The sequence below is a fragment of the Peromyscus maniculatus genome, chromosome 12 (assembly GCF_049852395.1).
Source record: "Peromyscus maniculatus bairdii isolate BWxNUB_F1_BW_parent chromosome 12, HU_Pman_BW_mat_3.1, whole genome shotgun sequence".
Taxonomy (NCBI): Eukaryota; Metazoa; Chordata; class Mammalia; order Rodentia; family Cricetidae; genus Peromyscus; species Peromyscus maniculatus.
In genome coordinates, this window is record NC_134863.1 from 87707078 (window position 1) to 87995435 (window position 288358).

At 45.1% G+C, this 288358-nt stretch overlaps 4 protein-coding genes and 1 long non-coding RNA gene across 20 annotated transcripts; 1 reads left to right on the plus strand and 4 right to left on the minus strand.

Annotated features, from left to right (window-relative positions):
• Window positions 1-10740: 10740 nt before the first annotated feature.
• Ripk4 (receptor interacting serine/threonine kinase 4) lies at window positions 10741-35264 on the minus strand. Of its 2 annotated transcripts, none has more exons than XM_042259582.2 (8): window positions 35138-35264; window positions 25730-26021; window positions 20773-20921; window positions 19071-19120; window positions 16999-17157; window positions 16210-16313; window positions 14823-15087; window positions 10741-13151 (listed from the first exon to the last, which is right to left on the minus strand). In XM_042259582.2, exons 2-8 carry the CDS (start codon window positions 26012-26014, stop codon window positions 11992-11994), a joined length of 2172 nt encoding a protein of 723 aa, XP_042115516.1. In that variant the 5' UTR covers window positions 26015-26021; window positions 35138-35264; the 3' UTR covers window positions 10741-11991. The 2 variants fall into 2 exon arrangements, with proteins under 2 accessions (XP_042115516.1, XP_015845619.1); XM_015990133.3 differs by lacking the exon at window positions 35138-35264 and adding an exon at window positions 34674-34937.
• A 23796-nt stretch (window positions 35265-59060) lies between these two features.
• On the minus strand, window positions 59061-143015 carry Prdm15 (PR/SET domain 15). 6 transcript variants are annotated; one of them, XM_076549320.1, is made up of 24 exons: window positions 142873-143015; window positions 130981-131026; window positions 130290-130383; window positions 128581-128734; window positions 126562-126814; window positions 120472-120573; window positions 111077-111319; window positions 101077-101206; window positions 99823-99917; window positions 99408-99502; window positions 98960-99050; window positions 77823-77990; window positions 76411-76505; window positions 73586-73717; window positions 72567-72701; window positions 71872-72035; window positions 71169-71248; window positions 70362-70481; window positions 68207-68338; window positions 64651-64734; window positions 64143-64318; window positions 62350-62430; window positions 60606-60815; window positions 59061-59665 (listed from the first exon to the last, which is right to left on the minus strand). In XM_076549320.1, the coding sequence occupies exons 1-24, from the start codon at window positions 142969-142971 to the stop codon at window positions 59186-59188; spliced, it is 3459 nt and encodes a 1152-aa protein (XP_076405435.1). In that variant the 5' UTR covers window positions 142972-143015; the 3' UTR covers window positions 59061-59185. The 6 variants fall into 6 exon arrangements, with proteins under 6 accessions (XP_076405435.1, XP_076405434.1, XP_076405433.1 ...); XM_076549319.1 differs by having other exon boundaries at window positions 99736-99917; XM_076549318.1 differs by having other exon boundaries at window positions 99721-99917.
• Window positions 143016-143104: 89 nt separating this feature from the next.
• On the plus strand, window positions 143105-177259 carry LOC143268177 (uncharacterized). Its single transcript, XR_013043899.1, has 3 exons — window positions 143105-143242; window positions 168984-169084; window positions 176830-177259. It is a non-coding gene; the product is annotated as an uncharacterized LOC143268177 (long non-coding RNA).
• Window positions 148879-225081, minus strand: C2cd2 (C2 calcium dependent domain containing 2). Of its 3 annotated transcripts, XM_076549322.1 has the most exons (15): window positions 224522-225081; window positions 213651-213749; window positions 195228-195347; window positions 191657-191761; window positions 186934-187056; window positions 183155-183278; window positions 181396-181504; window positions 179394-179458; window positions 177253-177377; window positions 176342-176516; window positions 175118-175231; window positions 169205-169332; window positions 167246-167570; window positions 163735-163771; window positions 148879-152957 (listed from the first exon to the last, which is right to left on the minus strand). In XM_076549322.1, the coding sequence occupies exons 1-14, from the start codon at window positions 224780-224782 to the stop codon at window positions 163746-163748; spliced, it is 1899 nt and encodes a 632-aa protein (XP_076405437.1). In that variant the 5' UTR covers window positions 224783-225081; the 3' UTR covers window positions 148879-152957; window positions 163735-163745. The 3 variants fall into 3 exon arrangements, with proteins under 3 accessions (XP_076405437.1, XP_006996938.1, XP_076405438.1); XM_006996876.4 differs by lacking the exon at window positions 163735-163771; XM_076549323.1 differs by lacking the exons at window positions 148879-152957; window positions 163735-163771; window positions 167246-167570 and adding an exon at window positions 168579-168833.
• Window positions 225082-248596: 23515 nt separating this feature from the next.
• On the minus strand, window positions 248597-260767 carry Zbtb21 (zinc finger and BTB domain containing 21). Of its 8 annotated transcripts, none has more exons than XM_015990131.3 (4): window positions 260616-260763; window positions 255392-255534; window positions 251691-251856; window positions 248597-249665 (listed from the first exon to the last, which is right to left on the minus strand). In XM_015990131.3, exons 2-4 carry the CDS (start codon window positions 255458-255460, stop codon window positions 248677-248679), a joined length of 1224 nt encoding a protein of 407 aa, XP_015845617.1. In that variant the 5' UTR covers window positions 255461-255534; window positions 260616-260763; the 3' UTR covers window positions 248597-248676. The 8 variants fall into 8 exon arrangements, with proteins under 8 accessions (XP_015845617.1, XP_015845615.1, XP_076405440.1 ...); XM_015990129.3 differs by having other exon boundaries at window positions 250266-251856; XM_076549325.1 differs by having other exon boundaries at window positions 250266-251856; window positions 260517-260746.
• Window positions 260768-288358: the final 27591 nt, after the last annotated feature.

Genomic DNA, 288358 nt, shown 5'->3' on the forward strand with positions numbered 1-288358 from the left:
CGATTCTGCTGCTTGATTTGGGGGCCCTCAGAGGCCTCTGAGTACTTAGAGTACAAGTGGCCTCTGCTCTGCATTTTAGCCTCTTAAAGGAGTCGTCTCTGAGTAAGAACAACAGTCACTCTTTCTTTCCTTCCTTCCCTCCTTCCTTCTTTCTCTCTCTCTCTCTTTCTTTCTAAATTACATTTATTTATTTATTTATTATTATTATTTTTGTGTCACACACAAAATAATTAAATGTAAAAAAAAATTGAAAGACTTCTATACTTCATCTGCTTCCTCTAACAGGGTGAACTCATATTAGGGCCCAAAGTCCATCAGAGCCATTTGCACTGGGTAACACAACAAGGGCATTCAGGTCTGGGGACCCAGGCAAGAAGAAGCCAGTCTACTCAGTCCCCTCCAACTCGGAGGCTCATGAATTCAGCTTTGCCCTGGGGCTGGGGAATGGCATCCCTACATCCGGCTTTGCTTAACCTTGAGGGTGGCAGTGCCAGCCAGAGCCTGAGGACCAGGCTCAGCTGGTTCAGATGCCAAAATACCTCCCTCTGCTTCCCAGAGCCAAGAGGCTAGGCTCCCGGTGGGGCCGCTCAGCCCACAGACCCTCTTCAGTGCTGCAGGTGGCTCCACTACCTGCATTCTGCAAACTGTCTGGGACCCAGAGAAAGTAGCAGCTTCCTTTCTGCATCCTTGCCCCAAGCTCCCTCTGCCTCAGAGGAAAATCCCAGCCAGTCCTTACCAAAGACTGACACCAACCTCACTAGTTAATCCAGATTAGTAGGAGGAGGCTGGTGATCCCTAAGGCCAGGAGACACACCCTGGACCAGCGGCTAACCAAGGCGAGCGGCCCATGTGCCAGATGTTTGTCTTCACATCAGCCACCCAGCCTCACCTGATCCTGCCCCACCCTTTGTGGTCAGCACTAGCCAGACACCAAACCTGTGGGATCCACACCACACTGAATTGAGCAGTGTGGGGCTGCATACACTGGATGCCTGCCCCAGGCTCCTGGCTTTGCCTGACACCGGCCACTTCATGACCGCGGCCACCTGTCCCTGGGCTCGCTGAGGAGCTGTAAGTCCCCCCAAGCCGGAAAGGGTCATCACACAGCATCCCTTAGCTGGTTCACCAGTGGTTGATATGACAATGTCAGGCAGGCAATTTGCCATTTTGTGGGAACCTCCCGCCTGCTCTCAATGCCAGTGGCAAAGCTGCCTCTAAAATGCAGGTAAGGACCTCCCCACTAACAGTTATGGTGCCTGTGGGCACAAACTCAGGGAGAAGCTTTTTTGGGGAGAACTCCAAATTCAGGAACATTTAAAAATAAAATTGTATGGCCAAGAAATGCCAGAAACTGAAAGAACTGCTGGATAAGATACAGGAGCTCTGCCGATGCTGACGACCAAGAAAAAAAGGTAATTCTTAGCCAGGCATTGGGGTACATGCCTAAAATGCAGAACTTAGGAGGTGGAGGCAAAAGATCAGGCATTCTTCAGCCTTGGCTAAAAGAGCCTGGTCTACAGAGCAAGTTTCAGGACAGCCAGGGCTACACAGTGAAACCCTGTCTCAAAAACCAAACCAACAACAAAATATTGGCCTGGCATGGTGGCTTAGCATGATGGTGGTAGGTGGACTGGTCACAAGTTTGAGGGTAGTGTGGGGTACATAGTAAATCCCAAGCCAAACTGGGTTGTAAAGTGAGACCCAGTCTCAAAATATACATATTAAAATCTAATAAGATATATGATGGATAAGTCATTCAGTAATTTGAGACATGCACTGAACCTGCTTCAATATGTATCTGAAATTCTCAGGCCATCTTGGATTCTATTTACTCTGCAAACTTAGATGAAAGTTTGGCTCATCTGTGTTCAAAATACAACCTGCCTCTGTAGCAGCCCTGGCCTCATCCTCTGTGAGAAGCTAGAGGAAGCTCCATCTCTCTCCCATACAGTTTCTCCTCACTCTCCTGCAGAGTTTCTATTTGGGGATTTCTATTTGGGGATTGTGTGTTTGTGTGTTTGTTTGTTTTGAGGCAGTTTTCCTAGGTAGTCCTGGCTGGCCTAGAACTTATTATGTAGACCAGGCTAGACTTAAACTTGCCGTGATCTGCTTGACTTCTTCCTCCTGAGTGCTGCGATTAAGCTATGCACCACTATGCCTAGCCAGTTAGTTCTCCCTTTTTTGTTTTTTGTTTTTCAAACGGGTTTCTCTGTGTAGCCCTGGCTATCCTGGAACTCACTCTGTAGAAAAGCTGGCCTCCAACTCACAGAGATCCACCTGCCTCTGCCTCCCAAGTGCTGGGATTAAAGGCTTGCACCACCACTGCCCTGCTCAGTTAGTTCTTCTTGAAGGCATCAGAAATAAGATGGAAACAAGATAAATCCAAGGTTGTCCTCATGGCCTTGTGCTTCTGGAAGGGGTGTGGCAGAGCTAGAGCATCCTTGTGGAGAGTTCTGTACATTCTGGCAGGGGCTATCCAGCCTGGTGTTTTGCATGTAACTGACTGGTTACACTGGCTAGTAGTAACCAGGTGGGGTCATCCTGCACTTTCCTTGGCTGAACCTGCTATACAGCTTTCTCAACCAGGTGATGCATAGCTATGGTCCCACCATAGGGTGTAAGGTGTATGGACACCTGTTCACAGATGTACTCAGATGGCCAACAACAGATAGTAAGGCTCTGTGATGTCCCAGGAGATGTTCTTTAGTAGAAATGGACTCAGAGATGGTAGGAAGGACAAAGAGTGGAAGGCATGTTCTAGGAGTTAGGGGCAGCAAATTCAGGTTGAGCAAGATGCAGAGAGAGGCTAAGAAGACCCAGTTTCCTAGCCAGGGGCTGGAGGCTTAGGCCATGGTCAGAGGCAGGAAAGCTTAGGCAGGACTAGGAAGATGGGGTGGGGCAATCTGGACATTCACAGTTGACAACAACATAGGACCCTGAGCATTTGGCCCTGCAGACACAAAGTGCCCCCCAAGTCCCAGACTCAGATCCAATCCTTCCCACTGTACACAAGCCCTTCAAAGGATGCTGGACTCTCCGTGTTCTTTGGGAATATGTGTGCACACACTCTGAGAAGCCACTCACTCTAGCTGTCATCCTTATTCCCCTTGCCAGTTTCCCCTGGTGAGATGGTAGGAAGCTGCAGCCCTCCCCTGTCTCCAAGACAAAGGACAGCCTACTTCAAGGACAATGGAATGGATCCACCCAGAACACAAGGCCCCCGCCCAGTGCAGATTGGCAGGTGATGATTTCCGGTGGCAGGTCTCAACAAGCTGCTGTTGGCCCTGAGAAATGAAGGAAAAATGTTCCCTGATGAGTAGAAGTGGTTCTTGGTGGCCTGACAGCCTATGAGCGCTGCGCAGCCTCTGCACTAACCCCTTCCCTCCCGAGTGTGGCCCCATCCTATATGAGGTGCTGAGACTGCCTGCATCCTGAGAAGTGTTACAGCCAGTCCCTCTGGACTCCCCTGCACAAAGTAGTGTCCACAACGCTTGCTCAACTCAAAGTGAGTCTGAAGTGTAGTGGGGAGGGAGAGGGGATATGGCTCTGCCACTCCCTTGTGCTGGTTAGTTATTGTTAACTTAATGCAGTGAAAGTCATCTAAAAAGAGAGAAACTCAACTGAGAAAATGCCTCCATCAGACTGACCCCTAGGCAAGCCTGTGAGGGCATTTTCTTGACTGATGATTCTTATAGAAGGGCCCAGCCCCCTGTTGGGTGATGTTATCTCCCATGTGGTCCTGAGCTGTATAAGAAAGCAAGTGGAGCAACCCAGTAAGCAATGTTCTTGCTTGGTCTCTGCTTCAGCACCTGCCTTAAGTTCCTGCCTTGGCTTCTCCTGGTGATGGACTGTGACCTATGAGCCAAATAAATCTTTTACTCCTTAAGTTGATTTTGATCCTGGTGTTAATCCAGCAATAGAAAGCAAACTGGGACACCCAGTCTTGGTCTACATCCCCTCTCAGTTTTCAGCATCAATCTCTACCAAGTGCATTCTGTCAGGACAACAGGGCCAGGCCTGGCCCACTGCCCTCTGCTCTTTCCACTGCAGAGGCATCCTGGTGATAGAGGTGCATGGAAGGAGATAGAAGATGAGTTCATTTGCCTTTCTAGGTTGGGCAACACCAACCCGGGCAGCCGCAGGCAGTGTTGCTGAAAGCGGGCCTCAGTCACCTTCCAGAACATCACATCGCCCACACATGAGGCAGCTGGAGGGCACCTGGCTAGGGCCTGGGATCAAGATCAAGGTGGGAACCACCCAGGGTCAGAGACCTCTACATCCTCTAGAGGCTAAATGGGAGGCTGGGTGGAGGGAGCCAAGCAGGAGAAACAAGCTCCTCATAGTTGCTCTGCCCAGTTACTCAGACAAGGAAACACAGGAAACATGGAATGTTCTCACTGGGGCCCAAAGCAGTAGGCAGGGAAGATCACAGAGCACTGTCACTGGTACCTCTGAGAGCTGGGTACATGGAAAAATATGTTGGGTGTGAGGTAGTAAGAAATCCAATTGGTGAGTGCTAAGTCCAGGCCAGCTTTGCATGCCCACCAGGTTCCCTGTCTCTGTGTATCTTCTGCCTCTGCCTCAGGAGGCTATGGAACCATCTGAAAACATGGTGTTATAGAAGCACATCTTAAAACTCCAGGCCATGAAAAGTGAAAGCACTCGTCAATCCCTGTGATTCTGAGAAAGGCCCAACATAATCAGACTCTCTCTCTGTTCCTGTGCTCTGAGCCACCCAAGACCTTCCTGTCTGCGCACAAGCATAGGCAGTATCTTCAGACTTTTCCATGTTAATTTGCCTGTTTTCAAACTAACACAGTAAAAATGATGTAGTGTAAAAAACGAAAGATTCACATGAAGAAAACAGACAGCTTCTCTGTCCCATCCCCCTACTCCAAGCAGGGTCTATCAGGGGCCTGGCTTCCAGTGTTCACCCATCCCGTGCTCTCTACCCTTTGCTTTTTCTACTAAAGACTGTGAATTACCAGTTGCACAGCATGCAGATCTGCCTCTTACACAATGGCCCCCCCACACCCACAGGGCGGTTACGGTTGTCACTGTTGCCACTGGAATCCAAATTCACTGTGTAGACATCGTTATGACTAGGCCACAGTCATTAGGCCCACCCCTCATTGCTGATTGGGTGAGACATTGACTCCTGGCTTGGAGACACATTCATTTTTAGCAATAGCATTCCCTTGCCACATAGCTGGACTGTTGGCCAAAGCACCAGAACCCTTGCAAGTATAAACAGACAAGGGGGAGAGGGGACAAATCTCCAGGGCCAGAAGTAAAGGAATGAATTCAACTGTGGCTCACACCGGCTAGCCCTGGACTGAAAGAAGGACTGTGCTAGACTCAGTACCAAAGGGGTACAGGAAGAATCAGAGACCAGAAGGAAGGCCAAAGGCCCATGTGATGCAGTTGTTAAGAAGGAAACCCTGAAGAGCCACCTCTGGGGGAAAGTACCCCATCTACTTGAAAAGGGGGATGGCCTGAAAATGTATCTCAGCCTGTGCTGTGGGAGAAATTAAAATACCTTTGGGAAGCATTGTGACAAGCCTCTGTATTCTTGGCCCTTGCCATTTGAAATCATACTAATAGTGCGAACCCTTAAAAGAACATAAAACTAATCACAGGTTGGCAGCCCAGCTGTGGATCTCACAAATATAAAAAATCCCTCCCAGGCATAAAAGATTTCCACAGATTAGAACAATATTGAAAACAGCTCACAGTCCATGATGATAGGACAGGCAGAAAAGCAATCTGCCGGCAGACCCAGCAAACCAAGGGATTAATTCCCTGAGAACTCTAGATAATAGGGTAGGCAAGTGACGGCTCTAAGCAAGTGCATACCTGTTTAAATTATTACAGTCGTAAAGAAGGAAATGAACTCCAGATGGTACTGTAAAAACAAGACATTTGGAAAGAATGGATATGTTTTGAAGAGGAGAAATGAAGTGAGTGAAATAAAAGTCTTAGCAGTTATGTTAATGGCAGAATAGATGCAGCCTCATTTTCAGCAGAGCCAGGGAGGCTCAGCAACTGGAATGGACAGGTCCTGTTGAGGGGGAAACCACAGGTTGAAGAACAAAGGATCTAAAGTGGGGCTAAGGACAGCAAGTCCAGATTTAAAGGAGTTCTAGGCTGAAAATCATTTTCCTTAGAACGCTGAAGGTGATGGATGATCTCTTACCTCCTGGTTTTTGTGTTGTTCTAGAAGCCGATACATTAGATTCCTGTGTTAGCACCCTCCCAGTCCCTCCTGCAAACATCAGGGTCAGCATCCCCAAGACTGCTCGTGAGTGGGTGTTCTCACAACCCTCACTCTAACCTTCAGCTTGGGGAGAAATCTCCTCTTTTTGCAACTCCATATTGCAGATGTTAGGCATTCTGACATAACTTTTTCTCTCATCTCCCCTCTCCCAAATTCTATCTTTTTTTTTGCTTATATTTTCTGTGAAAATTCCTTTCTTTAAAAAATATTTTATTTGTTATTATTATTAGCATGGATGGGGCACACCCAGGCATACCTCCTTGTGCACGTGACTTCAGAAGACAACTTTGAAGTTGTCCCAGCTCTCTCCCAACAGCCTTCCAGGTTGCCTGGGGTCCTGAAGTCCAGGCACACGTGATCCAAACTCTTCCTGTCTACTGATGGAGAGGCAGGGGAGAAGCTCCAAGGGTCAAACTGTCCCTGGTGAAAACCTTCAAACAGTTTTCTTGTCCCACTCTGATTGTTGCCCTGTGTCTGATGCCTTCTTGATTGACATGGAGAGTGTTAAAGTCAGCAGACATAGCCTCATTGTAACTGCTATGGATTTTCTGTGTACAGGAGCAAACAGTTCCCAGAGCCTAAGCCTCCACCTGACTCACACATGGTCTGCACCAGGCCCATGGCAGGCTCATAGGGAGCCTCCAGATGTTGCCCCTGCAGGCTGAAAAGCACCTCCTGATAGAGACCATATGGCTTATCCAATCACACATCCCTGCCTGGTCATTTATTAGTTAAAGGGAGACAGACACTAGATACTAGCTGTGATGGCTAGCTTTCGCTTTAATTGTCAAATTGACGCAATCTAGAATCACCTGGGAACAGTCTCACTGAGGGATTGTCTAGATCAAGTTGACCTTTGAGCATGTTTGTGGGAAACTGTCTTGATTACATCACTTCATCTGGGAATATCTGGCCTAAAAGTGGGTTGTCACACTATTCACTGGGTCTTGTCCTTAACTGCACCAAAAAAAAAAAAAAAAAAAAAAAAAAAAAAAAAAAGGAGCGAGAACGTGAGCTAACTGAGCACTGGTATACATATATTCATTCATTTCTCTCTGCTCTTGACTGTGGATGTGACATGACTAGATGTTTCAAGTTCCTTCTTTGACTTTCCTACAATGATGGATCATAACCTACAATTATGAACTAAAATAAATCCTTTCTCCCATGAATTATTTTTGTCTGGTTACTTTGTCATAGCAAATGGAAAGGAAATCCACAGAAAATAACACTGTGAAGCCTCCTTGTACCATCAGTGAAGACTAATCTCTTCCCTGGATAGAGCCCTCTTTCCCCTTCCCGTCTCCCTTCTCACAGTCAGCTTCTATTACCTGTCATTCCTCCATCCATCTTCTCCATCTTTTTAGGAAGACCAGCTCAAGCTGGCTCTTCAGCAGATCCTCATCTGGACCTGGCTGGGTCCCCAAACTCACAGAGACGCTGTGCATGGGTGTATAGCCAGCACATGACCACCTTCCATCATTAATGGCCCCAGCACCACCCCATCTCCATCTCCTGCCTAATTTGTCCTTTCCTTGGAGTAAAGATGGGGTCCTTGCTTGTCTCGCTCAGGGCAGAGAAGGCAAGGGTCCTCTTATAGTCTCCAGGGAAGGTGGAAAAAAAGGAAGTGTGATGAATGACAGCTCAGCCTGCAGCCTATGGAGGAGGCTCCTGTCCTTTCCCCCAAGGGCCACGTCCCACCAGCCACACCTGTCATACCAGCCACACCTGCAGCCTCAGCTGCCACCTCATTGAGCCTTGTTTTTCCAGTGGCCCAGCTGTTCCTGGCAGTGACTTCAGGAGAAAGAGGAGCTGGAGCTATGGAAGGAGATCATGAAGAGACCTCACTTTTCTGGATTGCCACAGAGGACAAGGCTTGCTGAAACCTCCAGGCTCTGTTCCAAAAGGCAACATCATCAGATATTACAATGTAAAACCTGAGAGAGGGGGGCTCTTTTCCCTTCACCCAGAGTCCTACGCTCAGGGTCAGCTCACACTGTGGGGATCTTTCTGAAGAGCTAAACCAGCAATGGGTTTATACCTTTCATTACACATAAACTTGTGACAATGAGCAGAGAAAATAATACCCACCTGCAGCCTTCTCTCTCTAATCCAGCATCAGAGGGGCTTTTGTTCGAACGTCCTTGCTTCAGTGCAGATATTTTTACTGCAACAATTTGCCTTTGACCAGGGAACAACTCACAGCTTACTGCCTTCATGATGGCCCAGGACAACTACCCAGCAAGCTCCAGAATTTTTCACTTCCAGAACCAACTGCAGTGGTCACTCAGAGTGTGAGGTTTGTTCATCACAACAATCTTGTTCAGGCCAAACCCCATGTTACCCCGTCAAGCAGAATTCAGTGGCTTGTGTCATTGTATGTATGTATGGTGTAAATGTGGTATGTAGTCTAAATCTATTGGTCTGTTTGTGTGTGGGGTATTTGGAGTGACACATGTATACATGGTGTATATGGTGTGTTGTGGGGTGTATGTGGTATTTGTGTGTAGAGTATATGTGTGATGTATATGTACATGATGTATATGTAGGTGTGGTATGTTATGTATGTGTGTTTAGTATGTTGTGTACATGTTGTATGCTGTATATGTGTTCATTATATGTGATCTGTGTGGTGCTTGCCCATGAGCACATGTGTGAACACATGCAGAAGCCATCAGGTGTTTTCCTCCATCACTCTCCATCATATTGTCTTGAGAAAGGATTGCTCACTGAGGCAGAAGCCCTTTGCCTGGCTGGGGATCTGAGGGACACTGCCCAGGGCAAATCAGAGCTGAGACACCAGGGGCACTTCTGAAGCAGAAGGTTTAAGAACAGAGCTAAGTAATCTTTAGACCAGGAAACTGCTCCAGAGCAAAGAGCCAGGGCCAGAGGGAACAAGGAGGGAAAACAAGATGAGTGTGAGCACCCAGCTGCATTATTCCAACCTAAAGATAGGAGAACTGTGTAGGTGCCCCAGAGGAAGGGTGGGGTGTTAAGCCAAATGGTGATGTTGGTAAGACAAGTTCATTGGCTCTTGTGCCTGAATAAAGATTTATAGATAATTATCATTCTGCAAGGTAAAGGCTCTGGGCTGCTGGGCAGGCTGAGTACAGTGGGCTGAGGCAGGAAAGGTTCTCCACTGAACTGATCAGTGAGGATCAATACAAAAGTTCTAGTAATCAGGAGAGCTGGAACTACTGGTGGATGGACTGTTGGTAAAGGCCTTGGCCTAGAAAGATACAGAAATCCACAAAACACTCTTCCTGACCTCTGCTGAGAGTGTAGCAATGGGGACACTCCAGTGAACAGTGGAAACAGCACTTAGATCAGGGTTTCCAACAACATTCTCTGCCAAGAATTTTCTTGAAGAAAAAAAAAAAAAAGGCTGCTCCTGGCAGGAGTACAGCAAACCTGTACTGTCTCAGTCAAAGCAGTAAGTCCTCATGAGGCCAATGTACATGGAGGCCCTCAAGCTGGCCAACCTGAGCATTAAGGAATAATGGAGTTTGAGCCACTGGCTATACAGTAATCTGTAACTGTGCACCAATACCAATGAAATTTAAACAGGGAGATGGGAACACAGTATTGAGTTTGTTGTGTGCTGGTTAAAACGGGCAGACCTAAGCCATCAGTAGAATCAGATAAACCTATAGTGCTACATGTATCACAAAATAAAAAGGTTGTGCAAGACAAGAGAAGCTTGGAAATGCACACAGAACTGGGGATATGACAACTAAATGCAAGGAATTAGATGGCATCCAGGACCTCCAAGGTTAGCAAGAGCTACTTCTGCTGTCTGAGGTCACCAAAAAAGGACTTACAGACTAGACAGTATCATGCCAATGCTAACTTTCTGATTCTGATGGCTGTTAAGAAATTAAAGTCCTTGGTTTTAGGAAAATACACACTGGGAAGTAACTGGGCATATTGTCTGCAAACTATTCTGAGATGAGTAAACAGACTGTAGATAGTCAGAGAGGAAGGCAGACAGGTGGAGGGAAGGTGGCTGGGAGGGAGGACAGACAGTTGGGTAGACAAGTGGGTGGTTGGAAGGTTAGGTATAGTGGTGGATGGTGGGTTGATGGACAGTTGGGTAGAAAGGTAGTGAGTAAAAAAAAGGATGGTCAGGAAGATAAGGTCAAATGTAACTGAAAGAGGAACCCAGAATCAATGTGAAGTTATCATAATCAATGTAACCTGAAATTATATCAGATGTAAAGTTAACATGAGAATAATAATTAAAAAATGCAAACATTGGTGCTGGGAGCTCCTCCCCACCGGATCTGGCATATGCAAGATAGAAAGATGCCCCGGGCCATTCTCTGCTTCCTGCATTTCCCAGGCCCTGAGTTGTTTTAGTATGTAACATCTCCAAACCCTATGTTACTGCCTCAGATCTCTGGTTTTCAAGGACCAGGTAATTAGAGGTTAGTGATTAAAAAAATAAAAAAAAAAAGTCTTAATGAATTCCAAAAGTAGATGAGTCCTTTATTGATATCACATAGATCTCCTATGGTTCCTGTTTCACACAACAGGAGCAAAGACAGTGAAGGCAAATTGAGGCATATTAAAACATAGCCAGCTCTACGACTTCCTGTCACAGAAAAGTATCCTGTCCATGATTCATGTCAAAGTACACAGTACATTAATGTCACTCTTTGTGCCACACACCAGGCTACAGCATGTGTTTGCACACAAGGCACTTCTACCAACACATATCTACAGCGACAATGTTCAGAATGCGAATGGGGAAGGTATAACAATGAGGCTCTCAAATCTTTTGACCCCTCAGAGTACAACTATCTCCAATGGCCACCTCAGGCCACATTCAAATGCTGTGGATGGAACACAGCAGGTATTGTCACAGGGCACATCAGCAAAGCCCTTGGCACAAATCACTACTTCACCAAAAGAAAAGAGACTGAAAGAGTGAATTGTTTGATTAAACAATTTTTAGTATAAAACCTATTTATAAAGAATTTTCTACTACCTTTTACATACGTGGTTCTGACATTTTAGTGAGAACTCAGCAATTGTCAGGGAAGTGGGGGAAGAGGTATGGTGACCTAGACATCACCAAAAAAACAAAAACAAAAACAAAAAAAAACAAAAACAAAATCCAAACAACAAAACAAGTGAAACAGCAGTTCAATGTTGGTAAGGCTGTTCAATGTTAAGACCAGCCCTGTGATTTTATAATCTTCCCTTTCTAGACTCCATCAGCCAGTGCCAGTTCTATCTCCACAGGTCTCAAGCAAAGCTAACATGTCACTCATATATAAGAATCCACTATGCCTCCAAAGACAGGATGCTCTGCCCATCGCAGGGAGAAGACGAAGGACACCGCCCCTTCCATGCCTCTACCAAAGATGCTGTGCTCCAAGCAAGTAGAGGTGGCTTGCTCTGGGAGAGAGGGGCTATCCTTATATAGGCTTTGCCATGGACGACCCGCCATCAGCAGCCAATCAGGACCACAATGAAATGACACTGACCTAGTCCCATCTGACATCAGACACCATGACCGGCCACAGTAGCCAGTGGCAGCCTCTACCCCGACACCAGTATTACTGCCTTGTCCATTAGCCTCTGCTTGGTCAATGTATGGGCAGGCCACCAACAGGGTGAGCAGAGTGTCCCAGGACCATTCTGTTCCCATGAGGAACACAAGAATGGACCAGAAGCCTACATGGAGCCCTGGTTCTGCAGGTGGCAAGCTAGGTCTTGCTGCGTCGGAGCAGTGTGGCAGTGGGGCTCTGGCCTCCTTGGAACTTGAGACTTTGCAAGTTGATGTGGGCTCCATGTTTGAGCAGCGTCTCCACAGTCTGTGAATGTCTGCCCTGGGCAGCCAGGTGCAGTGCACTGAGGCCCTGTTCATCAGACAGGTCAATGAGGTCAGCACTGACCAGCTCTTCTACCACCTCCGAGTGCCCATTGGCAGCAGCCAGATGCAGTGCTGTCTGATTCAGGGGCCCCCGAGCCATCACATCAGCCTTCTCCTCTACCAGCAGCTTGACAGTGGCCAGGTGTCCATTCCGGGCTGCCAGGTGCAGGGCGGTACAACCCTCCGAGGTCAAAGCCTCCTTGCCAGCGCCACGATGCAAGAGCAGCCTAGCAGTACTAGTGTGTCCAGTCTCTGCAGCAACATGCAGAGGTGTCTGTGCCTGCAGATTGCAGATGTTGATGTCAGAGCACAGGTCAATAAGGATGCGAGCCACACGGTAGTGCCCCCTCTGAGCAGCCAGGTGCAGAGGTGTCCTCCCGTCTAATGTCTGGGCATTCACACTCACCCCAGGCTGCTTGGCTAGCAGCTTGACGATGGGCAGGTGGCCCTGCCAGGCAGCATAGTGCAGAGGTAGCCAGGCATCCTTTCCCTCCAGGCCCACGTCCACGCCACGGCGTAGCAGGGTACGCACAATGTTCTCCTGTCCGTGCTGACAGGCCACATGCATAGGTGTTCGGCCCTCAAAGTCCACCTCATTGATAGAGGCATTCTTCTCCAGCAGCAGCCTCATGCTGGCCTCATCCCCATTCTGGGCTGCAAAGTGCAGGGCAGTCCACTGGTCTTCATCCTTGGCATTGATGCTGATCTTCCGGGCCAGCAGTAGCTCCACGATTCCCCGTCCCCTCCGCTCCACAGCCATATGCAGTGGTGTGGAGCCCTTCCTGTTGGTCAGGTTGGGGTTGGCATTATTGAGCAGCAGCCACTTGACGCATTCCTCCTGTCCTGCCTCCACAGCCAGGTGCAGTAGGCTGGCACTGCTGTCCAGAACCAGGTCCACATCCTGAGGCTGCAGGATCTTCATCAGCTTGCTGGTGTCCCCTGACATGATAGCATCCACTAGCTTCTTCTTCTGGATGTCTGTGGGGCCCAGATCTGCAGGAAGAGGGGGTACAATGTCAGAGGTCAGAGCGAGGCCACTACTGCAGGATGTGGGCTTCTAAGGCCTGGGACTTAGGTGGACATATCTCCTGGGATTCTAAACAAGGACATTCAGGGTACATCCTTTACTTGCAGGCTTTAAGCATCCACTCTTGCAGGCTTATTTCGGATCTAGTCTAGGGAGACCTTGGACAGTGTTCCTCTGCCAACTTGCAGACTAAAACCACTCTAGCTTTTCCAGGGTTGGGAAAGGTGAGTGACCACACTCCTCCCTCAGCAACAGCAGGATTGCCAACAATCATTTCAAAAGAGGTACACCAAAAAGGAAAGCTGGACAGGAACACAATCTGCCTGGAGATTTAGAGAGACTGCAAGACACTCTTCCTGGGGCTCCACTGGCCTATAGAGCTGGTTCTTGGAACTTCAAGGGGATTCAAAGCTACACTCCATGTAATGGGGACATCATATGGGGTGTTTCTGGAATGATCCTCAAAACTGGATTTCTCAGGACACACTGTTCAGTATTCATAATGGAACTTTCTATTGAACCTAAAAATCCACTGCCATTACTGAGAGTCGTGACTCCCATGAATAGACTCTTCCTCTGCAAGTGGAACATTCTCCAGGTTGTTCTATAGAGCAGTGGGGATAGGGATGGTACTAAGGAGATAGACCCTAATCAATGTTTAAACATGGTATTCTTTTGTTGTTGCTTTGAGACAGGGTCTCTCTATGTAGTCCTAGCTGCCCTGGAACTTGCTTTGTAGAGTCTCAAACTCACAGAGATCCTCTAAAGTGCTGGGATTAAAGACATGCACCACCATGCCTGGCTTAAACACTAAATTCTCATAGGATGGTAGTCATCTCTCAGGCATGAGGACAAGGCCATCACCAGAGAGGATTCCATCTGAAGAGAAGATTTTAGAACATATTTCTCCATGGCACACAGTGATATTTCTGTGGCTGCTGTGAAATTAGTCCTGACTGTCCTTTTGACTCTGTTGTCTTGGATCCAGTCTTCTCTACCCATTTTTGCAAGGCATTTCCTTAATTTTCAATGCTTTTTTACCCAACATTCTACTGGAAAAATCCCTGAAGGCTGGAAAGATCCCAAGTCTTCGGCACAGCTATCTAACTCAGCCTCCCTCATGCTATGGCCTAGACTGAAATGACTGTGCTTTACAAAAAAGCCACAGCATTCCAAGTGTCAGCACCTCCCAGGATAGCCATCCCAGCTTGATGCAAGGCTATGGTAACTGAGGGTGCCCATAAACACAAAAGCTTGGGACAGGGGTTATCTGGAAGTGTCTGAGTACGGGGCACAAGTAAAGTCCCCAGTGTCACTAGTTTCACTGGATGGGTCTTGGGCTTTCCAAGTTGCAGACTTAGGCCAGTCTCTGTCCCAGGGCTGGTTCAGTCTGGTTATGTGGCCTGTCTTCCTTGAAAGCTACACGATGCCCAACAGAACCACACTACTGATGTGGGAATTTCTGGATCTGTGCTCTGAGCACCAACTATGCTGAGGATGCCAAAAGTTCATGAGAAAAAAACGGAAAGATCACAAGAATCATCAGAGCAAGAAACCTGAAGCATCAACTGCTCAGACTCACAAGATAACTCACAAGAGAGCCCTGTGCAAGCTCACCAGTGCTCACAGCCACTCACCGCCTGTGGAAGGTTCCCGCTCAAATGACAGTGACAGCGATCCTCTGGAGGAGAAGGCTGAGTCCACTGAGGACACCCCAGAGAGCCTCTTGCCACTGCTGGACGATGGGAGCTTGCACTCAGAGGAGCTTCGGCTGAGCTCCTCGGGGCCTTCAAGAGTCTGGGAGATCCCAGAGTCCAACTGTGATAGCAACTCGGAAAGACTGCAGTCGTTATCAAAGGGGGGAGCAGAGGCGCGCTTGAGGCGTGAGGACTCTGGCCTGGCCTGTAAAGGTGGAGAGGGTGGTGGTAAGGACTCTGCTCCTCTAGCCTCCATGTCAAGAGTAGGGAAAAAGATAGGGGGACAAGAAATCATTGGCCACAAAGCAGAGATGGAGGTCCCATAGCTGTTCACTACCATGGACAGATAGCATCAAGAGGTCCTGAAACTCAGGGCTGCAAAGAAACCTCATGGGCCTCCCTGGCACATTGTAAGAATAACACCTTCAGAAAAACAGAAAAGTCTACACCATGCTGCTTCCCACTCAGAGGCACCGCCCATGTATAAGGACCAAAGGCCTTACATGGGCAAGCTGTGTGAGCACAGAACAAGCAAGGCTAGACCTGGTCCACCCTTAACAGACAGCCCAACAAAAAGGAAAGAAGAGTCAGGCTGGGGGTCTCCCCTGCTCTAATCAAGCTTCAGACATCTCAGGTATGTCATTCTGTCTTAGGGCTGTGTGAATGAGGGAAACAGGGGGCTTTACAGGTCTGGCTGCTGCAAGGAAAGCAGATTTCCAGCGACTAAGTCTGAGAATTGCTCACAACTCTTTCTGAGCCTCCTCCCTCAGGAACCACTGGCCTTCCTATGTTTGCCCCTGCACACTAAGTCATGTCTGCTTGCTGGCCACCAGCATGCCAGAGGTAGGTTCTGCCCTTTACTGCTGTCAGAGGCACCTCTGTCCCCAGCTCTCACCTGTCCCATAGCTACTCTCCCTGGGTGAATGCCAGATAAACCACCACCACTCCCAACTCTCATGACAGAGTTCCCTTAACCTCCAGGCTTAGCTTCAATCATTACCCCGAGGCATTCAGCTAGCACTGGCCTTTGGAACTTCTCACCATCTCTGAGCAACCATGTGGTACTTGTTACATAAACAATTTATGAGCAGATAGACTATGCTCAGATCCTCAAGCTATACCATCCATCTTCCACCTGTGTGGGGTGACCATCTGCCCTTCCATGATCTCCAATGTGCTAGGCAGGTAGGGGACCCCTGTGAGACCTACATTTCTGGAAGGAGGTATAGGCTCAGAGAGAAATGGGGAGGAATTTTCAGATAAGAGGTTGGACTGGAAAGTTCCACCACAAATTGGAAACCTGAAGGTGTCTGCCAGAGATGCTTACCTCACTCTTAGGCTCTGGAGAACTTTTCTCACCCGGCTCATGAGCCAGGTCTTTCACCTCCTCATCAGGTTTTTCACAAAGGACTTCAGTTTCAGAGGTAATTTCTTTGGGGGAGAAAACAGAGTTGTCACCTAGATACGATTCCTACATAATTCTATGGGGATAGAAGCAGTGATACCCCAGTCTCTAACCAGTGGAGGACATGTCTGGTACCACTGCTGGTTCGTAGGAAAAGCCCCAGGTATCACTAGAAGGCAACCCACCCACCATCCTGAGTGGGCAGCCATCTGTAAGGTCTCCTTAGGATCAAAACGGGTCCTCAGAAACCTACCAGACCCAAAAGATTAAAACTACCAGGGCTGGCAGGTGAGCCCAGCCCACTCACGTCTCCCTAGGTTCACTGAAAAGCCATTCTATCAGGGTCACTTTCTTATCCCACAGGTAATCTGTCCTAAGAGAAGTGGAAGAAAGGTTGCAGGCCACTAGCCACCCCAGCTGTCTAAATGGACACATTGTATCTGAACTTGAAATCCAGGATTCCAATCTACCTGGAAGCAAATGCAGCCTGCTGGAAGCAGAGGTGGATATTGGTTCTGACCATCTAGTTCTAACAACCAGCAAACCACCCTAACACTGCTCAGCGTCGGGCAGCCAGAGTAGGGGATAGGCCAACCTGTGAATGGTGGGCTTGTTTCATCCCCGTCTTTACACACATTGTTCCTCACTTGAGCTTGGCTCTCAGCCACAGGTCATCAACTCTATGGCCCATGTCACTGGAGGGACACTCACCTTGGAAGGTGGGCCGCATCTGTGGGTCTTCATGCCAGCACCTCTGCATAAGCCCGATCAGGCTGGCACAGGCGCGTGGCCGAGGTCTGCAGATCGGTGGCAGCTCTGGACGGTGGCCCTTCACCACTTTCATCATGATGTGCAGAATGTTCTTTTCATCTGCAAAGGAGAAGCACATGTCAAGATTGAGGAGCAGGGTAGCTCCTCACTCAGATGTATGGACAAGTGCTTGGGACATGCCGTGACATGCACATCACCTGGGACACTACCATTTCCCTTTCCAAACCTAGAGATTTCTTTAACCCATATCTTTATAGGACATACCATTCTCTATTTTCCCAAGTTTAAAAACTTTATCTCATGGGCACAGATTCTGTCATTATTTATTATTACCACCCTGCTCAGGAAGGACTCAAGGTGACTCTCAGTGGGTGACCTTCTGTTCATCTTATACCATGTGGCCCATCAGCCACTTGTTCCCACGGGCATTTCCCCACCCCTGCATTCCAAGCACACGCTGTGGAGCAGCAGGAGCCTATTGGCGGGTATGGAAAATTGGCCCAAAGTCACCATCGGCTGCCAGGGTTCCACACTGAGGCTTTGTTCACTTTCCCGTTAAGTCTTGTGCAATGCCTATCTCTTCAGTATCTGCAGGTTATTTCCATGATAATCCAACCTTCCAAAGCCAGCAAGCTTTCCAAATGCAACGAAAGTCAAGAGAACACCCAGAAGATTTTCTGCTGCCAGAGCCAGCCTGATGGAGCCTATATGACTGGGAAGTCCTGCACCTTGATTCCCCTATCTAGGAGGCAATAAAACCTGAGTGCCTAGATCTTCACTGCAATCAGACAATTTCACACCCAACCTGTAAGCTGTTACACCGAAAAGAATTCAGTGGACCTCCTCCAGGGGAACACAGTTGGAAGAAAGAACAGTGGAGGGATGGGGGGGTGAGGGTACATGGGAATGAATGGAGAGTTGGCTCAATGGTTAAGAACACTGGCTGTTCTTTCAAATGACCCTGGTTCAGTTCCCAGCACCCACATGGCAGCTTACAACTGCGTGTAACACTAGCTCCAGGAGATTCAATGTCCTCTTTTGACCTCCACAGACTCCTGCACACATTTATCACTCAGGCACACACATACACACATAAAACAAATACATTTTTTAAAAGTACAAACAATGGAGGACAAGAATACCCTACATTCTGCTGTGCTTGGAGGATCTTGTCTCCACCCTTCCCCTTTCCCATGCCTCGCTTGAGTATGTGACTGAGCTAGCAATGGGCCCTCACTTACTGATATCTGTCTGTTTGGTGCTGGAGACTGAACCCAGAACCTCATATATACTGAGCATGATCTTTATCTTCAAATATATTTGGTCACACCCCACAGTATGAATATCCAGAAATGTTACACAAAAAAGAGACTCCTCTTTTACCAATGCAACTAAAAGCAACTCAGGTTTTATAAACTTGAGTTGATGTGGTATAAGTTCTAGAGAGAGGCCAAACACATGAAAGCTTTTACTGCTATCCAGCATGTTTAGGATAGTTAACACAGTAGATCCTGTCATGTATGTTTTATACCATTTGTTTTTTAAAAGGGAGGTGGAGGGAGGGAGAGAGGAAGAAATTAACTGTTGGATCATAGGAACAGCTTTTGGAGACAGAGATCCTCTGGGGTGATGAGAATATTCTAGAACTATATAGTGATGATGTTTGTTCAGAAGGAAATATATTGAATGTCAAGGAGATATGCACTTTAAATGTTAAAACTGATATCTTGTTAGGTAGGTAGCTTTTTACCAGCACAACACTAAGTGGCATCAAAGAACAAGGCACAGTCTGGCAGTCCCACTGTTGATCTGTCTTGTATGTAAGCGACACGGCAGGAGTGTTTTGTAGCTACCTACAGTAAGCTAGCTGGCTATGGCCTCCAATGTACTTGTAGGGTGGGTATAATGCATCTACCCAGGGTTGCCAACCCAGCCAAGCACAAACAGAGGCACTATGGAAGGGCTGAAAAGGTTCAAGGACATGCCCATTGTTTTCATGCAGGGCCACTTACCTGCAAATGGCTTCTTCTGTGTGAGCATGCCCCAGATCACAATGGCGAAACTGGAAGAGAAACTAGGTGTCAGTTGGTGCTGGAGCCTCGGGTTTGGTGGAGTTCCCAAGCTCTGAGCCACCATCTTAAGGGGCGCAGACCAAGCACTCAGACATTTATGGGCACCTTTGCCCCTGTTCTTCTCTGCTGTGGCTTCAATCCTTTAAATCCAAGGTCAGGTTCTGACTAAAATGCTCTAAGAGGCCCTCAGAGGCTTCATCAGAAAGTAGCTAAAAAAAAAAAAACTGTATAGGAAGTAGTAAAATGCAATCAGCTGAGCCCGAAACCTCTCTTAGCCACTGGGGGACACATGTTTAGATAAATAAATTATTCCTGGTACACTGAAATAGCCCAATCTTAAAAAAAATAAAAATAAAAAAAATAAAATTAAAGACTGAAAATTGAGCCTAACTCATCAACTGGAAAATGCAGTTTTAAATAAAGTTAAAGCCAACTTTAAAGTACTGAACTCTCCCCAAACTCTACAAGCCCTGACTAGTCCCCAGAGAGCCAATCCCAGTGGGACTCATTGCTCAAAAGCCCAACATTGGCACAGTGGCTTCTGTCAAACCAGTCAGCTGGGCCTGGTGACAAAAGACAGAGCTGGTTGAGATAGGGCCCTCACAATCTGAGGAGGAAAAGGAGGTAGGTACTCAGATCCTGGATGTCAGGTTCCAAGGAAACTCCATCTCCCCAAATTCTGGTGGTTAAAAAAAGTCAGCATTTCTCAGGAACAAAAGGAGTCATTTCCCTTCTTACTGGAAGAAGGGACCGTGGCTATTGTGGTGCCTATTAGCATACCAAGGCAATGCTAGCCTCCAGGCTCCTTCAGCATCACAAGTACCTGCTACACATTTCAAAGTCCCTGCTGGTATCCTAGCTCTTCTCACCTGCCCTAAACTTCTCCCCTCAGCTACTCGTTCACCTTGTAACCTTGCTATGCTCCCTCTTTTGCCTGTACTTTCTTTGTCTTCCTTTCTCTTGCTCTCCTCTCCCTCTCTCCCTCTCTCCCTCTGCTCTGTTCTTGCTTCTCTTCTGACCAGGTCCAGTGTGCTGGCCATGTTCAGTCTACTATTTCCTCTCTCTGCTCAGGAATCTTCCAAATGCCTCGGGCCGTTCTCTCTTATATCTATAGTAAAAATCTTCTCAACCACACCATGGAGCAATCATGTTGTCAGTTTATACACTGGGAACTTGGGATGTGAGCTGATGTCCCTCCTTCAGAGGCAAGCGACCCATGTGTGTGAGTGCTCACTTGGGGATTCAGAGGAGTGTGTGCTTTGAAGAGCCCAAACCCACACACCTATGGATCCATGGACTACTCAAAGCGGCAGGTTCTTCTGTCAGCTAAGTAATAAAAGCAATGTTTCACAACACTGGGCTGGAAGCTGCTGTTTCTGCTTCTGCCTAGCACCAGCCAGGAACAGCCTCTTCCTCAGCCAGCACCACCCACAAGAAATAAAAGTCTTTCCTGTGCCTGGGGAGCATATAGGCACCAGCTAAAACCCCCAAGTCCAACAAGCACACCCCATTTGCATGTGGACCAAACTCTATGGCTGAATGGTGCCTCAGAGCCTTTCTGGAAACTGCTGTCCAGGGCAGGAAGCCCCAGTGAAGCTTAGAGCTCCCAGCCTGCACGAGGGCATGGTGGCATGTCACACACCTGTACACATCATGTTTGGTGTCAAACAGTCGGCTCTTCTCACGGATGCGCTCTGGAGGGAGGTAGGCAATTGTGCCAAATAGGCCATCCATGCTGAGGTCATGATTGTGGGACATACCATTGCACTTGGCCAGCCCAAAGTCAGAAATCTGTAAAAGCAATCCAAAGGAGGCTTGTCAGCTTAAAGGGAGTCAGAAGAGGCTATGGCATATCTCTCTCTGCCAATAACAGACGGTGGTTCCCAACACATGCTATAGGGGCTTACCCCCAAACAGAGGAGCTGAGCTCCAGGCAGCCCTGTCTCCAGGCAGGTAGGAAGCATAGGGACATAAACGGGCCAAACCTGGATGCACCATCAGTATGAACTTGATGGATGGGGAAGAAAGACATCACGCTTAATAAAAGAATGGATTTATCTTGGAGACAGAACTCAAAAAGAATGATAGCCAGCCCTACTTTTGTAAGACTTCTTGTCTGCCCTGGTGGCTGATGGTCACAGTCAGCACTAAGGGAAAAGCAGCCTTCAGCTTTCAGGCAAAGGGAGCCACGTGACAGGCTGGGGCTAGGGCGTCTATCACCCATCGTCAGTCCGGTTATGCAACCTTACAGCTGGGGAGCTACAAGTGCCAGCAGGTCCTTTAAAGCACAACACGCCTTCAGAGGGATTTAGAGTGAGCAAAACACACGCCTCATCACCTTCGGGCTCACTGGTCTACTCCGGATATGATGCCCCTCCCTTGGTGATGATGTCACTGTAAGGAACCCCCATCTCTGTTTCCAGAGTTCACAGGGGAGGCAGGCCCCCCATTGGTGAAGGTATTCTTGTAGCTCACTCCACTACTGCAGACTTGGCAGGTGTCTCTGGGAGTCTCCCTTTTCTGCCCATGTCACCACTTCCTGGTGCAAACCAGACCCTTTGAAGCACTGTGTACTTAAGCCCCAATTCAGCACCAAACAGCCTTCCAGTGTACATAGAAATGGCCCCTTTCTAGTCTCCTTCAAGGCTGATGTGGTTTTAAGCCTTTTAATTCACTCCTGGACTCGTCTTCAAACACACCCTGGTAGCAACAGGAAATGGGCTGAGTCAGGACTCTTGTTTCCAGACTGGCCATACCCATGAAGGGAAAGCCCATGCTCCTGGTGTCATCAAAGTCCAACAGCAGAAAGACTGAGTGGTAACTAAAAGACCCCGAGGACCAGTGGGAGGTGATAGAAAGACACCCTTCAGGGATGGCCTGGCGCTGTCTCTGCTGGCACTCTAAGCCAGTGGTGCTCAGGCTCAGCAGTCCTCTAGGGTCCCTCAGGTCTGCTGGTTCTGAAAGCCTCTACGGCCTCAGGAGAAACAAAAACTCTGGAAAATCTGCCAGTGACTGACAAAGTCATCACTAAGTCCTGCAGATCCTTCATGCTGCTTGGAGCTGGGAGACAATGCTCATTCATTTCACCTCTCAAAAAAGTTCAGGGAGAGCAGCCTGAAATGTTTTACATTCAGAAATGCAGACAGATTTGGGGAACCTCAGCACTGGGCCATTCTTTTTCTCTCTGCCACTGTCCCTTCGCATGCACACTGGGCACAGATAGCTACAACAAAATACACTTTGAGAAAAATAGCACTGCAGGAAGCTTGGCACTGCAGGCACACACCGAGGTACCTGGGAGTTAGGGGGAGGGGGCTTTCTCTCTCACCCTCCTGCCCAGGATGTGTAGCCTCCTCACCCAGCTTTCAACAGTGGACACCTGAGGTCTCATGATACTCTCACATTGGCACCTGACTCAGTATCCCCAAGATCTCAAAGTTTGGTGGCTTGGCTAGACCAAGCCACCAAAGGCCTCTTGCTACCTCAGAAAGGCTTCTTTGGACCCAGCAGGAAAAACCCTTCTTGCAGAACACCATGAATAAGTAGTCTGGGGATATCTGGATCTGCCTCTAATTTGGATATTTAGTTTACTTAATAAAGAGTGACATAGGAAATATTTTAATACACTTGATGACCCCAGGGTGCTGGGAAGCATCAGTAGTACTCATACTAATACTCATACTCAGAGCAGCGATACCTTCCCAAACAGAGACGTGAGACTGGCATAATAGCAGCTCTTGGCCCTGCCTTAGATCCCAACATAAGACTGAACCGCAAATGGCCCAGAAATCCAAGGGATTTATCTGCACAGGAGGTGCAGACCCCTCAGCACCACAGGCTCCTCTGGGGAGGTTGTTTTTACAAGACAAAGAAACTGTGTTGTATAAGCACAATTCTGTTTGTTTTCAGCTTTTTGTCAGTGACTAACTTCTCTGATAATAACAGCCTGATACCACACAAAAGCAGCTTTTGCAGAGCCTTTCAGGGTGGCTCAATTTAGGGGGTGGCCTCAGCATCCCAGCTTTGGGACAGTGTCCCTTCATGTTAAAGAAATACCTTCTCAGCCAGGCATGTTGGCACATGCCTTTAATCCCAGCACTCAGGAGGCAGAGGCAGGTGGATCACTGTGAGTTTGAGGTCTGCTTGGTCTACAAAGCGAGTTCCAGGACAGAGAGGGCTATTACACAGAGAAATTCTGTCTCAAAAAAACCAAAACCAAACAAACAAAAGGAGCACCTTCTCATCATGGCTCTACAGCTCCCAGCCCAGCTATCCAGCTAATACTGTAGGAACTACAACTGCCATCAGGCTGAGGGGATCATGGCCTGTAAGGGAATGCTAGAATTTGTCAAGGGCAGCCTTTCCTCAATGAAAAAGCATTCAGTGCCTGTTGTGTCCCCAGGACTGAGAAAACACCTGGAGAAGTCAGCACTCAGACCTATAAAGGACCACCTACCAGTGACAAACCAGGTACCAGGTCATCAGTTTGTACTCCCAGAGGGGCACTGTGTAAGCACTCACCCTCACTGATTCAGATGACAACCCAGAAGTAAAGTGTCTCCTTACTACACCTCTCAGCAAAGTGACAGAGCTGTGGAGCTGTGTCCTTGTCCCAACTCTTGGCTGACAAGGATGACACTTTGAAGAGGACAGTTCTGTGACCCCCCAGAAGCTTGCCACAGCTCTTCCAAACACCCACAGGCCTGTCAGGAGAAGAGGGCAACAAGCAAGGGAAAGAGATGAAAGCATTGGCTGACCAAGGGCAGCTGAGGAACTCTGCAGAGACCCTAGGTAGAGTGACTCTTGGGGCTACACCTAGGTAGTGCTAGGTGTCAGCCAGCTCCCATTCAGCAGTTCTTAAAGACACAGGAGCCTTCATACACCACCTATTACTGCCTGCTATTTTCCTTACCTCTTCTCAAATGCCCAGAGTTTTATACCATTTCTGGGCTCTTTCTTCCACCTAAAGGCTACCCTCCCTTGCACTTGCATGCCCTGCTGCATAAAGAAGCAGAGCCTGCCTCCTGTGAAGGTCAGCCCCAGGTACCCAGGGGCTATCTGCATACCCTGCTAATCTTCACAAATCACTCTGGCCTGCAGTGACTGTGGCATGTCAGTAGGCAGGTTTCCTGAACATGTCATGAATGGATGGTGGTGGGACAAGTCAAGATCTCTGGAGGCTATCATTTCAACCTCTGCTCCAGACCTGCAGCTGGAGTAATCTAACCACTCTGTGGCCACCAATACTATACCTCTGCTCTGTGGTTCGGCCTTGGCCCAGGGTAAGGGGCTTGTTGTTATTGTTTTCTTTTTCTGGTATAGGTTACATATATGAGAGCAACAATCTTATGACCCATTGGACCCACAGGTCCTGTTCTGCCCAGAAAGAATGGAAGCCAATCCCTGCCAGACACAAGGAAACAGAGGCCAGGAAACTCAGATCACAAGAAGATGCTAGAAGCCACCTTGGAGCTGGCTCACACTAAGTTGTGTGATATCATGTCTTACTTTTCAGGATGTAAAGGCCATGACTGAGTAATGTTACCTAAGCCACAACTCATAGATATTGTCCAGAATGAAAATCAATTTCTTAGCCTGGCTGAGTCTGAGTGCTACAACTTCACACATGCCACTTGGGCCACTGTGTACTGAGTCAAGCTGAATGATAGGATGAGCCTCCTATAAAGGTCAGGCCAGCAGAGTAGATCTGGAAGTGTTATGCAATCAGACATATCACAGTGATATAGGCTGGGGACACTGTTTGCTCCTTGTATGAACATTGTTTGATCCAGGGCCCTTGGTCCTGCTCCCTTACTCAGGCCCATCCACTTTCTTACACACAGAGAAAGGGCAGTTATGACCAATCCTGTGGACCCAAGGCCTGGCCCCCCCAAGGTCATGTGCATGTCATATGGTGTTGAGGAAAAACATGTCTAAAGCCATACAACCTGGTACAAACTGGCAATACTTATATCCAGGCATACAGTACTCATTTCCTGTGTCATTCTTCACACTATACTTATAAACTTCCAAAGAAACAAAGAAGCAAACCTTATAGGCCTCACATCAATATGAATGCCCATAGCCTCCTAGCAGAGGGCAAACAGGTGGTGAATTAGTCCTCTTCTATGTCTAGAACACAGCAGACCCCACCATCTATCCATAGTCCCAGACCAGTGAGTATAAACAGGTCCCTTTATCAGAGGACACAAGGTCTCTCTAATTCACTGCCCAACTTCAGACCCCACAACCTTCTGTTTCTGAATTCAGGTGCCCCAATAAGCCCTAGGACCCCTAAGTCCTTGGTTTGCTTCAGGGTGCTCAGAACCTAGGACATGCCAGGATATAGGGGAGAATCCCATGGGTTTACAAGGGTCACCCTTCCAGCTACCTATCAAATTCAGATCAAGTGTGACCAGCTGGGCTCCCTAGTAGGTCTTTTAAGAAAAAGGCCCCGGCTTCCAGTTTCCTGCTCCAGGGACAATTACTTCATTTCTTAGGCTCTATTCCAGAATACAACCAAGATCTTAGACATAGAGCCCTCCCTAAAGCATCCAGCGTCCTGGCTGCCCACTCCCCGGGGCACATGCTGTCCCTACCTTGACATGGTAGTGGGCATCCAGCAGGATGTTTGCTGGCTTCAGGTCTAGATGCAGCAGTGGTGGAGACATGCAATGCAGGAAGTTCATGCCCACAGCTGTCTCATGCACGATGCGGAAGCGCAGATCCCAAGGCAGTGGCTCAGAGGCTAGCAGCTTCTCCAGGGAGCCAGTCTCCATGTACTCCATGACCAAACCAACAGGTTCCTGGCATATGCCGTACACAGGCAGAATGTAGCGGAATTTGGCCATCTCCATCTTCTTAGCTTCCTCTAGAAGTTCCATGCGTTCCCTGAAAAAGTCCATAGGTGTGAGGGCATGCAGCTATCACCTAGCAAGACAAGAGCCACTAGCCAGTATACAAGCAGTGATAAATGCACACGTGTGCAAAGTTCACTGTCACATAATTAAACACTGGGCCTTCCAAAGCCCACAGTCCTGTTCACACCCGCCTCTTCACCTGGGGTCACTGTGAGGACAGAGCCTGGCAGGTATCTGGATACCTACAGGCAACATCACACCCCTTGTCTGGATGGAAAACTGCTAGTTGACTATCCAAGGACTCCACCCTCACCTTCTGTTTAAACCCACTCTTTCACTGGCCCAGTCTCTCCTGGATATCATCTCACACTTAACAGAGCAGCATGAATCTAACAGGGATCGGTCAAGGGCCACTAAGAGCTGGCCACACTCCCTACTGATTACACAGAGGTAAACCATATTCCTCTAAGTACCCATGAATGGACAACACAGGGGCATTCCACAGGAGACCATCACCACCATCTACATCCAGAACATATTCATCATCCCGAACAAACTGTAACTACTAAACCCCCACCAGACCCCACAACCTTCTGTTTCTGAATTCAGGTGCCCCAAATGGGTGGAATCATCTCCATCATTCGTCTATGTCTGCTTTACTTCATGAGGCGTTTTCAAAATCCATTTATATTATTGCGCACATCCAAGTTTCATTTGTGTGGCCAAGAATAGTATAGAAATATACTACATTATGCTAACCCACCCACATGGCCATGGACAAGACTGCATGCACTAATTAGCTTGTGTGTGTGTGTGTGTGTGTGTGTGTGTGTGTGTGTGTGTGTGTGTGTGTGTGTGTGAACTTGACATAATCTGGAGTTATCTGAAAAGGAACCTCAATTGAGAAAATGTTCCCATCATATTGGTCTGGAGGCAAGTCTGTGGGAGTGTTTTCTTAATTTACGATTGATGTGGAAGGGGCCCAAGGCCACTGTGACAGATGATCCTGGGTTTCATAAGAAAGCAGGCTGAGGGGCTGGAGAGATGGCTCAGTGGTTAGAGCACCGGCTGCTCTTCTAGAGGACCGGGGTTCAATTCCCAACACCCACATGGCAGCTCACAAGTGTCTGTAACTCCAGTTCCAGGGAATCTGACACCTTCACACCAATGCACATAAAATAAGTTAAAAGGCGGGGGGGGGGGGGGGGGGGGGGGGGGGGGGAAGGAGGCTGAGTAAGCCCTAGGGAGCCAGCTTGGAAACAGTATTCCACCATAGCCTCTGCTTTAGCTTCTGCCTCCAGGACCCTGCCCTGATTTCCTTTATGGCAGATTGAGCTGTAAGATGAAATAAACCCTTTCTCCACAAGTTGTTTTTGGTCAGTGCTTTATCACAGCAACAGAAGGCAAACTAAGATACTGTTCCTACCTGTTGGCTCCTGAAAATAATGCTGCACCTTTTGGGGGGTAAATGTCTAGAAAGCCTTTGTGCTAGTTCTTCTGGATATCTGCCCAGAAGCAGAGCTGCTGGATCATGTGGCAGGTGGTGTTGCCATCCACAGCCTGCTACTTCCTTGCCAGTGACCCCTCACTGGAGACACCTCCTCACACACTTAGATGGCAGAGACAGCTGAAGCATGGGCTGCATTCACCAGCCACAGCCAAAGGTCAATTCCCTGATGTTTGTACAAATGCGAATTGCTGTGTAATAGCCTGTGCCAGCAACAGGGGTCAAAAGTCTCAGTGTGCACTCAGGGTAAATGGCCCTGTCCAAGAGGGTGTGGCCGAGCTACACAGGATCTGGGTCAGTGTCTCTCCAAATACACACAAGAAAGCACCCAGGAAGCTCGGAAGAGGTTCCCATAATAAAATCTGCTTTCTAGAAATAAAGAACTCCTTAAAGGAAACTTCCAGAACCACTTTCAGAGACATGCTAGAGCTGAGAACTGGGTAGCCTGGGTGTCCACACATAGACCTGGCAGGCTGAGGTGCCCTGGTGCCTCCCCAGAAGGCAGTCTAGCACAAAGGCCTACCTGTAACCTGAGATAACTGGGTTTTCATTACTCTCCCAAAGGGGCTCTCTTGGGTCGAAGCAAGAACCTGCTGGAGGACCCAGAATGGTGCTAACAAACCACTTCCTAACCTGGCCTCCCCTTTGAAATTGTAGGGGGCCCAGGCTTCTCTTGCCCCATGCAGGAAGGACAAAGGCAGGCAGGCAGAGCCACGTGGGCACCAAAAACCACGGCAAAAAGCAGCTCTCCTGAGTATCACACTCTGGCAAGGGAAATTGCCACAAGTTCTAAGGGCTAAAGAGTTCAATCCTTTGCCAACCAATGTCAATCCTATAGCTAGAGCTTAGTCCTCATAGACACACACTTTGAGCTTGTGCTGGGGTGACAGGCAACAGACCTCTGGCTTAAATGAAGCATCTGAAATGAGACACTAAATGGTTTCAGAACAGAGCCTAGCATGGCATGCTGTCCCAGCCTTCTGGAGACACAAGTGCAGGGCCAGCCCATGAGACCCCCGGACTGGGTGGACAAACTGCCCTCACACTAGGATCTTGTCCACTGCTCCCTTCTTTGTTGGAAGACACCAGGAGTCTGACCCCAACAGGAGGCAAACCCTTGAGCACCAGGGGGTTATCCTGCCTTGGACACTAACAGTTTAGAACAGGCTAGGAAACTCCCAGCCCTGTTCCTGTACTCCACAAGAATCTGAAAAACAGGCCAGTGAACAGCTAGATGACCAGGTCAAGCATTATCAAAATCAAGCTGGTACTTGAAGGAGAAGACAACATTTCCTGGGAAGACAGGAGCTAAGGACCGGGCTGGTCAGCCCCATACACAGCAACTGAGACCTGCTATCAGCAGCTGCTTCTGCTCTCTTTTGTGCTAAGAATGAAAGTTATAAACCAGGCAGTGGTGGTAGTGCACAACTTTAATCCCAGCACTAGGGAGGCAGAGCCAGGCAGATCTCTGTGAGTCCAAAGCCAGCCTGGTCTACATAAGAAGTTCTAAGCCAGCCAGGGCTACACACAGAGAAATCTTGTCTTGAGGGGAAAAAATGAAAGTTATAATTGCAACCCTTCCCACCACCCCGCTACTTTCATTTTCTTCTATAAAGTGGCCAGCTTGCACCTTCCAGTGTGCGTATCCTTCCTGCCCAGGTGGCGGTACTTCAGAGTGTAGGGACCCACCACCAAGTGAACTAAAGGGGCACACATGTCTATCCCCAGTCTCAGGAGCTGGCAGTATTCATGTCTGCAGGCTGGCTGCTGCATGGGCCATTTTCCCTCCACTGGACAGCCTCACTCAGCCAACCTAACCAAAGGATTAAATACACACAGCAACTTCTGCTGGTAGCTCTTAGAATCAACTCCCAGCAGCCTGACTGGCAGAAAAATAGCTAGTTCTACCCTTCCCACCACTCAAAATCCAACAAGTTCCCCCTCTCTGCCCAGGCTCTTTCCAGAACACAAACCTCATTTAAAATGAGCGAGGGCTATAGGGTGGCTAGAGAAAGCTGACCCCTGCTGCATTTACACACTTACTCTGTACAGCAGGCTGGAAGGAGCCCATGACATCACCCCCTTGCCTGGGCTACATGCTTTAGGGCACTTCATTGGAAAATGGCCACTGTTTCCTGGGACAAAAATCAGAGACTAGCACTGAGGCAGAGTCCTGGGACATCCAGAAAAACTTTTCAAAGCATTTATTATCTAATATCCTCTGAACTTAAACACCCACATCATCATCCTGATGTTCCAGGGACATGCCACCTGGGGCTACCACTTGGAGCTAGAAGCTCCAGGCTTTAGGTGTTATCAGGAGCACCTGCCACTCCATAAGCCTAAACTGGGCCAGCTCCTAGCCTGGGAGAGACCAAAGGACTCTAGTATACATAGAATTCATCATTTTAGTCATTGGTTCTTATCATTTAAAATACATATTTTACCAGGCAGCAATGGTGCATGCCTTTAATCCCAGCACTCGGGAGGAAGAGCCAGGTGGATCTCTGTGAGTTCGGGGCCAGCCTGGTCTACAGAGTGAGTTCCAGGACAGGCACCAAAACTACATGTAGAAACATAGAAAAACCAAAAAAAAAAAAAAAAAATCTTTCTCATAAGCAGTGTTCTGATTAGTGCTGATAACAACACAGAAGGAACTGTACATTTGTAATTATTACTATTGTTTTAAAACCTGGAGGGATTTTCCAGCTTGTCCCTAGCCTGGATGCCTGGGTGGGGCAGGGATCAGGTGGCAAGCCCAGGACATGCTCCTGGTTGCCATTCTGTTCTTTCTTCTCACAGTGAACAAAATGCTTCTGGGCCAAGGAACCCACTGACGTCAGGTTCATTAAAACACAACCTGATCTTTGCTTCTGCACAGTGCAGGAAGGCTGGAGTTACATTCTCATCTCCTTTGTCCCTGGGAGAGGGGTGCTAATGCAGCCTCTGAGAAGGAAGAAAAAAGACACCTCTGCCTCACTCTCATCCCTGTTTGGGGGTTCCATTTAAAAAAACTGGGCACAAACAGGACCAAGTTAGAGTTACAATTTCTAAATTTGGTAGTGCTGGCTACTGAACCCAGAACCAGAACTCACATATGCCAGGCAAGGACTTAACCAGGAAGCTGTAGGCCCAGCTTCCCTCCACGTTTCTTTTTATTTTTTACCCAGGCTGACCTTGAACTCATGGCATCTTCCTATCTCAGCTTCCTGAGATTACAGCCTAAGAAACTTTTCAAAAGCATTTACAATAATTTACACACATCCCATTTACACCTTGCATAGTGTAGTCTCCACCAAGCGAGGGAAATGGAGTACAGAAGCATGTCAGTGATAGCTGACATCATTTCTGGAAGGTCTATGGGAGCCATACCTCTGCCTCCAAGCTTAGCAAGAAAGTCCAAAGACCCTGGGATGGTAAGAATTGGAGGGCTCCATTATTGAAAAAGGGAAAGACAACCCAAGACCAGCCATGAATGAGCCTGATGCCTTCAGGGAACAGGGGAATAGAGGGAGACTTGTTAACAGCTGCCAGAACCTGGGAAGCATTGCTGGGAGAAGAGAATTTCAGCTTCTCCGCTAGGCTCCTGCACACCACTCCAATTATGTTCCCAGGAGCCTCAGAGGGGTTCCCACACTGCTATTTTTAAAACTGACAAGAATCAGGCTTGTCCAATTGTCAGCTCTGTAGTTACAGACCTGGGGTTTGCTCGGGCTCGCCCTGACTAGCTGAGGCCCAACTCTGCATGAGCAGCTCTTGGGCCCTTGTGCCAGGGACTTTGTTATTCTAAGCTCTTCTTAGCTGCGATCAGGAAGAGGCATGGGGCCCCTGGGTCATTTTGTTCTAAGGGTACCAGGCCTGTCCCCCTGTACTTGTGACCTTGCAAGTCATAGACAGCCAGGGAAGACAGCCCTCTCCCCAAAAGCCAACCAATGAGACCCTCCCAAGAGGAGAAATCTGATCAGTGGGGAGGTCACTTGTGAATTGTGCTGAGGTCTGCTAAGTGTCCCTGCTTTGGCAGAAATTTCACAAGAGGCTTTATGAGTGTCCCAGACTTGATTAAGGCCCTACCTTCCCAGAAGAGAAATGGAGGGTCACAAACCACAGAATGGGTAAAGGCTGGGGCCTGGGCAGCTGCTGAGGCCAAGAGACACACAGCCATCCTGGAGTGTGAACAGCCCTTGGCTGGTGAAAATGGGACTGGCCCACAGCTGTGACTAAAGTGACCCCTTCTCCACCCCCAAGCAGCAAGTAAAGGCCATGAGTGACCCCAGCTACACACTATGTAGTAGAGGTGGATGTTAGCTGGCTTGGAGGTCAGTGTGGATGGACCTGCCCTCACAATCAGCTTTGGATGCCACCTCCAGTACTCCTGGGGAAATACCACAATGGCCACTCCTTAGAGGTAAAGTTAGCAGAGCTTTGTTGAGGCCCATAGAGGGAAAACTGTTTCCTCCTGACAGCTATGGCTGGCTTACTTTTTTTTCTTTAACTTTTTTTTTTTTCAAAACATGGTCTCTCCGCATCAGTGTTTGTCAACCTGTGGGTTGAGACCCCTTTGGGGTTGCATATCAGATAGTTACATTACCACGGCCAGTTTCTTTAATTCTTTTTAATCTATTCTGGAAAAAAAAAAAAACAAAAAACAAAAAAACCTGTATCTGAGTTCTACCTGTCAGTAGATGCATGCTAAATGACCAAAAGAATGCAAGATTGCAAGACAAACTATTGTCCTTCCCTTCAGAATTAATCCAAAGGGGCCTGTCAAGCATCTGGACAGAAAAAGACCCCTCAAAAAGGTTTAACTTTAAGAAACACAATACACCTAAAACCATGTTAATGAGATATGGGAAATAACTACCCTATTAAGGAGATGTATGTATGATGCCTGGGAAGCCCCTCCTTGGGGGCAGCTGCTTGTAGGTCCTCACTGCTAAGCCTGTGTACTCTCCACAGTTTTCCCTGCTCACTGACACTCTTCCCACTCTCTGTCTGAAGTCCTCCCACACACACACTCCTTCCCCATTTAGCTTCCTAGGTCCACTGTGGAGCCTGTCTGCCTAACCTCTTAACTTGGAAAGCAGGACTTTCTCTTTTTCTCATTTGTCTCTTTGTCACAGCTGCCAAGACTGACTGCTTGTTGATCCTGTTGTTTTCTTCTCTCAAATCTCAATAAAATTATCCTCCAAGTCCATGTTTAAATCCTTTTATCTCTAAGGTTAAGTAAGATCCTGCAAATAAGACCCTGTGTCCTCTGGCTGGGGGCTGCACACAAAGCCCCTAGGGAGATTCTGTTTCTTCCTCCAGGTAACGCTTTGCAAAGGCAGGGCATGCACCATAACCACCCAAGAAAAGTCAGGCTCCCTCAACAGCTGTTTCAAGCTTCAGGTGGTTAGCCCACAGAGCAACAGGCCGCTCAGGTACAGAAGAACCAAGTGAATTCCTTAGCACTTCCCAGCCAGGGAACTGAGTTCCCAACATTGCAGCTTAAACACCTAAATGTGGCCTGAGCAGGAGAAGTCAACTCCACATACAAAGGCGCAAAGGCAGTCACCCTGACCTGGTGGCCAAGTACTTCCTGCTGGGTGCTGCTGACCTCTACCTGGCTGCTGACAAGCCAGCACCTGCCTGCTTTAGGCAGGGAAGTAAAGCTTTGCAGTTAAAGAACACACACTTCAACACAGGCTCTCTGCAAGTGGAAAAAGCCTGCCTGCAACCTGGCCACCCGAAAGACAAGACCTGAGGATTGGAGGACTGCATAGAACACTGATAGCTGGGGTCGTTCATGTTTACCCTCCAATATTCAAAATCTGTGTCAAGTCTTTGATGGTGAATAATATTCACTCTGCCTAGAAAACACAGTCCCACTAAGTCTCTTAGGTCATTAAAACAACAACAACAAAAAAAAACAAACAAACAAATAAACAAAAAAAAACCAACAAAAAACACCCCAGAAGAGTTTTGGTTTGGTTTGTTTTTTTTAACCTTTGAGAACTGTTGGCTGCTATTCAAAATGGTTTGGATTTCACCAAAATAACCACAGTGCCCCTCCTGGCCTGAAGGGTTCCCAGGATTGGGTTGGGGGAGGGTTTACACAGCATGGTAAAGCTGGTGAGCTGGTAGTGATTTTAAACACTAGTCTTCACTGTACCACAGTTTCTAAGAAAAACTGGATTATAGCAAAAAGCAAGCAAGCAACAAAACGCCCAACAGCTCTCTGATCGAGTCCGGAGTAGGGATGAGGTGTAAAGGGAATAGACTTAGGTCTCATCCTCAAACCATCCTTATTGTCCCTCAGGCACTGCCATGGACACCATTCCACAGTAAAGCTGGAGTTCAGAGTTCCTGTGGTTTAAGGCTGGTCCTGCAGAGAGCCACGGCTCAATGGGGTTTAAGAGGGATCTCAAACTGGTAAAATGCAAACACTACGTCCATGACAGCTTGGTTAAAGAATAAGTCATTTAAATGTGCCGTTCTGAGCCTCATACATAAACTACCACCACCCAACGTAAACAGTGCAATCTGGGGGAAATGCTTTTGAAGAATCTACTTCGTACTTCACCTCCAAATTTACGCACAAACCACAATAGCCTTCTGGTTCACTGAGTCCTTGCCTATCGCTAGAACAATCCGCTAAGAGGGACAAAGGCCCAGGGTGCCGGCGGGGGGCGGGTGGGCACTTGCCCAGGGTCAAAGCAAGATGTTCCCTGGAGTCTCGGCTTCCACCCCAAGTCCCTTAAAACGAAGGTGTGAGGAGAAAAGCGGTGGGCAGAACCAGATCCCAGACACAAGAGGGACCCGGAGCCCTAGAAGCGGCTGAACTCAGCGGATGCCTCACCCGAATCCAGCCGGTGCTTCGGTTCGAAATAATTACGGTCTTACACCAATTTGTGCTCAGACGAAAATTAGTAAGCGGAACCAAATCTAAATCATTCACAAAGCGCAGAGGCCCACACGGCAATTTCTCTAAGCCGGGCGCGGACCGCAGCACCTAGGTGGGTCCCGGGAGAGCCCGACGCGCCTCGCAGGGCTCAGGGCCACCGCGCCGGGCCAGCTCCGGATCCTAGATACTCCGGAGCTGCGAGGGGCCGATGGCCTGAGAGCCGCGAATTCTGTTTCCCGGCTCCTCACGTAGCGCGGAGCCCCCATCCAGCCCGGCCCCACCCGGCCACTGACCTGTCGTCGACGTGCAGGCTGGGCGAGCACTTGATCGCAAGCCATGTCTTCCAGTGCACGTGGCGCACCTTGTATACCTGCCCGAAGCCGCCTGAGCCCACCTTCTCCCAGCCTGCGAACTCGCCCGCGTCGAAGGTGCGCAGCAGCCCCAGCGCCCACCGGCCCCGGCCCTCGCCCTCCATCGCGTGCGTATCGCCGCTGCCTGGCTCAACCGCGACGGCCCAGGTGCTCAGGTGAGCGCCCCGCCCGTTGACGTCACTTCCGACGCTCACCCCGTCCCGCCCCGCCGAGCCTGGGCCCACCCCCTACACCCTCCCGGAATCGGCTGCCGGTGAGTGTCCCCCGCCGGGAGCTGCGGACACCCTAGGGATGCATGGAATCCCCGCGCTCCCTAGGGCGCGCGCCGCGGCTGGCCGGCTTCTCACGGAAGGTGTAGTACAGTACGTTCATAGTTCGCTACTCACAGTGCCACCACTCTGCAAAACACGGACGGCAAAGAAAAAAAAGTACAGTCTCTAACTGGGACGTGGACTTAGATCCGATCGCGGAGCTTGCTCAGGTTTCCCCGGTTATGTGTGTCTTCGTTTGCGGACGCTGAGCCCTACACACTGTTATCGACTGGGTCGGTTCGTGTACCCGACGCCTCAGCAGGACATTCTGTGCCCTTCTGGGGACTTTTTGTAATTGCACTCTTAGGTCCTGGCGATCTCTAATCTGTTCTTTTCTTTCTCTGTTTCTCTGTTTCTCTCTCTCTCTCTCTCTCTCTCTCTCTCTCTCTCTCTCTCTCTCTCTCTCTCTCTCTCTCTTCTCCTCCTCCTCCTCCTCTTCCTCCTCCTCCTCTTCTTTCTCTTCTTATTATTCCTCTTCCTCCACTTCGTCTTCTTCCTATTCCTCCTCCGCCTTCTTATTTCCTCTTCTAAAATTTGTTTATATTAAAGAGTTTTACAGTACCCAGTCTTTGGAATTGGTTTGCCACTCCCCTTGAGTCTTGCTTTTTCACAGAACTCCTCTTAGGAGGTAACTGGTTCTTTAAAATTCAATCACCCTTGCCCCTTAGCTCAAGCCTATAATCACAGTACTAGGGAGGCTGAGGAAGGAGGATCAGCCTTGGCTAAGGGTGAGACCTTGTTTTTTTAAAAACAAAACAAAACAAAACAAATGTACAATGTACGTAATAATTCCCCATTTCAAATACAGAAAGTCCCTTCATTATGGAAAATAGTGACCTTTTAAAGGTAAACAGAGGTTGGGAAGGAAGGGTGATGAACTTGTTCACCTTCAGGAAAACTCTCAACTTTGAGAAGACAGCAGGGTCAGAGGTGGAAGTGCCCGGGGCTTCTCCACCTTCAGCAACACTCATGCCCGTGCTTTGCCGTGTGTGAGAGAGCTATTCCTCACCAAAGCAGATGAATAATGGGCCTCATGGGAGGGGAAGAGGGGGCGTTATGAGGACATGAATGCTGGAGAACCTCTCTCCTGAGAAGGAGGCTGCCCCAAGTCACACTTGGTGACTGAGGCTTCTCCCCGAGCCCCACCCACGTCCCAGCTGGCTTCCCAGTGGAAGGGCCCACGTCCCAGCACCACGTGATTGCTTGGGGGTGGGGGTGGGTCTGCTATGAGCTAGAGGCACAGCCTTCCTTTTCCACAAATTTCTGAGTCCAAGGCAGCAAATGTCTATTTTAAACTCATCTGCAGCGAATATAACTATGTTTAAGCTAACACTTTAAGAATAATTGGGGTTTTTCAATGCATAAAAATAACTTGAAAGTAAACATAGTCATTATTTTGGTGAGAAAAAAAGAATTGACTAGAAAGTGAGTCACAGCACCCATTTCCGGGGTACAACCCCGGGGTGCCTTTCTCTCCAAGCTTCTAGTCTCACCCTGCCTGCTCAACACCAGGGAGGGGGTGACTAACAACCCATAGCAGTCAACTAATAAAACACTCCAATTTCATTTATTTAATCATCTGTGTGCTTCACTCAACAAATATTTATGGAGTGTCTGCTGCAGGCTCCATATGGAAACTGCAGCCCAGGGAGACCAAAACAGCCAGCCCCATCAGGACCCAGATCACAGCATGCAACTGGCTTGGAGTCTCCCTCTTCTAGACATGACACTAGGTTTAATCCTCCCTTCTGACAGTCTACTAACCTGTAAAAGGGGACTGTCTCTGGAAGGCAGGGCTTGGACCCTGCTGGAAGAGCACTCATTAGCAGATGAAGTTGACATCTCCAAGTGGGAAGGTAAAGTTACAAGTTAAATACACTGTGGGTCAAAAGACAAATGCACACATTAGAAGAAAAATACTAAGTGGGCAATAATGCAATTTCTGTGCCCCAGAACTGGGAGGCTGCTGTGTTGAGGATTCCTGAAACATTACTGAATCTGAGAAAGGACCCGTGTGATCTCGTGAGGAAATCAGTCAGCTCCGATCCTGGCTGCAAAGCACTGTCATAGTGCATGCCTTGAGGTTTTTAGGAAGCATGATGTTTAGAGATGAGGTTGCTCACCAAGTAGGAACCTGAGGTGAGGGTGCTGCCCACATTTTGAAGTTCCCCCACCCTCCCAATGCTTATCCTACCTTTAAACTGCCAAAGCAGGTGACCTGTCTTGAAGTGAACTCTTCATCTGTACCATTTATTGAGGCAGGCAGAAGACCCTGAAGAGGACAGGGGAGTTGCCTTTGGCATCTTTCCTGGAAGGACACAGTTAAGCTTTCCAGGTCCAGGGGACTAGAGCAAAGGACTCTGGGCTTGTGGGTGTCCTACCTGAGATAGGGTCCCAAGACTGTTACTGCAGGGGATGAGCACACCCCTCAGACACTCAGATGTTGAGAATAGCACCTGCTTCAGGATAGTCCTACATCAGCCCTGAGATGATAATTTGAACACCAGCACAACCAGATGACAGCAAAAGAATGGCACTCATTTCTTGCTGCTGGTGTGTATCTGGGCCAGGGGCTTTAAGCAGTTATTTTCAACTTTGTGAACTTCAGGCTCCCTAGAGCAACCACAGCCCTGGGATGCAGTTAATGTTGAAGGCCCAGGAGTGTGTGGAACTAAAGAAGCATTCTGAAGCCACCCCACCCCCCACCCCCACAGCTTCCTTCCTGCCACAACTTGTGTGGTTATCCTCGAGACTTCTAGGTTGCTTTGAGCAGTATTTCTAAAAGAATCCAGCCTGCTCTTGGCAGGGTTTCTGCCTGCCTTAATTCTAAAGGCCTGGCTTGGGAGAGGCCTGAGTAGGAGTCCAGCAGCACCCCCGGGGCAGAGGGCTGAGACTACCCTCTTAGACTCCCCACTTCTTTGTCAAGCAAATACTTTCTATTTACACAAACACTCCCCTCTCAGAGACTCCACCCTCTTTGGCCCCAGATCACCACCACTCCCATCTGTCTTTCCCACGATCTTCTGCAGAACTTTCATTCATTCCCTGCCCCAGAGCCTTAACCCCAGGAAGACAGCCTGACTATCCCAGGAGCTTGCAGTCTTGTGCAGAGGAGGGTGGTGTGAAGCATGTTGGCAATGTCCCACTTCTCAGCCTCCTCCACACCCATGCCTCTGAGACTCTATCCTTAAAGATGGGTTCCTTAAAGTCCTCATCCCAGGTCTAGGGGTGAAGCCCAGCAGGTAGAGTGCTAACACATGTATAAAATTCCAGGATGGAGCTCCAGATCTGCATAAACCAATCCCCGCACATTGGAGGATCAGAAGTCCATCCTGAGCTACATAGCAGACTTGAGGCCAGCCTAAGCTATGTGAGACAGTCCTCCAAAACAAAAACAAAACAAAGCATCCAGGAACCCCTCCAACTAGACTGACTTGCCTTCTTGGAGCCAGTGGGAGTTGTGGGATTAGAGCCTCCCTAGAGCACCCTGAGGCCTTTGCATTTAACTAGATCTTCAAAGGAACCCTGCCTGGGGACCCCATGGTGCCCAAGAGCTACTGCTTGTACTCCCCAGGTCAGACTCACTTTGCCTAAGTACCCTATCCTGGTCATTTTTGTCTAGTGTTCCCAGACCAAAACCAGTATCTGATAGTCTCATTCATTAGATAGTTAGAACAAAACAATTCCTACGATATGGGGAAAGAACCTGGCACTTCCTACAAAATTAAACCTCAAATTACCAGGCAACCCTGCAATTCTATTTTTTTAGGTAACCCCCCCCCAAAGAATTAAAAACAAGTATTCAAACAAAAATATGAGTATAATGTTCACAGCAGTATTATCCATAGCAACAAAGAGTAGAAATGACCCCCATGCTCAATATGCTTGTGTGGATAAACCAGCTGTGGCATCGCCACACTGAAATAGTTACAGCCACTAACAGATGTGAATGCTAGGGCTGGGAAGAAGGCTCAGTAGGTAGTGCCTCATAACTTGAGTTAGACCTCAGAACTCACAGAAAAGCCCAGATGTGACCTGCATTCCCAGTCAACAAGTGGCAGACAGGACAATCTCACAGAAGCTCCTGGACTAGTTAGGCTAGAGTACATGGCACAGAAACAAGAGAGACCCTGCCTCGAAAGCAAAATGAAAGGAAAGAACCAACTCCCCAAAGTAGTCCTGTGACCTCCACGCCAGTGCCATGGTACGAAGACATACACACACACACACACACACACACACACACACACACACACACACACATATTACTTAATTAATTAATTAATTTTAAAAGTTTAGAGTAAAGCTCTGATGTATGCTATACAGGTGACCCTCAAAGAAATGAGATAAGTGACAGGAGTCACGTACAAAAAAAAAGCACGATTTGTATGACCCATTCAGATAACATGTTCAGAGTAGATGGGTTCATAGGAGCAGGAAGTCAGTCCTGCAAGGGACTAGAGGGTGACAGGAGTGAAGAGTCATTTCTTAACAGGAGTGAGATTTCCTTCAGATCTATAACTGTGTTTTAGAATTAGCATAGCCAGGCAGTGGTGGTGCACACCTTTAATCCCAGCACTCGGGAGGCAGAGGCAGGTGGATCTCTGAGTCTGGTCTACAGAGTGAGTTCCAGGACAGCCCAGGCTACAGAGAAACCTTGCCTCGGGAAAAAAAAAAAAAAAAAAAAAAAGAAAGGAATTAGAGAGCATGATGGCTGTACATTTCTGAATGCAGCAGACGGGCTGCTTGTTTTTGAATAGTTAATTTTGTATTATGTGAATTTTACCACTACTAAAATAAAATTACATCCTAACTACTTAGGAGGGTGTCACAAAATTAATACACATAACTTGAAGAGCTGCGTGCAACTCAGTGGGAGAGCACTTGCCTTGTTTGTGTTCAACTCTGGATTCCATCTCTAACCCTGCAAAGAAGAAAACAATAATTCAGCATGGGCCAGGGATGGTGGTGGACACCTATGTCCTAGCCCTAGGAACATGGAGGCAGGAAGATCAGGAGTTCAAGGCCACCTCAGCTGTTGTGAGTTTACGGCCAGCCCAGGCTACGTTGGTAACTAATATTTTTTCAGTAAGGCAGGTGATATACACCTGGAATCTCAGCACTCTGAAGCTGAGGCAGGAGGATGACTGCACATTTAAAACGAGCCTGATCTACATATTAAGCTCTAGTCCAGACAGGGCTTCACAGTGAGAGAGCTGCAGGCACACTTTCTCCCAGCGTGGGAACCACATTGGGCCTGCTCTTACCCCACACTAGTTTGCACTCATTCTGTATCATGGCAATCTCTGAAAACCCAACTATGCAAAGACATGACATCATCAAAAGGAATTCATTAATACTGCCTGGCATGGCGGGGCATGCCTGCAATCCTAGCATCCCAGCACTCAGAAGATAGAAGCAGGAAGATCAGACAGGGTAATAGGGCAAGACCTCCATCTTCAAAACCAAATAAATATACAAACAAACAAACCCAAACCAAACAAGAAATTATCTCAACCTAATGCTGAGAGTGCCAAGTTCACACGTTTCTAACAGACATAACTGGCTCCCTCTAAAATTTGAACTATCCCACTACCTCATGTGAGTTCTCAGTGCTGCCCTTCACCACAAGTCTGGGCTGTCCTCACCTGCCTGTATGACTCAGATGACTGTCAAGCCAATACTTAAATGTATCCTTAAACACTGTTTGATTACATGCCCCCAGCTTCTCCTTCCTCTCTTTGTTGCCACTTTTTCCTTTCAAGTGATTTTGTAAATACCTGGCCAATTACTTCCCAAAGACACACACTTCTGGAAGGATGATCGTGTGCCCTGAAGGCTTTCTCATACTTACAAACACCCACTCTTACTGTGGCAGCAGAGGGCAGGCCATGATACCCACCTCCACTGGCGTCACACAGGATGTTTAGGACCCATTCTGGGAACTGAGTCTAGCATTTCCAGAGCAGGAACACAAACCATGGAAGCTGGGGCATGGCTCCAAAGACAGACAGAGAGGCACAAGCCACTCACAGGACATCAATGAAAGTATGGAGAAAGTCCTGGAAACCTCAGAGCCTTCCAGTGTGTATGATGAACCAAGATGAACAGAGGAGAAATGAAACAGGCCTTCACATCAGCTGCTGTTACTCTGAGAGAAGGAGAAAGGGGAACAGGAAGGTTTTAGTGGTGGCAATAGGGAATGGGATTGATGGCCCTACCTACATGTGAGGGGAATCAAAACAAGGCAATCAAGGGCTATGTGAGAGCTTCCCATACACCCACGGGAGTACCCTAGAAGCCACTTTCCATGCAACCACCCTGGGTAGTGGAGAGTGGGTCTGACTCTGTCATGGAAGGTGATTTTAGTGGCCAAGAAAGGGCTGCAGTTGGATCTCCAGCTGGAGTAAGTCCAGCACAGGGTCCAGAATCTAGCCCAGTAGGTCAGTCAGTGCTGCTTGTAGACTTCAGGCAGTTATAGGGGCCAGGTTCATTGGGTCCAACCTAGAGCGGTCCAGGGAACCTTGTTTCTTTTCACTAGTGTAGAGTACTAAAGCTTGACCAGGTCATGTGCCCTCTGAGGATGGCTGACCCCACTCCTTGGAGCTGGCAGCACAGGAGGTAACCTTCCTGGTTGCCTCCTTGGTGTTCTGATGACTGACCAGACAGAGTACAGGAGAGAATTGAGTGACAGGCTGTAACTATGGGCCTTAAACTGGTTTTAGATGAGAACAGAATGGAGGACCTGCTAAGACCACAGAACAGAATTAAGCACAGCAGTGCACCTGTTTGTCCCTGGGTACAGGGAGAGACACTGTTCATTAGGTAACATTAAATATTGCACACTCACAATCCAACAGGCTTTTTGTGTTAGATAACTCTGCCTGGCTGTAGGCTGATTTAAGTGTTTAGAGCATGTAAGTAAGGCTAACAAGGCCAAGCTAGGAAAGTTGGGAGGGTATGTTCAATACATTCACAACATGTATGATATTTTTCAACTTCCTGTGATTTCAATGGGACATTCTCACAGTAAGTCAGGAGCATGTGTGATTATGTACATGTTACATAGGCACATCTCCTATTGGTCCTGCTTCTTTAGAGAGGCCACAGTGAGCATGAAATCTTGAAGGTTTTGTTTTGCTTGAACCACAATTTCTATAACCAGAAGAGCCTATTATTCCCTAGACTGATTAGATTCATGTGTATCTGGGGTGGGAGGCTGGTTTTAACGTAGCCCAGACTGGCATCCACCACTCTATGTACCAAAGATGACTTACCCTCCCCCTCCTTAATGCCCATTTTATAGGGTGCTAGGTGTGGAGCAACTACTTCCCCAAAACAGTTAAGTTTACTCCTTTGCAGCCTGTTTTGTGGTTGTTTTTCCTTTAAGTTGGAAATCCATTTATAAGCCTCAGCAAAAAGCCTGTGGCTGCAGCCGCTCCAGCAATACAGCATACGCTGAGTACAGAGGCCATCATCCTCTTCTCTAGACCATCTGTCAGAAAGCTGCCGAAAAGAAAGCTGCAAGGCGCTGTCTTCCGACCTTGGAGATCAGCGGCATTAGAAGAGGTTAGCAAAGTGGGAGCCGCCTCGCTGGAGCGATTCTCCGATTCTCCGTGTGCTGTTCTACCCCCAGCTCCTGCCTGCTCCAGCGTGAGTCACCCCGCTGAGTTCTAAGCACTGCCAGACGGGTCCTTCCTATCAATGCTGAGATCGCACACCGACAGCCAAGACTTTTCTCCCTCTGTTTGGAAAAGAATGCTCTCAGGGTTCTGTTTTTCACATGCGCCCCACACAGCTCTGCCAAAGTGTTTAGTCCGTCCCCACCGGGCACCACCTGCCACCTGCGGGCTGTGCTCGGAACCGCAGACTGGCGGCTTGGCCCTCTCTCTGCACGCTGGTCTCATGAGCCCATCAAATTCTAACCAGGGTTCTCATTCACCCAACAGATGCCCCAGGCTCCTGCTGGTGGTGGCCTGGCCGCAGCCTCTGGGTCTGTCTTCAGTGCCTCAGTGACAACACTTGAACCTAGCTGGAAGCAGGAACAGAGTTGTGCTGCAGTCCTACCTCTCTACACCCCAAGGTGACATGAGTATCTTGTGGTGCCTCAGTTTCTCCCTCTGTAAGCTTGGAAAGTGAAGCTAAAAACAGTTCTACTTTGCAGAACTCAAGTGTGGTGTCTGTGGGGGCAGTCTTCCCTGCAGTGACAGCCCTGTTGTAGGCTCTTTATGAAAAGCATATTTAAATATGACTTTGAACTTCTAGTCTCTGCCTCTTGAGTGATGAGTCCGCAGCTGTGGACCACCAGACAGTTCATGTGTGCTGGGAATAGAACCCAGGGCTTCCTACATACCAGGCAAACACTCTACCCACTGAGCCACATCCTCACCCCAATGCCTGTCTTTAAAAACAAGCTTTTCAGCAGATGTGGTAGTACAGGTCTTTAAGCTCAGTACTCAGGAGACAGAGGCAAGTGGGTCGCTATAAGTTTTAGGCCTGCCTCGGCAGCATAGACCCTATTTCAACAAATAAATGAATTTTTCCATGCCTCTATTTGGCTTATTGAACATATGTTGTATAGTTATAATTTAAAATCTCACTTTTTGTTAGTGCTAGCATCTCTGTAGCTTCTGTGTTAGTTTCGGTCCATTGATTCCCCTCCGTGTTTTGTGCCTCTTTTAGCCTCTCGTATGTCTGGTAATCTTTGGTTGAAAGCCAGGCATCTTGGGTTTGCTCTCTTGGGTCCTGGGTATTTCCTATCGGCTCCCAAGTCCTTAAAAATACCATATGTTTGCACCTCTCCAGCCTATCTCCTCCAGCACCTCGCTTGTCCCATGTGCCCATCTGAGCCCCAGATCCCCTCTTCTTATAAGGAGATAGCCCCTGACAGGGCCACATTAATCTAGTATATCACAGCAATGTGTGAATGTCCCTTCCAAACTTGTGTAGAAATTTCTTTGGCTTGGGAATGGTGTTGAGGGGCAGCGCCTTTAAGAGATGATCAGGTCAGAAGAGCTCTGCCCTCTGGAACAGATGGATACTATCATAACTGAGTAGATTTGTTTTTCATTTTTTTTTAAAAAATGTATTTATTTTAAATTTTATATACATCAGTGTTTTGCCTGCATGTATGTCTGTATGACGGTATTGGATCCCCTGCTGGAGTTACAGACAGTTGTGAGCTGCCATGTGGGTGCTGGGAATTGAACTTGGGTCCTCTGGAACCCAGTGCTGAGCCATCTGTCCAGCCCTGCTGAGTAAATTTGTTACACCAGGGTCTCACCCCCTTATGTGATGCTTTCTACTATGTTATGAAACAGCCAGAGGCCCTAGCCTCCAGAGCTGTGAGGCAAATAGACTGTTACTCTTGTTTGTTTTTTAATTTACATTTATGATATATGCTAGTGTGTGTGTGTGTGTGTGTGTGTGTGTGTGTGTGTGCAGATACACGCCTGCCACAGCACCTGTGTGGAGGTTAGACGACACCTTTCAGAAGTCAGTCTGGAATTCAGGTTCTCTATCTTACAAGGCTTTCACCCACTGAGCCATCTTGCCAGACTAACTCCTGCTGTTTATAAAGCACACAGTCTGTGGTGTTATAGCCCCAGGAAGTGGGTCAAGCCAAACAGGATCCTTGCTAACTACAGCTGCAAAAACCCTGTTGCAAAGAGGATCACACCCAGAGGGATGGGAACACAGCTTGCCCTCTCCGCAATGTTTCACTGGTAGCTTGCTAGGCTTCCCATCAGTGTGGTGCTTAGAAGGATGGCCCAGCTGTCTGCTTTGGTGCTGAATTCTCACCATATTTCATAGGCTTGCCCTATGTGGAGACGTAAGAAATAGGAGATCTTCATGTCTGAAAAAGTCATGTTTCATCCATCCTGTGACTTTCCTCAAAAATACAATTTATACATCTGTCAGCATAGCTTTTGTCTCTATCACCTTTCCAATTGATTTTGTGTGTGTGTGTGTGTGTGTGTGTGTGTGTGTGTGTGTGTGTGTATGTGTGTGTGTGTGTGTGTTTGATGTGTCTGTAAATGAGGGTGTTTCTTGTGTCACAGCATGTGGAAGTCAGAGGACTACTTTAGGGATTTGGTTCTTTCCTTCCACCATGTGTTTGAGGTAGGGTCTCTCTTGCTGTTTCTTCTGCTGTACATGTGCTCCAGGCTAGCTGACCTTTGAGCTTCTGAGAGAGTCTATCTCCACTGTTTGAGCTTTTACACACATATATGTAAATATATGTTTATTAAATATACACATGTTTATTACATATATTTGTATGTTACATACATGTTTATTAAGTATATATACTTAATTATGTATATGTGTGTGTGTGTGTGTGTGTGTGTGTGTGTGTGTGTGTGTGTCTGAGAATGCATGTGCCTTTGGAGGTCAAAGACATTGAATTCTTTCCCCTGGAGCTGGAGTTACACCAGGTTGTAAGTCACCTAATTTTCAGTGCTAGGAACTGAACTCAGTCTGTTGAATGTATGTCATATCTGGTTACTTAGTTCCTTAAAATTAAGCCCATTCCCTACCTCTTTCCCCATATTGATCACTTATTTCTGTCCATAAGCATTGGTGAATTTTTTTATTTTAAAACTCATTGTTATTGGGGTTGAAGAGGTGGTTCAGTGGTTAAAAGCACTTATACTATATCCATACATTCACACATGCAAACACTTATACAAATAAAATAAACCTAAATAATAAATGTTTTTTTAAAAAGCTGATTTTTACTGTTTATTTTAGAGGCCAGCAAAAACATAACCACCTTTCCTTTTTCAACCAATATGATATTCCATTTTATTTTTTAAAAAGAGTTCAAGGCCTGGTTGAACTTGAGAGAGAGAGAGAGAGAGAGAGAGAGAGAGAGAATACAAACCTGCAGTTTTTTTTTTTGTTGTTGTTGTTCTTTTTTTAACTCTTTGGGGGGCTGCCACCCAGCTCACAAATTAATACCTGGAGACTTATTCTTACTTATGAATGCTCAGCTTTAGCTTGGCTTGTTTCTAGCCAGTTTTTCTAACTTAAATTATCCTGTTTCTCTTCTATGTTTTGCCTCTGGGCTTTTTACCTTTCTTTGTTCTCTATGTCTTCCCTTTTTATTCTGTGGCTGGCTGTGTGGCTGGGTAGCTGGACCCTGGTGTCCTCCTCTCCTTCTCCTTTTCTCGCTCTTCCCTCTTCTCTAGATTTCTTCTCCTATTTATTCTCTCTGCCTGCTAGCCCCACCTGTTTCTCTGTACTGCCTAGCTATTGGCTGTTCAGCTGTTTATCAGACCAACCAAATGTTTTAGGCAGGCAAAGTAACACAGCTTCACAGAGTTAAATAAATGCAACATAAAAGAATGCAGCACATCTATGCATCATTAAACAAATATTCCACAGCATAAATGAATGTAACACATCTTAAACTAATATTCGACAACAAAAACCTTATGTTGTAGTCCTTAAATGCAACATAACAGTTTTTATGTAAAAAATAACAAAACAATTTGTTTAAACAAAAATAAAGAATAAAATTAACATGCAAATAGCCAAAAGAACTATATTTGGGAGGGAAAAATAAAGAAAAGAAAATTTAAGAAGAAATGGTTATGAAAGAGTAGGCCCAATGTTTACAAGCTGGTAAAATGAACTCTTCAGATTTAGGACTTTGAGCTGCATCAAACTGCTGGTGTCCTGACTCAGGACCAGAATGCCTGAGTGTGTATGTGATGAGATCACTCCATCTGTCCTTGTAGGTAGTCCCAGAAGTACCTGTTTACCTATACCCAGTGACAGCTGCCAGAATCAAATGAAAAGAACCTTGATGGACATTATTTTAAATGATATTCCAATATACCCGTGCTTTATGACTTCCACCTCATTTGTAACCTGGAGATTAAACAAAGAACATCATTATGTAAATGATCATTTAACTTGCCAAAAGCAAAGTCAGTATCCATCATTAAAAATGTGGCTCAAGGAGCCAGGCATGGTGGCACATTTCTTTAATCCCAGCACTCTCAGGAGGCAGAGGCAGGTGGGTCTCTGTTGAGATTGAAGCCAGTCTGGTTTATAGAGTGAATTCCAGGACAGTCAGGACTATATAGAGAGACTCCATATCAACAAACAAACAAGAGGCTCAAGTATAAATCTCTCCACTGGAAAGCAGAATATCAAGACATGACGGTAAAATATATGAAAAAAAGTTTTGAAACTCCTCATTGTGTTGCCCAGGCTGGCCTGAAATCCTCCTGCCTCAGCAGCTTCTGTGCTAAGATTATAGATATAAGCACCATGCCTGGCTTTGGGATTGCTTTTATATAAAACTTTATCCTTAGACTATTTTCCTTCATTTCCTGTACTTTTCTTCATGCCATATTTTTGTGCACATGGATCAAGTGTGTGGGGCATGTGCACATGGGTAGATGTGCCCTGGTTTGCTTGTGTGTTTGGATGTGTGCACACAGCAGTAAGCAGAAGATGTTCCATGCCAAATCTCACTGGAGCAGCCTAACGTGGATAGAACATGCTAGCATGGTTCACATCTTTCTCTCCCACTGCATTTATAACCTAGAATACTGTCAACATATGCATCCCTGTCTCTCTGGTGTGTCAAATTTATTATGATGGACAAATCAGCATGATTATTAATCTATGACTGAAAATTAACACTTAGGGGGCTGATTCAGCAGCTAAGAGCACTTGCTGCTCTTGTAGAGGACTTAGGTTCAATTCCCAACACCCATGTGGTAAATCACAAATATCTGTAACTCCAATTCCAGGGATCAAATACCCTCTCCTGATCTCTTCAAGCACCAGGCATGCATGTGGTGCACAGACATACATACAGGCAAAACACTCATTCTCATAAAATAAAAAAAAAATAAATGTTTTCCAAAAAATTAACATTTAACAAACCAACAAAACTAAAGTCCATACCTATATTTTTAAAAAATTTAAATATGTGAATGATGAAAACTTTTTCTACATTTTTGATACATTTGTAAAGATGTACATACCTTCTGTAGGAATAGTCTTTGTCTGCAACTAGCCAGTACACATGTACAGTTTCAAAGATACATAACAGAGAGGTGCCCGCATGAGAAGCAGGCCAGAGCATCCTGGCTGGGTAAATAGTGACAGGGTTGGCGCCTGCAGGAGAGAACACGTCCTCAAGATGGGACATACCCTACGTGTCCAGTACAACTGGCTGGCTGCTTATAAACCCTGTGCATTAAAAGCTGTCCATTTACTTTTGGGAACTTGTGTTAAGTATAGGACACCTGTTTGTTTATTTGTGAAGGCTCATAGCAGTGCCAACAATAAACATTCCTAACTCTAAGCTAGACTCAGTGACTTTGGACCACTTTCTCATCTGTCCTTGATGTTCAGCTGGAACAAATATCATCTCAGGAGTCATTGGCTTTGCTACCTCAGGGACAGCTGGGTGCCTGACTAGAAAGAAACCAGCAGGAAGCCCAAAGCAATGGGAGATGTTCTGTCCCAAGAATTTGAGTCTTTAATTTGTAAAACAAAAGGAAATAAAAGCCTATTTTTTTCCTTTTTCTTTCTTTCTTTTCCTCCCTCCCTCCCTCCCTCCCCCTCTCCCTCCCTCCCTTCTTTTTCTTTCTTTCTTTCTTTCTTTCTTTCTTTCTTTCTTTCTTTCTTTCTTTCTTTCTTTCTTTCTTTCTTTCTCTCTCTCTCTCTCTCTCTCTCTCTCTCTCTCTCTCTCTCTCTCTCTCTCTCTCTCTCTCCAGAGGTTCAGGCTAGCCTCAAATTTGTGGCAATCCTCCTGTCTCAGCCTCTCCAGTACTACAGGTGTGCACCACCACACCTCTTGTGTTTTCTCAGCAGTAAATACCCAAGCACTTGGCCTTTCCTATTGTTGTATTTTGGTTTTTAAGAAAAAGTGAACTGTCTTATTGTTTTTCTTTTTGACTTTTGTAGGCTCCAATCAAATTGCCTAGAACAGTTGGCTATATAACTCTAATAAATACAGAGTGGCATGTCTTTTTATACCTCTGCAAAGCAGTGTACATCTGTGGAAAGACACAATGAGGCCTCACTCCCCACATCTGCCGTGGCTTCCTTCCCAGCCCTCTTGGTGTTTCCAGCAACACTAGCAAGCATCTGCTTGGGAATGAAATAAATTTTGTCAGTATGCTGTGGCTGTGTAAAATAGTTTTTAAAAATCTAATATACATTGCCTGGACAATCTATAAAAGTAAGAGTGATGTCCACAGACCCAGTGAAGATCCAGCACAGGTAGGACAGATCTGGTTAAAACCCAAGAACAACTCAGCAAACAAAAGCTTCTGAAAAATGCTTCCAAGTACACTTCAACCTGAACTACAGTTTACCAACACTAGGCACTTACCTGAAAAGGCAAAGTCAATATCAAAGATAAAATCTATTCTGAAACCTTAAGCTTGAGAGGTACAAGGACACACACATAAACACACACACACACACACACACACACACACACACACACACACACACACACACACAGCAAGGGGAGAAGAAAAAATAAAACATATTTTCTTACTCCAACCACCTGTAAGGGCTTGACAGTTTGCAAGCACACATTACAGGCTAAGAGCCATCACACACAGCTCAGTCTTATGATGTTCTCATGTCTGTTTCTCTGTAGAATCAGAACCCAAGGCCACACAGCCTGTGCTAATTCAATATAGATAGTGACAACCCAGGACTTAGTTTATGGGGCAAGAGTTCTGAACTCCCCACATCCCTGCAAAACTCAGGTTCCTGAGAACTGGGCTAAGTTGGATGGTTTAGCAGGCCTGGAAACCTGGGTTCAATCCCTGGAATCCACCATGGGAAGAAACAACTCTCAAAGGTTGTTCTTTGACCCCTCTACATGCATGTGTTGAATGTTTTCGAAGACAGTGCTGACTTTTTAATTTTAATTTTTTTTTTAAGATTGTATTTTCAAGCTGGGCGGTGGTGGCACATGCCTTTCGGGAGGCAGAGCCAGGTGGATCTCTGTGAGTTCAAGGCCAGCCTGGTCTACAGTGCAAGATCCAGACAGGCACCAAAACTACACAGAGAAACCCTGTCTCAGAAAAAAAAAAAAAAAAAAAAGATTGTATTTTCAGGGGCTGGAAAGATTGTTCAGTGGTGAAGGACACTTGCTGCTTTTGCAGAGGACCAGGGTTCAGTTCCTCCATCTACATGGTGGGCTCGCAGCAAGTAACTCCAGTTCCAGGAGATCCAATTCCCTCTTTTGATCTCTTGTGGCACCAGTCATGTGTTTTTCACAGACGTACTTGCAGGCAAAACACACACACACACACACACACACACACACACACACACACACACACACATATATGTCTAAAAATATTTTATTTTTGTTATTTTTAATTATGTATATTCATGTATGTCTATGTTGGGGTATGTCCACATAAGTGTAGGTAACTGCAGAGGCCAGAGGCTCCCCTAAAGCTTGAGTTACAGGTGGTTCTAAGCCATTTGAGATGTGTGCTTGGGTCCTCTGCAAGAGGAGTATGTGCTGGTAAACACTGAGCTGTTTCTCCAGCCCCTGAATTCTTTCCTTGCTATTATACCTAGGCCCAAGTCACCCAACAGGTGTGTGTGACTGTACATGTGCCATTTCCTTATATAACCTGGAACTGTGCCAAACCTGACTTTATTAAAAAAAAAAAACACCACCTCAGTGCATTTTTGTACATTTTATTGATAAAACTGGACCAGTCAGAACATTCTATAAGATCCCTGTAAACTTGAGTCGCATGCAAATGAAATAAGATGCTCCAGAGTTTTAGGGTCATTAGCCTCTGATCACATATAGTCCTTCCAGAGACGACTACTGAGCATATGCAGAACTCCCATCCCACTGCCCTTCCTGCCTGCATTTCAGAGGGGAGAAACACTGGCTGCTGCTGAGAGAGCCTTGGGGTCTAAGAAGTGAAAGGCTATTAGGCAGAAGGCTATAATCAGTTCTTCTTGATCCTGACCAAGAACAGAGCAAGAGTGGGTACCGCCAATTACCCGACACTAGGCTGCTTTGGGCAGAAATGCCGTGGGAGGATTGGACATTGAGAAATCCATTCCATCTGCTCCCTTCATAATAGAATAAATCATGTCTGGGGTAGTTCAGCCATGCTTCTGTTCTTGGCTTCAAATAATGGTTCTCAAATTATAGCAGAGGGCTATAAAAACGTGATTTGTCCTTAGCTGAAGGCAAAAATGGTAGGCTCAGTCATAAGTCCACACAGGTGGCATGAGCTGTCCGCCCAAGAGAAGTTCTCACAGCAGCCTGCACTACAGAGCAATATGCTAAGCCTCACAGAGTCAGAAGTCTGACTTTGTCTGATGAATCAGTTCAAATATGTGATATTTGACTCTACTTGAAGGGAGGTGTGGCAGAGGCAGCTAATTGCACCCCATTGGGAATGCTGGGTTGTGGTATCACCACCTCCAGTAAGGCATAGGAGCCAGCAAAGTTTTTTCTTTCATTTTTTTCTTTCTCTTTTTTCCTTTCTTTTGTGTGTCCTCGTGTGTGTGTGTGTGTGTGTGTGTGTGTGTGTGTGTGTGTGTGTGTGTGTTGGGAGATGGGGTGTGCATACACACGTGTACGTTTTGTGTGGAGACCAGAGGTAGACACTGTGTGTTTTCCATCTTTTTTGTTGAGACACTGTCCTGGAGCTCATGGACTTGATTAGCCTGGATGGCCAGCACCATGGGTGTGATGTTAGGGATCTGTTGAGACAAGACCATGTGTGGAAAACATTGCCCTCCTCTCCTGACGGCTTTGTGTCCTCTGGGCTTTCCAGTTGTATTAGACGGCCAGTTCAGGTCCCACTCTACCTCAACCACAGCAGAAGCACTAGGACCAGAGGACTGGGTCACATCTGGAAGGCCTTCTATGTCTTTCTTTCCCTCCTACTTGACAACCAGCAATGTGAGGTGGATTTTCTGAGGATGGCTCTGAGGATAATTCCCAATGCTTGTGTAGCTTAAGGAAGAGAGAAACATTTGTTTTAAGGTCTAAGGTTTTAGTATTAATGCATCATGAACTAGTTTATTCTGACTAGAACAGGCTGTACAAGAATTAAATAAGACAGAGGCTAGAAAGATGGCTCAGTGGTTAAGAGCACTGGTTGCCCTCACAAAGGACCTGGGTTCAGTTCCCAGAACCCACTTGGTGGCACACAACCATCTGTAACACCAGTTCCAGAGGATTCAATGCCCTCTTCTGGCCTCCATGGGCTCTGCATAGTACACAGATGTACATGAATGCTGTGGTGGTTTGAAAGAAAATGGCCCCCAAAGGGATTGGCACTATTAGGAGGTGTGGCCTTGTTGAAGGAACTGTGTCACTGTGGGGGCAGGCTTTTTTGCTTAAGCTTCACTCAGTGTGACAGTCAGTCTACTTCCTGTTGCCTGCAAGATGTAGGACTCTCAGCTCCAACACCACATCTGCTTGCAGGCCACCATGCTCCCCATCATGATGATAATGGGCTGAACCTCTGAAACTGTAAGAGAGCCACCACAATTAAATGTTTTCTTGATAAGAGTCGCTGTGGTCATGGTGTCTCTTCACAGCAATAAAAACCCTAACTAGGGCTGGAGAGATGGCTCAGCAGTTAAGAGCACTGGCTGCTCTTCCAGAGGTCCTGAGTTCAAATCCTGACAAACATATGGTGGCTCACAACCATCTATAGTGGATCTGATACCCTCTTATGGCATAAAGTCATACATGCAGATAAAATACACACACACACACACACACACACACACACACACACACACACACACATCTTTAAAAAAAAATAAAAACCCTAACTAAGACACAGGCAAAACATCCATACACATAAAATAAAAATAAATCTTAAAAAAAAATGCTGGGCATGGTGGCGCACGCCTTTAGCACTCAGGAGGCAGAGGCAGGTGAATCTGAGTTGAGGTCAGCCTGGTCCACACACAGAGAAACCCAGTCTCAAAACAAAAAACAAAACAACAACAACAACAAAACCTCAAACCCCCCAAAACAAAACACACTGGGCTAGGTAGGCTTAGGGGAATGTTGAGAAAGTAAGGAAATAGAGTCCTTCTCTCTTTTTGAAGCTTATGGAAGGGCAGGAATAAAACACATAAACAGATTAGCTAGGAAGTACTCACTGACTGCCAGTCTCAAGTGCTATGAAGAAAAACAGGCCATTGTCTGAGTGGGAAATGAGAACTTCTAGAAGATTCCTGTGAGAGGTATTTGAGCCATGATCTGAGAGGCACATAGGCATTAACTGAGGAGAGGGGTAAGGACCAGAACTCAGTGTGGACAGTGGGTTCAAAACTAGAACAGCCTGAGACCACTAGTGGGAGGAAAGCAGGCAGGTCCTGAGCACCCTGGGCCATGAAGAGGCACTGGTGACATTCAGAGGTCACCTGGCATCCAGAATGTCAGCAGACACACTCTGAACACATCCAGAGCCTTTTTTCACAATCTTGGGTCTGGGGGGATCTGGTGGGCCCACAGAGGATGCTGGGCTTGGTTGTAGGTGCTACAGTGGAACACAATCTTTTTGAGTGCCACTAACAGCACAGTGATAAGTGTCTGGGGAAGGATGAGGAACTTGATGGCTTTCTGGAAGTGAGAGCTAAAGATGTAAACTAGAGGAACATGGAAGGATGGGTAAATCTGGCCATTTTCAAAACCACTCAAGATGTCATGTAGGAAGTAGGTCTTGGTCTGAGATGATGCTAGGAGCTAAGCTGTACATTGAATGAACAATGGGCCACCACTGCTGAGTGTGAGGACAGTGGAGAGGGCTAGGTCTGTGTGGGAAGACTGTGACCATGAGTTAGATTAAGTCATCTTGATCATGCTTTGAGACACTGGGTGGAGATGGATTAGTGTTTAATCCAACAAGAAACAGCAAAACACAGATTCCAGACTTCCTGTGACTGCAATATCCCTGGTGGATCTACATCACAATGTTCTACCCATGGTATATTCTAGAAGATAGCTCCTAGCCTGGCCAGCAGCTCCACTTCCTTCTGGAAGAGAAGAGCTTATCTGGGAGTTAAGCTCCAGGATTCATATAAGTGAACAACAGCCAGTGTTGGGACAGACCTGAATCCCACCTATGAGAAACAAGCTACACTCAGCAGGAAGCAGTTCTTGGGTTTCCAGCCTCCCTTTTCCTCAAGAAGCCTCTGTAGACACAGGTGGGTCTATGCTGTGGCAAAAGGTACTCTCACCCATGTGTTTGTGGAAGGAGCAAGCATGTCAGGAAGGAGCAAGCTGCTGGGAACTCCTATGTCTCCAGGGTTTTGGGAATGCTAGCAGCCTGTACCCAGATACCTTAGGTCTCAGGAGAGTCAGTCCCTGAAAGATGAATGGGATGCAAGGCTTGTTCCAGCCAGATCAGTGCGTTCATTTTAACCTGTCACTCTAGATCTTGGGTGCCTTTGATATTGATGCACTCACATCACACAGAAACATGTGAGAGAAGCCAATGGCCCAGTTGGTTCTTTCTTTGGGATCTTGTTTTTACTGTATATGGAAAATTAATAGATAATAACTTGGCTTATGCACGTAAAGATTGGTATATTAAGTGTCCCCCCAACAGCTAAAGTCTGGCCACATAGCACTTGGAGGCTTCTGCAGCCACAGTCCAAGGGGATACACCTTGAACTGAGAGCAGAACTTAGCATCATTCATGTGCTGCTGGTTTTAAACTGGTGCAAAACTCCAGTTTACACCAAAGTTCTAGAGGACAGCCTGCGAGCCAGGCAATATATAGCAGGACTGTGTTTCCTTCATGGAGTTCCCAAGCTAGAAATCTGTGAAGGTGAAGCCTCAGTTCCAATGGAGAGCCCTGGATGTTAGAGATTCCAAGAAAACAAGACATCTTCCCAGAAGACCCACAGGTACTGACTGGGCGAAGCTGGTGCTGCAGAGTAGAAGTGGGAGCTGCTTTAGCCACTGGCAGATATGATGTCCACTTAAGCCCCAGATGCTAGATGTGGGGGTACAGAGTCTAACGTTTACCCTGTTGGGTTTGGTATGTCCCTGCTATCCTCCCAGGTTACTCTGTGCTATTGCGGGATATCTGTACACTGTGTGAAGGTGTATTGCTGAGATTGGTGTAATAAAAAGTTCAAAGGCCAATAACTAGGCAGCAGGTATAGGGGAGACCTCCAGGTAGATAAAGAAGGAGGAGGAATCTAGGCATGTGAGAGAGATGCCAGGAGACATGGAAGAAGCAGGATGGGCTGTACATGACAAAATGTAGATTAATTTAAGTTATAAGAGCTAGTCAAAAACAAGCCTAAGCTAAGGCCAAGCTTTCAGAATTAATAATGGATCTCTGTGTCATTATTTTGGGGCTGGCTGGTGGGACAGAGAAAGACTTGTTACACTGTACCTTTATTCTCTCATATCTAAGAGGTTGCCCTGAACCTCAGTAGCCACTTTCCAACAGTGAAGTTGTGAAGATCCGAGACTCTTATAGTTGAATGTAGCTGCATTTATGATGTAGCCGAGAGTTTATGGGGACCAGGGACACAAATGTTATGGTTCAAATCTGTAGTCTTCCACACACTCATGGGAAATACTGTCATAAGTTCTTGACACTACAGATGGAGCTGCTCCAACCACCCAACCTTCTCTGCCAGAGGGACCGTGTCATCTGAAACTGGGAGCCCAGGTAAGCCCTCCTTTAAGTTCTGTCAGGTGTCTTCTGATCATGTGTCTGATAGCAGACTATGTGGTACCTTATGGTACATGCAAAGTTTGCAGGCTTGGACCCAGAGATAAGTGCTCCTATTAAGGTTAAATAAGTCTTACCGGCAGGAGAGCTAGCTGCTATCAGATATTAAGATATGTGAAATGTAGTCCTGGTGGTTCAGCTCCTTAGAGGACTGATAACAAAGGTGTTTCATCACTTTAAAAGAACTCCTAGCTGGACATGGTGAATGCCTGTAATTATAGTACTTGGGAGGCACCAACAGGGAGATTGGAGGTTCAGAGTTTAAAGCCAGTCTGGGCTACATGAGACCTTGTCTCAAAACAAACATAAAACCTACAGGGACAAATTAGAACACACCATCTAATACTTGATCAGTATCAGTAAGGGACCATCTGAGACCATAAGCCCACAGAAAAGCTTTGCCAAGTACTACCTGCTGCCCATTCTCTGACCTCAGCTTTACAAAGAAGCCCATATGAACTTTCTCTGTTGCCCTCTGTAGCTCTTGGGGAAGTTTCTGACACTCAGTATCTCAGGGTGTTTCAAATGGTCCAAACATACACACCAGGCCTGCAGGGAAATGAGAACATTGCCTACAATAGGAGTTAGAGCCATTCTCAAAGGTTGCCAGGCACAGCTTCATCATGGGCAGGAGAGCAGAGGGCCAGCAATTGAAAAACACAGGTCACAGCACCTTTATTCACTGTCATACAAACAGAGATGACATGAAACACCCTCAGAGTTGCAGAACGTTCTTCACAACCCTCAAAACCTATGGAGGTCACAGGTACTGCCTCTGCCTTTGTATACCAAACGAGACCGGTGTGAAGGAGGAAATCTGCCTTCCGTGACGGGGCATTCTCCAGAGGGCTTCCGGGCCAGACACAGAGTTTTCATGGCACAGACCCTTTTCCTGAGAACATCTCACTTACTAATGTCATCCTAGAGGGTGGAGCCCTGTGCTACAACTGTGAGATTCATCCTGTCATGACATGTGACCCTATAGCATTACCATTCACAAGGTGTAAACAAATTCCCATTATACATTTATTTATGTGAACCAAGACAGTCACAGGGCATGTTGGACACACAGCTGTGCATCTGCCCACCTTAGACTGTTAAAAAAAAAAAAAAGAACACTTCCCACCAATGAACAATGTTTTATGTACGTAGGGCGGCTGGAGTGTGGAGATGTCTTTGATTTACGATCCAGTTTCTATATGTAGAGTAGCTGCAACCATGCTAGGACGACCTGCTTGCCTCCATCAATGACTCTGGTAAGACCATGTGTCACAGACACTTGGGAAGAAAGGCTGGTTTTATCTGAGTTCCTGTTTAAAACAGCAGGAAGTAGATGCCTCTGTGTATTTAAGCAAACAGTGGCAGCAGGAGAGACTACACAGCCTAAGCTCTGTCTTTCAACAGGGTTTGACAGCCTGGCTGGAGGCATAAAAATACATCTTTAAAAAATAAAAATGTGATTTCAAAAGCTTTTATTTCATAGGGAAGAGAATAAAAGTCAAATGCTAGTAAATGTCTGACTGAGCTCAATGGTCGTTTGGGCTCAGCTCGTTCATCTTTGAGAGGCTGTAAAGGCAAAACGGAATTGTGACTGAATTTTTAAAAAAATAGTATAGGAACTACGGATTGCCCACTGCTTCCATGGTTTCCTGGACTAGTTAATTTATTTGGAGAATGAAGGCAATATTTTAGAAAACAATTCACCTTTAGCCCAAGTTCATCTGATAAGGGTACTGTGTACAAAGCAGTTAATTATACACATAAATAACATAAAATAACTGTCATAAACTAAGAAGTCCAAGACTCTTCTACCACACCAACAACTGAGAGGTGAGACTGGCCTGTGTGGATGTAGAGGGTGTGGGCCAGGTAACCCACAGACCAGTAGGACCCATCTGAGTGCATCTTCCTTAGACTCCAACTGTGTAACACAAGCTCCAGCTCCTTCTCAAAGCTTGTTCTCTGGAATGAGGTGCTGAGAAAGTGCCACCTTGTCTGACACCAGGCTGACTGCAGCTTTCTTTGCCCATTGCTGGTTAGCTGCCAGGGTCTCTGCAGGGTGGCTGCCCACATCCGGCTACATCCAGGAAACACGGGACCAAGGACAAAGTAAGGCAAGTTCATCTTCAAGTTCTTCTTCTTTTGTATGACATTAAAAACTGATGAGAAGAGCAAGACCACACAGCAAGACTCTCCTGTCACCTTGCCTCTTTGTGTCCCTGTGCTGGGACTGTAGACACCATGATGGCAGTCCGGCCTGTTGCCACTGGGATGGTACAAGTATGTGCTGCCATGTCCCCCCAGCTGGGTGTGGCCAGCTTGCCTGCACTGTCATGGTGACCACTTCTGCTCTCACCCCACCCACACCTCTCTGGGTTTCCTTAAATCACTAGCTACACTTCACTCCTGTAGAGCTGAACTCCTCCACTTCGTAGGAAATTGGTCTTCAGACACAACCACCTTTTGGAATTAAGGCTTACACAGAAAGAAAACATGGGTTCACTCCCCATTCTCCACTCAGGGGTGTGGCTAAGCTGCACCGTAATACATGTGTTTGGATGGCAGAGTCCTGAGGTGGCTGTGGAGGAGCATTGGGATTCGAGCATGAGGGCTTACTCTGCACACAACTGTGTGTGCCCTCACGCAAGGCACCTGTGCACAAGACAGGGACCAACACCCTACAGTGCAAACGACTTTATCATATTAAAATAAATCAATATTGGCCACAAGAGGGCCATAATACATAACGTGGTTATGAAATAAAATGAACAAACTGTTCATAAAATCAATCTACGGATGTTCCCAAGATGCCTTTTGCGCCTGATCTAGGGGCCTCCCATGAGGTTCATGATACTTCTCATACGAGGCCTCAGGCCACAGCCCTGTGACAAACAAACTGTGACTTCAGAGGAAGAGTTACTTGACTTCTGTCTCCCTGCTTGTGAATCCAGGAGCAAGGAGAAACCTGGGTTTGCTTCTGTGTGCTGCCTGAGAAGGCTAGCCATGTTTCAGTGTCGTTACTGGAGTGCTAAAGAAAACAGATCAAATCTCCCTGGTTCTTGGGATATCACACCTGCTTCTAGGAACCTGCTATCTGTGTCCCTGAGCCCCATGACAATTACAGACCTCTGAGGGTGACACTGTGGTCTGGCCAGACTGCACCACCTTGGGGAAGCACATGGTGGCACTCCACGGAGTGCCTTAAGCTCCTGCCTGTCAAAGGCCATGGCACCAGCTAAGCTGGTAACTTTGCAATGCTAACCCAACCTCAGTGATCCTGCCATGTGTATACTCTTCCTGTTTGGTACCCAGCAAATAAACCTCAAGGCCTCAGAGCCCTCCCTGCAGCTCAGCCAGCTCTGCAGCCGCATTATCAGTAGCTGTACATCTGCTGCTGTTCGTTCTGTACCTGGGGTTGCACTGTCTGCTGTGGGGCTGCAGGAGCTTGTGGTGGCGGCTGCAGCACGTCCGTCTGGGGCACAGCCCGCCATGTGAGCGGGTGCTGCTCGCTGAGCTGGCTCCCCAGGGGCGTGATGGAGTTCACCAGTGTAGTGAGGTTGATGAAGTGGGCCACGGACTGCGGGTTTGAGGCTTCTGGCTGTGGGTGGATCTGGACATCATTCTGGCGGTTATGCAACATGGCGGAGCCACTGACAGTGTCAAAGGTCACAGTCAGGATGGAGTTATCCAGCTGTAGCTGGCGTTCAGGGTTGGTAAGGTGTCCAACAGCCACTGGCTGTAGATTGGTAAACTGAGTCCCAGCTGCAGTGGTGATGGGGGTCACGGTGATGTTGGTCAGGCCGACAGAGCTTGATGGAGTAGTCACACTGGGGTCCCCTAGGGTCACCACCACCTGCAAGAGTCACATGGAGAAAAGAGACAATGAATTATTTCTGCAAAAAGGAGAAAGGCAGAACCTCCCCAAGCACCCTCCTACCGGAGGCCACAGTCTGTGCTGGAACTGCATGCTCAGGCAGAGGAGTGAGAGCCAAGCCTCCACTGGGGAAAGCAGAACACAGTGTCCTTGGAGAATTATACCAGCAGAAAAGAGAAAGGAAATACGGACATTCTCACAGGCAATGCTGAGATGGAAAATCAAATGAATGTCACTGGCCAGAAAAAGAGTGAAGTATGTCCAGAGATGGGGAAGTGCTCGCCACTGATTCATGAGACCCTGAATGCTATTCCCAGTATCAATGTAAAGCCAATGTAAAGCCAGGTGCAGCAGGAGAGACAGACAGATCACAACACACACATGAGTAAAGCAAGCCTGAAAAGCAGGAAGCCAACCCTTTATCTTCATCCACCCTCTGACCTGCCTGTCTTGTGGCCTGTGAAAACCCTGTGTAGCTATGGAGGCAGCCACGGCTGCAGCTTCCTCAAACCTAGTGCTGAAAGGCAAGACAGATGCAAGCAGGTTTACTGCAGAATCATCATCTCCAAAAAACGAAACACACACACGGAAGAAGTGAGGTCTCAAATGGCAAAGTGATATAAGATAAGCAAAGCAGAGACCACAGAGAGAAGCCAGCTCAGTGGCTGATGCTTGTCCAGGTCCTGTTCCTTAGCAGGCCCCTTGGGGCACCCAATTGATAACCATGTCTCAGTCTCTCACTGCTAAAGTGTCACACTGTTATTAACAATGGCATGCGTAATCTGGAGGTCACAGTTGGCACAGCTTGCGTGAGACAATGCCTACATGGAAAGCGAGGGTGAATGACAGGACTCAAGTCCAGAGGAGCTGCCCCTGCAGAGGTGGCTGTCCTCTGATATACACAAAGGCACCAACCAACCTGTTGGATACTCTGCACAGCAGAATTTGTCTCATCACCCACACTGCCTGTGAACTCTGGCTCCTTTTCAGGGTACTCGCTGAAGGTGGTGTCCTCGGGCACTGGAGCCCCTGCCTCCTCCTCCGGCTTCTGCTTTCTCTTGTGGCTGCGCTTGGCAGCCTTCCCATGCTTGCCTTCTGCCAGCCCCTCCTGCTCCAGGCCCAGTGCAGGCTGTGAGGAGATGGGTGTCAGTAACCACAGGGCAGCGGGTCACATCTGGATGGGGGCCAGGGCATCATTCACTGCCTAGACACACCCACAGGGCGTCAAGCTGCCACAGGAAATAGCTACTTTGTGTTCAAATAGAAACATTGTTAAATGAGAAATATTTCCCTCAAGGAAAGCGCTTTTAGCCACTATCCACAGCAGGAACAACATTGGATGAGAACTCTTGATTAAAACTATGCAGGCATTTTCTGCCCCTCTCTGTTCAGGCTTATCCTTTCCCTCACACAGCTCTGAGAGTGTCAGCAAGATGGGCTGCGGCCCACACAGATGGAGGTCAGGGCACGGTGGCTGTAGGGCTCTCTGTCCTGTCAGTGGTACTCTCGGTGCCCCTGTGAGGTTCTGGGGGCACACAAACCTACCAGGAGCTGGTCAGAGTAGGGAGATGGAGAGACTTCCTTTCCTGCCCTCACCTATGAATTGTCAGGCACATAAACGGCTCACAGAAGGGCTAGATGTGGATTCTATCCTTTCATTCCATAAGCCACCTGTTCTCATGGGACACTCATCAGCACAAGCCAAAGCACTCAGGTACAGATGTTCTCTTTGTGATTAAAAATAAAAGTGTCATAAAAATATTGAGTACATCCAGGTATGATGGTGCACACCTGGGATTTTAGCATTTGAGAGGTAGAGGCAGGAGGATCAGAAGTTCAAGGCTAGCCTTGGCAACATGGCAGGCTCAAGATCAACCTGGACTACATGAGATCATGTCTCAAAAAAAAAATACTGGTAAAAGTTCCTTTAAGAGCTAGGTTTGGCCTGGTGTGGTGGTGCACACTTATAATCCCAGTACTGGGGAGGGAGAGGCAGGTGGAGCTCTGTGAGTTCAAGGCCAGTGTGGACTACGTAGAGTTCCAGGCTAGCCAAGTATACATAGTGAGGCCCTGTCTAAAAAGAAAAAAAAAATCTAGGTTTGCCTAATATAGTAAAGTTTAATTTTGCTTAAGATAATTTAATCATAATAAAAATTTCTAGGACTGATCAGTTAAGAATCTTTTTTACATCTGTTTTATGTGTATGAATGTCACTTGCATCTATGTATGTGCAACGCATACGTGCATCGTGTATGTGCCTGGTGCCCACAGATGTCAGAAGAGGGTATTGGATTCCCTAGAACTAGGGTTTCAGATAGCTGTGAGCCACCATATGGTTGCTGAGAACTGAACCCAGTCCTTTGAAAGAGTAACAAATTGAGCCACCTCTCCAGCCCCCCCAAACTACCTATTTTCTTAAGACACATACACCAGCATCTGAATATTGAATTCATAGATTCTACAACAAAACTAAGACATAGTCTAGAAAGCTCCAGGAGGAAGGCCTAACAAATCTCAGTGAGACTATGCTGATGTGTACAGCACAGTCAATGGTATGTCTGGAGCCTGCTCCTATATATGGTCTGTTCCCTCAGGGTTCACTTGGTATGTGAGATCTGCTCCCCTCACACTCCAGCCCTGCAGGTACGCTCTGTGCTGCTTACCTGGACAATGCCAATGGAGGAGGCATCAATGGTGGTGGTCTCAGGGATGTGGTCCAGATCATCAATCCGCACAGCAAGGACCTGAAAGGGGCAGAGGGCAGTGAGTAGGGTCGCTGTGCCCACCCAATGGCTGCCCTGACTATGTCCTAGGAATCTAAACTCACTGTGCAAGGGCCACTGCTGCAGGGAACTAGCAGCTAGCTGACAAACTCACCTCTGCTCTGACTCCTAGCCTCCGTTCTGACTTTGAAACTACTTCTAGAAATGTTCTCTAGGGTTCCCCCAACCCTGGTCTCTGACCCCCATCTCAAACCTCTACAGTGTTTTCTAGCCTGGTGGGAACACCTGGTACCCGTCTGCTAACTTGTGGCTCCTATCCTTAGATGGAGGCTACTTCCTGCTTCTGTGGCCTCCATGACATGTGCTCTAGTGAGGTATCAGTGTACCTTCTGTCATGACAGGGAGCTGAGGAAGCTAAGACACAGAGCAGTAACTGTTTGATAAGAAACCACCAATGGAGGTTTTTGTGGGCCAAACACTGTGCCCGTTAGCCTAATGCATACAGCTATGTGCATGTCAGCTTTGTGACAAAGCAAGAGCCTAGTCATGCCTTTCCTTTATCTGCCCCACTCACAAGGGTCCTTAGCAACACTCACTCCATGACCTGCCCTATGAGCCCACATGGCCTCCCACCAGCCCCAGTGTCCTATCCATGGCAAGCAACACTAGTCAGCTGCTTACACTCATTGCGTATCTCATAACTGGTGACTAAGTCCTACAGAAGGCAGCAGACACAGACAGGGAGGGATATGGATACACTGGAAAGGTGTAAGAAAGGTGATCTGCCAAAGACACCTGGTGTAGAGAAGCTGCAAGCCTGGGGAAGGCTCTGACCTTACCCCAACATTCCTTAAATTTGTTGCTCAGCGGAAGAAAGCAAAGTGGAAAAATGTACACTATTCATGAGGGTGGCAGGGAGCTCCATCTTTGAACCTCTAGACAAAAGCCCATTCTGGGCCCTTTTCTGAACCATGCTTGAGCCAAGAGAACACTAATGGGCCTCTGAGGACTGTGTCTCCTGATCGAATCAGCACTTCAGAGACCCACAGGAAAGCAGAAGTCTTCCTGGTGTTTCTTAAACCTATATGTATTTCTTCCATCATGAATTCTCTTTCCCTAGACACTGGGTTTTCTCACTGAATGGTTGTCACAGCTGATACTAAGTCTGTATCTGTTAAAGGGGATAAAGCTCACAAACATGTTCGTTTACAGTTGCCTTTTTTTTTTTTTTAAACCCACAGAAATCCCAACAGCTTCCCTGCTCAGATCTAGCAATATTTTGGGTACAACTTCTTTTGTGACTTTCATGCTCAGAAAGTATCTCTTCTTCTTAGGGGTCTAGTAACTTTATTAATCTAGTTTTGTTGTGAGAAGAAGGTGGCTGGGCTGGGGCTCAGTTGACTGAGTGCTTGCCTAGCATGCATGAGGGCTTCAAGAATCAGCCCCACATAAAACTGGGTGTGGTAGTACATGCCTGCAATCCCAGCACTCAGAGAAGTTCAAAATCATCCTCAGATACATAGTGAGTTCTAGGCCAGTCTGGGCTACACATGATCTTGTCTCAGGAAGAAAAAAAAAGATGATACAATTCAGACATAAGACCAGGGCTCAATCTTAAACTCACATTGCATGAGGACAAAGGGGTCTCAGAGCAGAGTAGGCACCCCAAGCCCACAATGGGGCCAGGCCATGCATGCTATGGGGAGATGTGAATGAGCCCCCACCAGGCTAACCTCAGGGTGCTTGCGCCGCATGTGTCTGCTCATGGAGGCCCGGGTGGACACCTTGGTGCCACATAGCTGGCAGCTCTGTGCTTCCACCTTGTCATGGGTGAGCTGGACATGTTTCTGCAGCATGTACTCCGTGACGTACTTCTTGTCACACACGGAACAAGTCCACTGCTTGCCCACTTCTCACACACAAGTGGGGTAGAAAAGAGAAATGTAAGTCAACAGAGAGCCATCAACGCTTCAGTCACCTCTCAAGCCAAGCACCTGCCATACTCTGTGCTCCTCTAGACAGCCATCATCTGGTCAGACCAGTCGGACACCAGTGCTCAAGACTAGCAGGAACAACTGACCTTTGTCCTTGAAGAACGGATGCTGGAAAGGCACAGTGGGGTTTAGAGGCCAAGGGGCTGCCTCAAACCAAGAGTCCTATTCTGCAAGTGTTTGTGAAACAGAGCAGGTGCTCCCATTCCTGCATATTCGGACAGCTGAACCATCCTTGGGACTCAGTTACCTGTGTGGATGAGCTTGTGGGTCTCCATTGTGTTCCTCTCGCTGAATGTCTTCCCACACAACTCGCACATGAAGTCTTTTATTCCTGCAGGAAAAGTCATGTTGGATATCACATACTTGGTGAGTTTTCAGTTTACATATATAGAGGATGTCTCATGCTCCAGGATTTGTAGCACCTCAGAGGAATGGTAAATTGTCAGAAAACAACAACAACAACAACCAAAAAACAAAAACAGCATTTATTCCCAAATTTACCCAGAAAACTGTGGCCTCAAAAACTTAGTCCTTTATATGACACTTCATATTTTTAAAAGTGAAGAGATTTGGGAAGGTCCAAGAACACAGATGTAGAGAAGAGAGCCCAGGGGTGGAGACAGCAACAGTTTCTCTTAGCAGGATAACTCACCTATACCCCTACTTAGCTTCAAAAGGCCTTGGGTAGCTTCTGAGACATGCATTAAGAGATTAAACAGCAAGAGAAAGTCAGGACCCAAGACAAGAATGGGAATGTCTCCATGAGAGACAGCAGAGCTGCTGTGGTCACACAGAGCACCAGGGATTGTTTTCACTATCTACCAGCACATCCACAGGATGAGCAAGATCAAGCAGAATCCATCCCAGGATGCAAGGATGGTTCAATCTAAGCAAATTGGCAAATGTGATATGACATAGCAACAGAATGAAGGGCCAAAATATCAGCACAGAATCTCATGATCATCTCAAACAGATGGAGAAAAAGCATCTGATAAAATAAAATGTTAACAAACCAGGTGCAGAAGAATCATACCTCATCATGAGGTTATGCATGGCAAACGCAGTGCCAGCACTGTGCCAAAAGGGAGACACTGAAGCAAGCTCCACTATAATCTGAAAGGAGACAAGGTGTTGATTCCCAGACTTATAGTCAAGATAGCACCTTAAGTTTTAGCATGGCCGTTAGGCAAGAGAGGAACAAAAAACAAGCATGCAGGAAGAGTGGAAGTCAAATCATCCCTATTTGTACACAGCATGTCTCCATGTGGGAAAGCCTGAAGACTCCACTAAGATCTTCTGAACTGGTAAAGAATTAGAATTACATAACACACACACACACACACACACACACACACACACACACACACACACGACCACACAAAACTGCACATACAAAGACCTGAAGGCTGAGGATATGGCTCAGTGAGCAGAGTGCTCACCTGGCATGCATAAAGCCCTGGGTCTGACCCTGTGTACTACATAAACCAGGTGTGGTAGTGCACACCTGTAATCCAGCACTCAGATCACAGAGACAGGAGGATTCAGAAGTTCCAGGTCATCCTTAGTTACACAATGAGTTCAAGGCCAGCCTCTGAGGTGTGTGTGGGGGGAACAAAGATATGTATATATATATATACACATAAACACACATATACACACACATCAACAATATTTATCTGCTGGGCAAGAAATCATGAAAACATGTATTATCTACATGTAGGAAAATGTTATGCAGCCTGTCATTTTATACAGTTAAAAAAAAAATCCTGAGAGTCAGTAGGGAAGTTCAGGTTGGACTTTTAGCAGATGCTTCTGAAGAGAAGAATTTCCATATTCAGGACAGGGATTCTGTGCTCAGTAGTTCAGAGTCTTCAGATACACAACAGATCATGACAAAAGATGTGCAATCTCTCATTGACACACACTGGATTCATCATAAATTTACCAAATTAAGACTTTTAAATCAAGTCTTTCAAGCCGAAGATCCAAAAAGTATGGTGGGGACCCCTGGCACCCACATAAACTACACACGGTTACCAGAATAATTAGTATAAAAAAGGTGTCCATATTGGGGAAAAGATACAATCAAGATGCTGGGACTAGTGAAAGAGCACATCCCTCAAGTTCATAAGAACATCCCTTTAGGTAATACTAAATTTAAAGTGGTCAAACACCTGAGAAGAGTCTAGTCCCTAGAGCTGCCACAGGGATTTCCAACAGACAGAAGATGTCCATCCCGTGCCTTAGGAGCCCTGGAGTGTTAGAGTACTGGCTGCTGAAGCTTGTGGATCATGTTGCAAAGCCTGATGCCACCACAGCTTCGATTACAAAATACAAGTCATTTTTATTTAAAAGGAAGTCTTTTCATTAAAGTATAGTTTGTTTTTTGGTTTTTCGAGACAGAGTTTCTCTGTGTATCCCTGGTTGTCCTTGAACTCACTCTATAGACCAGGCTGTCCTCAAACTCACAGATATCCACCTGCCCTTACTCTCAAGTGCTGGGAATAAAGGTGTGTGCCACCACTGACTAGCTTAAAGTATATTTTAAAGCCACTGATGACACCAAATACTGGAGAGATGTTCCTTATTCATGGACTGTAAGAATGAATACTGTTAAAATGTTGACACAAAGTGATTTACAGATTCAGTGCAATATACCAATTACTTCTTCACAAAACCAGAAAAGCAATCCTGAAGTTTGTGGGGAAGCCTGGCAGACATAGCAGAAGTGACCTGGAACAAAATGCACAGAGCTGCAGGTACTCATGCCTGGTTTCAAGACACTACCAGAATCACAGGTACAAAACCACAATGGTGCTAGCATTAGAAACAAACACATACATCCACGGAACAGATCCTAAAATAAAGTCATGCATGTACAGTCAACTGAATCTCAACAAAGGTGTAAGGAAAACTAGATGTCTACATTCAGAAGCTTCAAACTTGACCCTTATCTCTACAAAAATCAACTTAGAATGGGTCAAAGATTAAATATCTTTGGAACTAAAAGAAAACTTAGGAGAAACACTTCAAGACATTGGTAGAGCAATGACTATGTGAGATGAACCTTGAAGCCCAGGAAACAAAAACAAAACTACACATCAAACCATGAGACTTCTCCAGAGCAAAGGAAACAGCTCTCAGAGCAAAGAGACAACAGACAGAATGGGAGAAGACTCTCATCAGCCAGTCATCTGACAGAAGGTTAATACGAACAATGTATAATGAGCCAAAACTTTAGAAACAAGCAATGCAAGCTAAAAACCAGAAATGATCAGAATAGACACATATATGTGAAAAATGCTCACTACCATCAGCCAGCAATGAACTGAAAACCAACACTCTAATGAGGAGCCATCTCACCCTAGTTATAATAGCTATTATTAAAAGTGAAGAAAAAAAGAAAGAAAGAAAGAAAATGCTGGGCAGTGGTGGCTCATGCCTTTAATCCTAGCACTCAGGAGGGAGGTAGATCTCTGTGAGTTCAAGGCCAGCCTGGTCTATAGAGTTCTAGGACAGCCAGGGCTATAGAGTGAAACTCTGTCTTGAAAACTAAAACCAAACCAAACCAAACCAAAACAACAACAAACCACTTAAGAGATGTGAAAAAAAAAGATCTCACACTGGTGGTGGGATGGGTTTGTGATCCTTTGCAGACATGGGGTGCCCCAGTAAGTGGCTATGATTTCCAGGCATCCAGCCAAAAACATTGGCAAATGCATGAAAAGGTGCCTGTACAGACCTTCAGCACTCACTCTAGGGCCATTGGTTTGCAGACCAGGCAGAAGAGAGACAGGACACACCTGTGTGCCGCTTGTAGTGCTTGAGCATGTTGACCTTCTGGGCAAACTTGCGGTGGCATTCTTTGCACTCATACTCCTTGATGCCCTTGTGCAGCTTCATGTGGTGGCGCAGTGCATGCTTGGTCTTCATGCCTACAGGAAGCAGATCAGCATGAGTGCCAGACTGCCCAAAACCTGCCCCAGGGCATCTGTGTTCCAATCCACTCCCCTGAAGCTCCCATCTGAACCCAGTGGGCACAATTTCCATAGACACAGAATGGGCTTGGGAGAAATAGGCTGTGGCCTCACCTCAGAGGGTCCCACTCCACCAGATGAAGTACCCACAAAGTTAACACCTCAGGAGGCCACTAGAGATTCACTGTGACATTAAGATGCAGTGTGTCAACAACAGCACCCAAGATGATGCAGTGAGATGTACAGGAGGACTAGGGCTTCTTGTCTCTCTTTGATGACATAAATGTTAACTAAAATGAGGACACCAGATCTACATTTAATTAATTTTTTTAAAAAGTCATTCTTGCCAGGCGGTGGTGGCACACGCCTTTAGTCCTAGTGTTCAGGAGGCAGAGACAGATGGATCTCTGTGAGTTTGAGGCCAGCCTGGTCTAAAAAGTTCCAGGACAGCCAGAATTACACAAAGAAACCCTGTTTCAAACAACAACAACAACAACAAAAACAAACAGAAAAAGCCATTCTTTAAAAAAAATATTCTTTCGTGTGTGTGTGTGTGTGTGTGTGTGTGTGTGTGTGTGTGTGTGTGTGTGTGTGTAACATGCAAAGTCAAAGGACAACTCTCCAGAGTCAGTCCTTGCCACCTTGCAGGATACAGGGATCAAACTAAGGTCATCACGCCCATGTGCAAGCGCCTTGACCGTTCATGCCACCTTGTCAGACCACTAATGACTTTTAACTTGTTGCTGCCAATCTTAGGCATTGAAACAATCCAAAGCCATGACTACACTTAGGATGAGGAAAGTGGGGAAGCATCCTTAGGAGCCAAGGCCCAGCTGGGTGAGTGCAGGCAGGGTGCAGTCCTTAGACCACCCCACCCCCAGCAAGACAAGACAGCGGTGCTGCCACACTGGGTGGGAGCAGTGGGCTCAGAGCCCACTCCTGGCTCCGGCCTCAGCCGGACAATAGCCCACCCAGTCCCATTTTGTCACTACTCACCTTCACCTATCTCAGTGTGAAGAGCTGACTTCAGGCAACCCAGTTGCGCCACAGGGCTAGTCAAGTCAGAGACAGCAGAGGGCACACAAGTGTCACCCTGAGTCTCCTGTCTGTCAGTCCCTGGCTGGGTAAAGTGCCAGTCCTTTCTGACTATGGAAGAGCAATTTTACCTTAATTTCTCCCTCCTCCCAACCCTCCAATTAAAAATGTCATACAGCCCCCACCACCCAGGAACAAAAACCACAGGTGATGAGAGATCCAGCCAAAGCTTGACCCCCTAGCAGACTATTCTTTAGGTAACTGGCCTATTCTTGATCTGTATTTCTTACAAAGGACTGAAGTTAGTTGGTACAAACCTCACCCTTGTAGTTCTAACACCTATTCATGGCCTCATTTATTCATTCCCATAACTGCTATGATCTCACTATTTATGTGCCAGGCATTAGACACCAGGTGGTATGCTAGACAGAGCCCTCTGGCTTCATGGGACTTCTGTTCTAAGTGAGACTAGGTAATGAGAGAATCCACATAGTATGTGGAAAGAGAAGGGAAAGACAGGCAGAACTAGGCAGGAAGAGGCTTGGTGAGAGAGGTTGTATGCAAGGCCATCCTTGGTTACACATCAAGCAGGAGGCCAGTCTGGGCTACACGGATGCTGTCTCAAACAACAGAACTTGAAACATCCAGCTTTTCCTGTAGGCTATAGAGGTGTCTTTATGGATAATTTTGTGATTCATGATGTGATTTTGAGAAAGATGGTTTCCTGTGCCTAGGACCCTGGCCCCCCTTTGCCCAGAAGAACCATGGTTCCTAGCAGCTACCCACTGTCGTGGGCACAGACTATGTCTAGGTTCAGGTCTACAATTTTAGTGATCATAAGCAAGCTAGATGATGGCTGAACATGCTCTAGTGGCCTGGGATGTCCCATGGCTCCAGAGATACCCTGTGTCTCTGAGACCTCCTGGGGCTCCAGGTACATACTCACCTTTCCCGCACTCGGCACACAGGTACTCTCGGATGTTGTCATGCACACGCATGTGCTCTTTCAGCATGTCTTTCCTGGCAAAGGACTTCCCACACTGCTCACAGGCATGGCTTTTCACACCTGTAAACAAACACAGCAGTGCCTTGTAGCTGGAGAGCTTCTCTCCAGCTCCCGCCAAGCCCACAGCCCACTTATAAAATAAACATACAGACTCTTATATTATTTAAACTGTTTGGCCTAATGGCTCAGGCTTCTAGCTATTTAGTTCTTACATCTTAAATTAACCCATTTTTATAAATCTATACCTTGCCACATGGCTTGTGGCTTACCAGTATCTTACATGTTGGTACTCATGGCGGCAGCTGGCAGCGTCTCCTGACTCAGCCTGTTTCCAGAATTCTCTTCTCTGCTTGTCCCGCCTATACTTCCTGCCTGGCTACTGGCCAATCAGCATTTTATTTATACAGAGCGATATACACAGCACTGGGGCTGGGCAGGACTGGAGAAAACTTCAGCTACAGTGCCTGAAAGCCTTAGCCCACAAGACATCTCAGAAAATGGTCTCAGCTCAGTGACACTGTGAGCTGCCTTTTCAACATGCTCCACGGGAGTCTCTGGCATGAGAAGGCCCTGAGAACCTGGAGTGGACACAGGTGGATGGGAAGGGATGTGCTGCAAGTATCAGGGGAGGCCAGGGTGAAAGCTGGAGAAACGGGGCTGCAGTGTGAGGAGCCAGGGAGAGTGATGCAGGAATCCTGCTGCTGGGCAGGTGAGTTGGCACCATACGTCACTGCAGGAGCACGTTACCTGTGTGGATGAGTTTGTGGCGCTCCAAGTTCCCGATGCTGTTGAAGATCCGCCCACAGATCTCACAGGGATGAATATACCTGAAAGTAGAGACAAACCTCAGGAGCCCCACCAGGGGGCTCATCACCTGAGGGGCTCATCCACTGTGAAGCCTTTGTCTACTCTGAGGGTCTGCTCAGCTGTGAAGGGCATGTGTAAAAAGCTCCACTGTCCATGGAGGTGAGGCAAGAAGATGTGATGTGTCTCAGCTTTTCTGTAATGGGCTGAACTCTGTCCCTCACATTGCTTCTGCAGTCCTAGCCCAGAATGTGGCTATATGTGGAGACAGGCATTTACAGAGCAGATTGAGGTAAAATGAGGTCATCACGGTGACCCCAGATAAGAGATAGAATCATGTACTGAAGGCTGAGCCTATGAGGGCACAGAAGATGCCATTGTTAGTCAAGGAGAGTTTAGGAGGAACCAACCCCTTTGACATGGGGCAGCATTAACAAAACCCAGCTACAGAGGAAAGGCTGTGCTGGTTTGTCAAGTAAGCCAACACACTTTAGAATCCTGTAAGGCAAACAATTAGGGTGAAAAATGGGGCCTAGGAGGCTGGTGCCCCAATATCTGGCATACGATGACTCAGTGATTGTGAATTGCTAGGCTAACACTATGGCTTTACAGAGTCCCTCTCTTCCTTACAGCCTTGAAGTCTTACTTCTGCACGTTGGGATCAGGCAGGTTCTCTCGGTGGATGACCATGTGGGCATGGTAGGTGGCCTTGAGTGCAAAGCGCCGGTGGCAGATGCTGCAGCCATGACCCTTCTCCTTGTGCACCTCCATGATGTGCTTCAGGTATTCCTTCCCACGGCCAAAGGTGAGCTATAAGCACACAGGGGTGGAGGCTGCTGACTCACTGCCATCTCTGGGCAACTTTGTTAGACTTGGATTGGCCAGACACAATTGGCATGGTCAGTTGTGCATGGGGTGGGGTGGGGGGCGATGACTATGGTACAGAAGCTTGCCACTTACAGGACAGGCTTCTGGAAACTCAGGTCATGAGCTGCTTGGAAATCAACTGTCCTTCCTGAGAGCATGCACCCTGCCTTGTGAAGCATGGACCAGCTTCAGGTTGGATGGGGCAAGGCATACCAGTCTGAGGCTAGTGAAGCTACTTAGGCCAGTTGCCAGGACACAAACCCCACCCCAGTCAGCAGTCTGCTTATGTGCACACCAAGCCACAAGCGGGTTCTGATGGGTGTGAGAGCCCACGGTAAACATCCCTAAGCTCAAGTGATATGGGACAACCTTCTTTAGTGGAGGAAATGGACAAACAGTGCTGTAGGTTCCCCACAGCTCCATGGTCCCAATCCCCTCCCCTGCCGCTGTGCTTACAGGTGGGGTGCTGAGTACCTGGCACCTCTTGCAGCTGTATTTGTGAGGCTCGGAGTCTGCACTCTCATCAGAGTTGTCATCGTTCTCCTCTGAGGAGATCCCAATCTTGCCGATGAACTCTTCCCGCTGGTGGTCATCCATTAGTGCAATGTCCTGCAGAACAACCACAAACCCAGCCTTTAATGCAGTACGCTGGATCTCTGGTCAGTACTTTCGGGGAATCAGTTGTTTGCCTAGTGAGCTATATCTATGTCCCTTTGGATGGCACTGGGCTTGCCATCCTGTGGTCCTGGCACTTACCAGCTCTCAGGGTCATTATGCTACCTGCCTAGCAAAATCCCACCTATGCCCAGGAGAGTCCTGGAGGATATCCCAGGCTGCTGCAGCACTGCTCCGGACTGGGCCTTTGACTCAGGTGCTTCTTCCATCTGTCCTCACACCCAGTTTTCTCTGCCCTGGGGCTACTGCACAGCTCTTCTTTTCCCTAAAGGCAGGAAGGCAGCAGAGTGCCACCCTCCTTACACCTATTCTCCTAGGAAAGGTACAGAAAAGAGTAATCTGTCAGGCCCCGCACTGGGAGATTCTATCTGGGCCCTACAGCTGGACAAACAGGTGTGACAGTGGAAGTCTGTATGAAGAGCCTACCAGTACCATGATGACAACTACGGAAGGCCGGGGTGGCAATGTGAATGCCAAAACCTCACCTAAGGTAACAGTGTGAGGGAGTAAGCCCTTGGGGAATGAAGAGGTCTGACAGTGGGGCACCGTGAGTAGAATTAGAGCCTTTAAAAGACAGACCCCAAAGACATTCCCATCCTTCCACCACATGAGAACACAGCACGAAGGTGATGTGTGAATGAGGAAGCCCTCAACACAATGAACATTCCAGCACCTTCATCTTAACTTCCAGCTCCAGAACTGTGAAATAGAGTCTGTTGTTGGTGAATGCCTCATCTATGTGTTTTGTCAGAGCATAAAAACTAACACAGACACTGGGTGTGCCAGGTCACTGAGTGTCACCTGTGGGAGACCTGTACCTTGAAGTGGACGTGGATATGGTCCCTGAGCACGTCCACTCGGAAGAACTTGCGCCCACAGATCTCGCAGGTGTACTTCTTGTCACCGTGGGTCAGCAGATGCTTGTTCATGTTGCTCCGGCAAGAGAACACCTGGGGACAGGGACCCAGTACAGCGAGGGTTAGGCTATTGGACATACACAGGAGCCAATCCCTGTGGCCCCCAGGCCTAGGACATCTAGCAAGTTCTTCTAGACTTATGGTGATCTATCTTTCTTTCTTTCTTTCTTTCTTTCTTTCTTTCTTTCTTTCTTTCTTTCTTTCTTTCTTTCTTTCTTTCTTTCTTTCTTTCTTTCCTTCCTCCCTCCCTCCCTCCCTCCCTCCCTCCCTCCCTCCCTCCCTCCCTTCCTCCCTCCTTTCTCTCTCTCTCTCTCTCTCTCTCTCTCTCTCTCTCTCTCTCTCTCTCTCTCTTTTCCTTTTTTTTTTTTGGAGACAGGGTTTCTCTGTGTAACCATTCTGGGTGTCCTGGAACTTATTCTATATACCAGGCTGGCCTTGAACTCAAGATACCCACCTGTCTAAACTTATGGTGATTTAGACATCCATTCAAACCACAGGACAGGACTCTGTTTTTAGTCTCTGCTGCAATGGGAGCACAGCAGAGTGCTTATGCTGAGTTCAACAGCTCAGTGGCACAGAGCCTGCTTGGGAGCCATGCAGATATACCTACAAGTTTCTTAAAGCAGATACCAAAAAAGACACTCAACCCAGTTTGAGTACTGTTTCATGTTGTTTTCTATTTCCAGCCTAAAGGGATGGATGAGGATTCATTCAAGCATCCACACCAGTCCTCCCCTGAGCTGGGGCTGGGAACATGGGGTCTACAAGGCAGATATGCAACCATCACCAGGGTCCCAGGAGCCCCACTGACACGGAGCATCCAATAGCAGGACTTTCCTCAGATGAGGTGCGCTGGGACCTACTTGTCTATGGCCATGGCTCCATCTCCTTGTCCCTGCATTATCTGGCCCCCAAATCTATAGTTTAAGGTCAAAGGCCCCACATGGATTCACTGCTCTCCGGATCCACAGGCTTTGGTTGCTCTGTGGGTTCAAAGAAACCAAGAAACATCATGGAAGCAGAGCTTGTCACTTCCTTTTGAAAGCACCGTTGAATCTGGCAGTGTGGCCACACGTTCCCAATCAGGAGTAGACAGCCATGTGGGGCTGGGTTCCCCAGTGTGGTGGTGCCCTGGTGCCAACGCTACTCTGTGCCAATAGCTCCCATGTGTAGCTGTGATAGGCTCAGCTGTAGCCCCTCCTCTAAGCAACACCAGAGGCTGCTTGGGTCACACACACAGGAGCCTCTCAAGAATTTGTATACCGGCCGGGCGTTGGTGGCGCACGCCTTTAATCCCAGCACTCGGGAGGCAGAGCCAGGCGGATCTCTGTGAGTTCGAGGCCAGCCTGGGCTACCAAGTGAGTTCCAGGAAAGGCGCAAAGCTACATAGAGAAACCCTGTCTCGAAAAACCAAAAAAAAAAAAAAAAAAAAAAAAAAAAAAAAGAATCTGTATACCTAGTGTACACTTGCACAGAGAACCCTTTCTAGAACCTGCATCCTCAGCATGTGCTCTGTGCAGTAAGGGACATGACTTCTGGTCCTCTGGGGATACAGCTAGTACTTCCAATTGAGTCTAATGAACAAGCAATGGCATTTTCAGTTAAGAAGTGGTGTTCATGTGTGAAGAATGGGACAATGTGTATGTGGCAGCCAGGACAGGGGCTGGGAGCCCCAGATGCCTACACCACAGGCATGGCTAAGGCCAGGGTAGATCACGTGGAGACACTGGTACAATAGCACAGGCTGTCTAGGCAAGAACTTAACCTTAATCACCATGGGGTGGGCTACTCCTAACTTAGAAAATACTACCTGGTCACTGAGCAGGGGTGGCTGGCATGGACAGGCTAAAGCCCCAGAGTATCTTGCCCCTTCAAATGTGAATATGAGAACAAGGTCCAGACACTCATGAGGACAACATGTTCTATAGAGTGGAAAGGACAAAAAAAAAAAAAAAAAAAAAAAAATTCTCCGCAGATTTACTGGAAACCCATCCCAGGTTGCAGAGACCAAAATGCCAAATGTGTAACCTTCAGTTAAAAACAAGTGATGAACACTGGGAGTCCCGGACACTGTTGCCCTAGAAGGTGAGTCTAACCTGCTGACACTTAGACATGGTTATTGTCTACAGAGTTCACACCTAAGAACTGCACAGTAGAACTGAAAGCCAAAAACAAACCTTTGTGCTGGTTAGCTCTCTGGTCAATTTGACATAAGTTAGAGTCATCTCTGAGAAGGGAACATCAGCTGAGAAATAGCTCCATCAGACTGACTTGTAGGCAAGACTGTGGGGGCATTTTCTTGATAATTACTGATGAAAGGGCCCAGCTCACTGTGGTGGTCCTGGGTGCTATAATAAAGCAAGCCGAGCAAGACATGGAGGTAAGCCAGTAAGCAGTCATCGTTCATGGCCTCCACTTCAGCTCCTGTCTCCAGTTCTGATTGAGTTCCTGCCCTGACCTCCCTTCATGATGGACTCGAAGCAACTCTTTCCCCTTCAAGTTGCTTTTGGTCACAATTTACCACAGCAACAGAAACCTAACTAGGACATGTGTTATCCCTTAATGTATGATTTTGTATTGGGCTGCATTCACAGCTATCTGGGGGTGGAAGGAGACTGCAGGCTGTGGGCTGGGCATGTCTATAAGTTCCTTGTTTGCAGCTCTGAGCTTGAGCTTAGAGAGTGGGGATCTGCCATCCAACACCAACAGCAACTGCAGAACATTACCTTGCCACACACTGGGCATCCAGAAGGTTCTTTCTTGTAACGAACCAGGCTTTCCCCACTGGCCTCCAAGTCTTCTCTCTTCACTCGCCGCACACCTGAAATTCCAGACCAGACAGTAAGTGTGAGGCCACACGGTACAGGTCAGATCCCAGAACTGACTGGGAACTATGCTGAAAGTATTGTGGAACCAGATATACAAGAGGCTGATACGGGGTTGCTTGAGCTCATGAGCAACACAGCAAGACTCATCTGGCCAGGCAGTGCTGGTCTAACCCTGAGCCCGGTCTACAAAGTGAGTTTCAGGACAGCCAGAGCTGTTACACAGAGAAACCCTATCTCGAAAAAAACAAACACCAAAAAAAAAAAAAACAAACCCCAAAACAACAACAACAACAAAACCCCAAAACTAAACAACTCCATCTAACCAACCAACCAAACAAACAAACAAATAAAATATGTGAGTGGTATACCTAGTCCACCCAGGTTCATCACAGAAAGCAGTGGCTTCCAGCAGGGCCCAGAGCATTCTTGGTTCTGAGCAACTGATCTGTGTTGGGCCTGAAGGAACCCCATGGCAAGGTCATGTCCAACTATGACACTGACCTCAAGAGGAACAATTATTACCACCACTATTGCAAGCAGGAGAACTAAGGTGCAGTGATTTGCCCATGGTTCTCGGAGGCTGGGTGGGGCCCAGAGTACACTTCTAAGGATCTCATGGGACCATGCTGTAGGTCTTTACAAACTGACAGGGAACCAAAGGGCAAGGGAAAGCTAAGTGTAGGAACTTACAAGGGATGTGACCTGATCTTGTTTTCACAAACTCATGCGCATGTATCTGGCAGTTACGCTTTCCACACAGTCTGAATTCATTCTGTAAATGGTATTTTCAAACACTACCAAAGAGTGTTTATGTCAGTGAGTGCTGCTGACAAAGGGGTTGTGACTCTTAGTGGGGAAAATAAGGATCGCCTTAATCAGAATGCTGACTTTAACCTCTGTTCCACTTCTAATTCTACCCTTGTGGCTGTCACACGTGTGTGGAGAGCTGACTCTACTGGGTCTTTTTCTGACCTCACATACTGTGTAAACTGATGGTTACCAACCACACTTCCCACCAGCATAGACCACTCCATTTACATGGCTGAGCCTGCTTATACACGACACCATATTGGCCTTTCCTACATTCCATCACACTAACATTCTTCATAGTATTAAAAAGTTCTCTAAAGAAATACTTTCAAATAACTGCCTAACAGCCAACACTCAGAGCAGTCTAGCTGCATTTATTTATTCCCCACTGTTCCAAGCACTTCCCTCTGCTCATGGCACTGTTAACACCATCCTAGAACCCCAGGATTAAGAAGAGGGTCACCAGGTCAGAAGGAAGGCATTCCAGACCCCAGGCTCACCATCCAGGTGCCGCCTCTGGTGGTCCAGCATGACATCCTTGCGGTAGAACATCTTACTGCAGACCTCACAGGCAAATTTCTTGTCCCCATGTTTCTTCTTGTGCTTGGAGAGGTTGCTGTTGGTGGAGAAGAATCTGAAACACATCTCACATTGGAACGTCTTGTCATCTGTCCAGAGAGTAAACAAACACACATGTGTGGTAAATCACCCCTGACCAGGCTCCAGCATGTGTGCCTCAGCAGGGTGAAAAGAGGAGTCCAACAGGAGAAGAGCAGGGCACCGTGCTCAGAGCTCATCAGCTGTGTCCTCAGCTAGACATACAAATATGCACTGGTGTGCCAGCTCTCCTCACTGGGCAAAGCTGCCTGAACAGCTCTCTAGGCTCCTCTCCCTCTATCTGTATGCACTACAAGCTTCCTCAGACCCAGGGATGCCCTCCTTGTGTTCTCCAGCACAGTGCCATTGGCTGGCTTGCCTCTTCTCTGTCCATTACCTCTTATAGCATCCCCTACGCAACACTCCCAATTTCTCTACCTTCCACAAAAGAGGTCTAGGCCTCCCTTAGTGGACACACACTTCATACATATTCAACAACACAAGCACATGCCCCCCCCCCCCATTCACTCAACACATACTCCATAAATACACATGCACATGTATGCATACACATGCATACACACCACATTCAAACCCATCTCCACCCCTATTCAACAAACAGCACACAAATACACATGCTCACATTGCAAGAAGTTAGCACCCCTCCATCCTGGAAGGCAGCTAGGCAAGTTGTAGTTCTTGCCTCTGAAAATCTACTCTACCATCTACCCCGTCCTCTGCTTGGTGTCTGCAGTCCCTGCACCACATCCACTGGGTACCTTGCCTCTTTGTGGGCCAGCTCTCAAAATCACATGCTCTTTACTGAATCATGGATGTTGATGTATATGATAGCAAGGGACAAGTGTGTCATTACTTCTCTCAGAAGCAAAGGCCCCTAGGTCAGAACACCTCTAGACTCAGCAAATGTTTTCCTATAAAGCCCTTAGTCTACATAGCCACTGTCTACCACACACCTACCACTGGTTCTCCTGTCTGTGGGGAGAGGTCCCTACAGATACCTTGGGACCCCACTTATCAGGCATTCATTGTTAACATCTGAGCAAGTCATTCTGCTTGGGAGCTGCCTAGAACCAGGGAAGTGTTACATCCCAGGACTCCATACCGGATTCTAACCTTGACCCCAGTCAGTTGTGATAACCAAGATGTGGCTGAGAAGCCAATGCTCCTTGAAGTAGAGGTCCACTAGTAGGATTACTGAAGTGAGGCCCTATGGCTGCAGGAAGCTTCTAGCTTCACTCAGGAGACTATATATGTAGCCAGCTAGAGGTCAACCCACCTAAACCTGAAGAAAATCAGCCATCTATATCTCTTCCTGCCAGGGGAACAAAGACACAAGGCAGGGCTATGTGCCTGGCCTCTAAAGCAGGGAGGGGTGGGAGAGGGAATCAAGGCCTTAGTGGATACCACACCTGGGACAGGGCAGCACAGCACAGGAAACAGTGGCCTAGCTATAGCTTCCCCCACTAAAGGCATGGACGAGAAGTCCTATGTAAGTCTCAGGAGACTTGGACCTGCTCCTGGCAATCCTACTATGCAACTCACTTTCCCAAGTGAAATGTTATTCATATGATTCAACTCTCTTTCTCATTTGTTTGGCTGTACTACAGAGTAGCTCTGCTAAGCCCCAACTAGGTCTGCAGCACAGGTGGGCCAGTCTTCCTCCCAGGCAGGTGAGTCTCTGAACATCACAGGTGAGCCTTCTTCCTTATAGGTTCTGAACAACACTGGTAACCATGGAAAACAGCACTGCTGTCTTGATCTCTAAACATTCTCCGTATGAGCACCCCGGGTATGGGGAAGGAGATCCTACTTCCAACTATTTTCTGTGCTGATCACCTACACAGTCAACTAAGATGATCTATCACACACACCTCAATAACACCCTGAGGTGCAAGAACCCAGACATCTAGTCCTAGAATGATTACCCACCACCCCACCTCAGTAATCCAGCCACTATGGTGATGTGTAGTGACACTGAAGGCAAATGCTCCAGGATCTGGTAAAGGACAAGGGGACTAATGTTGCAAGATATTTGATCACACTGTGAACCCCGAGATTGCATTATTTACTGGAACAATCTGTTTCTAGTCATGGTGTGGCTCAGCCCTAGCACACACATTTAGTCTAAGAGCTTAAAGTCAACCATAGGTCAAGAAGTGGAGAAACCAAGGTGACTGGAAGTCAACATAGGATTATTTAAAAAAAAAAAATAGAGTAAGAGAGAGTCAGGAGGACAGACAGAGAGACCCACAAGAAGTAGAAGGGAGGGACATCCAGTTTGAGGAAGTTGGTTGGAGATGGCATAGGAGGAGAGCTTCTGGGTGATCAGCAGAGAAGGAAATTCAGCTGGGTGCTTTCTCTGCCTCTCTGAGCTAGCAGGTTTTCAACTCAGCATCTGTTTCCAGAGTCTTTATTGGTAAAATTGAACAACTGAGATTTTGTTAAAAACATTTGGTGCCACAATGTGTAGCATGACCACACATACAGGGAAATCATGCCAGCTGCAGACCAACTGAGAAGCCACCAGATTTGGTAAGACACCCAAGAAGTCCCCAAGGAGATAGCTAAGTAATATCAAAAGGAAAAATCTTTCTCATGTTAAGGATGGGAAACATTATAACACAGGGTGTTAGGACCCTGTATAATGCTACTTTAGATGGCTTGAAAATAGAAGCAGAAAAAAAGATAAATAATTTAACTGAGATTGACATAATATCAATTACAATTACTATCAGTCTGGTAATTCATATTTTATCCTTAATAGCCACAGTGGTTTTTTGTACCAAATATAAAAAGTGGATTGATAAGATACAAGTCTTAAAAGGCTTATAAACAAATATAAGAAAAATATTCAGACACAGACAGAAGATTTTAGACAAGAACTACTGCATGATTAAACTAAAGAGGGTGGCCCAAGGTTGTTACCAGCTTTAGTTTATCCAGTTACTGTACAAGAACTACCAGGAGACAATAAGACCACCAAGGCTATCAGGAAGTTAAGTGGAATCCTATAGCAATATTAGATTTGAGATTTAAGGAATTGGTTGTTTCATATGATATGTATGCATATGTGAAGTAGGTGTTAAATTCATGGGCAACTAAGAACATAATTATACCTCAAGACCAAAAAGGTTTGGCAACAGCAATATTGAAAGCTGGTCTTCAGTTACAATGGGAAACACGGTAAAAAGATGAAGCTAGGGCCACAGAACAACAAAAATGGGGCCAGAGGTATTAATATTTCTCAAGGTCAGTCACTAGATAAAAGTCAATATGCTGAGGTACAAAGGCATCTTGAATGTGATGATCATATCTTGGCCCTATGTCATTTAGCAGCTTTAAATGCTTGGGACAAGGTTGAAGAATCAGAAAAGAGGTCTAAGTCATTTATTAAAATTATACAAGGCCCAAAAGAAACCTTCACTGATTTTTTGCAAAGACTGACTTCAGCTGTAAATACAATAGTATCAGAATTAGAAAACAAATATTAATCAAATCTTTGGCTTTTGAAAATTCTAATTCAGGGGGTCTGGAGAGATGGCTCAGTGGCTAAGAGCACTGACTGCTCTTCCAGAGGACACGGGTTCAATTCCCAGTACCCACATGCTGTGGATATCACTCTGTATAAATAAAAACTGATTGGCCAGTAGCCAGGCAGGAAGTATAGGACAAGGAGAGAGGAGAATTCTGGGAAGTGGAAGACTGAGGCAGGGAGCCACTGCCAGCCACTGCCATGACAAGGAGCATGTGAAGATGCTGGTAAGCCATGAGCCACGTGGCAAGGTATAGATTTATAGAAATGGGTTAATTTAAGATAGAAGAAGTAGATAATAAGAAGCCTGCCACGGCCATACGGTTTATAAGTAATATAAGCATCTGAGTGATTATTTTATTACGTGGGTTATGGGACTGTGGGGGCTTGGTGGGACCTGGAAAGAAGCTCTCCAGCTACACCCACATGGCAGCTGACAACTGCCTGTAACTCCAAGATCTGACACCTTCACATAGACATACATGCAGGCAAAAGCACCAATGCAAATAAAATAAAAATAAATAAATTATAAAAAAATAAAAGAAGAAAATTCTAATTCAGAATGTAAAAGGGTGATTAGGCCTTTAAAGGCAAGATCAGCACCAACAGATGAATGGATTAGAAATATCGCTGATATTGGATCTCATGTTTATGATTCTACTCTGATAAGTGAAATAATTTCTAAAAGTTTTAATAAAAATCAAAATTTCAGATGTTTTAATTGTGGTAAGCAGGGTCTTCTGAAAAGGGATTGTGGGCAAGGTGTTCCTAGAAACAATGTTTTTTTTTTTTTTTTTTACAGAAGGTATGGCAAAGGCCAGCATTGGACTAGTGAATGCAGATCAACAAGGGACAGGCAAAGTAACCCTTTGCTATTGGGAAATGTCCTAACATAAGGCCCAGATATCAAATTTTATTCACTCATTCCTTGTCAGACTTGGAGAAAGTCATCCACAGAGCAATTGAAAGATTTAATGCCTGTTGTTAAAAACAACAATGCTCTGGATGTAATTAAGGACAGAACGGCTTCAGTAGATAAAACAAAATATTCAGGAGAGACCAGAAAACAAGTATTTTGGCAAACTGCTATAAATGATCAGAGACCAAAGCTAAAAATACAAATAAACAGCATTGAAATTGAAGGTCTAATAGACATAGGAGCAGATATAACAATAATTTCACCAAAATCTTGGCATCCAGATTGGCCTCTTCAAGAGGCAATGGTCAACTTCTACAGATTAGAAATTCATCTCAGGTAAAACAAAGTGCAAGAGAGGTCAAGTATATAGGGCCAGAAGGACAAATAGGAAAACTAAAGCCATATGTGGCTAATATAGTCATGGATTTATGGGGATGTGATTTGTTGCAGCAATGGAAAATACAGATTAACTGTACTTTCAGAATCACAGAAACAAACCATAAAGTAAGGAATGCTCATGAGAAAAATATCGGAAGGTATTATCAAGAGCAGTCACAGACTATTCAAGTTGTTCATAAGCAGAGGACAACAGCTGTTGGTTTTTCAAAGATACCAACTGCCCTACTTTTAAAATGGTCAACTGACAAACCTGTGTAAGTGGAATAATGGCCTTTGACATCAGAAAAATTACAGGCACTAGGACAACTGGTATAGGAGCATCTAAATGCTCAACACATTGAAGAATTGACCAGTCCTTGAAATTTTCTTATATTTGTCATTAAAAAGAAATATGGAAAAGGAGAATGTTAACAGAACCATAAATAAGGTGATTTAGTCAATGGGCTTTTTACACCCTGGAATTCCCTTGCCTACTTTATTACTTTATTACAGTGATAGATTTAAAAGACTGCTTTTTTACTATACAAGAAAAGGATAAAGAAAAATTTGCCTTCACAGTGCCTGCTTATAATAATGCTCAACCTGTAAAAAGGTGTCAGTGGAAAATTCTTCCACAAGAAAAGTTAAACAGCCCCACCTTGTGTCAATATTTTGTACAACAGCCATTAAAAATAATTTTTAAATAGTTTCCTCAATCTAAAGTTTATCATTATATGGATTATATCTTACTGGCTGATTCAGACACGAATACCTTAGAAAAAATGTTGGATGAAGTAAAGAGAATTTTGCCTTACTGGGGATTACAAACTGCTCCTGAAAAAAGTACAGAGAGGAGACTCTATCAATTATCTAGAATATAAGACAAGTTTACAGAAAATTTGACCACAGAAAGTACAAATCAAAAGAGATCAATTACAAACTCTTAATGACTTTAAAAAATTGCTAAGATATTAACTGGCTATGGCCCATAGTTGGACTGACTACTCAAGAGCTAAGTAATTTATTTCAAACCTTACAAGGTGATAGGGACTTAAATAGTCCAAAAAAAAAAAAAAAATCAGTTGAAGCTGAAATTGCCTCTGGTAGAAAAGAAATCATAGGATTGACATGTGGATCACTTGGATCCAAAGCTTGACTGTATTTTAGTTATTTTTGCCTTTTACTCATTCTCCCACAGGAATTCTTATGGAGAGAAAAGATAACATCTTAGAATGGATATTTTTAGTACACAAAGTAAAAAATTAAAGAATTATGTAAAAAAAGGTTTCTCAATTAATTCTAAAAGAAAAAATGAGACTTCATCAATTAGTAGGAATAGACCCAGCAGAAATTGTGGTACATTTTATTAATGCTGAAATTGCCTCATTATGGGCAGAAAATGAACACTGCAAAGAGTTTATAATAATTTTTTGGGGGAGATTAACAACAAATATCCCAAAAGCAAGAGACTTCAGTTTATAAAAAAGCTAACTGGATTCTCCCTCATATAGTAAAAGGGACACCAATTTCAGGAGCCCCTACATTCTATACTGTTGCAAATAAATCAGGAAAGACAGGTTATATATGTCAGAAAAAATACGTAAAATGGCTCAAAGTGCTTATGATTCAGAGCTGTATGCCATTCTTATGGTATTATTAGATTTTCCTGAATCTCTTAATCTAGTTACTGACTCAATATGCAGAGAGTTGTCTTACATATTGAAACCACTAAACTCATTCCAAATGATTCAGAATTAACTTCACTATTCAACTACAACAAATAATTAGAAATAAAAGTCATCTCTTGTATAGAAAACACATTAGATTCCATAGGTCTATCAGGTCCTCTAGCACAAGGTAATGATGAACTTTATCAGCTATTAACAGAAAATGTGCTAGGAGTCTCAAATTTTCCTAAGAAATACCATGTTAACAACAAAGGTTTAAAGAAAGATTTTTCTATCACTCAACAACAAACAAAGGAAATTATAAAGAAATGTCCTACTTGTTCTTTGTATAACCAAACTCTACTACCTTCAGGAATTAACCCAAAAGGTACCCCAAAAAAGTGAAATTTGACAAATGTGTTTCATTTTGCAAAGTTTGGAAAATTATGTGCACCATACCTTAGATACATATTCAAGATTTTAATTGGCAACTGCTTTAAGTTCTAAAAAGGCCGATTCTGTAATTATACATTTATTAGAAGTTATGGTTATAATGGGGATCCTGTACAAACTGAGACTGACAATGTTCCAGCATATGTCTCTAGTAAAATGAAACAGTTGGTTTTTTTTTTGCAAATTACAACATAAAGTGCTAGGCAGTGGTGGCAGAGGCAGGTGGATCTCTGTGGGTTTGAGCCCAGCCTGGTCTACAGAGCAAGTTCCAGGACAGCTAGGGCTACACAAAGAAACCCTGTCTTGAAAAAACTGAAAACAAACAAACAACAACAACATAAAGCATATTACAGGTATACCACATAATCCAAGCAGTTATAGAAAGGACAAGTAGTTATAGAAAGATTTAATCACACTTTAAAAGATATGCTTAAGGGGTAGTAAGGAGCCCCAGAGATAGATTACACAGTGCTTTTATTAACTTTAAAATTTTTTAATGCTAATGAAAAAGGAACAACAGCTGTGGAGAGATATTGGATTAAAAAAAAAAAAAACCTGCTGAATTAAATCAGCCTGTACATTTTAAAGATGTGTTGACCTCAGAATGGAAACAGAGATAAGTGTTATGTTGGGGAAGACGTTTTACCCTTGTTTCTACAGAAGGGAAGAAAAGTTGTGGATACCATCAAGATGGATAAAGACCTCCAGAATAAGAAGAGGTGATAGTTCATCAGACAGCTTGGTCATTCAGTCCAAACTAACTTATAAAGATTAACAAATGCCTTTCATTTGATCAGACATAAAACAGTAAAAATAAATAATATTTTCAAATGATAACTTACCAAAGGTACACTTGACTTATGATAATAAAATAAAAAATGGGTTTTCTTAAACCACTTGTCTTAAATCCATGTTAGAACGCTAGGTTGTAGATTGCCATGTGGTTCATGCCATCTTGTACATAAGCTTTTGCGTTTTCCTCTTAAATAAAAAGGATATTTTTGTTGTTTGGTATTAAAAACACAGTTAAGAGATTTTAAATGTTTTAAGTAAATTCAAAGGGTTACTACAGTTCAAACTTGTTTTCTAAATCTCTAAGAGTTGTAGTGGTTTGGAGCTAAGAAAAATATTTGCGCAGGGTGGTGGTAGTCCACACCTTTAATCCCAGCAGAGACAGGGGGATCTCTGTAAATTAGTTGTTTCCTAAATCCTAGAGTTACAGTGAACAAGGGGGTGGAGCACACCTTTAATCCCACCCAAGGACTAAACTCATATACAGCTCCTAATTGGTATTTTTGCATGCTAGAGAAATCACATACCATATTTATAGATTATTATAAAAACCCTCTACAGGGTTTCTAGAAAGGCAACTAATTTCCAATGGGTACAGGAACAAAGGGCAGCTTTTGCAACTGCTGGTAAACTCTTCTCTGTGCACACAATCCTGACCAGTATTGAACCAAATCATACCCTAATTATGGATATCATATTTATTGGTGAATTGGTAACTGGAGACTCTTCATAAAACAAAATGGAATACACCAACATTTGCCTGTTGGCTTCTATTGCAAACTTTGAATATACGGAGAACAAATATTCTCTCTCTGAAAAACAAATATGGACATTTTATGAGACATGGTTGTGGTGGTAATCTAATTGTATTGAAATATTATTTTGATTTGTACTGAAATATTAATTTGATTGTATGTTAATAAATAAAGTTGTCTGGGGGTCAGAGCTATTAGAGCCATAGCAAGAGTGTGGCGGTGGTGGCACACGCCTTTAATCCCATAAGATCTCTGTGTGTTCAGGGATACAGCCAGCATTGGAGACATATGCCTTTAAGACCTAGGGGGCTGTACATTCAGACAGTGACGAGGCAGTCATGTGTTTGGGTTTACAACCAATGAGAAGGCAGAACAACATACTTTAAAAATACTAACCGAGAGGAAGTAGGTCCTTTTTCGCGAAGCTGGGACAGCAGGAGGAAGGGTGAGATTTTAGCTCTGAGCTCTGACCTCTCGGCTTTCTCTTTTACATTGTTTCTGTGTTTCTTATTTAATAAGACGGTTGGTTACATCTACATCTGGCGCCCAACGTGACAAGAATCCATTAAAAACTGCTTGGCTTGGCGGCAGGTCCGCTTTCCCGCAAGGGCGGCAGGCGGCCCGCGGCGGCGGCGGCGGCAGCGGCGGCACACGGCGGCCGGCGGCGATCGGCTTCTTAGTCCGAGCTGCTGGCGTCCTAGTCCGGGTAGCAACTTCTAGCCCGGGCCTAGGTCTGTGAGCAGCTTGCCTAAAGCCGGTGCTACAAACAACTCAGACCTGCCCTGCCGAACAGGGCCCTGCCTGTAAAGCCAACGCACGTGGTCGGAGCTTAAGGAAGCCAGACCCAAGCCTTGACTCGGCACAAGAGGGAACACGTGGCTGCATTTAAGCTTTAGCCGGCTACGCTTTCTTGTGCGTTCTCTCTTTCCTCTCTCTCTCTCTCTCTCTCTCTCTCTCTCTCTCTCTCTCTCTCTCTCTCTCTCTCTCTCTGGATTTACACCTGGGACACTAGGTGGCTGCTTTGAAAATCCCCTCGGATTTCTACTGTTCTACGCAGATTTGGTAAGTCATAATATATCAGATATTTTAAAGGAAACTATCTAAAAGAGAATTTTTTTCCACATTAAAAAACAAATGGGTTTTATGTGTACATTGGAAGAAAATTGGTTTTTGTTCGAAATTTTAGGCAGTCTGGCAATGGAACAACTATATAATATTAGTATTGGTGGAATTATGCACCTCATCACTATAATAATCCACATTTTAATATTTAAAAAGATAGTCAATTTAAGTGCCAGGATAACAGCGTTAGAAGAACTTGTTAAACCTGTAAAAATTCAGTCAGAAGAAATTAACAGTGAAGTTGTTTCAAGTCGGGATCATAAGGTTGCAGAAAGAAAGCCTGTTTTCACACAGTCACCCTTAATTTATCCTGTAACAGTACAGCAGATGCCTGATCAAATGGCTACACAAAATACTTGGGCTCCAATTGAAATGTTGGATTTAAAAAGGTTTAAGGAGGCAATAGTATCTTATGGCATGCATTCCCCATATGTAAAGCAAATGTTAAACACTTGGTCAACATATAATAGGATAGTACCACAGGACTGGCGGGACCTCGCACAAGGTGTTCTGGAACCCAGCCAGAGACTTCAATTTCTGACTTGGTTTAAGGAGGAGGCTAAAAACATAGAAAAACAATGGAGGGATAAAGGAGTACAAGTTTGCCAGGATCAGCTTATGGGCGAAGGCCAATATGCTTCAGCACAAGCACAATGTTTATATGATGTCCAAACCCTAATTTTATGTCGAACGGCAGCCTTGAATGCATGGGACAAAGTTGAGGAACCAGGAAAAAAATCTGAGTCATTTACAAAGGTGAAGCAAGGCCCAAAAGAGTCTTTTACAGATTTTTTACAAAGACTGGCTTCAGCAGTAAAGAGAACGGTCTCGGATTCAGAAGCTGGTAAGGCAATAATTGAATCTTTGGCCTTTGAGAATGCGAATGCAGCATGCAAAAGAATAATCAGGCCATTAAGGGCAAGATCTGCACCTATGGAAGACTGGATTAGAGAAACAATTAATGTTGAAGCTGATGAGCATGATGATACATGGGTAGGAGAAGTAATTTCAAAAGGTTTGAGGAGTGTTAGATGTTTTGGATGTGGAAAGCAAGGACATTTGAAAAGGGACTGTAGACAGGTCATTTCCAGAAACAATGTTTCTTCAAGGAACAATGGCAACAGAATGCCCCTTCCTTCTGGAGTATGCAGAAGGTGTGGTAAGGGAAAACACTGGACCAACGAATGTAGATCAACAAAGGACAGACAGGGTAATCCTTTGCCTCAGTCTTCGGGAAACTCCCAGAGGGGCCTCAGGCAGGCCCCCAGTGCAAATCCAGTTCAAACCTTTCCGGCAGCCATAGAGGAAATGCCTGCTCTGGAGAGCGATTAAATAACCAAATGCCTATTGGAATAAATCATGCTGGTCAGAATGATGAAACAGAGAGAATAGAAAATTCAGGAGAAAACATAAAGAAAATTTTTTGGCAAACTTCTATTAATGAACAAAGACCAAAATTAACGATAAAAATAAATGGTGTTTTGTTGTCTGGTCTGGTAGACACAGGTGCGGACGTTACCATAATTGCACCAGAATTTTGGCATCCAACTTGGCCTCTTCAGGAGGTAAACGTTCAACTGTTAGGAATTGGGACATTATCTCAGGTGAAACAGAGTGCAAGATGGCTCGAATGTATAGGTCCAGAAGGACAGAGAGGAAAATTAAAACCATATGTGGCTAACATAACTATGAACCTGTGGGGTCGAGACTTGTTGCAACAATGGAATACTCAGATTAACATCCCTCCAATCTCAGAAACAAATCATAAACTAGCACATGTTACTGAGAGAAATATTAGAAGATATTGTTCTAATGAGTGGTCACCAGCCATCCATATTATACAAGAACAGGGCACAATAACTGATGATCTTCCAAAGACACCAACAGCTCTACCTTTAAAATGGTTAACAGACAAGCCTGTATGGGTCCAGCAATGGCCTTTAACAACAGAGAAACTCCAGGCTTTAGAAGAGCTGGTAGAAGAACAGTTAAATGCTCAGCATATTGAAGAATCAACCAGCCCTTGGAATTCTCCTGTATTTGTTATTAAAAAGAAATCTGGTAAATGGAGAATGGTAACAGACCTTAGGGCAATTAACAAAGTAATTCAGCCAATGGGTTCTCTACAATCTGGGATGCCTTTGCCTACTCTGTTACCAAAAGGATGGCCTCTCATAGTTATTGATTTAAAAGACTGTTTCTTTTCAATACCCTTACAAGAAAAAGACAGAGAAAGATTTGCTTTTACAGTGCCTACTTATAATAATTCTCAACCGGTTAAAAGATTTCAATGGAGGGTCCTCCCACAGGGAATGTTGAATAGCCCAACTCTGTGCCAATATTTTGTACAACAGCCATTGGAAGTGATACGTAAAAAATTTCCTAAATCTATAATTTATCATTATATGGATGATATTTTACTAGCTGACTCAAATGCAGATACTTTAGAAATAATGTTTGAAGAAGTAAAGAAAATTTTGCCTCGCTGGGGATTACAAATTGCTCCTGAAAAGATACAAAGAGGAGATTCTATTAATTATTTAGGATATAAAATAGAGCTACAAAAAATTAGACCCCAAAAGGTGCAAATTCGGAGAGATAGACTACAGACTCTTAATGACTTTCAAAGATTATTTGGAGATATTTCTCATCTACGAACTATTGTTGGGGTAAAAAATGATGAACTGACTAATTTGTTCAAAACCTTAGAAGGTGACAAGGACTTAAATAGTCCAAGAGAATTATCACCTGAAGCTGAGAAAGAATTAGCCTTGGTAGAAAAGAAAGTGCATGAAGGACACGTGAATCGTATTGATCCAAAGCTGGATTGCATTTTGGTTATCTTACCTTCTAGGCGTTCTCCTACTGGAATATTAATGCAGAGGGAAGATATTATATTGGAATGGATATTTTTACCAAATAAACCAAATAAAAAATTAAAAACTTATGTGGAAAAAATCTCTGACTTGATTTACAAAGGAAAAATGAGACTTCGTCAATTAGCAGGCATAGACCCAGCAGAAATTGTCGTACCATTAACTAAGGAGGACATTGAAAAATTATGGACAGAAAGTGAACCTTGGCAAAGAGCTTGCAGTAATTTTTTGGGAGAAATTAACAGCAAATATCCCAAAAGCAATAGAATTGATCTTATAAAGAGAGCTGAATGGATCTTGCCTCGAATTGTACAGCAAAAACCCATATCTGGAGTTCGTACATTTTATACAGATGCCAACAAAGAAGGAAAGGCAGGTTACAAATCAGAAAATTTAAGTAAAGTGGTTCAAAGTCCGTATAATTCAGTGCAAAAATCAGAATTGTATGCTATTCTGTTGGTATTAATGGATTTTTCAGAACCTCTCAACATAGTAACTGACTCTCAGTATGCTGAAAGAGTGGTGTTACATATTGAGATTGCAGAATTTATCCCTGATGCTTCAGAATTAACTTCACTATTTATTCAATTACAAGATACAATCAGGAAAAGGAATCATCCTTTATATATAACTCACATTCGATCCCATACTGGTCTGCCAGGCCCTCTAGCACAAGGCAATGATGAAATTGATAAATTATTGATAGGAAATGTGCTGGAGGCCTCAGAATTTCATAAAAAACATCACGTTAATAGTAAAGGTTTAAAAAAGGATTTTTCCATAACCTGGCAACAAGCCAAAGAAATAGTAAAGAAATGTCCTACTTGTTCCTTCTACAATCAGACGCCATTACCAGCAGGATGTAACCCAAAGGGTACTCAGAGAAATGAAATCTGGCAGATGGACGTGTTTCACTTTGCAGAATTTGGAAAATTGAAATATGTACACCACACTATCGATACTTATTCAGGATTTCAATGGGCAACTGCTTTGAGTTCTGAAAAAGCTGATTCTGTAATCACTCATTTGCTAGAAGTTATGGCCATCATGGGTATACCTGCACAAATCAAAACTGACAATGCTCCATCATATGTCTCTGTTAAAATGAAACAGTTTTTTGCTTATTACAATATAAAGCATATTACAGGCATACCACATAATCCTACAGGTCAAGCAGTTATAGAAAGATCAAACAGAACTCTAAAGGATATGCTAAATAAACAGAAATGGGTAACAAAAACCCCCAGAAATAGACTGCATAATGCTCTTCTAACTTTGAATTTTCTGAATGCCAATGAGAAAGGAACAACAGCTGCAGAGAGACATTGGATAATAGAAAAAACTACAGAATTAAATCAGCCTATATACTTTAAGGATGTGCTGACCTCAGAATGGAAACCAGGGTATGTATTACATTGGGGACGTGGTTTTGCTTTTGTTTCTACAGGAGAAGATAAGCTGTGGGTACCATCAAAATTGATAAAGGTTCGATTTGAACAAGAGAGACCTCTTAATTAGAGGAGGTGATAGTTCATCAACCAGCATGAACATCCAATTTAAACTAACTTGTATCAATAAAACATGCCTTTTCATTTCATCAGATAATAACTTGCCAAAAAGAAACATCCCCAAAATTAGTCTTGGGGAAAGGTTTTTGTTTTTGTCTTTTAGGAGAATGAAGGTTAAGGAATCTGAAGAACACTGGACAAATGAGACAACTGAAGAAAAGGGACAAATCATCTATCCCAAGAAACAGAGTGAAACGGTGTATGGGTATATATTATCTAAAATTTTATGTCTTCCTAAATGTTTGTTTCTGCTTTTCTCTAAAGATTTAACACTATTGGTCTTCTAACAGTCCCAGTTCAATTAAAATTTAAAGCTGACTTTGGAGTTGGAGAATGGCTCTCTCCTTCTTTAAAATCAAGCATGTTGTTAAAAGGAAAATGCAAACTCCCTGTATCATGCCAGAATAAGAGCCATTTCTGCTATGGTACAGGACAAAAGCAAAATTAATTAAGGGACTATTCTATTACTAATCTCAACTCTTTGATTCTATTCTGATTCTTTAAACTGTTCTCAAAGTATAAATTTTATATCAAAATTTACAAGATTAATATATATATATATATATTTTAAACTTTGTTAAGATATGAATGGTCACATAGAGTACTAACTAATTCTAGAAAAAAGGCTAGCTGCATATATATGTTTTTGTGTTCGAGTCTCTTATCAGTTTTCTGCAGGAAATCATGGCCAGGCCTAACATCAACTGAAGTCTCCAGAAAGAAGATGGGGCCCCACAACAACAACAATTCCACGTGGACAATAATAATATCATTAAGCTGACAAACATCATCCACAGATCAGCTTTGAACTACAAGGTGCTCAGAGCAAATTTGAGATGACTAGCTGAGATGATCCAGTCTCAAAGACTACTTGAATAAGGACTTGAGATAAACCCTCAACTCTGGCATTATACACAGACTGGATAATGAAGGATATAGTTACCTCTCCTAGAATTTGACAATTAACCTAAAATTTTTCTTTCAGGATAAAGAAAACTTCGCCCATACCCAGCAGGAAGCAATTTTAAGAATACGACGCCCACATTCCCAAAGAGGTGGTGTGGGGCGGGTGGTTTTTTGGTCTTTTTAATGGGTTTTGGGTCTGGGATAATTTTCAGTATTTAGGGGGGTTGGTTACAAGTTATTGTCAAGGGTTAGGAAAAAGGCTAAGCAAAGGAGATTAGATTTAAGGTTCTTGTTTAAAATTTAAAAAAAAAAAAAGAGAAAGAAAGAAAAGAAAAAGACAATTACTAATTTTAAATACTTTACATTGGATTGGATTGTTTTATATTGTACACAAATTTGAAACTGATATTGTTAGAAAATGCTATATGTATATTTCTAATTGTATTTATTCCATCCATTTAACAATGTAATGCAAATTTCTGATCCTTGAATGTTATTATTATCAACTATTAGGATATAAAGAAATGAAAGCTAGTAGTTAGACATTATCATAGAACTTGTAGTCATATTGGATATGTTTTAAAAATTGAGCAGAGATGTTTTAGACAGGTCATCTTCAAACCCTTCAGAGATCTACAGAATATGGCATTTAAAATGTTTTAATAACTTAGAAAATTTTTCTTTTTTGAGACATGTCGGCTCCTGGCAGTACCAATCTACTTTAGAGAAAATATGGGCATTGAAGAAACTGCATATGGAGTCAACTTTCATTCTGGCAAAAGTTAGCCACTGGACAACAAAGTATCCTCGAATCAACAGGACAAAATGGACAGACAGATCACGAAACAAGGGACTACTGATTCTTGCCAAAACAAGTGTGGTTATGGCTTTATCAAAAGGCATCTTCTGAGGCCAGGACAATATGGCCCCATCCCTGAAGTGGCCTTCGCATCCGGAAAAGGTACGGTGCCCTTTTCTTCGAAGGCAGCTTAACAGGCAGAGGGCCGATGGATTCTGTTGTACAATGGAACAGCAGCTGAAAGCTCATGCCTCTCAAAAGTAGACTGGCATTTAATAGAGGGATGTGGAGAAGAAGGGGATGCTGAGATGAAGCCATATATACACAGCCAAGAAGAATGGACAGCTGAATTAAAAAACTGTCAACAATTTCCAGAATTTAAAATCCTGAATCATGACAGGACACTAGTGGAATTCAGGTGTTTCTGGTACGTGGACTGCTCTCACCCAATGTGAGGTTGAACTGTTGACCTTGTGTACATCCTACTTCACAAATGAGTCTGTCAGATACACTAAGCCTATAGGCTGAAGATGATGCCCCAACACTGCGGAGAAACCTCAGGTGACTGCCCAGGCAGCTGGCTGTTTCTGTCAACTCACAAAATTTTTTGGAAGTTGCTTGCATGCACTTCCTGTTTTTATTTTTGTTAGCTACTATTATTCCCTTCTTGGGTCTCTGAGGGAGTTGAAGATTAGTTAGTTATGGTTGAAGATTAGTTAGTTATAGTTGAAAATTAATTAGGATAGAAAGTGCATTAGATACATCTTGGATTTATCAAAATAGGATAGATAATGGAATTATTTTCTCTGATTCGTCAAATACCTGTTTAGGTATTTATTACTTGTATATATTGTATATAGTTATTGTACTTTTGTATATAGTTTTTCTTTTGTTAGTCATAACCTTTTGCTTTTTTTCTTTTTATTAAAATAGAAAAGGGGAAATGTGGTGGTAATCTAATTGTATTGAAATATTATTTTGATTTGTACTGAAATATTAATTTGATTGTATGTTAATAAATAAAGTTGTCTGGGGGTCAGAGCTATTAGAGCCATAGCAAGAGTGTGGCGGTGGTGGCACACGCCTTTAATCCCATAGATATCTGTGTGTTCAGGGTCAGAGCTATTAGAGCCATAGCAAGAGTGTGGCGGTGGTGGCACACGCCTTTAATCCCATAAGATCTCTGTGTGTTCAGGGATACAGCCAGCATTGGAGACATATGCCTTTAAGACCTAGGGGGCTGTACATTCAGACAGTGACGAGGCAGTCATGTGTTTGGGTTTACAACCAATGAGAAGGCAGAACAACATACTTTAAAAATACTAACCGAGAGGAAGTAGGTCCTTTTTCGCGAAGCTGGGACAGCAGGAGGAAGGGTGAGATTTTAGCTCTGAGCTCTGACCTCTCGGCTTTCTCTTTTACATTGTTTCTGTGTTTCTTATTTAATAAGACGGTTGGTTACATCTACACATGGTCATGAGGGTGCCCTTACAATGATGGATTGGATCCATTTGAAGGCAGAGTCCTTTGTAGGCTTAGCCATGGAAGAAAAGGTATTACAGTGGAACTGTTCCTATCTGAATTATTTCATGACTAGAAAGTGGTAACAAAGGGATCTGTACCTTCACACACTGAGGAAATGGCTCAGTGCCTATAGTCCCCATTCTTAAACCGCTTCCCTCTCCTCCTAAAGAGGCACCTATTAAACTGTGGGGACCAATGGAATGGCCACACCAGCTGGCTAACACATGGTTTACTGATGGATCATCAGCCACTGATGGAGCCAAAACTAACAGAAAACGACAGCCTATAGACCGGGGGATGGAATGGCCAATACTGAGGAAGGAACCACAAATTGGCTATAAGACAAACAAGAAAAACAAGAAAAATCTCCATCTTCTCCAATTTATGGTACAGGTGCAATGGTATAGCCATATGGCCATCAAAATGGAAAACCACTGACTGACATAAATGACAGACGTCTGGTCATGGGAGGCATGAATGAAAATGACAAAATCTAACAAAACTTAACAAAAACATTGAATTTTATGTAGCTCATACAGACAAGACAGACAAAACATCTAAAAATAATGAAATAATGGACAAATTAACATCATGTTTAATTAAGACTATATTAAAATTTGCTATGGAGCAAATTCAAAATAAATCAACAAGAATGATAGATTACACATTCAAAAAACTTTAAAGTTTACCCCTAACACTATAAAATAAGAGAAAATAGAAAATCAAATTAAACCAGGACAATCCTATGAAAATAATTATTAAAAAGAATCCATAGCCAGGTGGTGGTTCACACCTTTATACTTAGAAGACAAAAACAGACTCATAAAAATTACAATGATTTAAATTTAAAAGCTGCTTACAAGAGACAAGCTAAAATTCAAAGTAGATGTCCTTTGTGATCTAAAAATAAATACTCTTAAACCTTGAATTCACATATATATAATATATATATTATGTATATATATACATGCATGTGCATATTTATCCACACATACTAAGGTATATTTAGTTCCAAATTTTCAAAAGAATTCTTTTAAAGGAAAGATAATACTTTTTCTGTTGCCAAAAAACATTTTTCCCTAGGAAAGATATAACCTGCCAAAAAAGGATCCCCCCAGTGTTAGGGTTGGGGCAGGATTTTGCTTTTATCTTTGCAGAAGAATACAAGCATTCAAACTAAGGAATCTGAAGACAACTGGACAAATGAAACATCTGAAGAAAAAGGACAAATCATTAAGAGAAAATGTCCCCCCAAAAAAGAGTAAATTGACCAAGTGGTATCACCTACCTCCAGCTAACTGGCATGAAATCCTGGCTCAGAGCCCAGGCTAACATCAGCACCCATGCTACGATCTTGCCAAAGTGGCTACTCCTTCACACTAGACAACCACCTGATGTTCTGCACAAATAGTGGGCACCTTTGGGCTGACTGCTGTGTTCTACCTAGCTAGGATTGCCACTAAGTGACAAACACCACCCAAAACTCAGCTTCAGACTAGAAACTGCTCAGGGCATTCGATTGCTGAGTTCATATGAGACTGATAAACATCTTACATAACTTTGAACTCAAAAATACTCAATCCTAAGACTGCCAAATACAACCAAGCTGGACACTGTTGAAAGTTTGGCAGAATAGCTTCATTACTGTAAATAGTTTTACTATTAAGAGTTAAAATCTTTCCTTTTTAGTTAGACAAAAAGGAAGAAATGTTGCAGGATATTTAATCACACTGTGAACCCACAGATTTCGTTTTTTTTTTTTTTTTTTTTTTTTTACTGGAAAAACCTGTTTCCAGTTGTGGTATGGCTCAGTCCTAGCACATACCTTTAATCCAAGAGCTTTCTGCTTGAATATTGAAAATAGGATTAAATGAAGTCAACCATAGGTCAAGAGGTGGAGCAGGCAACCAGTTGACAGGAAGTCAACACAGGATTATTAAGAAAAAAAACATAGAGAGTAAGAGGGTGTCAAGAGGATGATAGAGAGACCCATAGGAAATAGAAGGGAGGGACATTCAGTTTGAAGAAGTTGGTTGGAGATAGAGTAGGAGGAGAGCTTCTGGGATGTTGGTGGAAAAGGAAGGTCGGCTGGGTGCTTTCTCTGCCTCTCTGAGCTAGCAGGTTTTCACTCAAGCATTTGTCTCCCGAGTCTTTATTGGTAAAATTGAACAATTGAGATTTTGTTAAAAACTACAAGCTTAGACACCCGAGAGGACAAGAGTGGACTGCTAGGGAGCCAAGCTGCTGGGGGTTGTAGCTTGGGCCCTTGGCTTTGGCCTTGCTACCTGCTAGCACCCTCTGTAGGTTCAAAGGCAGCAGAGCAAGCAGGTAGACGAGAGTAATACCAATGCACAGGGGGCACAGGAACAGGCCTGACAGAGTGGGCTGCAGAAATGTCCACCCACTCCACACTTGAAGCTGCCAGCCCCTTTATATAAACCCTTTGAGGATGCACATTCTACTAACTTTATACCACAGAAGGCATGAGAGCATATAGACAGGCAGCTGTGGGGTCTCAAGGCTAACAGCTCATCTTCACTGTCAGCTCCCAGCCTTGAAATCTGTCTCAGGAGTAAAGTTGCTTACAGTTCATCACTGCCATGACTACCTAGCAAGGACAAGCATCTGGTGTGACAGTTCTAACTAACACACAGCAACTGCTTCATTTTCTGTTCTGCTCGTTTAGAGAAATCATTAAACCTTAAACAGGAACAAGTGACATCAAGGCTGGGGTTACTCTTACCCTCCTCTGCATCTCTTTGAGGAACAATAGGAAGGTGGTACCAATCCCAGTTAACAAAGAGTATTCATTCCTGAGGCTGCACTAAATGGGAACAGCTAAGAGTATGCCCAGATTCTTATAGGCACACTAAGACAGGGAAGGTGGAGGACATAGGCTACCAATTCTGGTTAGGCACACATTCCCCCAGGTGGTTCATGTCATTGACAGGCATGAGCCACAGCTGGGGACAGAAGAAACCAACCACAGACACAGGACAAGTTGGTAGAGACTCTGATATCCACAGGTGAGCAAAAGCATTGAGAGAAACATGACCACAGGAGTAGAGAATGTCTCGGGCTGACTGTAGGTCTCTAAGGTAACTGCCACTGCCTGATTTCTCTGAGTCCTAGAAAGAGGGGGAACACAAAGACACTGGTGATCTTCCCTCTACACTCCCTCTGGTGACTTGGCTGCATGGTTAATGCCTGGAACTAGTGGACACAGGGCTTCTCTGGAGCACAGGGCATCCAGGCCTCAGGGAGCTGCCACCCCTCAGCCTACTTGCTGCTTGCTCACTTACATTTGCCAGCTATCAAAGATGGCAACAAAATCCCTGTCTGGGCACCAACAGTGGACAGTTTCAGGAGGCTGACGGTGGGAGGAAAGCTCCAACAAGCCTGGTGGGCATTCCCATCTCAAGCCTTGCCATTGCATTTCTCACTCACACGCTTGTAGAACAAACCGAACGGTGTTGCTCACCCTGTTAGCAAGGATGAAAGTCCTGCATTACAGTGGCCTCAGACAGGGTCTGAGAATGCATACTAACATGAGACAACCCATCCCTTTCTGACTAAAGGAAAGTTGCTTTCAGCTTCTCTAATGGCTGAACAGTTTTATTCTTCATGTTCCTTGAGGAAAGAGGATCAGGGAGATGCCAAGGCAGCTGTGTGCTCAGTGGGACCCTTCCTCCTAACAGGCAGGGCGGTGACTGGGGACGGGGCCTCACCTGTCCTACAATTGTGAAACTCCAGCGCACTCTCCATGCGGAAGGTCTTTCCACAGCTGCCACAGCGGTAGCGGTACTCACTATCCACCTGCTCAAAGGGGTACAGTCAGCAAGGAAGACAGCATGAGTTCAACACAGGTGCCCCCCACCCCTGTGCATGCTGTCCCAGTAACTTCCAAGACTAGCTACACCACAGCTTTCCTCCCTGTTCTAGTGGGACTATTCTTGCTGTCCAACTGCCCGAGAAAGAGAATCCCACACTCACGTGAGTGTACCCCAAATGCCAGTCACCTATCTTCTCCCTCGTCCCTATTGCTTCTTGAGCACTGACCTAAGCTGGGCTCAGAACACATTGGGGAACCTCCCTCTGGAGACTAAGAGTTCTCCTCTACCATGGCTCCTCCTCTAGGAAACACTAGTTCAGGCAGTTGTCCGGGTGCCTACTTACCTCATTCCGGCTGTGCTTGTAGGAGACATGTTGCTTTAGACTTTCTTTACGGCTGAACAGTTTCGAACATTCCTCACATTTAAACAGCTTGTCACCTAAGGAACCAGCCAACAGAAGGCAGATTCACTGCTTTGGCCTTTCTCAGCAAGTTGCACCCATCTTTGAAACACGAGGTCTCTGCCGGGCTGGGTACCTCCTATGCTGAAGGGCACAGGCAGCCACAGGGTCACCCCTTGCAGCAGCTCTGCAGCAAGGACCTAACAATGGACACACACTTTCCTGGCCCTGCCCTGTGGGCTGGGCAGGCACTCACCGTGCGCGCACTCACCGTGCGAGCGCACGTGCCGGCTCAGGTTGCTGCTGTTCTGGAAGACCTTGCTGCAGGTGCCACACTGATGGATTCGTTTATGCTCACCCAGCTGCCGAACGAGCTTCCTCCGGACACCATGTCTGCTGGACAGAACCAAGCCCCTCTTGAGGGCAATGGTGCTGCCTGGATGATGCGTGAACCTGCCCAGGAGATGGATAGCAGGTCAAAGAAAGGTGGTGGCTGGGTCCTCACAGAGAAAGCTTCTGATCATAGTCACCTGGAAAGTTCTCTGGCCATATTTCCCAGCTACACTTGGTCCATGAGGAAAGAAGAAGGAAGGCAGAACTCAGTATCACCCACCCTCTGGGTAGCATAGACACTCTAAGTGCATGAACGGTGGCGTCAGTGCCATCTAACAGCTGTGCAGCTCACTTGCTTCAGCCTGAGCTCCATTTGTGTCCCAAACCAGGTAGCTGTCTGTGGCTCTCGTCCTTGGGTCTCAACTCTACTCTGCTTTATGTTGACTCTGAACCTGACTTCTAAACATTTCTTCATCCTGCCAAGTGTGCTTTTTCTGGTAAGTGCTTGGAATCCTCTGGGCAGGAAGACAGGAAAAAAATAATAAACATGTCCACATTTTCACAGGTTCATCAGGTGAATTTTGCCAACTCCAAAGGGCATAGAAAACACCAGCAGCTGAGTCAACTTCAGGGCAAAAACTCACCAGGGAATCATAACACGGCATAAAAATTGCTTTCCCTTGCAGAACAAGGTGTGAAACTGACTAAAATCCAGATACAAGCAACTGCTGAACCACAGCAGCACTGCTCATAGAGCTGGGGCAGAGCCCCCAGGAATCCCCTGTAGGAGCAGACAAAGCAGGTGCATACATCAGTGTAGCATCAGTCAGGCTTACAGAGGAGGTCTGGACATGCACTATGACATAGAAGGACAGGGCTGAGTAAAATATGCCATTCACAGAGGGCAAGTACTGTGTGCCCTACTGATGTGGGGGGCATAGGCTAGAAATGAATGCAGACAGAAAGCAGAATGGTGGGCACTGGGGGCAGTTTCAGTTTGTGTAAAGGCTTGGGAGATAAGATAGCTATAGTGTCTCTGCACTGTGTCCTTAAAGAGTCCTGTGTGTTTTAAGGTAAGAAAAAAGTTTTCACAGTGAATGAACTATGAAACCCCTGGGCTCCAGAACATACACTTCTGGCCTGAAAAGATGAAGCCTTGGCTCTGCTGTGGGGGGGAGGGGGGTTGGGATTAGAGGTGGGAGGCGCATTCCCTTCAGTACCAATTAGTTATTCCCTGTGCTCCGTCCCCAAGCACCAGCCACATACAAGCAGAACTTACTTTGGCACTGAGCTGACTTCATTTGTGGGGGTGGACAGCTTCCCCAAGACTAATTCCATTATCCGTTCGTCTGGTGTTGCACTCACAGGCTCGTCTGGGGGGATTTCGGTAATGATCTCTGCCACGTGCTCTGTGCAAAAGAGTATGACAAAAGAGTCATCACTGGTGTAGGGGACAGACTGTGACAAATGCAGGGGAAGCACTGCCCCTGGGAGCATGTCCTGAGTGTGGATGTAATAGGGATAGAAGTAGAACATTTTAGAAATTAAGCATTTATCTATTATATAAAGAAAATATGTTTTTAATGCAAACCAAAGTTACATGCCATACCTTGTAAAGCCCAAGCATCATGTTACTTCAATCTCTCCTGATCCTGTCTAGGACACTATTGATATACAGCAGATGGATATGCAGCCAGATCTTGTAGCTTATTAAATGAGTTCTGACAGAGATTTACAAGTATGATAAATCATCTTGAGGATATTCAAAGGTGAGTAAACATTCTATTCACAGCCATGTCAGAAATGTGATAAAATGAAACATAGGAAGATTATACAGAAGAAAATTTCAACCACTGTGGGCTTTGTTGGTGTTGTCTTTTGAAGTAGGGTCTCATGTACCAAGGGCTGACCTCGAACTTACTATGTAGTCAAGGATGACCTTGGATATCTGATCCTTCTATTCCCAAGAGCTATAATTCTAGCTATGTACCACCATGCTTAGTTTCTGTGGTGCTTACTTGATTCTGTGGGCTGTTTTCCTGGTGTCCTTGACCCCTCTGGCTCCTACAATTCTTCCTCCCTCTCTTCCTCAGGGTTCTCCAAGTACCAACGGGAGGGAGCCAATGGAGCTCTCCAATTCGGGCTCTCTCTCTACCCATTATAATGTTTGGTTTGTGGGTCTCTGCAACGGCTCCCATCAGCTGTTGGAGAAAGCCTCTCTGATGATAATTGGAACCACTGGTTTCTATTGTTTCATCTACTATCACCAATTGCAAGTGACAGCCAGGAAGTAGTTCCTTCTGCCCCTTCCTGTCTATAGAGGCAGGGAAGTCCCACAGGAGCTCAAACCACTCCTGCTCATGTGCAGATATTTCCACATGGTTCAGAGAACATGCACTGGCCAAAGAGCAGGAAACAGGAAAGTGGGGACTGTTCCACGGAAGCTGCTCTTCTATTCTCTTTAATTTCAAGCCTGCTTCTCATTTCCACAATGGCAAGACTAAAGAGCATCCAGTGCCAGTAACACAGGCAGGAGGGGCCAGGCAGCTGGGGCAGGAGTTGCATGAGGACCACAGAGACAATGGTTTTCCAGAGACATGTACATGCTACAGAGTGAATTCCTTCAAACTCAGCTGAGGGTTCTGCATACTCAAAGAACAAGCTCAGGCCAGTGCAATGGCTCAAGTGGTGTGCTAGCTAGTTTCATGTCAACTTGACACAAGCTAGAGTCATCTGAGGGAAGGAACCATCAAAAGAGAAAATGCCTCCATAAGATCCAGCTGTAGAGTATTTTCTTAATTAATGATTGATGAGGGAGGACCCAGCCCATTGTGGGTGGTGCTATCCCTGGACTGGTGGTCCTGGGTTCAATAAGAAAGCAGGCTGAGCAAGCCACTCTATGGCCTCTACATCAGCTCCTGCCTCCAGGTTCCTGCCCTGTTTGAGCTCCTGTCCTGATTTCCTTCAGTGATGTGGAAATGTAAGCCAAACAAACCCTTTCCTTCCCAAGTTGCTTTGGTCATGGTGTTCCATCACAGCAATAGCAACACTAACTAGGACAGAAACTGGTATCAGGATCATGGGGTACTGCTGTGACAGACCTGACCATGTTGTTGGGGGAGGAGTGCGAAAGGACTCTAGAACTTTGGGCTAGAAAAGACACTGAGTGTTCAAAGACTGGTGAGCTTTTCTGTGGGAGCTTGGAAGAATGTTGAGAGTAATTCAGAGGATGGAGTTTTAGAGTCCCTTAAAGATTTTATCAGGGCTATTAGCTATTTTGAGTTGGGAATCTGTGGTTCAAGAATCAGCTATAATTAACAAGAGACCAGAATCTCTGAAATAAAACTTTGCTTTACTGAACAATAATAGTGGTCAGCTGCAGCAAAGAAATTAGTGGCAATTAAGAAGACACCAGCATCACTGAGGTGAAATCTGGGAAGTGTTCCCTCAGAGTCAGCACATACAAGCTGTGTTTCAGAGACAGGCAAGGCTGAACCTCCTGTTATCAGCCAAACTTGGGTAGTGTAAGAGTCACCCAGGTGGTATTGGTTTTGAAGATATGAAGGAGTCATGGAGAACCGCTGAAGTACTTTCATTCCTCTGAGTACCCTTTGGGTTACATCCTGCTGGTAATGGCGTTTGATTATAGAAGGAACAAGTAGGACATTTCTTTACTATTTCTTTGGCTTGTTGCCAGGTTATGGAAAAATCCCTTTTTAAACCTTTACTATTGGGATATTTGCTGTTAATTTCTCCCAAAAAATTACTGCAAGCTCTTTGCCAAGGTTCACTTTCTGTCCATAATTTTTCAATGTCCCCCTTAGTTAAAGGTACCACAATTTCTGCTGGGTCTATTCCTGCTAATTGACAAAGTCTCAATTTTCCTTTCCAAATCAAGTCAGAGATTTTTTCCACATAAGTTTTTAATTTTTTATTTGGTATATTTGGTAAAAATATCCATTCCAATATAATATCTTCCCTCTGCATTAATATTCCAGTAGGAGAATGCCTAGAAGGTAAAATAACCAAAATGCAATCCAGCTTTGGATCAATACGATCCATGTGCCCTTCATGTACTTTCTTTTCTACCAAGGCCAATTCTTTCTCAGCTTCAGGTGATAATTCTCTTGGACTATTTAAGTCCTTGTCACCTTCTAAGGTTTTGAACAAATTATTCAGTTCATCATTTTGTACCCCAACAATAGTTCATAGATGAGAAATGTCTCCAAATAATCTTTGAAAGTCATTAAGAGTCTGTAGTCTATCTCTAATTTGCACTTCTTGGGGTCTAACTTTTTTATAGCTCTATTTTATATCCTAAATAATTAATAGAATCTCCTCTTTGTATCTTTTCAGGAGCAATTTGTAATCCCCAGCAAGGCAAAATTTTCTCTACTTCTTCAAACATTCTTTCTAAAGTATCTGCATTTGAGTCAGCTGGTAAAATATCATCCATATAATGATAAATTATAGATTTAGGAAATTTTTTATGTATCACTTCCAATGGCTGTTGTACAAAATATTGGCACAGAGTTGGGCTATTCAACATTCCCTGTGGGAGGACCCTCCATTGAAATCTTTTAACCGGTTGAGAATTATTATAAGTAGGCACTATAAAAGCAAATCTTTCTCTTTTTCTTGTAAGGGTATTGAAAAGAAACAGTCTTTTAAGTCAATAACTCTGAGAGGCCATCCTTTTGGTAACAGAGTAGGCAAAGGCATCCCAGATTGTAGAGAGCCCATTGGCTGAATTACTTTGTTAATTGCTCTAAGGTCTGTTATCATTCTCCATTTACCAGATTTCTTTTTAATAACAAATACAGGAGAATTCCAAGGGCTGGTTGATTCTTCAATATGCTGAGCATTTAAATGTTCTTCTACCAGATCTTCTAAAGCCTGGAGTTTATCTGTTGTTAAAGGCCATTGCTGAACCCATACAGGCTTGTCTGTTAACCATTTTAAAGGTAGAGCTGTTTGTGTCTTTGGAAGATCATCAGTTGTTGTGCCCTGTTCTTGTATAGTATGGATGGCTAGTGACCACTCAGAATAATGCCTTCTAATATTTCTCTCAGAAACATGTGCTAGTTTATGATTTGTTTTAATTTTCCTCTCTGTCCTTCTGGACCAATACATTCCAGCCATCTTGCACTCTGTTTCACTTGAGATAATGTCCCAATTCCTAACAGTTGAACGTTTACCTACTGAAGAGGCCAAGTTGGATGCCAAAATTCTGGTACAATTATGGTAAAGTCTGCACCCGTCTCTACCAGACCATTTATTTTTATTGTTAATTTTGGTCTTTGTTCATTAATAGAAGTTTGCCAAAAATTTTTCTTTATGTTTTTTCCTGAATTTTCTATTCTCTCTGTTTCATCATCCCAACCAGCACGATTTATTACCATAGGCATTTGGTTATTTAATTGCTTTGAGTAGGGGTTTTCCTCTATAACTGCAGGAAAGGTCTGAACTGGATTTCCTGTGGGGGCCTGCCTGAGGCCCTTCTGGGAGTTTCCTGAAGACCAGGACAAAGGATTACCTTGCCTGTCTCTTGTTGATCTACATTCATTGGTCCAGTGTTTTCCAGAAGGAAGGGGCATTCTGTTGCCATTGTTCCTTGAAGAGACATTGTTTCTAGGAATGACCTGTTTACAGTCCCTTTTCAAATGTCCTTGCTTTCCACATCCCAAACATCTAACATTCCTCAAACCTTTTGAAATTGCTTCTCCTACCCACATATCATGGTCATGAGCCTCAACATTAACCGCATCTCTAATCCAATCTTCCAAAGGTGCAGATCTTGCCTTTAATGGCCTGATTATTCCTTTGCATGCTGCATTTGTGTTCTCAAAGGTCAAAGATTCAATTATTATCTGACTAGCTTCTGAATTTGGGACCATTCTCTTTACTGTTGAAGTCAATCTTTGTAAGAAATCTGTGAAGGATTCTTTTGGGCCCTGTATAACCTTTGTAAATCACTCAGTTTTTTTCTTGGTTCCTCAACTCTATCCCATGCATTCAAGGCTGCCGTTTGACATAGAATTAGGGTTTGGATATCATATAAACATTGTGTTTGTACTGAAGCATATTGGCTTTCTCCAATAAGCTGATCCTGGCAGACTTATGTTCCTTTATCCCTCCATTGTTTTTCTATATTTTTAGCCTCCTCCTTGAACCACAGTTGCCACTGGAGGTGTTGTCAAGGTTCCAGAACAGCCTGTGCCAGCTCCTGCCAGTCCTGTGGTATAATCCTATTATATGTTGACCAGGAGTTTAACACTGTGAGACACCAGGAAATGCCATTGGTGAAGGTGCAGCCTCAGGAGTAGCTGAAGCACCAGGACTGAAGAGGTAGGTCATGAAGAGAAGATGAGGCTACTGGTGGGAGTGCAGCCCAGCTGCAGCAAGAGACCCCACCACATTGGAGATGCAAGAACAATAACAGCCATAGAGTGGAGCTTGCTGGAACCTGGACGACAAGCTGTGTGTGCCACAGAGGGCAGAAGCCCAGAAGATTGTCAGTGAACCCCAGATATTGGACACTGAGCTATTTACACTGTTGGAGTTATGATTGTGCCTTGGCTCTTCCCTCTCAAAGTAAGAAAGTATTTAACTTGATTTTGATTTTACAGGTTCCTACAATTTAGACTGAATTTTTAAAGAGGTTTTGGAATTTTACAAAGACATTGAATTTAAAAGAGATTGAATTTTTAAGTGGTAAAGATAACTACTATGCAAGCCTGGCCCCTGAGTTCCATCCCTGAATCCCTTACAGAAGTGAAAGAGAACTACAAAGTTATCCTCTGGCTTTTGTATATGCTACACACACAGAGACAGACACAGACACACACAGACACAGACACACACACACACAGACACACACACACACAGACACACACACACACAGACACACACACAGACACACACACACAGACACACACACAGAGACACACACACAGAGACACACACACAGAGACACACACACAGAGACACACACACAGAGACACACACAGACACACACAGAGACACACACACACACAGAAACACACACACAGACACACACACAGACACACACACACACACACACACACACACACACACACACACACACACACACACAGCCAGGGCCATGACCAGCTACATGTCCACTCAGAAGAAGTGGGCAACAAATACTGGGAACTCACTTGACGGATTAAGTGCAATGGGCAACTGCTTTGAGTTCTGAAAAAGCTGATTCTGTAATCACTCATTTGCTAGAAGTTATGGCCATCATGGGTATACCTGCACAAATCAAAACTGACAATGCTCCATCATATGTCTCTGTTAAAATGAAACAGTTTTTTGCTTATTACAATATAAAGCATATTACAGGTATACCACATAATCCTACAGGTCAAGCAGTTATAGAAAGATCAAACAGAACTCTAAAGGATATGCTAAATAAACAGAAAGGAGTAACAAAAACCCCCAGAAATAGACTGCATAATGCTCTATTAACTTTGAATTTTCTGAATGCCAATGAGAAAGGAACAACAGCTGCAGAGAGACATTGGGTAATAGAAAAAACGACAGAATTAAATCAGCCTATATACTTTAAGGATGTGCTGACCTCAGAATGGAAACCAGGGTATGTATTACGTTGGGGACGAGGTTTTGCTTTTGTTTCTACAGGAGAAGATAAGCTGTGGATACCATCAAAATTGATAAAGGTTCGATTTGAACAAGAAAAACCTCTTAATTAGAGGAGGTGATAGTTCATCAACCAGCATGAACATCCAATTTAAACTAACTTGTACCTGTAACACATGTCTTTTCATTTAATCAGATAATAACTTGCCAAAAAGGAACATCCCCAAAAATTAGTCTTGGGGGAAGGTTTTTGTTTTTGTCTTTTAGGAGAATGATGGTTAAGGAATCTGAAGAACACAAGACAAATGAGACAACTGAAGAAAAGGGACAAATCATCTATCCCAGGAAACAAAGTGAAACGGCGTATGGGTATATATAATCTAAAAAAATTTATGTCTTCTTAAATGTTTGTTTCTGCTTTTCTCTAAAGATTTAACACTATTGGTTTTCTAATAGTCCCAGTTCAATTAAAATTTAAAGCTGACTTTGGAGTTGGAGAATGGCTCTCTCCTTCTTCAAACTCAAGCATGTTGTTAAAAGGAAAATGCAAACTCCCTGTATCATGCCAGAAAGAGCCATTTTCTGCTATGGGACAGGACAAAAGCCAAATTAATTAAGGGACTATTCTATTACTAATCTCAACTCTTTGATTCTATTCTGATTCTTTAAACTTTTCTTAAAGTATAAATTTATATCAAAATTTACAAGATTAATATATATATATATATACATTTTAAACTTTGTTAAGATATGAATGGTCATATAGAGTACTAACTAATTCTAGAAAAAAGGCTTCAGTTAGCTGCATATATATGTCTTTGTGTTCGAGTCTCTTATCAGTTTTCTGCAGGAAATCACGGCCAGGCCTAACATCAACTGAAGTCTCCGGAAAGAAGATGGGGCCCCACAACCACAACAACAACAACAATTCCACGTGGACAATAATAATATCACTGAACTGACAAACATCATCTATAGATCAGCTTTGAACTACAAGGTGCTCAGAGCAATTTTGAGATGACTAGCTGAGATGATCCAGTCTCAAAGACTACTTGAATAAGGAATTGAGATAAACCCTGAACTTTGGCTTTATACACAGACTGGATAATAATGAAGGATATAGTTACCTTTCCTAGAATTTGACAATTAACCTAAATTTTTCTTTCAGGATAAAGATAACTTCGCCCATACCCAGCAGGAAGCAATTTTAAGAATATGACACCCACATTGCCAAAGAAGTGGTGTGGGGCGGGTGGTTTTTTGGTTCTTTTAATGGGTTTTGGGTCTGGGATAATTTTCATTAATTAGGGGGGTAGGTTACAAGTTGTCAAGGGTTAGGAAAAAGGCTAAGCAAAGGAGATTAGATTTAAGGTTCTTGTTTAAAAAAAAAAAAAGAAAAGAAAAGAAAAAGACAATTACTAGTTTTAAATACTTTACATTATTACCAACTATTAGGATATAAAGAAATGAAAGTTAGTAGTTAGACATTATAATAGAAATTGTAGTCATATTAGATATGTTTTAAAAATTGAGCAGATAAGACAGGTCATCTTCAAACCCTTCAGAAATCTACCGAATATGGCATTTAAAATGTTTTAATAACTTAGAAATTTTTCTTTTTTGAGACATGTCGGCTCCTGGCAGTACCAATCTACTTCAGAGAAAATATGGGCATTGAAGAAACTGCATATGGAGTTAACTTTCATTGTGGCAAAAGTTAGCCACTGGACAACAAAGTATCCTCGTATCAACAGGACAAAATGGACAGACAGAACACGAAACAAAGGACTACCGATTCCTGCCAAAACAAGTGTGGTTATGGCTTTATCAGACGGCATCTTCTGAGGCCAGGACAATATGGCACCATCCCTGAAGTGGCCTTCACAATCTGGAAAAGGTACAGTGTCCTTTTCTTTGAAGGCAGCTGAACAGGCAGTGGGCCGATGGCTTCTGTTGTGCAATGGAACAGCAACTGAAAGCTCATGCCTCTCAATAGTAGACTGGCATTTAATAGAGGGATGTGGAGAAGGGGATGCTTAGATGAAGCCATATATACACAGCCAAGAAGAATGGACAGCTGAATTCAAAAACCATCAACAATTTCCAGAATTTAAAATCCTGAATCATGACAAGACACTAGTGGAATTCAGGTGTTTCTGGTACATGGACTGCTCTCTCTCACCCAATGTGAGGTTGAACTGTTGACCTTGTGTACAGCCTACTTCACAGATGAGTCTGTCGGATACAATAGGCCTATAGGCTGAAGATGATGATGCCCTAGCGCTGTGAAGAAACCTCAGGTGACTGTCCAGGCAGCTGGCTGTTTCTGTCAACTCACAAAATTTTTGGAAGTTGCTTTTGTGCACTTCCTGTTTTTATTTTTGTTAGCTAATATTATTTCCTTCTTGGGTCTCTGAGGGAGTTGAAGATTAGTTAGTTATAGTTTAAGATTAATTAGGATAGAAAGTGAATTAGATACATTTTGGACTTACTAAAATAGGATAGATAAGGGAATTATTTTCTCTGATTTGCCAAATACAAATGGACTAGACATCGTTTAGGTATTTGTTACTTGTATATATTGTATATAGTTATTGTACTTTTGTATATAGTTTTTCTTTTGTTAGTTATAACCTTTTGCCTTTTTTCTTTTTATTAAAATAGAAAAGGGGAAATGTGGTGATATTTTATTTGTACTGAAATGTGATTTTAATTTTATGTTAATAAATAAAGTTGCCCTGGGGTCAGAGCTATTAGAGCCATAGTAAGAGCGTGGTGGTTAGAAGAGCTAGGTAGATTTCTGTGTATTCAGGGATACAGCCAGTATTGGAGACATACGCCTTTAAGACCTGGAGGGCGGTACTTACAGGCAGTGATGAGGCAGTCATGTGGTTGGGTTTACAACCAATGAGAAGGCAGAACAGAAAGATTATTTAAACAGAGACACAGGAAGTACCTCCCTCTCTCTCAGGGAAGCTAGGAGCACTGCAGGAGGTAAGATTTTATCTCTGAGCTCTGACCTCTCGGCTTTCTCTTTTACATTGGCTCTGTGTTTCTTATTTTAAAAAGACGATTGGTTACATCTACAGGGAACTCACTTGACGGATTAAGTGCTGTTGGGCAAACAGAAGAGCTATGACCGACAAGCACAGCATGGACAAGACACACACCTGAGATAGAGAAGCACACAGACACAAGCCAGGCATGGTGGCACAGGTGTGTTATCCCAATTTCTCAATAGGCTGTGTGGCTAGGATCAAGAGTTCAAAGTCAGCCTGGGTTACATACTGAGCTTGAAACCAGCCATAGCAAGACTGTCAGGAAACAAAGCCAGAAAAAAAAAAAAAAAAAAAAAAAAGGAAAGAAAAGAAAAACAAACAAAACAAACAAACAAAAACCTACCAGACTGAGGGCTCCAGTCCCGCTGAGACAAAAGCTAGCCAGGTATCTATTTTTAAAATCTGCTCTCTGAACACTCGAATGTGGAAGACTCTGCAAGATAATCACACTCCTAACAGCTGATTGAGGGACTGGAGAGGAGATAAGCCCCTACCTCATGAGCCCTCCCTGCCAAGATGGTCCCCCAGAAAACTAAGAGATGAGGAGGAGGCACACATACCACGCACTCTGCCACATACGCATCAGCTTCTCACCTGCAGGCTCCTTGTCCTTGATGATGACCAGAGGCTGCTCAACCTTGGATGCTTTGGGTTTCCTTCCTCTTCGAGGCTTTTTCTTTGGCTCTTTGGTGGCCACAGCACTCTGGATGCTCTTGCTCTCAGCTGCTGTGGGAGGCTCCCTCCTGGGTGCATCAGGCTCCTTCTCAGAAGCTGCCTCATGCTGCTGGCCACCTGCAGGAAGGCTTTTGGCTTGCTCCAGGTGGCCCAAGAGATGCTCTGCAGGAGGAGAAGGGTTGCTGATGACACAGTAGGGATCGGACGCCTGTCAGCTCACCACCTGCCCCATGTGTTGGCTTTCTTTGTTATATCTGCTGAGCGTGCCCTCTGCACAGGTAAATAAACTTTATCTCACTGTTTTTAAAGAGATATGGCTCCACCACTTACATATAGCTTCAGATAGTTTCCCTCATCTGACATGTTCAAGACCAGATGGTTCTGGATCACGGTGAACTGTGATTTTAGAAATGTATAATGCTAACTTTCAAATGGGGCCAATCAGCTTAAATCATGTTTGCAGACTGGCCTCAACCTCTTTTTTTTTTTTTTTTTTTTTTTGGTTTTTCAAGACAGGGTTTCTCTGTAACTTTGCGCCTTTCCTAGAACTCACTTGGTAGCCCAGACTGGCCTCGAACTCACAGAGATCCACCTGCCTCTGCCTCCCAAGTGCTGGGATGAAAGACATGCGCCACCACCGCCCGGCTGGCCTCAACTTCTGATCCTTCTGCCTCCACCTTCAAGTGCCAAAATTAGACAAATCCCAAATGCCTGGTTTTATGCAGCACTAGGGCTCAAACCCAGGGCTTCTCGTATGCCATGCAAGCACTCTACCACCTGAGTCACAACCCCATCCTGGAACTATGCTTAGCAGTAAATGAGACACAGGCAAGGTATGATGTTACCATGAGACAGTCTATAAATCCAGAAGGGCAGTGCACCTCTGCAATGTCCAATGCTGTGCAGCTCGTGTTTGACTTGATGAAACTGGGCAACTTCAACTTGCTTCCTTGATAGTTTGTATTTCTAACTTTTCCACAGAATGTGACAAGATTGACCTCGCTCTGTAGACCGAACAGATTCCCAGAGACCTGCCTACAGAGATCTGTCTGTCTCTGCCTCCCAAGCGCTGGGATTAAAGGTTTGTGCCACCACTATGGGGTGTTTACCCACCACCCCCACAGTTCCCCAGAGTTTTCTTGAGTGTGAGCAGCAGGAAATATTAGATAGAAGGATTTATTGCGGAGAATCTTGCAGAGATAAACAGAAAATAAAGGATGGCCTCCAGAGGGCCTGGAACCTATTCCAATGGGCCCCAATTGTCTCTTCCCCAGGATTTTTATAGAGATGCCAAGGGGTGGAGCAAAAGACCTCCTCCCCCAGCACAGCCAAGTGCAGACCATCTCAGACACCTGCACTCAGGCACATGGTCTTAATCATCCTCTATGAGGACCTGCTGGGTAAAGCCATGAGGAACGGGCTCCCACACACCACTGCCCAGCTAAACAATTCTTTATAAACCCTACAAGCAAGTGAAATGGCTTTGCTTATTTATAGCTGAAAGCAAGCCTCTAAGACCAACCAGGAAAAGGCAATGGAGACAGATGTCGGGAGCAACCAGGCAGGCAGGGTGCCACATGGAATGGTAAGCTTGGGAGGTAACGGGAAAATATGGCTAGGTCACAGGGCACCAGGTGACAGGAAGAGGAGGTGGCAGGGAAAGTGAGTGACTAAGCACAAACACACACACACACACACACACACACACACACACACACACACACACACAGAGGCAGAGTTGGTTCCTCCCTCTCAAATGTGAGTCGTTCAGCACCAGTATCAAGCCAAGTAGTCATTATCTCTGATTCCTTAGAGACTGTATGCTAGGTGGGTGGCCCCAAGGAGCAGACCTGTGAGGGAAGTTAACATGATCTGGCACCCAGCAGAACAAGCTTACCGAGCTCATTGGTTGAAAATGAATGGGAGAATGAGACAAAACAGCACACCCTGAAAACACAAGCCGAGCAGTATTAAGGGAAGCAAACAAGACTCTGCCAACCACTCACAAGGAACTTAAACCAAGAGTGAGTGAGACTGGACGCCCTGGGGTCTCACAGGTCATTGGGCGGCAAAGACAGGATAACAAATCATTGCAGGGCCTGGGGACTGAGAGACAGACTTGGGTCTACTCTGGATCCAGGCACAGAGCAACACAGATTAAAGTTTACATGGAGTCTGGGTAGGAGACGTGGATTCATTCTACACTAGGCTCAAGTATTGGGGCAACAGAGACTGAAGTTTACACAGGGCTTAGGTTCTGAGCCAGTCAACAAAGCCTGGTTTGTGTCAGGTTCAGTGATCCAGGGAAACAGAAAGAAAGCTGTTCTCTGCAATGGTCTTATCATTCATTTACTTTCATGCTTATTTATTTATTGTGTGCAGGTGTGTTGCAGCCATGGTATAAAAGTGGAGATCAAAGGACAATTGTGGGAGGTGGTTCTCTGCTTCCACCACATGGGTCCCAGGGATTGAACTCAGGTGGTCAGGCTTGGAAGCAAGCACCTTTACCTGCTAAGCCAACTATTGCCGCCTTCTAAGATTTTAGAGAGGAAGGCAGGTGGTATAAAATGACTCCCATAAGGAACCGAAGCCCCAGTGGGGGTATATGACACAAATATACAGAAGCTAAAACAAATCAACCAAACTTCTTCACATTCTAGTGAGAAATGCAGCCGCAACTATGAAGCTCAGGAAAGCAAAAAACAAAACAAAACCACCCTGTGCCAACACTTCTCCAGACTACAGGGAAAGCACACAATGGATGAAGAAAAAGGGAAGAATTCTTGCTAAGTACATCATCAAAGCAACAGAACCCAAAGCAGTGACCCACCACACCCCAGAAAGCTTAGCAACAAAACTGTTAGGGTATCATGTTAGGATATCAGCTAACATAAAAACCAGGAAAACTGGAATTCCAAGATCACAGCACAAGCTAAGGGCAAACTGGAGTGGAGGGGCAGACATAACTAAGTTAAGAATAAAAAGTTTGGGGAAAAGGCTATGATAACTGAAAAATAGCAAACAAGTCAGAAAAATAAGCAAAGAAAACTTTTATAAGACTAAGACACAGAGATACAAATTAAAAACACGACTTAGACACTATTGAACAAGGAATCTCTTAAGCAGAACCCACACACACACACACACACACACACACACACACACACACACACACACACGCAAAATGGACACGTGACAAGTACCTAGAAACAGGAGAGGGAGGGCAGGAGATGTGGCATAACACTAGAAAATGGTCTGAAGTAGGTATGCAGAGCTCTCGGAGAATAGAAAGTATTGGGAAGCAATGTGTTAGACCTGGTCACAGAGACATCCACAGTAGATGGAAGCTGTGACTCTTCAGGCCCAAGGTCCAAAATAAGGAGAGTAAATAAAAGGGATAGCAGGAGCTAGGAATAAGTGCAGCCCCCTGAGTGCTTGCCTGGATGGCATGAAGCCCTGGGTCTGACACCCAGCACTGCATAAACATGTGTGATGTCACACACCTCTAATCCCAGAACTCAGAAGGTTAAAGCAGAGGGACAAGTGCTCAGGTTCAAAGTGAGACCTTATCTCAGAAGTCAGCAAACAAATGCATGAGAAGTGAAGCTGGAGAGATGGCCCAGTGGTTATGAGCACCGGCTGCTCTTCTAGAGGACAGGAGTTCAATTCCCAGTACCACATGACAGCTGACAACTAATTCCAGTTCCAGGGGAACTAATACCCTCACACAGACATACATGCAGGTAAAACACCAATGCACATGTAATAAAAATATCATTTTTAAAAATGCATGAGAGGCACACCAACTCTGATGCTGCACTCACACAGGCTACCAAGTCTGCACAGTACGCTCTTCAAATTTGTGTTTTATTGTGTATCCTAATAAACTTGCCTAAGGATCAGAGGACAGAGCCAGCTACTAGATCAGACATAGAGGTCAGGCAGTGGTGGCACACACCCTTAATTCTATAGGTCAGGCAGTGGTGGCACACACCCTTAATCCTATCACTCAGGAGGCAGAGATCTGTCTGGCTCTCTGTGAGTTCAAGGCCACACTGGTCATGTGAGATTGATCCAGTATAGGAGAGAAAGAGAGCCAGGTGTGGTAGCACACACCTTTAATCCCAGCACTTGAGATCTCATGCCTTTGCTTGGGAAGCACACACACATTTCATCCCAGGAAGTGATGTCTGGGCAGAGAAAGGTATATAAGGCATGAGAAAACAGGAACTCTCTCTCTTTAGGCTGAGGATTTCATAGAGATAAGAACAAGTGGCTGGCTGTTCTGCTTCTCTGATCTTTCAGCTTACACCCCAATATCTGGCTCTGGGCTTTTTATTAAAAAGACCATCTAAGATTCAAACAACAGTGTTTGATTTACTAACTGCTCTAGTGGACAAATAGGAATCTTCTACCATAAGAGGAGATAGTGTGATTTCTCCTTGTACACATGCCAGTTTTTGCTTTATGAATTTCTAGTCTATGTATGGCATGCATATGAATTTAGATGCAATATAGAATAAAATGTGAAAAGGAGCTAGCACAGCTCTTAAGGAAAATATCAGGGCTTCCATTAAAAAATATTTAAGAATGACTGAGTGAAGTCTTCAACTTAAAACTGAGAAAAGAACAAAACAAAGCATAAAAAGGAGCCAGATGTGGTGGCACATGCCTGTAATCCCACCACTTAGGAAGTGAAGTAGAAGTCAAGGTCATCCTCAGCTACAGCGCAAGTGCAGAGCCAGTCTAGGCTATATGAAACTATCTCCAAAAACCAAAAAAATGATAAATAAGCAGAAGTTAACTTTTGAAAATAAAAATATAGTAAATAAGTGAAGCCCAAAGCTGCTGCTTCGAAAAGACACAATATTGGTAAGTCCAACAAGAAAGGTGAAAAATAACTGTAATTGGCTCATAACAGAAAACAGCAGTCTCCTGCCCCATTCTGCCCATCCATTCCTCTGCATTCTCTAGTCACCCATCCACAACTATAGAGGATAATTCCAGGAACTGAGGTTATCAATACCTACAGACACCCAAGCCCCTTCCATAAAATGGCACAGTATTTGCAAAATACCAACACGCATGCCATACACATCATCACTCAAAATACAAAAATGCGGTAAAAATGCTATGCCAATGGTTACTGCTCTACATTCAGGGAATAATGACAAGAAAAAAAACACTGTACATATTCAGTACAGACTCAAGTTTTCCAAGTACTTTAAAAGTACTTTCCATTTAAACGCTGGCACGAGGATGCCACTGATAAAGAGGTCTGACTATATTAGAGTCCACTGACAATTTAAAATGAAATATGGGGGTTCTGCTTTCTTATACATGCTACTTCCTTCTTAGAACTCACACTCCTCCCAATCCCACCAACACACTCAGATCACACTTTTGGTGTAAGCCAACAACTGGTATTTACAAGACCATGGTTATAAAGATTTATCCACAGCTGTACCACACAGCAGTTGTGGTTAGCATTCTTTCTCTTGGAGCTAATTACAGCCTTCCATCAATCGTTGTCCCATGTCTGTACTAGTTTGTACACTCCCTGCCTCTCTCCTCTCTTGCAGTCAGGCCTTTTGGATTTCTCTCTTTTTTTTTTAATTGCACCTGTTCTTCCCAGAGTTCTCTGCTCTCTCTAATTTGGACTGGTGACCTGCACATCCTTTTTCCATTCCCAGTAAAGGACTATCTTCCCGTTCCCTATGTATAGAGAACATGCATGTTGCTTTGGGCAGGGTAGCACTGTAAAACTCAATAGAGGTACTGGGATCTCAGAAGCCATGCATTTGGGCTCTGGAGTCCAGTGTTGTGTGGGTGGCAATGTCTTCATCAAGTAGTCTGACAGGGACAGCCTGTATATTCCAGGGTTCTCCTCACTAGATTTCTTGGTACTATTTGGTAATTTCTGGATTTGTTGACTATCTTCACTAGGTTCCTGACAGTGAAGAATCTGATTGCTAAGTCTGTCTTCCTGTCTTAACTGTGCCCTTTTCCTCACTAGATTTCTTGGTACTATTTGGTAATTTCTGGATTTGTTGACTATCTTCACTAGGTTCCTGACAGTGAAGAATCTGATTGCTAAGTCTGTCTTCCTGTCTTAACTGTGCCCTTTTTCTAATGGCTTACCCTCTAACAGTTTTTTTTCTTCCCTTTAATAAGGTCCCATAATGGCACAGGTACATACATCTCTGTGCATTCATCATACTGGTGGCCTGTTGGGCCCTTCTAGGTTTTAAACCTGCATCCTTTAGTGTTTCCTTGCTGACTATCTATCTGGTTTATTTTTGAGACAGGATCTTGTATAACCCAAGGTACACTTAAACTTACTATGTAGTTGAGGATAACTCTGAACTCCTGATCCGTCTGCCTCTTGCTCTTGAAGACTGGGATTACAAGCATGTGTTACCATGTCTCAGTTTTGGGGATGCTGGAGACAGACCTCAGAGCTTGTGATACTAGGCAATCAACTGAGCTACATGCTGAGTCCACTGACTGATTCTTACTGCCTTTCCCTTTTCCCTATGGAACACTGCTGGCCACCTGCAGAGTCTTAGACCATCCTCCAGTTTCTGTATCTCTTCTGTTTGTGTCCTCCATATGCTCCTCTGTATGAAAAACTTCTCTAGTGTTTTTGGACACTCTTCCATCAGTTTTATATCTGCTACCATAGCTTTCATTTTCAGTCATCTACTGTCCTCTGATTTCTTCAGCAGTGGCCTGCTCTTATCTGAAGGATGCGGTGCCATTCTGACATCTCTCACCCAAGTGGGGACTTCAGTTTGGAGGGGTTTTTTGGGGGTGGGGGTTGGGGTTGTTTTCAGATTCCTCAGACAAGTTGTTTGGTTTCTTGCTCACATTCAGCTTTCTTCCAGCATCCAGAGCCTCACTCTGCAGGATGGTAAGGGTTGAGCAGTCCCACTGGTGGGTCCTTGCTCTCCCTGGTTAGTTCTACAGAGAAATCCTTCCTCCCTATCCGGGTCTTGAGCCAGCTCTACCACTCTAAGGAGAAGAAATGAAGAAGCCCAAAGCTGCCCAAATTCTAACATCTGACCCTTGAGTCCCTGTCCTCAGTGCTATGTACCTTGGGGTCCTCAGTCTCAAGTCTCTCCCAAGGGACCCATCATTCTGCTGATGGAAGCAGAGATGTAGCTGGGTGGGACCAGGGCAGGGTTGGGGCAGACCAGGAGGCCAGGGCTCTAAGCAGGCCACCAGTTTGTGCTTCCCTGTCCTCTCTTCCCAGGCTCCTCACTTGCCAAGCTCTGCATGAGCAGACATGTTTCTTGGGTATCCCACAGCTGGCTTCAGCTTCTCTGGCATGCTTGGTGGTTAATGCTGCTGCAAACACATCCTGGCATCTTTTCAACCTTGCTCAATGCGCTCTCCACTTTCCCTTTCTTTGTCTTTGCTTTTAAGTGGAGTAGAATTCCAGGAGGGCACCAAGGCCAGTACATTCACTGTTGCCTCATGTTTAATCAGACACCCCTAAGTGGCCTCCTGAGACAGGAGCAGGGTTCCCTAAGGCGACATAGGAAATGACAGCATCAGGTGAAAGGTCAAGAACAACCCGTGCTTCCCATGCTGTCCAACAACCTCAGTTGGTCTCCTGGTGCTCTAAGTGGTGGACCTGACTTTAAAAGGCACATGCTGACCCTTACCTGGCTGCAGTCATGGATGTTCTATGCTCAATCACAAATAAATGCATGAAATAAGTTCAAGTTCAAAGGACTCATCTGGTTTGGAAGTTAGCCAACCACAGAAAGCAGACATCATAGGTTAGACCTAAACAACAAAGCCATGCCTTTCTGCCTGAGGTAAGCCTCTCAGACAAGGCTCTGCAAAAGGCAGCTTCAGGCACAGTGTGACTAAGATGGGGATCATGGATTAACATTCTCCTACTGGACAAAGTATTACTCAACAAAGCCTGTTCTCCATAGATTTGTGTACCACAGCCACATCATTTAGCTCTGAGATGGTCCTCAAAGCCAGTCTGTGGGGGGCAAAAGGTACCTCTGCCCTGCAGCATAGTTTCACAGAGACCCAGCTCTGTATTCTTCTTTTGATCAGTTTTGCACCTAGGTCCTCAACTAGCAGGTTACCCACCAGACACCCACACAAGGGTTTCAACACAAAGAGCCCCTTGACTCCCTGGCTATAAAGCCCTGCCTAGTAACCAAGATGTCTCCCAGAAATGCTCGCATTAGCCTTTCTGTTGCTAAAATCTGCCCAGAAAGAACCTTCTCATAGATTCTAGAACATATTAATCACAGACTTGCTCAGGCTACAAGAGCAGAACCCAGCTGTCTCTGTCATATCCTTGAACTTGCAAACCATGGCCTCCTTGGGGATTGGCCCCCAAGCATGTTCTGCATGTGATAAAGGTCACAATATTCATACCTAGCTTCCTTGTAGCTTATGTGACTGGCATCTTTCTCTACCACCCAACAGAAAGGCTCCCAGGACACAGTGTAACTAGTTAACTAGGGGATGGAGTCAATTTTTTCTGGGCTACCTTCAATTAGTAAGGGAGCCTGAGGTAATGGGATGCCCTGAAGACAGATAGGAGGACTGTCAGATATAGAAACTAGGTAAGACTACAAGAGGCAAGTCATGGTGGTTTCTGGTCCTTGCTTGAGTCTACCATATCTAGAGCTTAGTCAGCAGGACAGTAGGAAGGGTCAGGCCAAGGGGAGGAGCTCTGAGCAGCAGCTCATTGTGGCCCATGGGGCAGACAATACAAAGCCTGGGACATCCTGACAACCACAGGCATGTGCCAACATGGATGAAAAAGCTCAGCACATGGGCTAAAGAGATGGCTCAGCAGTTAAGAGCACAGGCTGCTTTTCCCGGAGGACCTGGGTTCAATTCCCAGCACCCACATGACAGCTCACAACTGTCTGTAGCTCTTCTTCTAAGGGATCTCACACCCTCATACATGCAGGCAAAACCCCAATATACATAAAATAAAAATAAATAATTAAAAGCCAAAAAACCCCTAAAACAAAGAAAGAAAAAGAAAGAAAGAAAGAAAGAAAGAAAGAAAGAAAGAAAGAAAGAAAGAGAGAAAGAGAGAAAGAAAGAGAGAGAAAGGAGGGAAAGAAGGAAGGAAGGAAGGAAGGAAGGAAGGAAGGAAGGAAGGAAGGAAGGAAGGAAGGAAGGAAGAAAGAAAGAAAGAAAGAAAGAAAGAAAGAAAGAAAGAAAGAAAGAAAGAAAGAAAGAAAGAAAGAAAGAAAGAAAGAAAGAAAGCTCAGCACAACAGTTTGCCCACCTTGGGTAACCCCCGTTTGCCATTTTTACCTTACCGTTCAGGAGCTGAAGCTCCAGGAAGGAGCTGGAGCACACCTTACACACCCATTGGCCACGCTCAGGCTCTGCAGGGACACTGGGCTCAGGGGTACCTGAAGCTGCAAGACACAAGACATAAGGGTTAGCCACCTCAGCAGAGTATGGCCTGCTCCCCAGGTGTTGATGACAAGAATGGAGATGCCCACAGACTCATGAGCACTTGTATTCTAGGCAGGGTCCTCAGTTTCACACACTGACCAAGTTCATCCCCATTTTACAGATGAGAAAGCTGAGCAGATGTGATATCCCTGTTACTACCACAGGCTCAGCCCTGTCATCAGTTGTATAATGTGCCCTCTTCCTCCCAGTCACCAGCCCTGTGGGACCAGAGTCCTTCATATTCTCTAAGAGAAAAACAAGCCTTCAGGACCCATACTTGAGCTGGGCCTGGTTATGCAGACCTGTAATAACAGCTACGTAGTAGGCTGAACAAGATGACCAGAAGTCCAAAGCCTAACCTGGTCATAGAACAAGTTCAAGGACAACCTGGCCACTTAATGAGGCCCTGTCTCAAAGTTGTTGTTTTGTGTGTGTGTGTGTGTGTGTGTGTGTGTGTGTGTGTGTGTGTGTGTGTGTTTGTTTTTTTAAAGAAGGGCTGGGCATGTAGTTTAGGAGTAGAATGCTTTACTTGTATTCTACCTGTAACAACACACACAGACACACACAGAAACACAGACACATACACAGACACACAGACACACACACACACAGACACACACACACACAGACACACACACACACACACACACACACACACACACACACACACACACGAGACTCATATTTAAATCTTCAGTGGCTCACATAACAGGGTATGGTCAGACCCACAACAGCCATCTCACAGTGCTCCTGAGAATGGAATGGCTGTGGCCCTGGCCCAACATATCCCATGGAGATTTTTGTGATAGGGTTATACCTTGTAACTGTTGTCTGGCAGTGGAGCCGGGTGCCTGGATAGGAGTGGCCTTTAAAACTGTTCAATTTTAGCCAGGCATTGGTGGCGCACACCTTTAATCCCAGCACTTGGGAGGCAGAGCCAGGCGGATCTCTGTGAGTTCGAGGCCAGCCTGGGCTACCAAGTGAGCTCCAGGAAAGGCGCAAAGCTACACAGAGAAACCCTGTCTCGAAAAAAACAAAAAACAACAACAACAACAAAAAAAACTGTTCAATTTTTAAAAATCCCCATCTGGGGCAGGTGGCTGCCACCTGGACAGTGCCTCTAGTCCTCCAATAATGACACACAGGAACCCGAGGAGGGACAAGGACAGGGGCTCAAGAAATACAGACTGACCTTGGCAATGCAGAAGGGGACTGTGAGCTCATTTTGAAAAAGTCACAGGCACTCTCTGGGACCTACACTGGACATGCCTTGGGATCTGGTCTAGCCAGGTTGTCTGTGGAGCCAGTCCACAGCTACCATTCCTGCCTGTCATATCCAGACCCATCACCATGTAGCTTAACACTCCAGAGGCCACTCAGAGGAAGCGCCTGAGCCTAGATAGTCTCCCAGATCTACATCTATATTCCCACCATGCACCAGGAAAGAGCACATCCCATCTGTCTGCATCCCAAGCTAGTGCTAAGAACACGAAGAATAGAGATGAGGATGCAGACCATCATAGCTAGGGAAGAAACATGCAATATGGAACCTGTTAGACTGAAATCAAAGACAGGAAAAGGTCACAAAAAGGTGGCAGGTGGGAACTGCATCCTGAATGTCCCACCCAGTGTCTGAACTCTTCTTTGTCACTTTCTAGGAATCTGCTGGTTAGGGACTCCCAGGAAATGGGGAAAAACAGAAATAAGAGCCAAATTCCCATTTCTCACCCAGGTTCCCAAACATACAGAGGTTCCCAAGAAGGGGTTCAACAAAGGACCCCGTGGGGTCCGGCAGGGGCTCAGCAGAAAAAGGCATTTGCCACCAACCCCAATGACCTGAGTTCAATGGGACCCACAGGATGAAGGGAAGAACCAAATCCACATGTGTGCCATGGCATACACACATATAAACACACACACACACTTACACACTTAAATGTCATTTTCTTTTTTTTTTTTTTTTAAGATTTATTTATTCTGCCTGCACATATTCCTGCAGGCCAGAAGAGGGCACCAGATCTCATTACAGATGGTTGTGAGCCACCATGTGGTTGCTGGGAATTGAACTCAGGACCTTTGGAAGAACAAGCAGTGTTCTTAACCTCTGAGCCATCTCTCCAGCCCTTAAATGTCATTTTCAAAAAGGAGCCCTTGGGACACTGAGCTGGGATTCCTCTCATCTAAGTGGCCCACCAGCTCCTACACTAATCATCCATGAGAATTTGTACTGCCCCAAACAGACCCCTAAAGCTTGGCTACCTGCTGCTCTGGCACTGAGTGAAGACTTCTCATCGGAAGAACCAGGTAGTCATGACAACACAAGATTTGCCAAAAGGTAACTGTACAAGATTAAGAATTTTTAAGGAAAAAACCCAACAGCCAATAGCCAGCAGATGAGTCCTTAAGTGCCAACTGACATTTCCAAACATAGGGAAATGTCTCAGCCAAATGACACGACAGAGCCCACAGCAGCACTGTCAGCTCGAGAAGGAGGTTTCAGGTGTGAGCACAGGTCAAAACCAAGAAACAGCAGGGCAGGCACACACCAACTGTGAGAAGTCCAGCAGGACACACAGCAGCTCAGCTCGGGTCAGAGGGTCACCAACGGTGAAATCGGGAGGGGAGGACAGGCTACTCTGTAGGAGACTATGGTGGAATCACACACTTGCATACATACAGCCCCTGAAGTGGGCGCTCAACATGGTGAGCTCAACTGAATGCATGGAAATTGGTTTGAAAGTTAGAGAACACTTGTTACAAAGTCAGAAGCAGAGTGAGAGAGTGGCCAGACTGGGCATAACATGGCTTCCCAGGGACTAGAAGATGTTACCTTCTGTCTTTCTCATTAGAAGGGTGATTCTGACCATGCTCCCCACTGCACTCACCTGTTCATGCCCTTGGGAGGAAAGCAAGCCACACTTAATGTGGGCTCAAACATGTAACCAGAACAGCAGTCCACAGCAGGACAAAGAATTCAAGTCCATTTTTTAGAGTGTCACAGCTGCAGCAGAATGAAACCTGCTTGTTTGCTTGCTTGTTTTTTTTCTTTTTTCTTCGCCTGCACCTCCCCACCCTCCTCCGAGACAGGGTTTCTCTGTATACCAGCCCTGGCTGTCATGGAACTCACTCTGTAGACCAGGCTGGCATTGAGCTCATAGACATCTGCCTGCCTCTGCCTTCTGAGTGCTCGGATTAAAGGTGTGCACCACCCACCACACCTGGGCTGAAACTTGTTTTCATTAAGCAGATGTCCCTCACAGTGCTGCCTGGTGAAGCTGCTGTTAAGTGCAAATACCAAGTTTGCTGCACCCCAGCTGCTGCAGCTGCCCATTCTCAAGAGAATCCTACCATCCATCACAGGCTGAGGGAAGAGCAAAGCTTATAGTAAAGCTTTTCTAGCAAATGCTCTCCACTCATGCCATCATAAAGTAAAAAAAAAAAAAAAAAAAAAAAGAAAAAAAGAAAAAAGAAAAAAGAAAAAGAAAAGAAAGAAAGAAATCATTAAATTGAACCATCATATTTCAGACCTGATTCTAGAGATCTACAAACTGACTGACTGACTTGTATAACAAAGATGCCCATCTAGAGGAAATATGAAAGGGGCAGGAAGAGAATGAGCCTTCCTGGCCAATGCTCATCAGAAAGCCTGGGCCACAGTACAGCTCCTGAGGTCTCACCCACCTAGGCTGAGGTCAAAGTGATGTCCACAGGACTTGCCCACTCCACCTTAGGGTGGCAAACTGTCCAGTGCATACACAAGGACCAGAGCTAAGCAGAATGCAAAGCCCATGCCTCTCAGTTCCAACCAGGGAACTAGAATCAATTAGTACTCCTTTCTAGATGTCTCACACCTCTCTTCAGAGGCCTTGCTGTCTGTGGGCTTTTGAGATGTGGGCAAGGAGGGCTGCAATGCCTGGTTTCTACTGAGGGGATACATTCAGCACACAGCCCAAGTTCTGCATGGGTACTGTGGAGTGGGGTATAAGGAAAGGGCAGACAGGTGGCCAGGGAGACAGGCAGCAATGTGTGAGGGAAGCTGCCACTTAAACAGCCAGTGGGGAAGCCCAGGGAAGCATATGCCAGCAGCAGCCAGCCTGAGAGGGCCAGGCAAGTGCTCCACAGAGAGAAAGACATGAAGATTCCATCTGGTTGACAGTAGCCAGTGACCTGCACCACTTACAAGTTGTCCCAAGACAGGGTGAAGTGTTTCTGGGCTCCAGAGCTGGGAGAAGCCATCCATATCTGTACTTAGCTCTGTTGTGTGCTGCTTTATGAGGCTGGCTCCAAAACATGCACCCAGGCTCTTCCATTCATCAAAACCACAACTGACTAGAAACATAGGACAGGCCAGAGCCCTCTCATTTAGGAACCTCCACCTGTGAGATCTTTGCAAAATGTTAGGAACTGCCCCATGAAGCCTTTCTATCACACCACACTTGGCATAGCAAGAAACCATTTTCATGAGAGGTCACTATATCTGGGGGTCAGAAGCAGAGTTACTATCCCACTTTGATGATGAAAACTCTTTGTGACAACAATGAGCAAGGCTGCTGTCCTGGGAGAGGCCCAGGATCCATGTTAACACAGTGACGGCTTCTCCATCATGAGATCCTGAACCTGGTGGCTCACTTAGATGATTCCTACATGCAGAACTACATTTCTTGAATGCATATGCATCAGGATACACACACACACGCGCACACACACCTCTGCATATGTATACACATGCACAATCCTACCTATCTGTATATACAGACAAGTATACGCACACATCTGTACATCTGAGCACACACAGGCACATACCTATAAATCTACACATATACTAACATAGGTACATACCTCTGTATCTACACACATGTAGACTCTTGCATGTCTGTACATACACTAACACATGTACATTCCGATGGATTCATACACTCTAACACATATACAAACCTATACATCTATAAGAAAACAAAATGTGCACTGTGTATTGTACACATGTTGACAAATGCACACATTTGTGGATCTGTACACACATGAGAAGATTCATGCATCTATTAATATACAAGAGCATGTGCTCTGCAGCTTAAAATAATCACATGCACACACCAAGGCAACTGTCCAGACACACCACACTTTTGCCTGGGCACACACATACACACATGTGCATGAACCAGACTTGGGCAAGAGCTGCTCTCCACTACAGTGTCAGCACTGGCACACTGACAGCATAGCGGCCAGATCTGTTGTCTAGTCCTAGTTCCCTTACCTTCTGCATTGTGATGTGGGCTCCCCCCTCCCCGAGTCTCACCTTATACACTGTCACCTGGCCTGTCCCTGGGCTTTACCTGTCACTCAGCCTGGTTCCCTCACCTTCTACACCAGCGTTTCTCAACCTGTGGGTCACAAACCCTTTGCTGGGGTTCAACAACCCTTTTACAGGGGTTGCCTAAGACCACCCCAAACACAAATGTTTACATTATGACTCCTAACAGTAGCAAAATTATAATTATGAAGTAGCAATGAAAATAATTTTATGGTTGGGGGTCACAACATGAAGAACTGTATTAAAGGGTCACAGCACTAGGTTGAGAACTACTGTTCTATACTGTCACTCAGCCTGTCCAAGGCCTCACCTTCTATGATTTGGCCTGTCCTGGGCCTCTGTGCTCATAAGAATAAACTGTTTCCTTACAGCATCAGGAGGGTAGGTCACTGTGGGAGCCCTGAGACCAGAGCAAGAGCCAACCTGTATTATACCCAAGGGCCTCAAATCACCTAAAGACAGAGAGGTACCATCTCTTACCAGCAAGTGTCCCAAGATTTGGGTAGGCACTGTCTGTCACCCCATAGGCCCAGGCATGGGGGACAAGCACTATTCCATCCCACCTTCCCATCTCAGCTGCTGGCACCTACATTAGCATCTCTGTCAAGGGGCCAAACTGTAGTGAATAAATAGGATGTACCCTGAATGCTAGAGCAGGCCTGCTTCAGCATGGGCTTGTCCATCTTCTTGGCATAAAAGGCAGCATACCACACACGAAGTTCAGTGCCTGCAGGGATATCCCTTGAGGTGGTGAAATATACATCACTGCCATGCTGGTAGGCTGTCAGGTTCTGGTGCCCTGGCTCTAGTGCTGGCCGCACCAGCATCATCCAATTGCAGTCATCCTCGTTGGAAGTGTCGAAGCACACAGGATGTCCGTCTTTCTGGAATACCTGAGGAGAGGGCCACAGATTGGTAACTGACCAGTCTATCAGTGTGCTTGGGACCATGGGGGAGACCACACTGCTTCTGATAAGACCTGTTAATAAGCTGTTTACTATAGCCAGGGGATCAGAGAAAGATTCTCGGCCTTAGATGGGTCAGGCTGGTCACAGGAAAGAGGAAGCTGAAGACAGGCAACAGGTCCCGCATCACTGAAGTACCTGAGTTAAGACACCTGAGCTGTTCTGACATCAAGGGGACCCTGAGCTCTCCTCCTATTCAGGAATCAAGAGAACCCTGAGCTTTCCTACTGTGCAGACATCAAGGGGACCCTGAGTTCTCCTCTCTAGGCATCAAGGAGACCCTGAGCTCTTCTCCTATCCAGCATAACAATCCCAGCTTCATTGGGAATGGGACACATGAGTTCTCCCTATGACTCAGGTTGGTATCCAGACATTGGAACTCTCCTCCTGGTTCTGCTCCAAGCATGGCATCAGCAGAGTTCTTCAGTCCAGGTGAGCTGTTCCTGGTCTGCAGGTCAGTACAGCTTCTGAGTTAGAGAGCAGGGCAGAGAAAGCCTTTAGTGACTCTGAGTCAGCGCAGGTGTAGGGTCTGTTCTCTATCTGTGGAATGATGCCAGCCTCCTTAGGGATCCTGCCCCACTGCCAAGCTTTTCCTGAACAGATCCCTACAAGTGTAGGGCCCTCAGAAACGCAGGGGCAAACTGGGAGGCCACCAGGTGCCCAGTGACTCCTAGTGGGTATGGAAGGCACACTTCTACCCTCTTCTCAGGGGCACAGGGCTTCCCTTGGGGGACACAGGTGCTCAGAGCTGAGAACAAGTTGATACCTGAAAACATCCTTTGGAATTGAGGAGGTGAAAAGAAATCAAACAGGCATGAAGGACTTTCTCCAGCCATGTGCTGACACCAGTGTGAATCCATAACCCGGGTGCACAGAGGGCAGATACTAAGCTACTCGCCTTTCTGGGCTCAGATTTAGGCCTTTCCCATCATTTTTTAGCACAGAACCTTTCTTTCTGCTTTCCGTACACTTTTCCTCCTGTAAGTATCTGTCAACAGGTATTTGTCTTTCCTTTGACTGAAGTCTGTCCCATAAGCTCAATATCCCAAGAGTGCCAAACTCTGGGGCTACAACACTTAAGGCTGGTGGCTACCTCTTTCAGGTCTTAAAGAGAAGCACATTGTCCCTAGGGCTGAGAAGCAACCGAGCCTTCATTTGTTTATGTCCCAACTATTTCTGAAGGTTGGTCCCACGTGTGAGCCTCCTCAGTCTCAGAGGCTTCCTGGGGTTCACTTTAGATCCTCAGCCATCCCTGTAACCGACATGACTTTGTTTTTCTTGGTGTTATGTATCTAAGTTGGAAATACCCATTCTCCCTCAGCCAGATGTGCTCTGTGCAGCCAAGCCCCATGCTGCCCTCAGTCTCCAAGCACTTCCTGCAACTCACACACGTGAGTGAGACTGCCACACTGGTACAGGAAGCTACAGAGACCATTGCTATGCTGTAGGCACAGCACCTGCTGGGGGAGGAGAGGGCTCACACCAGCATGGGGTCACTCCTGTCTGTCCTTAAGTGCACTCCCCAAACATCCACAAGTAGGCACTGCCTCATACTGAGGTGTAAACACAGTGAAGTGGAGGAAAGACTTCTCAGCATTTACAGACCGTCACCACTCAGCAGTCCTCACTCCATTCCCATCAGAAGTCATGCGGTTCTGAAGGGGCCATGAAGCTCTGGCCCATGTAGCTTTTACCTTCAGAGGAAATGCGGATTCCTTCTCCCACTTGGCGACCCTCCTGGACTCGAATGGACCAAACTGTGTGCGCTTGACTAGCTGGGTTACTGCAAACACACCTTCAGCCCCATCATCCAGGCGTCTGATCTCCAGGTTAGAGGGGAGGGAGGACCTGAAAGTAGAAATTTCAAAGAGGTCCTGCTACCCTTCCCACTGGTCAGAGCAGTGCAATGTCTGCATGCCCCCATCGTGTTCCAAAGATGCACTTTGTCACAGAGCAGAACTGAAGCTCTCCCTAAAAGGGGACAGGACTGGGGCTAGGCTTGTGAGGACCCAGAGCCCATGTACTAAGGGACACATTTAAAGCCCCACAAGACAATGCTGACGCCGTGTTCCTAGGGGGCTAGGGTACAAGAACTGAATCAGAGAAGGTTATGACCTTCAAGGTTGTAGAGAAGGCTGGATGAAGGGAGAAGGAGCATGGTAAAGTGTTTTGTACAGGCTGAAGACCAGCAAAGGGGCTCTGGACTGGGTGGGGTGGACCAGCTTCATTAAGTATGTGGCTTTATTAGCCAGACTATAAGGTCAAAGAAAATGCTGCAAAAGGAAGTCACAGAGCTGGGACCTGAGGATGGATGAAGCTTGGGCCAGTGGGAGACATGTCTCGAAGCAGAGGTGAACCATCTCCCCGGGGATGAGCAAATGCTGGGCTAAGAAGGAAGAGTCAATGGCCAAGGGCTCTGGTTTTGCACCCAATGTCTTCAACTGTATTTTGATGGACAGTTGGCACCTCACCCCCACAGGAGAGCTCTCTACTTTGAGCAAAAATGTTTTGAAAACCTAAGTCACAAATAAAGATAAATAAATGGGAGTAGGTACCAGTTGGGAGATTTCTAGAAACAATAATAAGACATTGAGCATTATTAGTTTAGCATCAGACTAAGTCAGGGACTGTCAGAGCCTCATAGGGGTAACTTAGGTTCTCCACATCTCAAGCTACTGGTAGCTTATGGAACCTTACCCTAGATCTCTGAAGGCATGGGCCTCATGGGAAAACATGGGCCTGCAGAGCAATGCTTGGCTACTAAACTGCCTCAGTACATCTGCAAGGTTTGCTTTTCTTGGTAGCTACAACTTGACTTGTTCCCTGGACTACTTATCCAGAACTCTCACTCTAGCCCATTTTGTCCACAGTGCATACCTGTTCGCAGATGTCTAGATTCAGAATACAGATGAAACCCAACAGGCAAACCTATAGTTTGCCTCCTTCCCCCCAAAAAACAGGGTTTCTCTGTATACCAGCCCTTACTGTCCTAGAATTCATTCTGTAGACCAGGCTGGCCTTGAACTCACAGTGATCCACCTGCCTCTGCCTCCTGAGTACTGAGATTAAAGATGTACACTACCACTACCTGGTGAGTTTGGCCACTTTTGTTCAATTCATAAATTGATAAAGTCCAGGCTGGCACAGCCCAGATCCCGAGGTCCCTGACTACACCAAGGAAACATACCCTCATGCTTTGAAACTGTTAGGACTCATCCCAGGAGGAGTGTGTCCAGCTCCCTGGGGGATGGACCACCCCCCAACACACACAGTCTCTCACTTTGCCCCTCAAACCTCCTTCTATCTGTAGACACTTGGGGCCTTTGCACTCTGGCCACAGTAGACAAGCAGAGAGCCCTTCTTCATAGACAGGATTGCTGTGGAAGTGTAGGCACTCACTCACCTTGCCCTGCTCAGGACAAAGGAGTCCTTGACCATAACCACAGGTCCCAGTTCAGGACACTCCGAGTCATGGTACTGGCTACAGTCTTCACACCCTGTAAACAGACGCTGAATGTCAGAGGGGACAATGTCCAGGGAAAGAGAAACCCAAAGACCACAACCCTGGAAAAGGAGACCCTAGTGCCATGGAGTTCATGAGACTTGTAGGTTGACACAAAGACAAGCAAAGGTATAGCAGATACAGGAGGCCTGGCCACAAAAGTCACCTCTTAGTGCTCCTGAAGCACAGAATGCCAATCAAGAATCCCTTCCCAAGAGCACCAGTCTATGACACTTTCACACATCAACTCTATGGTTAGGAAGATCAGGATCCAGGATAGTACTAACCCATTACCCTAAGTCTCATACCCTTCACTCTTTTCTAAACCTTAGGTGACTTTCTGAGTTAAAGGTCACCCAGTCGTGTGCCCCTAATGGAGTCCTGAAGAGAAGTGGCCTGAGGCTACAGCTCTGTAGCAGACAGGTAATACCCAGGCTCTCAGAGCAATTCAGCAAATTACAGATTCAAAAAAAGTGCACGTCTGTGTGATACAAACAAAATGTGGATGTAGCTTTGCCTAGACACAGAGTGTCAATCCCATCTGTGTTCTATGACATCACACTAGCCACAGAGAGGCCTATGGGTCACTTACAGATAAACATGATCTCCTCACTGCCATCTTCAGCCATTGCTGACACCTGTCAAGATATAAGAGAGACCCATTAACAGTGAGCTTTTACAACACAGTTTATGTGTGGGCTTTCCTGTATGTATAGGTGCACACACACCTATGTGTGCATATGTGTGAAGGTCAAAGTCACCCATAGGTGTCAATCTTCTGGAGCCATCCAGCTAGTTCTCCAAGACAGGGACTTTCTCTGGGATCTGGAGTTTGCCACTTAGGCTAAGTGGATAGCCAGGGAGCATCAGGGATTCTGTCTCCACCTCCCTAGTGCAGGAATTACAAGCACATACCACAAGCCCAGGTTTTAAAATGTAGGTACTGGGGAATCGAACTCAGGCCCTTGTGCTTGCCTGGAAAGCACTTGATTGACTGAGCCATCTCTTCAGCCCACTAGCAGTTTTTAGAGATAATCTCTTCTAAGGTTCCTTGGTCCTGTGCAGGGATATAACACAGTGCTTTCAAGAGAACAACGACTGGAATCCCTATTTTTAACTTTAAACATGTTCTCACCTACAGTAATATTGTTTCTTAGGAAGAGCAATAGATTTGAATGCCCTCATGACAAGGGGGTCTTCATGAACTCAGATTTCCACTACTTCACAGAAGCTGCCATTTATAAAATATACACTGTATTTTTTTAGAAGAACTTTTCTTACTGCCACTGATTCTCTGCCCTCTCCAGGCTGTGAATTCCTCGTAGACAGACATTGCTACTGCAATCTGTCCTTCAGTATCTAACTAGTGCAATGTCCTCATCATCCCGAGTGGGTAAAAAGTAGTGTCTGGCCGGGCGGTGGTGGCGCACGCCTTTAATCCCAGCACTCGGGAGGCAGAGCCAGGCGGATCTCTGTGAGTTCGAGGCCAGCCTGGGCTACCAAGTGAGTTCCAGGAAAGGCGCAAAGCTACACAGAGAAACCCTGTCTCGAAAAACCAAAAAAAAAAAAAAAAAAAGTAGTGTCTGACACACAGCATGGTGGGTTCTCCTCTTCCCATACAGACCTCTTCAAGCTATTTATATTTCCCACGCATCCTTTGAAGGTGCCTCAAAAGCAACCATAGTAGGCAGTTAAGCACAGAGCAATACTGTACCACACATACATTTCAGACAGAGTGATACAGCTGTTGTTCATTCTGGGATATCAGATGCATAAGATATAAGATAGATATAAAAACATCTACTTCATGCAGTTTGGGAAGAAACACAAAATGAGGTGTACCCAGCATGTCCCACCCAAATATTATCCCCACATCCTTCCTGCTGTCTGATCACCCTGCCTCCATGGTGTCCACTGCTGGTTATCATCTCAGGAAAGGATGCAAGCGGATACACACTTCCTAAATGTTAGTCTCACTTGCCCTCCATCTCAACCCCAGCAGCTTGAAGATTAAAAAACAGGTAGCAAAAAGCTGCAGTGAAAACTCAGACTGCTTGAACAAATTTTTACTGAGAAAAGAAGGGAAGGGCTGAGAGCGCCATGATGGGAGAAGAAAGGTGCTATACACAATCTGGGGAGATGAGCTTCCAAGTTTCAAATTTCCACATTGCTTTAAAATGCTAAAAAAAAAACAACCAGGCACATTAAACCCCAAACTCAGCAAAACATTTTCTTTTTCTGGAATCAGCATCTAAGCTAGAAAAGGGCTCAAGGACCTACTAACTCTAACCTAGTTCCACATGAGGTGATAGTGTTCCCCAAAATATTGTGCACCCTAATAAACTTATCTGGGGTCAGAGACAGAACAGCCACAATATTAAACATAGAGGATAGGCAGTGGTAGCACATGCCTTTAGTCCTAGTATTCCAGAGGCAGAAATCCATCTGTTCAAGGATACAGCCAAGCATGGTGACTCACACCTTTAATCCCAGGGAGTGATGGTAGAAGGCAGAAAGATATATAAGGCGTGAACACCAGGAACTAGAAGCATTTGGCTGGTTAAGCTTTTAGCTGGTTAAGCTTCAGACTTTCGAGCAGCAGTTCACCTGAGAGCCATTGGTATGAGGACTCAGAGGCCTCCAGTCTGAGGAAACAAGACCAGCTGAGGATCCGGCAAGGTGAGGTAGCTGTGGCTTGTTCCGGTTCTCTGATCTTCCAGTTCACCCCAATACCTGGCTCAGGTTTGATTTTATTAATAAGACTCTTTAAGATTCATGCTACATCCACACCTCTGCCTGGCCTCTCAGGACTCCTGGCAGGTGGGTCCCATGTGGAGTGGGTGCTAACCCAGGATGGGGATAGTGGCTGGTCACTGAACAGAAGGCAAGGAGGAACTGGCTGTTTCAGGTGCTGCTGGCTGGAGGCCTGTGGGAAGCAGAGCTATCCTCTTCCTGGCAGCTGAGAAGCAAATGCCCCCTGGGAAGGCATTTCCCTAATGGCCTAACTTTCTTTCACAAGGTTCCTCCTCCTAAAGGTTCTGCCATCACTCACTAGTACCATTAGCTGGGACCCAAACTTTAACCTACAAACTTCGGGACAGGGGTGGGGTGGGGTGTGTAAGATTCATAACTATAACAAGAAGCAGCATCAGGGTGACACTCGTGTCACAAGAGCCTGAGGGTTTGTGTACCACAGCAGGAACACACTCTACATACCAGTTACACTCAGGTCAGAGAGCTCTGCAATCAGAACAGATAACAAGAGGCTACCCCAAGCCATAGCTAGATCCCAGCAGGACACAGAACACAGCCAACAAAGCTAATCAGAGCAGAGCGGACGAAAAAGAATCTGCTCTGTTCTGCTTGTTTTGAAGCTGGAATCTGCACATAGAGGTGTGGTAGGATGCTTCTCCCTAGGGTAGCAGCCAGCCTCCAGTTCCACCCCTCCCAGCAGTGCAAGGACAGGAACCCTAAGCCAGGAAGCTTTAGATGTTGCTGTGGAACACAGGAAGTGTGAAGCTTACATGGTGCTTAACATGAGAATCCTGGGCATTTTTATTAGTAGGATCTGGTCCTCAAAGTACAGCTTCTAGAATCTTCTAAGCAGAAGTCACATGAAGTGATGATGTACATTTTCAAAGTTTGCTCTCATCCATTAATGTGCTGTGAGTGTTCCTTTGTAGACCCTCCCACATTAACAGAACAGTGTTGGTGTAGTGACACTCAACTATGACCCCCCACACTAAGCAGGCTGAAGCAGGAGGACTGTGAGTTCAAGGCCAGCCTGGGCTACACAGGGATAACTTGTCTAAAAACCAAAAAACGAAAAGGGTACTATTTGATGCAAAAATTAGAGGGGGAAAGAATTAAAACTTTGAGAGAAAACTGCCTCTCACCAGTTTTCAAGAGTGTGTTCCATGGACCAGGAAGCAGCAGCAGTGCTTGTTCTGCCTGGATGCTCAAACACCTGGCCAGCAGCTAGCTGGGGCCCAGCAGGTTTTCTGCATCCTCCAGCTGACTCAGTTGCAGCCCAAACCTGGTCCATAGCTATAGCACACCAACTAAACATGACCAAAGTGACAGAGGGCCACTGTGGCACTGTCAGGAAACCAAACGTGTTTTGAGGTTCTGTCAAGGACCTCCTGAATCTAACTGGTTGGTGATATTATTTTCTGCCTTACTTAGCCTTCCTAGTTCTTTGCCTCTCCATAGAATTTCTCTTCCTCCTCCTCCTCCCCCTCCTCCTCCTCTTTTTGTTTTTTCTTTCTTTTTTCTTTTTTTTGGTATTGTCTTGTTGAGCTAGGGTCTCACTATGTATCTCTGAAACTTGCTATGGAAACCAAGCTGGCCCTGAACTCAAGACATCTGTCTGAGTGCTGGATTAAAGGCATGCATTTCCATGCTGGGCTTCTCTATGGAAATTTTAGGACAACCCTGTTTATAGCTGTGAAAAGATCTTGGAAGAGTCAAGCATACAGACTTAGCTGCCTTCGCTTACTCTCATACCCCAAGCATCCTCATATATATAATTCACATTTAAGGAACTTTCTCACATTTAAGGCTAGGCAGTTTGGGCATGTTCTTCACTTACAACAGATCTTAGCTTGAACAGTCACAGCTCAAGGATTTAGAAGCCATCTCTGATCTAAAGGCTCTAGGGATTTCTGTTGAAACAAAAGGACCATCTTTGCCATTGGCACAGGCTTTTAGGACTATATTAAAAGCAATAGGGGAGAAATTTCTACAGGGAAAAAGCAAATGAACAGTTTCCCAAACTCTGTACTGTGATCTAGGTTCAATAAAGGAGGGGCCCTGGAGTAGGCAGAGAGAATCTTGAGCTGAACACTTTGGAGCACTACAAACTCCACTCAAGAGATACACCAGGCACTGGAAGTCTAAGGAATCTCGCAGAATACATCTGCTGAGATCAAAGCAGGGCAACAGCTCATCAGCCTAGCTGGGTAGAGACCGAGGGGCCACAGGATTATAATCAGCCCTGTACTAGTACAAAAGGGCTAGATGCCAGATTTCAGCACGTCTGCCCCTGCTGACCCTGGGGGGTGAGTATTACCCTTTCCTGGGCCTTGGTTTCCTCACTGGACTATACACTCTGAGTTCCTTTCTGGTCTGCTCCAAACAACTGCAGGAAGGCCTTCCTAGTCCTACCACCTTGCCCTGCCTATTCCTGTGCAAAGACAGACACCTGAGAGCAGCTGTATAACTAGATGCAGATGCAGAATGGTTCCAGCATGCCGTTCATGCCAGATGATCAGCATGACTGATGGGGGAAATGTCTTTCTGTACGCTGCGAATATGTGTTGCTCTGATTGGTTGATCAATAAAGCTGTTTGGCTTATGGCAAGACAACTTAAAGGCAGGTGGGAAATTCAAAGAGAGAGACAGAAAGGAGGAGGGAGGAGACACCAGCAAGGCACCCAAGGAGCAACATGTAATGGAACACAGGTAAAGCCACGGAACATGTGGCGATACACAGATTAATGGTTATGGACTAATTCAAGATATAAAAGCTAGCTAGCAAGAAGCTTGAGTCATAGGCCATGGCCATACAGTTATAATTAATATAAATCTCTGTGTGTTTACTTGGGGGATATGAGTGGGAGAGATTTGTCCCGGCCACCAGCAGGCCAGGACACAGGAAAACTTCCAGCTACACATAACCAACCCAGAAGGTACCCTTTACACTTCTTGGTCACCTGAGCTCTGGCTCCCATATTTGACCTTGTGGGTTCTGTGAGTTCTTCTAAGCTTGTTTCCTATGGAATGCAATGCTTTCTACCATTTAATGAGTGTTACTTTCTAGACTCCCTGCCTGTTTAGTGTCTTTTCCTGCTTCAGGGATAAAATACTCTGACAAAAGCAACTTAAGAAAGAAAGAGTTTATTCTGGCTTATAGTTCAAGGGTAGTCAGTCTTGGTAGGGAAGTCATGGCAGCAGGAGCTTGAAGTCATGCTTCACATTGGATCCAGTCAGGAAGCAGACAGTGATAAATACTTCCCAATGCTCAGCTGGCTTCCTCCATTTTACACAGTCAAGATAGGTCTACCCACATCAGTAAGTACAATCAAGATAAGCCCCCACAGGCTTGCCCAGAGGCCCCTCTCCCAGGTGATTCTTGATTCTGTCAGGTTGACAGTTAATATTAACCAGCAGCACAGCTTTGCTCTCACCCAGGGTTCACCACCCTCTGTTAATCTCACTCTCTTCACCTACCTCTTCACCCATTCTTAAAGTTCAGACTGTTCTCTTGCCCAAGTGATCATCACAGAGCAGATGCACAGCAGGACCCGCACAGCTCCACACCCACAAGTTGAGCACAGTGTCACCCACCTGACCCTCTGCCAGAGAAAATGGTCCTTGCAAACAGATGTGAGAGGGTCAGAGATAGGCAGGGTACACTGGTCCTCTGATGTAACCACAGTGGCCAAGCAATAGCTTCCTCCCTGTAATCTGAACTGCTGCTCTTCAGAAGGTCCCATGCTTACTACCAGACATCCAGGCCTGGAGTCAGAGCACAACGGTGCCTTGCTGGGCCTCTCTCCTCTTAGCCTCATGGACCCCACAGCCCAGAGTCTCCATACAAGCCTCTCTGCTCAACAGCTCCTACAGACAGGGCTTGTGATCAGACACTGCTCCTCCACTTGACTTTCTTGTTTTGAGAGTGTGTGTGTAGGGTTTGCTATGGGCATACCTATGTGGAGATTCTGCTGCTGGAGGAGGGGAGGCTGCACACCCTCACTTTCTCCACAGCATCGTCTAGCTGTTTAGAAGACCAATGAGGTGGGCCCCATGTCCACCCATTTCACTGAGCCCCCTTCTCAGATGCCTGCATGTTCCAATTCTTCCCACCACTAGAATTTTGCTTTGCTCTTCTCAAGTGCATTGTTCCCCATGTTTCTCCTCTACTTCCTGGGTTCCCCCTCACACACACACATACCCTGAGGCTTCCCTGGAAAGCCTGGTTCTGGTCTGAGTGTGCTTATTGGAACCTTGAAGCACAGCAAGCTGTCAGGGCATGGCAATCTCACTCATAATGCCAGATACTGCAGTCAGAACCCTTCTGACCTACAGCTTCCAGCACCACACCACCATGTCTGATTTCTTTCCAGCCAGCAATGCACTTGTGTGCAACCTCCACCTCCAGATCTGGTTTAGCCCCTATTATCTGAGGTCTTAGGGCTGGGCTTGCCACTCTGGCAGCTTGGAGTCCTCAGCTCTGAAGTTGCCTAATTTTTGTTTGTTTGTTTGTTTCCTAACTTCTCTACCCTTTCTGAACTTCTTAGCTCATCTACAATGAGGTTGTATTTCCAATGTTCACTTCTGGTTCTTGCAAAGGGGTTTCTGGGCAAAAGAGAGGTGTGCAGTCTAGTCCACAAAAATAGAAAATGAGGCAGTGTGTTTAACAGTTACAATGGCAGAATTGTGGCAGCCTGTGAGGGCAGAGTTCTAGAAGCATCTTGCTTAACACATCGCACTAAGCTAAACAGCACTGAGATCCATCACAGGAAAGAGAAACTTCCATAACTATTTAGCATGTGTTCATCAAACTTAAAAACTGCCAAAGACCTGCAGAAAGAACTAGACACAGGGAATATGCTTCTCAAAGGCAGTCTCTTAGCTGGATGTAGTGGTTCTGCACACTTCTGCAGCCCAGGCATTCATGTTTCAAACAGCAGAACAATCAAGGCAGTCTCTTGACACAGTAGGTATGGTCCCTTTTCCCCAGTCAGAAGGCAGTAAAAGTCCAAACGCGTCACCCCTGCACACTCCCGGCACTGCTAAGGACTCAGGACACACTTGGCTTCAGTACTGTCCCTCAAGCCATGTCATTCATCCAAGGGATCCTGTGATACTGGCACTTTCTCAGCCCTCAGAACTATGAATGAAGGCCGGGACCACAGTAGACAGAAAAATATGCCAAACAGAGCCTGGACCAGGGGGTATCTCTCAACAGAAGGAAGTGGGGTCACAGGGTCTTTAAGCACCCCAGGTCTAGTTTACACAATTTACCAACAAGGCTCATAAGATCCCATGGGGCTCAGTGCCTATCCCCACCCCATGTGACAGAGGTTGGAAGAGAATGACGGACTTCAGCAAGGCATCCACCTGTACAGGTTTCCTAGGGATTTAGTCAGGTCCCCTTCCCAGACTCTATGTCACCTTTTGCTTTTTCCTCTCCCAGAACTATGTGGTCTCAAAACTCTGGCTGTGATATGGCTGTCACTATGATGGTATCAGGAGGTGAGTGGGTGGGCCTGAAAGGTGACTGAGTCACAAGATGCTGTCCCCTCTCATGGCCCTCCCCATCCTGCCCTATTAGTGATGCTCTCCCACATGATACTGCAAGATGGTCCATGCCTGAAAGCTAGGCCCCAGTGCCCAGCCTCCTGGGCCCAGAAAGGTAACCCCAGGATACCCAGCCCTGGTGCCCTCTAACCCAGCTAGGGACAGCCTCCATATGGTCTTGCTCTTAATAAATTACCTAGTCTGGGGAACTCTGTCATTTCACCAGCAAACAGACTAAGCCAGAAACCTTCCCCGCATCTATCAAATTCCTACCTACTCTTTACAAGATCTATCCTAACACTGTTCTCTCTGCAAGTCCACTTAGTCCACGACTGCCACACACGGAAAGGATGCTCCCCACCTCCCCCGGAAACCATTCCCACTGTACCTCTTCTGGCAGCCTCTATGGACACCCAGAGCTCATAAACTGAAACAAAAGGCTTTGCCTGGAGGTCACCGGTGTGACCTTCTCTTTCCTTCCACTGTGTAAGTCCTGGGGAAATTGCTGGCTTTTTCACCCCCTAGGGAAGTGGTTCTCAACCTTCCTAATGCGGTGACCCCTCATGTTGTGGTGACCCCCAACCATAAAATTATTGTTGCCACTTCATAACTGTAAGTTTGCTACTGTTATAAATCATAATATAAGTATCTGAAATGCAGGATAAAAGGGTCGAAACCCACAGGTTGAGAACCGCTTCTATGGGCTCTGGAATGGGAGAACCATCCTTGGGTCCAGCAAACAGCTCCATAGGATACTCTCTCTGTTGCCTACATCCCCCTCCATCAATATCAAGTCCCTCCCACCCCAGATGCTTTTCTTCCCTCTTTGGACACCCCATGCCATTTGTATGCCTGTATCTCTGTCCGCATGCAGTGGCCCTGCAGTGTCTCCTCGGCCGTCCCAGCTCCCCCAGATTCAGCATATTTTAGAAAGCCACCTGTAAGCCAGGATTCTGGTGCAGCTCTTGCCCCTCCCTAGGTCTGGACCCACCTCTGAAGCTACATAATGCCTGGTACCAGGCACAACACTCTCTGCCAATATCCTCACAAAAAGTGTTTTACCATTCTCCATTCCCTGTACTTCAGTACCAGCTTACCTGACCAGGCCTGGTTTAAAGAGCAGCAAGAGATGAAAGTTCCACTGACCTCTAAAATAGATCCTTAAGTCACTCTTGTAAATGCAGCTATTAAAATTTAAGGCCTATGATGGGATGGCCCCAGTCACCTCCAACTCACAGGAATCAGCTTCTCTTTAAGCATCAGCAAACTGACCCCGCCTCTTCTCTGTACCCTCCTGCCTCCTTCCCTGGAGATCCTAAACCGTCCATTACACACTGCTGCCTGCAATTGCTCTCCTGACGCCCCTGTTGTAACTTCTCGCAACACAAGTATGTCTATTCGTTGAATCAGACATGATTTCACAGGACCACAGGCTGCGCTCATTTCTTCTGAGTGAGCTGTGGCAGGCTTCACTGAACTGTCACCGAGCACCAAAAGAAAGGTCTAGTTTTGAGAAGCTGGCTCAAGGAAGTACACAAGCATATTATGGTTCCCTATTATTTCACCTGCAGAGGATAAATGACCACTATGGCTCTTCTTCTGGGAGACCAGAACAGAGTCACATGGATGAGATGGAGCAGGAGGCTGGGAACAGCACAGCTTCATGCCTACCCTTCTGAATTAGGAAACAAAATTGCCGATTGGAGAGGGCTTCAAGCTGCTGGAGGGTGGGCACCCACGGTGACTCCATATTCCCCATACCCATGGAAGAAGACACCCATTCTTTAGGGCCATAACTACAGCAAGCCAGAGGATGGATGGATCAGTGTGGTGTTTTTCTCTGGGCAAGGGGAGACCTGCCCTAGAGTCAGCCAGGTCCCATTCATGCCATGGCCTCTGAAGGGCAGATGAGGATGCCTAGATGTGGGCCAGCTGGTGCCTCCAGGACAGTAGCGATGTACTTTTTAGAGACACCCCAATGGCCAGATCAGTGTTTCCTTCTATTTTGGGTGCAGTCTACTGGCCTGTACTCTTGTGATTCCCTGGCTCCCCAAGACAGCTGCAGGTTCAGCTCTAAGGACAGGGACCTTGTGCCATCCCTGATCAAAGCTCTCTGTGAGCATCATCCTGCTGCTTTTCAACCTTGGTCCTTTGGCCTTTCCCAGCTTGAGATCCAACTATGTTCCCACCCAGGCCTCCATACACTAGCCACGTCTGCCTGACTTCCTCATAGCACTGGTCTCCCACTCAGCCACCCATTCCTAGACAGATGGTTCTTGTCCCAGCTCTGAGTGTGCCAACCCCTGCACACCCAGCAGCCTTCCTCCTTCATGTCCTTACCATGCCTGCCTAACCATTGTTACTTATGGTCTACACTGCCTCCTGCACCTCTTGCATTGTTCCCTGGGTGTATGAAACACAGAAGTGGCCTGGAGAATGAATCTGGGTAAGGTACTCTGAACAAGTGTCAGCCTACACATGAGAAACTGAATCTGGACAGCCTTTAAGCCACTGCTGGTAGCCAGTTTTAAGCTCCATTACACCTGCAAAATGCATCAGTCTCTTCCCCACCTTCGGCACAGATAACCATACAGGAAAAAAAATGACAGGAGAACATGGGAACAGTGGTAATTCTCAAAGGTAATCTAAGACAGCTTGTAATTGTAGCTGATTTTGTTTTTAGACAGTCTCAATATGTAGTCCAGGGTTCCCTACATCTCAAGACCCTCCTGCTTCAGACTCCTGAGTGCTGGGATTACAGCACTTGCCAACAGCCTAGCTGTGGTTGATGTTTTAATTTACCCATTTGTCTTCTGGAGAAATAAACTACTCTGTCTGCTCCCCAAAGAGAACAATTAGTATATTCTTTGCCGACATTTGTGTAAAAGCATGAATCATAGAAGTGAAAGGGGAAAAAAAGGAGAAAACTTAGCACTTTTCCCTTTAATAATCTGATGTATAGGTTTTATTTCAGAGCAAGGCAGTGACTTCAGGGAAGTCTGAGGAAGCAGCTGCAGCAGGTAAGATGTGGAAAGCCGATAGGTTTGAAGCAAAATATGGTCGGGGTGTGTAGGGGATCATGTCTCACCAACCACATCATTGCACTCTCCAGGGAGTACTGTCCCTGCCACCTCTGAGAGGTTCCCACAGAGCCAGAGACTTCTTTAGGTTTTACCCTTAAAATCGCCTTCAGGACCCCAGTGGGGATCTGCACAAGCACCTCCATTTGAGGGTTCTGACCGGCTCTAGCATATGTGTTTTTGAAAGAAGCGTTGGCAGCTTTAAATTCAGGCACAGGTCCATGTGTCTTCAGCTCACACACTTGATTCTACCATTTTAGTCCACCTCGGAGGAGGGGGATGCTTGTGAGCATGTGTGAAGAGGCCCTCCATCCACTGCAAGAAGGGCTTAGCTGGACAAGTGCGCACTAGCTATCCAACATGGGCTGGTGTCCTACCTCTGCCCTCTCAAAACTCACCTCGAGAGCACTCAGGCTCTACCTGGCCCTGGACCCCTCCTGTCCACCCTCTTCCCAGATAGTAGGCGGGCACGTCTCCAGCCTCTCTTTCCACTGTGGTCCCTGGGCCACCAAAAGGTAGAGGCTAGTAAAGCGTCTGGGCCTGGAAGCCATGGCGCAGCCTCGGACTTTCTTAAACACCAAAGGAGCTGGAGACCAAGGCCCCTCCCTGGGCTGCGCCCGAAAACCGGGTAAGGCGGCCGGGTGGCCGGGAAGGGACTGTAGGGACCTGAGCCCGCAGCCACGCCGGGCCTGGCTTTGGACGCACCAGGGGCACAGCGCCCGAGCCTGGGCCGGGGTACGCCGAGCCCACGAGTGGGCGGCCGGGCGTGGTTTTGCGTGGGCCGGGCTCGTGGCGGGCAGTTGGCGCGGGCCGTGCGCGCGGGACCGAGGTCGGGCACCCAGGGCGGAGGCCAAGCCCGCGGCGGCGGAACCCGGCGGGCGCAGGGCGATCCCGGAGCGGCTCCGGAATCCAGCCGGGTTTTGACTCCGATCGCCCACGGCGCCCGCGACTGTAACAAAGAACAGGCGGCGCGGCGGCCGGACCGGGGCGGGCGCGGGGGACGCGGGTGGAGGCCAGGCCGGGGCCGGGCGCGGAGCGCGGGGCGCGGCGGGAGGCGCGCGGTGGGGCCGCGGTGGGCACGGGCCCGGGGCTTTACCTGCCTGTGGAATGTGTAGAGCGGGGTCGGATCCGGACTCCGGGTTGTGATCCGCTCCGGAAACTGCGCAGCACCGGAAGCCGGGGGGGCGGTAGCGCGGCATCGTGGGAGTTGTAGTGCACAGCGCGGGCAGGCGGGGCGGGCCTTAGGGCTCCGGCTGCTGGAACCCGGAGCTGGAGACTACCGGCTGCCTAGACAAGGAGTCTGGGATAACTGGCGGCGTACTCGGGGAACCTGGGACGGACTGTGTGGAGTGGGAGCTGGCAGGGGTTTTGTGGACAGCCTAAGAAACGGCGGCGTGTACTGATGAACCCGGGACAAGAGATGCGTGGTTGCAGAGATGGAAGATGATTGCCTTCCTGCATGGGGAGCTGGTAACTAACTGGCTGTGTGGATGGGTAACAGGAAACGGAATGTATGGAGAGATGGTGGAGCAGGCTACGAGGATCCAGGGGAAGGGACTGAGTAGACAGAAAAGCTGAGGAGAGAGGCTTTTGTGATCCATGAGTTAGTTGGCCAGACGGTATGTGGACTGAGGAGCTGGGCAGACAGGCTGTGTGTAAATGAGGGAGGTAGTGCAGTGATGAGTGGGTGGACAAAAAACATCTTTGACCTTCAAGACACCTTTAAAACAGGTACACAACCCCACTCTTCCATATCCACTTTCATTGGTTTTACTCATTCTAAAGTGCCCAGAGGGCCAGTTCTCTCGGCCTCTACACATGAATAGTACTAAGTGTTTACATAAAATCAGGCTGTTTATATGTAAATAAAAAAATTGACAGGCCGTAGCAAGAAAAGCCGGTGTAAATTTGAGACTAAGGAAGACATGGAGGTGGAATGGATTATCACCTACTAGGCTATGAACGTTGCCTTGGAGAAAGTTAAGAAAGCAAACTTCCTTGGAAGACTTTCCATTATGAAGAGAGCTCTCACTGTCAGGCCACCCTGCTCCTACACTCGCCCTGCCCCCAGGAAGTTGTGACCTCAAGATTGTTTTCATATTTAGCTGCTTAGGCACCCAGGCCACTGTAGTGGTGACCCAAAAGGCCAGCTATTTTTTTGAGCTGGCAAGAGACCTTGGTGGTGTCCACATAATACTGGTTTTGCATACATGCAAAATAAAAGAAGTTATGGGCTCACCCAGATTTCAGAGGAAGATCTTGGAGGCCAAGCAATGTGTCATAGGGTCAAAATAATTGTGAAGAGCCCCTGAGTGGACAATTGAAACCAACAGAGTAAAAGCTGAAGGAGCTGGGAAGTTAAGAGATGCCCAGAGTGTGGGGATACCTGCTCAAATATCTATGTTCAGCAAGCTAAGCCCAGAGAGGGACATGTGAGCTGTGCAAGCCCAGTGGAGCTCACATTACGCCACAACGTGCTTGGGATACAGGAACATGGATCTACAGAACTTAATGCTTGCTCTGCTGAGTTTTGGTCTTGGTTTGATCCCATCCTTTGTTTCTCTGCATCCATTCCTCTGAATGGGATTATAGCTAATAGTTTGCATTGAGTGTTAGAAGAAACTTTAAACCTAGACTAAGATATTCAGGACTCTTGGAGGTCGACTAAATGTATTTTCCATTAGTAAGATGGCCAATAGCCTTTGGGGTCCAGAGATAGGAAATTAAGGATTAAATATTGTATTAGTTACTTTTCCATTGCTTGATAAAACCCCATGACCAAAACCAACTTAGGGAGGAAAGGGTATATTCCAGCTTACAGCTCTCAGAGCACACTGGATCACAGAGGGGACAGTAGGAACTTAGAGACAAGAACTGAAGCAGAAGCTATGGAGGATACTGCTTAGTAGCTTGCTCCTCATGGTATATACCACCCAGGACCATCTACCCAGGGATGGCCAGGCCCACAATGGGCTAAGGCAACAGTTCTCAACCTGTGGGTCACAAACCCTTTGGGGTCAAACAACCCTTTCACAGGGGTTACCTAAGACCATCAGAAAACACAGATATTTACATTATGATTCATAATAGTTATGAAGTAGCAATGACATTAATTTTATGGGGGGGGGTCACCACAACATGAAGAGCCATATTCAAGGATCACAGCATTAGGAAGGCTGAGAACCACTGGACTAAGGGCCTTCCACATCAATCACTAAGAAAATCTCCACAAGCTTACCTACAGGTAAATCTTATGGAGGCATTTTCTCAATTGTGGTTCTCTCTTCTCAGAGAACTCTAGCTTGTGTCAAGTTAACAACAAAAGTATCAACCAAGACAAACACAACATGCCCTCCCAGGTTCCTGTGTCAAATGCTTGGTGCCAAGTTGATGATGCCGTTTGTGGAAGATAAGTGGGAATTCTGGAGGTAGGGCCTACCTGGGGGAAGGAGGCCCCTGGAGGTGTGCCTCTAAAGGTTATACCTGTCCCAGGTTTCTTCCTGTTTCATGTTGGGCATGAGGTGATCTCTCCCATAAGCTTCCACTGACATGATATACTACCGTCAACACTGGCCCAGAAACAAGTAACTATGGATGGAACCGGAATGAGTGAGCCCAAAACACTGCCCATTCCCCCACCCCACCCCCTCTCCTGCCCACCACACACACACACACAGTGTCTTTGTTAGGCATTTTGTCACAGTAACAAAGAAAGGCTAATACAATACCTGAGATGTGTGTTTTCCCAGAAAACATACCTCCTCAGTTCTGGTTTTTGTGTTAATATAAATATAAAACTCCTAGCTAGGTGTGGTGGCTCACGCCTTTAACCCCAGCATTTGGGAGGCAGAGGCAGGTAGATCTCTGTGAGTTTAAGCCCAGCCTGGTCTACAAAGTGAGTTCCAGGACAGCCAAGGCTGTTACACAAATAAACCCTGTCTCAAAAAACCAAACATATATAATATCCTTCATTGCAAGGCCTTACAAACATCCCAGCCACCTCTTCCCACCTCTAATGTTTTATTTCTTTAAGAAGTTCACTGAGGGCTATGAAAACGGCTTAGCTGGTAAGAGTGGTTGCAATGCAAACCTGGGGCAGAAGTTTGCATCCCAGCATCCAGGTAAAAAGCCAAGCAGATCCGTGCATGCCTGTAGCCCCAGCTCTGGGGGTCTGTATGGGGGAAACTGGAGACAGGAGGAACACTGGAGCTTGTTGGCACCAGCCCAGGACTAGGTTCAGTAAGACCCTGTCTCAAGGAAATAAGGCAGAAAGTGATAGAGGACATCAGCATGCTCTTTTGGCCTCCATAAACACAAGCCAAGAAGTATGCATAAGTGCATGTGTGGACACACGCACACACAAAACATCAGGCTTAATTTTATACAAGTTAAGAGGGAAATCTAATCACGAAGTAAGTTAATTCCAACTATGTTCTCAACACTGAATTCCACTTGATAGCATCCACAGCTCAAAGGCAAGATAGAGTGCACAAAAGGCCAGATTAAACGACAGTCCGTCATCTCTGCATTTAACACAGGCAGAGTTGGGGACTAGAGGCCATAGTATGTTAATGGCGTCAATGTAGAGAGCCACACTTTTGAATCTGTTGCAGGATGACTTGGAAATGTATATTGTGGACACCTATGGCACAGAGCTGAGCTGGGCTGTGGTCAGAAGGTAAACCCTTAGGAGTCTGGCCTGGTGGTTTCTCTTCAGTGAGGTCACTATGTGGTCATTCACCTTGATGTCTAATCTATCTGTGAGCCTCCCTGCATGCTCCTTTTTTTTTTTTTTTTTTTTTTTTTTTTTTTTTATGAAGTACAGGTTGACTGACATATACCTACAACACCCTGTACTTGTAGGTATGTCTGATGCCCAAATAAGATGTTACCTATGTTCCCTCCAACATCTAACTCAGTCCTGAGCACTAGGTGAATGGGACAGGATGGACAGAAGCCAAGCTTCCGTACAGAGGAGTCATCAACTGATGCCCATCTTCATGCCAATCATGCTTGTGGTGGGAAGAAAGATGAGTGCACAGCAGCAGAGACTGACAGATGGGGGACTAACTTCATGAGAAGTAGGGGCCTGCGTCTGCCCAGTCTAATAGAATAGGAATGATATGGGGAATGAAGGTGTACATTCTAGAATGACCAAGGGTGGCTGATATGGAGCACCCAGGGCAGGGAAGATGAACTGTCAGGAACCCAGAGTTCCTCTGGAGGTGCCAGCAGACATCAGCCTGGACAGCTGGTAAATTGTGACCAGTTTGGCCCTCTAGTACTCTCTTGGGATGTCAGCACAAAGCAGACCTTTGTTTGAAAAAGTCCTCCTATAGGATCTTGAGGAGTATTTGAACACTTAATCCCCAGTTGATGCTGCTGTGTGGGGGAGGCCATGGAACCTTGAAGACAGCAGTTCTCAACCTTCCTAATGCTGCAACCCTTTAATACAGTTCCTCATGTTGTAGTGACCCCCAGCCATAAAATTACTTTCATTGCAACTAATTTTGCTACTATTATGAATCATAATGTAAATACCTGTGTCATTTGACCCCCAAAGGGGTGGTGACTCACAGGTTGAGAACCGCTGCTTTAAGAGGTGCAGCCCTGCTGAAGGAAGTACACCACTGGGCTTTCAGGGTTACAGCCTTCCCCACTTCCTGTTCAGATATCTGTGTGAATGAAAATGTGATCAACCAGCTTCCTACTCCTATCTACTATGCTTTCCCTGACTGCTGTAATGCCTTTCCTGCCATAATGGACTCGAATCCCTGCTGTGGGATGGTCTGTATGTCAAATGCTCTGATTGGTCAATAAATAAAACACTGATTGGCCAGTGGCTAGGCAGGAAGTACAGGCGGGACTAACAGAGAAGAGAATTCTGGGAAGTGGAAGGCTGAAGAGAACACTGCCAGCCACCACCATGACAAGCAGCATGTGAAGATGCTGGTAAGCCACGAGCCACATGGCAAGGTATAGATTTATGGAAATGGATTAATTTAAGCTATAAGAAGAGTTAGCAAGAAGCCTGCCACGGCCATACAGTTTGTAAGCAATATGTCCCTGTGTTTACTTGGTTGGGTCTGAGCGGCTGTGGGACTGGCAGGTGAGAGAGATTTGTCCTGATTGTGGACAAGGCAGGAAAACTCCAGCTATAAATCCCCCTGGAACTATGAGCCAAAATAAACCCTTCTCTAAATTTTTTGTCAAGGTTTTTTTTTTAATTTTTATTTATTTATTTATTTTTTATCACAGTGACAAAAAGTAACACATCTCCACAATAGATGCCACCTTTGATGCAGAAAATGTATGGGGCTTGGCTCAGGAGTGACTCATCCTGAAGGGCATATGGTAATGGCTGGCTACCCCACATGCTGTCCCATAGGCAAGCAGGTTGAAAGTAGAGCTGAAGAGTGAGAGAGTCTGCAAGTGGGACCTGTGGTTTCCCTGGTGGTTCCTCATTGCAGCATATCTCCAAATGCAATGCTTTTGTTTGTGCACATGGCAGGGCAAAGGGAAGGAGACCACAGGAACTGAAGACCAAAAAGGGGATGAGATGCTTGCAGCAGGGGGCAAAGCTGCCCCAATCCCACCCCAGAAACCATTGTGAGATCCTGTGCAGGCATAAATGCTGGCGCATACCCATGGCTAAGCTGTCACTCATTCCCTCTGCACTCATCTGAACCACCTGTTGGGGTGGGGCACTGATAGCAGGGACCCAGACTGATGAATGCTCCCTGCCTTCACTCCCCAAACATGTCTCCTACAGGCCATGTCAGGCACTGCTTTGGGGGACCCGGGCCAAGACCTGGCTTGCAGCACCCACAATTCATCATTCCCCAGAAGATCCCTGGAACTGCTAAAAATACTATAGTAAATTTTAGCCCCAGCCTTGGTGGTGCTCAATAGCCCACAAAATATAGGAACATGAGGAGGAAAGTCCACTGACAGGAATGAAGGTCAAAGAAGGTATCAGTACATATTTTTGGTCAGCTGGCTGCAATGGCCAGTCATACAAAGGGACAAAGGATGGCAGTACTTCAAACATTGAAGCCCCTCGGTACTCTTGGGACAACCCAGGACTTGGAAACAACTCAGCTCAATGTTTTCTATGAGCACATTTATTTCTTGAGAGGTCAGTAAAGTTGCAGCCATGTCTCCCTGCCTAGGGTGGTGCAGGATGACAGCCACGTCTAAAGTGCTGCAACAAATACAATCATTGTCACAGATGCCAGTTGGCACACACCAGCATCAGGCTCACCACACGCCTGGGAAGACTTCACTTTTATTCTCTTTGCAGTAGAGGTTCGATATGACAATGGGCAGAAAACCACAGCCTACAGCCCATGGGATAATCACATCTTCACTCCACCATCAGCAAAGTGAACCAGGCAGCTTGGTGATTCCTATACTTATTTATACACAGAACAGGGACATTTTACACAGAGAGCCAGAGGTGACGAGAGCTTGCACTGCTGGTTTGAACAGTGTCTTTGTCGCCATGCAGATGCTTTGGTCCTCAGGTGTTGGCCCGTTGAGACAGTGGGGACAGTGCCTGTCATCAGAATCAGTACCACACCTGTTTCTGTGTGACGGAGACACACTTTACCTGCCACCATCTATCAGCTTGTACTTTGAAAGTTTAAGATTGACAGCCCTGAGCTTATTAACCAAAAAACACCACTTTGGGTGGCAGCAATGTAAATTAATCTTTCCCTTTCTGCTTGAGAAGAAAAATTAAAACTCTTCTGTAAATGTGGCCAGGGAAAACCCAAGCAAAAATCTGATTTGGAACTGTTCAACAGTAAATGGCCTACTTCCTTCCACAGCCAGGAAGTAGGACTGGTTTTAAACTTAAGCTAAAATTGAAAATAAAGTGCTTTGTCTAAATCCTCTTGATCAAAGTAGGTTTTCAATCAGAGCAAGAGAGTCCTAGTTCTGTTACGCTCACCAACATCACACACAAACAGCTCTATTTAGTCCCTGCATGAAGGAGAGGGGAAATGTGGCCAGCTCACTCCAGCCAACCTGAGATCTGCGTCTAGATTCACAGACACCTGGATTAGTGTTCATGAGAAATTGCTTTAAAACTAGCACTCTGCCAAAATTTCAAGACAGAATCTGAAGCCACAAAAGAAAGCAGTGGAGATAGTGTGACAGAGGTGACTTACACGTGCGTGCTGTTGGCACCTGGTGTATAATCTTAGTGAAGAAACAGAAGTGGGCAAACTGCTTGGAGAAGAGACTTCACAGTATGAGGAAGGCCCCAAGGCCAGCTGTTTGTGTCCCCCATCTCTGCACACTCGGTTGTGATGGAGTTCTCAATTGGCAAAGGATGCTCAATGGAGACCCTAGAGGACAGGTCTTAGATGTGGATGGAAACCCAGGAATAGGATGCTCACAGGGTCATTTGGAGGCTAGGATGGCTAAAAACCATTTGTTCTTTTCTGTTGTTGTTGCTGAGAGAAAGGAAGTATAACCTAAAATTCTGATGCCTTCACACTTGAATAAACTGAACCTAAATGTCAAAACCAATCAAACCAACAAACCTGCATAAGCTGAACATCCCTAATCCAAAAGTCTAAAACTCAAAACTCTGCATGTACCATAGTGTCCAAAGAGTTTCATATTTCTGAAAAAAAAAATTATAATTGGGATTCAAGGATGCTCAGATGGGAAAGACTTATCAAGATGTCCCCAGATCCCAAAGAAGTCTGAAACACTTTTGGCCCCACCCATGTTAGATGAGGGCTACTGCCCCACACTAAAAATACAGCATCAGAATCAGAATCCTGGCACACCATAGTCTCTGGGAATTGACAGCAGCTATGTGTCACAATTCTGTACACTGTATGGAATAACAATACTTCGATAAAGCACAGCATTTAAATCACATCATTCCCAAAAAGAGTAGTGGTGATTACTGGCTTTGGGAACAAATTTGGTATTGATGGATTCATTCTGGAACTTTGCAGTGATTTAACATAAGGTGATCTTTAAAGACCAAGTATTCCAAAATGTCTCTTCAACATCACCTGAAAACTACCTGAGATTCTTCCAGGTTTTTTACTTGTATTTTTGTTGTTTGTTTTGAGAAGGGGTCTCATGTAGCCCAGGCTGGCTTGGAAGCTAACATCCCCCTCTCTCCACCTTTAAAGTGTTGGGATCACAGGCCTGCACCACCACACCCATCAAGAATTTTCAAATTCTTTTTTATCCTATGTTTATTTGGAAGTAAAATTCACTGGGCCCAGTGGCTCAGGCCTGTACCCCCAGCTATTTGAGAGATGAAGGCAGGAGAATCAGAGTTTCAAGGTATGATTAGGCTACAGAATGAATTACAGGGCAGCCCAGTCAACAACTTAGTGAGACCCAATTCAATAATAATAAAGTGAAAAGAGGGCCAGGGAAACAGTTCATTGGACAAGGGCTTGTCCAGCATGTACAAAGCCACAGGTTTAATACCCAGAGTGGAGTAAACGAACAGAAAGAAAGAAAAAAGGATTACTAATGTAGTTTTGCAATCTCTTGCTAAAACAGGAAAAAATTAAAACATATTATTATAATTTTGGCTTTCATAGACATTTGGTCAACAACAGTGACTTTGCCCCTGTTGTTTCTAATGAACAAAAGAGGCCAGAAGGAGCTTCCTGACTTTGTATCAGTGACAGAACTCAGGTCTTCCTGTTAGCCTTTCCAATGTTATGGGAAAAAAAGGATCTTACTGACATGTCAAAACACCTCCTCCCAAGGACAGTGACTATGGAGGGCTGTGAGACCCTGTGAATCTACAGTGCCAGGCACACAGATGAGGAAAGCACCTTGTGGATACATGGGGATATTGAACCCAGGTGCCAACTTCATAATTTTCCCACAGTAAACCAAAATCAGGATACTCCAAAATATGGCCAGAAGTCCCTGTTCACAGTAGAATTCTGAAGACCCCATAAAAAGAATTCCTGCAAGTTTGGCCCATTGTTATGAAACTTCTATGCCTCAGACCAATTGGCACCCAAGATACAGAATAATTACCTCAGTTTCCCTAAAAGTTCTTTGTCTTGGCTGTTGGCTGTATTTGGCAAGAACCATATATGTGTGGTTATGTCCTACAAGCTGTCACTCATTGCTCCTGATGTCAGCCTCAGCATATTTGAACTTAGTGTTCTGTCTGTGCCATGGGAAAAAACAGAGCCCTTGGCACGAGAAACAATCAATCAATCAATCAATCAATCAAACAAACAAACAAAAAAAACATATCTGAATTTCTGCACCTCTACTTGCAAGAAAGCTCAAGTAAATCTGAAATATCTAGCATAATCTGCATAGGACACATATAGTGTTTGCATACGTTTTTAACTTCTATGGCTGATATCAAAGGTGAACACCTTCTCACACTTGTCAAAGCACATCTTTTTCCTATTATAATTTCTTCATGGCTCAAAAATCCCACCTATATCCATACCCCTGTCCCCAAGGCCAGATGCACTATTTAATTCTAAACAGCAAGACATGTGAGGTGGTACATCCTGCTCATAGCAACAGCCCACAGAGATACCTCTCCCTTTTGCCATGGTCCAAACATGAACACCAATAGTCACAGAAGGAGAGAGGAAGAAGTAGGTAGACTGGGATCCCTCCTGCCTACTACCCATAATCTATCAGAGCACAGATGACTTTACTGATGCAAGTATCTGTCTTATGACCTTAACACTTAGATGGCATGGTGACAGCTGGAGTCGGGTGTTCCCACTGAGTATCTGGTGGCAAACTGGACTGCATCATCAGTTGTCTTTGGGGAAGCTTCCTGGCCAAACAGGCAGATTTTTTTCCCTTTAAAAAACAAGATTATTGGGAAAAAACCAAGCTCGACATGCACGCATCTGATGGCACTGGTTCCTGCTGTTTTCGTGGAGACCTTTGTGGTCCCGTCCTCCAGCTTTGAGGACAGGAGGTGACTCGGGCTATGTGCAGGGTTCTCTGGGTACTCCATTCACGGTGTGTTTGCCTCTGTGCCTGGTAAGCAACTTCTTGTTCAGGAGCCGGCTGAGGGTTGCCCCCTTCTTCTGCCTCCCCTCTGGCTGCTGCAGGAATACCAGGTCATTATGGGACTGGCTCATGCCTGGGTCTTTCTGCTGGTGTCGCCGGCGGAAGAAGAGCTTGGCGCTTTTCCTTAGAATTCCTTCTGCAAGAGGGGAGCACAGGAATGATCAGGGCTGTGGGGAAGATGAGCCCAGGCCAAGAAGGAAGCAAAGTTGCCAGACACCTGTGACAAAAAGTCAGGTGCTCTCTCAGGGAATGGTCACTGCCCACAGAGGCAAACACCACAGCCAAGCTGGTGGGAAGCCATTTTTCATAGTGAGAGTAAGAACCTTCCAACAGCAAGACTGGCAAGCCTGCACTGTCGAGTGGGTGGGTTGGGGTCCCTTATGACTCCTCCCCTTTATTAGGAACTCTGTGATAAGCAAGGCTATGCTATATGCCCAGAAATGAAGGACATGCTCCTAACAGCAAGCTTGGAGCCCTGTAAATCATACTCATGTTCTTTAGTACAGACAGTATTGTTCTTCAAGGAATAAGGTGTATTTTTAAAAATTAATTCTAGATCATCCTCTACACTTACACTAGGATATTATATCTATTTTATCTACCAGTCTATTCATCTACTCACCCATACTAGATTAAGCCATATGATATTTGTTAGTGGATCATTTTCAACCTAGAAGCCTCATGTTAGGCTGAGAATGTAGCTCAGTAGTAAAGTACTTGCCTAGCATGTACAAAGCCCTGGATTCAATTCCCAGCACAAACACACACACACCCAACAATGAAAATAATAAAAACAAAGAAAGAAAAAGAAGTGGGCAAGACAAAATGAAAAGAAGCCCTTGATTTTGTATGGTTCATCTCCTTAGCACAGATGCCAAGCATGGAACAGAAAGCAAAGAGTGGTTGCCCTTGTTGGGGTGAAAACAGTTACTGAAGGTTGAATGCAGGCATAATGTAGACAAGAAGTAGCTCAACATCACTTTTTCACCAATTAGTTTAGCATCCTATTAACCCAGGCCTACCAACGCCAGGGGATATGCCCATGAAGTTCATTACCATTTGCCTCAAGGAGTTGAGCTCAAAAGAAGGGAAGCTTGGCCATGGAGCCAGGGAGATCTGTCCTGAATTTGAAAGTTTATTTGGCATGTGAGCCATATCCAACAGTCATGGCATACACACATGGCCTCCTATGTTGCTCATGGACAGGGGGAAGAGCATTCTGTACACCAAACACATGCCAACATGTTAGGGTGGGGGAGGAGAGCTGGTAGGGATCTCCTTAGCATCCATATTCGCAATGGAGAAAGAAACTGGTTGCTTTAAAAAGCCACCTTGGGTGGTGGTGTGGTGGTGGTATGCAATTTTAATCCCAGTACTTGGGAAACAGAGGCAGACAGATTTCTGAGTTAAGAGACTAGCTTGGTCTACAGAGCAAGTTCTAGGACACCTAAGGCTACACAGAGAAACACTGAATCAAAAAACAACAAACAAAACACAAAACAAAACAAGCAAAAGAACCCCCCAAAACAAACAAAAAGCCACCTTGGCAGACTGACATTAATGATGAGTTTGCCTTGTTCTATTGGCAGAAGCAGAAAAGCTGGACTGTCCCAGAAGTGTGAGCTAATTTAATCTGCACAAATTTGCCTGAAAATGTTTAAAAACCCTCTCCCTCAACAAACAAATTGTCCTAACAAACAGTTAGGACAGAGTTTCACATTTATTCCAGAGAAATTACTAGGGTCTGGGCAATGCTGGAAAGAGAAGGAAAAGGAGGTAAGTACAGTTGTGCAAATGTCAGGCTCCAAGCCACAGCCTGGTAGGAGGGATTATTCCTAGACAGTCCCATCTCTGAGCAAGTGGCCAACCACCAGTTAGTGTTTGGATGACTGGGTACTAACTTTTAGCTGGATATGACTGGAGTTGACCCATGTGTGAACACAAAGACACTTGTGTAGGTAATTTTGCCTTATCAAATGCATCAGCTGGGCAGAGGACTGAACTCTAGACATAGGCCCTCCTGGCTTTGAGGGGGTTCCAAGTCCTAGGTTACCTGAGCTGGAGGTAGGGAAGGAGGGTTTGTGAAGATTTCAGACCTACAAGCACCTCCTGGGTTCTGTTCTAGGTTAGCTTCAGAGTTCCCAAAGAGCACAAGCAGCTAGGGTACTCACATTTGAAATATAGAGGGTGAAGGATAAATGGAAGCTTGAGAAAGGGAATATAATTATCCATGCCCTAGGCCAACTGTAGACCCCAGTGGTAGGAAGGGCTCCTATATGTCCCTGAACTGAAGCTTGGCCTGGGGTAGGGACTGTATTATGGGTCAGGATAGTGCTATGAGCTGAACTATGTTCTCCTCAAGTTCTTGTGTTGAACTCCTAGCCCACACAATTTCAGAATGTACCCTTATTTGGAGATGGACTCATTCCAGAGGTGATCAAATTAAAAGGTGATAATTAGGATGGGCCTAATAAAACATTCCTGATGCCTGGTGATGCTGTAGAATAATCCTTTTGTACACTGTGGAGATTTGTTGCTGTGATTGGTTTAATAAAGAAGCTGACTGGCCAATAGCTGAACAGGATAAAGTTAGACAGGAAAGCCAACTTGAGAATGATGAGAAGAAGGGCAAAGTCAGAGAAGTCACCAGGAGACACAGAGGAAACAAGTCATGCTGGAGGAATGTAAAGCCACAAGCCATGTGGCAAAGCATAGGTAAGAAATATGAGTTAAATTAAAATGTAAGAGTTAGCTAATAACAAGCCTGAGCCATTGGCTGAGCATTTATAATTAATATAAGCCTCTGTATGGTAATTTGGGAGTGGGCTGCTAGGACAGGAAAACTCTGCCTACATGGTGGCCCTATGAGAAAGGGAAATTTGGAAAGAGACAAAGAGAGGGAAAATGATGTGGAGGACAGAGGAGGCAAAATAAAGAGATACCTATAAGGCAAGGAAAGCCAAGGATTGTTGCAAACCCCTAAAGCTAGGAACAGCCAGGGGCAGTTTCTTCCTCCTGGCCTCAGAAGGAGCCAGTTCAATGGACACTCCCATGTCAGGTTTGCATTTAGAAATAAAAGATCATAAAGCTATCATTTAAGACACTAGGTTCATGGCACTTTGCTCCAGTCCCAGGAACATGGACATAGCCAGGAAAGAGGGCAATAGCATCTGAATGAAGATGATGGTCAGAAACCACTGTACAGTGTTCCACTTGGTTCATACAACCCCAGCAGGCAGAGGCACAAACAACAAAATGGTCACCACTGGGGCCATGCACACATCCTCCAAACAAAAATCAGTCAGCATCTGTCCAAACTGTTGAAGCTTGGGTTTACATTGGGCCATCTGAGGTATCATGGTCTAGTACATCTAGGAAAAGGAGCATTTCATGTGGCTGGGTTGATGGCTGTTGTCCTGCCTCAAGTATTAAGTCCCTAAGGCTGCAGTGTTTATAGGGGTTGACAAGGGACAGACAGGCACTGTCTTGTGTTGTGGAATATTAGTTTAAGATGTGTTATATTTGTTTATGCTGTGGAATAATTTATTTAATGATGTAAAGATGTGTTACAATCTTTTATGTTGCATTTGTTTAACTCTGTAAAGCTGTGTTACTTTGCCTGCCTAAAACACCTGATTGGTCCAATAAAGAGCTGAACAGCCAATAGCAAGGCAGGAGAAAGGATAGGCAGGGCTGACAGAGAGAATAAATAAGAGAAGAAATCTAGAGAAGAGGGAGGATTGAGAAAAAGAGAAGGAGAGGAGGACACCAGGGGCCAGCCACACAGCCACACAGCCAGCCACAGAGTAAGAAGGGAAGGAAGACATATAGAATAAAGAAAGGTAAAAAGCCTAGAGGCAAAATGTAGAAGAGAAATGGGATAATTTATGTTAAGTTAGAAAAGCTGGCTAGAAACAAGTCAAGCTAAGGCCAGGCATTCATAAGTAAGAATAAGTCTTCGTGTATTATTTGGGAGCCCCAAGAGTAAAAAAAAAAAAAAAAAAAAAAAAGCCAACTACATTTTGGTATACCAAGGTGAGGGCCCAAATTTCCATGTAGGACCTGGGAAAGCTGAAAAGAAAGAAAGAAAAAAAAAGGATAGGTTTCCTTTAAGAAACTGCTATACAGCAGAGCACTTAAACAGCCTTTTTAGCACTGAGTAGAAACAAGAACCTAAAAAACACCTGCCACAGTACGGGCACTGGCATCCCTGAGTTGGGGGTGGGTTGAATGCAGTTCTTGGTCACCTACCTCACCAGTCCAAGAGCTTTAGGCTCAGCTATTAAAGACCCTGAAGTGGGTGGAGCCAGCTGCCAAAACCATGACAGAAGTCCTAGTCGTGCCACTTAGCAGTTTTTCTGTTCACACAGACAAGAAAGACTAGAGACACACAGTAAAGACAGATCAGATGGGGAAAAAAAACTCTAAATAGGTTACAGTGTGTTTAACAATGTACATAGGCTTCAGAAAGAAAATGGATAATAGATGGTCATAGAAAGAAATGGTTTAATAATGAAGTAAAGTCTTTAAAGAGAAAAGTTAAGTAATATATTTTTTTAAAAGAAGCCATGTAGAGATAGGAAATACAAAGGAGTCTGGATCCTGTATGTTGCTGTATTGACCTTGAATTTTTGATTGCTGGTAAGCACATGACAGCTGCTAAGAGACCTGGGATTGAAAGAGGGACTGATAAAATAAACCAGCCTATGTACTTTAGGAATGCCTTAACTTTAAAATGGAAGTCAAAAATGCTTTGGGGAAGAGGTTATGCTATTGTTTCCATAGGAAACGAGAGGCTGTTTAGGGTTAATATGGATCAGGTTTGATCAGGGGAGACCTCTTGAATCTTTACAGGTGATATATACCTAACAAAGTTTACAGCTGGTCTTTCCAGGACTTGGCCATTATCTCAGTTTTCTCAGGGACCCCTAAAGATGCCTTCACCCACAGACAACAAGAAGCAGTCTAGAGAAGACTCTGTCCACATTCCCAAGAGATGGTGTGGGTGGTTGTTGGTTATTTGGTGGGTTGTGGATGTTTGTTATCATTTAGGAGAATATAGGAATATAGGATAAGAAGACAACTATTAATCTCAGATATTTTGCATTGGCATGGATTTTGGTATAGTGATACAAATTTAAAGATATTTTTGTTATACTGTATATATGTTTCTAGTCTTGTTTGGGGTATTGTGCTTATGCAGCTCATTTAAAAATGCAATGTATAATTAAGAAATGAGGTTAGTAGTTAATCTATAATACTCAAACTTGTAGTAACATTAGGTATGTTTTCAAGGTTAAATGGGTATATTTTAGACAGATGATTTTCAAATATTTCAAAGACCTACAGAATATAGCATTTAAGATGTTTAATAACCTAAGGGTTTTTTTCATGACAATGAGACACATCTGCTCTTGGCAGCACCAATTTACTTCATAAAAGGATGGTGGGCATCAAAGAAACTCCATATGGAATTTACTTTCAGTGTGGCAAGACTAGGCATTTGAGCAATACACTGCTCTTGCCCTGACTGCTGACAGTATGCTATACTGACTGGACCAGCAGGATACAGGAAAAAGACTGTTGAACTTTGCCAAAACAAGTCAGGACAGTCCTTCAAGATTCCTGCTTCACAGAAGAGTCTGCAACATACTCTAGACCTACAGGTTGAAGATGTATGCCCCAACATTGCAGAGGAACTTTGGGTGACTCTCCAAGCAGCCAGATGTCTCTGTTGTTAGGTAATAGTACATCCTTCTGGATCTTTGATGGAGTTAAAGCCTAACTAGTTAAGAGTTATAGTCTTCCTTAATTATGATAGATCGTAAATTAGGTATAAAACTTTGGAATCACTAAGATAAAATAGATAATGGAGTATTTTCTATGAATTTGCTAAATATAAATAGAATGAATATTGTAAATGTAATCCTTACTTGATAACTGTTTTTGTTGTATATAGTTTCACTATGTTAACATTAAAATTTTTCATTTTTATTTAGACACAAAGGAGGAAATGTTGTAGAACAGTAGTTTAAGATTTGTTACAATGTGTTTATGCTGTGGAATATTTGTTTAATGGTGCAAAGATGTGTTGCATTCTTTTATGTTGCATTTATTTGTAAAGCTATATTACTCTGCCTGCCTAAAACACCTGATTGGTATAATAAAGAGCTGAATAGCCAATAGTTAGGCAGGAGAAAGGATAGGCAGGGCTGGCAGGCAGAGAGAATAAATAGGAGAAGAAATCTAGAGAAGAGGGAGGAGCAAGAAAAAGAGGGGGAAAGGAGGATACCAGGGTCCAGCTAACCAGCCACACAGCCAGCCTCGGAGTAAAAAGGAAAGAAAGACATATAGAACAAAGAAAAGTAAAAAGCCCAGAGGCAAAACATAGAAGAGAAACAGGATAATTTAAATTAGAAAAGCTGGCTAGAAATAAGCTAAGCTAAGGCTGAGCATTCATAAGTAAGAATAAGTCTTTGGCAGCTAGGTGGCAGCCCCCAAAGAGTTAAAAAAAAATCCACCTACAATCTTGGCTCCCTTTTACTAGTTGTCTTATGCGGTACCATATCTTACTATCTCTGGCGCATGTGACCACAGAATGTGCACAACACAAAGCAGAGTGACTTGTCCGCAGGGCACATGTGATGGTTAGTGTCAGTTGTCAACTTGACAGGATCTAGAATCATCTGGGAAACAGGCCTTGGGCAGGCCTGTGGGGGATTCCCTTGATTGCATTAAGTGAGGTGGGAAGACCTGCCCATTCTGGGTGACAACACTTCCTCGCTGACATGCAGACTGTAGAACACTATGGAACTGTATAGACTCTGTGGAACTGAGCACCAGCATTGATCCCTCTCTGCTGCCTGACTGCAGATGTGATGTGACAGCTGCTACAAGCTCCTGCTGTCTCTGACTCCCCTGCTAGGATGGACTGTAGCCTTGATCTGTAGCAGAATAAACCCCTTCTCCCTTAAGTTGCTTCTGTCAGAGTATTTTATCACAGCAACAGGAAAAGAAATAAAGACAACACAGGTGCCTCGGTCACAAGGGACAAGCATAGTAAGGCAGGAAATCAAACCATGAAGACAGGCATGCTGAGGGCTGTGGGAGTATACAGCAGGTGACAACTATATTTAACAGGTCCACCCATGGGGAGCCCCACTTGGCAAAGCTGTGGAGTCACTGGCTGTAAATGACTGGCTGCTCCTGTCTATAATTTCTCTCATGTGCTATTACATTTCTTCCCTAAGAACCTGCTATGGGTGTTTTCCCACTGCTTGTGTGTTTATCTTATGAAAATATTCCATCTTTGGGAACAAATATAGCTGTGGGTGGTCAGGAAGATGATTTCTGCTTAAGCTGTATAATTCTGCTACATAGAAATAATATTAGAATATTTTTTATAACTGACACAGGAAAGTAACAGTATTCTCAGTCACAAAACAGCTAATTTTAGACTTCAGAACAAATTCAAAACAGACTAGCTGCCCCTGCAGAGCATACACAAAGACAAATCCCCAGGTGTTATTGATAAATCAAGGTCAGACATTAAGCAGCTTCAGTATACATAACCCACTGCAGTAACTCTCTTTCTGCATCTACCCCAACCATTCAAGGTCTGGCCAACTGTTATTGTTAAGTCCTGAATTTTAATATCACTTTTTTTTTCTGGGAAAGAGCTATAGCATGGCCAAGCATTACTCACTGGCTGTGACCTTCCTAGCCTGAGAGAAACTGTGTGATTCCTTACATGTATCAGTTTGGCTCTGTCCTGCCTATTTACTCAAGCAACACTTTGTGACCCTGAAAATGAAAGTCATAATTGTGCGGAGTTTGTATGTAAAAGGGGGCTGTGTAGAGCCATGTAGAGAGAGCTGCTGTGTAGAGAGGTGTGCAGAGGGTAAGAGTGAGTGTGTGCAGAGGGTAAGAGTGAGTGTGTGTGTGTGTGCACGCGTGCGAATGAGGGATGTAGCTGAATGAGCAGAGAAAAGAGTGAGAGATAAAAGAAGTGTGTGAGAGAATTGGAACTAAAGAGAACTGGAACCAAAGATTTAGAACTATAGAATCATAACTAAAGTATTAGAGATGAAGTGTGAGAGATAAAGGAAGCAGCAGGAGTGTGAGAGTGAGGTGAGAGAGTGAGTAAAGAGTAAGTGAATGATGCAGTAGTATGTGAAAGAATGTAACAGTAGAGAAGAAATGTGTATAGAAGAAAGATATGGATCTAAATAAAAAAGATGTAACTGTATATATGAGTGTGCAGGAGAGAGATGTATGTATGTAAAGAGATGTAGCTGTGTGGAGACAGATTTTCAGAGAGAGGATTTTTTTTTTAAGATGAAGTAAAAGAGAAAGTTACATCAGAAAGTGTGTGTTTCCTTATTTTCCCCTCAGATAGATAGAAACTTATTTCTTTCCTTTTTTTTTTTTTTTTTTTTTTTTTTTTTTTGGTTTTTCGAGACAGTGTTTCTCTGTGTAGTTTTGGTGCCTGTTTTGGATCTTGCTCTGTAGACCAGGCAGGCTGGCATCGAACTCACAGAGATCTGCCTGACTCTGCCTCCCAAGTGCTGGGATTAAAGGTGTGTGCCACCACCACCTGGCATAAACTTATTTCTAAAGACCCTCAGATAAAAAAGTTCCCTAAAGTCCTGCTACTCTGAGGTCTTCTATTCACTATGCTGGACAGTTCTGGGAGCTGATCTCCCAGGCTGTGTTACAGGCTGCATTGCAGGGTGGCTATATTCAAAGATAATGATAATCCTTACACTTCCTGATGATCACTACAACTTGCCCAAGAGAAATTGTAGCATGATTACCTAAAGTCAAATTCCTGCCCTGAAATGTCAAAGACTTTCAACTGGAGTGCAAGACTGATGAACCTGAAAGGCTTAAGTTTCATTGTTTCTCAGATGTTTGGCTAAGAGCAACTGCAGAAAGATTTAGCAGGGAGAAAAGACAGAAAAAGGAAGACTGTAAGTGTGTGCTTGTTGTGATCTGTACAAATGTCCAGGGTTTAAACTGCCAGTTAAAGCACCATCCATTCAGCAGGCCTGCACCTGTTCTCTGCGGCCTATACCAAGGTTGTTTTCTGTTCTTCCAACCTCCCTCATGATCTCTGCAGCCTCTCTGCTGGTTTGTTAGACTTCATTTTCCAGCATGAGTCAGAAATGGATGCTATGCTATGTACCCCATAGCAATCCTGCACTGGTTTGTAAGACATTGTTGGAAATTATGGCTTCTGTGGGGATGACATGGGCTTCCAGACTGAAGGGAATTCCTTTGATATGGTGCTGAGACCTGTTTCAGCAGGCTTGCACTGCCCTGAGTCTGGGGGAACCCTCATTGAAAAATAAGGACATAAAAGTTGGAGAAGTGACTACTCAGATCACACGATGACATATATGTGGGCCCAGGGTGATTGCTCCTGAAACCAGTGTCCCCAGGTCTAGCTTTTCTGTGCCTTGAATGTGAATGGGACCCACCCTTGAGAAGTGGCTGCCAGGTGCCTGAAGCAAAGTGTGCCTCACAGTCTCAGGGAGGAGAATACAGACAGGGTGGACAGATCTAGGTACTGGCATGGTCTTTGGCAGGATTCCAGAAGAATTCTATCTCCAGAGAAGGATACCAGGATGTGGGGAGGATGGGACATTCCAATGAGGAAAGTGCACTTGTACATGTGAGGAGTAACTCAAATAAATGATCTCTCTCTCTCTCTCTCTCTCTCTCTCTCTCTCTCTCTCTCTCTCTCTCTCTCTCTCTCTGACAGAGAGAGAGAGAAAGATCTCTGCCTTTGTCTCTCTTTTGTGGTGCTGGACATCAAGCCCATATCTCATGGATACCAGGTAAACCCTCTTCCACAGAACTGTACTCCCAGTCACGAACTAACACATTTACTGTGTGTTTAAGCCTCACCACAATCACCATTAGGGGCAAATGATTCTGGAAGAACCATGGGCACAGATGTACACATCTGTCAGGATGAGACACAGTGTGGTGAGGAAAGCAGGCTCAGAAGACAGTGGGTAGAATCTGCCGGAAGCTGAGAGATGGACAAAGGGAGGTGCACAGCAAACGACCACAGTTCACAGTAAGTCATATGAACACACAGGAGCAGGAAGGCTCCATGCACCAAGTCAAGGAAACTCTCGACTCATCATTACATGAGTGTCCACATGCTAAAGTATCACACTGGCCTTCCTGAGGGTATGATTGGCATAAGGCTGTGATAAGTTAAAAACATTCAGTGTTCAAGGAGACACCAGTGGCTTGACTTTCACACACTGTGTTTTCAAGCTTTTGTGTGAGGTTATGGGAAATCTGAGGTTAATCACATAATTTTTAAATAGGGAGCTGGTCCTGGGGAAAATTCTCTCCCTGGTCTTAATCTCCCTTTAAAAACACCCCCAAGAAGACTGAAGCATGAATAAACACACAGAGGAATTTGAAAATTATTCTAAATTCTAGCTCTGCTGTCACATCTCTAAATTTATCCTGTTTATTTCTGTGGAGGGGCAGATATAAATAGGCAATGAGAGAATCTGTATTAAAATCTGCATGTAGGAAGACAATGGCCCTAGCAACCTGGAAACGTGTGCTCTGATGTCCAAAAGCAGCCTCAGACAGACTGTGCATGAAGAGACAGCTCGAGAGACAGGAAACTAGTAAAGGGACCCCTGCCTGGCTCCCTCATCCCAATCAGGCTGAAACCATCACAGCAAGGTGGCTTTGTACCCTCAGAGGACAAGAGGAAATGTCCTATCACCTAGAAACCAGGAACACAGAAAACCAGCCACAGGGAAGGTCAGGCCAGTAAGCAAGGAGAAAGGCAGTGGGCAACCTTCACTCTGCTGGGCACTCTCCACACAGTCAATTACACAGAATTTTTTTAAAATGCAAGACAAAAAATAACTTACTGTGTAGGTAATTAATTCTGGTTGGCATAGTGATCCTCTTAAGTTAAAGGGAACGAGCACGGAATGCAGAGATGTTGAGAGGCAAAAAGAAAAGCACGCGAGAGCAGAGTCAGAATGAAAGTCAGAGTTTGGAATCATAGTATCACAGTGCACACACATGCTTACACACTTGCACACATGTGCATTTACATGCACACATGAATGCAGACTCATGCACACACATGCTTACACTTGTATACATAAGCACAGACTCATACACACATGCTCACTCTTATATACATGCTGGTGTACATACATCACACATGTACATACATACATATGTGAACATGGACACTCATGCTCACACATGTACACACATGTACATGCATATGTATTTTTGAGCACATACATGTACACATGCAAGGTTGCCATCCAAGATATTTGGCAATTTTCTTTCCAGTTATTCTCAAATCTCTCTACGGGATTTTGTAATGAACATAGATAGGGTAAAATTTACCACCTAGACCTCTGCACACAGTTACAGTGGGCTTATTATCACACGCAGCAGTACTTTTTTTTCCAAGTGCTGGGAACAAACCCAGGACCTTATGCATGCTACACAAAGCACTCTACCACTGAGCTACATCCCTAGTCCTGCCAATGCTTTTTGAACCTAAAATAAATTGCATTTGGGGAATCAATGTTCTGTTTTGGCTGAAGTATCATAATCTATAAATTCTCAGGCAGCAAGAGCCCAAGAGAATTGCAGTTACATGGGCTCCCTCCAAAGCCACCAATACTCTCCTCATTAGACCAGAAGAAGCAGGTGGTTTGCAAGTCATATGCAAACCTTAGTTTAAAACCAAACCTGGGGGATGGAGAGGTGGCTAAGAGGTTAGAGTACTAGCTGCCCTTCTAGAGGACCCAGGTTCCTTCCCAGCACCCACATGACAGCCCACAACCACCTATTATTCCAATTCCAGGGAATGGGGCACCCTCTTCTGGCCTCTGCAGGTACCAGGCATGCAAGTGGTGCCCAGGTATACATGCAGGCAAAACACCCATATGCATAAATTAAAAACAAAACAAAAACAAAACAAAACAACTAAGTCCCACCAAGCCATTCCCTGTAGCACCAGTTTTGAAAAAAAAAATGGCATGAAATGAAAATGGTTTGACAACCAGTTTTGACCTACTTAGGATCTTCCAACATCTCAAGCTAAATACAAAGCTTCTAGAAACTGCAGGATAAAAACTAAGCATGGCGGGAAGGGCGTGGTATTGCAGGTATATTCACCTGTACATCTGTGTGTGGGTGAGAGGTCAATATGGGGTGTCTTCCTCCACTTTTCTCCATCATGGTTTTTGACAGAATACCCCACTAAACCTGCAACTCACCAATTGGCTAGTCTGGCTAGAGAGAGCTCCGGGGATCCCTATGTCTCAGTCTCCCACTGGCACTGAGATTACAGGTGGATATGCTTTTGCATGGGTGCTAGGGGTCTGAATTTGGTTCTTCATGCTTGCACATTAAACACTTTGCCCATTGAAATTCACTATATATACCAGGCTAGCCTTAAACTCAGGGACCCTCCTGCCTCTGCCTTCTAAGTGCTTGTATTAAAGGCATGTGCTATCATGCCTTTATTATCATGCTATTATCACAAAATAATTTTTAAGACGTTGCCAAATACTTCAGAAAACTTTAGGTTAAGGCATTTCAAGGATCCAAGGGCAGGTTCAACCTCGGTTCCCAGAGAAGCAAAGAGTGAAACATATAGACCAGTCAAACATGCTTGCACCTCCCCTAATGGCCAGCCTCTGGGGAAGCTCCCATGCTCAGAGGTTACTTCCAGCCCCCAGAGGATGTAACAGACACCCAGATTCTCAAGAAGCATTCATCTGTCTGGCCAGTGAGGGGAGGAGAAGGATGGCGGGTGCACAGCAAGGAGGGTACCCCAAAGGAGGCCAGAGCTAGCAGGAGCAGGAAAGGCTGGAAGAAAGGAAAGCAGCAGTGGGTGGATGCACAGGGGTGGTAGGCTGGGCATCTCTGAGAAATCTGGTGGGTGTGAAGGGAGGTTTGGGTTCTGTCTGGACATGAGTATATGGACTATTGACTCAAAGAAGTGGAGCACAGGATATATGCCAGTCCCCTGTTCCTCTGTGCTCACTGACTTCCCCAGCAACCTCCTAGAGGCTCCCTTGCTCCCAGGACAAAGACCAGGTTAGAGTGTGTACACAGGGTACCTGATACCCTGGGCCACAGCTCACCAAGAGAGGATACAGGGTTCAGCTGAAGGTCCCCAAGGCCAGGCTGTAGGAAACAGAGGCTGGGTGGTAGGAAATCTTCTCCAGGAACACCCTCTTTCTCTCTTTCTTCTTTTAATGTGCAATTCCTCCCTTATGGATCCCCACTCGGTACTGGCAAAGGGCACAAGTCACAGGCAAGCAGCTACCCATCAATGGCTAAGGTGTGGGCAGAGGAAGGGTGGAGCACTCAGGGCATGTTCTTAATCTCAGCACCTGGGACTTTTGTTCCGCTGTGTGGTGGTGTCTGTGCCATGTGCTCTAAAGAGTGTGGTACCTGTGACCTCTACTCCCTAGGAGCGAATAGTACCCCATCTCCCAGTTGTGATACAGCTGTCTGCAAACATTGCCTAGCAGGAGACCCCACCTGTCCTTAGCAGAAATAGCTGGCCAGGATTCCTAACACCTGGGGTGGCTAAGCTTTTTGCCCACTGCATTCCAAGGGGGTCCTGAGAACTTTGCTGGAGGGAAGTGGGCCTTGGAGCCCCGATATAAGCCAGAGCTAGGAACTAAGTTCCACCACAGCTCCTGGTTTGACTCAGGTGCCTCCTTCAGCCCTCAGGATGTGGGTTGTAGGGATGGTCCCCAGGTCGTGGAGGTGAGGCTCAGTGAGTCTGAAGTTTCTAAGTCCTGGAGCTGTTCCCAAAGGTAAGACAAAGGTCTGGGTCCAAGTGTCTACCCCCAAGAAATACCAGGCTCTGAAATATGGGCTCATTGCTCATGGGAAAGAACTGATTGTGCTAACAAATGACTTCATTGCTGTGTGTAACAAGACAGTGAGTAGTTATTCTGGGAGGTTTCTTTCTTTGTAGATCCTGCTGATTCTAGGTGGTAAGGTCTGGTTTGGTTCTAGCTGGAGAAAAGACTGAGAGGAGCAAATAAGGTGAGCTGCCAATCTCTGCTAACTTTGCTCTGCCCCTGGACACTAGCTCCTGGTGACACTCTGAAGCCTTGGATAGCTCTGCTTCTAGATGGAGAGAGCCAGACAAGGAGGGTGCTGGGAGGCATGAAAACACAGTGGCCCCTAGATGAAGAGATGAAGCCCCAGGTGCTCACATGCAAGCTTCCTACCTGCCTCCAGCTCTCAGTGGCTGAGCAGAATGGGAAGGAGGGGATGAAGCTGGTACAGCCTCACAGAGGACAAAAGGAAGGGAGCGAGGATAGCATGGGAGCAATGGCACAGAGGGAAGCCCAAGTGAGGAGCTGGGGGCTTGGGAACAGGTACCTTTATGCTTCTTGATGGCTCCCAGCTCTGAAGCACTCAGGGAGCTCTCTGACAGTTCATCCCCATCAGGTTCCTGTAAGGCTGGACTGCTCCACACTGCTCCTGGAGATTCCTTCTCCAGGTCCCAGGAGTCTAGATCATTCTCTCTAGGCTTGAGGGCAGATAGGGCCTGGGCTGGCTCATCTTCTTCAGGTGGGGTGGTGGCAGAGGCTGCAGCTGCCTCTGGAGGGCACAGAGTGGATGGAGCATCCCCTTGGTTGGTGCTGTCCATAGAAGCTGCATAGTCTAGCATGAGGGCAGCGTTGTGGTCCTGAGATAGTGAGGTCTGTCAGGGGAGATGTACAACAGAGGCTGAGGGCAAATGAAAAGTCAGCCCAGGGATGTAACAAGCACATGGTAGGCAGAGAGGGCTCGATACCACCTGAAATATCAAGCAGTAGCAGGGACGGCCAGCTGAAAGAAGGCTCCTGTGCTACATGGTAAATGCTTATAAAGTCGGTTTCTATCTTAGTTGAGACTCAGAAGTGGTCCTGAGGCTGAGGGTGCTGGAGAAGAGTTAGCACACTTCCCACTGCAGACCTATCAGTAAGGAAGCCCCAGAAGGTGAGTGGCAAGGACTAGCACTTTCTTCAAAGTAGACAAAGTATAGGGCAGCAAAGAGCATGAACTCGAGCAGATTTAGTCTTTTACACCTTTGTTACTAAGCACTTTTCTGTCTCAAAGTAGAGATTAACCAGAAAATGATGTGTCCTTTAAAGGACTGTAAGGTGGGAAGCTGGGAGTGGTTGAACAGGGATGCCTGAAAGGGCAGCATCCATGCTGTTCTCAACCTGGGTGGCAGTCACACAGTAGCTTTCCTAAGTGACAGCTGACAGATGTACCAGCTTACAGAAATGATGACTACCAATACAACAATCTGCATGCCAACAAAATTAATAATCAAACTGGCCTACAGATATTAAATATGAAGATTAGCTGATGATTCTGAAGCAAAGCCAACAAGTAGAGAGCGGATGATCATGGGTTATCCTCATCTTGTTTACTTATCTAACCCAGACTGAATAAAAGCTTCCACTATTTGGCCTTGTTGGCCCCAGAGATCTGCCCCTCACACCCTGGTGGCTGAAGAAGCCAGCCCAAGAGATACCCCTGCCTTGGTATTCAAGGCCACCCATGAGCTCTCTTTTGGAGTCTTAGGCCCAGGCTACCCACACATTGTGTATATCACCACTTACGGCGACTCACCATAGACACCTGCCAGCAACTGAAAGGGTAATTTCCAGCATGCTCTCATGCCCACCCTCTCAATGACCCTGCAAGATCCAACCCATGCTCCCTAGCCATGGCTACAACTATCTAATCTGTCACTTGTTGTAGTGCTCCCTCCATCGACATATTTGGAAATGTAGAAAAAAAAACCACAGTTTCTTGCATGGCCCCTTGCACTGAAGATCTAGCCTGCTCTGCACTCCAGTGCCATGGCTGTAATCAAAAGCAATTCACACCCACCTTCTGCTCCCCAAAAGATATCACAGAGTGGATGAGCAGGGGAACTGAACTGGAACATTCTGTAGAACAATCTTGGTTTCTACCAGTAATGGAAAGGAATACAGATATTTATTGTAAAATATTTAAATGTTTTAGAAATGAGTAATGTGGAAAAAGTGAACTTGGGAGGCAGCAAGGTGGAGCCTATACCACTGGGGGTTTCTTACATGTGCTTTTCTTTCTCTCTTAGTAATCATTCCAGAAATGACTTACCAAGCTCTCAAGCCTCACTAAGCAGATGGCTTCTACCTTCCTCTATCAACAGGACAAAGGGCTACTGTGGTCCCAAAGGTAATTAACTCTCTGGTGGGAAGGAACTGTATTAGAATCTGTAGAGTGACCTTTTGGATGGATGGGGGACTGGTGTGCTGTGCTGATAGGCTGCCGCCTTCTGCTGCTGCCTTCACCTACCTTGGAGATCCCTGAAATGATGATGGTGCTTTTCTTCCGTGGGGACTTCAGCTTTAGCTTTGAGGATTCACTGAGCTGCCGAATGGCAACTTCAGCCACAGGATCTGAGCCGTTCAGCACCAGTAGTTCTGCCAGGAGGAAGATAGCACTGAGTTCAGTAGCAAAGTTAAAAGGCTCCAAGGGAACTCCCAGAACAGGGGGCAGGAATGGTCTATAAGCAGTGGTTGGCAAACAGTTTGGAGAAAGTGGGATAAAGAAAGAGGTTGAGGTTTTGCAACTAATCTCCCCATAGGGTAGAAGCAGTCAGGAGCCACATGTAAATGAACAGGCAAGGCCTGATTCCTGAAAAACTTCACTTTCAGAAACAAGGAAGGGTCACCATCACCTACAACTCTACTCTACTCTCTGTAGTTATGTGCTACTCATTGGCATGTCTGTGTAAGATTCGTGTGTTTTACTGTTTATAAGCTGATGTTTTTTGTCAAGAAGTTATGCAAAGTGGCAAAATCCAGCAGACATAAACAAATAAACTGTGGTGGATGAGATGGTGCAGTGAGTGAAGGCGCCATGCCTGATGCTCCAACTTGAGTTTGATCCCTGGGACCCAGTGGAGGAAAGAGAGAACAGACTCCTGCAGGTTGTCCTCTGACCTCCACAGGCATGCAGTCACACACACACACACACACACACACACACACACACACACACACACACACACACACACACAGGTTGTCCTCTGACCTCCACAGGCATGCAGTGACACACACACACACACACACACACACACACACACACACACACACACACACACCAAAAAGAAAGTAAAAGAAAGAAGAAAAGACAATCTTTAAACACTGGGGAAAAATTGACCTCACAAAGGCACATAACTCTTTCTCCCTCCCAAAGCCCCAACACAGAACAGTAATCAGAGGCAGCTAATAAAAGTGACTAAGAGCCGGCTCTCGCTGGCCCTTCCTGGGTCATAAATGTATGTGACAAAGCCTGCACGTTTTACATCATTGCTCACTCCTTAGCTCCATGAGACGAGTTCTTTCTTTTTGTTTTCTTTCTTTCTTTTTTTTTTTTTTTTTTTTTTTTTGGTTTTTCGTGACAGGTTTTCTCTGTGTAGCTTTGCGCCTTTCCTGGAACTCACTTGGTAGCCCAGGCTGGCCTCGAACTCACAGAGCTCCACCTGCCTCTGCCTCCCAAGTGCTGGGATTAAAGGCATGCGCCACCACCGCCCGGCCTGTTTTCTTTATTTTTAAAAAAATCTCCACTTGACAAGGAGAAAGATGCCAGGCCATTAGGCAGGTGGCTGAGTGGAGATGCATAGTGGAGTTCCTCCCTCAGAGAACTTGTACTCATAATTTACACTACTTTGCTAAGGCAAAATTAAACATGACAAAGAGGGATGGTGGTGCAGCTCAATGATTGAGCGGTTGCATAGCATGCACAGGGCCCTGGGTTTGATGTCCAGGATTGCAGAAGCAAATGAAGGAACAAAAAAAACAAAACTGCTTTAGGAGTGTCCATGGCTATAGGTCACAGGGGGCTGGTTTCCACAGCCAGTGACACACTTGGCCTTGCCTAGTGCCTGGCACATAGTTCCTAAAACCTTGACATTTTCTGTGATGGAGTGAAGGGAGTATTTTTTTGTTATTTATGATATCTTCATTTGTGTGTGTGTGTGTTTGTGTGCCTGTGTCCATGTATGCGTATATACATGTGTTTGTGTGTGTGTGTGCATGTGTATGTGTTCATTCAATTCTGTGCACATGTGTAGGGGCTAGAGGTTGACATTGGGTCTCTTCTTAACATATCTCCATCTTGTTTTTTTTTTTTTTTTTTTTTTTTGGTTTTTTGAGACAGGGTTTCTCTGTGTAGCTTTGCGCCTTTCCTGGGACTCACTTGGTAGTCCAGGCTGGCCTCGAACTCACAGAGATCCACCTGCCTCTGCCTCCCGAGTGCTGGGATTAAAGGCGTGTGCCACCACCACCCGGCCCATCTTGTTTTTTGAGACAGAGTTATTGAATTTGGAGCTCACTAACTGGCTCAGACTGGCTGCCCACAAGCCCCATGGATCCCACCTCCCCAGAGCTGGGATTATAGGCTTGCTCAGCCACTGCCAGTTTTTTAAGTGGATGCTGGAGATCAAACTCAGGTCCCCACACTGACTTATAGATAGGAAGATGTCTCTTTAAGATGATGATTACATGAAAATAACCCTAAAATTGGAGAATTAATACCAATATGGCTTGAATGTGAAATGTCCCTTCACAGGCCAGTGTTTAGAGAGCCTGCTCCCCAGAGAAGGGTGCCACTCTGAAGGCTGTAATGCCTTTAGGGGTGGAACCTGGCTGCCCTTGAAGGTTATAGGCCAGGTATTGGTTCCAGATCTGCCTCTCTGCTTCCTGGTCAGCCATCATGTGAGTAGGCTCTATTATACACTCTGGTTACCATGAATTTACTCTTGAAACAGTGAGCCAAAACAGACTTTTCCTCCCTACACTGCTTCTGCACCATCTCTTGGTCACAGTGATGCAAAATATGCAAAATAAGTAATCCATAAAATTGGGGAGAAGTAGGATATGAAACCTGGATATGTGGTTCTTGGGCCTTTGGAAACAGCTTGTGGGAAGAACATGGGAGAATTTGGAGATGTGGACTAGAATAACCCTTCAAGATGCTCTAGAAGCCCCCAAATGACACAAGCTATCACCATTGATCTCGCTGCCCACCATAACTAGAAGGTAAGACCTACTGCTGAAGACACCACATACTTTTGTTTAGAACACAGAGAAATCTGAAACTGACCTGAAAACTTCCTCCCTGCTGGAAGGTGCTATGCAGGCTGCTGGGGGAGAAAAAGAATCAATGGGCTTACCCAGCAGTAGACCCTGCAATCTATGATACTGACCCGACAGGCACAATATCTACTAACACAATAGAGGCGTGGCTGCTATGAAGTAACCAACTGCTTTTGATTGGATTTGAAGTCTGTTGCATGGGAAGAAATTTACTCCTGATCCTATAAACCTGGTCAAAAACCCAGGGCTGGAAAGGAGCCCTCTATTGTTTTGTTAAATGGACATGATGCCAAATATTTGTTTATATAACAGATGAGTGTTAATTTCAACTTTTTTCAGTGAAGCCCACTCCCTTTTGGCAGTGGTAAATGCAGTAAATTATCATAACTAATAAAAATGCTGAGAATAAGTGACCTCCCCAAGACTCAGGGAACCTTCTGAAAGAAGGGGAGGAAAGAGCTAGAGGCTAGGGAAGAGTGCTATCAAATGCTGTCCTCTGGATATGAAGTGGCCAGCACACTCATGAAGTCACAGCAGCAGTGACTACTTGCACAAGATCAAGCCAGTCAACATTCATCATGGATGAGTGGTTCATCTTAGCTGAAGGGCTACTGCAGTTGATGGCTGCTGGGGGAGCGGAAGTCATTTTTCTTCAGGAGTTGTGGTCACTGGTAGGTTACCCATGCTCTGGTGGATGTCCTATATATATGCAGGGACTCAGCAGGTTATTTAAAAAAAGAGTAAGATATGTGGGTGGGAGGTGTTTGTGTTAGAGGAGACCTGAGAAGAGGGACAGTGGGGAGCTGTGGGTGGATATGATTAAGATGTATCTTGTATATAAGTATGAAATTATCAAAAATAAAAATATTGTTTTAAAAAAGGAAGAAAAGTTCTAGAATACTGTAAGTTCATTCTTGTGGGTGTGTGGAAGATCTGAGTGCTGAGAGAAAAGCAGACAGTGAGACTAAGCTGCTGCTGTTGGGATGGGAACAAGGACTCCACTGGGGAAAAGACTAGAGGCCATTTGTGTTACATTCTGGCACAGAATTCACCTATATTTTAACTATGTTCTGGAAATTATAAAGAGGCCAAATTCCAAAGTAATTCAAGGCAACACAGCACTCAGGCTATGGCATGGTTGCTGCTGGCTGTTTTAGCCAGGCTTACAGTGGGGTCTGAGAATAAAAATTAGAGCAGAAGGATATGAAAAACAAACTATTTGGCCAATAAAGAAGAACATCTCGAGCTGCCAAAGCAAGTGCGACAGGTAGCCATAGTTATTTGAGATAAGCACCATTAGGAAGAAGTCATATAGTTTGCAGTGGGATGTAGGAAGGATGCTTTCAGTGCATTTCAGGATTTGGTGAGACCCACGACATCACAGGCTCCAGCATATGAAACTGCCTACTCATTTGAAAGAGTTTCCCTTTAAAAGACATAGCTGCAGAGGTTCCCTGCTTGAATGGGGCTGTTTAGAGAAAGAAGTGTTGTCATAGGTTCACCCACCTAGGCACTCAGAAGCCACTGTGGTCATGATACAAGCTTAGCTACATATCAAGCGATCAATGAAACTTAGTGTTGTCCACATGGTGCTAGGTTTTCAGACATACAGTATACATGAGTTATGAAATCATGAAAGGTTGCACACCTAGGTTAAGGTAAGTTTGTAAGGCCAAGTAATTCAGGGTTGGGGTTCCTGTGAGGAGGATGAAGCCTAAGTTGCAGTAGAGACCCCTGGGCCATGGGACATCTCCCAAGGAAAGCTGTAGGTAATGAATAGAGCTAGCCCCAGAGAAAGGCCACATGGGCTGCAAATGGCAACGCTGTAGGAGTGGAACTCTCTGTCTATTGGTACTCAGATCATTCCACCACAGCATTACATGCCAGACACAGAGCTACAACATTCAGTGCCCTGCTGAGGTCCAGTCTCCCTCCAGTCGAATCTCTCCTTCCATCCTCCATTTCTCCCTTCTGGAATGGGCACATTTACTTTGTACCTTTGCAGTCTGGAAATACATGACTTTCCTGTTGATTTTATAGGAACTCACAGCTAAAGTACTGCCCTGAGTCTCAAAAACAAAACTCTAAACTTAGATTTGAACGATGTTGGAACTATTGAGTTGATGGAGACTCTTGAAGTTGAAATAAATACATTTTGTTTTATAAGATGACTATGAGCCTTTGGAGCCAGGGTGCAATACTGTTATGGCTTAGATATCAAATGTCTCACAGGGTCATGTTCTGAACACTTGTTTCCCAGCCAGTGGCACTATTTTGGGAAGCTGTGGAACCTTTAGGAGGTGGGACCTCACTGGCAGACATCTGACACTAGGGGCAGGCCTTTGAAGGGTATAGAATCTCTTTACATCCTGAGCTAATGTGATATTGACGCTAATACATGTTTACAATGCCATGCCCCGACCCATGATGGACTGAAACTGAAGCCAAAATGAGCTTTCCCATCTTGAAGCTGTTTCTGTTAGCTGTTTCATTACAGCTATACAAAAATAACTAGAAGAAACACCCAGAGATCTCAGAAAACTGCTCCTAAGTGCAGAGCATACAGAATGGGCCAAGCACACATCAGCACATGCTGTCCCCAGTGTTGCTTATCCAACAGAATGATATCACCCATGTGCCAGATGATAGGAAAGATAGCTTTCAGAAAGTTACAAAGTGGGGCCCCCACACCTGCTTGTTTTGTTAAAGTGCTCCACAGACCTAGTAGGGACCCAGCTCTGTCTTCTGTCTTCCTTCACCTGACATTCCCAGCTCCTTTTTCATTTTCTTTTTAAATGGAAGATGATTTTATTTATTTATTTATTATGAATACAGCATGTATGACTGCAGGCCAGAAGAGGGCACCAGATCTCATTACAGATGGTTGTGAGCCACCATGTGGGTGCTGGGAATTGAACTCAGGACCTCTGGAAGAGCAGTCAGTGCTCTTAACCTCTGAGCCATCTCTCCAGCCCCCCTTTTTCATTTTCTATTGCCACTAAAACAAAGACTCCCCAAAGACAAAAAGAAAAAGAAAAAAAAAAAAAAAGAAGCCTTCATTCCTAAAGCTGAGAAGTGCAGAGATGAAGAAGAGATCATGTCTTACCTGTGTCTGAAGAGGAGAATGTCTTGCTGACGGGGGCGCTGTGGCACGAAATGGCCTGGACAGAAATGTCCTTCTCAATGACCTTCACCTTGATGGGTGTCCTCACAGGGGACTCTGCAAGAACAGAAGATTTTAGAAAGTGAGAGGAGGCCCCTGCTGCACCATAAGGCCCTGCAGTTGTTACTGGCCAGGGCTGGGCTTTGAGACCTCTCAATTCCTTTACTGTGTTGGCAAAAGTGGGGCTGGGAGTTTAAAATTCAGAGCAACTTCAATAAAACTGGAGTTCTCATGTGAATTTTGGGTCCATGACCTGTGCCAAGGGAGCTACTTTGGGGAGATGGTTTCTTTACACAAACAGAAACAATATACTAATAAAAAAAAGCAATGTGTTTTTCATTCTCCCCCCACTAGGGGCCAGCTACATTGCAATAGAAAGGTTTGTGCTGCCCCTGCTAAAGCAAATCAAAACAAACTTTTTTTTTTTTTTTTTTTGAGACATGGCATCATATATCCTAGGCTGGCCTTGAATTTCATATTAGGCAAGAATGACCTTTAACTCCTGATCCTTTTACTTCCACTTCCCCAGGGCTGGGATTACAATTGTGTGCCACCATGCCTACGTGATACAATCAATGCTGGGGATCCAATCCAGGGCTTCATCCATGCTAGGCCAATGCTGCCCAACTGAGCCACATCCTCAGCCCTACATCTTGTCTCTTCATCAGTGATGTTTAACATACATTCAACTAACTAGACTTTTAGCCATCATGAGTGTGATGGAGTACTGAGTCCCATGTCGCTAGTCTTAGAACCAGACTGCGACTTTGGTGTAACTTCCAGGCAGAACCTCATCTCTGCCCCTCAACTATTTTTCTCTCTATCTCCTCCTCCTCTTTTTTTTTTTTTTTTTTTTTTTTTTTGAGACAGGGTCTATGCAGCTCTGACAATCCTGAAATTCACAGAGATCCACCTGCCTCTGTTTACCGAGTGCTGGAATTAAAGGCATTATCATCATGCCTGGCTCTTTGCCAACTATTTTTTCATAGAATATAAAGGTAACTGTGCAATGCAAAAGCCTGATGCCAAATGTCTTTCTTTCCACGCCAACACACTTCTCTCCAACACCTTTGTGCTGTAGTGCTCAGTGTTGTAGGGTGAGACCCACCCCACAGAGGCTGGGGACCTGTGGGTCTTCTGCAAAGAGACTGCACTCTGGGGTCTCACCTGAGCTCACTGGGGATGCCCTCCCAGTGTCAAAGCGAGGTTTGGTCTTCACAGCAGTGACAGTGGTGACCACAGTCCCACATGGCATCACTGTACGGTCCTTTTCAATCTTTGCAGCAGGAACAGGGGGAGGAGTGGGCCAGGACTTCGGCTCTCCAGGTTCTATGTAAGAAAACTGGCAAAGATAGATATTTATTTTGAAACACAGTGGAGCCTGGGCTTCCATGGACGGCTGCTTCCCACACTCAGGGGACCAACACCCACACGAGTCCCTCCCAGAACATGATGTCATGAGAGCACAGAATGGCCATTTCCTTTCCTGGTGTAGTAATGACCTCTAGATGACCTCTCATACCAACTATGACACAAATGCAAGGGGCAGCTGTTTTTCTGTACTGCCCAAGGAATTATGATAAGAAAAAAAGGTCTGTACATGGTCAATGTGATGCAGTCTGAGTGATTTGTTTTTTTCTCTTAAATATTTTCAGGCTGGTTGGTACAAGCTGCAGCTGTGGAGCTGCAGATATGGACTTGACAGACAACAGCAACAGGCTGGCTTAGCAGCGGTACACTGGTTTCTGCTAGTTTCTTCACCCATGTTACTTAGTGGTTTTTTTGTTTTTAATCAACCTGGAATGACAAAGACTCACAAGAGCCAAGCTAAAACTCTAAGCATGACCCATAAGAGGAATTTTTTAAAGGAGGCAGCTGGGTCAGCTGAGATGACACTGGAAAGGGTCATCTTGTACAGTAGCCAGATTAAGCCAGTTGTGACAAGATGTATCCACCTGAGCCTGAAGCCCAGGCTGAGAAGAGGGCCTCCTGGGTGAGTTTAGGTGTCATAGGGAAGTGACAGTGAGCCCTGGCAGGCAGGAGACAGGATTGTAGCAGCAGAGAACATGCCCTCTTACCTCTGCAGTGACTGAGCCTAACACCAAGCTGTCAGGCTCTGTCCCGCTGACCAGTCTGAAGGTCTGTGGACCATTAGGCTGCTTCCTAAATAAGTCCAGGTGAATGGTTGCTGTCCCCAATAGACCTAGAGACAAGGAAGAGCAATGGTGATATTTCCACAGTCACACACCCCAAGGGATGTCCCTTTAGCTCCACTACACAGTGTCAGTGTCACCAATAAAAAGAGGCTACGGGCATTCCAGAGGGAACTATATGCCAGGCCTGGCAGAAGCAATAACTAAACCACACAGTGTGGAACTGTACCAACCATCCTTGAACCACTGATAGAAACTGGAAAACAGACAGTGGGAGATGGAAGGGGGGATGGCATCAATGAAAATGAAGAAGCTACTGAATGTCCTGGGCAAAACTAACATGGAAGGATGGGGGAGTTAAGGGCATAATGACAGAGGCCTACTCTCAAATGTGTGCCTGTGTGTGTGTAAAGAGCAAGAATAAGTAAGAGGGAGAGATAGGGTGAGAAAGGAGGAAGGAGACAGAGGTGAGGTGCAATGACTAATCGAACATAAAGATTGTGGGCAATAGGGCAAATATTCAGAATGAGAATTTAAGCACAGGCTGCATGGCTTCTGTAAAGCTTCAGTTTCACAGGCTCCATCAGGCTACCCTGGAATGGAGAGGGGTGAGCCAGCAGAAGCAAGGACTAGGAGGGATGAGAAGTGAATGGTAGCCTGATGCAGGGTGTCTCTCATACCCACTAAAAGAAGAGAAGGTTTTTCTTACTACTTTCCCATGCATCTAAAGATGGCAGATTCAAAGAGGCTCGCACAGACCTCTTGATGGTAACTTGGGCGTGATCATCTGGTCAGTCACCTGCCTTCCAACTTCCCTTCAGATCACAAAGAGACTCAATGGCATAGCTGGATATGCCAATGGTCTCTTCCTTCCCAATTTTAATGTTTACATGGATTTAAAAACATCCAAGAGGTCTGAGGATGTAACTCAGTAGTAGAACATTTATCTAGCATGATTGAAGCCCAGCACCACAAAAAGAAAGAAAAAATGATTTAAGGGCCAGTGAGATGGCTCATCAGGTAAAGGTACTTGTCACCAAGCCTGATAAACTAAGCTTGATTCCCAGGACCCACAAGATGTAAGGAGAGAATCAACTCATACTGCAAGTTGTCCTCTGACCTACACAGACACAGATTAAATGTAAAAACAGAAGAATCTAACAAACATTGGCACTACCAATGTATACCAAGGTGGACACTCAAGTCCATGTTTATGTTGGTGACTTTACCCTGAACTGTTGAGTTCCTATGTCTGAATCATGTATCTACTTTAAATTAAGGCCAAGGGGCTTATTCTGTAGGGAAACATTGGCTGAAACTTACAGAGAAGGACATTAGGAGAGGAGCTGCCATGGCTATGATAGGAAAGTTTGTTACTATTTCCTTCCTTCCTCCCTTCCTTTTTCTTTTTTGGTTTTTTGAGATAGAGTTTCTCTGTATAGCCCTCGTTGTCCTGGACTCGATTGGTAGACCAGGTTGGCTTCAAACTCATAGAGATCCACCTATCTCTGTCTGCTGAGTGCTGGGATTAAAGGCGTGTGCCACCACTGCCTGGATTGTTACTATTTTTTAATTTAAAAAATTGAAGGAAGTTCATTAAATATAAAATAGTTCAAAATTGTTTCTCTAATCTAAAAATTATTGAGGGAAGAATCTAGATTTGAAGAAACAGGGGCAGGAGAGATGACTCAGTACTAAGAGTACTGGTTGCTCTTCTTGAAGACCTAGGTTCAGTTCCTAGCCCTCATGTGGCAGCTCACAACCCTGGAAACTCTGGCCCTGGAAGATCTGGCATCTCTTATGACCTCTGTAGGCACTACATGCACACAATGCATAGATATACGTGCAGGCAAAATACTCACACACATAAAAATAAAGGAAAAAATTTAAAAACCAGATAACCATGTCCCCAAAATGAATGACATTGTTGATGTTTGACTTTGTACCAAACATTTCATTGGGAGACCTGTGGTTCAGAGGAGGGGGCTGCCTCCTTTGCAGAGTATCTCCCCTCCCCATTCCAGAGCCCAGATCAGGCTGTTGATCTGGAACACTCCTCCACCCACCTTTTGAAGAGCACTCATTCTCTGAGATTTGCAGGAGCAGCTCCTTAGATTTGGCGTTCAGTTCACTGTGGAAAGAATAAAGCCCTATGAACCCTTCAAAGCTCAATGCTGTTGGTTTGGGTTCCCCCTCCAATGTATATTTTTTGATTATGCAAAGGAACACAAGGCTGTCAGTCATTAAAGGCAGAATGCCTGCAGCCTGACAGTTCAGAAATAGCCACTGATGCATCCAGGGATTAGCCTTTCAGAGGGGATCCATGGAACACCCTTCGATGACAGATATTTGATTGGTGGCCAGTATAGACTGAGACATTGATTTCATTTGGTTAATTTCTATTAACTTAAAAGTCACATGTCACCATTACCATTTTAAAACAACTATGTATAATTAACTGAGTACAGAACACAGAATATCTAACAAGCCTCCCTCCTCCTTCCTAAGATACATTTTACTTAAGATGCATGTACTATTCTTGTTTCCATGCTATATTCACCATCACCTTTAGCAGATTTAGGCGATTTCCTTGAGATATCACAGACTGCAGAACAACTGCATTTTTGACAAATGTCTAGTGCTCTGTTGCCTTGGCCTTAAGAAATTTTATTTAGCCAAGTCCTTACAGATGGACTGTTTAAAAATAGAGTTATTGTTTCCAGAAAACAAACTGAGATTAATATCCTCACACATTGGAAGTCAGAGGAAAATTTGCTAGAGTTGGTGCTTTCCACCTAGTGGGTCCTGGGACTTGAACTTAGGTTGTCAAGTTTGGCAGCAAGTGTCTTTACCCACTGGACTATCTCACTGTCTCCCCTTCCAAGATCTGCCTATCATTTCTTCTTCTTTAAGTTCACTAACCAGTTATTTTTGATCAAAATCTAAAAGATTTTAGATCAGGATCTGTCCTGATGCCAGTGGTCTGCTTCTGGGACTGATCATTCACGGTGAGATTTTAAACTCCTATTACAAGAGTCCATGAATTTGTCCTAATTAAGTGTTTCAAAACTGGGAACCAGTATTAAACACTACTGATTCTCTTTGGGGAAGATGTAAAGACAGGAAGTTTACTTTCTCCTATAATCTAGTGACAAAGTGGACTTTCTTTGACAGATTTTCTTATATAAAGCCACCTTTACATTTCTGATGCAAACTCAAGTGGATTTATTTGTTTGTTTGTTTATTATTTATTTATTTATTTCTCTGTTTGTTTGTTTATTTCAGGCAGGGTCTCTACATAGCTCTGGCTATCCTGGAACTCAATATGTAAACCAAGCTGACCTTGAACTCACAGATATCTTCCTACCCCTACTTCCCAGATACTGGGATTAAAGGCATGCACTACCACACCTGGCTCCTATTTGTTTATTTATTTTTAATAGAATGGCTATTCAAACTTTTTTTTAGATTTATTTATTCTATGTGTATGCATGTCTTACCTGCATGTATATATACCACATGAATGCTTGGTTCCTGCAGCAGGCATCAATCCCCCAGAATGGTTATGAGCTGCCATATGGGTACTAGGAACCAAACCCAAGTCCTTTGCAAGAGCAACCAGTGCCCTGACCAGAGCCACAGCTTCCAAATGGATGTATTTTAATGTATCATTGGATCCTATGTGACGACATATTAGTTAGGATCTGTACATTGCTATTTGTAAGTGGTTTGCATGTCCCCCTTTTTCTTTTTTTTTTCTCATCAGAGGTTGGCATCAGTTGGAGATTTCCTTCCACGCTGTGTGGCTGGCTGCTAAGGAAAGCAGGGAATCCCTTAACAGGCCTTTATCACAACCGGGAAAGAGGAGAAAGGTGACCCCCAGAACTGCCTTAAAAAGAAGTCCATGTTGGCCACAAGGATGGCTGTCTTTCAAAAACTCAGAATTTGTTTTCATTTCTTTAATTAATTTTTAGTATAAACAGTGCTATGCAATGACTCCAGGATCTGTCCATCTTGAGTAGACCCAACTGTGGCCACCAGGCCCCTGGGGATGCAGGCTGTACTCACAAGGTGAATTCCTCTTCCCAAGTGAGGTCTCTAGTGTTTCTTACTAGGGTGCTGATGAACTGCTGTGCAGGATCATTCAGCTGGGCCACACACACATGGCTAATGCTACCTGTGATGAGACAAAGCAAGGTTGTATTGGCTTTTATTTTTGAATTGCATTAAAACTTTGCTTACCCACACAAGGAAGGGTAAATTAATTGACAAGGATCTCAGCTTACCTACACCTAAGAGAACTTTCTGTCATTTGCCATTTATACACTCTCAATGCTGAGGCAATAACTTAGTGGTTACAGCCCTAGACTGACCCCAGTGTCCCACTTCCTTCCATCAGTTCATGAATTCTGGCAGGCAGGACTCTCAGGTATGGAGTCTCACCCAGAAGCAACATGCCCATGTGCTGAGGCTTGGCCGCACTTCTAGTCAAGACTGACAACCTACTCAAAGGATGGCTGGTCCTAAACTTAAATTGTGGCTGAATCTCACAGATAATCCATGCCCCACTTACAACAAGCAGGTGTTTTCATCCCTCATCTAATCCAAGGCCCTTTTGAGGTACTTACTTGGTATAGGTACTGTGACATCTCACAGCTGTTCCTGCTCTGAGAAAATGTTTCCTCTACAGCATCAGTTCTGAAGTCCTCTGTGTTTAGTAACTACTACAGAGCCTGACTCCTTACCATGCATCAGATCAGGGTAACTTTCACAGTCTTTCCTCAAGGGAAAACTCAGATCCATTTCCAGATGTGGGCATCTTAGTGTGCATAGGGAATGGAATCTGATTTCATAGCATGTGTACCCCAAAGCTGAGACCCCAGCCCTGTCTGGTAGTCCTGGGGACCCACTTGGCCACTAGCTGATACAGCTGTGAAAGGCAACATGCAAGTATCGATAGCCAGCTGTGTAGTTCAAATGAAGCCTCTTTATGCTTTGTAAACTGAGAGGAAGAACCTTTGCAAATAGTGACCAGAATTCCTAACTTTCTTAAACAATGACCAGAACCTCAGTTCTATTCTCGTCAACATCAAGCTGCAATTGAAAAGTCACATCCTGCTTCAGACTGCTAAGCTTGAGGGTCCTTAGTGACCATTGAGAATCCTGAGGAAGGCCAGGGCTCACAGATGCCTTCTTCCCATCAGCAGCATCAGAGGCACCAGTAAGCCTAAGCTCTCTGATGCCCCATCAGCCACCCTAAACCCCACTTTTTAAGGCAGCAGAAACGGCACTGCTCAGAGGTTCAGGGGTGCTCAACATGAATTTATTGGCTCAGTTTAAAACAGAAAACTACACTAGTATCTGTCAGACTGAAAAAAAAAATAGAGCAACCATGACACTGCTCTCATGTACATGAGTTTAGATTACAACATTTGCATATTTATGGGGTGCAGTATGACACTTAGTGGCATGTCTATCCTGTATAATGATCAGATTCTGTTACTAGCGTTGCCACTGTTTCAAACATCTGCCCTTTCTCTGCATCTGGAACATTTAGAATTCTTCCCACAAGTTCTTTGGGTATGCATAATTGGCCATCACCAGCCACAGTTACTTACTATCCTAAGGGGGTTACAGCTTGTGGCATCTGGATCCCAAGCCCATTAGCCAAAGACCAAGCCTTTCACTGTATTCCTGCCAAAGAAGGCAGGGGTCATACTGCAGACCCAACCAGGTTGCCATATGAGAATTCACCAGGCTGAGTCAAGGAAGGTCCCTCCCACAGCAGTGGCAAGTGCCATGAGGCCCTGGTGGCACCAGCACCCACCTGAAGCACCAGGATGGGTTAGCAGGGAGACTCGGATATTCTTCACCTGCAGTTTTAGTTCATGAGCCCTTGGAGGTTTGGGAGGGCAGGGTTCCTGAGCAGTGGAGGAAGTACACTGTAGAGTCTGTGGGGAGAAAAACAGGGTTACAGTTGTGAGGATGTGAGGGAATAGCCAGGGGTACTGTCTTCTATATGGGCAGTATCTTCAACACTGGTGTCTTCAGCGATACCAGAACAGGGGACCTGACTTCCAGGATCAACTTAGAATTGACATTCCTGTCTCATGGGAAGGTTCTGCTGCCTCAAAAATGAGCCTTTTCTTTTTTCCTTCCTTCCTTCCTTCCTTCCTTCCTTCCTTCCTTCCTTCCTTCCTTCCTTCCTTCTTTCCTTCCTTCTCTTCCTTTATTCATTCCTTCCTAAAAGATTTATTTATTTATGTATATGTGTGCTCTGTTTTCATGAACATCAGAAAAGGAGTCAAATCCCATTATGGATGGTTGTTAGCCACCATGTTGCTGGGAATTGAACCAGCACTTCAGGACCTCTGGAAGAGCATTTAAGCTCTTGACTGCTGAGCCATCTCTCCAGGCCCATAGTGAGCCTTTTATATCCCAAATGAAGAACCTGCTGATAGTAGTGACCCTGTTCAAATTCTGCTTGTGGTCTACTTCCCAGGACAGTGAAGATTAGCCAGCACATGGATCCATGCTCAGACCCAGGACAGGTGCTTTAGATAGTGAATTGGTCTTCAGGCTGTGGTGCTTGACAGAACAATGTCTAGATATGAATGGCCATCAGTCTGTGATTACCTCTTGCCTCCAGGCAGAGCCCACCAGTTCCAGGAAGAACATCTATGGACCCCTGACATTGCACAAGTGAGGGACAAAAGCAGGTGCCGTCTCATCTCATTCTCAGAAGAGCACCAAGCACTGGCTGCCATGATGGTGCTCACAGGGGCTCTTAAATTTAGCACAAGAACCTAAGACCCCAGAAGGGTCTCTGAGAGGTGATGGACAAACAGTGAAAGCCATGCAGGAGCTATCCGGGGTGCTGATTGGACTTGAGCTACTTCTTGGGGGATGTTTACTGACATCTCCAGAGACACTCATGGAAACACTGTTCTGAACCAGGTTCTTCCCTGCTGTGAGTGAAGAATGGCAAAGGCCAGGAAGGACTGTAACATCCTTAAAGCACTGTGATGAGATAGAGATGTGATACTTTGTCAGTTGTATATGTGGGACTATTTTTTTTTCCTTTCTTTCCTGTGTATGTGTACACACATATATAAGTATTTACATGTTGGGGGATATTATTTTAATGTGTGTTACTTTTATTTATGTTACATTTGTTTAACTCTGTGAAGCTGTGTTACTGTGCCTGTCTAAAACACCTGATGGTCTAATAAAGAGCTGAACGGCCAATGGTGAGGCAAGAGAAAGGATAGGCGGGGCTGGCAGGCAGAGAGAGAAGTAGAAGAAATTTGGAAGAAAGGAAAATCAAGGAATAAGAGAGGAAGGAGGAGGACTAGAGGGGCCAGTCACCCAGCTACACAGCCAGACATGGAGTAAGAAGAAAAGAAAAGGTATACAGGAATAGAGAAATACAAAAGCCCTGAGGCCAAAGATAGACAGGATAATTTAAGTTCAGAGAAGCTGACTAGAAATAAACTAAGCTAAGATCAGTCATTTATAAGTAATAATAAGCCTCTGTGTGAGTGATTTATTTGGGAGCTGGGTGGTGGGGCCCCCCAAAAGAGCAAAAACAAACAACATTTACATGTGTGGGGGTTTACATGTGTGTGTAAACATGGACATGTCTGTGCATATGGAAGCCTGTGGCTATCAGCAGGTATAATCCTCAATCACTCTCCACCTTATTCACTGAAGTAGGGTTTTTCCATTGAACACAAAGCTCACGAATACAGCTAGTCCAGCCAGCCAGCTTTCTCCAGGATCCCCTGGTCTCAGGCTTCTGAGGCTAGAATTAGAGTCAGACTACCATGTCCACCTGGCATTGACTTTGGGTTCTAGGGATCCAAATTCCAATCTCCATACTGGCACAAGTGCCACTAAGCTATGACAGTTCTACTTCTGAGCCATAAATACCCAGGGACTCAGTCAAACACCATTCTGGGTATTTCTATAATGGTGGTTTGAGATGAATTCAATTTTCAGGACAGATTTTTTTTTTTTGACAGAGTTTTGTGTTAACCACATTGGCCTCAGACTCATTATGTAGTGGAGGATGACCTTGAACTTCAAATCCTCTGGCCTCTACCTCCTGAGTGCCGGTATTACAGGCACATGCCACCATGCCTGGTGTATATGGCTTAGAAATTGAATCCAGGACTTCATGCATGCTGCATGCTAGGCAAGCACTCTTCCAACTAAGCTATAGCCCAAAAGATCAACATTTAAACGGACAGACTGAGTAAAGTAGATGGCCATCCCTAATAGAGTGAGTGGGCTTTATCCCATCAATTGAAGGTCCAAGTAGAAAAAATGAGCCACCTTTAAATGAGAAAGAATTCCTCCTTCCAGACACATCAGCCAGGCCATAGTCTTTTTCTGCTTTTAAAATCAAACAGAAACACTGGTCCTCCTGGGTTCGAGCTCTGAGCCTTTGGTCAGTCTGGACTGAGGCCAAACCATCAACTCTCCTGGTGTTCAAAGCTTCAGACATGGGCTGGAATCATACCATGTATGTATTAGTCACATCTGTGGTGACATTTTGTTTGTGCTCTCACAAATAAAGCTTGCCTGGAGATTGGAGTGTGGAGCTAGCCACTAGAGCCCAGGCAGTAGTGGCACACACCTTTAATCCCAGCTCTTGGGAGGAGGAACCAGGAAGTGATATGGCTGGGTGGAGACAGGAAGTAAAAGTAGGGTAGAAACAGGAGCCTGGCCCTTTCAGGCTGAGGATTTGGTAGAGGTAAAAAGTCTGTCTAGTGGCTGGCTCCTTTACTGATCTTTCAGCATTTACCCCAATATCTGGCTCCAGGTTTTTATTATTAAGACCATGTTAAGGTCTTTAGGCAACAATGTTATAATATTATATCTTATAAATCTCTCTCACCCCCATGCCCCAGGGCTCAATTTCTCTAGAGAGCCCTGCCATGGGTATAGTACTTAATGAAATTGAACAATTTCATTTTAGAATATGACTGAATATGATAACATAGGCCCCCCTTTTTTTAATCTGTGGGTTCTGAAAATATAATACTATTTTGTGAACTGTCTCCAATTTTGATACATTTATGGTCACCAATACCCTCTGCTTTTCAAGAATCCATCATTAGCAGGATTACTGGGAGATGCAGTGGCTGAGGCTATTCCAACCTCTGGATGTATGACTGACTCCAGTATTTAGGAAAGGCTGAACCCGCCCCTCACGCCTTATGCCTCTGAGAGACCCTGAGGGAAGTCTATAATCCCCTGCTGTTCTCATCTGCTAGCTGAGCTATGCCTGCCACCCTGTAAGCAAAGTAAGGTAAAGATGACTTGTCATATCCCTGTGACCCTAGTCACCTAGAATTTAGCACCAAACACTATCACCAGCTAAGAGTGTCTGATGAATGGTGCAAAGCAAGGGACCATAGCTTCATCAGAAGGGCAACAATGAGTGGCCTGGCAACTTCTCTCACCATGGAGCTCTCATCTTGAGGCTCTATTCTAATATTGCAGACAGTATCTGCCTGTGCAATGTCAGCCCTACCATCAGAAGTGAAGACACCAGAAACACAAGCTCGCAATTGTCTGTGTCCTGCAAACTGGGCTTACCTGAGCTTCTTTGACCCGTGTGGGCTTGGTGCTCAGAAACACAGATGGAGAAGCAGCACTAACTAGGTGCTTGAAAAGATCCTCAAGGGCTTCCGAAAGCATATTTACCTCGAGTGCCTGTTTCTGGAGAGAGACAGGTCATCAGATCATCGCACGCCAGATGCTAAACGTTACAACATCAGACCTCATTAAGCAACCTTGGTGTGAAGGCTATGCTGGCTCTTGTTGCTAGGACTGCAACTGTCCTGCTGGCCCATGACAGGCTAGGAACAGCAGCAGCCGCCTCCAGGAGCACAGCCAGTGAGAAATTGAAGAACTCAGTTTATAATGAACCAATTGTGCCAACAACTATGTGAGGTTGATGAGTCCCCTGAGCTGCAGAGAAGCACAGCTCAGCCAAGAACTTGATGGCAGGCAGAGAGAGTATGCAAAAACTCCAGACCCCAGAAACTGCACAGCAATAAACATGCGGCTTTCAGCTGTTGGATCTATTGATTGTACATGTCTTGGTTATCTGGTTTGTTGCTTCAACAGAAGCAACTTAGGGAAGAAAGGGTTCACTCTGGCTCACGGTTTTTAAGGCACAGTCTTTCATGACAGGGAAGTCATGGTGTCAGAATGTGAAGCAGCTGATCACAGCGAATCTCAGGAAGCAGAGAGAGATGAACGCTAGTGCTCAACTTGCTTTCTCTTTTTTATTCGTTCTGGGACCCCAGCCTATGAGATGGTATTTCAGGTGGGTCTTCCATCTCAATTAATCTAACTTTGAAACTCCCTCTGACTTGTCTGGAAGTTTGTTTCCATGGTGATTCTAGATTCCATCAAATTAAGAATCAAGATTTAGCTAGGTGGTGGCACACACCTTTAATCCCAGCACTCAAGAGACAGGCAAGTGGATCTCTGAGTTCAAGGCCAGCTTGGTCTACAGAGCAAGTTCCAGGGTAGCCAGGGCTACACAGAGAAACCCTGTCTTGAAAAACAAACAAATAAATAATCAAGATTCTGCAGCTCAGATATCTCCCATATTCAAGATTTCAAGGTCCCAGTACCCCACGTAGAGCCTGTGAAGGGACCACAACAAGCTTCCTGAGATTCGTTCTGCACTATTTCTAGCTGGGTACTAGAGCGGATCCAGTACCCACTCATGTGTGCGTGGTTCTGTTATGTGCAGCAGAGCTCTATAAACCATAGGTTATCAACCTGTGGGTTGTGACCCCTTTGGGGTTGAATGACCCTTTCACAGGGGTGGCATATCAGATATTTTGCATATTGGATATTTACATTATGATTCATAACAGTAGCAAAATTACAGTTATGAAGTTAGCAACAGAATAATTTTATGCTTGGGGTCATCACAACACAAGGAACTGTGTAAAAGGGTCATAGCATTAGGAAGGTTGAGAACCACTACTATAAATGTTTTTAGTGCACAGGTTTTGGATTTTATTCTATTTTTCAGTATTAGAGATAGAGCCAAGGGCTTTCCCCATACTGGGCAAGCATTCTATTAGTGGAATACATCCCCAATGGAGGTTGGGTTTTTAAGACATCTCACTGTGTATCCCAGATTGGCCTTAAACTCATGATCCTCCTGCTTCTGCCTCCCACAGACTGGCTTTACAGATCTATGGCACCACAGTCGGTTTTAAAGAATTAAGTTTTAAAATCTCCATTAATGTAAAGGACAACTTGGTCTCTCTTGTTTCAGTATTATAGCTTTGGTTTTCACTCTTGAGAAAAAGGGCCGGGTAGATATTTGCTAAGATGACAGGTCTCACTCTGCAGGCAGCCCAGGCATCCATGCCATCCTTCTGAGTTCTGGAAGAGAAGCTGTGATGGTCAAGCTCTGCCAAGATCTAACACCTTAGTTCCAATTGCTGTGCTGAGCAGCTTGAAAGCACCTTGGGTGCCATTTCCCCTCACTGTGGACCCCATCTGGCTGTATAGGCAAGGCCCTTATAGGCACTGGTTCCCACTGGCTTATAGGACACTCACAACTTGTACAATAGGAACTGACTTTAGAAAGCAGACTGGAGTCATCTGTGTTGTTGTAAGACAACTGGCTGCCTGCCCCCTGTTTAATCAGGCATCCCTATAGTGAACTTGGCTTTTATCTATTAAAAGTGAACCTGAATCTCTAAAATATAAGGTCTCTAAATGCCAAAACCCAAATGGCTGATGCTATGGCTCTCACTGAGGGCCAGCCTCCCATATACACATGTATTAACTGGTTCGATCTTTACATCACATTCCCGTCACCTCACAGATAAGAAAATGAAGGCATAGAGAAGTCAATTAACATTCACAGAGCTATATAGTCCATAAAGGAGAGCCAAAGAGTCAAATCCAAGTGGCTAAAATAGTTAAGAGCCTGCACTTTGAACCAAGAGGCCATCACCTACTCCCTCAATGGTTCCTTGATAACCTAGCTTTCATTTTTAAGTTAAATAAAAGTCACACAATATAGAATAACTACTTAAATGTACATTTCACTGTTCTTTTGTACATACACAGTACTAAGCACCCACTACTTAAATATGTTCTCAATCTTCTCACTGCTCCCTAAAGATGAACTCCAGACTCCATCCTATCAGGAGTCCTGTCCCCAACCCCTGGCATCCATCTTTCTTTCTTTGTGGATTGCCTTTTCTGGACTGGGTGTGTCATGAAGACACACGTCTCTTGAATCAGGCTTCTTTTATCGTTTATAAGGCTAATCAGGATACAGCGTGCACCAGCAAGTCACTCTGTTTCTGGCTGAATAATACCACACAGTATGGCTTTGCCTTACGTTGGACTCTTGTTTCTGTCTGACCTGCACAATTGCTTCTCACTCAGTAGACAGGAACTCTGGCCTAATGGTTGCCATCTCAGGAGTGGTTGCCAGGGCAACCTCCTTTCACAGCCCCCGTCCCCACTGCTATTCTTATTCACTAGGGAGCTGTGGATCTGCTACTGAGCCACAAAGTAGTCCCCAGAAGTCTCCATAGAGAAATCTATAGGGTGCCTAGAGGATGAAGAACAGGAAGTACAAGTATCATGCTGCTGGCTGGGTACAGGAGGAAGAATGAGTGAGGTCATCTTTGTAAAAAGACAATGACATAAGTCACTTTGTGCAGGTATCAGTAAGGCCAAATGGAAGGAACACAGCTTTTCCCCAGTCTGTCAGTGGTGCTGACTCTGGATCAAATTTTCTTTCTTTTTTAAAATTTAATTTATTTATATTTTATGTATGTGTGCTCTGCATGTATACCTACATGCCAGAAAAGGGCAACAGATTCTATTATAGATGGTTGTGAATTGAACTCAGGTTCATGTGGTGGCTGGGAATTGAACTCAGGACCTCTGGATGAGCAGCCAGTGCTCTTAACCACTGAACCATCAAATTTTCAACAGTCAAAAATATATACAAGGGGTTGAAGAGAAGGCTCAGTAATTAAGAGCACTGGCTGTTCTTCTGAAGGACCTATTTGATTCCCAGCACCCAGAAGATAGCTCACAACCTTTCCTAATTTCAGTCCATAGAGATTCAGTCCCTTCTGGTCTCTGCAAGCACTGTACACACACACATCATACACAGACACACATGTGGGCCAACCAAATTATATAAAAAATAAAATAAATATGTAAATCAACGAAGATGGGGAAATTCTATACCTGAACATTGACTGAGGCAAATGAATCAATATCAGATTGGTAACATGGTTACCCATGGGAGAAATGACTCAAGGAATCCCACAGAATGGTGTCCTTCTTCGAATTAAGAAATTCAGCAGGAGCTTGCCTGTGTGTACTGTAGGCATGGACACATGATGCCATCATCAGAGAAAGCAAACAGCAAAAAGAAAGAGAAGGAAGGGCTGCCCCACCCCAAATCATTCTCTATTCCTCCTCCTTCCTTCTGCTATTTGCTTCTCTTAGACAATGATATCATCTGTGGGCCTGCAGTCCACCAGACAAGCCCTGACATGTTCAATCTCTTCTCCTGAGAAGGGGACCATTCTGAGTTCAAAATTCCTTGAGTCACTCCTCCCCCACCCCAGTAGCTCTGTTACCAATCTGATAGTAGTTAATTTACCTTAGTCAGTAGTGTGTGTGTGTGTGTGTGTGTGTGTGTGTGTGTGTGTGTGTGTGAAACTTACCAGCCCAAACCAAATCAAAGCCAAACCAACCAAACCCACACACTGCATACATCTATGTCAAAACATAAAGCCTAAAATACTGACAGGACTGGGGTGGAACACTTGTTTAGCATGTTTAGGGCCCTGGGTTCCATTCCCAGCACCAGAGAAAAAAGACAAAAGAGAGACGAAGGAGGAGAAGGAAATTCTTTTATTGGCAAACGCACTACAAGGCCCACACAGCTGTGCTGTGATGAGGCTCAGTGGCTGGCCTAGTTGAAACAGAGCAGAACTACAAGGGGATTTTGTGAAAGCCAGAGGAAGGATTCCAGGTCCAGCAAAGGAAAGTGCCTCCGGGGCACTTTTCACACACACTCACTGCACCCCAGTTTCTGTCCTCATATGCTGAGGCCCCAGAAAGTGAAAAGGAAAGTATCCTCTCCATCAAAGCTGTCCTCACAGTGCCCTGTCTCTTGTGGCCTAGGTCAGCATGGGGAGAATGGCTGGCAGGGGCTGCCCACCTTAGAGATGCCCAATTTGAGACATGCTCTAGCCATGCATCCTTAAACCAGTGAAAGAATGACAAAAACTTACGGACTGACCTCCCCTGGGGCCTGGGGCTGGATCTTGATGGCTGTTTCTGGTGTATGGGTGAACGACCACCTGATCTGAATGTCCTCTCTCTTCTCTTCCATGTGGAATTCCATCTATGAGAACAAACCACCAAGAAACAGTTATTGGGTAGTTGAGCTCTTCACTTGAGCCTTAATTAGCTCATGTGTGCATGCATATGTGCCATGTACATGCACATTTTTGTATATGTGCTATATGTGTGTGCATACTGCATGTGTGTAATATGTCTGTATGAGGTGTGCATGTATATTATATGTATATGCTGTGTGCTGTGTACATGTGCACTGGTGCTCTCTGTGTATTCATTTTTTAAGATTTATTTTTATTTTATGAGTTTGCTGGTTGATTTTTGTCAACTTGGCCCAAACCTAGGCATACTTTGAAATGCCCGCATCAGATTAGCCTATAGGCAAGCCTGTGGGGATTTTGGTTAAAGATTGATGTGGGAGAGCACAGTTCATTATGGGCAGTGCTACCCCTGGGTAGGTAGTCCTGGGTTGTATAAGAAAGCAGGCTAGTAAGCCATGAAGAGCAAGCCAGTAAGCAGTACCCCTCCATAGCCTCTGCATCAGCTCCTGCCTCCAAGCTCCTACCTTGAACTTCTACCCTGACTTCCTTCAGTAATGAGATGAAATTACTTAGTTGGATGCCTTTATTTTCCTGGAAAGACAAAAACAAAACCCTGTCCCAACCCTAACTTTGGGGAAAATTTCCTTTTTGGCAAGTTATATCAATCAAATGAAAGGCATTTGTTAGTCTTATACATTAGTTTAGATTGAATGGTCATGCTGTTTGATGAACTATTGCCTCTTTTAATCAAGAGGTCTCTCCTGTTCAAATCTTATCTTTATCAGTTTTGATGATAACCATAGCCTTTCTCCTCCTGTGGAAACAAAAGCAAAACCCCTTTCCCAACGTAATACATATCCTAGTTTCCATTCTGAGGTCATCACATCTTTAAAGTATACAGGATGATTTAAGTCAGCAGTTTTTTTTCTATTATCCATTGCCTCTCTGAAACTGTTGTTCCTTTCTTATTAGCATTAAAAAATTGAAGTTAATAAAGCATTGTTCAATCTGTCTCTGGGGGTCTTTATTATCCCATTCTGTTTATTAAGCATATCTTTTAAAGTGAGATTAGATCTTTCTATAACTGTTTGCCCTGTAGGGTTATATAGTATATCTGTAATATGCTTTATGTTATAATATACAGAATGCTGTTTAATTTTACTAGAGACATATGCTGGAGTACTATCAGTCTTAATTTGTACAGGTATCTACATAATGGTCATAACTTCTAATAAATGTGTAATTATAGAATCAGTCTTTTCAGAACTCAAAGGAGTTGCCCATTGAAATCCTGAATATCTATCTATGGCATGGTGTACATACTTTAATTTTCTGAACTCTGCAAAATTAAACACATCCATTTGCCAAATTTCATTTCTTTGAGTACCCTTTGGGTTACTTCCTGCAGCTAGTAGAGTTTAGTTTTACAAAGAACAAGTAGGACATTTCCTTATAATTTCCTTGGCTTGGTGCCAAGTGATGGAAAAATCTTTTTTCAGATCACAGAGTTGTAAGCTAGAATGAACCCTCTCCTCCCCAAGTTGCTTTTAGTCATGGTACTTTATTACAGCAATAGAAAAGTAATTACAATAATGTGTATGAGTTGCCTGTGTGTATGCCTGGAGCCCCTGGAGGCCAGAAGAGGTGAGATGGCCCCTAGAACTGCAGTTATGAAAGATTGTAAACTAGCATGAGGATGCTGGAAACCATCTGCAATAACAGCATGGACTTTTAACTACTGTCCCAGCCCCGTGTGTGTTCCTTTAGTCACTTGTTCTTAGAGACAATGGCTCAGCTTCTGACTTGGTCCACATTGTTCTTTCAGAATGAATGTGAAGACCTCTTCCCAAACTCCTTTCCAGCCTCTTGTCTGCCCAGGCAGTCCCCCAGGCCAGGTGTCACTGACACTCTGCAGCCTTATTTAAATAAGGAACTCACTGTGCTCTGTGTTTCTCTTTCTGTCATGAAGGCATAGGAGAGTGGAGAGAGAAGGGACCCAGGACACTTGTCTTCAGTGCTGGGCATGGCCGGTGCCCATGTTCAAATGTCTCTGGGACTATATATGGAACCCTTGCCCCTCTCACCTGAGCCACTCCAGCAGCCTCAGCTGGTCTCCTATATTGAATAGTCCTACTCATGTAGAGGTGGCAGAATCATGGAAACATGGCCAGGCCTTCATCTTGGATCCTTATATATAGGGCCAGACTTAGTAAAAGGGACTTGGTAGGTGTGATTAGGGCCTGGACCTTAAAGTGGTGAGAACATCTTAATGTCTCCAGATTACCAAAAGCAATTATAACCATCCTTAACACTAAGAGAGGCTAGCAGGAGAATGGTCCAATAGGTATGGTTTGAGGACTACACCCATGGTGACTGAGCTGAAAAAGGCACAGGGACCAAGCAAAGAGTGAGGTGGTTGGTATATAAGCTCTTTACAACTAATGTATAGCCAACAGGAACATAAGCCTGCAGTCCTATAACCCTCAAGGTCCTATTGAACAAGGCTATCTTCAGAGTCAAGCTGCCACCATTTTCATCATCTGTATCTGCTTGCAAAAGATCATCAAAGCTGGGCTTGCAGAATGCTGACATTTCCTCATAGGAGAGGCAGGGTAGGTTTCAGGACCCTCACCCAATATCTAGTTACTTCTCCAAACCAGTTATACATAATTCTGTCCTAATTCAACATGGCCTCAGAGAGTATACAGGCTGAGAGGAACTAGAGAAGGGGGCTCTCCATTTATAGCTGTGGGGAGTCATCATCCATGCTGGGTACAGACTTTACATGTTCTGAGTCATGTTCATGGTGGCTTACAGTTTAAAGATGAAGAATGACCTAACTCATAATTAATAAGAACATGAGACTCAGAACTCTGTAACTCAGCATGGATGAATCCTCCCTATGTCTCTCCTATGGCAGGGAACACAAAGTTATATCTACTATGTATGGTGGTATTGTGTTCCCCAAAATATTGTGCACTCTAATAAACAAATCTGGGGTCAGGGACAGAACAGCCACAATATTAAACATAGAAGTTAGGCAGTGGTAGCACATGCCTTTAATCCTAGCATTCCAGAGGAAGAAATCCATGTGTTCAAGGATACAGCCAAGCATGGTGACTCACACCTTTAATCCCAGGGAGTGATGGCAGATAGCAGAAGGGTATATAAGGCGTGAGGACCAGGAACTAGAAGCATTTGGCTGGTTAAGCATTCAAGCTTTTAGGTTTTGAGCAGCACAGTTCAGCTGAGAGCCATTTGGATATGAGGACACAGAGGCTTCCAGTCTGAGGAAACAAGATCAGCTGAGAAGTTGGCCAGGTGAGGTTAGCTGTGGCTTGTTCTGTCTCTCTGATCTTCCAGTGTTCACCCCAATAACTGGCTTCAGGTTTGATTTTATTAATAAGACTCTCTAAGATTCCTGCTACAACCATGGATTTCCTGTGACTGACAGCATCTACCCAGTCTTACCTTTAAATGAAATGGTGAAAGCTGGACGTCATACAGCTGGCATTCTGAACTGCTTGTGGAGGCAGGGCCTGCACTGACCAAGAACTGAAGGGTCTCACCCACCACATGACAGATCACCACCTGGAGAGACAGGGTACATGGAATCTTCAGAGGACAGCAAGGACAGTGCTTACCATAGACACCTTCATTTCGCTGAATAACCTAGACTTTCTATGCTATCAAGGAAAGAATTTTGAGTCTCAATCTTGGATAAATACTCAGATGCACATCTTTTCTACCATGAAACAATTTAAAAAAACTAGACACTGCCTCAGACACTCAATTCCTGATGGATTCTCAAGATCTGAGTTCTGTCCTGCTTAAATCTAGTTGTCATGCTTTTTCATATATAATGAAGGTTTTTTTTTTCCCTTTAAAAATCACTGTTATGTATTTTCCCCAGTGGCTGCTTTCAAATTCCCAAGACAGGGCCAATGAGATGGATCACCACGTAAAGGTGCTTACCACCAGGCCTAAAAACAAGAGTTCCATCTTCAGGATTGACAAGGTATAGGCAGAGAATCAACATCTACTTGTTGCTGTTGCAGGATATTTGATCATACTGTGGCATCCAGAGATGGAGTTAATAAAGTTAACCTTGAATCAGGGAGCGAAGCCAGCTACTAGCTGACTGGAATTAGCCATAGAGAAGCCAGAAATATGGATAGAGAAGACATACAGGAAGGAGCAGGGAAGGACTTAGAGATTTCGTGGATCTGGGAAGTGTGTAGAGGTTAGCTGGTTACTCCTCTGCTGCTTATCTATCAGATTTTCACCCCAATATTTGGTATCCGAGTCTTTATTGGTAATAGAACAACTTAGATAAACACATCAAGTTGCCTCTGACCTACACACACACACACACACACACACACACACACACACACACACACACACCACACCACACACACATCACACCACACACAAATAATAAATGAACTTATTTTTTAAGCCCTAGACATTTGTTCCCTTGTGTAGAGAAAAGCCACTTTCTGTCTTTTGCTAAAAGTAAGCCTTTAAAAGAAAATAAGTCAATGATGGACTGAGTGGGATGAGACCCACAGGCAGGCCTGTGGTGGACCACCTTGGGCTCCGAGGAAAAAGCACAGTACTGGCCAGTGCCATGACAGAGTGAGTGAGACAAGGAGACCCACACACAGGTCCAGGGCAGTCTGCCCAGTACTCCAAGAAGAAAACATGGGCCACCTGGCACTTTGTGGTGCTAGTCAGATTGTCACTATTATGTATGGTGTGGTATGGGAGAAAGAGAGAGAGACAGAATGGTTCATGTCCTGTGGACAGAGACATACCTGAAGAGGTAAAAGCAATGTATAATGGGCTGATGTGGGTGGCCTGATTGCCACCCAGGGCCATGTGATGTCTGGACCTGGGCTGCTGCTGGGTCCCATGTCTGGGTTCACAGCCCTGATAAAGCCATGGTCCGTGTTGATGTCCATGGCTCCTGATGCCACTGAAGGCTGAGAGGATAGAGCTGTACAGAGTTTGCTCTGTCCCCTCACTGACAGCAACACTAGAGAGAACTGAATGGGGGACCTCACTCAACCCCTCACCAGCTGCAGCACTTGAGTGAGCAGGCCCTGTGCCTCACCTAGGCACCACAGTAGAGCTGACCCTATAGACAGGGGCACAGGTGAGCCAGCCCTGAGGGCGTGAGAGGGTCATAGCTAGTACACCTCCCTCATCTGTGGTGCAGTGGTGGGGGCAAAGGGAAAAATGCACTCCCCGCTCACCCATGCTGCCTCCAGCTGATGAGGGAGCTGACCCTTTACCAGCTGTAACACTGCAACAAGTGGGCCCTGCATCTTGTCTGGGCAGCATAGCAAAGCTGACTGTTGAATGAATGTGCACGTGCGTGCATGCGTGCGTGCGTGATGAGCTGCCTGAGAACGTGAGCGTGAGAGATCTGGCCCTGACCCTCATCTGCCATATGGCAGTATGAGTCGGGGAGAGCTGTCCTTCCTCTACCTCTCTATGCCTGAGGTGGGTGGGAGAGCTGGCCTTGAGGTCAAAAGAGCAGGAGAGCTGCCCCTGCCTCTCACCTGCTGCAGCACTTGTGACATCAGGTTCTGCACCTTGTCTGGGCAGCACAGTAGAACTTACCCTGTTGTTGGAGGCATGGGTGAGCCAGCCCTAAAGTTGTGAATGTGGGAGAGTACTCATCTGTCATGCAGAGGTGTGGGTGGGGGAGAGCACCTCACCCTTCACCCCTCACCACCTGTGACAGATTAGAAAGCTGATCCTCCCCCTTATCAGCTGTAGCATTCAGGAAAGTGGGTTCTGCTCCTCACCTGGACAGCACAGTAGAGCTGACCCTGTTGGTGGAAGCACAAGTGAGCTGGCCCTGTGGCCCTGAGGGTGTAGTTGGCCACACCCCCTTGTCTGCCATGTGGTGGTGAGAGAGAGGGAAAGATGCCCTCCCCCTTTGCCCCTACCACCTGTGGTGGGTGAGGGAGCTGACTCTCTCCTTTACCAGCAGCAGCACTCTGGAAAGTGGGCCCTGTACCTTACCCGGGCAGCAAAGTAGATCTAACCTATTCACCAAGGTGCAGGTGAACTGGCCCCAAGAAAGTGGGCATGGGAGATCTAGCCCTACCCCTCATCTACCATATGGTGGTGTAGCCAGAGGAGAGATGTCCCCCACGCCCCACCCTTCACCGCCTGTGGCAGGTGGAAGAGCTGGCCCTTAGATCATAAGAGTGGGAGAGTGGTCCCTGCACCTCACCTGGGCAACACAGTAGAGCTGGCCCTGATAGTGTAGGTGTGGGAGGGCTGGCCCTGCCCTCTGCTTATCACTGCAAAGGGTGAGCTAGCCAGGGCAATGCTGGAGAACTCACCCTGGGGGTGAGGACAGGGAAAGCTGATGGGCAGACCAACCCTGCAACTACCCAGGCCCAGAACTAGGGTCATGAGTTGGCCCACCCCAACATTCACCCCATCTGTGATCTACTGGAGCATGTGAAGGAGCCAGTCCTGCAGACTCAAAGCTGTAGGATCTCCATAACATAGGGAAACAACAGTATATCCAAGAGGAGTCTCAGTAAGGGCCCAGCATTGGTAGTGTAGCAGAAACCAGAAGCCTTGAACCAGACCAATGACTCTTTGCAATGAACACTTGCAAGTAAAGATGTATGGATAAGAGGGTTTACTGTGTGACTCACTACATCACACTACAGCTTCCATGATGAGATTGATTTTCCTTTTTTTTCCTCTTAAATTTTTTTTTTTTGGTTTTTCGAGACAGGGTTTCTCTGTGTAGCTTTGCGCCTTTTCCTGGAACTCACTTGGTAGCCCAGGCTGGCCTCGAACTCACAGAGATCCGCCTGGCTCTGCCTCCCGAGTGCTGGGATTAAAGGCGTGCGCCACCACTGCCCAGCCTCCTCTTAAATTTTATTTTATTTCATTTTGCAGGGGAGGTTGCAAAGGCAGAGGAGGGATACGAAGGGACAGGGAAATGAAAGAGATCGAGATGCACGATGTGAAAGACACAAAGAATAAATAAAATGTAAAAGAAGAAAAGGAAAAAAGAATATAAGTCATAGGTATTAAAAGTAAAAATTTAAAAATTAGCTAGGCATGGTGGCACACACCTTTAAAAACAGCACTCAGGAGGCAGAGGTAAGTGGATCTCTGAGTTCGAGGCCAGCCTGGTCTATAGAGCAAGTTGCAGGACAGCCAGGACTACACAGAGAAACTCAGTCTCAAAAAGCAAAAAAACAAAACAAAACAAAAAATATAACATGCATTGATGAAGAAAAATATTAAAGATTTATCCAGCACATAAAAATTATTTCTATACAAATAATTTCAGCATATTATTTTTAATGTTAGAATAATTTTAAAACATACATATTAAGTAATTATAAATTAAATAAGTCTAACAAAAATAGACTTACAACATGAGCTCACATGAGCTCAAATATAAAATGAACTTGTATTTTAGAACAAAGTTCTAGAAGACAGAGATAAGTAATTACATCAACAATAAACCAAACCACAATCTAATATGTCATAAGGCACTTCAGAGGGGTAATTTTATGAACAAAATAGTGCAGTGTTTTTTGGGGAGCAGATCTTATAAGTTAGACTCCAGCCATGCCTGGTAGAACCCTGGGCATGCCCAGTGTACACCAAGGCTAGATGCCAGCTAGGGGCTGCAGCAACAGAGCATGCTGGGTATTACACAATCGGGTGGCTAGGCAGCCTAGAAGCTGGCAGTGAGCCATTGGAGTCTGAAGATAACACAGAATAGACCTCTGCCTTCCCCCCAAGGAATGGCTGACCCTGACCCTGAGGTTCACTTTGGGAGACAGAAAATTTTTTAATTCTCTGGTGTATTTCTCAGAATCTAAAACACAAAGCAGAAAGATTATGAAAATAAATACTTTGCTAGGCCTGATTCACAAGGTTCAGCGCTAGGCCATCCACCTCCTCTCTCTTCTCTCATCCCTGGCCTCCCATACACAGCTCTCTTCTGCCACCACCCCCTCCCCCAACACACACACTCTAACATAACCTTGGTGTGCTCTGAGCCCCATTCAGGCAGGTTCTAGAATCTAGGAGTCCTGAGTACACAGGCCTAGCACTAGTTCACCTAAAAAAAAAAAAAAAAAAAAAAAAAAAAAAAAAAAAAAACTACCTTGCTTCTCAATTCTAGAAGAAACTGGTTCATCTTTCTTTCATCCCTTTCTGTGACACTAGTCTCAAAAGATGGATGACAGGGACTAGTTATGTCTTCCCCATCCCCAGAGTTCACAGAGGATTGGAACAAAAACAAAAACAAAAAAAAAATGTTTGGATAAGAAATGTTGCTGATTCATGTTAAAAATAAATGTTCTATAAACAATCCTTTCTGGAAATTTTGATAGCAGAGAGACTCCACGGACCAATGACTGATTCAGGGAAATGTCACTGTTCCCAGGGCCTATGCCTTTTACTGCTTGAAAATAAAACAACAATAAAACAGATGAGGGCTTGCTGCACCATTGTCAAGGTCTAGAACCTTCTTAGAACTAAGAACATTCTTATTACACTGTACTAAGAACACTGTTGGCTTGGGGTGGGGAGGTGTGCTTTAAACCTCATAAGAAGCTTTGGTTTCCAAGGACACATAAAGCTGCCCAACAACCATCCCTTGAGAGAATCTAAGTACTTGGGTAAAACTAGGAAGCAATCAGGCCAATAACTAAATTCAATGGACCTGAGGACTTCTAGAACACAAGACTTCAAAGCTCATGATTAGCCACTTATGGTGTTCAATGTTAGCTGTAAACTGGACAGGGTCTAGAACCACCTACGTAGACAAGCTTCTTCCACCCCATCCCTCCCCCCACACACACTCATGAGGGATTGTTTAGATTAGGTCAGCCCTTGGGCATGCCTGTGAGGATATCTTGGTTAAATTAATTGGGTGCACAGACCCATTATAAAGGAGACCAGTAGGGTTTCCTGGCGTGAGTCTTGAAAGCATAAAAAGAAGCTAGCTGAGCATTCACCACTCTGCCTTCTGAATGTAGATTACAAATGATGCCAAACAAACCGTTTCTCCCTGAAGCTGTTTTTGCCAGGTATTTTACCACAGCCACAGGAAAAGGGACTGAGATACCACTCACCTCCCCTCGCCCCACAACTAGTAGAATGACTAATGGGACTTCTTCAGGTTGGAAAGTCTTCCCCAGCCCTATTGTAGCCCATCAGTCATGCACACTGGCCTTTGTTATTGCCTCCAGTGTATACCCTAAAAGCTCATTAAACAAACCATCTGAGTCCACCATCAGTTGTGTGGAGTAAGAAGCTGTTCTTTCCTTTTTTCTTTCTTTCCTTTTTTCTTTCTTTCTTTTTTAGACAAGGTCTCATTCTAGTCCAGGCTGACCTGAACTAACTACATAGCTGAGGCAGGCAATGGAACTCTCTACCCTTCTGCCTCAGCCTCACATGCTGGGATTTTAGGTGCATGTCACAACACCTCTCTTAATCATAATTTTTTTTTTTTTTTTTTTTTTTTTTTTTTTTTTTTTTTTGTAATTTAAAAGTGCTTTGTAGCTCAGCATGGCTTGTAGCTCACTATGTAACTCAGGCTTATCTCAAACCCATGACACTCCTCTTGCCTTGGTCACCTGAGTAGCTGAGATGACAGGCATGGGCCACACCTGGCTTACCTCAACATTCTGATGTGCTAGTCAAATCAAACAGCTCTCAGTGGACAAACAGTCATCAGGGGCTGAACCCCTCCCAGAGTTCCACCTCTGCCACCCGAGAGCCACAATGCCTCATTTGTCAAATGGAGGAGAACAAAATGGTTTTAAGTTGGTAATCTTCTTTACCCATATTAATGGCAATCTATGATAAGGATTAATTCCCCCCAACCCACACAGAAGGCTTCATTTTCAGGCCTCTCAACCAAACTGCAGTAAGCAGGATCCCTGCAGATGTTCGAGGGACCCTGACAACTCGCCAGCCATCTTAAAGGTCCAGAATGCCCAGAGTTGACACCTACTGCAGGGTCTATGAGGAGCAGAGACCTGGTAGAGAATCTAGAGCTCCCCCAAAGATGATAACTAGGCTTTCTAGTTAGTCCCTTAGTGGGCATTATGTGGCCCTGACTAAGCATAGTTTTTCGGTCCTTCTGGCTGGGGTTCCAAGTATTTGTTCTGGAATGTCAGTGCATAAATGCATACAAGCTTGCATGTGTGGTTTATGAATGTGTGCAGATGTGCTAACCCACCCAGGCAAGTGGGAAAGCCAGAGGTTGATGTTGGCCGTCCTACTCAATTGTTTCTCTATTTTTTGAGATGGTATCTCACTGAACCTGGAGCTCACCATTTCTGCTAGACTGGCTGGCCAGCAAACCCCCAGCCTGTCTGCTCCCAGCACTGGGTTAAAATGGACACGGCCACACCTGACTTCTATGTGGACTCTGGTAATCTAAACTCAGGTCCTCATGACTGCGTGGTAGGCACTTTTCCCACTGAGTCATCTTCAAGCCCACCCTGGTTTTCCATTTTGTTTTATTTTGATTTTAAGGACAAAGTCTTACTATGTATCCTTGTCTGGCTTGGAACTCACTATGTAAGTAGACCACATTGACCTTGAACTCTCAAAGCTCCACTTGCCTCTGCCTTTTGAGTGCTGGGATTAAAAGCTTATGCCGGCATACCCAGCTTTCTACTTCCTGTTTTGAAACAAAGTCTCTCACTGAGCCTTAGGGCTCAACCATTATGGGAGGCTGTATGGGAGGTGGAAAGCGGCTCCTATAGCCTGCCTGTTTCCACCTCTCCAGCTCTGGAATTACAAGCACATGCCACTAAACAAAAGAGCAAAACAAAACAAAAAAGCAACAGAAATTCTGGGAATGGAACTCAAGTCCTCATGTTTATAAGGCAAACATTTTACCAATAGCCATCTCCCAAGCCAAGCAGTAGCTTTTTGAAAGGTTAAGTATCATTAGTATCTACTATCAAGCTGGCACTTGCCTCCCAGGAATGAGCTTCCTAGATAAAAATAAAATAAAATAAAATAATAAAATAAAATAAAATATAAAATAAAATAAAATAATAAAATAAAATACACCACAGACCTGCCTGAGTCCCGAGATCTTTTCTCCCCAAAGCACCCACAGAACCCTCAATGACACCATTTCAGGACAGGCTAACTGCACTTCCTACTAAGTACTGTCCTTTTCAAGGGCAAGAATGGTCAAGGTGGCTGTGGTAGGCAGGTGACAGCTTGGGTAGGCACGTGTCTAGGGTACTCCTGGATGAAAGAGTGTAGCTTCCAAGGGTGAAGGAGAGAGGCATAGGTTACTGGCACCACCCTGTCACAGCAAAAAGCAAAAAGCAGCCAGAGCCTGTTCACCATCTTTTCTTTCTTTTTTTTCTTCCTTCCTTTCTTTTTTTCTCTCTGGCTTTAACACCTTACACACACACACACACACACACACACACACACACACACACACAGCTCCTGTCTGGGAAATGTGTCTTGTGTAGAAGGGGAGGCCCAGATTCCTGCCAAAGGTACTTCCAAGTCACTGCTGTTACTTGCCAACAAGGAAGTCCCAAATCCTTTAAAAATCTCACTACTGTTTAACTTTCCTTCCCAGCTCACCTGTGGTGTGCCTCTTCTCAAAGCATCTAGAACTCAAAATCATGTATTATTTTTGCCTCTAAAGGAACTAGGAGCACAGCTAAGAAAATGCATCTGAAGAGATACTAGGGGCATTTTTCACTTGGATCACATGTTATAAGGAAGGAGCCACCAAACAAAATGGAAATTGATCCATTACCAGAGCTATCAGGTCAGAGGGCAGGCTCTGGCATCTTCAATAAGCCAAACAAACAATAGAATAACATAGAAAGGAGATTTATTTGATGTGGTCATATTGTGAAGAGGAAGATAAAGGAAGAGGTTCAGTTACCCCTCAAGTCTGTCTTGCCCCCCCTCCAGTGGGGGCTGAAAGGAGGTTTAGGTTCAAATGGAGGGCAAGAGGCAGGCACAGTTAAGCAGTCCTGGGGGAGGCGTCTTTCCACCAGCCCTGCCTTGTAACGTCTTGGCTCCCTTTCCTCCTGCAATGTAGTCTGATAAATTGTGTGAAACCCTTTCCAGGAGGCAAGTTCCTCCTCTAGCTGACATCAGAATTTTAACCTTTTCTTTCCTCAGCATGAGATTCCTCAGGAAATTGCAGTTACTTGAGATACATTGTTTTAGTACTCTGAAAGCCAAGGGGAGGGGCATGGCTATTTCTTTCTCATTAAAGTATATTTCCTAGTGGTTAACTGATCCATTATCACCAGTTCCCAAATCAGGTGTCTTTCTGCAACCTAGTCTCACCTCTGTAAATATTCTTAAAGATGTGAGGAGGATATCAAACCCAATGTCTACTCTGAAGCAAAGGATCCTCAGTTTAAAAAGTAAAACAAGCTAGAGTTAAGCATTATCACATCTACACAATTTACTCTGTATAATGGGCAACACTGTCAACCTGATAGGACAAGCCACTGGGTATGTCTGTGAGGGAGTTTCTAGACTAGGTTAATTAGTTTCTAGTCTAGTGTGTTGACTCTGAATGTGGTCAACACCATCCCCTCGGCTGGGGTCCTGGAATAATAAAGGAAAAAAGCCAGCTGAGCACCAGCATCCATCTCTGTCTTCCTGAGGGCAGATACATTGTGACCAGCTGCCCCCATCTCCTGCCACCATACCTTCTCCAGCATGAAGAACTATAAATAAACCCTCCTTCCCCTAAGCTGCTTTTGTCACAGTGATGAGAAAGTAGCCAATGCATCCTGTCTGACACTGAATCACAATCTATAGACCTGAAGGCTTATTTCATAAGGAACTTTCCCAGGGTGCTAAAATGAAAAATTCTGGAAACAAGATGGCAGCCAACTCCAAAGCATGCTGGGTAAATGGGGTGTGCTTGAACCACACTGGTTCCCTGTTTTGGATTCCAACTCTCACTCCAGCCATGCTTCCTGCTCATATCAGAACAGTATAAAACTAAAAAGGAGACAAGCTTCCTGACAATACTGTAATTCAGGGGGGAATTGTGACTCTGCAATATGGCGTCACAGAGAAGCATCTGTGTATAAGTCTTCTCCCTCAAGGATTCTACATAAAAGACACGGAGAAGATGTTTCCTTTAAAAGGAAGGCTGAAAGGAACTGGGTCTTTTCCTTGCTGGCACTTAGTACTCTTCATTAAGGGCCAAGTCATTCTGTCATCTATCCAATAAACTAACTGATCTAGCAGCTTCCAAGGGTCATTTCACCATATGTCAATACCCAATCAGTTCGTTTCTTCTGGGCAGTGACTACAGTGGCACCCAGAGGGTGGGACCTGCCAAGAGGAGCTTTCACCTGCCATGGGAAGATCCCACCTCAAAACAATTGCACAATCTATTAACATTTTAGCATACATACCAGGTTAATGGCAGGACTGGAATTTCAAGTCATACAAAGCAAACAAAAAGATCAATGGAGATTTCTGTTAGGAGAAATAAAGACAAATTCGCTGAATTCACTGCCCTTTCAAACTAGAGAGGAATGGACAGAGCAGGAGCCACAATGCTCCCCAGGGTAGAAATAAGTGCACACCACCAGCTGCACACCCTAGATGGCTGTGGCCTTCCCACTTTCTATGCTGTTTGTTACTATGGTTTCACAATCTCATGGAATGCCTCATTTTTTTGTTGTATCTCCCTTTCTCAAATCTTCTATCGACAAATGTGGGTAGGTGCAAGAGCCACAGAGAACACTGTGCATAGTGGCCAGAGTACCACAACTTGGTAGCTCTGTTCTTTGGCCAAGTGACTTAACCTCTTGTCTCAATTCCCCCTCTGTCCACTGGCACTGTGTCTGTCTTCTAACAGAGAGTATCATGACCCTAAATGAAAAGAAACACAGCCTGGACCCATCACACCCAAGGCCATCACAAGTATGGATGTTGTGGTGCCCTATGGAATCCTGCCCCTGCTTTCAATGTCCAGCCCTATTGGGGAAGGATTTGCAAATGATAAACAGACCCTGTGGCCTGGAGTGAGGAGCAAGCACCCACCCACTCCAACCCAGCTGCCTGGCTGGGCCTTTCCTGAATGCTGGGCAGGCACACACTTTTATTTAAAACTTTAGCCTAAGTTGGTCCTTATACCATTTAGGAAGTTGGGCTTGAGTCAATTAAAGCTTATCACAGGGCACCGGGCCCCTCATCCACAAAGGTGACATCATCTGCAATCTTCAAGGTTGGCTCTAAGTGTGACCACTGCTGGCACTGGTAAGTTTTCCAAATACAAGTTACAGCAGAGTTCTCAGGGTACAAGCTGGGCCAGCAGATCTAATAGCCTAACTCAGCTACATGCTCCAATACACCTATTAAAGTGACAAATACTGATAAAAAGCAGAGAAAGAAGTATCCACTGTGGCCATATTTTGAAGAGGAACCAATAAAGTGCCCAGTGGTCCCAAGTCTATCTGCAGGGTCCTGACATGAGGATGATGTTTAAATAGAGGGCAAAGGGTGTGTTACAGCTAAAAAACTGCTTAAGGTGCTGTTGCATCCATCACTGACCCATCACTATCTTAGCTTCAGTCTCTCCTGGCAGGAAGTCTGATAAGCTGTCAGCACTGTGTGAAATCTCTCCCTGAGAAACAAGTTCCTCCTTTGATGTGCACTAAGCTTTAGCCTTTCTTTTCCCAGAGCACTGGATTCCTGGAGAGGTTTTTGTGGTGGTATTGTGTTCCCCAAAATATTGTGTACCTTAATAAATTTATCTGGGGTCAGAGAACAGACAGCCACTAGATACAAAGGCTAGAAAATGGTGGCACTCACACCTTTAATCCTAGCATTCCAGAGATAGAAATCCCTCTGGATCTCTGTGAGTTCAAGGCCACATTGGAAATAGCCAAGCATGGTGACACGCCTTTAATCCCAGAAAGCCAGCCTTTAATCCCAGGGAGTGGTGGTAGAAAGCAAAAAGATATATAAGGTGTGAGGACCAGAAACTAGAGCATTTTGGCTGGTTAAGCATTTGGCTGGTTAAGCTTCAGGCTTTCCAACAGCAGTTCAGCTGAGACCCATTCCGGATGAGGACACAGAAGCCTCCAGTCTGAGGAAACAGGACCAGCTGAGGAACTGGCAAGGTGAGATAGCTGTGGCTTGTTCTGTCTCTCTGATCTACCAGCATGGACCCCAATAACCGGCCTCGGGTTTGATTTTATTAATAAGAACTTTTAAGAATCCTGCTACAGGTTTTAATTCTTTGGGCTTCATTGTTTCCCTAGGCTGACAGTGGACAAGAGGGACACCAGTATCTTTTTAGAATTCCTCCTCTTCGGCCAGGGGTTGCATTATGTTTAAAACAACACCCACTCCACTTGTTAAAGGAATGTGACTAAGTGGGTGGCCAAGGTATGGTAGGGCTGATCTTGTCATCAGGTTTTGCACCTAGATTGTCAAGACACCAGATGGGGAAGTCTCTGTTACAGCTGAGAGACACAGGAGGGCCACATTGCACACTGTGGAGGATAGACTGGCTCCAGTCCACTCTTGTATGGAAATAGAGCCTTGTGTCTCCTGGGTGGAACATTCTAGAGCAGACCTCTCCCAGGATGTGAGGAAAAAGAATGTAGTTAGGAACTAGTTCCTCTGTAAGTATGTAATTAAGTCTAGGAGAAATCACCAGTTGGTACATGCTGAGACTAGCCGAGGAGGCAGGAAGGCCTCAGGAGAGCACAGCCCAGGCCCATGAAGCATCTCTTTACAGCAGGGCCTGAAGGAAGTTTCATCTAACAGGATGCCCCTTGAAGAGAGTTACCACAAGAAAATGCCACCACTCTTCAGGGCTTGCTGTGGAAGATAAGCAAGTGTTTCTTGTGGACTAGAGACAAGTGGTGTCTGGAAGTCCCTAGACAGCTTTCAGGTGGGACTGATCAGAAAGACTAAGAGGTCAGGGAAGTCAGGGAACTGGAGGTCCAGATCAATGAGCAACTGAACAATAATCAGTCATCCAGAGTGCTGAAGCCTCCATCCAAGTTCAGGTGAAGAAGGGGGGTCCTGGGAAGAGCCATATCCAGAGGGTCCTGGGGGCTATGCCTACTCCACATACATTATGTATATACATTTTTTTTACTTGTCTATAGCTTCATAAACTGGAAACAGCACAAATTGTGTTACTGGGTTCTGTGTGCCATTCCAATTAACTGTCAAACTAAAGGGGTCCTGGGATGTGGGAGGCCAGCTCCCACCTTTTACAGGGTTCCTATGAGGAGAGAATAAGGAATTTGTAGATAGAAAGGTAACAGGGATGAGACAAACAGAAACACAGGATAGCTTCAAGAGGACCTGGATCAAAATCCACCAGCCCCTTCTGTCTCTTCAAAGGGGCTTTTTATAACAATGCCAAGGGGTGGAGCAAAAGACCTCCCCCTTGCTAGATCAGAGCACACTGCACAGCCAAGTGCAGACCCTTCCAAACACCTGGTAACCAGGCACTCAGTCAAGCCATCCCCTATACAGCCCTGCTAGGTAAAGCAAGCTCAGATCTCACTAGAAAATCTATGTGGGCTCCCATACTGGGAAGCCCCAATTTGTCACCTGCCAATCAGAAATGGGGTATACAGCAGGGCCAGGCCTGGGATCCAGCCAGTTACACTAACTTCTAGCTATGAGGGTCAGAATTTAATTGAATGGGAAGATACCCAGTCTGTGACACTAAGATAAATGCACATGTTCAATGTCCAAAGTGCCCTGCATGAACCAGACTGCTCCAGACTCAGTGGTGAGGGCAGGGCCTGAATATTGCCCCATCCTTGGTATTTCTCTCTGCTCAAGCCTTGAGAGATTTCACGGTGGGCTGTAGGAAGGGGCTGCTAATGAACCAGTGTTTGCAAAGACTGTGAAACACAGGTGTCTTGAAAGGCTATAGGGCAGAGTCCAAGCTCAAGGCCCTTTGTATAAGCTCACAAGTAGCTAGTCCTTACTCTTATTCAGCTAGGAGAAGATAATAAGCCATGGAACAAGCTGGGCTTGGGAGGACCTTCCCCCTCCCCCTTTTTCCCCCCAGAGCTGAGGACTGAACCCAGGGCCTTGCACTTGCTAGGCAAGCACTCCACTACTGAGCTAAATCCCAACCCCTCCCTTTCTTAACACAAGATATGTAGCCTTGGATAAGGTCAAGTTAGAAAGATGAAAACAAAACAAAACACAACAAAACCCTGAGGCCATGGAGGAAGCTGGCAGAGAAGGGCTTCTGAACACTCTTTGAATCAAGTTTTCTTTCTCTATGCCATGGACTTGGGGTCCTCAAGTTCTCAAGAATTCTGCACAGTAGGAAGACTATGTGGGGAGGCCGAGAAAGACTTCACTGGAAATTTGCACCCTATGGGGAATGGTCAAACAGAACACAGCAAAGCTACACTCAATCCCAAAAACAATATTAAAAAGAGATTTCCATGCTTCTGGTCTTCATCTAATGGAGGAGTTAAGTAATGTTCCAACTGAGACATGCTATGAGAAAAGCTTATTTTCAGGCTCCAGTCCTTTCTAAAAATGGGTGTGTTGTGGCTGGCCAAGGCATTTGTCCAAAATAAAAGGTCACATACAGAAAACAAGTACATGGGGGTCTTACCCTCCCAGAAGCTCAGGAAGATATCACACACACACACACACACACACACACACACACACACACACACACACACACACACACACACCACGTTCCCATAGGTGAGCACAGGTCAGGTGCAGCTAAGAGCCACCTAGGGACTCCAAAGACAAAGCCCCACCCTTCCTACACCCAGAGCCAGTAACCAATGGAGGGCAACTACTCTGGGAGTGAAGAGCAGAAGGTCTGACTACCTGCCTGGCCAGCCCACTTGACCTCAGAGAACAGCACTTGGACACATCACTATCAACCATTTCTTTACAAGGTTTGTCACGCAGAATACTAACTCTGTGCCCAGTTCCTCCCACCCACTTCTCACTTTCTGCCTGTGCACTTGACTCTATGGACCATATCCAGAACCTCACTTAATAACTCTTACTGTGTTTGTTCTTTTATATCTCAACTTAGCAAAAGGTCTTCACACACCTTGAAGGATGTGTCAGTATTTTCCTTCATTTATGAGGCCAAGTAATATTCTATGTCCATACTGATGTGTTCACATAGCTTGAACCACTTTTTCCTTTTGTCTATGGTGAATGACATAATTCTGAGTAGGATGTACAAACACTATTCACCCAAAGGATTTGGTTGAATATTCCCCCATAGATGGACTAATAGGAATGCATTTCATCTACCCACTTTGGGAGGTTGTTTTTTGGCAATATGAAGACCTTTAAAGCTGGACTGCTGTAATGTCTGCACCTCTATCCCCCCTCAGCTGCCAGGCCAGCCCTTGGCTCTACTCCATTGCCCCTCAGACTTGGTAGTTTCAGAAAACAACAAACACAAGCTGCCCACCCCCCAAGAAGTATAGCCCTTATCTGTCATGGACAGAGACAATGCTAGCTATTGGAGCAAGCACTTCCCAACGAGGTGCCAGGAAGGTTGGGCCCTCTGCTCTATAAACCTCAGTTTCTACCCTGTAAAAGTGGCCATAGGCTTATCTCCCTTTGGTCCTTGCCAACTACATGGAGTGTGCCAGCTTCTATATTCCAACGTCTGCCACAGGCTTCAGTTCTTTCTGCTACTGTAGTATCTTCCAGAGAGTTCTCTGCACTCACCAAGAGGGTAGCATGGGCATGTGACTTCTATACTAACAAGGGTTATGGGGACGAGACTTTCCTTGGGTTGATGGCATAGCTCCACAGTAATCAATGTGGGAGTATATGGCCAACAGAATATCTTGGACCCATGTAGTCCACCCCAACCTGGCAACTTGAGTGTGCACCTGGGTAGTTGGAAGAGTAACCAGGCCCCTGCAGTATCTGTCATTCATGCCTGTGAGAAAAGAAAGCAAGCTATTTATCCATCCAAGGAAGAGTAATAAATAAGTCTGATTCTATAAGACCCCGACCCTAATGACAGCCAAGCAAGTGGGATAAACAAGCCTGATTTATTCAGACCCTGACCTGTGACAGCTAAGGAAACAAAGCTATAATCAATCAGATAAATCTCCAGCTCCATGAAGAGAAATCTTGGTACTAAAGTATGCATAGTAAGTTGACAGGAGTTAATAAACACAAACAATCCTTGCTGTGAAGGTGACAAAGGATGTGTAGGAGTGAGGGATAGTAGTAATCTCTTCCCAACCTGAGCGTCTTTCCAAGTTGTCTGCTAAATGTGCCCTGCACATTTAACTTGAAAATAAAATGGGTATAGATCTGAAAATGCTGGTCTTTCACATGCAAGGGTAAGGAATACACAGAAGGCTGGGAAGGAAGAAACTAGCCTAACTGCAGGTGGTCACTACTGTGGGTGGGAAACAAGGACAGAGGACAGGACTGTCATCTATGTCACAGCCTAGAAAATATGTTCTTTTCACAGATACACTTGCATATCAATGTTTCTACAACAGTATTCAACTATAGCTAAGTCATGAAACCAACTTAAATGTCCAACAACAGAGGAATACATAAAGAAAAAGTGGTTTAGATACACATGGAATTCCTTTTAGTCATTAAGAAGAATGAAGCCGTATCATTTATAGGGAAGTGGATACAAATGGAAAGAATCTCATTAAACCAGACTCAGAAGAACAAATATTGCCTGTTTCTCTAATTTGTGGTTCCTAGATTTTATATAGATACACAAAGTCACATATGTATAATATGACATACAAGCATAAGCTAAACTATTAAAACAGTGGGGACCAAGGTAGCAGGCAGAATAGAGAGTCTTATCTTTTAAGAAAAAATTGTTTTACTTATGTGTATGTGTTGCATGAATCCTAAATGGTCTTATAATAAAAAAAACCAAAGCCAAATATTGGGGTAAATGCTGAAAAATTAGAGAAAACAAGCTATAGCCACTTCTCACCTTGACAACTACTCAGCCGATCCTGTCTCCATGAATCCTCAGACTGAATGCCTCTGAGTCCTCAGTCAAAAGCTTTCTAGTTCCCTTCTCCTCGAGCCTTATATGCCTTTCTCTGCCCAGCCATTTCACTTCCTATTCACTTCAGCCTATTCACTTCAACCTTCCTAGCACTGGGATTAATTGCATGTGTGCTTCCCAAATACTGGTAGCAAACAAATGAGATCTCAAGTGCTGAGATTAAAGGTGTGTGTTACCATGGCCTGGCTCTGTTTCTTCTAGCCTGTATTAATCTTGTGTAGTCTAGGGTGGCCTTGAACTCACAGAGATTCAGACAGTTCTCTGCCTGTGCCTCCTGAGTGCTAGGATCAAAGGTGTGTGCCACCATTGCCTGACCTCCCTGGCTAACCCTGTGGCTAGCCCTGTCCTCTGATCTTCAGGCAAACTTTATTTCCTAGATGACAAAAATATATCAACCACATGTGTGCAGATATCCCTGGAGTCCAAAAGAGGGTGTCAGATCCCCTGGAGCTAGAGTTACAGGAGGTTGTAAGCTGCTCAGTGTGGGTGCTAGGAATCAAACTTTGGCCCTCTGCCAGAGCAGCAAGCACTCTCAACTGCTGAGCCATCTCTCTAGCCCAAATCTATATTCTTTTTATGTGTACAGAAGTATACTTGGAAGAGTTGTAACAAATGGCACTGACGGGGGGGGGGGGTCCCTTTTCCTCTTACAGCAAGACTTTCTCATCTAATGGCCATGGGAACCACAATGGCGGGGATGTCCCACTATCCATGTGGGGAATGTCTTTAAGTTTGGAAGATAAGCTAAATATTAGGCAAATGAGGCATTTTTAATATGGGGGCACATTTAGGGCCCAAGGATATAAAATACATATTATTATTAATAATAATAATCATCAATAATAAGTTAGTAAATACAAGGTGGTAATGTGAATACAGCAGGCCAAAGTTAATCTTTGATTTTTGATATTTCTTTAACTCAGTATTGAGGTTTCCTTAGACTTTCTGGACAGTCTCATGTGTGCATCTGGCTTGTAAACTCTGAGCAATAGGACTAATTCTATACCACATCTCACGGGCTCAGAAACTGCCTCACATGGTTGACTTCACATACACACACACACCAGTTTTACTGAGAGGCCATAAATTTGGCCTTTTAGGCTATGCACTCAAATGCTTTTCACACATTTGTAGCTGGGCAGCTATCACCAGCAACAAACCCTCTGCTTCTTGGGAACCACTCCAGTGCCCACCAGGCCCTTCCCCACCCAGGTCCTGGCATCTCTAGCCTTGTTCTATTATATCTATATATTAGATCTATTATATCTATCTATTATATCTATAGTTTATCTGTTCTGGGCATTTCAGATAAATGGAATCACACAACACAGGGTTGCATGTGGCATGATGTTTGTTGTTTTTTTGAGACAAGGTCTTGTGTAACCCAGTTTGGTTTGGAAGTCACTATGTAGCTGAGGATGACCTTGAGCTTCTGATCTTCCTGCCCCTATCTTCAGAGTACAAGTATGCACCACCATACCTAATTTATATGCGAGGGATCAAAAGCAGGGCTTCATGCATGCTAGGCAACCATGTTCCCTATTGAGCTACATCTCTAGCTCCCAATAACATGTTTTCCAGGTTTACAGATGGTATGCACACATGTGTTTGTATTTCTGTCCCTCTCAATGCTGATTGATATTCTCTTATGTGCAGACTTTTTAAAAAAATCCATTTATCCAACAATAGGCTGACCATTTCTTCCCAGAATAATGGTTCTATATTTTCAGTAATTCAGCAATCTTGGCTTAGCTCCAGATTGGCATTCACTCAGCATGCAGGGGAAAATGGCACAGCTCAAACACCCAGCTCACCTTCTCCTGGGCCGACTTGACCACACTAGAGACATCCCCAACTGTTAGCTGCAAGGACTGTGGTTGTGGCTTCTGCTGGAAAGAGAGATGCAGTAGGCCCTGGAAGAGAAAGGCTGTGTGAGAAGAAATTCATAAATGTAGCCTGGGTTTTATTTATTTTTAAATATATACTTGCTACAAAAATAAAAATAAAAACACCTGTAACAGAACATCCTAACAATGGTTAAATCAGTAGGTTTACACCCCTGAGAACCTGCCAGTGTTGGACTCAACAAGCACTTGACAAGCAGGATCCTGTGAGGAGGGAAGGATGGAGAGGGCAACTGACTCAAAGTGAAGCATCATGCTGAGCCCCAAGATTCAGGATGGGAGAGAAGTGCAGCCTTAAGGCAGGCTGTGGGTACATCTTGTCTTCTCTGCTGCGTTTCTTCCTTACGAAGGAAGCACTCTTCTCTGAATGGAGGGAATTACCTCTCCTGCTTTATGAGGTTGTAGGGGCATTGCTACTTAAGGTACTGTCTCCCTTCTCCTCTTCCACTGCTGGGCAGAAACCCAGGACCTGGCATCTCTCTGGGATGTGAAATGACACAGAAGGCTGCTGGCTGGAAAGGAACCTGTCTGGTGGCTGTGTCCTCAGTCTTTGCCACAGCCCTCCAGAGGTGCCTGACTCCCTAGCCACTGGAACTCCATGCATTCTCCAGTGGAAACTATGTCTCCCTTGTTTTTCTTTTATTTCTTTTTTGGTGTGTATGTTTATTATGTGTGTATGTAAACATTTGTGTGTGTGAGTGCATGCACATGCCTGTCACAGTCTGAATGTGGAGGTCAGAGGAAAATGTTGGGTGTCAGTCTTCACCTTGGCTCATCCTTGTTTGAGCAGTCTACATGCACCAGGCTAGCTGCCAATCAGCTTCCAGATATTTTCCTGCCTTTGATCTCTCCATGTGAGCTCCAAGATTATAAAGACACATGCTACCACACATGACTTTTAGATGGGTTCTGGGGATTCAAACTCAGATCCTCATACTTGTGCAGCAAGTGGTTTACCTATTTAGCAAACCTCTCTTTTTCTGGGGTGGAGGAGTCTTACAAGTTAAAAATTTCCAAATGAGGGCTGGGAATATTGCTCAGCTGGCAACATTCTTATTTAGCATACATGAAGCTTTAGATTCAATTAGTATGGTGCTCCATCTCTGAAATCCTAGCACATGAGAGGTGAAGGCAGAAAGATCCGAAGTTCAAGGCCATTCTTGGCTACAAAATGAATTTGATGGCATCCTGGGTGACACAAGATCCTGTTTTTTTGTTTTTGTTTCTTGTTTGTTCTTTAATCTCCAAATGGCGCGTATATATATATATATATATATATATATATATATATATATATATATATATATATATAATCAATATGACTGTAAGGCAGTAAAATTGATTCTTTAAAAAGTAAATATGGGCTTAGACAGCAAGCCAAGGACTATCCTCTTAAAATGAGTTCTCTGGAAAGTCCCAGCTTATATACCAAGATATTCTTTTTTTTTTTTTTTTTTTTTTTTTTTAAGATTTATTTATTTATTATGTATACAGAGGAGGGTGCCAGATCTCATTACAGATGGCTGTGAGCCACCATGTGGTTGCTGGGAATTGAACTCAGGACCTCTGGAAGAGCAGTCGGTGCTCTTAACCTCTGAGCCATCTCTCCAGCCCCCAAGATATTCTTAGAGTGAAACCTTCTTTAACTTTTCCTGCCAGATAGTCTTTCTTGTCTAAAGTTCTGACTGAGTGTCAAGAAGCTTCTGCCTTATGTGTGTCTTGTAAGTGAGGACTCCATGGCAGTAAGCTAGTTACCTATATGGGTATGAACAAAGATAGGAGACAGAACTGGCATGTAATGGGACCAGAGGTGCTTGGGCAGGCCTAACACAGAAGAGTAGTGACATAACTCTCTATATATATCTCTTAAGAATTCTCAGAGATCAAAATCAACCATAAAATACATAGTTCATTTTTAGTTAGGATTTAGAACCTCACCCTGTGCTAACAGCACCCACCTCACTCCTTAAACATCATGAGAGGTGGTAAAATCTACATTGTGGGAGGGATGAAGTCACCATCTTTAGGCTATACTGGCAGAGTCTGGGACTGGAGCTGGCTTTGGTAGCAGCATCTGGCTAAGGACCCTATGAACTTGCTGAAGTCACTGCACTATGAGCTGACCATATGTGGCACAGAGGCCAGTGCCAAGCAGGTGCCATCAGCAGAGTGCCCAGATGCTGAGGTAAGCCAGCAGAACAGAGCACCCCAGAAAAGCCTGGAAGCACAGGGCTGCCTTCTTTCCACTGGACAGACTATGTCCCAGAGCCACAGCAGGGCAGGTAAGGTGAACACTCCTTCTTATGGTGCCTTCTGGACAAAACCTTGGAAAGATCTTTAATGTCCAGGCATGCATGCTCTTACAAAGGACACACATTGTAAGTTAAAATAAGGATGGAGGAGACTACCTTTCTACTTCTAATCCACCTGCCCCTGTGGACTCAGGAGTAGAGTGAGACTACAGCTTTCAACCAATTCCTGCACTGCTGATGTTCTGCCCGAGGCTAGCAACATCAGTCCACAGTCATCTGCCCTGACTAAAGGAAGACTCTGAATACACACAAGAAAACTCTCATGTAAGAACTGCCAGAAAAACACATATTTACACACACACCATTACAAACACACATATACACACAAAAAACAAACAAACAAACAAAAACTGAGAAGTAAGATGGGTGACCCTTAGACCCTGACCCAGATTACAGAGCTTCTGTGATTAAAACTATGGCTCTGAGCAATGAGGGGAAAAAAAAATCCAGAATAGACCAAATGAAGTAGAAGCTCAGCCATAGGGCCTCAAGTGGAAAACTCTACACCATAAACCTTTGTTTCAAGCAAAGGATTGTGCTTGAAAAAAAAACCTGTGTCAAATTACTTTCAGTATGTGCTGGCCCGGGCACCATGCACACTCCTTAAGGTGTACATGAAACAGAAGAGAAGTTCATATTAGGCTCAGGTCCCATCCCTGAGATATCTAATTATGCATATGAAAATATTTCAGAATCAGACATCAAGAACACTTCTGGCCCAAGAGTTTCAGATAGGAATGTTGCATGTAGCAACAGTAACAACCCAAGGCACTGGGAAGGTGGGGTTAATTTTAATATTTAGTTGCACTTGAAGAAGTCCTCCATGTGAATTCCAGGGGTTGAACTCTGGGCATCATGCTTGGCAGTAAGCATCCTCACTCCGAGCCTTCTCTCCAACTTGATTTTTTTCCTTAGTATTTTATTTTCTTATATATATTTTTAGCGTAGGAGAGGGCATGTGCATGCCTTAGCATGCATGTGGAGGTCAAAGGACAATTTGAGAGGGTTCTCTTCCACCAAGTGGGGTGTAATGATTGAACTCCAGTCATCAGGCTTAGCTACAGGCACCTTTAAATCAAGATGTGAAAGAAACTAGACAGAAAAACAAACACTCACAAGGAAGCCTAGCATGACACATGAACTATATAACCACTCAAAGTGGGTAGGAGGATGGATATTAAGAACATTCAGAAGACCATCCTGACTGTGCAGAGTCTGTAATCCAGCACATGTGTTTCTACAGGGTTAGCAATGTGTGAGTTACCAATGTGATCAAATAACTAACCAAGCAAAAAAACTAAAAGTGAAGAAGAGACTGATGTCTCAGTTGGTAAAGCTCTTGCTGTGCAAACTGAGCACCTGAACTGCATCCCTAGTGCCTAAGCAAAACGGCCAGGTGTATTGACATTTGCTCACAATCCCAATAGGGGAGGTTGGGCTGGCAGACACAGGAGAATACTGGAGGCTAACAGTCAATGAGTTCTAGGCCAATGAGAGATCCTGTCTCAAAAAACAAGGTAGATGGCACCTGAGAAATGACAGCTGAGATTTTCCTTTGACACAGGCAAACATACACATAAGGGTGGGGGACATGTACATATACACAACAGAAGAAAGAAGACTAAGATGAACCCTGCTGTTGAACTAAAAAGCAGAGTACTGATATACATTCATGATTTAGAAGTCAAATACTGATAGACATGAAAACATGCATTTTCATGCCCACAGTTATGCTGAAGCTCTGTCCACTGGAAGGGTCTGGAACACTGAGAGCTAAGTAGTGGTATGCATACATCCTTTTCCAAATAAATGGAACTGAAGTTTCTCAGAGAAGTGGTTTGATACAGGTTCAGAGGAGGAGAAAATACAAGGTGAGCAACACACACGTACATGGCCTTGTGGGACCATAAAGCAAGAAAAGAAACACAAGTGTGGTCTGATGAAGAACACAGCTGGCTAGAGAAACACACAGCAGCAATTTAGGCAGCAAAGTAATATAATGGGACAGGATTAGGACCCACAGAATAATTTAAAGAACAAACAAAACACAAGTCTACAGTGATGTATGATCAGCTAAATATACGTGGAAGAGTGACCATTCCCTCTCTCAGCAGAGGTCCAGTTAATAACATAAAGGAGGAAATAGCAAATCACCACTAAGGAAGCTCCATGTAGGTAGTTGTTGCTGGTGAGTCACACTGAGGGACACTAAATTGAGAACAGAAACATCCAAGGATACATCTCCCAAGACATGGTAACTGTAGCCACATGTGGAACATCTCACAGGACCCACATTCCTAGTAGCAAGTTACACTAATACCATGACCTCCTCAATACTGAACAGTCATGGGGTACTGTTTCTGTAGGTACAGCCTCAACTCAACAGCAGGGAAAAGCAGACCCGAGGGGGCCTTGAGCAATAAGATGATATATAGAAAAAGCTGCCTAGATTGAGAAATGCTTTGTTTTTTTTATTAAAGGGATTGTGATAATGTTAATGTCTTGTACTGCCACAATGTTAATTTCACTGTTTTTAGTTGTAGCTACAGTAGTTCCAGCTGGTAACATAAGTGTGCCCAGGCTAACACCTTGTTCTATACAATGTTAATTTTATTGCCTGTTTGGTTGTAGTTACACTGTTAACCCCTTGTTCTACCTGAATTTTAAGTTATATCAACCCTATACCAACAGTAATTCTGCTCTAATCATTGAGTGATAGTTATGGGAGGCTGGGTGAGGAATGCATAGAAACTCAATTATTTTTCCAACTTTTCTGCAAATTCAAAAAGCAAATCAAACAGTTTTCAAAGGAGAGTTTACAAAAGAGCAGCCCTGGCTCATGACAGGCATTGCTCACAGCTTCATACAGGCTCACAGATCTCTATGGCATTCCCTTTTGCAGAAATAGAGATCAGACTTATCCAAGATCACATAGCTAGTGAGTATAGAGTTGGGATTCAAACTCCAGCAGTGGCTCACACATATCTTCCACATGGTTAAAGAACCCTCTTCCCTTCTCAGCCACCAGAAGTGGGTTGGAGTTAGCTTTGGCTAATTCTGGTTGGTCTGGATAAGACACCCACTCTTTCCTGAATTCCTGTCTTGTTGGGAGCACAGCTGAGTACAAAGATCAGCTCCACTGGCACTTGTCCTGGGCTTCACACTGGTGATCTGCACAGTCACAGGCTAGCTTCCTTTCACATTTCTTTTCTTCGGAATGATAAAACAGAGCACATTAAACACCATGTTGTTATTTTGGGGGCCTGTTGACTCCCAAATTTGAGGCCTGCATCCAGACATCATGGTGTACATGGCCACTCTCTTCTCCTTCTACCAGGTCTATCATTTACACCACTCAGGCACAGGGCTTGTTTCCAGCCACTTCTGAGCTGAGCATGAAGTCCACACTCTGTGTGGACAGAACCGAGCTCTGCCTTAGCTCACAGTGCAGAGAGCAGATGGAGCAACAAGTGACGAAGAGGGGGAACAAGTGCAGACTGCTGAATGTGTGGAGTAGGGCATCATCCTTACAGAAGGGGAGGAGTCAGGCATTTCTGAGATTTCAAGAAGTTAAATAAGGAGAAAGGGGATACACACTATAAGGAACTCTGGGGTGCCAAGAAGAGAAGAGAGAGAAGAGAAGAGAAGAGAAGAGAAGAGAAGAGAAGAGAAGAGAGGAGAGGAGAGGAGAGGAGAGGAGAGGAGAGGAGAGGAGAGGAGAGGAGAGGAGAGGAGAGGAGAGGAGAGGTAGAGGAGAGGGAGAGGAGAGGGAGAGGGAGAGGGAGAGGGAGAGGGAGAGGGAGAGGTGAGAGGGAGAGTGGAGAGGGAGAGGGAGAGGAGAGGGAGAGGGAGAGGGAGAGGGGAGAGGAGAGAGGGAGAGGAGGGAGAGGGAGAGGGAGAGGAGGGGAGAGGGGAGAAGAGAGAGAAGAGAAGAGAAGAGAAGAGAAGAGAAGAGAAGAGAAGAGAAGAGAAGAGAAGAGAAGAGAAGAGAAGAGAAGAGAAGAGGGAGAGGGAGAGGGAGAAGAGAAGAGAAGAGAAGAGGAAGAGAAGAGAAGAGAAGAGAAGAGAAGAGAAGAGAAGAGAAGAGAAGAAGAAGAGAAGAGAGGAGGGGGGAGTAAGGGTGGGGGGGAGAGAGAGAGAGAGAGGAGAGAGAGAGAGAGAGAGAGAGAGAGAGAGAGAGAGAGAGAGAGAGAGAGAAGAGAGGAGAGAGATGGGGGCATGGTAGAGTTCACAGAGGTGCCCCAAGCCCATTTTCCTTTTCAGTGGGGGGAACAAGCTGAACCCAGGGTCCTTACATGAATGGCTGTCAGAGTCTCACTACTAGCCTTCCTGTGTACCCGCTTCTGCCATTGGTTTTTGTAAGCACAACTGAAAGTCATTAGGTGATGGGAAGACTGCAATTACTGGCCAACTATCTATATGCAAGTTGCAGAGTCTCAGAGAAATCAGTGCTATTCAGAACATGTTCTAAATTCACACTGACTCCCTATCCTCTAAAAGGACTGCAAACTGCCATAGCAGTCTTAGTCACTTGTTTGAAAGGATTACAGAAATGAACAGATCTGAGAATCTTCCTAATCTAGGGTCACTGCCAGTTGAGAGCAGGGAGGAAACACCAGAGAAACCCATAACATCAGCAGCAGAACATGGGCTCTGAGACCAGCACGTGCTCCACAGAGCATCACAGTGGAAGGGAAGCCCTGCATGATGAGGCTACATGCTATCAGCATGACAGCATCCCAAACCAGGGCTGTGGAAACAGCAACCTTAGGTAATCTTGGTTGGTGTAGGGGTATGGGCATCATGGTGTAACTGATTATTACCACAACCAAAGTGTTCATGTGACTGTAGGGCCAGTCCACAGGGTGATCCTGAGCAACTACTTTCAGACAATAAAGTACTTTCTGGGTTCTCTGGCTCTCAGTTACAGAAATCCAGCCCCATCAAGGTGGCATGTTTTTTTTTTTTGTAATGTCAAACTCGGTGGAGAAGCAAGACTTAACACTAAAACCACCATCTGGGACGTGTTGCTGGGCACAGCAAAACTGACTGACAGGATGACTTAGAGATAGGTGTGCACAGTGTCTTCTCACCCACGGGGAGGAAAGTATCTCCTGTTCTCTACTCTTCAGCTAACCCAAGTCTTGTGAATGTGGCACTGTGATAGAGAAGCAGGCAAGGATATTTCTAATGATTCCATAATTTCCACACACTGGAAGACAGCTGATCAGCTTCTGGGACAATGATGGCTTCTCCTCTTTCCCACCCAACTAATCACCCTATACACTACTTCTGGAGTGATGGTTGTAACTCACACAGCTATACTTATAAGAGCACAAAGAAGCCACCATGAGTAACAGCTTAGTTCTTGGATCACAGGGATTCAGCTACATCACTCAGGCCTTCCTCACTGGACGTCATTCAGGAAAAACACTTGGGGCTCAAGGATGACTTTGCTTCCCACAGGGCATGGCTGTAGCTGAGACAGGAATATGAAGAAGCCAGTCCAGGCTCCAGGCTGAGCTTGGCCTCTCAGCTCTCAGGCTTCAGCTCCTCACTTCTAGAGAGAGAAAGGGTTGGGCAGAAAATTTGAGAGTTTATTTCCATTTTAAAACAACTGTGGGGCTAGGAAGGTAACTCAGTAAGCAAAGTGTTTGCTGTGTAAGCATGAGGATCTGAGTTTGATTCCCAGAACCCAGGAAATTAAATTAGGTGTGGAGGAGGAGCATGGCTGTAATCCCAGCACTGTGAAGATGGAGACTGTAGAGGCAGAAACAGGTAGATTCTTGGGGCTTGCTGACCAGCCAGTCTAACCAATCAGTGATCTCCAAGCCAATCATAGACCCTGTCTCAAAATACAAAGTGAATAGTGTCCTTGAGTTTGTCTTCTTGTCACCACATGTACACACACAAGTCCATGTGCACCTACACACACATCACACACACATCTCTCTCTCTCTCTCTCTCTCTCTCTCTCTCTCTCTCTCTCTCTCTCTCTCTCACACACACACACACACACACACACACACACACACACACACACACACACAGATACAAACCTAGGGTAAAATCTAGAATGGGACAGGTTACTGTTCCCACTGGGTAGAAAATTTCCCTTTTCACGGAAGATGCTGAATATGATCAAATACTACTAGTGTCTCTCCATTCCACTCTACCAGTGACAGACCAAGTATTGGTTGACTTCCAAGTATTAGCTGCCTCCCTGGTTAGGGCAAAGGGATTTCAGGAGAGAGTGGGGGCAGGGGACCTCTAAGCTATGGCTGTCTAAGCCTAAAGCAGTCTGGGAATGTCAGCCCTAATCAGGGATTAGTGGCATTCAAAGTTGGGGGAGGCAGGAAGAAACTCCAGAAGGCTTGGCCTCTGGGGTCAGGCTCTCACTGGTATAAATGCGGGTATCTGTTCCCTGCATATCATCACTGTAACAACAGCAAATGCCCAAGACACTGGTGGTAGAGAGGCAAATTACTGACTTCCTCTCTGCTGCAAAACCCTCCATTTGAATTCAATCAGGCAGCATCCCAGGCATCTGCCAAGCAAGTACAACAAAAACCGTGGCAAGAGATACTCCAACACCAATTCCTGTGCAAAAGTGCACATAAAGCCCCTGCAGGAACCACCAGTTACTTTGAGCTTAAACCCAGTACAGTACTGGCACTTTCAGGCAAGAGCTCTCTTGGGATAAATGGCTGAATGTGGGAAAGAGCAGAGCCCAGACATGACCATGCAAACAAGCTCATGTCTTTCCAGCCCCTGCATGTCCTCCCCAACAACAAAGGCCAGGGTTACAGGTGAGAAGCTTTCACCTGCCACTAATTCCACAGGAATTCACTTGCCCAACCAAGAACAGTGCTAAGGAGGGGCTTCCTCTTTCTGGCCAACTCTCCAGGCAAAAGGATCCCTGGGAGCATATCTAGAGTGATCTTAGGAAGTCAACCAAGAAATGCCAGGAAATAAAACATCCAAAATTCACAGAAGGGAGGGTCACTGACTCTGGGCCACTAGTGTCCACCTCCTACAGATCATTAACCTGCACACCCAATAGCACCCTACAGAGAAAGAGAACAAGACTGGCTTCAGCTCAGGCAACTCTGTTTTCTCTTTGCTGAGACCAGGCTTCTGACACCAGATCAAGTGGGGGGTCAGTGACAGCAGCTTCATGGTGGGATAGTGTTTACACCTACATATGAGGACACATAGCTTGTGTGTTGACCCTGGGTAGAGGTCCAGCTCTGATGACTGGGCACCTATTCTAGGTATCAAGACAGATGTCAACTGAGCTTGTAGCCTTTGCATCCAAAAATCTTTTTCCAAGAGTCCAGAGCAAAGTCTCTTGTACTGTTGGATTTGTGCTAATTTATACTTAAAGCTTTTTTCTTCTTCCTTCTCTCTCTCTCTCTCTCTCTCTCTCTCTCTCTCTCTCTCTCTCTCTCTCTCTCTCTCTCTCTCTTAGTTCAATGGCTACATGTGCCAAGCTCATGGCACAAAAACCAGGCTCAGGGCCCACTGTGGAATATTCTGAAAGTGGGTAGGTTCAGCCATGACAATGACTGAACATTGTGGTAGTCACTGTGTCCAAGGCTGGTGATGTGGGGCTTCTTTACTGGGATGTACAGCAGGTATGAGTGCCTGTGTACCGGAAGTCGAGGGACAGATACAGTGCTGACAGGTGCCAGCTCTGTCCCACCAAGCTCCTAATTCTCCTGTGCAATGCCTCCAAATTGTAGATGCCAGGAACTTGTCTTTACACTAACATCTCTTAAAAGTAAAAATAAGTCAGCAAGCAATTAATAACGAAAGAAACAACCTCAGGAATGTGAGGCACAGAGCTGGGTAATAAGCCCAAGGTGTGAGGTCAGTACATTTGTGTCCATATCCTGGCCTTGACACCAAAGGCTATGAAACTCTAACCTTCCAGACATCAGTTTCCCCAATTGTATGATGATGAGGATGTCATGCTGATTTCCAAGTGACATAAGCACTTACAGTCCCCAGGGCCACATCTGGCAAGCAGTGATATCTCAACAAATGGTCATTCTTCTGTGATATACTCAGAAATGCAAACCTTTTAAGCATTGAGAAGCTGTAGGCAGAGGGCAACAGATTCGAAATGGAAGCATATTTGTATCAGAGCTATCCACAGTTATCGGGTTTAAAATCAATAAATGTCCACCCAGAGTCCACTAGAGACCAGCTGGGTGGGCTCAGGTTCTCTGAGCGGTTCTCCCACAGACAGCCTACTTCAGGGAGCCAAGGATGTTTGGTGTGTGAAACAGTCATGTTGATTTCCCACCGCAGGTGCGGCACTCTCCCTGGTCCTAACTTCAAGGATGAATGCCTTGCCTCTGTAGGCTTAGGGTGGCAGGTCAGGGGCGGCGGCGGCCTCCAATCGACAGGGCTCTTTCTGATGGCCCCCTCACCCTCAAACACCACGCCTTCCTAGGAACTCACCCCTCTCCTTTCGGCCTCGTAGTTCAGGGCGGTCACCCAGGCCGTTTGCCACTGGCTCCCCCAGCTATCCAGTGTCAGTATCCAGGACAGGAGTGTGTCTGACTCCCGGCGCCGTCGCTCGTCCGGCTCCACCCGCCGCCGTGGCGGGGGTCGCGCCCTGGCCAGCGTCCATTGCGCCAAGTACAGGCCCACCGTGCCCAGGGCCGCGACGAAGAGCGACACCAGGATGAGCCACTGTACCTCGCCGAGCCACGAGCCCATGCTGACGGCGCATAGCCGTCTTGCGCGCCCCGACTTCCCCAGCAGCCTTGGCCCTGGGGCTCGGAGCGGGCGGGTGGCGACTCAGGACATCCGCCGGGGCGCAGGGGCGCGGGGTCCCGGGCCTGTGGGGCCGAGGCCGCGGGGAGGGCGGCGGGGACTGGTCTGCGCGCCAAATAGAGCGCTGTGCACCTAGGACCGGAACACGGGACAGAGGCGGCCTGTCCCTCACGCGCGTCTGGGAAGTGCGGGACCAGGCGCTTCCTCTTGGGTCCCAACCCTGGGCGTCCCGCCCGCGGCCCGCAGTAACCGCAGGAGGACGGGCCTGGGGGCGGGCAGAAGCGGAGGCTCCCTTCACAGCTCCGCCCCCTTAAAGGCCCCGAGGGCCTCACAGTTAAAGCGCTCAAGGCCTCTCCCACCACAATCCTGAGTGGTGGCAAGATGGTGACCTCGTTTGGGTGCTGCGTTTGGTGCATTAGACCCCAAAGGCCGGGCGCCCTCGCTGGGTTCTGTGTGCTCACGCGCGTTGGTAAGAGATGCCCCACTGAAGTGAGAATTCCAAGACTTTCCCCACCACCAGGACTGGGTTTCAAGGCTAGCCACAGTTAGCTGTCACCCTAAAGTAGGCTCATGGGCCGCCTTATGGGGATGACGCCTGTGCTAATGCAAAATCTTGGAATGTGCTTGTCAAACCCAGGCCCTAATTCAGGATGTGGATGGATCATTGATATTTTTGAAGCGCGCGCAAGTGTACATGTGCGATATGGTGGGATGTGTATCTGGCAGTGTGTGTATGGTGGTGAGATATATGTGTGCCTTGTGTCTGTGTTTTGTGCATTTGTGACACACTTCTGCAAGCTCACCTCGAGAAAGGAATGTTTAGGAAAGTTGTCAGAAACAGAGTAGCCAGATTCTCCAAGACCTGACACAGCCTTATCTCTTAACATGGTTCAGCTGTGGTTTTTGCAGCTACTTCAAAGGAATTTGACATCAAGTTGGGCTAAGTGGACCTACCATTCAGCCTTCTCTTACAATGTAGGAGTCTGCAAGCCAAAACAACATTGGAGATTTGGGCCAAGAATCAGTGTCCCCTCCAATTGGGTGGCAGTTGGACAGAGGGATTTTCTAGTCAGGACATGGGATTAAAAACAGCCCTAGCTACCTCTTGTAAATTACCATAGGCTGATGAGCACTGATAGTCCACAGGCTAGAGTAGAGGCTCAGACCTACTCTTCTTTCCCCTCTTTACATCTGGTATTTTGAGGGAAAAAAAACAAAAACAAAGGAAATCTGTTTTTGTTTGAAGAAAGGATCAGTTATTTTCTGACCTATGGCTCTATCTATGCAGTTGAGTGATGTGGGTCTTACCAGGCACCTGAAAGTCTAGACTATATCTATCTGTGCCCAAGTCCACCTGTGTTCATGTGAGTTCACATGTATGCTGGCTGCTACTGTGTGGGTGGTGATGAGGAACTCATCCATCCTGTGTGACTGGTGCAACCAGTCTCATTCCTCCAATGACATGTCTCAGGGGCTGCTCACTCCACTGACACAGCGACAGGCTTGGAACAAACTGCAAATTAACCACCACCCCTAGTCTGGAATGCATCGTATTTCCATATGTGTCTGCAAAGAGATTGTTGACATGCAGATATGTAGGGTGTCAATATTTGCTTCTAGAAGCAAATTGTGGGGGAAATAATGACACTGGCTTATGGGACAATGCAGGTGATCAAAATATGCTTGCAACAGAGCAGAAACACCCTGTAGGTTCATGAAGCGATCAGGCCCTTCTAGTTTCTGCTCCCAGTGGATGACCCAATGACTCTGGGCTACTCACTTTTCTGGCAAAAGCAGCACACACCTTCCTCATCATGACATTCCTCTTGGACCTGGGAAGCAGACTACAGTTCTCCTGTGAGGAGCACCACCTCACAGGAGTGGATTTTAATAGGTTTAGTTCTCAGTCACATTTGGCTGTGACTGTTTGTGGGGTTTAACCACTGTGGTGTGTGTGTGTGTGTGTGTGTGTGTGTGTGTGTGTGTGTGTGTGTGTGTGTGTGTAATATGCCCATGTGTATTTCAGGTACATGCACCCATGCACAGCAGCAAAGGCTGGAGAAGTATACCAGGTGTCCCACTCCATTTTCAGCCTTACTCCCTTGAGACAGGATCTCTTTACTGTCTCTGGAGCTAGGTTGGCAACCAGCAAGCCCCAGCACTCCTCTATCTCTGCCCCCTCCCCACCAGCACTGGTGTTACAGGCAGGCAGGCACCTACATCTGGCTTTTAACATTGGTTCAAGGGATTTAAACTCAGGTCCTACACAGCAAGTACTCTTACCCACTGATCCATCTCCCTAGTCCAGGTTTAAATACTCTACAACTCAAAACTGTGACTCTGAGTTTCTATGAATATGTGGGGTAGGAGTCTGTACATGGAGGAGGACCCTAGATGTTCTGGCTGCTGTCACCAAGTCTGCTCCCCCCTTTGGTAGTTAGTGGGTGATGAAATATTTCCCAGCTGCCTAGCCTGAGCTTCAAGCATTTTACATCAATCCACAGGAGCCACCAGGAGCAGCTGCCTACCTGGAGGACTTCCAAGGGCATCACTCTAAACTTGAACCAGATCTTCCTGCATTAGTAGGCTGGATATAGTAGTAGAGTGGAGGAAAGCAGAGAACCCATGTTCTGAATTCCTCTCCAACATGCTTCTAAGAGCTAGCTTCCAGAGCCTGAAGCAAAAGGCCCCACTGTTCCAATTTTCATTTCAGACATGCTCATTTCTGAGATGCTCATCATCCAGTCAAGAGTTGCCTGTTGAATGTTTTATGCTGATTCACCCTGTTTCAGGGCAATTTCCTCATCTGTATGTCAAGGTTGAACATATTTTACTATCTTACCAATCAAGTCCAGAAGATACGATGATGCTATATTTTCAGAAATTAATAAACATATCTAATGTAATAAGTTTTGTGTCTGTATACAGTTATCCTTATTCATGTGAGAAATTACTCATTTTTGTTGAACAGATATTTTGTGGGGTTTTTTAGACAGTCTCATTTAACCCAGACTGACTTTTAACTAGCCATGTAGCTCAAGATAATCCTGAACTCCCGATCCTCTTGCCTCTACCTCCAAAGTGCTGGGATTATAGATGTATACCACCATGCCCAGCTTTATGTGATACTAAGTGATAGAACCTTGGTCCTCATGCATGTTAGGTAAGCACTCTACCCCTGGAGCTACATCTTCAATTCACTTAAAGGTTTATAAATATACAAAGAATTGGGACTTTTATTAAATTTCCAATATAATTATCTTAAATGTTCGAACAAAAGGAAAAGGGGTTCCAGGAACTCTCCAATTTATCTCTTCTCCTGGAAGTGGTTGTTGGGATTATCAAGTTATGCCCAGCACCCTGGCAGATAACAGTTGGGGTGGGCTATGATGGTTGCCTCCCAGGCCAGTTAAACTAGCAGGGCCCATACTCTGATGCCCTTGTCACCCCAAGAATTCCCTTCCAGCTGATTTAGTGGTGCAATACTCAGGGCTATGCTGGGGGAGTGACCAGAGAGTGTGGGAAGATATTTGGCTCAGTATCATGGCTCCATCCACTTCAGACCAGTTTCCTGTCATGCCTGTAGAGCCCAATCAAGGAGCCAATAAACCAGGAAAGGTACACACACACACACACACACACACACACACACTCACGCACGCACAGCCCTCCTGTCAGAGCTAGTCCCAGTTGAAACATCCCTTACTTTCATCATGTCACTTTCTGAGCTTGTGGCTCGGTACTTTTTCCTGTGGCCTTCCTTGGGGGTAACAAATGTCCCCAGCACTTTCAGTAAGAAAAAAGGGGAGCCTCTATGAGTAGAGAGCATCCAGCCAGCTCCCTTCAGTGTGGCCAACAGAAACAGTAGTATTGTGAAGCAGGACCCCTTCTCACAGGGATGGCACTTCAAGACCCAAAGATACACCAGCTAGGTGAGACATTTATTTGGTAGGCACTCATGAAGGTCACCTCAGCTGCCATCAGATCCTTCCCAAGACACTGGGCTTTTATGGACTCACTTTTTGCTCCTGGCAACACTGGAAGGAAAACATCGTCCCATTTTAAAAATGAAACTTAGTTCAGAGAGGAGGAACTTGTCCAAGGCCACAAAAAGAAAATGGCTGAACTAATGTTTAACCCCTTTGAGTTCTTTGTGATCATACTCAGCTTCCTGTCCTACTTTATAAAGACAAAGGCAAGCAACTTTTGTCTTAAAGTTTCAAAAGCTGGAAGTAAAGGAGTCCCCTTTCTCTTGATCACAGGTAGAAACTTGCCTAAAGGAAACATGTGGGCTCTTAAAGCTAAGAAATCAGTCATTCAGGAACCCACTCAAGGAACAGTATAGAGTATCTGTAGGTCTCAAGCCTGTTGTGGGAAATCCCTAAATGAAGCCAGTCCCAGCACCTCTGTGGAGATGATCAGACAATCACATGATCATCTTGAGCGGACAGCATCCTAGTGCAAACACCCATCAAACAACAGGACATGCCCTCAGCCCCCACTTAGGTGATGTCTGCTGATGAGCCTGAGTCACACAAACATTGAGGAGGTGTTATCAGGAGCTGAGCAGGGCCACATGCCCTGGGCAGACTGAGGAATCGCCCATGATTCTGTTGAAGCTTAACATGATTGGGTGACAGCCTGTCTCTGTCAAGTAGCTTGAGTAAGCTTCCTACAGGATTTCTCATGAGCAATTGCTTGTGTGATTGGATGGGATCACCCTTAAGAGCAAAAAGCAGGAAACCAACATATTGAGATAATTCTCTAGAACTTTCTCTTTACTGTGGGTTTTCCCAACTCCAAGGAGTATAGGCCCCTCCTGTGCATGTACATCTGATGTCTTATGACAGAAGCTGGCCTGGAAACTGACACCAAACTGGCTTCACCATTAAAAGTGGAGTTTGTAGGGGCTGAACTACAAACTAGAGCCAGTGAGACCCATTGCAAAGGGTAAACTGAGGATCAGAGATATTAATGCATAGCCAACAGATGTGGTGATGTATTGTGTCCCCTAATATATTGTGCACCCTAATAAAGTTTATCTGAGGATCAGAGGAAAAAGCCAACCACTATAGTAAACATAGAGGTCAGGCAATGGCAGCACACACTTTAATCCTATCACTCCGGAGGCAGAGATCCATCTGGATCTCTGTGAGTTCAAGGCCACACTGGGAACAGAGCCAGGGAGTGGTGGCACTTGCCTTTAACCCCAGCACTAACCATAGAGGTCTGGAGGTCTGTACAGACAGACAGGAAGTGATGTAGCTGGGCAGAGAGAGGAAGTGAGATGCAGAAGAGAAAGGCATATAGACATGGGTATATAGGAAGTAGGTCTCTTTTTGGCAGAGGATCTCCAAGTGGTAAGAACATGGCTGGCTTCTTTCTGCTTTTCTGATCTCTCAGTTTTTACCCCCATATCTGGCTCCAGGTTTTTATTAATAAGACCGTTTAGCAATTTGTCTTACAAACAGATATTCCTCTCTTCATGCACCCTTGATGGGCTTCATGTAAAGGCTCCATTAGATGTAGTCCAGGGTCCTTGCTTACTGGGAAAGGTCTTGAGGGTCAGCTTCTCAGAGCCCACTAGATCTGCCTCTGTGGCCCAGCTGCCATGGCTATTCCAGGGCTGATGCTGTGATCATACTATGCTAGGACTGTAGATGGGCATGCTTGTATCTTTCCACAATATCAGACTTTATTTAACATCAATATTTTAATCAATATTTAATTAATAATTAAATTTAAATAAGTTTAGTATTTAATAACAAGGTTTAGTGATTTCAATAGTGGCAATTTGCCAGATAATCCCATCTACCTTAGTATTCTGGCCCAGGCAGATGCAGGTCCTTTTACCTAATTTTAATTACTAATATTAACTCTAATATCATACAGTCTACAGTAAACATACCTTCAATCCCATATATGTGGTTTATATAATGGATACAAGTTAAAGAGGCTGTAGCAGAGTTCAAAAGTAGATTGATAGAAATGTTAATAAAATTTGTTATAGATAAGATAATAGGCATGAACCCAGACCAGCTGCAAGCAAGCTGTTAGTTTTGAGAGGTCTTCTGAGAGTTAAGCTTGAGAGCAAGGCTCAGGGTGGAATTCAGATAGCTGTTAGGTGAAAGAGCAGAACAGACAGAGCAGTAAAACAGTGGGTTCAGATCCAAATCAAGTGAACAAATGGATGGGCAGGCATTCAAGCATGCTATATCAACAGCTGGGGCCAGAGCGAGCTGAAGTTCCAAGGAGAGTCAAGAGTTTGCCGTCTGTCTGTCTGTCCCTGACACACAGTGGGTATCAGCTTGGTGGGGTTATGCCATCCTACTGTTAGGTGTCCATCTTTGTGTGGGGTCCAGTCAAGGGAGTTACACTCCTTTTCTGCCTGGCATGTCTGTAAGTTCTTGGGCCTGGTTTTCTTGATATGATTCTGATATTCTCCCCCGTGTCCCTACAGTCTTAACTCATTCCAATATATAATCTGGACTCACTTTCTGTAGGGTACAGCCTAATCTCAGCAGCGGACCTTACAATAAAACCTTGACTGGATTTATTAAGCAAGCCTAATGGCTCTGTTAGAATGGAGTCAACCCCGCAAGACTAGACAACAAACTTGGGGCATGGGGCAGCATCTCTTGCCAGGGAATAGTGTACATTGATGTTTGTCCTGAGTTCTGGCCTAATTTTTTTCTTTATATGTTTTTTAAAGCCTATTTGAATATAGAAACAATCCAAAGAGAAAGTATTCTCTTTAAGAGTTAAGGGATACCAGGTGTAGTGGTGAACATCTTTCATCCTAGCACTGGGGAGCCAGAAGCAGGAAAACTGTTGCAAGTTCAAGGCCAGCCAGAGCTCTCTAGTGAGACTGTCAAACAACAACATCAGAAGGAGCTGTGGTGGTACAGCTTATGTTATGTTACATAATGATGATCCCCAATAGGACAATTAGACAAATTGCTGGCCCAGAAAATACTAAGCACCTATTTGATGGCACTTTGCAATTACTCTACCCCCAGTCAGAAGCATGAAGCACCCCTGCACTAGGGAGAAGGTGGAGGCTTAGGATACTTAATCAAAGCAAGAGTCTGGAGCTGGGTCATGCTTGAAGCCAGTCTGTGTCTCCCTGTGCAGCAGAGACAGCAGCCCCTTGAGGCACAGGCACACAGATGACCCATAACACCTCATCTTCCTGGATGTTGATGGGCATCTCCAGGGCAGGGTGTGACCACACATGTGAGTTCTGGAGTCAAAGGCCATCTCCTGCAGCATCATTCTGCACAGAGGCATGTGCCCTCTGGAATGTGCCCAGGGGAAGGAAGAGCTTTACTGAGCAGTCACCACCTCCAGGTCCTCAGGTCTTCAAGCCATCCCAAGTTTCTCTTACTGCGTCTGCTGGACTCTCCAGAAGTCAGGAGTCACAGAGACAGGAAGACGGTGTCAGGGGTAAAGTGGTCCAGTCTTCTGTCCCCAGGCTCTTCCTCTAGGCTGAAGAAACACCAGGCATCAGGAAGGAGGTAGCTGAGGGTCACAAAGGGAGAGGAGGAAATTGTCCTCTGTCCTCCTAGCCATGAAAGCCTACTTCTAAGCAGAATTAAGGGCTGCATTTCTTTTTATTTTTCCCTCCATTGTTTGTACTCTAGATCTATATGTCCAGAAGGAAGAGCCAGTATAATCTGGGGTGAGCTATACTCCCACCTACCTGTGGAGGGGCTTGGAATCCAGCCAGTATCCTCTGGCTAAGTCCCAGGGCTTCCCAAGGAACAGGAAATAAGCAAGCAGCTGGGAGCTTGTGCTCTCATTGCTGTGAAGCAGGCACAGTAGTTACTTGTCACTAAGAGCAAGTGTGTAAAGCCACAGAAGAGCAGATAGTACCAAGATCCTACCCCCAACAGACCCTTCCAGAAAAGTAAGAGAAAGGATGCTGTGGAGACTTAGGTCACAGTCGAGGGTACTGCTCTGGTGTCACACCCTCACCAACTCACAACCTCAAAAATCTATCAGTCAGTCTTGTGAAAGGAAGTGTATAAGCAAGCTTTATTGGGGTACGCAATATATCACCAAAGAAGTGTCTTGGGTTGGGGTGTCATAACAGAGACTAGTGGCTGATGAACCAATGTCTGTAAGTTTGGAGGCTGAGGTCCAAAGCTGGGGTGCAGCATAATGTAGTACTGGTGAAGGACCTCTTCCAGTTATAAACAGTCAACTTCTCAGATGTCCTCATGTGGTAAAGAGAACTCTCCAGACCCCTTGTTTATTTAATAATTTGTTTATTATATTTTTGTGGTGCTGGGGATATAAACTGGGACCTAGAGCATGCTAGGCATAATTCTACCTCTGAATTATATATCTCCAGGTCTCTGGGCCCTTTTTATAAGAGCACTAATTATCAGACCCCCATCACCACCACACTCCTAGTTAACTTCCAAAGGTCCACCTTCTCAACTTATCACATTGGGTTGGGATTTCAATGAATGAATTTGGGTTGGGGAGAGAGGCATCCAGGGGTGTCAAACTGAGAATCCTTGGCATCTCTTTCAGAAGCCCCTTTAGAAGTCAATTTTGTTGATACCCCAGAGACTCCTTAGCTAAACTATCCCATAAAATCAGGTTCAAAGATACAGAAGCTCAAGGAAAGCCAGCAGGCACAGCAAAGAATGGCATTGGGGTCTCTGGCCAAAATAATTGATTTTGGACTAGCCCATAAGTAAACTGACCAAAGATGCTTTAAAAGGAATTAGAAACACTGAAGGAATCAGATGCTGCAGGTTCTGAGTTTAGAAACAGTGTGGTATGGAAAAAACAGATGTTACTATCTTTCCTTTGTAAGTAAGGAATATGAAGTTCAGAGATCTGGGCTGAAGCAAGAATCCTGTGGTTCTCAACAGTCAGGTGAGGTTGCAACAGGTGTGTCCAGGCTCTGCCTTCTCACAAATAGTCCTTCACCTTCACTGGCTGCAAGTTCACCTTTGAGAGAGCAGCTGCAATGGCTAAGCCACTGTTCCGACAGTATCTTGAGGTTTATATTGCTGTGATAAAACACCACAAAGAAAAGCAACTTGGGGAGAAAGGGACTTATTTTGCTTACAGTTCCACACCACTGCCCACTTATCAAAGGCAGTCAGGGCAAGTATGGAAAAAGGACAGGAATCTGAAGGCAGGAGCTAAAGCAGAGGCCATGGAGTAGTGTAGATTATTGGCTTGCTCCTCATGGCTTGCTCAGGACTACCTGCCCAGGGGTGGTACCACCCACAGTGAGGTGGGCCACTCTGTCCTGGGAAGTCCCCTGTCTGCTTGAGCCCAAGGCACCACAAGAAGGAGCAAGAACCTAGGAAGAAATGCCCTTGGTCCCCCAGCTTACTGGCATTCACATTAGGAGCATGGCTGTGGCTGGGGCAGTGCCAGTTTTCAGGCACCTGCAGAACACACAGGCACCTGTGGAGGTAGCCTTATGTGCTTCATGCTAGGGGAACATGTGAGCTGAGAGCTCTCTTGCAGATCAAGAGTCCTAGAGGTGAAGTGGGCTTCTGTCTGTCTGGGAAAGAACTGGAATCAGAGCCTTAAACTGATTCCTTGAAACACTGGTGGGAAATACTACACAAAATGTGCCCCACAGTGAGTTCTACAGGACTGTCATGAGACTCTGAGGCACACCTGAGCCAGCTTCATGACTCACCTCTCTCAGGACAACTAGCCACTCCCTGGGCCTCAGCACAAATCCTCATTGCCTCAGTCCTCTTAAGGCCCATTGCCAATACTGTTGCATTAATGATTGTTTCCAGCATGGGAATTTGAGGGGACATGGTTTCTATTGAAGCCATAGTATCTGAGGTATCTAAAGGTATCTGAGTTTAAAGTGTCTATTAAATGCCTTCCATATCAGCCCAAATAATATGTCATTGTGCTTGGCTGCTTCCCAGATGCCCCTGATCTCAGCAAGTTTCCTAACAGGTCTGCCCTTGACTGGCTTTGATGTTAATTGTTCTGGCCTGTATTCTGTTTATTATAGTTCCTTATATGAAGGGAATCACACTAAGGTATGCAGATGAAAGGGGAAACCTGTAAACTAAAGCATGAAGATTTATATGAAAAGAATAATCCAGAGCTACGTATTGTGGCTTGTGCCTATAATGGCAGCACTTGAGAGACTGAAGCAGGAGGATCACTGTGAATGTAAGGCTAGCTTGGGCTACAATCTAAGACCCTATCTCAAAGAAACTAAGTCTATTAGTTCTTTATTGTTACTGTGACAAAATACTTAAAGGCAGCTAAAGGAAGGGAGGATGGGCATAGAGCTCATCAGCTTGGGAAGCCAAGGTCGCCAGAACAAGAGGCAGTGGGTCACTCTGTGTCCATGGTCAGGGAGTGGAGAGCACTGAATACTGGTGCTCAGCTCTCCTTTTTACTCAGTCTGGGACCCAAGCCCACTGGATGGTACGACATTAATTTATCTAGAAACTACCATCACAGGCATGCCTTAGAAGTTTGTTGCCAATTCTAAATCCCATCAAGTTCATGATTGAGATGTCATTAAGTAACAAGCTGGATATGTACCAATAAAGATGGTGTCAGGGCTTTCTGGCTCTTACTCACATGCCCTGGGTCCTCAGGGATCACATGCCCATGGTGGAGGCTGGACATTGGGTTGTGATCTCTGCTTGTCACCTCAAAGAGCAAGGAGACCATGGGCGCTGGTAAGGGAGTCAGAGAACATCATAACAGCATTCTGCAAAACAAGATGTCTTTGCAAAACAAAATGTGTATGGAATAAATTTTTAATTTTTATTTGTTTTCACTTCTCATGTTCTCATTTCCATCTTTTGTTATAGAGTCAGTGTTTGTTTCCTTCTGTTTTTATAGTCTGAGTTTGTTCCCACACACCTATAGCATCCCTGTTTTGTCCCTATCCCTGTCCTATATGCTTTCAGGCCAGTTTTCCCTTGCTGTCCCCCAAGACTTCTTCTCACTCACCCTGGAGAGAGCATCATTACCTGATTGGAGGTCAGGCAAGGATTCTGGGGTCCCTGCTAACCTCTCACTTCCCACTGGTATGTATTCTAAAGTCTTCTCTTTCCTGTCTCTCCACTGTTCTTTGTCTGTCTGTGTTCTCTTCAGAGAAGGCTTTACCACTCCTACAGCTTTGATTTTATCCTGCAAAAGTGATTGGCATCAGGGTGACTTCAAAGCCTTCATCATGTTGGTAGATATTGGTGGTAGAGGAGGCGTCGAAGATGTGGGAGAGAAATTGGTGAGGGAGACTGGCCCTGGGCCTGCATTCTGAAGGCTGGCTCCCCATGGAGGGTCCTGTGCTTGGTGCACACAGTTTCATCCTGCCCACAAGTATGCCTGATTCTGAGTGCTCATCTGTGGTTCCTTCCTTGTATACCAAGCACGTCACTGAATGCACAAAGAAAACAAAGCTATTTGTAACACACCAGCTTACCTCTACAAAATCCTCAACCTCAAGAGAGTGAGTTCCTGTTTCCTCACACATTATATACCTTTCTCTGCCCAGACATCACTTCCTGGGATTAAAGGTGTGTGCCACTACTGCCTGGCTCTGTTTCCAGTGTGGCCTTGAACTCACAGAGATCCAAATGGATCTCTACCTTCCAAGTGATAGGATTAAGGGTGTGTGCCACCACTGTCTGGTATCTATATCTAATCTAGTGGCTGGCTCTGTCCTCTGATCCCCAGATAGGCTTTATTGGGGTGCAGAATATATCACCATAGCTATTTGCTCCTGTTCATTCTTCATCCAACATTCTAGAGTCCATGGCCTATCAAATACCAGGTGTACAGTCCATGTTCTGAGTCATACCTGAGAAGAACTGCAATATGCCTAGGGTTACATGACTGAGGCCACATGCTGGTGTCCTCTTGACCTACCTTATACCTCAGCCTTGCTCTGGCACAGCCCTGGCATCATTCTGCCTCAGGTGCACCCTTGCCTGACTCCTGCCTAGGTTTCTTTACTGACTCTGGGGGAAGCTGGTGCTATGCTATGCAGCATTCACAGGTCTTGAAGTGACATACATTATCCCTGGGAGCTAATGGGTGTGATGACTAATGGGTGCCAGAAAGTGGAGGGTAACTGACAAATGCTTACTTCTGTGTCTGTGAGGTTCTTTCCAAATCTTCAGAGTGTAACCATCCTTACAGTAATGAAGATATTTAAAAAGACACACACCTGGGCCCTCACTTTGGATGTCAGACTATGGAAACAATGGTTCCCAAGGAATTAGAATTTCTGCAGGGATCTTATGCTTACAGAAGGAAAAGCCTGAAGGCTGGGGCCAGAAAAAGGAGGAACCTGGACCATAAAGAGATTTCACTCGGTTCTGACAACTGTGTGAGACCACCTTGCAGAAGTGATTAGAGTTAGGACAATTACAGGTTAGTGATGGACAGGACCATACCCTGACCAGGACTACTTAGCTATGTATGCCTTTTGTCTTCTGTCTAAACCTAAAACTCATATACAAAGCCCCCAAATGGCATTTGTGGTCAGTGGCTGGATTGACTTCATCTTCTTTCTCTGCTTTTCACTGTTACTTGTCATTTAAGTAGCCCATTGTGGACAGATTGCTGAGTCTGGCTTGTCAGGGCCATCAGGGCCCAGGCTCTGACCCTAATAACTCCTGAAAGGAGAAGGTCCCTACAGAAGGTAGCCCTACTTATACACAGCACAAGCAGCTCAAGGGCAACCTAGCATGGGCCCCTTTATTACCTGTCTTGCCTCTTTTTTTTGGCCCTGGGGCAGCTTCCCAACATGGACTAGCAGGGAATAGCTCTCACTCTTATGGGAAAGCACTAAGGTGGGCCACAGAGCCACATCCCTGAAATAGAAATATGTGTGCACAATTACAAAACAACTTGGTGAATCCCACAGTAGCAATTCTCCATATTTTAAAAATAGTTTGTTTTCTTTTAGAACATCAAAGTAGCTGAACATATTGAAAGGTGGGAAAAATGGGCATCGCATGATATTACTTAAGGATAAAATAGTTTACCAACACCATCATCAGAATTTATTTTTTTAAATGTGCCTGCTTGTTCATTTACTCTTTTTAGTCCTACACAAGTGTGTCCATCAACTCATTTCCAATTCACCTTCGGAGCTCCAATGATGTCCTCTTACTTGTCCTCTTCAGTGTGTACCCTTCCTTCTTCCTGATGCTCTTCCTTTCTTTCTTTCTGACCAGGGCTTATGTAGTCTAGGCTGACCTTGAATTCACAATGTATCCAAGGATGACTTTGAACTTCTGACCTTCCTGCCTCTACCTTTCAAGCACTTAGATTACAGTCATGGACCACCACGCTGGATCATGCTATGCTGGGGATTAAACCCCTACAGCAAGATGGGAAGTAGAGACTGGAGAACTTGCCAGAAGCTCTGGGTCAGATAACCACTAGAGTACGGAACACAGCAACAGAAAAAGTAAAGACCTTATCTTCAAACAAGGAGGAAGGAGAGAATCAAATTCTAAAATGCTTCTTCTGACCTTCCCATTCACACTGTGGCATATACATGACCAGACTCACACACACAATAAATAGATATAAAATCTTTTGCCCTCTTAGCTTAGGCTCCAGTCCTCACATCTGTCAGGAGGTTGTCATCAACGGAAAACTTTCCATTCCTCTATCTGGGAATCTAGTTCTCCTGGCCGGCCTGTGTAACTTCCTCCTTCAATCCTGCTTGCCTCATTTTCCCCTCTAATCAGGGCCAACTTGGCACTTTTAGGAGCACAGAATGTTCTTCCTCTCTGTTAGCTGTGTCCTGAAAAAATGCTGACCTCCAAGAACAGAGTTTTTAAATAATGTACATTGTGAGTGGAATTCTAGCGTCACTCTGGCCAATCAAAGTATGTCCAGAGAAAATGTTCCTTGCATCACAAACCTCCCCGTGGTGGCAAGTATCACCATGCCCAAATTCTTATCCCTACAAGGCAGCGACCACCCCTTCAGTTCTACAGCAGTTTGCATGGTGGTGATGATAGGGTTGTGGAAGAGAGCCCAGTTCTTCTGAGACACAACAGCCCTAAGGCAAGTACTTTTGTGCTAAATGAAAGAGCTAGCAAGGTGTTTCACACTATATGTATAAAGAAAACAGACAGCAATAGCACCCAACTTTGCACACAGTTCAGTAATCCCCTGTGATCTCTGATCTGGTGGACATCTTTTTCCCCCTTTTTGAAAAACAAAAAACAAAAACAAAAAACACTACATTTGTGTGTGGGGAGGGAGGGGGTGTGCTCACTCGTGCATAGGCACACGTACCACAGCACACATGTGGAGGTCAGAGCACAACTTTCAGGAGTTGTGTCCTTACTCTGGGCCTTGGAGATCAATTGAACTCAGGCTGTCAGGGCTGGTGGTCCTCACCAAGCCATCATCTTTTTTTTTTTTTAAATTAAAGGCATGTTTCATGTACTCTAGTCTGACCTTAACTAGATATATAGCAGAGGAAGACCTTGAACTTTATTTTGAACTTCTTGCCTCCACCTCCCTGCGTGCTTGAACTACAGATGTGTGTCACTGTGATAAGGTTGTGGTGCTAAGGAGCAAAATAAGAGCTTTCTCATGCTAGGCAAGCACTCTGCTGAGTCTTTTGATGAACTCTACAAAATTAACTTGTAGACCCACCTCAATGATCATGAAGTCTCACAGAACAAAACCTCTGCCTCCTTACATGCTGAATGCCCTTTCCCAGTGCACTGACAAAAACTACCTATCTTGACTTTCTGATGTCTTCATTACATCAGGCAGGTCAGCATGCTTGCTTACTTTTTTAACTACATACCACCTCTGCTACCAATGGTGGGGAGAATCCACAGGGACTTTCTTCCCAGATGAGCAAGTCAGATGCCATTCCATCCTCCTCCTCTAGGGTGTAGCCTTGCACCCAGTACACCTGAGGAGCTGGGCACAACAAAAGTTGTGCTCTTACCTCCACATGTGTTCTATAGCACATGTGCCTATGCTCATAGACAACACACACACACACACACACACACACACACACACACACACACACAAATATGCTGTATTTTTTTTTTCAAAAAAGAAAAGTAAAGGCTGTCTAAAGGTAGGGTGGCACCCATTGTCAAGGTTATCAAATTCAAGTGCTAGGCTGTGGTTTAGGAGATCACTGGAAGTGAAAAACATGGTCACTCAGGTTTACTGGTTTACTATGAAGACAATGAAGTGTCAGGCTCCTATATGCATGAGCCACTTCCAAGCTAGAAGTATCTGTGACCACACATATACCAAACATTAGAGAGGTACCGGTTTTCATTCCATTCTCCCTCCACCCTAATTAGCTTTTCTATTCCCTTTGTTTATAAATATTTATTCTAAATATACATATGCCTGTGTGTTTATGTGTGAGTATATGCACCGAGTACAGGTGCCCTTAGAGGCCAGAAAATGGCATCACATTCCCTGTAGCTGGAAGTACAGGCAGCTCTGAGATGATCGGTGTGGGTGCTGGAAACCAAACTGAGGTCCTCCGAAACAGTAGTAAGTATGCACTCTTGAACACTGAGCCATGTCTCAGCACCATCCTCCTTCTCCTCATGTGTATATATGTGTGTATAGGACAACCTCAGGTGTTATTCCTCATATGCCATCCATTTTGTTTGTTGAGATAAGAGTCCCTTGCTGGCCTGGAGCTCACCAGGCCAATAGACTAAGCTGGCTGGCTAGCAATTCCCAGGGATCTACCTGTCTACCTCTCTGGTGTTGGAATTACCATGGTAAGCCATCATCTGACTTTTCCATCCTCAGCTTTTAGGTACTTATTTATTCATTCATTTTTGACACAGGGTTTCACTATGTATTCCTGGCTGGCCTGGAACTCACTATGTACCAGGCTGGCCTCAAACTCACAGAGATCTAGTTTCCTGTCTCTGACCTCCAAGTGCTAGAATTAAAGGTGAGTGCCACCTTGACTGGTAATATGAAGCTTTTAAAAAAAAATAAGTCCTAGGGATAAAACTCAGGTTCTTGAGTTTGAAAGATAACTGAGTTATCTTCCCAGCTCAGTGCATGTGTTCCCCTTTAAGCTGGGTTGCTGAAGGACATAGGGTATCCACATTTGAGTGCCAATTGAGCATCATGCTTCTCCTTTCTGACGCCCACCCAAAATAACTGAATTTCCTAAGGAAATGGCTAGTTTCAGACATCTGGGAGGAAGGAATGCCTTAAGGTTATATAACATCTAATACCTCAAAGCAAAATACATGAAGGGATATTTAGACTAATTTAAGCATTAAAGACTGCAGGCTATAGGGTATAGCCAGTTGTATAGAACAGGATCAGTGACTCTACAGCACACAAGAGTAGACAGGGAAGTCAGAACAAAGGAGGGGGGAGTGTGGGACTGTGTTGTTTGTTTTTCAGAAAAGAAAATCCATAAATAACTGAAGCAAGGGTGAGATGAGGGAATACCCATTTGGTAGTGACTACAAAATAAAAATAACTTTGTAAGATGAATTGCTAAAGGTCTTGTTAAATAAAATACATGGAGCCAGATATTGGGTGAATTCTGAAAGATCGAAGAAACAGAACAAGCCACAGCTAACCTCCCCTCAACAACTCCTCAGCGGATCCTGTTTCCACAAATCCTCAGACTGAAAGCTTCTGAGTCCTCACCCAAATGGATCTCAGCTGAACTTCTGCTAAAAGCCTAAAAGCTTAAAAGCCTCTAGTTTCTGGTCCTCAAGCCTTATATACCTTTCTGCTTCCTGACATCACTTCCTGGGATTAAAGGTGTGTGTCCTTCCCAAGCAAAGACATGGGATCTCAAGTGTTGGGATTAAAGGTATGTGCCACCACTGCCTGGCTCTGTTTCCAGCATGGCCTTGAAGTCACCGAGATCCAGGTGGATCTCTGCCTCCTGAGTGATAGGATTAAAGGTTTGTGCGCCACCATTTTCTGGCCTCTATGTCTATCTAGTGGCTGTTCTGTTCTCTGACCCCAGATAAGCTTATTAGGGTACACAATATATTGGGGGGACACAATATTACCACATAACCTAGGCAATGGTTATTAGCCACAACTACAGGATAAGGTTGAGAAAAAGGAATGGGTTTTTAGAGTCTCAAAATGTCTTCCATAAATTATGTTCTGGCTAAAAAGGGAGAAAGTACAGAGAAGATGGGCAGCATCTGCCTCAGGCACAAGACTGAAAGGAACACACCAGAAACAGGACAAATACACTACAATTGTGTATATGTTTGTGTCCCCATGGTGGGATGTGAAGAGAATATGGTTTCTGAGTTATACTGGTGAGAGAGACAAACTCCATTTTTCCTAACAGCACTAAGATAGAAACTGAACCAAGTTCCAGAAACACAGCCAGCCAGCTAAGACTCTGGGTAAGGGGACCCCCACCCCCAGGATGGGCAGGTTGCTGGCCAAGAAATAACTAAAACAAAGGCTTAATCCATCAAAGTCTCTAATAGTACTGAGGGAGTCTCCAACTGTATTTTGTCTTCTGTAGTTCTTCTCTTGGCTAAATGTTCCTGTTAACTGAAGTATGACCCTGAAATGCAAAGGCTTGTACCCCCTAGCTTTCGGTTTTTCCCTTTAAAAACCCTTCACTCTGAGAGCTCAGGACCATCCTCCTTCACCTGGCTAGCCAGTGTGTTGGACGATGACCAAGGCCGGCCTTGCTTATTTTAATAAACCCCTTTGTACTTGCATTGGATATTGGCTCTGTGGTGGTCTTGCTTGGGGGTCTCTCGACATGGGCACAACACTGGTTCTAAACATGTGCATGGCAGGGGCTGATCCAATCAAAGGACACTCTACCAAAGGACCAGCTCATAATTGTCCAAACAACCAAGGCTATGAGAATCATAGGTTAAGGAATATCCACGTGGAAGAAGACCAGCTATGACTGGGTTGCCTAAGATTGGAAACAGAAATAAAGTGAAAGCAAGCCCAGCTCTGGTGTCTAACAAGCACTTGGTGTCAGCTGTTACATCTCTTCTTAGGGATACTGATGATCTCATTTGAGCTGCACATTGAGAAACACCAATGACTTGCACCTAGCTTATCTGTGTTGGTAGCACCTAATGGTATTTGAGTATGAGGGGCTTGCCTGTCTAAATCTGGCCATTCCTTCTGGGGCTGCAACTCATCTAAAAATGAAAATACACTGAATAGCTGAATGTAGAAACTCACTGTTTTTACTACTAGCTGAAGATAAATTGACTTTGGCTGTCCCTTGCTTGTGACCAGATTTGTTGTGAATTTATCAGATATCTAATAGGCATCATTCTATGCCAGGCATGGGAATACTGAAAGATACAATACCATGTCCTGGGCCTTCGTCACCTAGTAAGGTAGACAAGAAATGGGCAAGACAGAAGGTAGCAGGAGAGTAGCTCTCAGGGCTTTATGGGGGCCATTTAAGAGGAACAGCTACTTTGGGTTGGCAGAAAGAAAAAAATGGGTGAAAGAGGCCAGGACATTCTTCCTGGAGGAAACAATGCCACCCACATCAAATAGGGTCCCGGGTCCTCAACTGAGCAAAATGTAGGCTTGGAATCCCCCAGAGTGGATGAACTGAGGGATCTGTTATGGTTTCCATCTGAAATGTCCTCCAAAGGCTATGAGCTGTAGGCTTGGTGACCAATCAGGGTCCCATTGGAAGGTAGTGTAGTCTTTGGGAGGGAAATCCAGTTGAAGTAAGTCAACGCAGTTATACCTCAAAGGGGACCACAGTGCCTAGCTGTGAGGTGAGCTGCTCTGCTCCACAATGTTCTCCCCACGGCATTCTGCCTTGCCACAGGCTCAAAGCAATGGAGCAGTTCACCATAGACTGCAACCTCTGACACTATGGGACAAGCCTTTCTTCCTTCAAGTCTCCTTAGGGTTTTGTCATGATGACATGGAGCTAACACAGCTCCACTGTGGAAGACAGGGTGGACAGCCAATCACATAATCTCCAAATCAAAGCTATAGCTGGGACTCAAGTGATTATTCTGTAAAGCACTATGCATCACTGGGATATATTCTCCAATGCCCTTGCATGAGTAGTTCCTGCCACCTGGTCCTTCTGTCCCCTATAGCCCATGTCCATAAGAACCAAGACATAATGTAGTCTCTTTGGAAAACCATTAGACATTGGACATTGGTTTTTGGCAGCATGGCACTTAAAGATTTTGTGTGTGATGAGGACTGAGGAGGTGGCAGGAGAGCAACAAATCCAAACCCAGAAAGCTGATGGCTGCTAAGAATGTTCAAATTCTTTAGCTCAAACTTGGTTCTGTGTTGAACTGTTGGGTAAGCAGGGGGAGGGAAGGGGTTAACAAACGGCATCATTGGTCCTTGGTGTGCTGAAGAAATTTAGGCATGCACACCCAACAGACTGGCTTTGGATTCTAGCAAGGGAAGCAAAGTCACTGGAGAGAATGCAAGCAGCTCCATCCATCAGTGGAGGAGTTTGCCCATTCTCTCTGTGCCCTGTTACCTTGGTGACATACCCACAGCCAGGTATTTGCAAAAATAAAGTGGGACTATATCTCTGTGATGGAGCAGCCTCATTACAGTGAAAAATGTTACAGCTTATCAACTACTCTGCTGAAACATGAAGGCAGGTGCTCAGATGTTATCATGTATTTACACCCTCCTCACTAATACAAGATCATCCTTGTGATAGTAAACGGTGGTTTCAAACTGAATCTGAACAGTAATGACACAAAGCAGACAGGCACAGATGCCCATGCATCTAGTCTTAATGTTTACATACTTGTGGTACCCCACACATCTGAGAGCTCTAGCAACTTAATTCCAGAGGCAGCTTGGAATAGGGGTAGAGAGTAAGAAAATCAAGTATCTCCAAACTCTCCAGTGCTGCTCCAATCATCCTGACAGGAGAGTCCCCGTTCACTGTCATTAATACCAGTGGTGATTTTTCAAAGCATAGAGGGTACCAGTGATACCATAACTCAGAGCACAGTACAGATTTACTGACCCATCCATTTTTGGTACCATTAAACAAAGGAAAGACTACAGAATTAAATAAGCAATAGAGCATCATTACATCCCTATATTACTATGCCATTTCAGTCCTCAAAAAGTTACTTCTAAAAAAAAAAAAAAAAAAAAAAAAGCCAAGCAGTCTATTCTGCAAAGGCATGTAACAACCAAACTTGTACACAATTATAAAACCCATTTGCTTTCATTTAAACAGAATTTGATGAAAAACTGCTCTCAGTGAAGTTTGGATTAAAGCCAGCCACAAATAGTCACCTTCTGAGAATCAATATTAACCAAGAACTGTGGCAATTCAGACAGTATGCACAAATGACCCAAGAACATGGAATCCAATTATTGTAAAGATTTACAGGAAAATACTTTGGATTTCCCAAAGTCTGTTTCTAAAAGGAATCTTTAAAACACTAACTTTCCTTTCTTCTCTAGAATCTGAATCCCAATTGAGCTCCCTGCCCCGGAGAAAAGCCCTCAGGCTGGAGTACTCACAGAGGCACTGAAAAGCATGCTAAAAAACACAAAAAATATCAAATGTCTTAAAGCGCTAAAGCCACAGCAATACTTGAATACTGTGACTTGTTTTTTGGAGACAGTCTCACTATGCTACTTGTGGGCTCAGCTTCTCAAACAGAGAATACAGTGATGATAGGTATGTACCTGGATTAAAATCTATTTTTAAAGAATACTTAAGAAGGTTATGCACTGGTATTATTTGAGTCATTAATGCATTTCACAACTAACCCCAAACCACTAATCAGATATTAGAAATTAACAAATTGACTTTGAATTTCTAATAAAGGTTAATAGATAGGATTTATAAAGAAATCTGAAGGAATGAAAGCTACTCACTTTGTACTAAGGAAATGCACCAACTTCTCTCTCTCTCTCACACACACACACACACACACACACACACACACACACACACACACACACACACACACACACACCGAGCCCAACCACAGGGAACACAGCTTCAGGCCCTGTCTTCCAGCCCACTAGGCCTGGGAAGGTGGTATTCAGGCCTGTCTCAAGGAGAGGCCCATCTTACCATCTCAGTCACCACTTTCATTAGTGCCAGCACAGGATACATGTAGGTTCAGGTGGTAAGCAACTGAGTACAAGGCAATCTTTTTAAAGAGAAGGACACATTCTGAAACAGAAAAGCAGAATATACACAGCCCTGGCCAGCTGTGTATCTGGCAGAACCACAGACGCATGAACTAGTTTTAAAGGGAGAATTTGCTTAACAATCTGGAAATGCTAACCCTCAGATGTAAGAATCTGTTACCTTAATTTTTTACTCTTAGTAGGGAAAACATGTTTTAGGTACTCAATCCTCCCCATATAAAGAAAACAATTCAATAACAAGTTTTTAGGTTAACAAAGAATATATTAAAACAGTTTACATTCTTTCCACAACTGCATAAAAAAGCAGGCATCTTAAATAATTACAGAAACAATGTGCTTTCTATACTTGCAAAAATTAATTACAATCAGAAAAACATTTACAAGAATATCTTTACTATCTAAAGATTTACAATGGTGAAAGACCTATTTATTTAATACACCAAACATCTGCCTGCTAGCTGAAATAGACATTCTCTAAAAAACTGTTTACTGGATACAGTGATTAATGTCTTTCATTATTTTGTTTCTTAGCATTTAAAATAGTTACATGAGTGGAAGGATAGTTTTTGACACCAAAATAAACTCTTTCAGCCTGACATCTTTTAAGATACAGTATAAAAAAAGCAATAGAAAAACCACAACTGCATTATAAATGTTTTTGGTTCAAAATTTTATTTGAAGTCTTATGCTTTATTCCTAGACAAAAAAGGTGACAAACACTGGTAATTTGTAAACTCTAACAGATATGCAGACCCTACATTTAGATAAAAAATACTTTTTTTCTTTTTTTTTTGTAACAATGTTATTTTATAAATCTTCAAAAATGTAGCATAGGTTCAAGTCCTGGAGCACTGAGCTGGCAATGCCTGGTTTGGAGATTATTGCTCTGTAGCTACACAGGAGATGACCATGCAGGGAGATGGTCTTAAAAAAAAGTGACACTCTGAGGTGTTTAGAGACCAGACACTCACCATAGGGAATGAGTGCAGTGGACAGCTACACAGCCTGGCACTAGCTTCATTCACTAAAAGGTGGACACTTTTAGTTCATCTCTAAAATGCATAGTTCAAAAAAGCAGATGGCAAGAATCAGTAACTGCAACCTAATTTTATTTCCCTTCTCTGAAAAGGAACAAAATAGGAAATGCAGACATATTTAGGGATTTTCAATGGCCTTTTCAAGTGAAAGGATAAAAGTCAAAATTCCACATACAGCTTCCATAGTATATAAAGTCAATTAGTATTTTATAAAAATGTTTGTTTTAATATAAAGACTGCCTTTGCTACCATGGGAGTAGAGTGCTGGTGAGCAGATGGGTGGTGTCTCAGCTAGAGCACACCTTGAAAATGTAAAGAACTCTTGGCGAAAGTAAATAGGGAATTTGTCTCCCCCTAATTTCCTTTCCAGGTATGATACTCCCTTGGGGGAGTAAAATCAAAATTTTGCCTTTTGAAAAACAGTGAACTGTGGATATTGCCTATGGAGAGGCTTTTAATTATAACCTACATGGAACAGAAAAAGAAAAAAAAAAAAAGAAACCCAAACCCTAAGTACCAAATCAAGTTGTTAAAACTAATTTTGGACCTTTGCCAGTGCTTTAATACACGTTTGCATGTCAGAGAGTGACAATTTCACTACTATCCACTTCAATACTCCCATAGACATCCTCACAAAAGACAGGCAGAAATGTGTATGTTGTGCATACAGTTCTTGGAAAGTACATGGAAGCTGCAATGTGGCACTTCCTCCAACCTCTGAAGCCCCTAGAAGAAATGGTGGTGGTCCAGGGTGTGGTGAGGCTATGCACCAATAACTTCATGCTGGCTAGCACTGCTTATCCCAACGACACCCGAGTTTCAAGCTGGCGGAGACAAAGCACTGTCAGTTCTAAAGTGCCCACTGAAAGCCGCTATAATGCAAAGGGCATACCACAGAGTTCAGCGGCTTTCACAATGTTGCTGCTGACTGTTGAGCACTTCACAAACATGCTTCCATTTCTCTGCCCTCCTTAGCGCATGGCCATTACTGATTATATGAAGTGATTGACAGCTTGTCATAAAAAAATCTAATTGTGACTATTGCTGATTTAAATTCTCACAATTTTCATACAAAAAGAAAGTTTCAAAGGACCACAAAGTACCAAATATTTGTCTTATCAAGTGTCAGGATAATTTACTAAAGTTGGGGTTTGTCTTTTCTTATTGCTAAGGTATTCTAAAATCTGACTCAATACTGCAAACAACTCCTTTTCTTCCTCATATGTTTTTGGCCTTAGAAACATGGCTAAGGGTTACCTCAAACTTAGGTGTCTGAAATAATAAATTAAGAAACCCAAAACCAAAAACCCAACAATACCCTAGTATCCCACTACCCAGAAAACAAAAACCAAAAACCTCAATCAAGTCATTATAGTGACACCTTGGAATGAGGAACCATGCAATTCACCAACATTAACCCAACTTCAACAGTAACAGAATCAAACCCCTGCTGACTGAGGTCCAGAACCACAATATTTCAGAGTTTGTTTCTGAAGCTATAAGGACATTCCAAGCCAATATCAATTTATCCCAAACCTAAAATTCATACAACAATTTCCAACCTTTATTTAAAAAAAAAAAAAAAAAAAATGTTGTCTTAGGACACAGTTCACAAGCCAGGGGCCTGCTGTTTTCTGACAGGTGAGAGGGGTAAGTCATTTAATTGTGTGTCTGCTCATGACTCCAAAGACTGAAGGCGGTCTTGAATGTCCTATGGCAGAGCTTGCACATGAATTGTCTTTTAAATGTGATTGCTGAAAGGGGAGGGGCGTGGTAGAAGAGGGTGTCTGACTCCTGGGGTGCAAACAGCTTCTCTGTGGCTGGGGTTGGGTTCTCAGGAAGGCCTGTGGGACTGTCGGGCTCCAGGGGCTGGATCTTGGGCAAGGGTGGTGGAGGTGGCAGAGGTGGTGGTGATGGGGAGTTTGTGGGCACAGGACACACTTCAGCCTCTTTCTGTGCAGGCTCCTCTGTGGCCTGAGACATGTGGGACTGGAAGTGACTCCAAAGCCGGAAGTTGGTACGGAAGGCTTTGTGGCACACATGGCAGATGAAGGGCTTCACGGAACACAGCAGCTCCTGGTGTCTCTCCAGCTGCTTGTGTGCTGTGAACATCTTCCCACATTTCTCGCAAGGCCACAGACCAGCCTCCTTGCTGGGGCCAGCCTCCCTGGGAGCTGCACTGGCCTCAGGAGCCTCCTCCTCAGCCTCCTCTACAGGCTCCTCTTTGACTTGGACTTTCAGTTGCTTTGAAAGACTCAAGTCTTCAGGGAGGCAGGAGGAATCCTCAGAATCGAAGTTCACTTGCTCTGAAGAGTCACTAAACGCTGTGTCCTCTTTTGGAGCAGCCGCATGGTTTACCTTGGTAGGCTCAGCCTGAGGCCTGGAAGCAGCTGCCACTTCACCGTTGTGGTCCAGGGTGGGCAAGGAGATGTTCTCTGCTGAAGCCATGTTGTTCTGGTTGTGCACTTCCACCTGGTGCCGCCAGATGCTGAAGGAAGACTTGAAGGTGCGCATACACTCCAGGCAGGTCAGCTTTTTGTACTCACACCTGTCCTCATGCTCCTGCTTCAGCGCGGGGGAGAAGAACCTGAGGCTGCAGTAAGGGCAAACGGTGGCGTTCCGGCACAAGCGCTCGTGGTTGCCTTGCTCTAGAAGAGAAGAGAGCTTAGCATTACAGAGGCGGCACGGGTAAACCTCCTTGCTCTCTACCGCGCGTGCCAGAGCCCGCTCTTTCGGCTTAGCAGCTCTGCTTACTCCGAGGGGCCTCTCTCCCGGGTGCATCTTTATGTGCTGCTTAAACTGAGAGAGAAAACGGTATGCTTTGCCACAGTAGGCACAAATGTAGGCCCCTTTGGCTCGGGAGCGCAAGTTCCTCTTGATGACTTGCTGTGCTGGGGAGCTACTCTGTCCCTGGAAGCCAGGCTTGCTGCGCCTCAGCTTAATGATCAGGGCCTTCTTAATCTCCCTCTCTCTCACTATGTCAATCAGTTTTCTTTGGAATTTCTCATCCAAAACTGCATGGGAACTAGAGGCTGGCGATGGGTTCTTCACTATGCCGTGTTGGGTCTGACAGTGTGTCCACACTTTGAAGTTGGTATGAAACCTCTTGTGACAGATGTCACAAGTGTAAGGCTTCTCTGGGTTATGGTACATGTTAACATGGCGGTGAAGACCCGCGGTTGATCTAAAAATCTTAAGGCAATGTTTGCATTTAAATTTTTTGTTTGGTCTCGTCCCCTCCAACTCACCAAACTCCTCTCTGTTTAATTCAGAATCTGGGAAGTTGCTGTCAAGGGAAGGAGGGTTCCTGTCCTCCTCACAGTTCTCTTCTGAGACAGAAGGCCCATGCTCATTTGCCCTTGCTTTCTTCAAGGGTGACCTTCTGTCTGCCTGGAACCTTCTCTTTGCTGGGAGTCTGCTAATATCCCTCTGGTCTTCCTCTGCTTTGAAGGGCAGGTCTCTTGTAGCCGTTGCTGCATCTCCCACGGTGACCCGGATGATGTCTGAAGGGTCCGACAGAGGGCTGCTAGGCTCAGTCTTAATGCGCACCTCAGTCACAGGGGAGGTCCCCTCCCTGTCTGTTGACTGAGAAGCACTAAAGGACCTGAGGCGATGAGGCTGGAGAGCTTGAGGCCTGTCATCCAGGGCTTTTTTTTCACTGCCATCTTTTAAAGATGACTTTTGAGACACTGCACAGAACACACTGCCTGGTGCCTCATTTGCTGCTGTGGATGATCCCTGGGATAACTTCAAATCTATAGAGGAGGAGTAAACAGGAACCTGGCTGTCCATAGAAAGTGACCGCCTGAGGAGGCTTTTCACTAATGGGCCACTTCTGTCAATGCTCTGGTTTGCAGAAGCAGGCCCACTGGATGGAACCACCAGGCCTAGCTTAGAGTAGTAGAGCAAGTTCCTATCCTCCCCCTGACCACCTCCTTTGCTAGTTTCTTTTAAGAGATATGGAGTCTCTGATGAGCTACGAAGAGACAGAACAGGTGGCCGTGGTCTCTTCAGAGCCAGCTCTATAGCCTTCCCCTTGGGAAGCTGGCTGCTCACCCCAGGCTTATCGTCCGTGGCCTCCCTGTCTTGTGAAGGCTTTGAGGGTAGGACTGCATTTCTCTTAACCAAACTGCCCCTGTTAGGATCATCCAAAGCCCCAGGCTGTTCCAGAGACTTTGTATATACCGCAGCACTATCCTTCGGCCAACTCTTTTCAGTTAAGGACAGACTGTGAAGCTGCTCTGGCGGCTTGGCCACATGTGGCTTATTGGTGCTGGTCTTGACTGCACCACTCGGGGAGGACCGGGCAGCAAGGCTGAGGTCCTGCACGGTTGGACCACTGGCTTTCCCTGGCACTTCGCTTCTGCCCTGACACACGATGACACTTCGCTTTTGAGAGCTGGTCTCATCATCTTCCACCGGTACTCTTTTCCTGTTGGGACAGGCTGGAAAAGGAGCCTGAGGGGCTTTGGCAACGATGTTGGTCAAGAAGGAGATACCAAGGCTATACCCCAGCTCCTGCACAGCAGCAAGGCTGCCCTTCTCCACAAAAAGGGAAGAAGAGTAAATGTAGTTCAGAACGTTGTCAAAAGCATCAGGCTCACAGAAGTCCAGCTGAAAGACAGTCTGTGCCTCGTTCTCCTTATTCGTGAATAAACTCTGGAAGTACTCACTGCTGGCAGCCAAGACGTTCTTATGAGCTCGGAACTTCTGGTCCCCAACAATCAGGAGTACATCACACAGCTGTCCCTTGAGGCGCTCCTCATTGAGGGCGCTGAGCAGAGAGATGGCATGTGCTGGATTGATGTAATGCAGCAGTCCCTCCATCCTGCAGTTTATCTGGAAGACAGAAAGTGAGACCATCAGCATTTGTATTCCATCAAAGGTCTGCTCGAACTTAATAGGTATACACAGAGGTGACACTTGAAAATGAGGTTTATCATTTAGGGTCCTTACCAATTTGATGCTTGGCTACATTTAGTTTATTTGATCGTCAAAATTCCTCAAGTCTATAATTCTACTTTAGTTTTATTACTATCTTATATTTTAGGTTTTACAAGATATATACTTAAAATCAACATGACTGCTAAAAATTAATAATGGACTGTGGACTTATAAAAATGAACTTGGAAAGGGAATCATTACTTGCTAATTACTAGGTCAAAGTGTTCAATAAAGGTTAGAAGCTTTAGAGAATTAAAAGGTTGTTTTCCTTCTTATACTAATTGCTTGTGATTTTTTAAATGCTGTTTTCTCACTACATGCCATTTTCACCAGAACAGAGAACTTTAGCCTGGCTGTAAAGCTGATTAAAGAGTTTGAACTAAAGGGTCACTGAAATTCTGTTCAATCCTAAAGGTGAGAGAAGGAAACTTGGTGGGTGAGTGTGAGTTTTGGGGCCAGACACTTGGCTGAGGTACTAGCTCTACCCTGTAAGCTGATGCCCTCTGTACACGGGTCCGTGTGGGAAGTGAGGTAACAACTGTGCCCTCTTGCAAGTGTGTGGCAAACATTAGATGAGCAAGCATCTATAGCAAACACTCAATAAATGTGCAGATAACTGTCAGAACTGCAAGAATAGGTTTAACTTAGTATCAAAGAAGAAGGTCCAGGTTACCACTCCCTCCCTGGTGCTCTAGGGAAAAGCAGGCTTCCCATGGGACATGATGTATGAGCACCTCCTCTCTGTAGTCTAGTTTATATCACTGACTCCTACTAACAGTATTGTCATGGAGCTAGGGGGATGTAGCTTAGTGGTAGAGTACTTGCCTAGCACATGTAAGGCCCTGAATCCTATCACCAGCACTAGTGTGTGTGTGTGTGTGTGTGTGTGTGTGTGTGTGTGTGTGTGTGTGTGTGTGTATGTATGAGGGAGAGACAGACAGACAGACAGACAGAGACACACACACAGAGACAGAGGCAGACATTGATTTTTACTATTAGAATGTACCCACAGTGACTAGATACATATTCTAGAGGGATTGCTACCAAGAACCATACCCAGCCCCAGATGTAACAAGTCCCCAGCTCCCAGATCTCCAGGGTCAGCCTTTACTGGTCACTTGGAGACTAGGCTCTTTGGTTTTCAGAGAGAACAGAATGCAAGATGTAGATGGGGTGTGGCTCTGCTACTAGAAATGAATCTAGCACCCACCAGGTTTCTCTTCATTCTTGTCTGCTTTTCTTTAAGAGTGACATATAATTCGTTTACTTATAACAAGGTCTTGGGTGAGATCCTTTTCTTCTGCCAGCCATTTCCATTTCTCCCTCACTCCTAGTAAACTGTAAGAACCACACATCTGTGTAAAGACATGTCTCATTTTTTACAGGGGTCAGCAGAAAAGCATTGAGCTTTTACTGCCACAGGACTGACTCAGCCATGCACTGGCAGTCTGTAGCACTGAGAATTTCTCAAGATGTTGACACCAGGGAAACAGCAAACCAGAAGCAAAGGTTGGACAGATATTTGTCAAATGGGGTTTTTTTTTTTTTTCCTAAACTCAATTTAATGGTTTGAAACCAGCAATTAAAAACAGATAAAGCACTAACAGAGAAAATGTCAGAAAGTACTAAATGTGTCAAGCACTTGGGAAACCAGTTTCAGTTACAGATAGACATATGCCCTGTGTGCAAGTATGCACCCAGTTGAGTTGTCAAAGAATTTTTTTCTTGGAGGTCAGAGTCACCTGTGTTCTGGGCCAGTCAGTTACTCAAGTCTTAATCTTTCCCTTGCACAGAAAACAGGGACAGTAACAGTTTCCACACAATGCTGCTGAGGGACAAATGGGATGATTATTCCATCAGTCGGTACCTACAAATAGTGTCTATCTATCTACCATCCATCCATCCATCCATCCATCCATCCATCCATCAGTCATGGAAGTACATTTGAGAAGACTCAAGAGAACAGAGCATGAGCCTAGGGATTATGAAGTAAAGACAATACAACAGAGGAAAGAACCAAGGTCATGTAGAACTGGAGCCAAAAAAGCTGGGAGTCATGGATGATATCATCTCAGGAGTCAGACTGTAAGGCTGGGTAGCTGGGAGGGGATTTTACTATGTGTGTGTGTGGGGGGGGGGCAATTGGAGGACCACAGGGAAGAAGCCTGAGTCATGTTTTAATTATAACATTTCTAGCTTTATTGTGGACAGCAGGTAACAAAGCAAAAGACATCGGAGAAGTCTACTGCCATGATGGCTTGGTGGGGCTAGCATTGGATGTAAAGGCAGAGCCATTAGGCTTTCTAATGGAGTAACTACAGAGCAATGGGAAGAGTCAAGGATCCTGCCAGGACAGGGAGAAGGGTGGCCTTTGTTGAGATGGATTTGGCAGAGAAATCAGGCTGCTTCTCTCCCTGCCTCTCCTTTTCTAATCGATTCAGTTCTGACACTCTACAAGCAAGTGACAACTTATCAATCTTGCCTCCACATCTTTCTATTTCCTTTTCTGAGCTTTCTGAAATCTCTGTCCATACAAACATCTATATCTAGATCCTTGTTTCAGGATCTACTTTTGAGAAAAAACCAAGACACCACGATAATCTAAAACCACAGGTGTAAGCTAGCATCTACCCAGAATGTGCTAAAACTCTAACCACAGAGGATGTCAACAAGACAAGCACAGCCTAGCTTCTGGAGTTCAGTCTTGCATAGGAATAGCATACAGCAATCTGTTAACACTGTACAGTTATGCAGGTACAGAGAAATGTCTATGGATATCATAGAAGATGCAATACAGGTGGCAGCCACCAGACTGAGGTGAGGTAGCCAGATGAGGGACCAAAGCATGGGGAAGAGACAGGCAGAAAAGGTAAGGTAACCCAAATGGGGACAGGGCAGTATGTGCAGCATTACAAAAAAGAGAACAAAAGTCATCCTGGAACTATCATGACACTGATCTAGATACTCATTTTGACTCTGGGAACCAAAATGAAGACACTGGAAATCATAAGCAGAAGAGTGACACCTGTTCCTACAGTCTCTGGAGAGACTGAAGAGAAGGCCAGGTGGTATGGATTCACCTTCACTTATGGGTTGCTTTTACACTTTAATTCAATTATAAGGACTGGAAAGCAATAGTCCCAGTCCTGGTCTCCCTACAAATATCTTCCCAAACTCTGCCTGAGATGGTTCTACTTAATGTTGTTTCCTGGAGATTCAAAGTGGGGAAAATGGAGAGAATTATTACAGTAAAAAGCTCATGGTAGACAGCTATCCATGGGGAAGTCTTCGGTCTACTGCCATCTATCAGGAATGCAATCTTGTCAGGACTACTTGTCCTTTCTGATAGCCCTACCTGTACCATGTGGAAATCTCATGAAGCACAAACAAAACAACTTGTGAATGGTTCAGTCTGCAGCGCAAATCCCACCTGGCAAGTACACATCTTCCTTCTCTCTTCCTCTCCCGAGTGTTTGGGAGCCCGCTGTACACTGTGCATCGTAAGAGGTGCTGATGATGGGAGGTGAGCTTGCTGGCTGGCTTCCTGTTCTCCTGCACCTCACATTCCTGTGACTGGGCAGACAACAATGTGATAAAGAAGGCACAGAGTATGGAAGAACACTCATATCAGGAGGCTATCAATGTGGCCAGGAGGTGGGAGGGTGGATGAGTGAGTGACTGGTGGGACATCAGAGAGGGCTTGGGACTCACTTGATATTGAAGTTAAAACCAAAGGCTCAGAACTTCCAAGAATATTATCTGATTGACCCAGGCTTAAAATCTTTTAAAGCTTACCGTGGCCTCAAGTCAAATCGCCCAAAGGACTCTAGAGCCCCTCACAGCTAGACTCAATGAAATTACTTCATCCCATCACACAAATGCCTTTAATACACTAGATGCTGAAGTGAGACATCTATATCTTAATATAAATTAATTAAACCCAAGTATTTCCGTTCTTATGTTACACATAATGAGGACTTTGGGGCTTAGGAAGGCAGGCAATTTTGGAGCAGAGTATTCTGAGGATAGATGCATAAGAAAGGGAAGCACACAGTCAGAAACTCAACAGATACTACAAAGGAAGGGTGAGAAGGAGATGGCGATAATTCAAAAATGATTTCCCCTATTTCAATTTAAGAAAATGGTTCCATAACTAAAGATCATTACAAATGAGCTAGGCTCTGGGACTAGTCCAAAAAACTCACAGTAACAGCTCTGTGGGAAATGTCCCTTTACGAACTTTAGGCTAAGCTCTGTAAACACTGCCCCTTTGCAATGTTGGAGAGTGCTTACAAAAACCTAACATGACCCTGGAACTCTAGGGATGCTGGTGACACAGGTGAACATCCAACATCTGACTCCATATGCACAGCTCATCTCCAAACTCTTACTTCTGGATTTAGCCCTCTCTCTCTCCACTTGATCATATCATCACTCACCTGGTAACATTGCAGCTATCCAGAAATTATCTAAAGTGCCTCAGGTTTCAAAGCCAGATTGGCTAAGGGGATCCTTCATGGTATCAAGTTACTGTACTCTACTTCAACACATTTCAGCCTCCCTCTCTAGTTCAAATTTGTTTCAAGGGCAGATTGTCAGCCTCAGCCAGGACTGCAAACAAGCATTCTCTGCTGATCTGTTCTGGCCACCCAGCAGCTATTGCTCCTTCTGCAGTGACCCTCTGTGTTGCTTTGAAGAACACTCTTGCCTAGCAAGTGCAAGCTGATGGTTATAGGCACATACCCAAAACCAGGCCAACTAGAAACTTTCTCCCTAAACTATGGTTCATGACAAGACAAAGGCAACAGCTGAGTGGAACTGATGGATCTCAGTATGGTCTGAAAATTCAATGTGTTAGTGCCTGACTCATACATTCCAAGTGGTTTGGTTTTGTCCTTTGTGGTCCAAGGTTTTTTTTTTTTTTTTTTTTTTTAAGATTTTCCTCAAACCTCTAGAATAATCATGTATTGTTTTCAATAAATTCAACCAGTTAGCCAGTTTTTATTCTGGCATATTTCTACATGCTGCCTGCTCCTGTTCTGCCTTTCAGGCTCATCCTTCATATGCTAGATTTCTCAAGCAAGGCTTTCATTAGTGTCCCAGCACACAATCTCTTCCATGAATTCAGTTTGCTCACTGGCTCTTTCCATGCACAAAGCATGGTTAAATGTATCTGAACGCCGGGCGTTGGTGGCGCACGCCTTTAATCCCAGGACTCGGGAGGCAGAGGCAGGCGGATCTCTGTGAGTTCGAGGCCAGCCTGGGCTACCAAGTGAGCTCCAGGAAAGGTGCAAAGCTACACAGAGAAACCCTGTCTCGAAAAACCAAAAAAAAAAAAAAAAAAATGTATCTGAACACATGGGTACTCAAAACATAAAGCCCCAGTGTCTAGAGATAAGGGAACCCCAAAAGTTGATTTCAAAGTGCTAAATATCTTGATGGAGAGAGAAGTGCGATGTCTGGTGTAGTCCTCAGGAGTGCAGAGGGAGCTCAGGAACCATCTTGATGTAATGTTTCGTTAAGATGAAAAGACTGAATAATGGTATAGTTCCCTCTGTCCTAGTTAAAACAGGCTAAAATACAAAATCTTTAATAAATGGCCTTCAAGCCTCTATAGACATCTATATTCAGACAACTTTTAAAATTCTTTAGCTACCTACTCTGCTTTTTCCTGTTTCTGTCCCAGAGACACAATCTACCCACCTGACCTCCTCCACCACTCAACCTGAACCATCCTAGATTGTGCCAAACTCCTTTTCCAGCTCATCTCAAGTTCTAATCCTTTGGGAATCCTTTAGGGCTGAACATTCTCAGCCAACACCCCTAGTCTGTATGCTGAAGTCCTAACATCTGCACCTCAAAAGGCAATCATATTTGGAGCTGAAAATTTTACACAGCTTATTAAGTTAAATTGTGCTTGAGTCAATAAAACATTATCTTTAAACAAAGAATTAGAACAGAGACAAACATGGAGGAAGATGCTATGAGGACATAAGAAGATGCTGTCTATAAGCCAAGGGGGTAGAGACCCCAAGAGAGACCTGGCCTTTACCTCCAATTTCCAGCTTCTCTAACTATGAGAAAATAAGTTTGGGCTGTTTAGGTCACGAGGTCTGTATGCTAAATTAAAGCAGGCCAATAAACACAGTCCTTAAGCTTAGAACAAGTAACAAAATACAGTGTGTGGCACACGTCTACAATGCCAGCATTTGGGAGGCTGATGGAGGAGGATTATGAGTCCAAGGCCAATGCACATTGCAAGCCCTTGTCAAAAAGAAAAAAAAAAAGCAAATGCCTCCTGCCAATTCCTTTGCCACACAGAGCAGGCATACCACTACATTGTGTTTATTCACTGTCATATGCTAGCTGGTTTCGTGTCCCACCAGGATTGCAAGCTCTTTAAGGTCCAATACATTACTTTTGACATTCCTCATGATGCCCATTTTGGGATCCTACACAATAAACATGTGATTACTTTCTACTCTCTATTAAATTAAGGAGTAGAAATGAAGCTCTTTGATTACTTTCTCTAAATAAAGTTGGCCACTTTACTGCCTTGTTTTAGAATACAGTTTGTTTTTTAAATTATTATTTCCTAGAAAAACCCAAACTACAGACTAGCACACAGGCTGCTCTGACTGATGTCAATTCACCTCTGTACCATATCTGGGTGGCACTCCTTACCATGTAACCCACAAACCTGCGTTTCCAGTTTCTGAAACCTAAAAGTACCTTCTGCCTCTCCTTTACTTGGCCACTTTGTATAGAAAGATTCAACTGGAACTATAAAGCTTTTGCAATTTGCCAACAGCAACACTTTATCTCTCTGCAATTACCCCATAGTGATTTCAATTCATCAGCTTGTATACGTGGATCCATCAGAAGATCCTCCACAAGCTCCCCCATAAAAGCCCTGTTTTCATCTGTGAATTCCTAGCACAAGGCTTGGCAGGTGTAGGAAAAGCTCACTAGACTTGAGGATTTAACTATTCAGAGCCTTGTAAAGCACAGCACAGCACATTTTCTCTGCGTTTTCTGAGATTTTGTAGCTGTACTAACAATTGGACTATGATACCCTCTGTATCTCTGCTCAGACTTCTTCAGACTCCAATCCCTGGTTGTCTTCTGAACAAATACATCTCAGTGAACCCACTTGTCCTACATGGTACTTGTAATCCACACTGTCACACATGCTTGTCTTCATACATTGCCTCCTTAGGCTGAGATGAAGCCAGCCAGGTGTCCTCAGGCAGAAAGTTATTCTCTTTTCATTGCCCTTTGGCCCATCTCTGATACCTGTAAATCCAGCCCTCAATTAGTTCTAGTACAGGGACAACTAAAATGGCTTCTCAAGTTATCTCCTTGTCTGGAGACCTCTATGTTAACTCTTTTGTTGCTTTTAGTGTTCCTATACCTAATTTCCCCCACTACATAATACCGTCAATTTCTGAGGGTGAGCTTTTATCGACAATTTCTATTTCTGCAGAACGATGTTCCCTATACTTCCACTAAATAAAATGCTGTACTGTTAAGTGCATGGGCTGAATTAGAGCCATTTTTAAGTAAGCCAAATTTCTCCTTTAATGTCAATATTTAGGGATTTGATTAAGGGTAATGATTAATTACCAGACGTAGAGGAGGGTTTTTGGTGGAAACACTAAAATAGATTAACCTATTTTTCGCCCTCTTAAACAAGGTGGGAGGATCATGAAACAAATCCAGGAACTCATGACTCAGGGTCATGCTGATGAACAATCACCGGACTATGCTGTAACACAGATGTCCGAAGACATAGAGGCAATTGGAGTTCATGCACCAACACAAAAATTCCAGGCTTCGGAGGACTGCTCAGTGTCCCTCAACACCGCCCCCGTGTCGGGAAACCTCAAGGAGAACCTAAGGCCCCCTGCAAAGTGTTACAGTGTGTGGTTCTCTAGTACCCAGGCCTCGGGGCCGCACAGTGCACGGTTCTTTGATTACACCGTGCGGTCTCTTTAGAGGGGCACTCGAGATGCTTCTAATAACCAGGCCTAGGAGATGGGGAGACCCGGACGTGTGCGCTGCAGTAAGGTCTTCCGCGCTATGTCCCTGGGCGAGGAGGGTCTTTCTCGGGGGAGGGGGGACGGACAGGCAGGGTCTGCATGGGCTCAGGAGGTGTCCGCAGAGGGGCTGGCCGACAGGCTGTCACGTTCCAGCCGCGGCAGGTGCGGGGTGCCGCCCAGCTCCCCGGTCTCTCGCACGCGTGCTGCCAGGCCCTGAATGTGCCCTTGCCCGCAGCGGCATCTCAACGGCTCTGTAGGGGCGCGCGTCCCTAGACTCCACTCCCTGGCTACCCAAGCCATCCCGGTCAGGGTGAGCAGCTCAGCGGGCCCGGAGGCTGAGCATGCGCAGCAGTGAGGGTGAGGCCAAGTGCGGGCACAGAGCATGCGCAGTGTAAAGGCACGCTAGGCTACGTGGGAGTCTGAGCATGCTCGGTGAGGACGGCGGCCCCGCGCACGCGTAGAAGGGCCGGGCGCCCGCAACCCACTGGGGGAGGAAAAAAGAAGAGAAATCACCTCAGAGTTACGTCAGGAAAGGCCGCGTTTTGCGGGGAGGCCGTAACCCCCAACAGGGCCTGACGCCCTTCGAGGGCGCGAGACGTGACGGTTACTCACCACTCTTCAGCCCCGGGGCAGGCGCCTGGTCCCTTTCCTCTCACACTCGGCTAGCGCAACCCGCAGCCGCCGCTGCCGCTGTGATTCCATCCATCTTGAATTTGACGTCATCCCACACCAGGGATGAGGTCATCGCAGGCAGCGCTCGTCACGTGCGCGGCGGTGGGATTGGGTGCCGGGCGGCGGAGGGCGGGCCGGGGGCGGGCCTGCGGGAGCGTGGGTGCTTCTCCGAGGAGGCGCGGCCACGAGCTGTGGAGTTCGGGGACGCCCCGAGGGTAGGTGGCGATGTGGCTGTGGGAAGCCCCTGAATGCGGAGCTATCGGAAAGTGGCTTATTTCCATTTCTTTCTCCTGGAGAGAGCTGTAGTGAACAAAATGAGCTCTCAGGCTCGCCTCCCTTCAGATCAGCAGTTCCTCTTGCTCGCTCTGTGGCATCTGCCTGTCAATCACAGATCCAAACCTCTCCCTTTTAAAACGGCGTGGAAGCTGGGCGGGATGGTTCACGAATGTACTCCCAGCACCCTAGAGGCTGAGGCAGAATTCCTGTTAGCTAGTCTGAACTACAGAGTGAGACCCTGTTTCATTAAAACAACAACAAAACAAAACAAAAAACCCACACAACTCTTCTTCGGCAACATCAATTCTCTTTTAGCCTCTTTGTATGAAAATTACAGTTCCATTTGTCAGATGATTTTGTATTCAGCCAAACCCAGACAGCTAGGTAACAAATGCCAAACTGCAAATCCCAGCTGTGTAAAACGGGTCTCCGGGCCACAGGACAGTCGGACAGTTCTCTAGAGCCTGGAACATAGCAACAGACAGTCTCACCAAGTGAAATCTCTGTAACAGACCTTAAAAATGCCTAGATCTTAAATTAGGTGTCCTAAATTTCAAGAAGCCTGTGGTTTTCAAATCTACTTCAGAAGGTGGGTTTTAGCCACATCAGTAAAGGTAAATTATGAAGTGTATGAGGGATATGTGGGAGAAGGAATCTTACATTAGGTTGATCCAAATGGTCAAAACAACAACAAAACCCAACTTCAAATGAATAGCTCTAAATTTTTAGTTTCTTTAGTTTCAAGACTTTAGAATTTCACACTTAAAGTTTTCTACAGTCATTCAAGGTTTTTGTTTTTTTTTAATGTCTTTGTATTTTGAACTTTGTGACAGTTAAAGCAAGAAGTTCTTGTTAGAGGCTTTCAGAGGGCCACCTGTGATGAGGCTGTTAATATGCACTATTGCCCTCTTTTTACAGGCCAGAAAAATCAGTATTTTAATGCAGAGCCTGAGGCCCAGAGAGAAGCCAGATTTCTTTTTTATAACCACATAGAGTGCAAAGCAGCCTCTCCAACTATCCCTCAGCTATCCAAAGCTCATTGGCTATGTCTCCAGTGCCTGCTGCCCGTACACTAGGCATCTCCATGTTCAACCATGGTTGCCCGTTCTCCTAACTGCCAAACACAACAGAAACTTTTGGATCTTTCAGGTCACCTTTGGCATGTGATATTTTATCAGTTCCTTCTTCAGACCCAATGGCAGTGCTATGCCATTTTGCCCTGGGCTTCCTACCCTGGCTTGCACCTTCCTGGACTCCTGTGTTGTTTCCCTGCCCATACCCACACTTTGGATTTCTGAGGGCTCTGGCCTTGCTTGTCCTGTTACATTTACTCTGCTCCACTTCTTCCATTCCAGGGAAGATGCTCTGACAATACAGTTACTTTAAGCACCACCCCGTCACACACACACACACACACACACACACACACACACACACTTTCTAACTGCTCTCCCAGCCTCCAGGTTTTACTCCACCCTGGCTTTGCAACCGAAAAAGTCTTTTAAAATGTTCCCTTGCTCCCATGTTAACACTAGGTTCTCCATTGCTTTTAGACGAGAGTTGAACTTCATTCTGCAATAACCTGATAGCTTGGTCCACATCTATGTAGACAAGCCTTGCTTATCTCTCCTCTCAGCTCACCTCTGAGCTTCAGGTGTATTGGTTCCTCCACTGGAGCGAACTTGTACCTTCTACCCTGTCCTGTCATCTGTAATTGCTCTGGGATTCTGCCGCTTCTGCCCTTCTGCGATAACTTCAACTTTGTTCTGGGGTTGATGCTGCTACATCTTTGTGCTCATTAGTGTCTTTTGTAGGGTTTGGCTGTTGCTACCTGTATGTGCCATTGGATTTGCCTCCCATAGACTTCATGTCTGCCTCTGGACTGAAGTAGAAGTCCATCCTGATTCTACCCCTTGATAAGCACTAATCAGGATCTCTAGCTCTGCCTCCATGTCAATGTTTATACACACATTGTTTATTTAACCACCTCATTAGCAGTTATCACTTGGACGACCCCCAGCCATGGACTTCACAAGCTGGAGTCCATGAAAGGGACTCAGAGCTGAATTTATCTGCTCTGTCTATCCTTAAACCTGTTACTTGATGTCCTGTCCTACTTAAAGGGGCTGCTACCTGCTCTACTACCCAAATTGGAAACTTGGGATTACTCTCAATTTCTGCCTTCAGCTGTCACTAGGTCTTATCAGGTTACCTCTCAGGTATCCCTTAGGTCTGTCCTCACTGGCTCTAACTCTTCCTGGGCTCCAGTCCTAACTCTGGCCAATCTGTGGCTACTCGACCAATTTCTGGTTCCCCTTTCCCTAGTGGATTCTGGTTTTAGCTGGATGTATCCTTTTAATTGAATGTCTCATCAACTTGTGTCCAGGTACTCTCTCTTGTGGCTTCCAGTGGTCTGCTGCCTCAGCAACCCCAAGCATGGCTGCTTGGCTTTCTGCCTGTCCTAGACCAGTGCTCACAACCCTCACCAAGACCTCCTTACCAGCTAGCTCCCTCTTCCCTCTACATAGCACACCCACATTCTCTCTCATGATCAAACCCGCAGCCTCCTTCCTTATGCTTTAGTTGGCCTCTGTAACATCTATGCCATTTCTTTCTTGCTGTTTGAAGGCCTTTTTCTCCCCTAGCATGAATGTTCCTTTGGTATGGAGACTGCCTAGTAACCTGAATGTTCCCAGACCTTTGGGCTCGTTGCTAGGGCTGTGTCTTGGCCCAGTTACTCCCCATGGCTAGAGTTTTCCCTCAGAAACTGGGTTACAATGTCGTACAATGCTGTGGTGTTATAAAATTCTGTCTGAATTTCTTGTGCTAAACAAACACATTCTCCTAGTAAGCTAGAGAGGCATTTCTAGGTGGGATTTGAACAAGTTTCTGCATCTTTGCAAATGGAAAGTTTTACTCAGCTGTGTGTCTCTTAAATATCACTTCACTTTGAACACATACCTGGACATCTAAGTTTGCCCAGCTTGTGGTTTAAATGGTTGTTCCTTTAAAGAATTAGGCTGGGGTAGAGGGTAGAGGTTGTCATATTAGTGTCTTATAATTGCTGTGATAAAGTACACCAACCTTTTTTGTCAGTCACAATTCAGTAGGCAAGTGTCCGAAGTTAGTACCACTAGGCTAGAGTCTGGTGTCTGCAGGGTCCTGTTCCCATGGAGGATACTGGCACAGTATCCCTAGCCTCTACTTCTGGTAGCTGCTGGCAACTCTGTCTATAGCTGTGCCATTGAAGCCTTTGCCTCCACCATCATGTGGCCTCTCCTGTTTGCCTAGTCTTCCTCTGCTTCTTATAAAGACATCTGGAGAGGAATTCCCCCATCCCCATCTCCCAGGCTTCTCAGCTCAGGTCCAGGTAGGTTCAGAACCCAGGAGACTTGCATCATCATGGTCCCCTTGGCATGGGTGAAGTTGGATTGGATTAAATGTTTATTTCACTGCTGAGAAGCCTGGTCATTAAAAAGAGCATAAACATAAAAGGGGCTGAAGATATGGGTCATCGGTTACTACCCTTGCAGAGGACGTGGTTCAGTTCCCTTTACCCATATCAAGCTTCTCACTATAACTCCAGTTCTGGGAGATCCAACACCCTTTGGCCTTAATGTGCATTTGCATGCATATAGGACACATAAACTTGCACAGCCACACATACACATAAACAATACATCTTTAAAAATATGATAAAAGAAAATGGATGCTAGGCTGAAGGACAGCACCCTAACAGAACAGTAGTCACTACTGTGTTTTTCTCTTCCCTTCAGCATCCAACCTGCTTCTTGTTACCATGAGACCAGCCTTGCTGTATCTGCAAGTCAGCAAATGGCACAAGTAATATCTGGATTGTGTGGACCACCTTCTGCATTTAGTTAAGTAGGAAGTAGGTGTAGGTAGGGGTGTGTGTGTGTGTGTGTGTGTGTGTGTGTGTGTGTGTGTGTGTGTGTAGTAATTCTGGCATGCATAATCACCATGCCTAACTTATTATGGACTGTGCACAGTAATAAGACAGGTTGAGATAGAAGGAAAGAGGATGCAGAATATGGTACCTTTGAACTATGCACCACAGGGGTTCTTTGGTAAACCTCAAAAAATGGGGTCCCCAGGGTTAGGGATGGCAGCTATAGTTTAACAGTATCCACCCTTGCCCTCAGCTGTGACTATGTGTACAGACAATAATACTTAAGGGTAGTAATTCCTGTTTCACCCACTGAGAAAGTGAGGCTCACAAAGATGAGAGTGAGAACATCTAGTGAAGTCATTCAGGATATTCAGTTCAAGCTACTCTGAGATCATTTCAGATTCATGAGGTTGAATCTGTTAAACAAGAAGCCCATAGCTTAGTTTTCCCTTGATGGAAAAGGGTGAGTTTAGAGCACATCACTCTGGTGCAATGAATCTGGAAGGGAGAAATATGTGCATGCCTGACAGCAAGCTGGAATGAAGCAGGAAGCACAGAGCTTCCCACTGCAGGGCACAGGTTTGATCAGTGACTTGTGGATGAACTATTTTATGAAGAGGTATATGGGGACATGGAGCTAGCCCTCCTCTTTGCCAACACTCTCTGAGGTGATATATAGCTAGAGTTTTCCTGCCTTGCCCACAGTCAGGACAAATCTTTGTCACCTGCCAGTCCCACAGCCATTCAGACCCAACCAAGTAAACACAGAAACTTATATTGCTTACAAACTGTATGGCCGTGGCAGGCTTCTTGCTAACTGTTCTTATATCTTAAATTAATCCATTTCCACAAATCTATACCCTGCCATGCAGCTCGTGGCTTACCAGCATCTTTTCATGCTGCTTGTCAGGGTGGCGGCTGGCAGTGACTCCTTCTGCCTTCCTGTTCTTTTATTTCTCCTCTCTGTTAGTCCAGCCTATACTTCCTGCCTAACCACGGCCAATCAGGTTTTATTTATTGACCAATTAGAGCAACACATTTGCCACACAGACACCATCCCCCCAGCACAACCAAGTGCAGACCATTTCAGACACCTGCACTCAGGCCCGTGGTCCTAATCATCCTCTATGCGGACCTGCTGGGTAAAGCCATGAGGAACCCGAGAATGGGCTCCCACAGCAGTGATATTTTGTTTGTACTCTAACAAATAAAGCTTGCCTGGAGATCAGAGTGTGGAGCTAGCCACTAGTTAACCATAGAGTCCAGGCAGTGGTGGCACACACACACCTTCAATCCCAGCACTTGGGAGGAGGAAGCAAGATCAGGTGTTCAAGGCCACCCTGAGCTATACAAGATTGATCCAGTCTAAAAGAGAAACAGCCAAGCGTGGAGGCTCAAGCCTTAATCCCAGCACTAGGGAGGATCATGCCTTTGATCCCAGCACTTGGGAAGCTCAGGCCTTTAATCCCAGCACTAGGGAGGTTGAGACAATAATATAAGGTAGGAGGAAACGGGAGCTCAGCCCCCTTTTAGTCTGAGGATTCGGAAGAAGTAAGAAGTCTCTCTAGTGGCTGGCTCCTTTACTTCTCTGATCTTTCAGCATTTATCCTGATATCTGACTCAGGGTTTTTTATTATTAAGACCAATTAGAATTTGTGCTACAACTCTCACTTTCTCTCTGCCTTCACTTTGTTTACTAGTCTGTTGGGCTTTGGTACTATGAAAATGAATACCACGAAAATGGTTTCTGCTATCGGGGAACTGGTGTCTTCTCCAGAAAATCATATATGAGCTGAGGTCACAGTGACAAACACCAGAAGCCTATGCACTCAGGGCTGTGAGTCAGAAGAAAGAAGAGGGTCTGCTTGTTGGCAAGGGTCATACTGGCTCCTGGCAGACAGAAAGAAGCTGACCATTGCTGCTCTGGGAATGTAGTCGAGTCCGCAGAATGTGGGGCAAAGCTAACAGACTAGAACACATATTTAGTCACCTCCTTCCTGGCAGTCTTTTGGTCAGCAAGGAAGTCACTTCAACCATCAGCATATACTGATGCTAAGCATCCTTACCCCAGAGCAGCTTAAGGCCAGAAAGGAGATTGGCTTTGGTTTAGCTTTCTGGCTTTGTTTTTAAATCTTGGAGACTTTAGTGTTTAGCCTCCCCTGTGGTGAGAATCATCTGGCTGACTGTGGTATTATTGAGAAGAGAGATGGTAACTACTGAGTTTCATCTTCACCAGCATTCATATTCCAGCTTGCATTGCTTGCACTGTAAATATGATGTTTACAAGTTTTTTGAAATAGCCCCTAACATTGTACATCTTAGCACTAGACTTTTTTTTTTTCATGAAGCTCATTCTTGCCTCAAATTTGCTATGTCACCAAGGAAGATGACCTTGAACTCCTGATCCTTCTGCCTCCACCATCTGAGTGCTGGGTTTATTAGGTACTGGGTATTGAACTCATAGCTTCATGTATGCTAGGCAAGCACTCTGGAGCACTTTCACTGAAACCAGGTCAAGTGACTTAATCTGTTTCCTATGTTAGTGAACAACCTTCACTTCTTCCCCCTTCCAGGATGTGACTCAGTTGATCTGGCATACTGTTAGGTCTCCAATATGTCTGAAATGACTTCTAAAAATAGGTGAATGCCCCTTTCCCACTTAGCTCCCCAGGCAGGCTAATAGCCACTCTGCACTATGGAAATTGTTAGGAAGAAATGCCTGGTGAGTGGAAACCATGGTGACATCATCTGTGGTTCTACACAGTCTGCATGTTGAATTCATTTGACATGCTCTTGACTAGAAGAAGTCTAGAATATCCTAATAATACTGGCAATATTCCCAAGATTTTCCCCCTTATAAAAATCAGCTAAGATTTTACAATGAGATGGTGCAAGCATGTGCCAGGTCTGTGGAAGGAACAAGACTTAACCTCTTGACAAAACCTGCTTTCCTGTAAATGCTCAATTCTCTCACCATCAGTGAGACAAGAGTGATCACTTGATTCCATTATGATGGCCCAGCTTCAGGAAAAACAAACTCAAATTGATTTTCCTACTCCATTTTTACCCAATGATGTGATTCTTGCCACAGTTATTGGGGCAGGGGGTGTCCATTTCCCGAAAATACTCACAGAAGCCAGGCTGTGGCAGTATTATGGGAGTATTCAGAGTCAGAGCCTGGGCCTTGGCTGCCCTAACAAGCTTGATCACCTGTTCTCAAAATCCAATTAAAGAGGCGAGTGTAGAAAGGAAATTTATTCAGTGTCACTTCTCTGGGAGGAGAAATAAAGAGGTACAGTGAACACACACACACACACACACACACACACACACACACACACACCTCTTTAGAGTCTGGACAGGCTTAGGTGTAAGTAAACAAAGGTATGCATAGTTGAGCAATCCTAGTCAAGGTGTAATCTTACCTCATTGGCTCATCATTGTTTCAGTTCCAGTGTCTCCTGAAAGGTGGTCTGAAAAGTTGTCAGAACTATGTGAAGTCTGTCCTTCCTCTGGCCCCTGGCTTCAGGCTTTACCTTCTCTCAGCAGGAGACTCCTGAGGAAATTCCAGTTTCTTGTGGACAATTGTTTCAGTAGTCTGACAGACAAAGGGTAGGACACACATCTCTTTAGAACACCAACATTACTTCCATGATGGTGGGTACCATCCGTAATTCTCTAATTTGAACACCATCTACCTGGGACTAGCACATAATTCCTGAAGTTAGGGGCTCTGATGCCCAATCTTCTCCCCATTTTCAACCAATTGCAAGCCCTAGGTTCTGACCTATCCTTCTGATGGCTGGTAATATATTGGGGTTCCACATCCATGTCCTAAGGTGTGACTGGTGGAATGGCTCATAGAACCCAGAGGAATACTTATTTACATTTGCAGTTTATAACAAAGGCAATTACCAAGGAGCTCTGTATGGTTTGGGTTTTAATGAATGAGTTTTAAGTACAGATGAAAGTCCAGCTTCCAGTTCCCTCTGTAGGCACTTTTATATTATAGGATAAACAATGGTGATGTTGTACTCAGAGTCCCTGAAAGACCACCAAGAGACCGAATCCAGTGCAAAAGCAAAGAGTCTTTGTATTGTGAGTTAACTCAGGACTCTCTGTCCATCTGATACAGCAGCAGAGCAGGAAAGACCTTGAGTAGCAATGGGGCAGGGTTTTTAAAGCAAGCAGGGCTTGGGGTCTACAGACTACATATCAACAGACTCAGTATTGGTTTATGCAAGTGTCAATCATGTTAGTAACTTTTAATTGGCTAGAGTTAGTTGGGGGTTACAGTTATCCATTTTTGGGCAGGCCTGGACAAGTCCCAGGATTTGCCCTTGAGCTGCCATGGAAGATGGCTGGCCTAACACATATTTTTTGTGGGGGTTGTCTCAGTGGCCCAGGCTTTCACAATGGCCCGTACACATAGCTCTAAGTTAGTGATGGGTCCCAGACAGTAAACAATTGCCTGAATCTTGAGCAGTCAGAGTACATGCAGAAAGGGAGCTACTGCAAGGACTATTTCTTTTGTTCATGGCCCTCCTAGAAACTGCTTGCTCAAGTCTCAGGAAACTAAAATTGAGGACTGATCTCTGAGAGAAGACTGAGCAGCCTGTTATGACATCTCCTTGGTCCTTTCAGTGACACAGCAACCTCAGTTGGATAGGACTTACCTTGTAGCTGATCTTAAGGCCACATTATTTTTATCTGCTGGCTGTTTTTCCTTCTCCCCATTACAGATCTGGAGCTGGTGGGCTGATCAAGGACAATAGTTGAGGACGTTTGACATAAACATGGTTATGTTTAAATGAGGGGGAGAGGGAGCCCAACTTCCAAACTCAGCTTTTCAGTGAGTTCAAACAGTACTTGACAATTACCAATATAATGTTCCTTAGAAAAGGGCACAGAAGAAGAGAGGAGTGGGGTGAGGCATGGGGGAGCGTAGACACTTAGCATCTAGACAATCTCCTGAGGCCCTACCTTCCAGGAAGCTCCATAAATCCTCACCCTTTGGGTTGGTATGAAGTCTTCTTCATACAGGATTGACTAACTCAAGAAGGTTTATTGTAGATATGAGTGAGAGCACAGCCAGAGGCATTTGGAAGAATCCTGACTGAACATAGCCAGCAGAATATACTGGGCCATGAGAGAAAGGCAGGGGAGAGCAAAAGAGGAAGAGAAAAAAGGGGAACCAAGGACCAAGAGAGCACATAGGCAAAATGACTGGGTTATCTAGAAGAAAAGACAAACTGAAGAAAGGGAAGCCAAGCTCAGGGAGCTTTAGCATAGGGGTGTGAGTGAGAAGTTCTGAGAGGGGCCAGGACTCAGGTAATGGATGAGCCTGGCATCCAGCATTTGCTTTGGTATGTTAACAGGCACCCCAGTTAGCCATTGTCCGGGGTTGGCTGTTGAGCCTCAAGCTTCAATCCATCAGATCTACCTGGAGATTGGTGCTGAAATTCCACACCCTCTGGTCCTGTCTTGGCCTTTTTGTGACCTGCCTAAGCCCCCAAGCCACCTAAAGGCTGCTAGATAGCATTCTGCTCACAGTTTACAGAAAGATGACCTTACCACTTTGAAATAGGGATAAAGACTGAGATACATTTGATTGTTACATTTGAATATTAAGATCACATTGGCATTAAGCAATATAAGTATCTGTGTATGTGTGTGTGTGTTATATATTCATATGTATGCATTCATGTAGTAGACACCAGAGTTCAACCATTTTCCATCCTTTTTCTTTCTCTTTTCTCTTCTTTTCTTTTCAGTAGTGGTGAGCAGTTTCTCTAGTGGCTTGTTCCTTTGTCTTTCTGATCTTTCAGTATTTACCCCAATATCTGGCTCAGGGTCTTATTATTATTATTATAAGACCTTAAGGAATTCATGTTACACCAGCACACTCTTCTTTCTATCTTATTTTTGAGACAGGGTCTCTCTGAACCTAGAGCTCACTAATTCAACTAGACTGTCTGGCCAGCATGCTCTTTCTGTCTCCACCACCCCAGCATTGGGATTACAGGTGTACACTCCCACACTGGGTTTTATGTGGGTATTGGGATCTAAACCCAGGTCATCATGTCTGCACAGAAAGCATTTTATTGAGCCACTGTCTGGCCCCACCATAATCTTTTCAAAGTAAATCCTGCATTCTCTCTTCTAGGTTTGACGTTAGCTCATCATAATTCAGAATTAAAATGAAGGAGAGGACACTGTAGCTTTAAGTATCTTCTGGCCAGTTTAAGGGCCCATCCTGGGATCAAATGCCAGAAGAGTCTCAAGTGGCTCTAAAACAACCGCTACAGTAAAGACATGGTTGGGGTTTGAGTGTGAACTGTTTGAGCACTTAACCCTCAGACAGTGACCGTTTTGAAAGGTTGTGGAACCTTCAGGAGGCAGAGCCTTACAAGAGGTAGTTGATCACTGGGGATGAGACTTGATGGTTTAAATCTGGGTCTCACTTCCTATGTACTCTTTTCTTCCTGTTCTGCCAAGATGGGAGGAGATTAGGTGTCCCAACTGCAAACTCCTGTCACTGTGGAGTGTCCTGTCACTGTGCCTTTTCACCACAATGGACTGTATCCCTTCAAACTGTGGCTTAAATATGCCATCCCTTAATTCACTTCTTATCAGAAATTTGACCACAGCAATGAGAAAGGTAACTAATGAGAACACCAGCTGCTTGCTTGTTTAGTGCTGGAGACCAAATCCAGGGCAGCACATAGGCTAAACATAAATGCATGCCCAGCCTTGGTTGTCCTAGTAGGTGAAAAATGGTGTTCTGAACAGCCCAGAGACCAAACAGACCAAAGTGTGAAGAGCACAGACAAAACATATATGAACATTGCATCAAGTATGAAAACAAATTGTTAGAGAACAAAGATGCATGACAATGAAGAATGTTTATGAAACTGGAAAGGCCTCCAGGCCTTAGGACTGATACTTAATGTTCTGTAAAGAAGCTTCATTTGGAGACTGAGAAATTAAGGAAGAAGAACAATGAAAATAGTTATGTTAGGCACAAGTACTGTGCCTGAGACACAGACACACAAATGTATGGTTTACATCAAAAGGCAGAATACACCATGTTGGTGTTGGGCTACTAGTCTCTGAGTTCAAATGCCGGCTCTTCAGCATAGCAACTGGGTGACCCCGGGAAAGTGCCATGACCTATGCAGTGTCATCATCAGTGAAAGGGGAGATTGACAGTCTGCCTCTTGGCTTGTGAATGAAGACTGGGTGAGATGGCATGGGCCAGGGACTTAGTACAGAGCAAGCACTGAACTGGAGGCAGTGATTGTCTTCACAACTTCTTCCTTAGAGTGTGACTTGAGGACTGAAAGACATTTTAAAAAAGTGATCAGATCTGAAACAAGTTATCATCAAGGTGGATGTGATAATGATGCACATGGTAAGAGTAGCAGGGGTATGTGTGTATGGAGGGGGAGCTGAATCTGCACATGCTCATTCCAGGGAGATTCTGATTTTTGGTTAGAAAATGGTGACTACATTAATTCATGGCTGTAAGATAAAATGGAATACCTTGTGTGAGATAACTTGTGTGGAGATAAGTTGGTAGATACAGTGTAAAATATCACATTTTGGGGCTGGAGAGATGGCTCAGAGCACTGGCTGTTCTTCCAGAGGGCCTGAGTTCAATTCCCAGCAACCACATAGTGGCTCTCAACCACCTGTAATGAGATCTGGTGCCCTCTTCTGGAGGGCAATAACAATAAACAAATAAATATTTTTTTTTTTAAAAAAAATCACATTTTCACATTCATAAAAGCTAGGAAAGTAGAACATAGTACTTACAGAAAAATTTAAAGAAATTACACACTAACATATAATATTTTAAAGTTGGATGCTAGGAAAGTGTGATGGTTGACTTCACTGTCAAGTTGATGATGTTTAGAATTATTGAGGAAATATTCATCCTCCTGTGTTCGTGTTTCTGAAAAAGGTTAACTGAGAAGGGAAGACCCACTTGGAAAATAAGTGCCATTACCCCCTGGGCAGGGGCTTGATGATGGAATGAAATGGAGAAAGTGAGCTGAGCACCATCATTCCTCTGCTTCCTGACTGCAGAGGCAGTGACCAGCCACCTCATGTTTCTGCTGCCTGCCATGATGTACCTTCCCCACCATGATGGACTGCACCTTTAAACCCTTCCTAAGTTCTCCTGTCAGGTATTTTGTCACAGCATGAGAAAAATAAATGATAAAGTAAGGCCGATAAAGAGGAATTAAATTTGGTCAGGTTGAATAGTTTCTTAAAGATTACAAGAGGCCATTGTCTTAGACTTGGCTCCTGCTCTGGGCTTTAGCAAGTTGGCTAAAATATCAAAATGGAGTCACTCATGCTAAAATTCCAGGTCACTAAGCTGAAACTGGCAGTTAGCATTAATTAAAGAGATAACATTCTTCCCCAAAGAGGCCACTTCAGGGGTATGATAACCCTTAATCCTTACACAAAAAAGGTAACCCAAAGTAACTCAGTGTCAGTTGGTTCTCCTATGGCTTTTCTCCCTGTTACTGCCAGACATGGAAGTGAGTTTGAAATGAGACATGTACCTTTTGGGTTTTGTTTTTGCTGTCTTTTACTTTTTTCTGTTGGTTCAGTGGGATGCTCCAGGTCTCCTATGGAATGAGGAGCAGCCTGATTGTAGAATAGGAGCCAGTTAAGATCTATAAGCCAAATTGCTGTGGTTTTGACTTTTGACTAGATAAATGTGATAAAGGAGGTAACAGAGATTATCAGAAGATGCTCAGTTTCCTCTCACAGGGCTGTACAAGAGCTGTCCTTCTGTAATTTACATTAACTAGAACTGGCTTTTCCTTTCTCCTTTGGGGAACATGATCTGTATGTGTAATGTTGTCCTGTCCTGGACAGGAGAGCTGGAAACCTTCATCCACCTCCCAGCCAGAGTCACACCCCCAGCACTTCCAACAAGCATCTCAAATACAAAGAGGTCCCAGGAAAAGGCAGTGACACTTGCCTGTCTGCAGCTTTTCTTCTTGAGTGAGTATTATGTTGATGCTGCTGCTGCCGTGGCCACCATCCTCCATCGACATCAGACTCCAGCTTTTTCAGTCTTCCAACAGAGACTAAACACCAGTGACTCTCCAGAGAGTTTCCAGGTTTTCAGACTAGGCCCTCAGTAGTAGATTGAGACTGCTGATGTATTCATCTTTGTGGAGTGGGTTTCTCAGCCTCTCTGGCTTGCATGGCTATTGATGGGCTAGCCAGTCTCTATAGTATATATGTATTCATTGGTTCTATCTCTCTAAAGAACCTTGCCTAAAATAATGTCCAATGGAAGAGAACACCAATACCAAATGGTTGGCCCTGAAAACATACATACAAGTAATATTATACAGACTGAGCGGGTTGTATTTAGGAAAAAATATGCATATACATGGAAGGGTATATGGGAGAATTTGGATGAAGGAAAGAAAGAGGAAATGATGTAATTATATTATAATATAAAAAATATAAAAGAAGTAATAACAAAGAAGGGAAAAAGAATGGAGATGCAGAAAAATAGGAACCAGATATATGGTAGGGTTTCAATTTATAACCCAGGCTGCCCTCAAACTCACATTAACATTACTCCCTCAGCCTACTGACTCCTGGGATTACAGAGCCACCACACCCAGAAAAAGATTTTCATTTGAACAGAGTAAAAAATATATGTGTTAAAGATTACCAGTACTCACTTGGTTTTATTTGGGACAGCAATGTGCTTCACTAAATAACTGCCCTTTCTAACCCCTTGGCTCTCATTTGATGTTCTATCCAAGAGATATCCATAGAAACATACTTCAGGGGACTGTGGGATGTTCTGCTCCATTTCTCTTAGACTGGCTGCCTTAAGATGGTTTTTCTTATCAGAATTAAGCCTGCCTGCATTCAGTGGTAGTTCAGTCCTTGTATTCAGCTGAACTGAATCCTAACATCTACCATGATTTAAGGTGGAATGAAGAGATCTTAGTCCATAGAGGTTATTTAAAAAGTACATGAACACACCCAGTACCCAGAAAGATTTCTGTTCTCTGTGTGTGTTTCATTCATTCTATTAGGCACAATACCTAACATTTATTAGGGAAGTGTTCTGGTTAGCTTTTTGTCAATCAAGGAAAGGCCTCCATCAGACTGGCCTGTGGACAAGTCTTTCAGACAATTTTTTTTGATTGATGTGGGAGGGCCCAGGCCACTATGAGCAGTGCCACCTGTGGGCACATGGTTCTGGATTGTATAGGAAAGCTGGCTGAGCAAGTCAGTAAGCAGTATTCCTTTTTGGCCTCTGCTTCAGTTTCTGCCTGTAGGTCCCTGTCTTGACTTCCCGTCCTGACAGCCTTGAACAATGGACTACATGTTGTAAGCCAAAATAATAATAATAATAATAACAAACAAACAAACAAAACAAATAAACAAATAAAAAAAACCCTTTGCCTCTCCAGGTTATATTTGGTCATTGTGATGGATAGTTTTATGTCAATTTGACACAAACTACAATCATCTGAGAGGAGGGAACCTCAATTAAGAAAATGCCTCCAGGGGCTGGAGAGATGGCTTGGCTGTTAAGAGCACTGGCTGCTCTTTTAGAGGACCCAGGTTCAATTCCCAGCACCTATATGGACCCTCACAACTGTCTGTAACTCCAGTTCCAGGGAATCTGACACCTTCACACCAATGCACATAAAATACATTTAAATTAATTATTTAAAAAAGAAAATGCCTCCATAAGATCAGGCTGTAGGCAAGTTTGGAGGGCATTTTCTGAATTAGTGATTGGTGAGGGAAGGTCAAGCCCATTGTGGGTGATGCCATCCCTGAGCTGGATGTCCTGGGTTCTATAAGACAGCAGGCTAAGCAAGCCAGTAAGCATCACTCTTCCATTGTAACATGAATTGCTAAATGGTCTTATTAATAGAAAATCCAGAGCCAGACATTGGTGTGAAAGTTGAAACATCAGAGAAGTAGAGCAAGCCAGTCACAAGTTCTTACATCTATGAAATCCTCAGCCTAAAGAGAGAGAGTTCCTGTTTCCTCACTTCCTGGGATTAAAGGCATGTGTCACCACTGCTTGGCTCTGTTTCTCTCATGTAGCCCAGTGTAGCCTTGAACTCACAGAGATCCAGTCAGATCTCTGCCTTCTGAGTGATAGGATTAAAGGTGTGCCACCACCGCACGCCTTTAATCCCAGCACTCGGGAGGCAGAGGCAGGCGGATCTCTGTGAGTTCGAGGCTAGCCTGTGAGTCCCAGGAAAGGCGCAAAGCTACACAGAGAAACCCTGTCTTGGAAAAACCAAAAAAAAAAAAAAAAAAAAAAAAGGTGTGCCACCACTGCCTGACCTCTATGTCTAATTTAGTGGCTGGCTCTATCTTCTGATCCCCAGCAAGATTTATTAGGGTACACAATATATCACCACATTCCATGGCCTCTGTGTCAGCTCCTCCCCTGTTTGAGTCCCTGTCCTGACTTCCTTCACTGATGGACTATGATGTGGAAATGACTTCCCTCAATGATGGATTGTTACCTGGAAGTGTAAGTGAAATAAACCCCTTTCTTCCCAAGTTACTTTTGATGATGGTGTTTTCATCACAGCAATAGTAACACTAACTAGGACAGAAGTTGATAACAGGATAGTGGGGTAGACCGCTATCCTGTGGTCTATGACAGACCTGACCAAGTCATTTTGGGGAGGATTGTGGAAGGACTTTGGAACTTTGGACTAGAAAAACCATTGAATATTGAGATCTTAGTGGGCTGTTCTGTAGGAGCTTGGAAGATAAGAACGTTGGGAGCAGTGCAGATGATGGAGGCTTGGCTTGTGAAGTTTCAGAGGAAAGCAAATACTCTACTGGGACTTTTGTGTGAAGAATCTGTGGTGTCTGGTTAGCTGGAGCCAAAGGATCAGCTGTGATTAACAAGAGACCAGAAACATGAAAGTAAAATCTTTGCCTTGCTTAGACAATGAATGCTGGTCAGCTGGGGCTGAAGAATCAGCTCTGATTAAAAAGAGACCAGCATCACTGAGGTGAAGTCTTCTGGGAAGTGTTTTCTTAGTGTCAGCATACAGAAGCTGTGTTCCGGAAGTGGCCAAAGTTGTATCTTATCCTGGTAGCTGAACTTAGTGGTATATGAGTATCACAGGTGATACTGGTTTTGAAGGCATGAAGAGGTCATAGAGAGCAGCTGAGGCTTGGCATTGTGAGAGGCCATTGGTGAAGATACAGCTTGAGTAGCAGTGGAAGTCCTAGGATTGAAAGGGTCATGGAAAAAAGTTGAGACTTTGGACCATAAAGAGAGCATTATTGGTGAGGCTACTGGTGAAAATGCAATCCAGTTGTCACAGAAGACACCAGCATTTTAGAGAAGCCAGAATCATGGAATGACTGCCAAGAATAGCAGTAGCCATAGAGTGGAGCCTGTCTATGTCTAGAAGACAAGCTTTGTGTATTGCAGAGGGTGGAGCCTGAAAAGTGCCACAGGCCCTTTTGAAGAATTCAGAAGATCCTGAGTGATTCCCAGGTATTAGAAGTTGAGTGATATACACTATTTGATTTTGCTTTGATCTGATTGTGACTATGTCCTGTTTCTTCTCTCTTCAAATAAGAACACATTTAACTTATTTTTTTTATATTTTTTGGAACCCACAATTGAGACTTTTGATTCTAAAAGAGACTGTAGATTAAAAAAAATCCCCAAATATTGAAAAAAGTGGGACTTTTAAAGTTTGTAAAATATTTATATTGTAATGTTTAATTACAATTAAATACAACTAATATTAATTGCTGTGGGATGTCCTGTATGTTCTGTGGGAGCCCGTTTTCGTGTTCCTTGTGGCTTTACCCAGCAGGTCCGCATAGAGGATGATTAGGACCACAGGCCTGAGTGCAGGTGTCTGAGATGGTCTGCACTTGGTTGTGCTGGGGGATGGTCTGTATGTCAAGTTGCTCTGATTGGTCAATAAATAAAACACTGATTGGTCTGTGGTTAGGCAGGAAGTATAGGCTGGACTAACAGAGAGAAGAAATAAAAGAACAGGAAGGCAGAAGGAGTCACTGCCAGCCGCCACCCTGACAAGCAGCATGAAAAGATGCCAGTAAGCCACGAGCCACGTGGCAGGGTATAGATTTGTGGAAATGGATTAATTTAAGATACAAGAACAGTTAGCAAGAAGCCTGCCACAGCCATACAGTTTGTAAGCAAAATAAGTCTCTGTGTTTACTTGGTTGGGTCTGAGCGGCTGTGGGACTGGCGGGAGATAAAGATTTGTCCTGACTGTGGGTCAGGCAGGAAAACTCTAGCTACAATTAATGTGTGATTTGGGGAATGAACAAGAAAAGGAAAGGTTGTGGCTTTACAGTAATTTGCTTGTGTGTCAGGTTGACAAGGGGTCAATTGTGCTGGATAGTTTTATGTCAACTTGACACAGCTAAAGTCATCTGAAAGGAACCCTCAATCAAGAAAATGTCTTCATAATATCAGACTGTAGGCAAGCCTGGAGGGCATTTTCTTAATTCATGATTAATTGGGAGGGCCATTCCTATTATGATTGGTGCCATCCCTGAGCTGGAGTTCCTGGGATAGGAACTTTAAGATAGCAGGCTAGCAAGTTAGTAAGCAGCACTATTCCATGGCTTCTGCATCAGCTCCTGCCTCCAGGTTTCTGACTTCCTTCATTGATGGACTATGATGTGGAAATAAAACAAACCCACTTTTTTCCCCCAACTTGCTTTTGGTCATAGTGTTTCATCACAGCAATAGTAACCCTAACTAGGATATTCATGGAATTTTATAACAGCAATGGAAAGTCATTCTAGAACATGATGATTCTCAATCAAGCTCATGTGAAAGAAGACAAGAAGGTGTAAACACAACTCAATGGGATTTGTTTTAAGTAAAGACAGTATAAGCAAGAATGCACATTTCCCTGCAGTGGAAGGTCTGGGTCTCAATATTTTGAGTGGTCATGTAGGTATGGGAAATTCTCCAGGTTATGCACACCTCCAGGTTTAGTTGATGGTTATGAAAGCTGATATTCACATCAGGAACACTAACACTGTATGGTGTTGAGCAGGGCACCTAAGATTTAGCCTTACCCCTTAGCTGTTATTGAGCACTGACCACATGGGTGAGTCAGGGTTGGAGGCTAGTAGGGAGAGGTTTGATGACTCACCTCATAATCTCTGGGATAGTGAGATGAGTCTATGGTTTGGCCATGTGGTGAGCGTGGCCCATTGTAAACGCTTTAAAAAATGTGGACTATTGCACAGCACTGTCTGTTTCCCCCTATTTTCCAGCCAGAAGCATTGATCAGTTTTAAGATTGGGAACATTGGTAGCTTAGTGGGAGCTGGGTGCTCCTCACCCTCCACAGGATGTATCATGGAGTTGACTGCTCCCTCTAGTTTTTCACCACATTCTTTATGGAATTGAGTGCTCCTCACAGCCCTTCACAGGATGCTTCCATGGAGCTGGGTATTCCCGAAGTAATCCACAGAATGCACCATGGAACTGAATGCTCCACACAACCCTTTGTAGGGGACAGGAGAGACATCACAGTGCCACCATCAGTCTGGTTCTAAGCTGGGCAAAGGTACCTTGCCTTTATCTACAAATACAATTCTTCCATAAGAAACCAGAACTCAGGAAGCACCATAGCACCTCAGCTGGTTAGGGACGTGACTCAGCTCAACACAAGTTTTATGTTCCAGACTTGACTGTCGACTTTGTACCTATACTGGTCTGAGTATCTCCTGGTAACTCTGCTGGATCCTCAAGACTTGTTTTGACTTGGAATCCTGGACCCTCTGACTCCAAGACCTCAATCTTAGAGCTAATTCAAGCACTGTTTTATTGTGTGTACCATGCATGAAAAACAAATCCATTTCTATTCTTTCATTTTTTGCTTTGAGACAAGGCCTTGCTGTATATGCTTAGCTGGCCTCAAATTACCAGAAATCCTCCTGTCTCAGCTTCCTGAGTTAGGTGTTATAGGCATTGACCACATCATCCTGGTCCCTTTTCAGTCCTAAGGACTATGGCAAACATATGGATGCTGTTATAATACAGATGTAAAATATCCCCAAAGGCTCCTGTGTTGAAGGCTTGGTCTGCATCTGGTAGTCATAGTGTTGGACTAGAACATGGGATTGCAAAACACTTGTCAGAGTATTTTCTCACAGCAACATAAATGAAACAAGAATACTCTTAGGTTGTTCAGGATTTTTGTCACAGCAATGAAAAGTTGGGTAACACAGATATCCTCCAAGATGTCCTCAACCTCCTCTTCAGACCTGTGAACTAGTATCCTTACTGGGTAAGGCACTTCACAGATGTGTTAGGTGAAGACTTTGAGATGGGTAGCTGACCTTGGGTTTTCCAGGTGGGAAATTAATATCTTCACAGGGTCCTGATCAGGGTGTGATCAGGAGAGGTAGAATAGGAGCTATAGCAATGGATGAAGATATCAGAGACAAGCCAGAACATGTTGCTGCTGCTGCCACTGGCCTTGGTAACAGTAGGAGGAGACATGGGCCAAACATGTGGTGCCTTTAGGTAGCACATCAGTCTGTTTTGACTATGATAATAGAGTGTCACAGCCTAAGATACTATCTTAGTTAGGATTTCTATTGCTGTGAAGAAACACCATGATCACGGCAACTCTTATAAAGGAAACCATTTAATTAGGGATGACATACAGTTCAGAGGTTTAATCCATTATTGTCATGGTGGGAAGCATGGTGGCATATAGGCAGACATGGTGCTGGAGAGGTACCTGAGAGTTCTACATCTGGATCAGCAGGAAACAGGAAGAGAGTGAGACACTGGGCTTGACTTGAGCATCTGAGACCTCAAAACCCACCTCCAATGATACATTTCATCCAAATCCACACCTACTCCAACAAGGCCATACCTCCTAATAGTGTCATTCCTTGTGTACCTATAGGGGCCATTTTCATTCAAACCACCAAAGGCCTGAACTATCTTCCAGCCATAGGCAATGCTGAGGTGAGTCTTGCTGTCCCACAAATCTCAGTAGGACCCAAGTGCCTGCCTTCCCCCTCCCTTACTGTGCTCCTGGATTACTCCCCAGGAAAACTGCTCTGAAATCATTCTTTGTCTTATGCTGTTGGTTTTTTAAAAAGCATTTACCTTTATTTTTATTTTATGTATATGGGTGTTTTACCTGTACTCATGCTTCTGTTCCATGAATGTGCAGTGCCTGCGGAAGCCATAAGAGGGCATCAGATTTCCTGGAACTGGAGTTACAGATGGTTGCAAGCTGTCAACTAGGTGCTGGGAACAGAACCTGAGTCTTCTACAAGTGCACCCAGCACTTTTAACCATTGAGCTGTCCCTCCAGCCTCATGTGTTATGTCCTTTGAGGGTGAGGAATAGTACCACCTAGGCATAAGTGAAAGCCTTTATGGAATATGCTAGATTATGGTTGTTTGACTGAAAAATGGATGAAGGCATACTTGTTATTTTAGGAGTAAGTGTTCTGATAAATTTTCCCGTGTGTGTGTGTGTGTCTTTATGAATGTTTGCATGTATGTGGGTACAAAGTGGATATGTGGGGGTGCACATGTACATGTGGAAGCCTGAGGTTGATGTCAGGAATCTCACTAGCCATCTTGCTCTGGGCATCTATTGTCTCTGTGTTCTGAGGCTGGAATTACAGGCCACCCATTTACATGGGTTCTGGGGACTTGAACTCCAGTTCTCACACTTGTGTGACCAAGTACTTTAATTACTGATCACTAATCTATCTCCTGTTGTGGAGTAATCTTTTTGTACATTGTGATGATGTGTCTTTGCCAAGGTGTCTTTTTATTGACTTAATAAAAAGTTAAATGCCCATTAGCTACACAGGAGGTATAGGTGGGATGGACAGACACAGAGGACTCTGGGAAGAAGAAAGTCAGGGTCACCAGGAGATACAGAGGGAGCAAGACATGCTGGAGGATGCGTAAAGCTACAAGCCATGTGGCAATATGTAGATTAATAGAAATGGGCTAATTTAAGTTATAAGAGCTAGTTGGTAACAAGTCTAAGCTATATAGGCCGAGGTTTAATAATTAGTAAGAAGTCTCTGATTTGGGAGCTGACAGGTGGGACAGATTCACCTATAATCTCCACACCCTGGGGCAAAGTGTTTTGTTCTTATATTTAATTTTTTTTGTCTAAACTATTTTGTCTGTAGAATGGACGCACAACTACATAGTGCCTTCCATCTCTGAATCAGAGAAAGTGGAGGAGAAGAAGGTGGTGGTGGTGGAAGAAGAGGAAGATGTGTGATAAACCCTACAGGGCTGTAGTTTATGCAGCTTTAGATCCCACATGAGGCTCTGAGGTAGGTTTCAGCCCCAGCCCAGGCTGTGAGCCCACTGTCTTCCCCCATTACACCTGATCTGTTCTCTTGCAAGGTAAGATCTTAAGACAGACAAACACTGGGAGCTGTCTTGGTGAAAAGAGGGTGCCCACAAGCATGAGCCTGTAGCTGGGATCCACAGGTATTAGACCTCAGATAGTTTTCACTGATAGTGAGTGAAGGTGAGCCAAGTAGGTGGATGTCTTGCTGTGATCCAATACAGGGACCAAAGTTAGCTGAGAGGATCACCAGCCAACCTGTGTCTATTGCTCCAGGCTTATGATGTAACCACAGCCCCGATATGAAGAAGCCTAAGCTGCTCTACAGCAGGCAATGAGAGTTATCTCTCTGGTCATAGGTCCTGATGGGTGCAGGCTTATTGGACCAGCCATGGTCCCTATGTGCCATGGAAGACTGATGGCTCAGTCATGTGCTCTAAATTTAGTCCAGCCTAAGTACTCAGAGCCCCAGTGTGGTAATCCTGTGCTGGCTAACTTGTGTGGAACAAGGGCTGGGACTTCAGTCTGAATCTGTACAGAGGTGAAGGTGGAAACTTCAGGGTACCTCCTGGCACTGAGGAATGGGGGTCCATGTAGAATCCTAACCTTCCAGCAATGGGCTGCCAGCATGGTATCTACTTTAATACCCCTAATTGAGGTTTCTAACATTAAGCAATAATGAAAACAAAAGCATTTTATATTCAACAAGGGCTTTCACAGATGAGGTTTCATTTGCTCCTGATAAGAACTTGTATGAGCTGGGGATTATTACTTGTATGTGTGGAGTACATGGAAGTCAGAGACCAACATCAGGTGTCTTACTCTATTACTTTATCACTATTATCATTATCTTCATTACTATTTTATTATTATTAGAGACAAGATCTTTCACTGTACCTGGAGCCCACCAAATTGCCAGATTCAGCTAGACTGGCTGTCCAATGAGCCCTTGGGACCCATCTATTATACCTACTTCAGTGATAGGGTTACAGGTGAACACTGCTGTACCCAGCTTTTAGTGGGTGCTGGGAATCTGAACTTAGGTCTTCAACCTTACACAGAAAGCCCTTGGCATTATTATTTTTAAAATTAATTCCTTGTCATTTTACCCAAGATAAAACAAAGGCTCTGAGAAGTCAAGGGTGTTGAGTAAAGGATGTGTCCGGACAGCTTCATTTTCTGGGGCTCATGACTCTGCTCTGGCTGGGATGATGGTTCTTCTCTGGACAGTTGTGTACACAGGAAATCAGCCATCTGGGCTTGGACACTCTCCAAAGCATACACATGCCTCTCCAGTGGTGCAGCACTTTGGGAAGATGTCTTCATCTGGCTCTCCTCTTGCTGCCTCTAAATGCTAACAACAAAGAAGCCATGGCCATTTTAGAAGATTCAGGCCATAACAAGAGTAGATAGAGTCTTAAGTCTTTAAAAATTGTTGTTGATCTCTGTGAGTTCGAGGCCAGCCTGGTCTATAGAGTGAGTTCCGGGACAGGCTCCAAAAACTACACAGAGAAACCCTGTCTCAAAAAAAAAAAAAAAAAAATTGTTGTTGGCCTGGGGAGATGGCGCAACAGTTAAGACAATGGCTGCTCTTCCATAGGACCTGATTTTGATTTCAGCATTCACATGGTGGCTCACAATCATCTGTAGCTCTAGTTCCAATGGGCCTGACACCCTCTTCTGGCTTCTCAGGGCACCAGATGCACTTATGTGGTACTCAGATATATGTGGAGGCAAAACATCCACACATATAAATTTAGAGGCAGAGAATGAAGGAGGAGAAAGTGGTTGGAACCTGCAATGGGAACCTGTATCTGACCTCCTAATTTATCCTAACACCCTTGGTGAAAACTTTTGCCTTTCCCCTTGTGCTAGTAAGTTTTAAATGTCAACTAGCCACAGCCTAGAATCACCTGAGGGGAGAGGTTTGACTGAAAAATTGTCTAGATCAGTTTTGCCTATGAGCAAATCTGTGGGGGATTATCTTGTTAAATGATGTAGGAGGACCCAGCCCACTGTGGGTGGCATCATCCCTAGGCAATGAACTGTAAAAGCAAGTTGGTAGAGCACCAGCTGGCAAGGAACATTTTCTGTGGTCCTGTCAACTTCTTTGGCTGTGAAATAAGTTCCTGGTCAGAGGTGATGCTATGTGGCAAAGCAAGCAAGCAAGCCTGCCTTTGAGACCCTGCCTTGAGTTCCTGCCTTGATTTCCTTCAATGAAGGAGTATGAACAGGAAGTGTAAACTGAACAAACCCTTTCCTCACCTGTTTCTTTTGTTCAGAGTGTTTTTTTTCACAACAGAAAGGAAACTAGACCACTAACATTTCCTGCTTTCCTTTTGGTTCCACATAATTGACACCCCTTTTATTTTCCTATCATCTGTGAAGCAAATCTCATCAGGAGACCCCACCATATTGTTCATCTGGACTCAGTTCCCAGGTAATGCTGAAGTTTCACTACAGAGATAGAACCCTGCCTCCTCTGACTGTATCCAAGACTGGCTTGCTAGCCTTGTGTTGCTGTGCCTGTCCTTGGTGTTGGGAACATTTCTGTACAGTCATTGCAGGTTGGCATGGAACTGACCTTTCTCTGGTCTGGTGGTGACAACATGAGTATGGATATGAGGTAATTTTTTTTAAATTTTTCTTTAATGAGAAGCTAAGATCAACTTAGCCATCATTGATAAGTATATGGATAGGAAACTATAAGATCTAAGGAGAAGAGTGAACCCAGGATAAAAGCAAGACTATAAGAGGACCAAAAGGGTTCTGTGCTATGATATGCATATGCGTTTAAAAAGAGAAATTTGAAAAAAACCTTTCATGATTTTTTTGTGCTTCTTGTCTAACCGTGAATATCTAGATTCTTTGTGGAAACATTTAGAAACTGTTCTAGAGCTGGGGAATGACTCAGAAGAGTGCTTGCTATACAACCAGGAGGACAACAGTTCAGATTCCCAGCATCCCCCCCCAAAAAAATCTGGGTATGGTGGCACACACTTGTAACCCCAGTGCTGGTATGGGGTGGGGTGGTGAAAGGTGAATCTCTGGAGCTCCATGGCCAGCTAGTCTAGCCAAATAGGTGAATTCCAGGTTCAGTGAGATACCCTGTTTTCAAAAACTAAGGTGGGGAGCAATTGAGGAAGATACCCAATGTCCACCTTTTACTTCCACATGTGCATGTACAGCCCCCACACACTGTTCTTAGCATGGGCCCCACATTGCATTTTCCCATGGTGCATTGCAAGAAATCCCATTGCCTGACAGTGATGAGAAATAAAGGATATTCTAGAACACTTGTCTCCCCCTGAATGAGAGGAAAGCAGAGTACAGAGGGCACAATCAAGCTGCTGGGCTGGGGAAGAGCCAACTGGATTAAAAATCACCTAGCGCATTGTGAGAAATACCTCTGGATGTCAGTAAGGACATTTCCAAAGAGGTTTAATTGAGGGGGAAGACCTGCCTTGAATGTGGATGGCACCATCTCATGGGCTGGGGTTTTGTACTAAATAAAAAGGGAAAAGGGAAAAAGAGAGCTGAGTACCAGCATGTTTCTCTTTCTCTGCTTCCTGACTGTGGACGTCATGTGACAGCCACCTCACATTTTCCACACTGTGACTGTGGACAATATGCCCCTGAACTGTGAGACAAAGAAAACTTTTCTTTCTTTAAGTTCCATTTTGTAAGATATTTAACTTACAGCAATGAAGATATACAGCCTATGTCCTAGAGGACCTCAGAAGTAACAGTTGAAGATCTCATCCACAAGTCATTACTATAGAGGTCACCAGTTTTGGGGTCACTACAGTGTCACCTTACTCAGGTCACTGACAGAAAGCTCTGAGATGGGACTGCGGGAAATGACAGTGCTCTGGGACCACTGTGGCAAGCAGCCACAGCATCCTGCATGTGGGAATTTCACCTTAACTGTGACATCTCAGGTGCCATCTTGCTGTTGATTGACATAGTTTATACAATAAAGGGGGCCTTGTGGAGGCATGTAAAAGTTTGAAGCAAGTATCCTGGCCTTAGGTATTGGCACCTTTTCCTCTTGACACCAGGTATGGTTTTAAGGATTACATAAAGGAAAGCCACACACAAAAGGATCCAGCAGTTTGCTTGGATTGTGACAGGTACCCAGGAGAAAGAATGGATTATTACGTAGGAGAAAAAAAAAAAGCAGGACATAGGAAAGTGTAGCCAGCTCTGTGCTTTAGGCAGCAGCTAGAATTTTCTTCTAAATATTGCAGGCTCTGTTATTCTGTTAGTCACTTCTGTACGCCTGTCCATTGACCATGGTCTCCTCTTTCTGACACCACTCTTTGTGACAGGATCTCACTATGTAGCCCTGGATGGTCTCAAACTCGTAGATAGCCTTCTGCTTCTGCTCCTAAGCACTGGCATCAAAGGCAAGCGTCACCACACCCCGCTGTTTCATTACTCTTACCATCCATCAACTCAGCATTTGCAGCTCCTGGTTTCTCTCACTTTCTTTGTGTTTCTGGCCCCAAAGACTTTCCCAGTGATGCATCTATGGGCAAAGAATCTGGGAAGGCCTCAGCCCATCTCAGCTGGGGGGAGGGGAGGGACATGCTATCCTGCTCTCTTCCACACTTAGCTTCCTTTGGGGGTCTTCATGTGAATGTTGGCCTTTGGACATTTTGAAGTATCACAACTGTGACTGTCTGCTGCTGTCCCCTCCCCCAAAGCTCCCTTTCTACTCTGGACATATTCTTGTTTCCCTCTGTGCTTGAGTACTCCATGTAGACCATTGCTGCCCAGCTGTCTTGTGAGAATGGCTTCCTGATCTGGAGATGGAATGAGTCAGAGGAAAAGAAAAAGATGAATTTAGACAAAGACCTTGAATGGGGACAGGAGGAGCAGGTGAAATGCCACTCAACACAGTGGAGTAGAACTTCTCTGCCCAACTGCTCACTAGCAAGCATGCCATCGTGCCAAGAGTACAACCTCAAATGTTCCTGCGGCAGGTAGTCAACTCAGGTCCCCGGTACTTGGACCATTCTGTGTGATGAATGCTAGAGGATGTCAAGCAGGCCATTGAGAAAGGCCTTTGTTCTCCTTCCTTGAGTCACTGGAGTGTCTGGCTGGCAAGGGGTGTCATTTTTTAAGGTTCCTAAGGCAAGAGGGCAAAGCCATAGTCATTCTTTGCAGAAGCATCTGCAGACACAAGACCCATAGCTAGACTCACAATTAAAGGCAGTTTGAGCTCTGAAGTGGGGTGGAATGAATGTGCAAGAAGATAGCCTGACCTCCAAACATCTTCCCCTCATTCTCTACTCTTTAATCTTGTTTTTCCTTTCATCTTTCCTTTCTTCCCCTTTCCATTCTGTTCTAGGAAGTACATTGCATTCTGAGGAGGATAAATTGGATCCTTATGAATGATTTTATTTCCCTCTTATAACATTAACAAAAATGGGGAGAACTCAAATCATTTCATATCTTGTGTTTCTACTCTGGAAGGCCCCTGGGCCACAAACTTGGCCCCTCCCTTGGCTGAGTAGACTGAAGGTTACCATGGTTACATGATTACAGCACTGGTGCTGGTCCCTCAAAGCAGGCCTGGCTGGCTACTTAGGTCCTGACTCCCAATCTGGAAGTGAAGCTGGAGGAGGATGGGGCCTGGAAGTCAGGGTGGGGATGCAGAGGCCTGAGTGGTGTTTATGCCCATCCCAGTGTGGCCAGCAGGTGGTTTCTCATCTCATTTTTCTCAACATCTAGCAGATTTTATATATATATATATGTATATATGTATATATATATATATAAAATTTTTTTTAATAGTGTCTCTCTATGTAGCTCAGGCCAGCCTGGAACTCAGCTACTCTGCTTCAACCTCCTAGATTCCTACTGTGCTAGGATTACAGGCATACACCATCATGCATAGCTTAAGCAAGGCCCTTGAAATATTTGTGCCATTACTGGTGTCCCCTTCTATGGACAGACAGACCTTGTTCATACATAAGTGATCTCCCTGTTTGTGCTTGGTGGTCCCACAGTATTCTCTCCTGTTTCTTCCCAATGGCTGCTGGTGTTCCTTTGCTTCAGGCTAAGTAACATGCTCTGCTCCTCTGTGTGTCCTTTCCTGTGT

What these genes read in the sequence shown, in the direction of transcription:
- Ripk4 (XM_015990133.3), bottom strand. Translation starts at nt 34,855, where the DNA reads ATGGAGGGCGAGGGCCGGGGCCGGTGGGCGCTGGGGCTGCTGCGCACC. An exon ending in AGCCTGCACGTCGACGACAG is followed by an intron (nt 26,022 to 34,673) that starts GTCAGTGGCCGG and finishes GGACTTTTTCAG; the next exon opens with GGAACGCATGGAACTTCTAG. An exon ending in ATGCCCACTACCATGTCAAG is followed by an intron (nt 20,922 to 25,729) that starts GTAGGGACAGCA and finishes TTGCTTTTACAG; the next exon opens with ATTTCTGACTTTGGGCTGGC.
- Prdm15 (XM_076549318.1), bottom strand. Translation starts at nt 142,971, where the DNA reads ATGCCGCGCTACCGCCCCCCCGGCTTCCGGTGCTGCGCAGTTTCCGGA. An exon ending in GGCCTGCTCTAGCATTCAGG is followed by an intron (nt 120,574 to 126,561) that starts GTACATCCTATT and finishes TGTGTCTTGCAG; the next exon opens with CTTCAGGTACCCCTGAGCCC. An exon ending in GTGTGCCGAGTGCGGGAAAG is followed by an intron (nt 68,339 to 70,361) that starts GTGAGTATGTAC and finishes TGCTTCCTGTAG; the next exon opens with GCATGAAGACCAAGCATGCA.
- C2cd2 (XM_006996876.4), bottom strand. Translation starts at nt 224,782, where the DNA reads ATGGGCTCGTGGCTCGGCGAGGTACAGTGGCTCATCCTGGTGTCGCTC. An exon ending in ACGAGGCCGAAAGGAGAGGG is followed by an intron (nt 213,750 to 224,521) that starts GTGAGTTCCTAG and finishes TTTCTCTTCCAG; the next exon opens with GGCCTACTGCATCTCTCTTT. An exon ending in TGGGAAGAGGAATTCACCTT is followed by an intron (nt 179,459 to 181,395) that starts GTGAGTACAGCC and finishes TTCTTTCCACAG; the next exon opens with TGAACTGAACGCCAAATCTA.
- Zbtb21 (XM_006996877.4), bottom strand. Translation starts at nt 255,460, where the DNA reads ATGCACAGTGTACAGCGGGCTCCCAAACACTCGGGAGAGGAAGAGAGA. An exon ending in GGAAGATGTGTACTTGCCAG is followed by an intron (nt 251,857 to 255,391) that starts GTGGGATTTGCG and finishes TCTGTCTTCCAG; the next exon opens with ATAAACTGCAGGATGGAGGG.